This window comes from Trichosurus vulpecula, chromosome 4 (assembly GCF_011100635.1).
Source record: "Trichosurus vulpecula isolate mTriVul1 chromosome 4, mTriVul1.pri, whole genome shotgun sequence".
Lineage (NCBI taxonomy): Eukaryota > Metazoa > Chordata > Mammalia > Diprotodontia > Phalangeridae > Trichosurus > Trichosurus vulpecula.
The window spans coordinates 277,264,160-277,542,011 of NC_050576.1; the positions used below are offsets into that span (position 1 = coordinate 277,264,160).

Sequence of the window (277,852 nt, forward strand, 5' to 3'; positions counted from 1 at the left end):
GCATCACCTAGAAGCCAAATTGGAGAAATGCAAATCAAAGCAACTCTGAGGTCCCACCTCATTAGACTGACAAAGATGAGAAAAGGGGAAAATGACTGGTTGAAGGGGCTGTGGAGGATTAGGGACATTGGTACGCTATTGATGGAGCTAGGTCCAGCCATTCTGGAAAGCAATTTGAAACTATGACCCAAAAGTCACTCAAATGAACATCCCTTTGCACCTAGCCATACCACCTAGTAGACATATACACCAAATAGATCAAAGAAAATGGGAAATGACCCATGTGTACCCCAAAAATTTATAGCAACGATTTGTAGTGGAAAACAACTGGAAACTAAGAGGATGCCCATAATTGGAATAGCTGAATAAATTATGGTATATGAATGTAATAGAACATTATTCTCTTGTAAAAAATGAGGAAAGAAACTTGGAAAAGCTTGTATAAACTGATAACATTGTAAAGAGAAACAGCTTTGAGAGACTTAAGAACTGATCATGACCAACCACAATTTCAGAGGACTCATGATGAAACATGCTGCCTACTTCCTGACAGAGATGATGGATTCACAATGAACAGTAAGACATATATTTTTGGACATGGCCAATATGGGAATCTGTTTTGCTTGACTATGCATATTTGTTACAAGAGGTTCCCCCCCACCCCGCTTTTTTTCCAATGGAGGAAGATAGAAGTGAGAGAAAATAAATAAATGTTAGTTAATTTAAAAAAAAAACTAACTTGAAAAAAGTAATGGTTTACCTGTAATATAATGGCAGTCACAGTAAGCCAGCTACAAAATGGAGGGTATCAAGCTCCAAAGCCAGCCGTATGCTGTACTAGAAAGCAGTGCCTTAACAGGACTCATTCATCTACATTTGTACATGAAGCTGGTAAGTGACAAGTGGGTTGAGTGCCAAGTCCATAGGCATTCATATCAAAACTGAAGGGTGCTGAGCTTACTGCCATGACTACTTATGGGAACAATGCCCTGAGGCACATGATCACAATTAGGGCTGAGAATAGCTGCCCTCAGTCAGAAAAGACAGAAGGAAAAAGCCAAGTAACGTGCTTCTGTTATTAAATCAATAACCAGGAGCTAAAGGAAAAGAGCACAGTAGTCTTGTAGTTTGCCTCGATTTCTGCTAAGGGTTGTGTTGTGTTCTGCTAATAGGCAGAAGTGATCATCTGAAAAAGCTTGATCAATGGACAGTCGAGACACATTTCTTAAGAACCTACTTATATGGCAGGCACTCTACCAGGCAATGGAGGCACAAAGGCAAAAATGAAAAGTTCTTGCCCAAGATACTTAACAGTCTATTGCTGGAAAAGGTGTCTCAGAAGGGGAGCTTAGCAAGGTTATGCCTGCTCATAGCATTGTTTTTTTTTTTCCTTCTATTTGCATAAAGTGAGACTGTACAAAACAAAATCCATGTTTTTAATCTATAGCAGAGGTGCTTTTAACTTCATTTTCATCCACTTTATGGAATTCAGGAACATGAAATTTTGCTTCTTTTCTTAAAAAAAAATCTGCAAAATCGTTCTTCTCCTCTTAATCCTCCCCAAAAGTCAGCCAGAGTTGTCAGAAAGAGGATGACATATGACATCTGCAGTATTGAGATCCTAGAACTTGCCAAACCTGGGTATCTAACAAAGTAGGCAGAAGATGCAACCCTGTTCTTTATCTGTTTGATACAATACCTTTAACTTTGGAAAGTCTCCCCTGTGGCCAGCATCATAACTTTGTTTCTTAAAGAATGAAAATGGGGCTATAAATATATCACACAAATAAGCCCTGGCTCAGGGACTAATGGAAATCAATATGTGGAATCATCCAAATATTTTGGTACTTATAGACAGACACAGCTTAAAGATGATCAGAATTGGGTAGGGTCAATTGGACTAAGTTTTCTGAACAAGGTGACCTTTGTGTGGGGAGAAACAGGATGTAGAGTGACAGCTGGGAGGAAGGGTATTTTGAGAAGGGAAGAATGGACAAGGATCAGAGTCCAGGCCAGTAACAATTCAACAAACATCAATCAAATATTTGCCTTGTGATAAGCCCTGTGAATGGCACTGAGGACAGAGACAAAACCGAAATAATCTCTGCCATCAAGAAGTTTAGATTTTATTTGGAGGTGGATAGATTAGACATACATGGATCCATGTAATGCAGGCTAAGGAGAGATAAGGAGAAAGTAAAAATCCAGACAATGTGCTCTAAGCATATTTGAAGTGGGAGAGATCACTGAGCTGAGAATGAAGGGGCATCAGGAGAAGCAAACCTGAAATCAACATTGAAGGAAGATAAAGATTTTGAAAGATGGTGATGAGGAAGTATATTGGAAACATAAGAGATGGTGTATATGAATGCATGGCCGGAGATGGGTCATCCTGTTCACACAGCAGGTATTAAGCAGATCGGTTTAGCTGGAATACTGTGAAATCAAGCTGGAAAGGTAGCCAAATTACGGAGGGCCAGGCTAAAGTATTTGCGTTTTCTTCTAGAGATAGTAGAGAGACACTGGAAGTTAGGAGGAAACTGTTCTGTGTACGAGGGAGGGCATGGATATTTATATGGCTAGAGATTTTTTCTGTGAAAAGTCACACAAATGAAGAGGGCAAAATGGTGAAACGTCTTGGAGGCTTCTTGAGTGTGATTCCATTTTAGACCAGAAGGAACCACTATAGACGTTTGAGTAGAGGATCAACTTTACAAAAGCCAGTATAAGGAAGAGCATTCTACCAACTCTGTGGAGGATGGATTGGAGAGGGGGGACATTGGACAAAGACAAGCAGGTATGAGGTGACTAGGGTGGCATTTGTAGAAATGGGGAGAGAGGGTCAGATTCAAGAGACATTCAAGAAAATAAAAGACACTATTGGGGTGAGGTGAAGTATTGGACATTTGGGACATGACGTTAAAAAGTAAAAAAACAAACAAACAAAAAAAAAATAACAAAAAAAAAACAAACCAAAAACTGTTCCAAGGTTTTCAACTTGGGGAAAGAACTGGGAGAGTAGTATTTCCGTTGATGCCTATGGGGAAACTCACAAAGTTTATCTACAGCAAGTAATGGTTATATTAACTGACATTTCTATAGTGCTTTAAAGTTTGCAAAAGAAAAAAAAATACTTCACTTTTCAAGATGTCCTTTGTTCTCTAAGAGGACCATGATATCAGGGAGGTGATGCCATGACATGCAAGTGAATTGGATTTAAGTGGAGGAGGACTGTGCAAAGTCACCAGCCTCACTCTCTCCTCCAGAACCATTTGGGTCCAGTGGCAAGATATAGATCAAGACCACTGGAGATGGCCCTGGATGCAGGGAGAGAACTTGGCTTTTCCAAGCTAAGGTCTTTAATAGGTCACAGTTTGAGTGAGTCAACACCCAATCAGTGATTAAGGCTAGGTAAGAGATGAGGCAGGGAAAAGTTTTAGCTAAAGAGGTTCTATAGAAAATCCAAAAGTCCCAATGGTTTCAGTGACAGAATATTTCACAATTAACTGCTACTGTTCCATTGTTGGCTCTCTTAGGCTTCAGTAGAGATTAGTGATATTTACACATGGTCCCCTTCAAACTGTATTGATGTTCTTCCTGCTTAGCAGTAAATATACAAGTTTCTGCATACTGATTATAGCATAACTACCAAGACATTTCTTCCTAAATGCGAAATATGGAGTTCCTAAATATACAGTATGGAAGCCCAGAACCTAGTAAGAAGATTCCGTGTCACCCCCCTCCCTCCCGCCCCGTGGATTACTTTCAATGGTTGCATTGACACCAAAGTGAAAAAGAATTTTAAAATGGAACAAAAGCTAATACAAATAGGTGCCACTATTGTGGTTTTTTCCTTAGCAGAACTGAAAAGATTTGCTAAAAATATTTGCATTTGACTGACTTGTTCTTCTATAAATGAGTTTATAGAAGTATTTAATCAGAGAGCTAAAAAAAAATCCTTTTTGGTGCTTTCCTCCTGTTCGTTATACCTCATAGTAGCTTGTCTGTCTTGTCCAACCACTGTTATTTGTCCCAGACAAAAATTCCTCTGGCCAATCAACTCTTGGGGTAGTTGCTTACCCCACCAGTGATTGTCCTGACTCTTTCATGCAGTGACCAAGTCATTAGACTTTTGCTATGGAAGAGTGAGAACTGGACTGAGAGCTTACTAGACACAGGCTCCTCAAATCATCATTTCAGAGCCTGGAAGTGAGCTTAGAGGCCAGCAATTTCCCATCCCTCCTCCATCCATTTTACGGAAAGGAAAGTGAAGCCCCTTGAGCTTGACTGAACTTGTACAAGTCCATTACTACCATAACAGGACAGCAAGAGTGAGCCCAATGGACCTGTGATGTGCAGTGCTACAGCCCAAGCTGTTGATTTTCTCTTGACATACCAAGTGTACAGAAGGGAAACAAAATGTGACAACACAATAATACACTTGGACACAATTTCATCACGTGGTTACAGTCTAAGAGGCAGGGGTAGGCAAACTACAACGTCATGGCCAAATCCCACATGAGCTAAAGATGGTTTTTAAGTTTTAAAATACACTAAAGTTTTATTTTAAAATGAAAAAAAAAACATTCTTATCTTGCTGAGATACCAAAAAAAAAAAAAAAAGGGTCAAGTCTGCCAACCCCTGGTCTGAATCTAATCATTCATATAGTCAGAGATTTAGAACTTAAGCAATTGGTCAAGCAGGGGACAGAGTTCTGGACCTAGAGCCAGGGAAGTGAGTTAAATCCAGCCTCAGACACTACCTATGTGACCCTGGGCAAGTCTCTTAACCACTGTTTGCCTCCATTTCCTCAACTGTAAATGGAGATGCTAATAGCACCTACCTCACACTTAGCGCTGCGCCTGGCACATAGTAGGCACTATATAAAGGCTTTCCCCTCCTACCCACTCCCTCTCCCCTCCAATTTAGAACTGGATGAGAGCTTAGGGCCAATCTAATCCAGCTCTTTCATTTTAAAGATGAGGAAACTGATAGCCAATGACAGTAAGTGGTTTGTCTAAGGTCACAGGTAGGAAGTGGACAAGCCAGGATTCAAACTCAGGATCCCCTCCAAATCCAGACTTCTTTCCACTGTAGCATGCTGTCTCTCTGCGTACCATATTCAACTCTGATCACCCTAATTCACATTCCTCGTGAACTTGTTTTGTAAAATAAATTGGTGCACTCTGCTTTAAGAAAATCCATTAGACACAAATACGAAATGGCTAGGTTAGCAGGGGGTTGTTCCCGTTAAAAACAGCATCATTTACAGGAGTGAAAATTTGCCACAATGTTCTCTTAAGAGCCAGCCCATTCCTCCCCCCCCCCCCCCCCCCGCCCCCAACCTCTACAAATAACTTGCAGATAACCTCTACAGCATGATTTGCATGTTACTATTCAGGAATACATTACGTAAATAAGCACTGGGTAAATCTTTACCAACAATACAAAGGCCTTTAATTAGGACCTATTGATAATTTTGGCTTCAGGTAAGTCTTAAAGGAGGTACACTGAAAATGCAAGAAAAGTCAGAGGTGGTGAAATCTTTCAAAAATAAGATTTAGCAAGAAAAGTTATGCGATCTAGAATTATTCAGTCTGGCAAACAAAAGATTAATGATAGTGGTCTTCAGATATGAGGACTTACTTGGGCAGTTCTTCTCTGAGAGAAGAAGAGGAAATAACATTAAGATATAATATTTAAAATACAACTTTCTCTTTTTAAAAAAAGATATCATATTTAGGGCTTCATATTCAATATAGAGACAAAATTCCCAACAGTGTGGATTACTAAATATAGGGGTTGGGAGGCTGAATAAGTTTGTGGGATCTTTTCCAGAAGTCTTCAGAAACAAGATAGAGCACGGGTGGGGAACCTGTGGCCTTGAGGCCACATGTGGCCTTCTAGGTCCTTGGGTGCAGCCTTTTGACTGAGTCCAAGTTTTACAGAACAAATCCTTTTATTAATATGCTTAATGTATTATTTTTTTCTACCGGGGGTAGAATCTCATCTGTTGGGGATGGTTGTGTGGTCCTTCTTGAAGACAAAGGGATAGACTAAAGTCTCAGTCTCTTTCAACTGTATCATTTTATTCTATGACTCTTATCAAGCCTTTTCCTTTTCTTTCTCTACTCTCCACACTGTCATCCTTTCTCACTTCCGAAATGCATGCATGTAATTCCTCAACCCCCGATGGTTCCCTCCTAGTGCAGAGGGAGTTGACACAGTTGTCTTGGTGATGGATTTACCTTCCTGAGGACGAGTGATAACTTTTTGGAGCAGGAACACAACAGAGAACCTTCCTAATGCTTTAAAATAGTGTGATTGGCCGTCAGTTGCTCAATAAGCATTTATTAAGTACTACATGCCAGGCACTGTGCTAAGCACCCAGGATGTTCAAAGAAAGCCAAAGCTCCCTGCCTTCAAAAGTTCACATTCTAATGATGTAACTAACTATGTAACATTCAAGACACAGCGAGAGTAGATGGAGGGTGCTCTCAGAGGCAAAGTACTAGGTGCTGGGGGGTCCTGGGAAAGGCTTCTTGCAGAAGGTGGCATTTGAGCTGAGTCTTGAAGAAGGCAGAGAAACTAAGAGGTGAGGGTGAGGGGCCCAGCATTCTAGTTGTGGGGGTAAGCAAAGAGACTGGAGATGGAGTATTGGGTAGCCAGTGTGGCTAAACCCTGGAGTGAATGGAACACAGTAAAGCATTAAAAGATTGGAAAGGTTGGAAGGGGCCTGGTTATGAGGAGCTTTAAATACCAAAAGAAGAGTTTGATCCTGAAGGTGATAGAAAGCTACTGGAGTGACGGGCAGGAGGAAGTAATAGAATGTCATGTGATCAGACCTACACTTTGGAAAAATCATCTTTGCAGTCATTTGTTCAATTGTGTCTGACTTTTGTTGGGGTTTTCTTGGCAAAGATCCTGAAGTGGTTTGCCATTCCCATCTCCAGCTCATTTTACAGTTGAGGAAACAGGCAAACAGAGGTAAGTGATTTGGGTCACAAAGCTAGTAAGTGCCTGAGGCCAGATTAGAACTCAGAAAGAGGAATCTTCCTGACTTTAGGCCAGGTACTCTATCCACTGTGTTCAAATAGAGCTGTCATATTACTAGCTGTGTGACCCTGGGCAAGTCACTTAATCCTGTTTTGCCTCAGCTGCAACTGCCTGTAACTCTAAATCTATGATTCTAAATCATGGTCCTTTCCCCCCTGAACTGACTCACTTAATAGTTAAGTGATTATACCTGTAGCAACTGTGACCAATTCAAGTAAGAGCTTCAGGTGTGATATCCTGGAGTAATTAGAGTCCCAATTTTGTTTTTGTCTCAGCCTCTCTACTCAGCTCTAAAGAACTCCCAGAGAAGTCAGTCTAGAGAAATTAAGTAGGCAGAACACTGGCTTTCAAAAACATTTAATATGCAGTCAAGGGTCAAACCAGCAAGATTCTTTTCTTTCTTGGAGAAAAAAAATACAATTTACATACAGTATATAAACAACCAGATGAACGTCCTCCAAAGAGAGAGGCAAAGCAGATTGACTTGTAAATACCGCCTGTTCTGGTTATATTTACGGAAGCACGCCTGTCATTTTCAAATCAAATTCACCTCCACAGCCCTAAGTAGAGAGCCTCCCAGTTGCTTTGGGGCTCAGCGTGGTGCAGCCTCTTCAGGGCCCACTCAAGGAACCCTTTGAAGGTCACATTCCAGCTGTTTATTCCCTTCCAGGACCCTGTCTTGCTTCAGGACATTGAGTAAAAGTGACAAGAAACGATATGTACCAAAGATTTCAGGAGGTCCCTAGAACCCGGAGGAGATGGATTGGAGGGAGCCCCAGTCGGGGAAGGGAAGAGGAGATAGTGGGAGGAAAATGTATAGGGGCTCCTGTGAAAGGAGACAGATTTGCAAGGAGCTCGTGGTATTCAGGTGCTGCAAAAGGTGTTTAAATTTGAGAAGCCAAGCTCGGCCAAGATGGACAGAAACCCAGTGGGTAAGCCAAATAAGACTCGCCAGTAGGGGGCATGCTGCCATCAGAGAGAAATCGGTAGCATTCCAGAAGAGGCCTTAGACTCTCCCCACCCCCAATCGACAGGGTTTTGTTGTTGTTTTAAAAGAGGTAAAACCACTCCCAGAAGAGATTAGTTGGAGGGCTTAAAAGGCTCTAGCACCCCCACAGCAGATTGGATCAGATGACCTGAGGGGTCCTTTTTAACCCCTTTAGTCTCCAATTCTAGGCAACTGGGAAAACAGATTAACTAATGAAGAGGAGGGAAGGGAACACCATTTATTAAAAGCAATCTTTGGAGCAAGACACTTTTTATAGGGATAACCATGGCTAGCCCCTTGGATTACTAAAAGCCCTAGCCACGTCAAATAAAATATGACCCATTTATTAAGCACAACGTATACAAACAGTTACTTTTAGATTTTTCTGTAACATTGTAACAACTAAAATGAAACATTTAGTGAAAGTGAGAATGTGCGTCACTTTGTGTATATACTTTGCATTCACTTATCTTTGTGTCTTTGTAGGCCCTCAACAGAACAGAAGCTCCCTGCGGGCATGGACTTCTTTTTATTTTTTCTAAATACCCTAACATTTATAGAGCATGTTAAGGTTTGCATAGTATTTGCAAATATTATCTCACATCATTTTTGTCTTTTTTTCTCTTAACCTCTAGCCAAATGTCCTGCATACATTATTTGGTTGAACTGAATTTATTGCCATCTTTTATTAAATATATTTTAGAAAGCTGCAAGTGGGAGAAAAAACATGTTGGTAGCAAAACACATGTTTACTTTCTACTAATTAGCTTTGGGCACTCTCACAAATCTAAATGAATATTACAGAGTGTTATCTTCCACTTTTTTTTTAGCTGGAGAAATTCAGCTGCAGTCAAGTCACAATTAAATGGTAGATCTTAAGATAGAAACACATGGGAATTAGGTCTCTTTTGCTGCCACCAGTTCTATTTCAGCATATGATTGATTATTAAAATAGTCAAGTGGACACTCCCTCCCTTCTAGTTACCATAAATACATAGAAAACAACTCCCAGGGATCTTCCCTACCCCTTCTGTCTTAAGGAATCAGTATATTCCGCACAACCCCAAAGAAGGTCCCCCCCCAAAAAAGGTGATGGCATTCAAATTAGGAAAAGGTGATTGTCAGTTTTCAGATTAATTTAAGTGCTTTATGGTCAATTTAAATAAGGCTGGAACTTAAGCATAGGCTACATCTCTAAGTGTATTTGTTTTAAAGAAAAAAATTTGAAAAATAATAGTATTAAAAGTTTCACTCAGGTTTTTGACAAGCCAGGCTTGGAAATAAAGTCTGCCCTACGCTCAGATCAATAGGGTACCTAAGAACTTGTGCAGCAGGAGGATTGCCTAAATGTTTTTTTTTTAATTTAATATTTTATTTTTCCCAGTTACACATAAAAAACAATTTTAACAGTCTTCTTTTCTTCTAATTTTGAGTTCCAAATTCTCTTCCCCCTTTGACTCCCCTACCCCCCATTGAGAAGTCAATCAATTTGACATAGGTTATACATGTGTAGTCAAGACTGTCTAAAACTTTAACGGGAGAGTGGGGCTAACTTCTAGCAAGAAATGTGTGTATCATGACAGGCTAGGCTGGATGAAAGCCTAGGGGAATAGGGAGGGGTACTATGGCCCCTGCAAAGCAGGCATTTCCTCATTAAAAAAAAAAAAAACACCACACTATATCATATATACAATGCATATTATATGTGAAATGTATATGTATATATGTGATCATAGATCCAGAACTGGAAGAGACCTCAGAGCACACCTAGACCAACTCCTTTATTTTAGAGATGATGAAACAGAGTCTCAGAGGGGTCACACAGGTAGCATTAGAATCAAAGGCAAGATTTAAATCTAGATACTCTGACTCCATAACCAGCATTTCTTCTACTGTAAACCCTGCCCCCCCATCTATACATTCATGCACACTTATTTTTAAGAATTTTTTTTAATTGATCCAATCTCATCTGCTTTTCAAGAGCTAAGGAACTTCTAGCAGGGGAAAAGCATTTTTATTTGTGTGTTTACTTAGTGATTTCCCACCTGCTAATAACACTTTTAAAGTTTATGTGTTGCTTTTCTGTGAAATAGTTTAAAGTCTTTCATGTGATGTCCTGAAAGTAGTCCTGAGATAAGGAGACAAGGTGAAGAAAGAAGCAGGATATTCATCCCAGTCATTTAATAAATGAGTGGCCTCACCAGGACTAGAGGTTCTGTCCAGTGATAGTCAGGCTTCTGCCCCATGCATAGATATATTAAACCTACATTTTGCTCATTGACAGGGAACAACTAGTTAATCACATTCGTCAATCAATTGTAGGATTGTTCTCTGCAATTCTTTGAAAGAAAGAAATAATTCCATGAAAGAAAGAAAGATGGATGTCCAAGCTCTACTTCCAAATGGATTCTTAAGGATTAAAGAAAGTCACAATGTATGGAATCATTAAAAAAAGAAGCCTTCATATACCTGTGCTTTTACTGTCTAGATATGGATCTTGCCAATGACTTCACATCCTACCACAGACAGTTTCTTCAAAGTCAGGTTTAATCAGGGCGATCTTGTCACTAGCTTTGAGAAATGTCATACAAGATGAGTGTAATTTCTTTGGAATGACAACTAATGCCACTTCGTCCACAGACTGCGTTTGGATGGGGCACCACCGTTTCACCCTAGCTGAAGTTCCCATTCTAGTAAGAGAATCCTGGTCAGTCTTTCTGGAAGACAAGAGGACTAAAGGAATATGCTTGAGACTTCCTCCATGCCAGCTTACTTTTCCAGGAGCTAATCAAGGCTTGTGTAATCTTTCCTAACTATATGAGATGGTATATTGTATCACTCTCAGTTATAAGACAATTTACTGAAATATAACAAAGGATTCTAAAAAGCTAAGATTACAGTCTATATAGTCTAGGTTTAACTTTGGAATGAATCTGTAATAGAACTTATGAGCTAGAAATTCTGACTGGATTATTTTTTCTCATGCTGTATCATAATTTACTTTAGCATCCAGAAAAGAAAGGCACATGGCATACAAATATCTATTTTTGCTTTTGTTTTCTTGGGAGTGGGGGACATAGAGGAAAGATGCTGGCAGGCTGGCTCTGGTGGGTGGTTGCGGTGGTGGCAATGATGGTGATGGTGGCAAGGATGGTGACTATAATGGGTCTTCTCCATTGCATGGCCTTTTTAGGACTATGTTGTCTCTGTGGGCTCTCTTTCAAGTATACATTGCTCAAAGTAATCCCAAAAACTGGTGGAGCATTGGCACAAATACGGTAGCACAGATGCCAACTGAAGAATATGTTACAAATTTGTATGGTACTTCAATTTCCAGTCTTCGTCTGGCTTCCTTATTCCTGGTGACCACCTTGAACCAAGAGTAAAGCACTTGGAGTGAAAGATTTTGCATCAATTGACGAACCAAGAAAACCACCACAATTCCAACCATAAACTTGATTAGTCCCAAGCCTAACATTTTGGTTGTGAGCGGTGGGATGCTTTGTATGGCAGACTCTGTGGGCTCAGATACTAATTTGAAAAAAGGACTGACCCAGAATCCAATGGTTCCTCCAGCTCCAGCCGCTAGAATCGTGGTGGTGTCTGCTCGGGTAGGAGTATAGTTATCTGATACTGGGTAGTTGTAACATAAGAAGAAAGGCACCACAAGAATACATATAGGAAAGAGCAGACTGGCAGACTCCAGATGATCGATGAGGTCCCATGCTGGATAAGTGACAGTGAGGAACAATCCACTAATCAGAACGCCACCAATCACATCCTAAAGCAAAGATGAAAATAAAAATGGAAGTGAATTAGCGAGCAACAAACAAAAGCAAAAGTATGATTCTGATGTACATTTTTTCTGGCTCTTTGTTGTCTAATTTAGGGGGAGGACATCTTGATATGTCTAATTCATGCATAAATATAAACCGCATAGAAAAGAATCCACGTGATTTCATCCTCTGCTACAAAACCAAGTCCTGAAGTCATTCCAGGTTGTATAAGTGGTTATACACTGAGTTTTAAAGGCTCAATCCTTCCCTTTTCATGTTTGCTTTGTTAGTAATAAGGTTACACACATCATGATAGGTCTGGACACACACTTGGCAAACATTGGATCTCAAAAACAGGCACTAACCATCTGGTTCCACAAATTACAGAAAAAGTGATTAAGGATCCATTCAGGAAGAGAGAAGAGAGGCCAACTCAGAGGTCCCCAATAATTCGAATATAATGAATGAGATTGTTGTTAGAGCTTTACTTGATCAGTCTCCAAGCCAACTGCCTCTGCTACAACCCTTGTCTCTGTTAGTGACGTATATCATGAGCCTCACTGCCATAGGTTATCATGACTGCAAGGCAATAAAAACTAAGTCCTTATCAGAAAAAGATTATGGGGTCCTGAGTTAGCTGAGTATTAGTGTGACATCCATTACCAAACAAGATTTTTTTTTTGCCTTTACCATATTTTAAATCTCTACCCTTCCCCCAGAACATAGTTACCTGCTATTAATACACCATTTCTTCATACTTTCATTTTGCACTGCCTTAACAAGTCTATTATTTATTCCCTGGCATAATCCTTATAGGTAATAGTTTCCTAACTGGTGATGTGTCTCCATCTCCTCTCTCTTCCTCCCTCTCATTCATTTCTTTCCCTCTCCCTTTCCCTCTCCATGCCCCCCACGCCCTGCCCCTCCCCAGCTTAGCTTCCCTTGTATTATCTACTCTTCACTTTAGAGCAGGGGTTACTAATCACTTTGTGTCATGGCCCCCTTTGGATTATAAAGAAAACTAATTATGCTGAAATAGTTTTCATATTAAAAAAGTCCACAAACTCCAGGTTAAGAACTCTTGATTTAGAGTATCTCTATTCCCTCAAATTCTTCAGTATCTTCATCCATCTTCTGTTCCTTTCTTCCTGACTCAGAGGAAGTGTCTTCTGTTCATCTTCAAAGCTAAATCCTTTACCTGTGGTCTTTTCTCAGTCCCTCATCTCCCATATCTATTCATTGGCCAACTCATCAATTCTGCCTCCATAAAGTCTCTTGCATGTTCCTTTCTTTCTGCTCGTATGGTCCTCATCACTTGTCACCTGGACTGCTGCTAGAGCTTCCTAGTTGGTCTGCCTCCATCCAGCCTTTCCCTTCTCCAACTCATCCTCTTTTTAAATCACAGATCTCACCATAGAACTCCCTGCTAAAAATTCTTCACAGATAATAGGGTTTATGCATTATGCATGCCACATCGAGGAAAATTTAATAGTATTTATTCCTTATGTAAAAAGAGTACAAGCGAGCTTTACAGTGGAGTTTCAAGGGTAAGAATGTGTGTGTGTGTGCGCGTACGTGCGCTTGGATGGATGGATGGATAGGTGGATAGATGGATGGATGAGACAGACAGATATACATAAAATATGATAGGTATATGATAGATATACATATATAAAATATGTATACGCATGCATATATAGTATATACACTAAGACAAAGGAACTGCTGTTCAGTAATGGAACATCTAGGATGTCAGAGTCCTGGGGGACTTGTGTTTGGATGAAGACTGTGTCAGAAGACCCAAACCTGGAAAATGGAGATAAGAGAAGGGGAACTGTATGGGAAAAGGAAAAGGCCAAAAAAAAAAAAGCAGGGCTACCAGAGTCATGGAAGCAAACCAAGGATCGGTTTGGCTGTGTTTGAATAAGGTTGTAAGAAGAGAAATGCATGAAACAATGCTGCCATATTGTCCTACTTACCACAGCCTTCCTCCCTAGAGTTCGCTTCCATATACTCCATATGTATATTGTATAGACTAGTATATAGGCATGTTTTCTCCTCTATTGGAGAGGTGGCTCCTTGAGGGCAGAGACCGTTAATGTATTTCTTTACATCCCTGGCACTTACGATGGTAAGCGTCTGGCAGAGAGTAGGTGCTTAACAAGTTTGTTGATTGATTGTCCTTGAATCCAAGAGTCCTAGTGGAATCCTGATAGACTCAAAGCAAAGCCAAGAGGCTTCTGGTAGCTACGTGGTACAGTGGGTAGAGCTCTAGATCTGGAGTCAAAAATACTTGAGTCTAAATCTGGCCTCAGATACTTACTAGATGTGTGAATCTGGGCAAGTCAGAACCTCTGTCTGCCTCAGATAATAGTACCTACCTTCCAGGGTTGTTGTGAAGATCAAATGAGATAATATTTATAATTTAAAGCACTATATAACTGATAGCTATTATTTTTTCAAATCATATTTCCACATTAGTCATCTTGTGAAGAAGAAACAGAACAAAAGGGAAAGGCCACAAGAAACAAAAAACAAAAAAAAGTGAAAATAGCATGCTTCGATCTGCATTCAGACTCCATCAGTTCTTTCTCTGAATGTGGACAGCATTTTCCATCATTAGTCTTTTGGAATTGTCTTGGGTCATGGTATTGCTTAGAAGAGCTAGGTCAGTTATAGTTGATCATTGCACAATGTGGCTGTTACTGTGTACAATGTTCTTCTGGTTCTGCTCATTTCACTCAGCATCAGTTCATGTAAGTCTTTCCAAGTTTTTCTGAAATCTGCCTGCTCATTATTTCTTATAGCACAATGTAGCTATTATTATTATTATTATTAATCTTCCAACTTGCCGCTAAAAACTTCTGTAGAATTTCATGAGGGAAAGAGCGCTGAAGTGACAGCTCATACAAGTCTTCCCATGTTTCTCTTAATCCATCGTATATACATATATATACACATATATGTATATATACATATATGACTCCTTATACCACAATAATATTTCCTTGTATTCAGAGCTCACAATTTTTTCCTCTCCTAATTTAGATGCTGTTTTAGTGGCAGCTAGGTGGCACAGCAAACAGAGTGCTGGGCCTGGAGTCAGGAAGACCTAAATTTAAATCTAGCTCTAGAAACTTAAGTGTCGGAGTTTGGACAAATTAATTAACCTTTGCCCGAGTTTCCTCATCTGTGAAATGGGAGTAATAGTAGCATTGACCTCCCATGGCTGTTGGGAGTCTCCAGTGATATACTTGTAAAGAGCTTATCAAGTGCCTGACGTGGAGTAGCCCCTTAAATCAATCCTTCCTTCCTTGCTTCTGCCTTTCTCTCCTGCCTTGCTTTCCCCCTTCCCTTCTCTCTCCCTTCCCTCTCAGTCCTTTGCTACAACAAAATGTGTTGCTATAACTAACTCTGTATTCATGAATCCTTTCCTTCAACCCCTGACTTCCTCAGCCATGACCAATGTGTTTATAAAATGTAGGTCTTCGAGGGCAGGGACTGTTTCACTCTTGTCTCTATATCTAGTGCCTAGTCTAGGGTCTGGCACATAGAAGGCACTTAGTAAATGCTTGCTTCCTCGACGGACTATGCACATTTCTTAGAAGAAGGAATTTCTACTTGGAGGGCATGTAGCAGGTCAATGGGTGGTATACCTATGCCCACTAAAAAACACCAATAGAGCATTAAAAAACTGCACAGAAAAAAAACACACCATAAAGTAATGCAGATATAAGGGACATAGGGAAATAAAAGAATTTAGTTAAATTTAACTTAACCTGTTAAATTTAATACATTTCTTTAAAACTAACAATGTAATAGTAGTTTCTTATATAATCACAAAGATTTTACTGATGATTGTTAAATTCACAAAGAAAAAGAAATTTTAAATGATTGTATCCCCCACTTACTATGCTGAGGGGATTAGTGGGGGAATCAGATTCTAATTTCCTCTGAGCCTATAAAGGGCTTCACTCACTGAGTAAGGGGACAGAGAATGAGTCCACAGCTTATCACATTGTTTGCACTGTTTTTTATATTGTAATTAAATGTTTTTGCTATTGGATTTGTTTCTTATACAGAAAAGAATTGTGTAAATAGAAAATATGACATTGGTAGTGAGATGGGCTATGATGATCACAGGTGATAACCTAAATAAGCCTACAGTGAACCTTCATTTTATTGCTTCTATTGAAAAAATGAGGCCATAATAAAGTAATATACATATTTCTATATGTAAGTTAAATAAATTAAACCATAGCCAATAAATAGATATTTAATTCAGGAAATTTCTTAAAACAACATTAAGCACTTTCTCAAAGTGAGACTTTTTGAAAGCCTGAGTTACTTTTTACATAAAACTTTTAAATCATACATTCAAGGACATAGTAAACAATCTTTTTTGAAGCATGTCTGTTGGTTCAATTTTCCAAGAGGAAACTGCTAGAATGTTTCTTTCCATTTCTGAGTTGCCCCCAACATGATTATGATATGAATAATCCTGGAAATGTAGAGAGTAAAGTGAACGGTAATCTGGGTGAGATGCATAAAAGATCATAATTCCAAAGAATGCTAAGTACTGGCTGGGATGATGGAGAACAAATAATCACAGCATAAGTGCGTAGCTATGGTGGATAGAATTCTTGTCTTAACAGTCAAAATAATCTTTTTATATACAAGGAGAGAAAGGGTTTAGCAAACAAACATGAGGAATGTTATTTTATAAAGAAAGAAAGAAAGAATAATGGTGAAAAAGAAGATGGGGAGGAGAAATTAGGGCAGATGCTTCAGCAAGAATGACTGAAGAATAGGGATGCTTCACTCTGTAAACTTATGAAGAATTCTTTACTCATAGTTAGAAATAATGCTGCCTAAAACAAAATTATGATATCTGAAAAAGTTAAAAATGAAAAGAAGTACCTGAGTCTTTCCCATTTTTGAGAAAAACACAAAAAATAGAAATAGGCTATTTGTGACATCAAAACCAAAACCATTTCACCATTTCAACAAACCCCAGGTAATGTTCAAAAAAAATCTGGAATTAAAATCAGTCATCTTTGAATTCATGTTACAATATTAGGTAAAATCACCTTCAAGTTGATACAGCATCATTATGAATGTAGCATTTCCCAAAGTTAAAAAGTGTAAGGAATTAGTGAACTTTTATTCATGTGCTATCTTCAATTAGAAAGTTCTGATTTGAAAGCATAAGCCTTATTCTGTTTCCTTCACAAAGAAGAGAGCAAGGAAGGGGAGTCTACATATTGGGATTATCACATGGATGAAGCAATCCCCATTATGAATTCTGAGTGAAAATTTCAGGATCCCCTAAATGCTTGTCGTAGTTTCATTCAAGATCAGAGCCTATCTTGAAGGAGCCTTGGGAAACTCAAATTCTAGCCATGTTTGCAAGGGTACTTCTTAGTGTGGTAAATTTACATTTTATCCCTAAGCATCTTCAATTGAGTATGTTACTGAGCAGCCCAACATAACACAAGGTTAGCTGGCTAGAAAGGAGAGAAAGAGAAAACCTATTCATTCAATTGTAAGGAAAGAATGCATTCAGATTGTTGAACTATTTATGCAGAAGACACAATGATCCTGGTCTTCCTTGCTTCCAGCCCCCCTGCTGAGAATGTGAACAGTCTTCTCTGCCCTTGGCTGCCTCCACCAGTCAACTGAAATTAGGAACAGAGATAAAACCAAGAGAAGTGTCTTTTATTGGTGGAGTGACTGCCTTTCTCATGCTCATTTGATAATTTTTTTTTTTACTCCTAGATTATGCCCAGAAATAATTTATTAATTATGAATCATTCAGGACTGTATATGTTATTTTTCATATTGGGTTACAATTAGTTTGGTTTTTGTCTATTAAACAGATAAAAGTGAATAAAAGCCAAGTAGGAAAAAAGAAAGCCACATTCATGAGTGAATATAAATAACTTTAGTAAGAAACCTATATTTTGTGTAATTAGCATGCATAGGAGAGAAATTACTTCATAAATTCAAGAAATATTAATATTCTATTGTTGTCCACAAATGGCAAGAGGTCAATTACATAAAAACAGTCATTAAATAAGAAATACATTTGGTCAACTGGTGTCAAGCTTAAGTTTCCTGTTACGACAGAGTCTGTAAAAAACAGAGATTCTTAACCTGAGGTTCATATGTCCTTAAGGGGTCCATGGTTACATTTCAGGAGGTTTGTAAACTTGGGGAAGAAACAAATTACATCTGTTTTCACTAACCTGTAATTGAAATTTAGCATCTCTTCAATTATTTTTGAAGCTGTTTATTTAATTTTAAAAATATTTTAAAATTTTATTGTTAATAATATTTTTTAAAAAATTAAGTCCTAAATTCTCTCCCTCTCACCCCTCCCCCATCTGAGAAGGCATGCAATATATCAATTGTGGATGTGAAATCATGCAAAACATATTTCTATATTAGTCATATTTCACAAAAAAGCAAGAAAGAGTGAGAAAAATTATACTTCAATTTGCACTCAGCGTACATCAATCTCTCTGGAGATGGATAGCATTTTTTTCATCACAAGTCCTTTGGAATTGGTTTGGATCATTGTATTCATCAGAGTAGCCAAGTCTTTCACAATTGATCATCATAACATTGCTGTTATTATGCACAATGATCTCCCGGTTCTTCTTAATTCACTTTGCATCAGTTCATACAGGTCTTGCCATGGTTTTTTTTTTTTCTGAAACCATCCCCTCATTTCCCATAGTACAACAGTACTACATCACAATTATGTGTTACAACTTGTTCAGCCATTCTGTAATGGATGACCATCCCATTGATTTCCAATTCTTTGACACCACAAAAAGAGCTGCTATAGATATTTTTGTACATATGGGTCCTTTTCCTTTGATCTCTTAGGGGGTGCAGACCTAGTTGTGGTATTGCTGGGTCAAAAGGCACACAATTTGATAGTCCTTTGGGCCAGTTCCAAATTATTCTCTCCCCTTTGGACCAATTCACTATTATCCCCAGTGTACCTATTTTCCCTTGTCCCCTCCAGCATTTGTCATTTCTGATAGGTATACAGTGGTACCTTAGAGTTATTTTAATTTGCCTTTCTCTAATCAATAGTGATTTACAGCATTTTTTTCATATGACTATAGATAGTTTTGAGTTCTTCTGAAAACTGCCTGTTTATATCTTTTGACAATTTATCAGTTGGGAAATAGCTCTTGGTTTTATAAATTTAATTCAGTTCTATACTCAGTATTTGAAGTGTTTCTTTCTAACAGTTTGAAGTATTTTCTCTTTGACCTGGAAGCTCTGGAATTTGTTTATAATATTCCTGGGAGTTTTCATTTGGGATCTCTTTCAGGAGGTGATCAACGGATCCTTTCAATTTCTATCTTACCCTCCGGATCTAAGATTTCCAGGCAGTATTCCCTGACAATAACTTGAAATATATATCATGTCTAAGCACTTTGATAATGGTTTTTAGGTAGTCCAATAATTCTTAAATTAACTCTTCTGGATCTATTTTCCAGGTCAGTTGTTTTCCCAGTGAGATACTTCCTATGTTTGTCTATTTTTTTTCATTCCTTTGACTTTGTTTTTTTAAATTTTTTTTGTTTAATCATCTTCTTTTTCCCCAATTACATGTAAAAATAACTTTAGCATTTGTTTTGAAAACATTCCATCAACTCACCAACAGGTTTGATGCCTATTGGTTGCCCTTAACCTGGTTTAGTACATCTGCAAAGATTGCAAATTAGCAAATTAGAAGAGCACAGAATAGTTCACCTGTCAGATCTATGAACAAAGAAAGAATTTATGATCAAACAAGAGAGAGAGAGAGAGAGAGGGAGAGAGAGAGAGAGAGCATTACACGATAGAAAATGGATAATTTCGATTATATTAAATTACAGAGATTTTGCAGAAACAAAACCATTGCAGTCAAAATTAGAAGAAAAGCAGAAAAGGAAAAAAAATACATCAGGTTTCTCTGATAAACGCCTTATTTCTCAACTCCACAGAGAACTGAGTCAAATTTATAAGAACGTGACTCAGTTTCCAATTGATAGTCAAAGGATATGAACAGGCAGTTTTCAGAGGAATAAATCAAAGCTACAGAAATATGAAAAAATGTTCTAAATCACTATTGATTAGACAAATGCAAAATAAAACAGCTCTAAAGTACTACCTCATACCTATCAGTCATATTAGCTAATATGACAGAAAAAGAAAATGACAAATGTTGGAGGGATATGGGAAAACTGGAACACTCATGCACTATTGGTGGAGTTGTGTATTGATTCAACTACTTTGGAGAGCAATTTAGAACTATGCCCCAAAACCTGGAAAGGCTTACATGAACCGAAACAAAGTAAATGAGCAGAACCAGGAGAACATTGTACATAGTAACAGCAATACTGTATGATGATCAATTGTGAATGACTTAGTTATTTTCAGTAATACAAAGATCCAAGACAATTTTGAAGGTCTTATGATGAAAAATGCTATCTACTCCAGAGAAAAATTGATGGAGTCTGAATATAGATGACAGCATACTATTTTTACTTTATTTTTTCATTTTTTTGTCTGTATTTTCTCTCACAACATAACTAACATGGAAATATGTCTTGCATGACTCCACATGTATAGTCTACATCAAATTGCTTGCCTTCTCAATGAGGGGGGAGGGGAGAAAGAGAGAGAAATAATTTGGAACTCAAAATTTGTTGTATTTTGTACCAGAAGACAGAGCTAGTTACAAAAAGTGGGAGTCGTAAATAGGCTAAGTTTCATGTCAATAATTAGCGCCCTCTGATGGTGGGAAGGGTTGCCTCAGTAAACAGCAGCTTCCCCTTCACCTGAGGTCTTTAAGCAGAGCCAGGATGACCAGAATCCATTATTTTGTAGAGACTTTTGTTGAGTTATCTTTTGAACTTGATGGCCTCCTGGGTCCTTTCAAACTCTGTGTTTCTGTGTGTTTTAAATAGAAACTGATTCTTCTAACCAGAGGGGTTTCATTCTGTATTAACCTATGAATACAGCATAAAGTATAAACTACATAAAAGGAATAATCTTGAAGGGATCCCATGTCCTACTTCTCTTTGATAAAAAAGTGGCATTTTAACCTTTCTAAACCTTTTATAAGCTCTAAAATGTGCAAGTTTGCCAAATGGAAAATGGCATGGGACCAAATTAAGTTCTCATAAAACAAGGAAGGGAATAAGAAGAATTTTAGGCATGATTTGGAAGGTAAATACCAAATAACCTCCACTAAAACCCTCTTTTGGTGCCTTATTGTTGTAGCATGCAGAGGACCTGCAGGGCTTCAGGCTCTGATAGATCTTTCTGTAAAGTCTTCAAGGAGGGCCCAACAACATTCTGTCTGTCATCCAAAGACCAGCTTCAAGAGGAGGGGGCCATCACCAGGTTGGCTACAGGATGATACATTATTTTGGCTTTGGTAACTCTCCCAGATTGTCTACCAGGTAGCAGAGTGATCATAGTTATGAGCGATGGAGGCATTCACAGCAACAAAATCACAGATCCTCAAAAAATACATTTGGCTTCACCATATACTCTAAAATATCTGGTGTAAGGAGCAATTTGGGAATGATTAATGGTTGACTCTGCATCACCAGGGCCTAATAAGTCTAGGCAGCAGGTTTTCCCCACCTCTGATTTTCATTATTACTAATACACCACAATTTTATTGAATCAGAATGTTTGACAAGTCAATTGGATTATGACTTTAGATCAAATGAGCTCCTAAACAGGTCACAAACAACGAAATCATAGTGACGCCAGTCTCTTCTATGATCCTTGCCTAAAATCCCCTCTGCCTACTCAAGTTTGAGAAGATCACTTAAATATTTACAGAATGTTTGTGTATTCTTGAAGCAAGCTTTTCTCTCTCCTTGTTATTTGTGGGCTGCTGAGCAGCTGTACCATAGAAAATGGAGTGCTGGTCTTGGAGTCATGAAGACCTGAGTTCAGATCCTGCCTCAGATACTTACTTGGCTGTGTGACCCTGGGCAAGTCATTTAAACTCTGCCTCAGTTTCCTTATCTATAAAATGGGGATAACAGCATCTACCTATAGGTTGTTGTGAGGGCCAAATGACATAATTTATGTAAAGCACTAAGGAAATATTAAACTAGAGGAAAAGCAGTTCAAAAGATATAGTTAATGCCCAAAGGCATTTCCCCCTAGTTGGCTATTTTTAAAGAGCTAAAGACAACCCCTGGGGGCTATCAACCTAAACAGCTGGTAAGCTCTTTACCATTTGGGGAAAGAGGCCAGAAAGCATCTGAAGACCAGAAGATGGTAGCAGAGAAGCAGCAAGAGTATCAAGAGTGGCAGCAGCAGCAGAGATATCCAGTAGAGAGAGCTCAGTGAAGAACCCCAACAGAAAAGTAGCATGAGAAGGAGAACAGAGTAACAGATGACTCCAACACAGTAAAAAAAAAAAAGTGAAAAAAAAGTGGTTTGCCTGATCCCACCATCAGAGAACAGAGTAACAGATGACTCTCAACAGAGTAGAAAAAATAGCTTGCCTGATCCCACCATCAGAGAACATCAGCAGCTCTGAAACATCAGAGGTATGACTTTCCTGGTCTTATGTGCTCTCCAGAAACATGTGTTCTCTATGTGTGTGACCATGAAAGAACACAAGTATGTTACTTCCATATATCATTGACCCTACTGGTAGTGTGGTAACCAGTGAGAGAGCATACCCGAGGTTATTGGTCTGTATTCTTCGACTCATCTTGAGGAATTCACTTAGCAGAAATGCAAAAGAGGCTATCTGGAGCTGGGGCGACAAGTTTCTCTTTGACCCCAACAATGATTCCTGTGGCCAAGCAAATCAACTTTCAACAAAACCACAAAGCCCAGATGGAGCTGGTGACCTCCAGCCTCTCTAGGCCTTTAATCACACCTTTGTTATAGATTCCTACCATCCACAAAAATCCCAAATCTCTATGGATAAGGGAAGAATCTAGAAGCAAAGAAAATATAGAGAGAATTACAAATGTAAAACAGATAATTTTGATTATATAAAATGAAAAAAAAGTTTTTTGCATAAACAAAACCAATGCAACCAAGATTATAAGGAAAGCAAAAAACTGGGAAAAATTTTTGCAACAAGTATCTCGGATAAAGGCCTCATTTCTGAAATATGTAGAGAACTGAGTCAAATTTCTCAAAATACAAATCATTCCCCAATTGATAAATAATCAAAGGATATGAACAGGTGGTTTTCAGATGAAGAAATCAAAGCTATCTATGGTCATATGAAAAACTGCTCTAAATCACTATTGATTAGAAAAAATGCAAATTAAAACAACTCTGAGGTACCACCTCACAACTATCAGAGTGGTTAATAGGACAAAAAAGGAAAATGTTGGATGTTGGACAGGATGTGGAAAAACTGGGACACTAATGCTCTGCTGATGGAGTTGTGAACTGATCCAACCATTCTGGAGACAATATGGAATTGTGCCCAAAGGGTTATAAAACTGTGCATATCCTTTGATTCAGTAATACCACTGCTAGGTCTATATCCCAAAGACATCCAAAAAGAGGGAAAAGAACTAATTTGTATAAAAAATATCTATAGCAGCTCTTTTTGTGGTGGCTAAGAATGGGGAGTCAAAGGGATGCCCATCAACTGAGGAATGGCTAAAGAAGCTGTGGTATATGATCGTAGGAATATTATTATGCCATAAGAAATGACAAGCAGAATGGTTTCAGAAAACCTGGAAAGGCTTACATGAAGAGCATTATGCCTGGAAAGGCATAATGAAGTAAACAGAACCAGGAGAACATTGTACACAGTAACAGCAATATTGTTCAATGAAGAATTGTGAATGACTTAACTATTCTCAGCAATATGATAATCTAAGACAATCCCAAAGGATTGATGATGAAACATACTATCTGCCTCCAGAGAAAACACTGATATTGTTTGATTACAGACTGAAGCATGTTATTTTTCACTTTCTTTCATTTTTTTCTTTTATTTGAGACTTCTTGTACAAAATGTCTAATATAGAAATGTTTTACATAATTTCACATGTATAATCTATATCTGATTGCTTACCATCTCAGAGCCGGGGGAGGAGAGGGAAAGGAGGGATAAAATTTGGAACTCAAAACTTTAAATAAAAATGTTTTTAAAAATAATGAATGTTTATTTTTTTTAAATCATAAGTCTCCACAGACTATAAACTCTAAAGGTCAACTTAATTTAATAAAGAAAGGTGAATGGGCATCTGAGAATCCTTTTCTACATCAGACTCAAAATGGGGGCAGAGTTGGACTGACTGAAAGGTGGTTGCCTAAAACTTAATTTGTAAATCTGCAACTTATTCTCCGAATGACCAAAAATAAGGCTAGGAAGTGAAGAAACTTGGAATGACAAAAGCTAGTAGAGAATGAGTTTGCAGTGTTTGCAGTTATTCCTGAGCATGTTAAACCCTTGAATTTTCCTTTTTTTTCCTTCTTCTTAGAATGATACTTTTAGGAATTTCTGACTGTGAAGTCTCAGGGATCAGCTTTGAAAAAAGTCCAAAGAGCTGGGATATCAATATGTCTTCTTTAATGTCCATCCTGGCCTGGTCCAGTGGATATTTCAGGTAGGTGAAAAAGATAAGAACTGAGTTTGGTGACATGAGGGAAAAGAACTTGGAAGGAAATAGAACTTTTTGTCTGGAGCCTTGTAATTCCTGGCTCTAGTCAGATTTTAACAGAATTGCTTACATTCATTATTCACAAAACTTCCCTCTTTTTCAAAAGATACCAATCATTTTCTATTCCTAGCTGATCCAGAGATGCATCTAGTATCTAGTAAGATAGTAGAAGTGAGGAGACTTCCAAGGTTCCCTTTTCCCATAATGTCATATAGTGGAAAGACAGTTGCTGGGAGTAAGAAGACCAGAGGCTAGACTCAGCTCTGCTATATAGTTTCAAGCAGATCACATGACCTCTTCTGGTCTCAGGTTCCTTCAATAAAATAAGTCAAATGAACATGTTGCATTCTATGACCTTCAAACTCTAGAATTGGGTGATTATAGGCCAGTCTCTTTTGTCTTAGTTTCCTCATCTGCAAGAAAAGAATTCTTTTCCCTCATACTTAGAGGTATTAGTAAGAGTGAATGGTAGATATCAATTGGCTTGGTGAGTTGTGACATATGAATGTAACAGAATGTTACTTTGTTGTAAGATACATGAATATAATGGATACAGAAAAGTACAGGAAGACATGAACTGATGGAAAGTAACAGAATGTTACTGGCTGGAATGTAACAAAATGTTACTGTGTTGTAAGATATATGACTATACAGAACACAGAAAAGTATAGGAAGATATGAACTGATGGAAAGCAAAGTAAGCAGAATCAGGGAAACAACACACATAATGCCTCCAACAATGTAAATGGAAACTATAATGGCCAAACTTTGCTTCAAAGAAGAGATATGAGAAAACATATCTGCAGAGATGATATGAGGGCCTATAGATGTGGAACACTATATAATCTCAGACTACTTTGCTATCTTAGTTAGTTTTGCTGAATTGTCCTATTCTTTTATTCTTTGTTTTGAGGGATGGTGGCTGGCAGAGAATATATAGAGGAGAAAAGGGGAATGCTGGGAAAGATAGGTGATATAAGAACAAAAGATATCAATAAACATTTTTAAAAAGAATGTTGGGGTATTATAAAAATTCTAAGCTTCTTATACAACTGTATACAATAATCTATGTTTTTAGAGATGCTTGTAATTAGGCGGATAAGATGAAAGTTTTGTGATACTCTACAATTCCAGCTCTGGGGGCTGCTATACATTATTTTGCACCCCATGAAATACAGTGGTCTTTAATTGTTTTAATGAGAGTCCATAAACTTTCACTGCAATCCTAGGATGATATTGCTGGTGGACAGTGAGCAACGAGTTGTTTTGACCTGACATTCTGACCTTAGCCTCACTTAGAGGCTAGAATATTAGAATATTTCCCCACAGTTTGTACTTTTGTTTTGTGAAGATCAGCAAATTAATTATTAAGTTAACTATTAAATTAACTATTAAGAAGAATTTATAGGAAAATCAAAACTAAGAGATGAAATCAAATGCAAAATAAAATCTTAAGCCCAATTTTTAAGTATCAACAGGGAAACTGCAAAAAAAAAAATGCTTGTTTTCTGCTCCTATTGAGAGATGAACTCCTTTGAGATTCAATTTTTTCTTTTTTTATCATATACCAAATCAACAAACATTTAACAATATAAAAAGAGAACAAGAAAGATGGTTGTATAAGAAACCACGAACCGCTTTTATGTATGCCTTTAAAATAGCATATGCATACATGTATGTGTGTATGCACACATCCTTTAACATGGCAATAATGAAAATAAAACTGTTCTATTTGTTTGTGTCCCCTTCTGCAATTGTGTACTAAACTGTGATACACAGTGTACAAAAAAATTTCATTCATGGGTTTTTGGGGGGGGTTTGGGGGGCTAGGAGATATCATGGACCCCTTTGGCAGTCTGATATCATGCATCCCTTATCAGAATAATGTTTTTAAAGGCATATAATACATAAGATTACAAAGAGAATGACTCACATTGAAATATAGTTATCAAAATATTTTAAAAAATAAGTTTACAGACCCCAATTTAAGAACCTTTGCTCTAACCCATCATCCCCCTACCTCCACCTCCCAGAATAGAACCCCAAATATGTATAGTCCTGCAAAACAAATCCACATATTAGCCACTTAGTTCATTCTATAGGTCTAATCCATCATCTCTCCCTCAACTCCAACATAAATGTTCTACTTGTTGGTCAAAATATACTTTTATGAATGTAGACCCTGTGTCAGAGCTTTCCCTCTGGTCTCTCTGCTAGAGTGTAAAATTTTTATTGAACCAATTATCCAAAAACCTGGGATGATCTTCCCCACTTGCTAGAATCTAACTGTAATAATAGTTGGGTCAGAGTAATCCAAAGTCTTACAATGTCATACTCCCAAGGGTCACTTACAGTAGATGGGGAACACTATATCTTTGAAGGGGCTCATCAAACATTCCTCATCCCATCTGGCAGTCTGGCAAAGCCGGTGATTACTACTCAGAATAATAATTTTTAAACATTTGAAGAAAATGCTAAATTTCACTTAGAGATTAATGAAAATAAGAGTATAACCCCCCACCCCTGCCCCCATATAAATTCATGCACTCTCTGAAATCTATCCACAGACCCTGTAGAGAGAAGTCCACTGACCCCAGGTTAAGAATCCCTGTCTTAAGTGGTAGTCACCACAGTGGTAGAACACCAAAACAACACTGAGTCTGGAAGGGAATAGAAGGGTTGAATAGGTGTGGGAGGAAACAAAAGTTATCAATCATGATAGGCACATATTCCTAAGAACTCTAGATTTATCAGTGAGAGGTAGAGTACTGGAGGTTAGAGAGCCACCTGCCCCAGGTTCCTGACTTTGTTGACACTACCCAATCAATGTCACTGTTGCGTCTGTATTTGTTGAGGCTATTTTCCAGCAGAATAGAACTATATTAGGTATAGATTCATTGCAAAGCATCCGTGGAAAAATAGGACCATAATTTCCTTTCCATGGATGGCTTCCAAGAATGATCAGGAAAGTCATTAGGAACTATGATTAGGAACAGATTAGGAACATTAGGAACAGCTAAGAAGGTAAATCTACTTTATTTGGGGCAGCTAGGTGGTGCTACAGTACACAGAGTGCTGGGCCTGGAATTAGGAAGACTCATCTTTATGAGTTCAAACGCCACCTCAGATACCTAATAGTTGTGTGACCCTGGGCAAGTCACTTATCCCTGTTTTTCTCAGTTTCCTTATCTGTAAAATGAGCTGGATAAGGAAATGGCAAACCACTCTAGTATCTTTGCCAAGAAAACCCCAAATGGGGTCATGAAGAGTCAGACATGACTGAAAAACTACTGAACAACTACTTTGTTTCCAGGAGTATTTTGAACCTTAAAATTCAGAAATAAGTGATATAGTATAAATGAAAATGAGTATTTATTAGGCTTCTGATATATATGCTGGGCACTGAGCTGGGCAAGGGAGCAAGAAGACAAAAACTAAACTTTACTCACTGCCATCAAGGAGTTTACATTTCATTGGAGGGAAATAATAGGTATGTAAATTTTCATATATATATATATATATATGTATATATAGTATATATAATTTTGGAGAGGGGAAAGAGACTTGCTATTGAGTAGGATCAGAAAGGACCTCATGGAAGAAATTACATGAGCTGAGTCTTGAAAAATTTGAGTTCTAAATTCAACATAATGGCACAGAGAAAACACTTAATAAATGCTTGTTGTCTAACTGACTGTTTTCAAGACATTAATATAGTGTGTGAATAACCTAATGGATCCCATGGGTCCAAGACCCCAGAATTCTTCTTCTTCTAATTAATTCCCTAGACCAAATGTTCTTAACATTTTTGTTGTCATATACCCCTTATAGGGGTCTATTGAAGCCTACAGTCCTCATATCAGAATAAGAGTTTTAAATGAATAATATAAAATACACAGGATTACACAGGAAAACAAATGTTAGTGAAAATAAATATGCTATTTTTTTCTTCCATCCAAGGACATGAATCTCCTGGAATTTATCCATGGGATCCTTCTGTGGATCCCAACTTAAGAATCCCCACCCTAGGCTGTTCTCTTTCCTAAGTCACTTCCTTATACCTAGCCCTCCTCTTCACCAAACCAAAGTTGTTTCTTTACATCCTTTTATAGGCCCCCATGATTCTTGGTTCTTAAGACATTCTTCTATAACCTCTCACTTTACTCCCTCATCAAAAGAAAGAAAAGGTTCATGTCTTACCATCCAACTCTGCCTCCCTCCCTACACCATTGCCACCTAGGTGGAGGTAGGGAAAGCAGAGTACCAGGGAGTTCTCAGATCCTTTTCTCCCAAAAGGAAAATGTAATTACTCCTTACTCCCTAACCACTTCTTATGATAAAAAGCCAGGTTCTCAATTATGTCATTCATATTCACAAAGTATTACAGAACTTCTATGTACTTTGTACTCTGCCTGCTCAAAATGGCTTAAGGATCTTTAATAAGTAAAATGGGTTGTTTATTTCCCATTTTTAGAACAAAGTTGTTTTAATAAAAAGAACTGTGTACAATCTGTGCCTTGCTTCTTCTGGTGATGGCTATTTGGCAGACTAGCGGGGGTGTCATGTAAAACCTGACTCAACAAAATACAAAGAAAAAATGGAAGAAAAAACAGAGGGTTGGAGATGGGAGCAAGGCAAAAGAGACAGGCATTTATCAAGCACCTTCTATGGGCCAAGCATTCCCTGTGCTTAGGGTTTTACAAATACTCATTTGGAGATGACCAAGAAATTATTAGCAATATTTTAAAATCAATATGAAAAAGTAACATTTGTACATTAAAATGCAATTAAGTCTTAAAGGACTTTGAATTAAGATTAATACTATAAATAAAACTTTGATTACAACTATAGAAATATTTTTCTTGATGTTAAAAGTGAGAAAAGAATGGGTGACTTCTTTTTTCATGTTGTTTGATAATTTTAAATACTCTTATTCTATACCTATGGTTTTAAAAAATCATTCATTTGTTAAAAGCCAACTATGAACAGAATATGCACTTGGTGCTAGTGGGAGGAGAATGGATTAGAAAAAGCACAGAAAAAAATAATTCTTAACCTCAACAGTTTTGCAGTCTATAGTGGAAATGAGAGATTCTATCTTTGACTTAATGGACTCAAGATGGAGAATGAAATAGATACTTCTGGACATGGCCAATGTTGGGATTTGTTTTGTTTGACTATTCATGTTTGTTTCAAGGGTTATGTTTTTCTTTTTTTCAATTGGAGACACAGAACGAGGTGGTATAGAAGGAAGGAAGGAAAGAAAGAAGGAAGAAAGGAGAAAAGGAAGGGAAAGAGGGGGAGAGGGAGTGAAGAAAGAAGGAGAGATCAAAGAAGAAAGAGGGAAGGAGAGCACAGAAAAAAGAAAACTAGCAAGAGAAAAAGAGAGAAAGGGAAAGAGAACAGAACAAAGGAAGGGAAGAAGAAAAAATGAGCTGTATTTTAAATGCATAGGATAGAAAAGAAGGTAGGCCAAAAGGAGATACAAAGCCAATTAATTTTATTTTATTTAAAAAGACAAGTAAGCTTTATTTAAGAGACCTGAAATTACATGTACAGTTCTCTTTTCTTTTCTTCTCTCTATATGGAAGTACTCATTTTATTTGGTGTTGGTTAAGTTCAGAATTTTTAAAAATTCATTTTAACTTTATTGAAGTGCCACAGAGTCTGATGTTATGTTTTTGGCTAATTTGTCTGTTAGTTATCCAATAACATCTATTGACCTGGCTACCTACTAGCACCCAGCAGAAAAGGGCATGTCCGTAGGATTTCATTTGCCATAATGGTTGGATTTAAGTTAACACTGATCATTGGGGGAAGTCCTCTGGACTAGTCTTCCATATGCTTCCCATGCTTGGGCTGTGCATAAGCCACTATCATGGTAAGATCAGCCAGTGTGGACTTTGATAGCCGGGAGATTGCTCTACAAGACAAAAGGTCTAAAGAATACACAGTAGGAAGCAGAGACAAGAAAGGTGAGAAGTGGAAGTATAGACAGAAATAGAGAAAGAGAAAGAGAACCTAGGCCCATAGAGTGACATGGCATGTTGTTCCCAACTGCAGTGTGTTGAATCTGGACCATGATGACTCCAGAACAGAGAAGACAGCTTTCTGTTGTCCTCCACTTGACCCAAGGGAATTCTAAAAAAGATTCCAAAAAGTAGAAAGCATTGAATTCTAGGTATCCACCCCTGGGAATAAATTCTGAAGTACCCATTCACTTCTATTATAGTGAAGCATCAAAGCAACTAAAATTATAACTCCAGTCAATCAATCAACCAGTATTTCTTAATATGTGCCAGGTACTGTGCTAGGTGCTGAAAACACAAAGAAGGCAAAAACAAAAACAAAACCTAAATCGACCCCAGAACAAAAGCAAGAAAATCAAAACAGTCCTTGTCCTCAAAGAGCTCACAGTCTCAGGGAAAAGACAATACATGATTATGGATACACAAGGTATATACAGGATAAATTTGGGATAGCCTTAGATGGAAGGCACTGGGAAAGGCTTTTTGCAGAGGATAACCTGGAAGGAAGCCAGGGAAAGCCAGGAGACAGAGACAAGGAGGGAGAACATTCCTCCCTGGGATTGGGGACAGCCAGTGAAAATTCTTGAGTCAGGAGATGAAATGTAACAGGCATGCCAATATCCAAGGGATGCTAGTGTCACTGGAGATTGGGGAGGAAGGAAGGGGCAAGATTATGAAGGTCTTTGAATGCTAAACAAAGGATTTTATATTTGCCCCTGGAGGTGATAGGGAGCCACTGGATATTATTGAATAGGGGGGAAGGGGGGCATGACATCATCAGATCTGTGCTTTAGGAAGCCTCAATCTGACAATTGAGTGGAGGATGGACTGTCGTGTATAGGAGACTGTTTTCCTTTATATGGGAGCAAAGGCTGTTTAGTGCTTGATTCCCTTCCTTCTTATTTGTGCTGTTTCTTGTCTTAAATGCTTTTGCTTTTTGGATTTATGTGTTTCTGGTATGATTGAGGAAAAGAATACGATTAAGAAATTGATGAGTATAAATGACAATAATGAATAATAAATGGTAACCATGAGTTGATTAATGAGTAATTCATTGTTGTTAACTTATTGGTGTATTACATTTTATCATATTTGTTTCCCTTTGTTTTTGTTTATTTACTTATTCATCAGTCATTTATTCATCAAGTATTCCTTCAATACACCCAATAAGCAGACATGCTGAACCAAGGAATAACTAAAAGGGTGGTACTGAAAAAATAGGAAAAGTAAATCATTTAAGGCACACTTGGTCAAAAGTAAAAACCTGCCAGGTGTAGCAAGTTGTTACAATGAACCAACCTTTGAGCTCTCTAATCTCAGGGCTGTGTTGGACACGCCCTGGAAACAGTCCCTAGTTCCTGCTAGAGCTGGAAGAGCATGAGAAACTCCCTATTGGAGGCCAACCTCGGTTGGCTGTTGGCTGTTGCTTAGAAGAATGCCTTGGGAAATACTGAAGGAATCTAAGGCAGTTTTGCATAGGATGGTCAAGAAGGTGATACAGAGTGCTGGCCTGAGTTGAAATCCTGTCTCAGGCACTAGATATGTGACCAATGGCAGGTCAAAACAAATCAACAAGCATTTATTAAGTGACAGGCACTTTGCCATACCTTGAGTGTTTCTGGTCTCCCAGCTATTATCCCGACTCCTACCCTCAACCTTCTTTGTGATCTCTGCTCCTGCATGCTTTGTTTGACTTTGACCTTCTCCTTGATCATAGACCATGGGTCTCTGCCCTAGCCTGATGGCTCAGCTTGATTCTGTGCTTCATTATTGACCTGTAAAGTGGTTTTTCCAAGTCGTGGATGACAGGCAGCCTGCAATCAATCAACTCCACTCATGGCTCAGCCTCATACCATCTCTGCCACCTCTTGTTCTGGACTAGACCCAGGTCTAGGCCTCTTAAAGTAGCTTATAATCCTAGTTTAGCCAGAGAAACATGCTGCTCTTTTCCATCACTTCTCATTTTGTGTTGGGAAAGGATATAACAATTATGGAACCCATCTTTTTTGTTTGTTTGTTTGTTTTGTTTTAGTGACGTGCTCCCTAAGAAATAATCACTGGAATGTGTGGGAAGCAATAATTGTAATCCCAATAACTTAGAAAAAACCAGAAAGAAAAATACATTTCCCCCAGGGTCACAGAAAAATAGTGGATATAATATGATGGTAATTAATGGCAGGAACCATAATTTTAAAAAATCTTGGCAGCCCAAATAAGAGTAGTAGTTCAAAAGTTAAATGGGAATTAAGTATAGAGTAGCATGTACATAGCCCTCTGCTCCTTCTCCTGTCCATTCCCCAACCCTTCAGCTTTTTAGCAGTAACTGGCAACTTAGGCTGAGTAGTTTTAGACATATTTGGGGAAAAATACACTCACATCAAAATGCCATACTCTGAGCTAGAATAGAGTTTTGTGTGATCTATAGGTAGTTGAGTACTTGGAAAACTTTATAGTGTTCTTTGATTCCAACCAAGACAAATACACACACATGCATACATATATATGTATGTATGTATATATATATACACATATATACATATATATGCATTCTGTATACATATACATACCCACATGCACATATGAACATATACGCAAACGCACACATGTAATATACATGTATATTTGTGTGTACACATGTATATACACACATGTGTATTGTACACACTGTAAATGCATGCACCTATATATACATATAACTTACTAGCCAATAATTTAGTACGTTACAGAGAGTAAGGAAGGCATTCAGTAAAATAGGTCTGGGTTTCAGCCAATTCAAGTCAAAAATAAATCTACAATGACTTCCCTGTCACATGTCAATTATTCACTAATAAGATCCCTTTTAGCTTTACCAGATTTTTAGAGTTGGAAGAGATCTCCGAAGCCCTCCTGTTGAACTGATACCTGAAATGAATCCTCCCTATAACATACCTAACAAGTGGGTGCGGCCTCTGTTTGAAGGCCTGCAAAGTGTGGCTGTTGGTTAGATGAATGCCTTGGGAAATACTGAAGGGATCTAAGGCAGTTTTGCATAGGATGGTCAAGGAGGTGATACAGAGTGCTGGACTTGGAATCAGGAAGACCTGAGTTGAAATCCTGTCTCAGGTACTAGATATATGACCAATGACAGGTCAAAACAAGTCAACAAGCAGTTATTAAATGACAGGCACTTTGCCAAATTCTGGGAATACCCAAAAGGCCCCAAAACATTCCTCACTCTCAAGGAACTCCCAGTTTTATGGTGAAGACAACATGCAAGTAACTATATACAAACAAGATATAGTGAGACAGCAAGGTGGCTTGGTAGATAGAGCACCAGCTCTGGAGTCAGTGGGACCTGAGTTCAAATCTGACCTCAGACACTAACTGTGTGACCCTGGGCAAGTCACTTAATCCTAACTGTCTCTCCCCAAAACAAAAAAAACAACAATAACCAAAATATAGGAAGAACAAATTGGAAATAATCTCAGAAGGAAGGCACTAAAATTAAGGAGGACTTAACCTCAACCAGCCTCAGTTTGCTTATCTGTAAAATATAGATAATAAGAGTGCCTACCTGACAAGACTGTTGTGAGGATCAAATAAGATAACATATATCAAGTGCTTTGCAAACCTTTAAGTGTTATATCACAATAGCCAACATTTCTAGAGCTCTTTAAGGTTTGCAAAGTATTTTACATGTTTTTCATTTGACTCTCACAACTACCTTGTGGGGTAGATGATATTATTATCCCTTTTCTTTGCAGATGAAGAAACTGAGACAGACAGAGGTTAAGTGACTTATGCAGAGTCACCCAGATGGGTTTCTGAAGCAGGATTCAAACTCAGGTCTTCCTGACTCCAAGTCCAGCATTCTATGTACTAGACCACCTAGTTCTTTGTAACTGAAGTAACCACAAGGATATTCCTGCTAGCTCTGGCATGTTTTGTGTCTTTTTAAAATTATTTTATTTATTTTACTAAAGAGATTCATTTATTTATTTTTACCATCCATTAAATTTTTTTTGAGTTCCAAATTTTCTCCCTCCCCCTCTTCCCTCTCCCATCCACTGAGAAGGCAAGAAATGTGATACCAATTATACATGGGAAATCATGTAAAATATATTTCCATACTAGCCATGTTGCAAAAAAAGCAAGAAAAAGAAAGTAAAAAAAATGTGCCTTAATCTTCACTCAGAGTTCATCAGTTCTCTCTCTCTCTCAAGGTGGATAGCATTTTTCATCATGAGTCCTTTGAAACTGTCTTGATCATCGTAGCTAAGTATGTCACAGTTGATCACCCTTACAATGTTGCTATTAGTGTGTATAATGTTTTCTTGGTTCTGCTCACCTCGCTTTGCATCAGTTCATATAAGATTTCCCAGTACACCTGTTTTCTAAAGGTTGTTTTAATGTCATGCCCCTAATAACAACAACTTTCATCTCTCCCTATAGGTATGTATAAAGTATGGGCCAGGTGTGCTCAGGGGAACATTCACCATGGACCTTGGGGAAGGGCCAATAGGAATGCTTTCCCATGGTGCCCAAGCAAACCCAGATTCATTTTGGGCATGCCTGTTTCTACTGCAACTGAAGAACGATAAAATTCTTCCTCCCAACAATGCTATATACTACTTAGAATAAGCACCTATTCACAAACAAAGAAGTTGAGGGATATAGCTCAAAAGTCTTGAAGCTGGAGCTTGAAACCAAGCCCTTCTGACTTGACAGTGGGGTGACAGAGTGAACAGATGAGTTCAGTAATGTTCTGATGAGGGACCAGAACCCAGATTATTGTGATGATGAGTGAACTCTATCTCAGTAACACAAAGGAAGGAGAATTGCAAGAGGATTTAAAGATTTGAATCTGGGGCTGTTTAGTAGAATGGAGCCAAAATTACTTCCCTATTACACACTTCTGTCACTGGTACATTGCAAAGGCAGCTAAACTTGGAGTTCAGAAAACCCGAGTTCAATTCCTGCCTCACATACTTAATAGGTGTGTGACCATAGGCAAATCACTTAACCTCTCTGTGCCTTGGTTTCCTCATCTGTAAAATGAGGATGCTATTAAGAGCACCTACCTTATAGAGCTGTTGTGAGGATCAAATGAATTAACATGTTAAAGTGTTTTACCAACCTTAAAGTGCTATATAGATGCTAGCTATTACTATTGTTCTGACTCCAAATCTAGGGTTCTTTCTACTATTATACTCACAAAGAACATACCATTGGGATATGGTGACAGCCTTACATTTGCCTTGTCAGTGTCAGATGTTCTCATATAACCTCCCTTGGGGGAAGGGGAAGGGAGAAGACTCTACCAAATATTATAATTTAGAAAATTAGCACTTTATTATTATGATTATTATTATTATTATTCAGAGCTTGAAGGGACCTCAGAAGCCATCTAATCCAACTCCTTCATTTTACAGATCAGGAAATTGGGAAGTTAATTGCCCACGGTCACACAGGTAGAAACTGGCAGACCATAGATTCAAACCCAGGTCCCAAGACTTCAAGTTCAGTTCTTTTTGGACCATACCACCCAGAGAAATGTAATGAGCTAACATTTGACTCTATCCTGCTAACAAGCCCCAGACTTAATTCTTTCAATGACTGTTCCAATGAATTCTCTTTCCCTTCTGCTTCTCTAAGATATAGTTCACTAATTATCACAATAGTCTGGTCCTTTATCATTGGGTATCAGCTGAACCTAGGCCTGAAGTTGATGGGGACAAGGTTGAAAAATAATGGAGGAAAAGGAGAACCTCATCTTCACTTTGAGAGTGCCTTCTTCTAAGACTTTCTCCAAGACTGCAGTCCCTCAGAATAGGTGTACTAAGGTCAAGGGAGGAGTTCAATATTTCTGCCCTCCAGGAACCATCCCATCATAGAAAATGTCTTGTTGTACATCTATTGAATTGGTTTTTATATGTACTTTCAATTCAGGTCTGTAGCCTTTTATATATACTTTAATGATGAATTTTAACCTGAATTCATAAGATTTAACAAAATAATTTAAACCCAATGATATTCAAAATAGCCTCCCCCAAAATGCAAAAAAAAGGCCAACAAACCCAAGAGAACTCTACTTAATTCCATATTTAAGTCTACAAATACATTTGGGAGCAGCCTCTTTACCCTCCGAAGCAGCAGTGTAGCAAATTGAGAATTTGCTCCCTGCTAATTTCCCCCTGGATTCTACCACTTCCTGTTTAGCTCAAAGTGAGACGGGAAGGAGAGGACTCTGCAGTGTCTAGAATGCTAGGACCTTGTGCTGATCAGGCAACATTCCCATGACTGGAGCTACCCTTACCCCAGAAACAACTCCAGTTGTTTCAACATCCCTTTTTGATTCACTCAAAGTTAAATTCATCAGCCACACAAAGCAAGACCATAAAACCTCTTCCTGGTGTTCTGAATTCGCCAAGATCCTTGACCTGTCTCATCTGAGGCACCCCATGTCACTCAAGTCATTCTTCTGTTTGATGCCTACCACTGCTTGGTTCTTGCTTTAATGGTTTTGGACAGATCCCTTTTCTCCACAGTCCACTGAGTGCTGCAGCTTCTATTGGTTAAGAAGTCTCTTTTCCCATCTCCTCCCACCTTCCCCCCAAACAACAACAACAACCAGCACTATTCAACAATTCAGTTCAACAAATATGAATTAACTACCTCCCATCCACTTTGGGCAGCAACAAAAGGCTAAAGAGAGTTCTCTTCCCCTTTTATGACACCTGATAAAGGTAATTTTCACTTTTCACATAGTTGGGAAGAAAACATTTAGCTAGTGACTGACTTTTTAAAGTAACTTTTTCTTTAATTTTCTTTGTTATTATGAACTTAATAATCATAGAGAAATATAAGCATTTCAATATAAAAAGATTGTATATAAAACTGTGAACCATTAGTGTTTTTTATTGTATTTAAATTTCAAAGAGTATTTGTGTTCCCTACTGAAGTTATTTTTGGTTTTGTTTTTTTCCATGTATTTTTCAGACATGGCCTGCATGTTGATTTGCTTTGCTTGGTTGTACTCATTTGTTATAAGGAGGACTGTGTGTGTGTGTGTGTGTGTGTGTATGTGTGTGTTGTGTGTTGTGAGTTGTGTATGTGTGATGGGGAAGTAATATGGCAGGGAGCAAGTTAATGAGTAGTGAATGATGGAGAGGCCAAAAAAAGAAAAGGAAATTGATAAAATCACTTTTCAAGTACCAATGGAGATGATGGTAATACAATGCCCTGTTAACATTATCTAGAGAATTGGCTACTATGGACATATATGTCCTGCAAAATGACCTAGCCCAGGGCTCATGAGAAGATGAATTAAATTGGAAAAGAATTTTACAAATACAAATAACTGTAATAACAAGGGTAAGTTCATCCTGCTAATTTACTTTTCCAATATTCAGCTCCAGATTTGAGAAGAAATCCTTACCAGTACTGTGTGCATGCCAGTGTAAAGCCGGCTAAGGGATACCATGGTAGAAAATAAGATGGCGAGCATTAGTCCCAATGCAAAGGGGTACTGTGGAAAGAGGGAGAGAAGAAATAAGAGTTTGCATGGCATTTGACACTAACATTTCAACATTAAATACACAAACACAGCCCAGTGAGTTATCCTTCATGGCCCCCCTCTAGCATTATCCACACTAACAATCTTGCCTTACAGACCCAGAGACAAGAACGAGGGAACTGATGAGAATGAAGGGGGAGGGGCGATGTCTAAGTGTGAAGTTATGGCACTGTACTTCCTACAAGAAAGTAAATGGTACAGAGTAGAAAACAGACTCATGTCTGAAGCTGCTAAGGTGAAGTAAATGGAATTTCTATGGCCACTTTTTCTTTGAGCTCATAATCTTCTGGTCTTGGCTCCATGGAAGTTAGGCATGAGGGAGTCAATGATACTGCCACTGAGATGTTCTGAGTAGCAGTTATTTTGGTGATATTTGCTGAGATTTTGGTGGCACCCAGTTGTGATAGGAATGGCAGTGGAATATAGTGATTAGAATGATTGGAGTTGGAGATGGGAAGACTGGGGATTCTGAGTTGGAATAATTGCTAGCTGAGCAAGCTTGGTCAAGACTCAGCCTCCGATTCTTCATCTGTAAAGTGGAGACAATAACAGCACCTACCTCAGAGAATCTAAGGCTGTCATGAAGACCCCAAACCAAAGAATACAAAGTATTTTGCAAACTTTAAAGTATGGTGATGGTGATATCTTGTGGGGTGATGATCCAGCAGGAGTAGGCCTGACTCAGGAAACTACATACACATGTACAACTTGGATAGCTAGAGTCTAGACTCAATTCAATTTCTTTCTTTTTTTTTGGAGTCAGTTGGGGTAAAGTGACTCATCTAGAGTCACACAGCTAGTAAGCATCTGAAGCCAGATTTGAACTTAAATTGTTCTGACTCCAGGGCTGATGTTCTATCCACTGTGCCACCTACCTGTCCCCAGACTCAATTCAGTTTCCACATTAGCTAGCTACTGAGGTCTGGGGCCATGAAAGGAACAAAAGGAGAGACTGATCATTAACTGTACCTAAAAAGATGTCATTCCCGTGCTCAAAGAGCTAATAATTTCCTGGTCTTTATTGTGTTCACTTAGCGATGATAATATTTCAGAGACCTATGTGTCTTCCTAAAATTTAACCTTCATTTGGCTTTGGATGTTTATCCACACAAATGTTAAAATTAGCCAATTAATGCTGACACTGGCTATGTCATCTGCATATATTTAGATCTGTTTATTAGGAGAAAAGCTAGGAGAACTAAATGGCTAATTTTATTTATCATAAAAATATGTGCATATAAGGAAAAAAAAAGAATCAGAATGCCTTTGCTATGTGTGAACTAACAGTGATTAAAAAAAACCCCAAAGGTTAAGTGTAGTCTTTAGTTAGACCCACCCAACCTCTGTGTCTTGAGGACAGTCTCCTTTTTGCTTCTTGAATCTGTAGTGACAAAACCTCATTGTGAGCAGCATTGTGGCTGGTTGGTAGCAGCAGACTGAGGATGCTGGTGCCTCGCCCACAAATGGCTCTCAGCCTCACCTCTCTCTGATAACATTCATATCAGAAGTTAGCGAGCAGCTGCAGACATTGGCACCAACATTTGTATAAGTATATGCTTGGGGTTATTTTGTCTTGTTTTGTAATTTAAAATAAAATGACCCACCACTCTGATTTAAGTAACATGTTAAATTGTTAAACAGCCCTAAAATGTGTTCCCAGATTTGGGGGGATAAAAGGATGGAAATTTTCTCTTACAAGGGGATCTCACTCAGATTTAACCGAGGTCTAAAATTTGCAGAGTAAAAAGTTATCTCTAGACAGTCTACACAGTTTACAGGAATGGTTCTCTAAAAGGGGGGAGGTGATTGTTTTATCTTTATGTCATATAACTGTTAAAGAGTCCCTCCCTCTCCTCCCCAGCCAAAGAAGTGCTGAGAAAAGGTACTTCTTTCCCTTTAATGAGGGTGTGGGGAGTAGTGGGGAGATTATGGGTGTGGAATACTGCATATATAGACTCAGGTGATATATTGGCTTATTTTTCAGAGCTACTTTTCCCCCTTTTCTCTCTTCTTTTTTATTCTTTGTTACAAGGAATAGCTTGTGGGTAAGAAAGGAGAGGGAGGTGTATTTGGAAATGAAGATTATGTAACAATAAAATATATCAATAAAAAGGAATGAAAAAAATCAAAGCAAGGCAATCTTTTAAAGTTGTTAAAGGAGGCCTTAGCATAATTAGCATTCAAGCTATTGCCTAATCATAAAAAATTAACACATTTTCCATCACATTTATTAATCTCTTAGCAAATATGTTGTAAACTTAATCCCATTTAGTTCCTTCCTAAGCAATGCTTTGAAGCCATCAATTAGAATGGACTATCCCTCATCAAGGGCTGCTTACTGCTTCTGGCTAGAGACACATGACCAAATAAATTTGGTGCTTTCAGTTCAATCCTTGGGGACCATTTGTTTAGATTACAAAACTTCCTAACTCTGGTTGTTCTTAAGAAAAGACCAAGAGAACTAGAATTTAAATTGTAAGCCTGGCTATGAGACTGAGAGCAATAATACTTAAAGAAAGTTTTATTAGGTGCCTTAGTGGGTGTTCAATCCCCCCTAGTCACTGTTTCTCAAATCTCAAATTTACTCAAGCTTTTTTAAGGGAAAATTCTGAAATGAAAATCTGTTCTCTTAAAGCGAACATAACAGCACACCTCCCTGCAAACCCCTTCCCAAGAAGGGTCTATCTGTTAGAGAAGAAACAGCTGATGAATGGGGGTAATAGCTCTGTGTTTTTACCCCATTCAGTCAGATGTGTGATTTTGGGCCAGTCCTTCTCTCTATTTCAGTTTCTTCTTCTGTGAATCTTAGTGGGTATATATTCTCTCTCTCTCTCTCTCGCTCTCTCTTTCTCTCTCTCTCGCTCTCTCTTAAATAATTATTTTTAGTTTTTAACATCCCCTTCCATAAGATCTTAAGTTTTGAATTTCCTCCCCCACCCTCTCCTCTACCTTCCCCAACATAGTGTGCAATCTAATATGGGCTCTATATATACATTCATATTAAACATATTTTCATATTAGTTATGATGTAAAGAAGAATTAGAACTAATGGGAGGAACCACAAGAAAAGAAACAAAACAACAGAAGAAGAGGAGAGCAAATAGTGTGCTTCCATCTGCATTCAGAATCCAAAGTTCTTTCTCTGGATGTGGATGGTATTTTCCATCGTCAGACTTTTGGAGTTTGTCTTAGATGCGGGTATTCTCAAAGGTCTCTTTCAGTTCTAAATTGATTCTATGATTCTTGTAATTCTATCCTCAGTACCAGAAGGGCCATCAGTAGGGCTGTTTCCTACCTTGTATCTGTTCATCGTAGAGATGAAGAATGTGAAAGAGATAGCTGTTGCTGCCATGGCGTGAGTAGATGGCATCCCAAATTCATCAGCTAACCTCTTTTCTAGTTTCACGACCGGAGGGGAGGAGGGCCGGGGCCACTTCAGAATATCTTTTGAGACTTGACCTATATACATAATCACCTGCAAAATAAAAGGAATGAGCTAAATTTAAGTTGATGGACATCATAACCTAGACATTCAACCGATGAAACACACTTTAGAGATGCCCAGTGTCCAAGAGTACTGAGTGCTGCCTCTCACTCTGTGTCCATGCTGTTGCCACCCATCTGTAAAGCATGGTAGGCTGTTGGGATATGTTTCAAGAGCACTTGCCTTCTGTAGCCTCAGAACGACCAAGTAGCTTGTAACAAGAAATGATGGTCCAGTATGGTAAAAAAAGCAAAACAGAATAATTCAAATCAGGCAGAATTTCCTATTCCAAAGATGACTAGAGGTTTATGATTCTTGAGAAAGGGCAGTTAAGAAGGGCAGCTAAAGTCCATTTGACTATAATCAATAAGTCTGAAAAAAATTGGTCACATAAGTGTTTTTTACACTTTCAGTTTTATTGATTTGTGTTGTTTTTGCATTATGCAGTCAATCCTCAACTTTTTCAGGGGTAATGCTCCTTTAAAAAAAATGGCACAAAAGCTAAAAAAAAGCCATGAATATACATTGAACCTATGGGAAATAGAGGGTTAGGTTCCCATGACCATCAAAAAATATAATCTTTCACTAGAGATTGCTGAAAATACATACAATTCTTCATGACAAAACATCAATTCTGATAATGACTTCCTAACATAGTAACCATGAAATAACCCTTAAAATGCATTACACAAAATAAAATTGGTAACATGCAAAACATTTTTTCTCATTAGTAATTCTCTAGAATTCTGCAACCTTCTATATTAACATCTCAAAACAAAAACAAAAACATTAATTGCAGACAACACTATGTTGCTGTAAACCTCTCTACCATGACTTCCCTCAGAAAAACAAAGGAGAAGGTGCTGTGACTTTAGCCACTGCTGTCAGAAGAAGGGGAGACTGGCAAGGTCTGGACATCACCTCCAATACTCCAAATGCATGGGAAGGTCTTTACAACAGTAGAGTGAACAAGATCAGTGAAGCACCTAGTAGGATACCAGCCACTCCACAAACCTGCAAGCATTGCCCCTCTCATTTTTTTCTCTACTGCTCATAGTTGCAAATATGCTTGGCTGCCAATGTGAAAATAAAGTTACTAATAAAATCAGGCAAATGCTTGAAGTCATGAAAGGTAAACCACAAATATTGCTCATGCAACATTTCACATCTGAAGCAGGCTACCATCTTTCTTTTTAATTAATAGAAATCTATTTTCTCTTTCTCCTACTCCTACTATATTTTTTAATAACAAAAAAGCAAATGTCTTAAAACAAAAATACATGGCCAAGCAAAGTAAATTCCCTCAAAGACAGATAGGGAAATTTTATATTTTTGTATATAAGCTTAATAAATCATATATAAAATTATGTGTGGATATATACACATGTATATGTATATACACATGTGTGTATATATGTGTAAATATATGGTAAATGTATGGTGTGTATATATACGTATGTGTGTGTCTCTCTGTGTGCGTATATATATGTATATATAAAATTACGCATCCTAAATCTGTTCATTACCTCTCTCTAATGGATAGTATGTTTTAGCATCAGTCCTCTGGAATTATGAATGGTCATACATAAGTCTTGTCTTTAGTGGGAGACAGAACATAAATCAGAGAGAATTTGATTAATCCTTCCTCCCTGCCCCTCCAAATGTGGCCTAGGTTATGAACACAAAGAATTTACTCAATCAGTACTTTCTAGAACAAGCATTTTAAAAACATTTTGTGGCAAGGGCAGAGTCAAAGGACACTGGGAATGAGTCAGGGATGAGTCCTCTGTTTACTTTTTATTTCCTTCTCTTAAATATGTCACTTTTAATCATGAACATTATTAGCTTTCCAAGAACATGTCGACAGATTTTTTGGTTTTGTGTCAGATCATCTTAGGACTTCCTCATTTTTTTAATTTCTCATAATGGCCATCTCAGAATCATTTTGATTAACTAAACATATTCTAGATCTTTCTGGGTTTGGTATTCTCTCTTCATTGATCAATGTAGTTTCCCATGAATGTAGAGCATTATTTGAGTTTACCAAACAGCCTTTGGAATGTTCAGTATATGTTTATTTGTGTGTAATGGAAGTTGCCTGTGGAGCTATAAACCACAGTCTCTCACTGTGCTCAGCTGGCTGTAGCAAAATCTAGCATTCATTCATATTAAAAAAATTTAAAAGGCATAGGCATGGAAGGATCCTTCTCTGATATAATCCAAAGCATATATTTAAAATAAGAGCTAAAAGTTTTATAATGGAGAAATATTCAATGCTTTCCCAGTATAATCAGGGGTAAACCAAGGATACTCTCTTTCCTCACAATTATTTGCCTTAATGCTAGCAATAATGATAAAACAAAAGAACAAAAGCAAAGGCATAAACATTGGCAAAAAAGATAAAAAGATCCCTATTTTCAGATGATATAATTATGTACTTGGACAACCTCATAAAAGTAGCAGAGAAAGTAAGTGAAAAGATAATGGTGTCAGCAAGGATATACAAAATATATATTTTGTATACAAAATCAAATCACAAAGTCAACACATTTCTTGACAATGCTAACAAAAATCAGAAACACATTTTAAAAGAAATTCCATTCAAAATAATAACAAAGAGCACAAAATGTCTGGGATTTAACTAGTCAAGGCAATATGAGATAAATACAACTACAAAACACTTAGCAGAAAAAAAGAGATTTAATTATTAGGGAACTATTTACTGTTTATGACTTGAGCATGCCAATATAACAAAAATGAAATTACTACATAAATTAATTTATAGATTTAATGCTATTCTAAACAGATTACCAAGGAAATACTTTTTAGAAATATACAAAATAATAATATTCATTTAGAAGAAAAAAAATTCTTGAAATCCCAGGGGAATCAGGAACAGTGCAAATGAAAGGGATATAGTGTTATGAGGTTTCAAACTATTTCATTTGTATTTATTTGAGTAGTACAGAATATAGCAGAAAATTAACACCTCCCTTATTATGAACACCATATTTTTCTCAATGAAGCCTAAGATCACATTGGCTTGTCTGTTGGTCAACAAAGCATTTATTAAGCACTTACTATTTTCCAGGCCCTGAGCTAATTATCTCATCAGGGATTAGATGCTATTCTTATAGCAATACTTTACAGTTGATAAACTGAAGCAGACAGAGGTTAAATAAATTTGCCCAGAGTCAAACAATTAGTAAATTTTTGAGGTCAAATTTGAACTCAGGCCTTACTGACTCCAAGCCTAGTGGTCTGTCCACTGTGTCATCTAGCTGGAAATACAAAGAAAGGAAACCTCTCCCCCTTATAACTTGTAATAAGCTGGTAGTCCACTACCTAACTCCTAAATCTTTTTGAAATGAGCACCACCTGCATCTTGTCCTTGTGAAGCCGTTTTTTTTGGAATGAGGGAACTCTTTTGAATTTCTATTTATTTCTATTAAAGATCATCTTTTTAGATTTGACCCAATACTGTAGTCTGCAACATATTTTTGAATCTTGACTTTGTTATCTAATGGGTTAATTATGTCTCCCAGCTGATAAGTATACCAATCATGCCTTCATCTCAGTTATCAAAAAAATGTGAAACACACACACACAGCCAACCATAGATCCCTGGGGTACTCTATGGCTGACCTCTCTACAAGCTGATATCAACTTGTGTCCAATCATTCTAGCAGTTCCACATTTGTTTAATTATATCATCATCTAGTCCACATCTGTCCATTTTGTCTGGGGAACACATGAGAAATTTTGTCAGCTTTGTTGAAATCAAGGTAAACTATAACTGAAGCATTAACCTAATCTTCCAGACTAGTAACCTTATCCAAAAAAAGGGATAGGCTACTTTAACTTCACCTATTCTTGATACAGCTGCATTGGCTCTAAGTGATTCTCTGACGTTGAGAGTTTTCCATCCATCCTAAGCTGACCACCCCTGCCCCAATGCTTGAAGAATTTTGGGCCATGGGATCTCATGCAACTCTGAATGCTCTGAAATCTATGGTGCAGGTCACACTCTACCAGTTTTTCAACACATCATATCTTGGTCTTGGATGACACTAAGTAATCTTAAATGCTCCATCAACAACCCCATCCTCCTTTCCCTTCCAGCTCTGGGGTTTTCTTGACCTCAATTTCTTTCACTCCATTCAAGTCCTACACTGATGACTCTTGTGGAACAGAGATAAAATCAGAAAGCTATACCAGCAAAGTGTCATTACTGGCAGGTCCTAGAAGACCAAGCTAGAAAGGAGCTGAACAAGCATTTAATGGGAGGTTGTACACCTGCCCCCTCAAGATAAGCTAAATCCAGAGAGTCTCATGACCATACTTAACTGCAGGAGTATGGATTTTTCCTCTGCACCAACTCTTGAAAGTCTTGTCCTAGATTATAGAGTTTTGCTCTGCATTGGTGGAGGGAGCACCCCGACAAATGAAATCACAAATTGTGGAAGAATTGATGAAGTATTCATTTGAATAGTTGAATGTTAGTGACCCTTATTATTTGTTTGCTTTTTCACATACTTGTCTGCACTATACTGTAGTACATGTCCCAGTAGAACAGAAGCTATTTGAAGGCAACGGCTGTTTAATTTTGGCTTGTGCCTGGCACGGTGTGTCACACACAGCAGCTACTGGTTGAATTGACTTAAGACTACCCTTTCCAAACCTCTGAATATGTTGACTGTGTTTCCAGGTTCAGATAGTCTCCCTCTGCACCATGCCCTCCCCCATGCCTGTAAAAGTCTCTGATTGGAAAGATCAAGGCTATCACTGTTGGGAATAAATGAACATATTTTCTAAACAAGACAACACTTCTGTCATAGAAAATTTCAGTGGGATCATGTATTGCCAAGACATTTCAAAACATTTTCAATAATCATGGAACAAATTAAGCCCAGGCTGAATGGCCAGTGATTAGGACAGACAAGTCACTTGAGGACTGCTTGGGTCATAAGGTCAAGATCACAAAGGATAACTGCTTCCTTAAGAGCAGGACCTTATGTACCACAGGCAACAATTTGCCTTTCTGTGAATGTTTTCTTATCCCAGGGGGTCCAGCCATACCAAGATAATACATTAAGCACAGCGAATTTGTCTTGAGCTCTCAGTGAACTCAGTTCAAGCAAAGGAACATATATAACGATATAACATGTTTATATATATATATATATATGTGTGTGTGTGTGTGTGTATGTATTTGTATGCACATATATACACATATATGATTTATATATAAAGTGTACATATATAACAATATAACAATAACATACATAAAGTTAGAAATTTAATACTTCAAAACAACAGGCTTTCATGAAAACCTACTGCTATTCTCTGTAAGTGATCGAGTTGAGAAATGCAAACCAAAAACGATTAACAAGAAGCAATGCGGAAGAGAGAACGCCTAATCCAGGTGACTTAATAATAGTAGTTCATATTCCCAGGTCACTTGTAAGTGTACAAGGTAATTTACATACAATTTTTCATTTAATCCTCAAGCAATCCCGTTAGGTAGATGCAGATTATTATCTCCACTTTAGAGATGAGGAAACAGATCCAGGGAGGGCATCTTGCCCAGGTTCCCACAGCTAGTAGGTGTCTGGGATGGGATTTGCACATAGGCCTTCCTGACTCCAAATTAAGCACTCTATCCATGCTGGAAACCAGGCATTTAGTAAATACTTTTTGGTCGACTGAGATACTGATGAATGTGAGGGCCGCTTATATATTTGCTAGTAAAAAAAATGATGTTAGCTAATGTTTGTATAGCACTTTAAGGTCTATCAAGTGCTTTGAGTGCTTATCTCCTTTGATCCTCCCAACATGAGAGGTAGGTACTACAGATGTTAGGATCCCCATTTTACAGATAAGGAAACTGAGGCAGCAACTCTCCTATGGTCACACAGTCAGTAGGTTTCTAGGAGTGGATGTTGGATGCAGATCTTCCTTGTCTGATTCAGGTCTTCTTGATGCCATCAGCACTCTATCAAGGAGGCAAGGAGAGAAGAAGGGGAAGCCTCTGGAACTCCAATCTGAAGGATGATGTTCCAGGTGGGGAAGAGGGAAGACATGGTAGAACAGATAGATGCCTGGGTAAGTCCAAGGTCTCCTGGTGGATGACTGAATATTTGAAAGAAGAAATTGTGCCTCCTTTCAACAAGGTAGAAGAAGGCTTCCCTGGGAACAGGAGGCAGATGAACAGCAGGGTAAACCTAAAATGTTCAAGTTTAAAAATCCAGTTTGTTGTATAAGAAGAAAGCTGTCTGCATGCCTCATTTCTCTTTAGTGCTGTTCTAAAGATTCAGGGGATATTGGAAAAGTACTTTGACAGACTCAGGAGAGAGACACAATAATAAAAATTTAGTGACTATTGATAGGACCTAGTTTGTAGTATTTAAAAGGCTTATCTCAAAATGTACGGACTTTCTCAATTTATTTCCAAACATTTTAGTCTGGAGAAGAATAAAATCTTATCTCCAAATTCACAAGTGTTGAGTCAAGAAAACTCATCTTTCTGAGCTCCCATCTAGCTTCAGACACTTGCTAGCTATGTGACCCTGGGCAAGTCACTTGACCCTGTTTACCTCAGTTTCCTCATCTGTCAAATGAGCTGGAGAAGGAAATGGCAAACCATTCCAGTATCTTTGCCAAGAAATTGGCATGACCCAAATGGGGTCATGAAGAGTCAATAATGACTGAAATGACTAAACAACTACAAACAAGAACAAAATTGTGAGGGAGGTAGCTTACTTCCTGCCTCCCTCCATTCCTTAATCTGTGTAACCATCCTAAGCGTTCTACAAACTCATTCTTCTTCTCCCATGGCTACCTACCTACTAGGGTGGTATGGTCACCAAGGCTAGGAAATGAAAACCTCCTCATTTGCTGGATCAGGAGTCAAAGATCGGGACAGATGGCAACAGCACTAGAGATCACTGCTTTCAAGACTCTCCCAAATCAAAACCACCCTCAGCTTTGCTGCTGTACTTCTGCACCTGCAGAGGGCTGGGGTCAAGGAAGCCCAGAATGTGTATGCCAGAGAGGAAAGAAGGGGAATGGAGACACAGAAACATCTTCTCTGTGAGGTTCTGGTTAGAGAGCTGGAACCAGAGTCAGGAAGACCTGAGTTCCAATCCAGCCTCAGATACTTACTATGTGACCCTGGACAAGTCACTTAACCTCTGGTCTGCCTCAGTTTCTTCATATGCGAAATGGGAACAACAATAGCACTCACCTACCAAGGTTGTTGTGAGAACCAAATGAGATAATATTTATGAAGTATCTCACCCAGTGCCTGGGCACATAGTAGGTCCAATAAATATGTTAACTACTAATATTAGTATTACCCTTCATTCTATCCTTAAGCCATTACTCAAGGGTCTATCTCTGTTACTTCTTTTTTTAAAAAACAAATAAATGGAAAATTTACCCAAGTAAGCCAAAATCTGAGCTCAAAAGAGAATGAGAAGGAGAATAATCCATATCGAGTTTTTCAATTACACAACTGGGTAAGGGAATATATCTCCTGGCAGCATTCGCCTATATCTTTATTTATTTATTCAGTTTCTTTCCTCCTTGGAACGTATTCAATTCTCAGGTGATATATTGTTGGTATCCAAGGAGACTATTTTCACCATGTTCTTAAATCCAGTTAAGTTTGTGAAAGTACGAGGGCAGTGGTATTCAACTCCATTAGAGAAGGGTTGGGCACTAATCAATACATACAGGTCTCTGTCAGCAGCATATTGACTTAGCCGTAAAATGTCACATTATCTGTGTTTTAGTGTATTTCTATTTTTCTTGTTAAATATTACCCAATTCCATTTTAATCTTGCTTGGGCTGCATTCCCCTTAGCCACTAGTTCATATCTGACACTTCTATGTCAGGGGATTACCATGTGCCATTAACCAGTGTGAAAAGCTATTTCATACTCTTACATATTTTCCAAATTAATTAAAATTCAGGATCCTTTGGGGAAGGGGCTGGCAATGATCATCATCATTTATACAGCACTTTAAGGTTTGCAAAGCACCTTATATATGTCATAATAATAAATGTTTGATTTATAAATACTTATGTGTAATATGAATGTTTAATTTGATAAATGTTCATGCTGTCAGGTTAAAAAATTGGTTGAGTGTACATAAGCTCACAAGCCAAAGTGATCTTTTCAAAAGCTGGTCTGACCAAGGCCCTCACAGCTAAATTCATTCTTCAGTTCTTTGGGTCCAATTCTGCCAATTGGACTTTCCCTGGTTAAGAATTAAGGAAGTCTAAAAGACAATCCCTTCAGTGATTTACTTCCTACAATCCCAGCGCTGAAATGGAGAGGCTGCCTTCTATGTGTGAAAACAAACTTGCATATTTTCACAGCTTGGTAATAAAAACCTTTCACTGTATATCCAAATGTGTTAATGTGAGTCAAATGTAATATTAATAAATCCTTGCAGAGTTGCTACATTTGGCAAATCCTCTTTTCCAGACTGGCTTGATGCCAGCACACTATGCTTTTCATTCAATGTCCTAAAATCTCAGAATATCTACCAGGGCTAGAAGAGACCTTTGATATCATCTAGTTCATTTGACACATGAGGAGAACCCTGAAGTCTAGAAAGAGGATGTGACTTATTTAATGCCACAATCAATCAACCATCAAGCATTTATTAAGCACACACTATGTGCCAGGCATGGGGGCAACTAGGTGACACCACAGTGCATGGCCTGGAGTTAGGAAGACTCATCTTTCTGAGTTTCAATCTAGCCTCAGACACTTACTAGCTGTGTGACCCTGGGCAAGTCACTTAACCCTGACTGCCTCAGTTTCCTCATCTGCAAAATGAGCTGGAGAAAGAAATGGAAATCCACTCTAGTGTCTTTGGCGAGAATCAGACACAACCGAAAAAACTGAACAAAATGTACCAGGCACTGTGCAGAGCAGGGACTAAAACCTGGGGGCTGATTTAGTCCTGCATTCTGTTGAGTACCCTGGGCTGGCTCCATCCAAAGGAAAATGAGATATATGCAACAGAAATTTTTCATAAATTTTCTAACATCTTCAGAAAACAACCTCAAGGAATTACTTTAGGCATCAGAAGGAACAGGCATGAAAGATAAGTATTGAATTTTAGTCTTTTTCTTAGTCATAGCATCATAGAGTTTGATGGGATTTTAGAGGTGAGAGAATTCAGGCCCAGACAGGCTAAATTACTCACCCAAGGGCACAAAGATAAGTGGCAGGGTCAGGATTTGAACTCAGAACCTGTAGCTCCAAGTTCATCTCTCTTTTCTGGATGTTCACATGATAAAAAAAAAATGTCCAAAAAATCAAGAAAGGTAACCAAGAACAATAATAGTCCAACGCTGAAAATTGCATGTGAGTTTACGTTCAGTTTTAAACATTTAAGATGAAATGACTAAACCATTCATCGTTGGTTGATAGAAGACCCCAAATATGTAGCTCATATTAGCTAGACTTCCTTTGTCAAAATCCATTCCATTTGGATCGCTTGATTCTGCATGCTGTTCCAAATAATTTACTCACAATTTCACATTCTGCAAGAAGCAACGTACTATATATTGTGAAGAACAATGGAATCACAGTCAGAAGATCGGACTTTGGCTCCCAGGTAGGTTACTTCCTGGAATCTCAAAAAGTGAAAGGATTTCAGAGGCCATCAGGTTCAACGAATACCTGAAAAATAGATTGCCCTTTATGGCATCCCTAACAAGAAGTCATTCAGCCCTTGCTCAAAGAGCCCTTCCTACCTCCAGGGGGCAAACTATTTCAATTTTGGAGAGCTCAAATTGTTAGAAAAAATTTTTTTTTATGTCAATCTGCTTTGTAACTTCCATTCCACTGCTGCTAGTTCTGACCGCTGGGGCCAAGCAGAACAAATGTAATCTTTCTTCCACATTACATCCAATTCAACATTTTATTAAGTGACTACTATGTGCAAGGCACTGAACTTTCAAAGACCAAAAAAAAAAAAAGGCATCTCTACTCTCCAAAGAGCTTACATTCTATGAAGACATAGTGATATGAGAGTCCTTTCAAGTAGGTGAAGATGATTATTCCTTCCCACCCACCCCCACCTCAGTCATCTCTTTTCAAAGCTAAAGAAATTATCCAAGTTAATATTGATAATAGCTAACATTTATATAGCACCTACTATGTGCTAGGCATTGTATTAAGTGCTTTACAATTATTATTATCACATTTGATGCTCACAATAACTCTACTATTATCCCCATTTTACAGATGAGGAAACTGAAACAAACAAATTAAGTAACTTGCCCAAGGTTACACAGCTAGTTAAGCATCTGAGACTGGATTTGAACTCAGGTCTTCCTGACTCCAGACCCAGTTTTCTATCCACTAAGTCACCTGTTATTCAAACCATACTTGAGACCCTTGAGACCCTTTACCACCCCTCTGGTCCAACCTTGCACACTCTCCGGTTCCTCAATGCCTTCCCTAATATGTGGTAACCAGAACTGATTGCAGCACTCCAAATGTGGTCTGAGCAGCTCAAGCTGTGTAGCCTTGGGTAAGTCACCTTCGTCTCTGACCTGTAGTTTCCTTATCTGTAAGATACTGGGTGTTGGACTAGGTAATCTTCAAGGATCCAGGTATCTTTAAGCCACTTTGTAACTCACAAATTCAACTGCTTCAAACATTCCTCTCCAAGCTGGTGATATCATCCCAGCTCTATTTCAATTTTCAAGCATAACTACAAGGAAAATCTGAGAATATGTCCAACAAGAATCTATGCAGGTATCCCAAAAATCTCAGTGTGATTTCAAACTATTAAAGGTTAAAATTACAGTTACGCCTCTTTTGTCTAAAGGCAACATCCTCTATTCAAGCTATTAAAGATGAAAACTGCACTAAGGTTTTTGGGACTCCTTGTATTACCTCTCCAAAGGAAAACAAAGATCTATAAACCTGTGAAGAATGTCAGATCCAGCCCTGGACCTTAGATCTCACCAAGCCAGTTTTCTGGGATATAAGTTTTTTCCTCAAACCTGGTCCAGGGATTTTATTCTCCCAATAGTTTTTGGCTCTTGAGATGCTGAGACTTCTGACTTCCCCAGGCCCTGGAGTTGGCTCCATCTGGGATTGATGACTCATGCCTGTGCCATTAATTTGAGGCTCTGGTTTTCGGTATTTGCTTTCATTTCTATCACATACCCTATTTCTGTGCCCTGAGGTTACAAATGGCCTAACAGGTGTAGATCTGCACCTTCCTTATGAGGAAACTCCCTTTGCCAATGAAGTCATAGGTTTTGTAAACAAAACCAAAAAGTCTCCCTGTACTCCAGAATTCTTATTCTAGCATTCTTAGGATTGCATTTTCTAGGGCTTGTTAACAAAGGGAAACAGAATACAGAAATATCAGAGGAGTACAACTGTGTAAAATAATCAATGTCTGAATAAAATAAATCTCCCTAGTACCTCTATGTTGAAAGCATCTAAGCTTTCTAAACTAATCCTCAACACTAAAGACCTCTAGGCATAGACCTGGGCTCAGATACTCCCCAGTCTGGAAATTCATTAGGCACCTTGCCTCAAACAAGAAACACATCTTCTCTTCAGAACACAGGCAAGCCAATTCTGGAATTTGTCCACCTGGGCTCCTGGGATACAGTTCGCTGATCCATTCTCCTGAACCCATGTTTATTTTCAGTTGTTGCTGCTGCTGCCTGACATTTATATGACGTTTGTGCTATGATCGAAAGGGTGCTAGATATTTTTAAAATTCTGTTTTATTTTATTTTCAGTCCTGAATCCCCCCTCCAAGGAGAAAGGCAGAAAAACAAAACCCATTACAGACATGTATAAGTAAGCAAAACAAATTCTTGTATAGGCCATGTTAAAAAAAAAAGTTCTGGATTTGGAGTCAGAACCTGGGTTCAGATTCTAGCTCTTTCCTTTGCTAACTCAGTGACCTCACTTCTCTTGGCCTCTGTTCTTCATCTGGAAGGTCAGTGGATTGGATTAAATGACTTCTAAGTTCCCTTCCGGTTATAAATCTATTATCCTATGAAGGTTTGCAAAGCAGATTGCATAATCTCATTTGTTGTATGAGATGAGATGGCAGGGCTGTGGTATTCCTCTCTATATTACTATATAGAACTGAGCTAAATAATATCACTCTCCTCCTGCCTTAATCAGAGGAAACTAAAGGAAATATAAGACAAGGACAGTATTTCTATCACCTCATAAAGATCAGAATTCAAGGAGACATACAAGCAGCCCCCCAAAGCTCACAAGAGATAACCCCTTTCTTTATAATCACCCCCCTTATCTTTTACCTTATTGCAATTCTAGTAGCAATACTCTAGTAGGGTGAAACGGGGAAATAGATGTTTTTGTTCAAGTCTAATTCCAAATTCTGCAATTCAATGAGAGAAGATAAAATTCCAGGAAACATGCATAGAATGCTAAGAGGCAGCTGGTTCTCTTATTCCCAGGAAATCTGCTCACATCAACAGTCCCATTTTTAAACATGGCTGATGTTTTATACTGTTCCTCTTAAAGCTCTCAGTTCTGTGTGCAACCTGGTACCTGTTTTCTTGAAACCAAGGGAATATTTGCTTTCCCCCTTCTGGTCACACCCCATACCATTTTATAATCAAGCCTTCTTGGTCTGAAGGCAGCATCTTAGCATTATGGCATCAGTTTTTGAGACAGCAGAAGACTCAAGGTCCTCACCACCACTTAGTTGTTCAACTCAATAAGCACGTATTAAGCTCCTACTATGTGCTAGGCACATAGTTAAGTGCTGGGCATACAAAGAAAGGCAAAAGACAGTCCCTGCTCTTGAGGAGTTCAGCAGTGATTTAAAAACAATCAAGAGGGGAAAAAGTGTTTCAAAAGCAAACTTCTGCTAATGATTTGGTTTAGGAACTACATAATAGGAAAAACAGATCCTATATTATTTTGAGATGGATTTTGACAGTTATCAATTCTGGAAATTAGTCTGAAGATGAAGGCAGCCCTATAATAATAATAGCAGTTACATTTATATAGTGCCTACTAGGGATTGAAAGAGACCCTAGAGGCCACTGAATCCAACCCCTTCATTTTACAGTTGAAGAAACTAAGGCCCAAAGAAGTTCATTGACTTGATCCAGGACACACAGCTAGCATGGGTCTGAAGCAGGGTTTGAACTTGAGTCTTCCTGGTTTTAAGTCACTGTTCTATCTACTATGTCATTTCGCTGAAGAGAATCAGTCCCAGAATATGATTTTTTTCCCTGAAGAATATTCAATAGTCATCCAAACTCTTATAAAAGCTATCTTTCAAGGTGATTTGGCCCCACTATAGAATCACAAACTACTAAGAATGGAAAGAAACCTTAGAAGTCACTTAATACAGTCCCTACCTGAAGCCTGAATCTCTTTCGGCAGCTCCTGTTGTGGTGAAGTCCTTCCTGATTGAGCTGGATTTTCACTACCAACCCAATAACTCTGGCTTGCATTTTAGCTTCTCTGACTCAATCTCTTCCTTTTCATTTGAATTTTCAAATAATCTTATAAAAAGCACTAAATCTGAAGGGTCTGCGTTTAAAGCCCAGCTTGGCTGCTTTCTGGCTGTGAAACTGTGGACAAGTCTCTTAGGTCTAAATCACTAAGCCTCGGGTTCTGTCTAGATAAAATAAGGAACTTGAACTCTGAGGACCCTTCTAACTCTAAATCCTGTGATCTTATATTCTGAAAATAGAGAATTTTACTAAGATCATATTCACGATCTTGTGTTAAGTCCCTGGGATTTACATATGGCTTCTAAAAGCCCAACCCTGTCCAACTGGTGATTTGGAGAAAACCAAAAGTTGGAAGTAAGGCTTCTTCTTAAGGCTACGAATAGGCCACTTACAAATAATTGAATATGGTCTGCAGCTGTAATCCAGCAGGAAGGAGGCAAGCCTTGGTAGATAGAGACCTGAGTAGACCAGGAAAAATCACTTAACCTCTCTCTCTGCCTCACCCTGCCTGCCCGCCCCCCCTCTCCCATTCTCTAAACTATAAATTGCATCACAATTGCCCATCTGCATTAGGAGAGGGAGTTGGAGCTCCCAATATCAATGTAATACTAGGTCTGGAACTTAATACACTCTTGAAAATAGTTTCAAATATTTAAACTGTAGGTAGTAAGTGCGTTTTCTTCCTTTCCATTTTCTAGGAAATGCAGCTAGTTGGTGCAGTGGATGAAGTGCTGGTCCAAGAGTCAGGACTCCAGGGAGTTCAAATCCAGCCTCAGACATCAGCTGTGTCAGCCTAAGCAAGCCCTTGGTTCCTCTGTGCCCCAATTTCCTCATGTGTAAAATGAAGATAACAGAATTTTCCTCCCAGAGTTATTATGAAGACTGAATAAAATAATATATACAGTGCTTTGCGAATCTGAAAGTATGATATAAATTGCTAGCTATTTCTAATTTTTTTGGAGGCAATTGGGGCTAAGTGACTTGTCCAAAGTCACTAGTAAGTATATGAGGCAGCATTTGAACTCAGGTCCTCCTAACTCCAGCGCTCTATCCACTGTGCCACTTAACTTCGCCTAGCTACTGTTATTTTTGAAAATGTGGTAATTCTTCAAACTAAATACTAATAACAGCTAGTTACATTTTTAAAGCTCTTTAAAGTTTACACATATCTTTGCTCAAAATAACCCTGTGAGGCAAATTGTTGAGGTATTATCCCCATTTTGTAGATGAGACGACTGATGCTTCGAGAGGTTAAATCTCATAAGCAGTAGAAGTCTCAGGGCAGGATTTGAACCTAGGTCTCCTGACTCCAGTGCTCATTCTACTGAGCCACACTGCTTTTCACCTACAAAGCCTTAAACTGGAAGCTCACTTCTGCAAGGCATACAACCTCTCAAAATATGCATGCCATTTCTAATATTAACAGCATCTAAAATCTCCAGTTATAGTTTTCCCAGAATTCATGGCTTTCACAACTGCCAGCTAGAGAATCTCAGCCTAGTGCATTAATAATGAGTTCTGGCTGCCTTTATCTAGCTGCCTCACTTATTTAGATACACTTTGTGTTCAGAGTGCCCCCTCAAGCATTAAAAATAAATATTGAGAATAACCATTATATTCACAGTGTATATTATTGAACAGATAGTGTTGCCTTCCCTGGCAGCATTTCAGGATGGCCAGGTTTATACTGGCAAACAAAGCAATTCAGGGACTTGTAAACTTTTTCAACAGCTACATCATCTTTTTCAATGGTTTAATTTTTTTTTATACCAAGCACGTTTTGTAGCACACTTGGGGTCCTTTTACATGAATGTTTTATACATGTTATCCTGCATCAGCCACTGATGTTCCATGAGAAGCCTTAAAAAGTGAAAGAGCTTGTAGGCACAGCATGAGCAGCAGTGGAAATATCTTCTATGGCATCTATCAATTGGAATCCTCTCCTCCGCAATAAAGGCTGATTTCTCCATAAAGATGGAGACTAATATCTTCATTTTCTTTTTTAAATTTTTTAATTTAAATTTTTTATTTTTAGTTTACAACACTCAGTTCTACCAGTTTTTGAGTTCCAAATTTTTCCCCCTCCCTTCCCTCCCCTCTTCCCCGCAAGACAGCATGGAATCCAGATATATGTTCTACATATACCTTCTCATTAAACTGATTTATACAATACTCAAGTTGTAAAGAAGAATTATGACCAATGGAATGAATCATGAGAAAGAAGAAATAAAACCAAAAAAGAAGAGGAAAAAAAAGAGAGAGCAAATGGTTTGCCTCAATCTACATTGAGACTCCATAATTCTTTCTCTGGATGTAGATAGCTCTTTCCATCATGAGTCCTTTGGAGCTGTCTTTGAACCTTGTATTGCTGAGAAGAGCCAAGTCTATCAAAGTTAGTCATCACAGAAGCAATATGTCTGTGGTTGTGTACAATGTTCTCCTGGTTCTGGTCCCCTCACTCAGCATCAGATCATGTAGGTCTTTCCAGGTTATTATGAAGTCCGTATGTTCCCCATTTCTTATAGCACAACAGTATTCCATTACATTCATATACCACAACTTGTTTAGCCATTCCCCAATTGATGGGCATCCCCTTGATTCCAATTCTTTGCTACCACAAAAAGAGCTGCTATAAATATTTTTGTACATACAGGTCCCTTTCCCACTTGTGTGATCTCTTCAGGATATAGCCCTAGAAGTGGTATTGCTGGGTCAAAGGGTATGCACATTTTTATAGCCTTTTGGGCATAGTTCCAAATTGCTCTCCAGAATGGCTGGATCTTGATTTTCAAATAAGATTCTGGAATACAGAAAAAGGCTTAGATCAGAGTTCTTAACCTGTCTTAACCCATAGGAATTTGTGGATAGATTTACTCAGAGGAAAAAAGAAATCACATCTTTATTTAAAGGCAAGTAAAAAAGCATTTATTAAGCACCAACTATGTCTAGGCACTGTGCTAAGCAGTAGGAATACAAAGAAAGGCAAAAAACCATGAGTCCCTGCTATCAAGGAATGCATATATAATTTTTTTCTCTGTAACACTATGTATTTTATCTTATACATTTATTATTCCAAGAAGTGTCTATAGGTTTCACTAAACTGCCAAATGGGTCCAAGACACATAAAAAGCTTAAGAATCTCTGCCTTATAAGATGATCTGGTCCAACCCCTGAATTCTTCACTATATAGAAAATTCAATATTGATTTAATTTTGAATAATGAATATTGAGATCTAAGGAAGTTAAATGAGTAGCCCAAGGACACATAAAGAGTGAGTAGTTAAGCCAAAACTTGAACTCAGGACCTCTGACTCCAAATCCAGAGATCTTTCCAAAGTGCTGATCAACACAAACAAAACCAAACAAATGAAAACCCCCAAACTATTTGGGCTTTTAGAACACGCCCAGAAGCTCTCTAAAATAAAAATTTAGATAGAATAAAGGTTTTAGTTGTGGATGTCATTGTAGCACACTCCCTGGATTCTGTCCAGATACATACTGCAGTAAATCTAGTCTCTGGCAAAAGCTTTCAATCGCAAGATAATCTTAAAAGCAGGCTGGTATAGTGGACTAGGCTTGGAGTCAGGAGGACCTGAACTTGAAATCTGACTGAGCTATGGCACTCTGAGCAAGTCACTTACACTTGTAACTTACACTTGTAGTGTCATGAAGGAAATCAGTTACATATGGGCTTCCTGAAATCAGGCACTATCTGTTGGCCTCAGCTTTCTCATCTAAAAAATGTGCCTTCCTCAAAGGTTTTCTGTAAGCATCAAATGAGATAAATGCTTTGCTCACCTTAAAGCAGCATATAATTGATAGCTATGATTATTACTACTAAAATTTTTCTTTCTTAAATATCTGAAATGTAAAACAAGCCTAAAAGTTTTCTTAGGTTAAAAATTGGGGGTAATAAGAGAAAAAATATGAATCCTGTGGTATTCTTGTGATGAGCAAATCTGCTGGCCTTGCAAAATGCCATAAAAATGTCAATAATAATAATTTGTACTACAAAGAAAAGAAATGAATGGCCTGCATGCTATAGTCTTCTATCTACTTTGTGGCTGTATCTGTTTAGCTTGCATTACAAGTGGTTTGGTAAGGATCATGACTTCCTAGAAAGCCACAAGTCTGGTTTTAGACTTAATATTGCTAACATGGAATGCACTTTTTTTTCAGGCAACTGAAGACTCCTCTTAGACACTGGGTCAGTGTTGGATTTCCAAGAAGTTGGCCTTAAATGAGAGATGGGTTTTGAGATTAGGGAATGACTCAGTGCATTGAATTGTTGGTGTTGATATGTGGGTCTATTGAGGGAGGGTCTTGAATGTCAATTCCATTTTCAAATAGGACTCAGAAAAATGTCAAGGTCTGGCTAATAATATATTTCTACTCAAGCACACAGTGCCATGGGCTAGATGAATGTATGGGGAGTGACTGGATTCAAGTCAGTTGAGCCAAAATGACTGGCTCTCCATTTGACTAATTATGTTTAATTCTCAGAAGGAAAAAAAAAACGATGGAGAACTGAGGTGAAGTTATGGCACCATCATATTTTCCTGCTGGTTCAATCCCAATAGGAGTGAGTAAATTACTAAGAATTATTGTTCTCGTTTGATGGTGCATGCATACTTCTGAAGCTATTCCTAATAATAGAGACTCTCGTAGGCTTCACAGCTCTATGGAGATCATCCCATACAGTGGAAAGACAATGAACTGGGAATTATGGGATTTGAGTTCAAATCCTAGCTCTGACACTTACTACCTAGCTAGGTCATTTACTCCCTCTGGGACTCATTTTCCTTATCTGAAAAAGCAAAGAGTTAGATTGATGACATCTAAGATCTGTGATCCTGTGGTCCAGCACCATCTCACTTTACAAATGAGGAAACTGATACACAGCTAAAAAAATGACCGAACCAGGATTTAGAACCTCTAACTCTAAATCTAGCCCTTCAGTCTGATCTTTTTATTGTTGTTTCAGTCATGTCTGACTCTCTGTGACCTTATTTGGGCTTTTCTTGACAAAGATACTGGAGTGGTTTGCCATTTCCTTCTCCAGCTCATTTCATAGGTGGGGAAACTGAGGCAAAAAGGATTAAGTGATTTGCTCAGGGTCACATAGCTAGTTTGAGGCTAAATTGTGAACTCAGGTCTTTCTGACTCCAGGCCTGGCACTCTATCCACTGCACCACCTAACTGCCCCCTGGTCGATCACTTCTTGTATAAACAACAAAGTTCAAGGGTCCTGGGGCTTTGGGCTTGGCTCCATCAGTAAATACCAGGATGATTCTTTATATGTTGGAGCATTCCATCATCCCATACAGCGTCATCAGTGATGCTAATTGGCTCTCCAGAAGTGTATCATCAGATGATCAGCTCCAAATGCTCAGGTCCAATTGCACAATCTCACTGGCATGGACTGGCCTTCCTGAATATCTTCCACTCACAAAATCGACTGCGCATAAAATGATGACGAGGTGCTCTGGCTTACTGCTCCTTGAGCAAACCCAATTTTCTGTTCAGACAGCTTAAAAGGAAATGGAAGGCGAAGGAAATGTGTAATGACTAAAACTCAATCTGCACACTAATGTAATTAAGGAAGCTGTAATTAAAAAATGTAGGGAAGATTTGTTTAGGACAACAGTGCACCACACCAGCTTTCAAGCAGCCTTGTTTCTCTCTGCTCAGACAGAAATACATATTGAATCAAGCTGGCTTAATAGGTCACTCTATGGGAGGCAGGGTGGCATGGGGGAATGAACGCTATATATAAAAATTAGGTATTATTTCTATCTCTTTATGCAACATTAGCATGCTAACCTAATGCAGCTCAGAATCGTGGAGTAAGGTGTTATTAAAATGGATATCTGGTTCAACCCCTCAGTGAAACATGAATCCCTGTATAAAAGCCCTAAGGGAATCATGTGGCCTTTGATCAAACACCTCCTTAGATACTTATCTGGTTCACAGATTTAAAGTTGGAGACCATGGAGTCCAAGCTCCAGTTTTCAGAGAGGAAAGCTGAGGCAAAGGTTAAATGACTTGCCCAGGGTCACACAGGTAATAAGTATCTGAAGCCAGATTTGAACTCAGGAAAATGAGTCTTCCTGACTCCAGGCCTGGCACTCTATCCACTGTGACATCTAGCTGCCCTGCTGTAGGGAATACAGTCATCAGTAAGACTCTATCCTAATGGAAGGTATAGTCTAATAGGGAAGATATGATCTAGAACTAGACAGATACTCCTGTTTTTGATACTAATTGGCATGTGGCCATGAACAAATCAATTCTCCTCTCTAAACCTCTAGACAAGTCACTTCACCCTGTTTGCCTCAGTTTCCTCATCTATAAAATGAGCTGGAGAGGGAAGTGGCAAACCACTCCAGTATCTTTGCCAAGAGTAGGACACAACTGAAAAAGGACAAAACAGCAACACAAAAAAAAAGTAGTAGTAGTGGTAGTAATAGTAGTGGTGGTAGTAGTAGTGGTAGTGGTAGCAGTAGTAGTGGTAGTGGTAGTAGTAGTAGTTGCTACTAGCTAAGTACCTACTTGGTTAGCTGGATAAAGCATTGATTAAGCACTTAGTATTTGCCAACCACTGGGCTAAGCAGGAGGGATACAAATACAAGGCAGCACAACAGCCCTGCCCTTAAGAAGCTTACTTTCTGACAGAGGGAAGACAAGGCATATAGCAGAGCTGGAAAGTGGGTGGAGCTATGGGAAATATGTTTTGCAAGACTTTGCATGAATTACTACTTAATTAATTAATTAAGCATAGGTGTAAGGGGTATAATATATCCTATTTCTTGCCTTCTCAATAGGTGGTAGAGAGGGTGAAGGGAGGAACATAATTTGGAACTGAAAAAAAATTTTTACAAATTATTTTAAGGGGAGAGGGAGGAGGCCTGTGCAGCATGTTGCAACAGAAAGCACATTGCATTTCAAATGTCACCTTTTCTTCCTATGAGATGTTTGATAAGTCACTTGGGGTTATTTCTTGGGGTCTCAGTTTTTTTATCTGTAAAATGACCAGAGGACTCCTAATGACCTCTCACACTCTAGACCTATGATCCAGTTTAGAAGTATGAAAAAGAATGACAATGAGTATTGAGAGATACTTCTCTTCCTCTCTTTGTCACATGGAATCCAGACCATTAATTTGGTGCAATAATTACTGAGAAGCTACTGGGGAGATCCTCAAATCTTCTATCACAGTTGTACTTTTTTAAAATGCATTTTATTGATGTTTACAACAGTCATTTTTTAACCTTCCCCCATCACTCTTCCAGAATGAACCCTTTCTTTTAATAAGGAAAAACAAGTAAAAGACATCAGATACAGTGACCAAATCTGATGGTGTATATAGCTTTCTGCCCAGGTAGTCCCCCACCTCTTTGCTGTAAAGAGGGAAGTATGATATATTATCTATTCTGTGAGACTACTGGGCACTGTTTTTCCCCTTTTCTCCCCACTTATTTTGAGTTTGACTTCCTTTTCATCTTTTGATTTACATGATTGTAGTCAGCAGCCTCATAATTTTTTTTTAAGCATCTAAATACTGGAGTTGATATGAAAGTTCTCTTTATTGAGGAAGAGACAAGCTGAGTAGTATCTCAGCGCTGGTGGTGAGTAACATAGAAACTAAATCTGCCTGGATTCATACCTGCCCTATACCCTGGGGTCTGGTCCCCCCATCCCACCCTACCCCCTGCCTGTAATAATGGTGATGGCTGGCTACCAAATTGGGGCTCACACATATCCCTAAACAGGCCAAAGGTCAGGATGGAAGGAAGATGCTAGCTATGACCTAGAAATTACTGCTTAATTTTTTAGGCTTTGTGCCATCAAAGGCCTCATTGCCCAATTCAGGAAGGGATGAAAGGGTTTGTTTTTGAATCAATGAAAAAATGAGAAATGACTGTTTGTCACCTGCTTTCATAGGAGTAGTCTAAAGACTACTGAAAACGTGTTGAATTTCTTAGAACAGTAACTCATAAATAATGATGGACAGACACTCTTCATCCCTATCATCTTGAACAATCTTCCTCTTTCCCCTGACCTTCATTTTAGAATTACAGAATGCCTTTCCTCAAGAAGCTTTGAGATGCTGGACTTTTCTCTCTTCCCTTCCCCCTACTTATTTTCCTATTCATCATCTTCTGGGAAAGTCTTGCCTAATTACAAGGCATTTCAAAAGCTGTTTCACCTCCCCTAAAGCTAAATGACACTCTCTCTTCAGGAAAACGGAATGTTCTAGTGGGGAACTAGCAAAAGCCCTAAGGGGATGGGTTTCTTGAAAAAGTGTCTCTCTTTCTCCTTCCTGATTCATTTATTGGGGGCTGCAAAGTAAGGGCATTTGGCTATCACTGTGGAAAAGGGAGGTGGGAGTGGGAGGTGATGGAAAAGGAAAACACAATTGATTTTCTCAGTCGCATTAGTGAGTTATTAACTCTAACCATATTAGAGGGGGACTGTTTATTACACAGAATAGTTAGCGGCTAAACTGGATGGTGACCTTCCCATGACCTTTTGTAACTGGGAAGATTTTAGGGTGGCTGGTCTGAGGCCTTCAGGGAAAATCAAAATATCTATACTATTTGTCTTACTTTGGTTTTCCATCCTATCCTAAAGTTTGTGTCCATGTAATAGGGCAGATACCAAATCAATGCACTCATTTTCCAGAATGGGCCTTAGTTCTACTCTTACGCTAATATCTACTTGTTTAATTTTGCCAATGAGTCAGAATCCTAGCAATGAAAATTTAAGTTTCTTCATATTTCAACCTGTTCTTCATATGCTTCACACTTCCAATGATATTTCATTTTAACATTTCATTCACATTTAGATTCAGAAATAAAGTAATACAATTGGGTTAAGGAATTATAAGAATTTACATATCTATGTAAATCAAGAAAATGTAAATATTTGTAAATTATAAGAATTTGCATGTGTAAATTTACAAATTTCTAAAGTTTCCATAGTAATGTATATATGACAATTGCTAAAAATAAGACTCAAAAGATCTTGGTTTCATCCCACCCTTGCCACTAAGTCTCAGGGTACGATTTTAAGAAATCATTTAAAGAGTTATTGCCCAATTGGTAAATAGTCCAAGGATAAGACTAGGTAATCCTCAAAAGAAGAGATCCAAGCTATCATAGCCATATGGAAAAAATACTCCAAATTACTCCTACTTAGGAAAATGCAAATTTAAGCAACTCTGAAGTTACATCAGAAGAGTAAAGATGACAAAACGGGAAAATGATCAATGTTGGAAGAGTTGTAGGAACATAGGCACACTAGGGCACAGTTAGTGGAGCTGTGAAATAGTTTGGCCATTTTGCAGGGCAATGTGCAATTATGTCCCCAAAGTCACCAAACTGTGCCTACTCTTTGACCTCGCTCTACCACTACTAGGCCTGCATCCCAAAGAGAAGAAAGAAAAACGAAAGGGAAACATGTATTTAAAGAATGTCCACAACAGCTCTTTTCGTAATAGCAAAGAATCGAAAACCGAAGGGGTGCTCATCAATTGGGGAATGGCCGAATTGAGTTGAACCAGGGAAAACAATTTATACAATAACAACACCATAAAGACAAGCAATTTTCAAAGATTTAAGAACTATAATCAATGCAATGACCAACCACAATTCCACTAAGACCAATAATGAAGACCAGTAGTGAAGCATCCTACCCATTTCCTGACAGAAGGGCAATGTATTCAAGATGCAGAATGAGACTTTTTTTTTGGACAAGGACAATGTGGGAATTTGATTTGTATGACTATGAATATTTGTTCCAAGGGTCTTTTTTTTTCTTTTAAACTCTATGGAAGGGTAGATAATGCTTACTAATTTTTAAAAAGGAATTTAACTTTCATTTGTTCTAGTTTCCTCATTTGTAAAATCAGAGATTGGACTAGATATCTAATAAGGTCCTTTCCAAACCTGCCAGATGTGTGTCATGTGCCTATTAATTGCTTTGTAAAACTAGAGATACTAGGTCACAGATCACAAGCCAAATGAAGTCCTTTATTTATAAAATACCTGAGCTCTTTGATGATGATGATGGTGATAATAATAGCTAACAATTATATAGCATATGTTATCTCATGTGATTCTCACAACTCTATGAAGTAGGAGCCATTATTATCCACACATTACAAATGAAAAAACTAAGTCTGACATTGGTTAAGTGGTTTGCCCAGGATCACACAACTCCTAAGTATGTGAACCTGGATTTGAACTCAGGTCTTCCTGATTCCAAGTCCAGGATTCTATCTATGATACCACCTAGCTGCATCCTCAACAATGTAAAGAGGGCACTCCTACCTCAATTAATCATAGAAGACCCAGGCACCTCAATTGAATCAACCAAAAGTAAAAGTCAGTTAGGTATAAATAAGTCCTTAATTTGAAAGGATTATAGGGGCTTTGGGCCATTGGATAATATCACACAGAGAATACTCTGTGTTTGTTCAAGTTATGTCTCTTAGGATACATATAAAAACAGTAAGCTAATTTGGAGGCAGTCAGAAGAATGGGAAAGAACTCTAAATTCTAGAGCTGAGCATTCTAGGCCTCTGAGAAGGAATTACTTTTGGGGAGGAAGAATGTGCCTTCCACTCTTTCTTCCCCTTTCCCAATTGGCAATTTTACCAGAAGGATTGGACTACTTGGCAAACAGAAAGTCTTCTAAGAAAATGGCAGCTGAATATCAAGAGTCAGAATTCACTAGGTTAAGGACTTGTGAATTTCAAAAGTTTGGGAGATATGGAGGTGCCAATATCAATAGTGATGTTCACCAGAGCCGCAGTAGCTAATGGTAGAATTTGCATTGGGAGCTAGGAAACACATATTAAGGATAAACAGATTCATTAGGGAAAGATAGCTTCAGATCTCTATAAAAGCACTGACCTCAGAGTCCACTAGAGAGCCTCACCTAAAGGGAACATCTTGAGGACTGCACTTTAAAGGAGGGCTCCTCTTTAAAAAAGTTGTGTACTGCACAGCAGCTAGGAGTTACTTTTTGCCTCACTATCATTTTTCTCTAAGTCTGAATCCATTCAGGGTCCCAGGGACCATGTGTGTTTAAGGAAAGTGTCTGTCTCCACTTTAGGGGGAGTGTCTCTGTGACAACTGAACTTGCTCTACCTGCTTCAAAAATATCCTTTTCTAAAAGCTAATTAAGTCTGGACAATAATCAATGGGAATCACACCAGTGGGTCTCATGAGTGACAGTATTTGAAACCAAGACACCCTCAGAGTTATCCCTAGAATCATGAGAGAGTAGTAGTAATTGCCCTGTGGGAACCTAACCCACCAATGGGACAGTGAATAAAGGCAGTAACCCAGAAGGGGTGCTGCAAAAAGAAAGGTAAGACACAGGACATAATGTTCTGTCTTACAAGCAAATGCAATAATCTGGTTTCTCTTACTTCAGTAGAGTAAAAGCTCCCCAAGGGAGTCCTTATTATTGAATTCAAATGACATTTCTGAGCCACTGAGCTGGTTCCTGCACTTCTCCTCAGGGTGACAGAAATCACTGAGATAAATGACTATTATATTTATAAAGCCCTTGAACACTTGGCACACCCTCTATGTAGGTCTATGCCTGCAATAGATGAGAGCCTCTAGTAAACCATTTACTAGCTATGGCTGCTACTGATTCTGTTCTTGGTGTTTGAAGAGAAGCCACAACACAATGACTTTAAAACTAGGTTGTTAAAAAACAAACTAAAACCCAAAGGTTCTCTTTTATTCACATGTTGTTAAATGCTGAGAGGGAAAAAGGAAAGGGCTCCATCTCTTTCAGAAGTCTCTTGCAGAAAGCCAGGTTTAAAAAAACATCACACACAAAGCTGCTGGAGACCAGACGGACTCTGATTTTCCCAGAGGCTCCCAAATGCAGAGCCATTTCAAAAAATTCAACATCAATAAAGAAGGAAACATCTACAAGTTAGAAAAAAAATCAGTTTCACTTTTTTCCCCCAATGCAAAGGTATAAATAGCATGTCCTTTTCACTATCTGTTAAGAACTAAAAGAATGAACCAGCATGGGACTTGGAATGAGGTGACCTTAGCACTCTTCCCACTATACCACAGTCAGAGGCTATGAACAGTTTTCAAATGAAGAATGGCATACTATAGATGGCTATTTGAAACCATGCTCCAAAGCACTAAGTGTAAGACAAATGTAAATTAAAATAACTCTGAAGTTTTACCTGAAAATTGGTAAAGATGAAAAAAAAAATCAGTAATTGTCAATACTAGAAGGCTTGGAGAAAGATGCTTATAACAATACATGCTTATAACAATAAAGTCATGTTGGTTCAGAGTATGTCCTTTCCCAAGAAGGAGCCCAAATTCCAAGCTGACCAAGACTAGTCCTGGGAGAGCCTAGACTTCAAACAAGGGGACAGGCTCTTTTTAGCACTCTCTTGTACTTTATATCCGCCAATTCAGAGCCCCAAGGAAAATCCTTTAAACAACATTTATGTTAGGCTCATGTCTAGGTTCAGCTCAGGGAAAACAAAGAGATTAGAGTGTTACTCAAGTATAAAGTAGATCAGGTATAGGACAGCTATTTATTTCCTCCACACCAAAGACATTTCTAAAACATAACAGATATCTAAATAGACAATGGAAAAGATTTTAAAATGACACAATAATTCACAACTCCTATTATATTCTGAGAGTTTAATGCCTAAAACACCAAAACAAGAAACATTCTGTGGGGCCACTGAACAGCCATTTCCTTTTCCCCCTTAGCTCTGCACTTTCTAAGCAACTCCCTCAAGGGACCTTGGACTCTTCTAGGGGTGGTCATCTTCTCTAAGAAGGGTATGGTTTCAGAAAACTCTTCCTGCTTCCAGTCAGCGCTGACTGTGGAATCTTGGAACTTTTGAACTCCAGAAATAACCATTCCTGAAAATTTTACTTCTCATAATCCTCTGCTTTGTCACCTCTGTTCAGGAAAACACATACAAAACAAAAGTGTCACTGAGAGACTTGACATCCCGTCTCAGGATTAGTTAGGTCCCCACCTGTGTTCTCGGTGTCATGAGCACCTGCTATATTTGCCAGGGGAGGAGAGTAAAGGAATCTTTATGGGATGGTCAAGAAAGAGCCTACTCAGCGGGTAGAAAGACAGTAAACACCAGAGATTTGGGTCATCAACTTTAAGGACTACAGCATGAGGTGCAAACCAGACTAATTATTGTATATCTCAGTTTGAATTTATTCCACAAAGGAACTAAACTGTCCCTATTTCTTGATCCAGCAATCTCATAATTGGGCATATATCCCAAGGAAGTCAAAGATGGTAATAAGAATTACTTTGTTACAAAAGATCAAAATATTCTTTTGTGGTAGCAAAGAACTAGAAACAAAGTTTATATCAGTTGAGAAATGGATGAAAAAATTGTAATATATGAATGTAATGGAATATTACTATACAGTAAGAAATGATAGTAATGAAGAATTCAGAGAAAAAGGGAAGATAAGAACTGATACAAAGTGAAATTAGCAGAACCAAGAGAAAAGTATATACAATGGCCACAGGAATATAAACAAGAACACTAAAAGAAGTCACACTCTAATACATGAAGAGACAATAGATAGTGAAACACACTTCCCTCCTTGTGACAGAGAAAAGACTAAGGCAGAATGTTTTATAAATTATCAGATGTATTCACTGTATTGAATATTTTGCTTAAGTTTTTCTTTTTCACAAGGAAGGATTCAATCTGGGAGGATGGGAGAAAAGGGAAGGATTTTTTTTCTCTCAGCACTTAGTGGGATGTGAGGACAAAAGTCATCATCAATATGCTATGTTTTTAAATGAATTGTTACCAAAATTAGCTTACATTTGCTGGTGATCAGGCTACTATTGTCATGTTAAACCACTATCTAGCTATCAAAAGAAATGGGAGTAAGGCAGTAAGGTGGCTCAGTGGATAGTTAAGAAGACCTGAGTTCAAATCCAGCCTCACACACTTACTGCCTATGTGACCCTGGGCAAATCACTTAACCCCTGTTTGCCTCAGTTTCCCCATCTGTAAAATGAGGATGACAGCACCTACCTCCTTGCGTTGTTAGGATCAAATGAGATACAGTGCCTGACACATGGTAACTGCTATTACTGTCATATTACTATAATGTTAGCTATTATTATTTAGATTGAAAGGGGAACTTGGTTTTCTGAAATTCAAATACCCCTCTAAAGCTCACACAGTTTTAATCCTTTCATTATAAAACACATGTTAATGATCTTTACTACAGGCAAATGGAATTAAAGCTTTGTAAACCAACAGAATTGCTCTTAAAAGTATATTTTAGCCTGAGATAACTATTCAGAAGAAAATAGTACTCAAACAGTCCTCACCAATCTGGGTTTATTTGCATGAATCCTGCTCTGAAATAGAAATTTGTATACCCAGTAGTGCTGAGCAAGTGTTTTTGTTTTATGGAAATTGGCCTTCATGGCTGATTTATAACCTCTGGATTGTTTTTATTTAAGTTTTGCAAACCATTAGTCCATGCTGCCAGAAGGGCAAACATCTAGGTTCTTCCTTCACTTTTTAGCCTTACTTATCAACTAACCTTTTTCCTCCCTATCCTATGTGCAGGTCCCTAAAATTTCTCAACTTTTATATTTTATAATGAATCCAAAGTTCCCATTTTCTCCTATGCCTTGATATTCTTTAAGACCCTAAAAAGGGACAACTTTCAATTAGTTTTACTCATATTTCTTTTGTAGCTTTCTGGGCACAGAAGGAAAAATGAAATTCAGCTTACTTCTCCTTGGGACTTGCTAACAGCCAAGCAAAGAGCTGATTCCTTGGTGTTATAGCTTTCTAAAAAACCTTCAGAATTCCCTCCCCTGAAAATCCATTCCCTTGACTCCCCCTCCCCCTAAAATCTGAGGGTCTGTAAAAGCTTTTCAAGTTGAAGGAAACAGGTTTTTTTTTTCTTTTAATTTAAATCCATGTGTATGTCAAAAGAAATTTAATTTTAAAAACAACAAAAACAAAACATATTTTTCTGGTTAAATTGGAACCTAGGCTATGCAAACAATGTTTTTTCCTCCCTCCTTTAAAAAATAAACTATGAAAGACACACTAGTATGCCTCTTGTTTGTTGTTCCTTCAGTTCAGGAGGATGAGATTTGAGCCTTAACCAATTCTTCAAAATTTTAAGTTAAATGATGAATACTGGATTTACGGTATTTGTAAGGACAAACCATGGCTAGGCAATCCCCTTTCAATAGGGTCAGGCTAAGTCTAGCACTGTGTAATCCAGTCCCAGCAATAGGACTTAACCCACTCTCAACATCTTCCTCTGCTCTGGGAGATGTCAATTCGGTTCAATTCCACAATCTTTTATTAAGCATCTACTATATGTGAGGCACTAAGCCAGGTCTTGAGGATCCTGAGAAGACTTGTAAGAACTGTCTCAATTATGTTGGGTCAGTCAGGTCAGAATCTGAAGGGAAATCAGTTGCCAGGAACAAATTCATCATGGAACACAATGACTGAAGAAAATACTATACACTCTCAGGACTATTCCACTAGTGATATTTTCAGATTCATAGAATCAGAGAATCTAAAAGTGTTAAATAAATATGAGATATTAGATGACAAGAACTGGACAGGTAAGGAAAGTTGAATAGCATGGTTAAGCCTTTTTCTTTTTAAGAGGAAAGACTATTCTGATTTAGAGAAATAATTCCAACTAATTGAATATTACTTTTAAGTAACTCCAGCAATTTGGAAGTAAGCTAAGCAATGAATTAATTAGTAAATGAAACTTATTTTAGTAAAATGGATGCTTCTAAAGATTATAAAATAATTCTGTTTAGTAGATTCATGGGATTTTATTTTTTACTTGTTTATTATTTACTTAGCAAGGTTCTCCTGATCATGCAAAGTCAATTTGAAATTAGCAAAGTTTTATTATTTATTAATTAAATATTAATTACTTATTATGTACTGTTTGTGCAGAATTGCTCTAGAGTACATTTTAAAATTGACATTTGGTACAATATAAAGAACATGAAATAAGCAGACAGCCATGTTTTGAAACAAGAGCTTGCCTGATATGATTGTAATGTTTACCACTCATGATACAATGTAAAAAGTGCCAGATCTGGAATCAAAGAACCTGTGTTCAAATCCTAACCCAGACTAACTACATGACCTTTGGCAAGTCATTGCAAATCTTGGGGCCTAAGGTTCATTATCAGTTAAATTGAGGAGGCTGGGTTGAATGATTTCCAAGATCCTTCCAGGTCTAAATCTATAGCCCTGGGACCTCCAATCCAAAGGGTACAGGCTGGACAAAAATATCTTTTCTGTGGTCCCTTCCAATAATAATAATCCTTATCTTATTAACAGGAATGACAAATTGGGCTCACATTTTTTAAGCATTACAAAAATTAGATATGGGAGCGTATTTTGTCTGCTATATGGTAAATGACTACTAGAAAAAAATAAATTTGTTCTGGAGTTACACCACTGCTAATTAAATGGCTCCTTCTGAAAATATTTTGCCTATAACACATGGCAAAGATAAGGATTTGTCTACTAAGTACTTAATAGCTATGTGACTTTAGGCTTTCCCCTCTCTAGGCCTCAGTTTTGGCATCTGTAAAATGAAGGGATTGTTGAATCTTATACCATATTCCAAAATCAGCTTAAAATGGATACCCAACTGAATTAAAAGTCACATCATAAAAAAAATTAGAAGAGAATCAGATCAGGTACATTTAGTAACTATGACTAAAGGGAGACTCTTTAACCAAACAAGGAATAAAGGCTTGCAAAAAAAAAAGAATAAAATAGATAAATTGAATTACTTGAAATTGAAAAGGCTTTCAGTGAATAAAATCAAATGCAAAAGCATAAGAAGGAAAGTAGTTGAGTGGGAATATCTTTGCATCAAATTTCTCTGATAAAAGTCTGGTATTCAAGTCATATATGTAAAGACCAAAAACCATTTCCTGAATGGACAAATGGATTCAAAGAGTTCTCAAAAGAATTGTAAACTGTAAATGTCCATTTGGAAATATACCACAAATTACTAATAAGAGAAATACAAATTTCAAAACAACTCATCTCACACCTAGAAAATTGGCAAAGATGACAAAAAATGGGAAGAGTTGGCAACTGAAGGGCTTGTAAAAAGATAGGTACATATTAATGCACTGTTGGTGAAGCTGTGAACTGGTCTAACTAACCAGTTTGGAAAGCAATTTAGAATTATTCCAAAAAAGTGGCTAAAATGTTCATGCCCGTTGACCCAGACATTCCATTGCTAAGCAAAAACCCTAAGGAATTAAAAAATAAAAAGAAAGGCCCCGTAAACACAAAAATATTTATAATAGCATTTTTTTTTGTCATAGCAAAGAATTGGAAACAAAGTAGAAACTCATCTATTGAGGAATGGCTAAACAAATTGTGATCCACGAATGCAATGGAATACTTCTGTGCTATAAAAAAACAAGGAATATGAAGAATTCAGAGAAGCATGGGAAGATTTATATGAACTGATGCCAAGTGAATTAAACAGAACCAGGAAAAGAACAGAGACACTGACTATACCAATGTAAATGGAAAGAAAAACAACAATATGCTGGAAAATTAGACTAAACTGGGTTGTAAAGAAGAGATGTGAGGAATCACTTCCCTCCCTCCCCCATCCCCCATTGCAGAGGTCAGGGATCATGGATGTGGAAAGCTGCCTATAACTATGGACTTGGTTGGTATGCTAATTAGTTTTGCTGAAGTGTTGTCATCCTATTTTTAAAAATTCTTTGTTATTGAGAATGGCTCTCAGAAAGTGAGTGTGTCAAGGTGAGGGATCATGTGATCATAGATTTAGAGCTGGAGGGTTCCTTAGAGGTCATCAAGTTCATTTTACAGATAAGGAAACTGAAGGCCAGAGAGGTTAAGTGACCTGCCTGCCTAGATTCACATAGTTACTAAGTGCCTGAGGCAGGATTCCAATTCAGGTCCTCTTAACTCCTGGTCTAATACTATCTATCCACTACTCCAATTCTACCTCTTGAGATTTATTGGGAATTGAAGGCAAGATCAAAAGCCACTCTTCTACTTTCATATCAATTGAACAAGCACTGATTAAGCACCTGCTGTGTGCCAACATGGTGGTAGGAGCTGGGGCAAGAAGGAAAACAATCCTTGTCTTCAAGGAACTCATATGGGCAAGTCACTTAATGGTCTCTGTGGCTCAGTTTCCATATCTACATAAAGGGTTTTTACTTACCTTACCTGTGTCACAAGGTTGTTCTGAGGATCAATTGATAAAATGCATATAAAGTCCTTTGCAAGTATAAAACAATTATTTTATATATGTATATATATATATATATGTGTGTGTGTGTGTGTGTGCGTGTGTGTGTGTGTGTACATACACAATTATGTGAGAACTAGCAGATAGAACAGGGGGCCTGAAGCCAGGAAGATGTTGGTTTAGGTAGCCCCTCTGACACATACTGGCTATGTGACCTTGGACGAGTCACTGAACCACTCAGTACTCCAGGTAACTCTCTGAGACTAGAAGCTTCAGGTCAGCCTCCATGGGGAGAAAGTCTTCACACCCAAGAGTTCCCCATACCAATGGAATCACAAGTCTGGTCCCTATTCCTGGGCTGATGTGAGAACTGAGGCTTGGTGTATGTGCTCCAGACAGATCATGGAATTTCCTCTTCCAGAAGGAAGGACGGACACAACAACAACATGGGATTTAAAGCCAGAAGGGACTTCAGAGTCTATCTGGTCCCACCCTTTCATGTCATAGATGAGGAAACTGAAGCCCAGGTTGGAAAATCGGCTTGGTCTCTCCCTCAAATCTAACTCTAAAGGAACTCAGAGAGGAACTTTGATTTCATTTCAACAAATATTAATCATGCAACTGCCTGCAAGACACAGTGATTTTCTTTTGGGAGTCTGGACTATGCGTATCCTCCATTCTAACTTCCCATGAGACAAAAGTCTAAGAGTTCCCTAGTTTTAGGCCTAGACATATAATTGGATGAATGTTCCCTGATTTTTTTGATAAGACATTCAAAAACAGAGTAAAACTGGGGCCAGAATAGAGGACTGACTCCAAATTAATATGACAAAAGAAGTGCTTAATTTTTAGCTTTATTGGCAATGGAAAATAACTCAGTCTAGTTGTTTGGGTATCTTCCCTCCAGGACCTCAGTATTTCTGAATGAAGCAAGCTTAAAAAATATCCTACACCCACGGGAGAAATTAAAGCACAAGGAACCAGGCTGTATAGACTTGTTTCTCCCTGGGTAATTATAGATTATGCCTAATCCAAACGATTGGCAGAAGATGGGATTTACAGGCAAGTACAAGGGGGTACAGGTAAAGGGGGAAAGGGAAGAGTATGTCTGTTTTACAGTCACTAAAAAAGGGAATAACTTTTCTGTTAACCATACTGTAGTAGTAATTCTAATGACCCAAACTCTGGAGAGTATACCCTTTTTAGACAACCAGGCAGTGCAGGGGATAGAGGGTTGGGCCTGGAGTCAGGAAGATTCAGCCTCAGACACTTACAGCTGTGTGACTCTGGACACTTAATTTTTGTTTGTCTCAGTTTGCTCAAATGTAAAATTGGCATGATAACAGCACCTACCTGACAGAGTTTTTGTGAGGATCAAATGAGATAATATTTGAGATCATGAGATAGTAATATGAGATAATAAATATAAATTATTAAAAAGATAATAATAAATAATAGAATAAAGTACCTTGGCACATACTAGGCACTATATGATTATTTATTCTCTTCCCTCCAAATTATAACCCCATTTAAAAATCAAAATAACATTTTTAACAAAACCCTTTTCTCAATGTTAAAAAAAGGTTAACAACCACAAGAAAACAAATCTCACAGAAATCTGCTCTTAATGTTTAACCAGATCCAAATTACAGATTCTACTTGTTTCCAAGGAGAGTGGCCAACGCTTAATTGTATTCTATTCACTTCTAGTTAGTGAGGGCTATAATTTGCCCATTGTTGGATACTTTTTAAGTACTCATTAATCTCCAGCAAGAACTAACTTAACAAGCAGAGAAATCTTTTGAAGTGAAAGGTGCCACTAGCTTAAACAGAAGATTAAGCCACAATCACTCTGAAGGTCATCATTTGGTACTAAGATTGACCCCAGCCTGGTATTTCGTGAAGTATAGAACTTGGGGCAGATAGTCTTCATCTCTTCCCTTAACAAGAGATTACTTTTTCCAGCAGTAGCTCAGTGGAAACTTACCTGGGTATAGTATCAGATTTTTGAATTGGAATGAAATCTAAAGGTCATTTAATCCAATTCCCTCATTTTGAATATGAGGAAACAGACCCACAGAGACTGAATCAGCGAATAAGCAACAGGGCTGATTTGAACTCAAGTCTTTGGACCCCAAATCAAGAATTGTTTCCACTATAACAGGGACTCAATCTGAGATCTGTGAACTTAAAAATATATGTGTATATATATATATATATGCATATATATATACACATATGTATATGTGTGTATATATGTATACACACACACACACACATATATACGTATAAACTGTATTTCAATATAATTGCTTTCCATTACAATCCTATGTATTTTTTGTCCATTTAAAATATTATTATGAGAAAGGATCCATAGATTTTACCAGCCTGCCAAGGGATCTGGGGTACAAAAAAGGGCTAAGAACTTCTGGCAAGTGTATACCATGATTTAAAGAGATGTCTTGCTCAGTCTTTATATCTTATTCCACTAAAATCAACTTCTTAATACTTTAAAAAAAACACAACCCATCCAATTTGTTTAGACTCTGCATCTGTAAGACACTAACTGGGGGAAGGAAGGGAATAAGGATTTATGTGGAGAGCCTACTATGTGCTAGGCACTCTACAAATATTACCTCATTTGATCCTCACAACAACATTATAATGTAGGTGCTGCTATTTATGCCCATTTTATAGTTGAGGAAATGAGTCCAAAAGTGACCAGGGTCACGCAGCTAGCAGGTATCTGAGGCTGGATTTGAACCCTTCCTGACTCTACACTTAGTGCTCCATCAATTGGGCCACCCAGCTGCCTCATTAGAAAGTAGGTTCATCTGTAGTTTAATTTCAAGTGTCTGTCTCAATTCAAGAACCTATAGGTTAGGTTTGCATTGAAGAGTGATAATAGGGCTTATCAGAGGTTTTAATAATATATGTGCAGAGCACTAGGCCTTGGATCAGGAAGACTGGAGTTCAAATCCAGTCATAAACATTTACTAGCTTTGTGACCCTGGAAAGTCACTTAACTTCTGTTTCTTCCTCTGCAAGAATGGGGATAATAATAGTATCTAACTCCCAGGGTTGTTGTGAGTATAAAATGAGATAGTGTTTGGAAAGGTTTTTTTCAAATCTTAGAGAGTTACATAAATGCTACTAGCAGCTAGTATTATTATTACTAATAACACATCTTATGATTACAAATAATCATCATCAAAGATGACTCTCTTCTTGTCTGTTTCCGTTATTACATTATGATTATGAGATTGTATTATGATTATGCATATTGATTATGAGAAAATGGTACCCTGCCTTCATTATAAACAAACAGTATCTATGAGGGTCACAAGAATAAGAGCTGAAAGGACCTTAGAGGGCATCTAGTCCAGGTCCTTCATTTTTACAGGTGAGAAAACAGGTCCATAGAGATTAAGTCATTCCCCCAATGTCAAAACGTGATAAGTAGCAAAACTGACATTTTTCTCTGACTCAAAATCCACACAAAATGGTTTGACTGTAAAACACCAGGTATTGCAAAAATTGAAAGGAAAGCAACCAGTTGATAGGGGGAGGGTTTCTTCTGGAGCTCTCCAGAGAAACAGAGAGGGAAATGAAGCAAGATAAGATGGCTGGGGTCTGGAGGCTGGGGAGAGGAGGATGTTGTCATCTGTATCATATGGATGACATTCTTAATTCATCAAATTGCCAAAGTACTGTGGTCATGGAATTAAATTGTCTGAGTCTTTACATTCTGGAACTCTCTGGACACGTAAGACGAACTAATGATCTCTAACTCCCTTCAGCTTCTCTGCACCTGGATGCTTTACAACACCTTAAAGTCAAGGCCAAAATGGAGCTTTCCTCCAAAATTTGCTTATTCCCACTTCACCTTGGTTATCAATGGTGCTACCATGACTCAGTCTTCTGTGTTTAAAACATCAGTGTTGTCATCAATTATTTCTGTTCCCTCACCTCTCATAACCAGTCATTAAGTCCTATAGATTCCAACTCTATAATACCTCTCTATTATTCATTCTCTTCTGGATTTTCCTACTGCAACTACCACAGAATAGGCATTCATTACTCTCCACTGACGCAACTGCGATTCCCTCTTAACAGGTTTTTCTGCCTCCATTCTCTCCCTTCTCCAATTGATACCACTGCTGAATTGATCTTCCTTTAGAAGAGATGTGGCTATGCTACTTCCTTGATCAAAAACCTTTAGTAACATTCTATTGTCTACCAATTAAAATTTAAACTCTACCTAGCATTAAAATTTAAACTTTACAACCAGGAACCCCTCTACTTACATTTCCCATCTTCACTCATAGTCTATGTTCCAGCCAGAGTGGACTCTCTTCCTCTGCTACCACACTTTGGGCTCTCTTCAGCCCCACCCCACCCCCACCCCCACCATGCCCTCTCTCCACCTATTTCCCTTGCCTAGAATATCCTCTCTTTCCATATTTGCCTGTTGAAATACAATTTATCCTTTAAAGCTAAACTTGAATGGCACTTTCTTCATGAAGTCTGCCTTGATCTCCCACCACTAACCTCAAGTCTAGACTCAAAGCCAGATTTCCTTATTCTCTGCCCAGTGCTTTCTCCTACTGTACATTGCCACAAAATTCTTTCTATTCTAGCTTCTTCTAGGCTGTAAATGTGTATCCTGGTGTAAAAGTTGTGTTTTTTAAAGAGGTGATATTGCCAACAAAACAAGGAGTTGAAAAATAAAGTAACTCCCCTTTTGATGAGAACGTAAAATTTTACCAGTGCCCCAGAGTTGATCATCAACTAGGACACAATTAAGAGGTATATAGCCTATTACTGGCCATAATAGAAACCCAAATTTCTTAATGTGATTGAGTAACAGAGCATAGATTTAGACCTAGAAGGGATAGTATATTCACCTTTCAATTTTACATGGTGTGTCTGCCATCACTTTCTATTGCTGAGGCTTGCAGATTCAACTTTCAGAAGCTTAATCACCATAGACAACTAAACCTGAAATTGGTTACATTGTATCACCAATCTTTGACCATCTGCATGCTTAATTGAGATTTTTAAAATGGATGAACCATTGATTTTGAAGTCTACTCTTTAAAAAAATTTAATAACAAAACTCAAAATAATTCAACATGACTTTAATGAACAGTATACTAAATTATGATACATTAAAACAAAACTTAAACACAAAACAATAATTTGACACCTTTCTTGCTAATCTCTAATTTATTAATCAATAATGATAAATGCAATAAACTCAATCTAAGCCTCTTTTGACCCCCAGCTCAAACTAGAAATCTCCTTTACTTACTCTGTAACTTTATCTTAGAATAAAAACTTCCCAGAATTGGTAGAAAGTCCCTCAATTTCAGGCTAATTTGCTGTCAGAAGACTAAATTTCTTCTCAGTTGACAGATGTATTAAAAGTCCTCTGACTGTTACGGATATTCCTGCTCAGCCAGAGGTTCTTCAGAATTGTTGCTATTTCTTCACACTGTTCCCTCTTGGTTAATATGGGAAAGAACTTGATATTTTATGTTGCTTCTTTTTTTCTGTTAACAATATTTTATTATTTAATATTTTAGTTTTCAACATTGATTTCCACAAGATTTTGAGTTACAAATTTTTTCCCCATTTCTGCCCTCCCCCCCACTCCAAGATGGCATACATTCTGATTGCCCCATTCCCCAGTCAACCCTCCCATCTGTCACCCCACTCCCCTCAACCCATCCCCTTTCCCCTTACTTTCTTGTAGGGCAGAACAGATTTCTATGCCCCATTCCCTATATATCTTATGTCTTAGTTGCAAAACAAACTTCTTTTTTGAGCATTTGCTTTTAAAATTTTGAGTTCCAAATTCTCTCCCCTCTTTCCTTCCCACCCACCCTCCCCAAGAAGGCAAGCAATTCAACATAGGCCACACATATATCATTATGTAAAAGAATTCCACAATACTTCTGTTGTGAAAGACTAACTATATTTCCCTCTGTCCTATCCTGTCCCCCTTTATTCAATTTTCTTCCTTGACCCTGCCCCTTTTCAAAAGGGTTTGGTTTTGATTACTTCCTCCCCCTATCTTCCCTCCCTTTTATCATCCCCCCCTTTTTATCCCCTTCCCCCTACTTTCCTGTGGGGTAAGATACCCAATTGAGTGTACATGTTATTCCCTCCTCAAGTCAAATCCAATGATAGCAAGATTCACTCATTCCCCCTCACCTGCCCTCTCTTCCCTTCCAACAGAACTGCTTTTTCTTGCCACTTTTATGTGAGATAATTTACCCCATTCTATCTCTCCCTTTCTCCCTCTCTCAATATATTCCTCTCTCACCCTTTAATCTTATTTTATTTTTTTTAGATATCATCCCTTCATATTCAACTCACCCTGTGCCCTCTGTGTATGTGTGTATATATATATATGTATATATATATATACACGTGTGTGTGTGTGTGTGTGTGTGTGTGTATTCCCTTCAACTCCCCTAATACTGAGAAAGGTCTCATGAATTATACACATCATCTTTCCATGTAGAAATGTAAACAAAACAGTTCAACTTTAGTAAGTCCCTTGTGATTTCTCTTGTTTACCTTTTCATGCTTCTCTTGATTCTTGTGTTTGGAAGTCAAATTTTCTATTCAGCTCTGGTCTTTTCACTGAGAAAGCTTGAAAGTCCTCTATTTTATTGAAAATCCGTATTTTGCCTTGGAGCATGATACTCAGTTTTGCTGGGTAGGTGATTCTTGGTTTTAATCCTAGCTCCTTTGACCTCCAGAATATCATATTCCAAGTCCTTCGATCCCTTAATGTAGAAGCTGCTAGATCTTGTGTTATCCTGATTGTGCTTCCACAACACTCAAATTGTTTCTTTCTGGCTGTTTGCATTATTTTCTCCTTGACCTGGGAATTCTGGAATTTGGTGACAATATTCCTAGGAGTTTTCTTTTTGGGATCTTTTTCAAGAGGCAATTGGGTAGATTCTTTCAATTTCTATTTTACCCTCTGGTTCTAAAATGTCAGGGGAGTTTTCCTTGATAATTTCTTGAAAGATGATGTCTAGGCTCTTTTTTTGATCATGGCTTTCAGGTAGTCCAGTGATTTTTAAAATATCTCTCCTGGATCTATTCTCCAGGTCAGTGGTTTTTCCAATGAGACATTTCACATTATCTTCCATTTTTTCATTCCTTTGGTTCTGTTTTATAATATCTTGATTTCTCATCAAGTCACTAGCTTCCACTTGTTCCAATCTAATTTTTAAGGTAGTATTTTCTTCAGTGGTCTTTTGGACCTCCTTTTCCATTTGGCTAATTATGCCTTTCAAGGCATTCTTCTCCTCATTAGCTTTCTGGAGCTCTTTTGATATTTGGGTTAGTCTATTTTTTAAGGTGTTTTCTTTAGTATTTTTGGGTCTCCTTTAGCAAGTCATTGATTTGTTTTCCATCATTTTCTTGCATCACTCTCATTTCTCTTCCCAATTTTTCCTCTACTTCTCTTACTTGCTTTTCCAAATCCTTTTTTCGCTCTTCCATGGCCTGATGCCAATTCATATTTTTCTTGGAGGATTTTGATGTAGGCTCTTTATCTTTGTTGGCTTCTTCTGGCTGTTTTGATCTTTGTCACCAAAAAAAAAAGATTCTAGAGTCTGAATCCTTTTTCACTCTCTGGCCATGTTCCCAGCCAACTACTTGACCTTTGAGCTTTTTGTCAGGGTATGACTGCTTGTAGAGTAGACAGTACTTTGTCCCAAGCTTCAGGGGCTGAGCTGCTGTTTTCAGAGCTACTTCTATTCCACTGTCACTGCAAGCTCTGCCACAGCAGTGCTCCTCCCCACCCAAGAACTGCCAACCAGGATTGCGACCCAGATCCAAGCAGGGCAAACCAAGCCCTGCACTCCTGCTTTGGTCTGCCACTTGATTCCTCCCACTGTGTGAGCCAGGGACTCTAGAAGCAGCTGATGCTGGAGCTCTGGAAGCAGCCACAGGAGCTTCCTGCTGCTGCTGCTGCCACTGCCTTGCCACCTCCACCACCCCCAGGGCTGGGGCCGGACCGCTCTCTAACCCCATCTAGCAGTTTTCCCACTAACCTGCTTCGTGGTCTTTGGCGCTTGTGGGTTGAGAAGTCTGGTAACTGCCACAGCTCAATGATTCATGGCCCTAAGGCCTGCTCTGGGCTGACTCCCGGTCTGGTCTGTCCTGGTGCGGCCCAAGGTGGGCTGCGCTCCACTCCCAGCACTGTGCGATAGACCCTTCCCAGTGACCATCCAGGCTGCCTTGGGCTGGTGACCTGCTTCCCTCTGCTATTTTGTGGGTTCTGCAGCTCTAGAATTTGTTCAGAGCCATTTTTTACAGGGATTTAGGGGAGAGCTTAAGCAAGTCCCTGCTTTCCAGCTGCCATCTTGGCTCCACACCTCTCTTATGTTGTTTCTTGCAAGAAATTTTTATCTATGACTACTTTTGTTAGTCATAAGGGAGATCTTAGTTTGGCCTTTTGCAGACTTTTTTATTTTTAAAAATTCTAAACCTACAAACATCAAATAAAATGAGCATTTCCATATACATTGTGGAATAGGAAATGATTGTATATGAATCTACAAATCTCTATTATGTAGCGCTTGCTTTTCCATTTAAATATATAATAAATTCAACATGGAACTTTCAAGATGCAGGGCTTAGGTAGATAGAATTTGTTACCCTTTGCAAGCTTGCAGTCTAGTAAGAAAGCTCAAAAAGTAGGGGGAAATTTAATATATCACTAGGGTTGGGTCAGATCTGTGATTTCATTGGGATAGGGAGCTCCTAATGAGGAAACCCCATCTATGAAACTCAGACCAGCCACCCCTTTGCAAATTATAGAGCTGCCTAGGGGCATTTACAAGTCAAACAACTTGCCCAGGTTCATATGGCTTGTTTATATCAGAGACAGGATTTGAACCTAAGTCTTCATAACTCCAAAGTTGTCCCTCTATCCACACTACACACTGCTCATTCTCTTAACAAACAACAATACATGACAAATGTATTATAGATTTGAATGTGAAAGTGTTGAGTAAGGTATGAGAGGAAAGGCCATTATTGATCATGGAAGCCTTCAAGGCTTTAAATGATGGGTAGTAAAAGAGCCTGTTCTGGTCATAGGGAATCCCATGAATGAAAGCAGGGAGATAATGGAGTAAAAAGAGGGTCCAGGAGGTAGGAATCTAGAATATTTGGAAAGGAAAAATACGAAATAAGTTTGGAAAGTTATCTGGTGGCAGACTATGCAGGGTCCTAAATGTTAAGGTAAAGGATTCTGAGTTTTACTCATGAGGCCCTGGGAAACCACTAAAGATTTTTGAATAGAGTTTAGGAAATATTCTCACTAAATAACAAGTTAGAGGAGAAATGGCATCTCTCGCTTACTAGCTATATAACATCAGGAAAGTCACTTAATCTGTTTGCCTCAGTTGTGAATTGGGGATAATGATAGCATCTGTTTCCCAGGGTTGTTGAGATCAAATAAGATACTATTTGGAAAGCACTTACCACAGTTCCTGGCACATAGTAGACACTATGCAAATGCTAGCTATTTTTATTATTATTGGTGACAAAAAAAGAAAGTTAATTGGTTAGTCCTCTCCTTCAAAGCTAGACCCAAGTTATTCATTCAGCTTATTAAATATCTAACTAATTTTTGGTTAAGAATGTTTTGGTCCAGTAGAAAGGACTTTAGAAAAAGGAGGAACAATAAAATGTAACTGCTCGTCACTTAGTCTCTGTGAAGCCTACCTAGTTCTGCCAGATTTTTTTTTTGAGGTAATCAGGGTTAAGTGACTTACCCAGGGCTACACAGCTACCAAGTGTCTGAAGTCAGATTTGAACTCAGGTCCTCCTGACTCTAGGGTTGGTGCTCTATCCATTGTGCCACCTAGCTGCCCCCTGGCTCTACTAGATCTAAGGAGAAATCATTTACTCCATCAGGAAGGCAACTAACAAGGACACAGGCAGAAAGCCCAAGTACTGTGGAGATTCCATGAGACAACACTAGAGAGGACCCCTGGCTCTCACTTTCTGCTTCTCCTCAAGAGATAACCCAAGAGACCATTTAAAAACCAAATATTTTATAAATTTTAATAATATATAAAATGTTACCATTATTTCTATTAGTAATAATGAAAGCATTTTATAAACTTTACCTTAAACAACAACAAAACTAAATTTATTTTTATAGCTAATGAAACTTTTAAAATATCTTCAATCTATGGCTATCTCATAATGATTTTTTTCATATGCATATTTCTGATTTTTCCTGGATAAATTGTAAGCTTTAGGAAGGCAGGGATTTGGTCTTATGTTTCTTGTATTCCTTGGAATATATAACATAGAATTTTGTAGATATTAAATATCTAGTGAATATTGGTGGTTGATGATGATGATTGAAACCAGAAACTCAAGTCAAATATATTTGGCCTAAGAGATGACTGAGTAACTCAACTTTTGGAAAGATCACCACTATTCAGCTCCTTCCAAAAATTATCTGAGAAACTTCGCCAAGACCATTTTGGGGTTTTACAAACTGCTTTCTAGAATACTGAATCTGATGTGGTGCAGGCATCTCTAGCAGTCTTATTCAGCATGGACATTAAGGTCAGTTGACAAATCTGACATATTCCATTTGGCACTTAGTATAGAGTCAGGAATTAAGTGTTTCCTAGAAGAATTAGTCATTTTAAATTAAGTCTATGTCCTTAATAGGCAGTGGGAAGAGATATATTTGGAGTTGGAAGATCTCATTTCAAATTTGAGTTCTGCCACATATTACTTATGTGACCTTAGGTAACTCACTTGAACTGTCTGGGCCTCGGGACTCTCAATTATGAAAAGAGAGATGATTGTACTATATGACTTCCACAGTCCTTCTAGCTCTAAATCTGTGACCCTGTATGGGATCCTTTTAATTTTTGTCACAATACTTTTCTAATTCAGTCATCCTAGAAAAGAAGCAACAGGTGGCACTTTCTACCAAGTCTGATTGTCTATGGGTGTGGGGGACTGGATAAAAGATCTAATAACTTGCCTTTCCTTCCATCACTTGGCTTTCCTCGAGGCAGTTATGCTCATGAATTGATGGGAGGGGTCACTTTTAGTTCAATGGAGGAGAAATAGCTCCTTAATTAAAAATGGATTCCTTCTTTAGAAAAGGAACAGTACCTCCAATAACCTTCAGAGTTGGTAGATCTTGGAATGTTGATAAGATATTGCTTCCTTCTTAGTAATTTCTTGAGGAAGAGGTGAAAGGGTCAGAAAGGCCCTAGCAAGAAGGAACATGTCCATACACCTAATGATTTTCATAAAATCTCTCTCAGTCTCTAGCAAAAGTTTGTCTTTATTTGTGATGCCAGGAGCTCTATTGGCCAGTACCTCTAAGATCCTGTAGATTCCAGTAGAATAAATGGTAGGATCATAGATTTAGAGATGGAAGGAACCTTAAAAGTCACTGGGTCCAACACCTTCATCTTATAGATGAGGAAAGTGAGGCCTATAAAAGTTAAGTGACTTGCCCTGGGTCATACAGGTAGAAGGATTTGAACTCACATCTTCCTGACTCTAAGGCTAGCACCTTAATTGCTATTCTTTCAATCTGTCACATCAATCATTTATCAGTGTTTTTTTTTAAGTTAAACTAACACACATATGATGGACTGATTTCTGTTTACCTTTAATAAGCTGCAAAATAAAATCCAGTGAGTTTCTGTGGTAGGTTGAGAAAGATTCTGCTTTGTAACCAGAGACAATTAAGGAGACAGGGAAAAGCCAAAGGCTGCTTAGTGCCAACCAGAAGCTCTCCCCCAGAGGCAAACACTGTCAGCATGTAGAACCTTATGCAACCAAGAAGGAACAACTTGGAACCAATAAAAATGAAAGTCTGAAGAAAAACTAGACTGGTGTGTCCCTGTCATTCCAAGGGCAGAGGGTACACATGGTCTTTTGGGGGCAAGTCCCCAATGCAGAACTACGTTTTTTGTGTGGAATCCATATCCTCACCAAGAAACTTTGGGACTACAATTGGTTTTCCCAAATAGGCTACCTTCCCAGGAAGGGAATGCATGGCTAGCCAAGAGAAAAAATCATTTGGCAGTTGTAGTATGGATTGTAAATGATTAAACTGACTTTCTGGTACAAATCAGTCTTATGCGAGGTTGGGCAGCATGAGCCAATTTTTCCAAGGCCTGATTGCCCCTGGATGAGATGAACAATCAAAATTCCAGACCTGCAGAGTTGGGAGGAGAGGACTGGGGGTGATCTCTGGCGTCTCCAGTCAATGTATCTTTTATTACTGCAATTGACTTTTTAAAAATTCCTTAAAAACAAGCTCTTTTTTCCTCTGCCCTTATGGTACAGTTACTGCCTTTTGGTAATGGTGCTTGAAGGGTTATTTTAAACTCTTCTTTCCATGCATCACAGTGTACCTAAATAACTGGATGAATGAATTTATGTGGTATGCCATCCTGATGCAGACCTAATGGGAACAATGGGATGGATGAGCTCTGAGGTTGTTGCCAGCTCTAACAGCCTATGCTTCAGTGAATCTCTCTATATACTTAGCACTCTATTCCCTCTGGCAGAGCATTCGATACTTAATGCATCCATAAGACAAAGCACAGGACAACTCTGTAAATCAAGGGATTTGTCATCATCACTTTGGGTGACATTATTGAGAATGAAACCCTACCACCCAAAGTTTTAGTCTGCTAAAACCTCCTAATGAAGCTTTAACACCATAACATGGAAAATTAATGGAAGTCTTTGGTTGCAAAAAAAGGCTAAATTGGTGCTGAAATTCTCTTATGTACGTTAGGTTGCCATAAGGGTTGTAAAATTCCTTATTTTTAATCATGAATTCAATTTCAAAGAATATTTATATTCAAGATTTACTATCTTCTGGTATCCCACAGGTCCATAGAGGGCTATATTTAAAAAAAATCTTCCATTTATTCAGCAATGTTTAATCCAAAATGCTAGATTTTTATGTACTGTTATTTTTAAAAAGCTAACCCTTTTAGGTAAAGGACCATTGCTAAAAATCAATTAATCATGCACAGAACATAGGTAATTTATTAGTACATTGAAACCTGCCTTTAGCCCATTAGATTCAGCATAAAAGGTTACTAAGAATCTGAAGAAATCAAAACAACACAGGAAAACAAGCTTCCAAGATTCAGTTTCAGAAGCTCATCATTTGGATCTGCAGGCTTTGTATTTGCATTACTAACCTGAGAAACAAAGAAAGACTATCTCCTGGAGAAAAGGAAATGTAGGCCTTTTGCTTCATGATCTAAATCTGGTCATCCTCCAATTTTTATGAAAATCTTCCCTGACTCTAGGAAAAAAAAAACCATACCAACCAAAGCTATTTTAAAGCTAATTCCTCTTGTAGTGCAGACAGTCTGCCAAAATGGAAGTGGAGAGATTAGATAATCTCTCATTTGGACAGTATTTCTTCTTTTCAATCACAGCCCAAAATATATCTGTGTATCCTGGAATTCTATTAGTGGAGGCCATTCACTGGCCTCTTTCCTAAAGTCTGGGACATCTTGAGTATATACTGCCAGTGAAGATTCAAAAGCTTAATACCTGGACACCACATAGAAGAACGAACCAAATTACTGTTTTCCTTCCAACTCATTAACGTAGGCTTAAATATAGGACCAATTAAAATCTCTGAAATGTAATATCTTTGCCCCCCCCTTTTCTGGCAAAAAAGTTAATTTAAATGCACTAATGTGTTTTCAAAACTACTAAATTCAATAGAAAAGCAAAACCTATCTCAAACTAAAAAGAAAATATGCAAAGAATTTCTCTTGATCTAGAAAATTTTTTTTAAAAAAATTCATATTCCTTAGCTATGGATTGGTGACAGACTTAGGGAAAATATCAAAAGACATGAGGTAAGCCCTAGACATAGAAGAACGTGACTTGTTCAATGATTGATAATTCACATGACCCAAAATGGGGCCTTTCCTACTTCCTCAGCATCTAAACCTACCACTCTATCCTCCCATCAAAATCTTAGCCTTCTCTCCCTGCTCTAACATGAAAACACTATCTTTTTGGAACGTGCTGGGAAGAGGGACAGACAGTTCTATCACCACACTAGACAATGACAAAAGCTCCAATGAAGACTTTATTAAAAAAAAAAAAAGTCCCAGCCTTATTGCACTTACTATATGGCCTTGGGGAAGTCACTTGACTTCACTGGGTCTCAGTTTTCCTGCCTTCAAAATGGGGATTCAATAGTACCATTCTTGGCTACATCTCAGTCTAATCTTTTTCTTAATAAGTACTTATTAACTATCCATTAACTATCTATTATTAACTATTAACTATTATTAACTATCCATTATTATGTGCCAGCTATTGTGATTGAGGCTAGGGATGCAAAGACAGAATCAAAACATTTCTCGTTGTCTTGGGGCCAAAATTCCAGTGGGAGAGATCATGCATATGAAAGCAGAACCTTGGTCCTCTGACCCCAAATGCTGCATCCTTCCCACTGTACCACTCTGTGTCTCTGGCTTGACTTTGTGTTGTTGCTGTTATTTTGATGAAGAAAATAGTAATAGAGCCATGAGGCACTTACAATATTCTGGTAGATGCAATTTAATTAAATATATTTTAAAACAAAAGAAATCTCTTCAGTCTTTGCATAGTAGCAGCCATATCAACTTTCATGGCTAGACTGGTAAAATGGTGAACCTCTTCCTTTGTGAAAGGAAATAAGTGTGTGTGTATATGCGTATGTCCAATGGGTGTACATACACATACATGCATGCATGTATGAACACACATGTATATATAATATTATATGCATGTGCATATATGTGTATACCTTCATGTGTATATATACACACATATATACACATATGTACATGCATGTATTTACAAACAAAACATATATGGGGGAGGGGAGAAATTTATTCAAGTCAGATGATTTCTACAGCTACGCTTACTAATTATACAATTCGCTTTTTACCACATGTGGGAAATCCTTGAATTATGAACATCCCTCATAATAATAATAATAACAATATCTCTTCCAAGCCATGCCACAGAACTCAGGCAGAATGTTACAGAGGAAACAGTACTCGTAAAATCAGAAGACTTGGTGGGAATGCCCAGATTTTCCTCGACTTAAGATGCGTGACTTTAAGTAAATCACTACCCACCTCTTGGGCTTCAGTTTCTTCATCTGTAAAATGAAGTGGTCAAACTAAAGACCTCTGAAAGTGTTAGACATTAGCTTTCCAAGCCTAGTATCCCACCAAGGCCCTGCTTAAAACAAGCCAGTCTTAGGAGCAGCTAAGTTCAATATGCAACAAGGATTCAAAACCAATTTGCTAAGGTAGCATGAAAAGAATATGCTTTTGAAAGGATAAAAGTTACTCTCCTCTACCTTCAGTCAGCAGGTCTATTAATCTAAGAGAGCAATTCCCTAGACAGTAAAAGCCCAGCAACCAATCAAGTGACTTGTCTGGGAAGCAGTGAAATTCAGATATGGTCTCAGCCATTCCTTTCACCTCCAGGCTAAGTCTTTTATACTTGGAGCCTCTAACAACACTGTCAAAACAAACAACTCTGAAGGACTTAAGAACTTTGATCAATACAATGACCAACCATAATGCCAGAGCACAGATGACTGCCATCCACCTCCAGACCGAGAGGTGACGGACACAACGTGCAGAATGAGACATATTTTTGGAAATGGCCTATGTGGGAATTTCTTTTATTTTCCTATGTATATGGGTTACAAGGATTTTGTTTTTCTTTTCTTTTTTCCCGTGAGGGGCGAGAGCAATATTGCTAACTAGATTTTTTTTTTTAAAGCTGGGGGTGAGGTAGTGAATGATGATCTAAGCAGTAAGTAGGAAGAGGAAAAGATTTAGGCTTTTATACATTCCAGCTCTCAACTGTTCCAAAAGCCAACCAATGATGGCCAAACTCCAATCACATGCAGTTATTTCATTTGTAAAACAGGGATAATATATTGCTTACACCACTAATCTTCAAAGGATAATATCAAGAAAAAGCTTTACAAATCTTAAAGAACTATATAAATGCAAATAATTAATATATGTCCACGTATAGCTAGATGGTAGCACAGTGGATAAAGCGCTGGACCTGGAGTCAGGAAGACTCATCCTCCTGAGTTCATATCTGGCCTCAGACATTTCCTAGCTGTGTAACCCTGAGCAAGTCACTTAACCTTATTTGCTTCAGTTTCCTCATTTATAAGATAAGCTGGAGAAGGAAATGGCAAACCATTCCAATATCTCTGCAAGAAAATCCTAAATGGTGTCATTATGAGGACATGACTGAAACCATTGAAGAAAACAACAACAAAACCTCTAATAGATTGCCAAGTCTAGTCAGGAAGACCTGAGTTCAAATCCAGTTTCAGACACTTACTAGCTGTGTGACCCTGGGCAAATCGCTTAACCTCTCCTTGTCTCACTTTCCTCAACTGTAAAATAATAGCATCTACCTCCTAGGGTTGTTGAAGACCAAATGAAATAATATTTATAAAGCGCTTAGAACAGTGCCTGTCACATGGTAGGTGCTTAATAGATATTATTGCTAGCTATCATTAGTATTTTTAGTAGCATTATATAAAATTGCATTATCGCTATTATTACTACAAATAGTTGTAGAGATATGAGAGGCAGTATGGTTTCCTAAACAGCACATCAGGAGTTAGACTTAGGCCCTAATTACAAGTGTCCCCAGGGCCCCTTCATGATCCTTTAACTCTTCTCAAAAGACACCAAATCCCAAAATAACCAGAATCTTTTAAAGAAGGCTTAACAGACAACCTGAAGAGTTGTTTCCCTTTCTTAGAAGGATTTAAACAATGAGTTTTGCATATTATGTTATGCCTGGAAGTTAGATTTTCCTTCCAATAAGATAAATCCAACCTAGTTTCTCAGAGACTTGTAACAGTAGCTACCATGCCTTGGGCCATGGTATAGTCAGGTGTCACAAATCAGTAGGAGTTGGGCCTCAAGAGGAATTATGTAGGCTGCTAGAACATGCAATTACTCAAAGAAACAGTGAGTAGTTTGGGGTATCTTTCTGTCCCTCTGGGGTCCTCCCCACTGTACCGTTTGAGCACCCAGTGACAACCTAATGAAGCCAAGGGGGTATGAAGAAGTTAGTAAAAGCAGAGCAAGTAACAACTTGTCGTCTGGTTAGGGCCCCATGCTATTTCACAGGATGTGTTACTTAACACCTAGCAGAGTGGCCAAAGTGAAGCCTATGTACCCTGCCAAACAGGTCTATCTATCTGCACAAATCAGATTCAGCTATTTCCCATGGTTATCAGGTCACCAGGGGAAGTTACCAAAGGCAGCTGATTCCCCCTTCTTTCTTCCCTCATCTCTAATAGTGTGAGAATCACAGATTGCCCTACAGCACATCCAAGCTAGCAGCTACCCACTGCAACAGCGTATTTTAGGAAAGTTATTCCTGTCATTCATTCATCATAGATTCATTCACTCAGTGAATGAATGAATGAATGAATAGGTATTAGGGGTTTACTATAGGCAAAGCACTGTGTATGTAGTACCGGCATACAAATAGAAAAGCAACACAACCCCTTCTCTCCGGGTGCTCATATCTTAATGGGAGGAGACTACTAATAGAGATTTCAACTGAAAATTATTTGGAGAGATCCCAAGGTCTTTAGGGTGCAATGGTATTATAGGCATGACTCTCAAGCCAGCATCCTCTTAGTTCAGGTTAAAAGTTTGGATGAAATGAGGCTCTTGTGAGTCATTGAACAAAGGAGATTTACTTTGCCCTAATGTAGCCAGGGTAGAATGGCATTTGGCTGCTAGTCTCCGTTTAGAAATATGTCTGGTCAGTATGTCAGCAGGGGCCTGACTGAGGCAGAGCTGGTGGTCTGAGCGGCACTGCTACTACTTGCTATCTTTGGTTTAACGTCCTGGACTGTTTCAACTGTATTCTGAGGGGAGGCAGTGGTCAAAGTAGTAGCAATGGCTTGACTTGTCTGGCACATGCCACCTCCTGTCTCTCCCTTGGGGTGCCTTGCTGCTTCAGAATCTGGGAAGCCAGGAAATAGTTTATTCTGGTATGTACAAAGCACTGCAGGGATACAAAGAATAGAACTCAGTTGGTATTCATGGCAGTTCCATTGTTCTGCAGTGCTGATAAAGCCAAGTGGTTCGAATCAATCAGATTTTGGCAAAGACCAACTTCATTCTATAGCCATAGGATATAACCCCCTGATGTGAACCAGCTGACAAACAAGTGTATTGATCAAAATCAATCATTTTTTCGGGGAGGGGGGAACAACAATTCAAATCACAGGTCCTTATAGTAGGTCCAAAAATCTATCATTTTTTCTTCATGGGCTAAAGAACTCTTTCTGCCAAGTGGCCCTCAAAAAACCTCCCTCTTCCCTCCCTTTATGTGTGTATGCATATACATAGTCTCTATATGTACACAGCACATACATACACACATACCTGTGCTGGGCTCTATAGAAGAAATGCAGACGTAGTACTGGCCTTTAGAAAGGCTGACACACTTAAGGCTTCCAGTTTTCCTTCTGTATACCCCAGATGAGGGAAACTATTACTATAGTGACTCAAATTTACCTTCTGCTGATATGTCAGGGTCACCATGATGGACAGAACCTATTGTTTTCCAATAAGCTGGCTATGGTCAGGGGAATATAGAGGCAAGTTCTTAGTATCACCAGGAAATTGTTTGATACATACCACTGCCATTTTAAAAAGCCACAAAAAATTTGAAAGAGGGGAAGGAGAGCAGGAGATACTTGAAGGCAGTTTTATTTTTTCATCTGAAGGCAATGCTTGGAATTTGCCCATATGATTCTCCATTTGCCTCCAAGAAGATGGATAGAAAGCAACGAACTTAAAGGAGAGGCTGCCTGAAACATTTGACTAAAATTGCAACGTATTTGGTGCTATTGTTGAATAGCTGCTGTTTTTGCCCCAGGATTGCCTTCACAATATCTTCATAGGAGGGAGGAAAATGGAAAGGGCCCTTTTAGTTTTACAATTTTATATTTTGGCTTTTGAATCAAAAATATCATAAATAGTGACTATTAGACCTTCACTACCCCCCAACCTGCCAAAAAAGGGGGGGTGGGAAGGATTCTCCTTCATCCGGATAAAAGCCCTCAGCCAATGTAGGGGAGGAAGGGATAAGGGTGAGGGGAGAGAGGACCTCCCATGAAGCTGGTCAAGCCTCTGAAGCAAGGAGCCAGTCCACACCAGCTTTCAGATTAAACCCACAATATATCTCCAAGTTACAAAAGGAACCAGATTACCAAATTGGCACATTCGATGAAATCATTGAGAGCCCTGGGGATCATTTTTCAAAGTCTGAATATCAGTGGAAAAGAAACTTGGACTCCACAGCCCTGTACCCTTCAGGAAAGGAGAGGTCCTCCCAGTTTTAAACAGAAGGTGTGTGTCTTTCTTGGGAGGCATTGCTCCAGCAGGGGTCACTGCTTCACAGTCATATCAAGGCAGCTTAAGCAAGAGTAGTACGAAGTTCAAGTCATATAGATGGAGATATGACCGTCTCAGTTTACCTGTGTTTTCGAGGATCCTTTAATTGCACTTTGAGCAATGAGTAGGACTGCAGAGAGTGGCAAGCTTGAGAGATGGAGAGCTGAAAGAAGGCATAGCATGGTGCAGTGGCAGAAATTAGAGAAGTAATGGTGGTTGAGAGCTGGTACATTTCGCTAGAACCCTAGAATTTTAGCAGTCATCTAGAGGTCATCTAGTCCAGAGATAAGTAGTTTGGGTGATGGTGAGGGAATCACTGCTTCTCCTCTCCCAATGTCCTCCACCCCCTGCAAAGAAGCTAAAGGTATTCGTTCCTTCCCCCCTAGCAAGCATTTATCTCCACCAGCTAAAAAGTATTAAATGAGTATTTATGTATAAATAAAGATGCAATCATAGGGGTTTTAGAAGAGTCTTGAGAAAGGATCATAAATATACTGTTATTTTTGTATATTTACATTTTTTTTAAAAAGTTATAAATAGGAGTAAAGGAGATAGGGAAACTGGACCTATGCTTTTAATGGTATAGACAGCTCCAAAGTGAAGAAACTGTTTCTTTTGTTTCTATGGATCTACACCTTCTCTGCATTGCTGCTGCAATACTCCCAGATTATAATGTAGTCATCATTAACATGACATCACTGGCCTAGATTGTTGGGGTTTTGTTGTTGTTGATGAGTCATTTCAGTCATATCCAACTCTTAATGACAACCTTGGGAGTTTTCTTGGCAAAGATCTTGGAGTGGTTTGCCATTTCCTTTTTCAGTTCATTTTATAGATGATCAAATTGGGGCAAACAAAGGTAAGTGACTTGCCCGAGGTCATGCAAATAGTAAGTATCAGGAGCCAGATTTGAAGATGAGTCTCCCTGACCCCAGGCCTGATATTCTATCCACTGCTCCGCCTAGCTGCCCCAGTACAGTCTTTACTAAGTCAGCTTGGGTGAGTACTGTATAGCACTTGAGAATCAGAAAGGTATATTGGACAGAGAGCTAGTCTCAAGGCTGGGACCTGGGTTCCAGACCATCCTAACACGTATAGTTGTCACCAACTCCCCCACTCTTCATTCCTCTCCAGTCTCCACTCCTGACTCTCAAGACCTTCCCTACCATACTACAACAGCCTTTGCACTCTGGAAGTTCACTCTCTCCCTGTGGCCTCTTCATCCTAGAATTTTATCCCACTGCTAGGGCCCCTTCCTCTCATTGGCTGGTTCCTACCAGAACCACCATTTAAAAAAAAAGTATCTTCATTCTCCTCTGAGTTCTCTGGACTTTCTGTTTTTTCTGCCTTCCCTCCAATTCACTTTCTTTATGCGGTTTTTTTGCCTTATCAGAATATAAGCCCCTTGAGGGCAGAGGTTATCTTTTTGCTTGTACTTATACTGCTTTGCACAGTAATTGGCACATAGCAAGCACTTCATTAATGATTGTGCAATGGACCTGACCCATCTTGTGCTGGGTTCTGCTTGTCGGACATGCGAGAGAATCAGTCTTGTGCTTTTGAGGTTTCCTTCTGTTTACTCCAGATGGAGGGAAGCTCTGCCTCTTGTTGCTTGGGTTTACCTTTGGCTGACTGGTCAGGGTCATCAAGATAAGCAGGACCAGCAGCTTCCCATTGAATTGATTAAAGGTCAGGGGATCAGAGGAAAGTTCATAGTATCCTAAATTTAGAGCTAGAGGGGACTTAGGAAGACTTCGAGTCCAATCCCTTCATTTTACAGATGAAGAAACTAAGTTAAGAGAAGACGAGTGGCTTGTCTAAGGTGCCACAGGCAGTAAAATGGCAGAACCAGGATCTGAAGCCAGGCTCTCTGATGCTAAAACCATATTGTCCACTGTACCAGACTACCTCCCAAATAGAATATAGGCAGGGGTGAATCTACAGATTTACATACTTTACATAAGAAATGTTCCTTAAAATTTGCATGCCCATTGAATTTTGATGAAAGAATTAGGAGAGCTCACTAGTTAAGACAATACTAGAGAGATGTCTTTGGTAAAATGAAGAATAGTCATCATAACTGAACTTGAAAGTTGAGATTTCAGTGTTGTGGGGTCTCTTAATGTGATATATTAGGGGCAGCTGGGTGGTGCAGTGAGTAGAGCACTGGTCCTGGAGTCAGGAGGACCTGAGTTCAAATCCAGCCTCAGACACTGGACACTCTTACTAGCTGTATGACCTTGGGCAGGTCACTTAACCCCAACTGCCCTGCCTTCCCCTCTCCAAAAAAAAGTGATATATTATTTAAAATGAAAGCTTTTTCCATTCTACCTCCATGATAAACTCATAGAATTGTAGGATTTTACAGCCAGAAAGGTACCTTAGAGATCATCCAGTCCAAATGTCTCATTCTGACCAATGAAACAACTGATGTCCCCAAGAAAACACAACTGGTTATTGGCAAAGCCTGAATCTCTTGACTTCCAGCCCAGTGGTCTCAAAATTAAACTTTTCAGCTAATGCCTCATGTCCATGCAAGGGATTTCCATCTTTCCGGTTATCAGCCAAATCTCCTTGATCCTGAAGCTCTTCTCTCTTGGCTCTTCAACTCTTAAAAGTGTTCAGTTTCCCCAGACCCTTCTCTTGTATGGATTAATCATGTATTCAACTCTACACTCATAAAACAGTCAAAGTCTAGGAAAAAACCCACATAACATCAACTTGCATATGTCCCCCAAGCAAAACTGATCTAAAAGGGTCCTTTTTGCACACCCCATATTGTGATTAAACTTTACTCTATCTTCCAATCAGTCTGAAAGCCCCTCTAAGGCTAAGGCAGGAGGAAGGACACACCCCATAGGACATAGCACATGGTAGGCAATTGATATTTGTTGATTGAATTAAAGACACTAACAAGATGAAACTAATTTTAAAAACTAACTGGGGCCAGTGGAGAAAAAACAACTTATCAGTCATTAGTACATACAGATAACAGTCAATTTGTCTTTTCCAGGCACACCTCTATCTTCCCACTATCTTTTTCCGTTCACATATTTAGGAGGCACAAGTTATTTAACAACAACAAAAACTACTGAAACATGTCAAGTTGTATTTTTGATCTCATTTTTCCAGAGAAAATGACAGAACAAAATACCAGTGTCTTAGTGATCTAAGGAACATACAGCCACTGGATGATAACAATAGACTAGAATGATAATACTTACAACCCATATGATTATCAACCTTCTGGACACATGAGGGTCAATATTCCAGTGAGTGAAGGGAAGGAAAGTGATGTAAAAAATTTCTTCACCCAAAGCAGCTGAAAACTTGAATAGATAGTAGTAGAAATAATTCTTCACAATATACTGCTGTATGTACTTCTGGGTATAAGACTGGAAAACAAAATTTGAAAAGGCTTTGTGAGTCCACGGGGGGAAATCATTTCATAACATGCTTTCAATGACATTGTCTAAAGTAAAGAGTCCTGAGTTACCAAGACCCTGTCTTCTCTGAAGATACTAAAGATGCAGTGGTGGAGCTTTGTTATTACACTATCATGATTATTACTCACCACCACCATTATTATTTAATATCTATTAATATCATTTAATATCTATTTAAAATTGACCATTCAGCTACATAGATGATGTCCTCATTTATGGGATTAAATAAATTGATAAAATAAGAAATACCATGATTACATTAAAACTGAAGAGTATTTAAGATACTAGTATCATCTGAGAAAGGAGGAACCATGTAGGGCTCAATGTAAATGTAATAGATTTAAAGTCTCATGTCACGTTGTGTTGTGTTGTAACAGGCTAGGAATCATATTGCATTGTGATACTCGGAAAGTCACATTCTTTCTTGTGTCCATACATTTGACCTCAAAAAGAGACCGGTAAGTCCCTCAGAGTTCTTATAAGAGAGGCTGATTGCAAATGCATATGTGAAGTACTAAAAAGCAACAACACTCACAAAACCACTTTGTTATTTCCCTTATGGTTTCCTTCCTTCTTATCCTAACATGTGATACATAAAATAGTGAAGGGTTTCAGAAGATTAAAAAAAAAACCTGAGCCTATATAAAATGAATGAGAAATACTCCTCAAATATATAAGGAATGAGATAAGAAAGGCAAATGGTTTGGTTACCCTGTTGGATAATAAAACTCCAAAGACAGAGTTTTAATGCTCTCAAAAAACAAGAAACAAAAAAACAGACATTACAAAGGGAAAGAAAATGAAGCCAAAGTTAACACAAGAAGGATGTTGTGGAAGATTAAGTTATATGTCTTTATGTTTTTATGCCCTAATGGCTTTACATAATAGAATTCTTGTTAATATCATTGGCTACATGCTATTTATTCATTTATAGAAATATATGTATATAAATATGTGTGTACATATATGTTTGTGTGTATACACACACACACACACACAGGTATGATAAGATATCCAAAAATGAGAAAAGGAGTAAGAGTACCCATATTTGCAAATGTAAATTTGGAATTATTTACCTTAAATTTTTATTTCCATACCAGGAAAATCATCACTAATCAATGAACCCCGGTATGTATTTATTTATTAAATTCCTTCTATGTGCCAGGAACTATGCTAGGCACCAGAGATACAAAAACCAAACATTTCATGCCCTAAAAGCTTATATTATGAGAATGAAAATAACATGTACAAATATAGTTACAGATAAAATAAATATACGGCTGTGGGGGGGAGTGCTGCCAATAGGAGTAAAGGAAAATGGCATCAAGAAAGTCCTCATGCAGAATATTGCACTTGAGTTAAGCTTTGAAGAATGTTAGGAGATTCTAGGAGGCAGAGGTGAGGCAGCATGGGGACAGGAAATGGAGCATCAGTTGTTGCTCATCCTTCCATCTTAAAGAGGACCAATCATATCCTGAAGGTTATGGAATATAGGAAGTATGAAGGGGAATAACTGAAATAACTGCTAGAAAGATGGATTAAGGTCAAGCTGGGAAAGACTTTCAATACAAAAGGAGGCATTACATATTACCCTAGAAGTAACTGGGAACCACTGGAGTTTATGGGAAGGGAAAGTGACATAGACAGATTTACATTGTAGGAATATTGCTTTGGCAGGTATGTGGAGAATGGACAGGAGAAGAGAGATATTTGGGGCAAAGAGACCACCTAAGAGGCTCTTGCAATAATCTAGGCAAGAGGTGATAAAAACCTGATATAAGGTAGTGACTATATGATTGGAGAAAAGAAGAAGGATGTGAAGAACATCATGGAGGCAGAAATGACAAGATACGGTAGTGGCTTAAATACTCACACTCATTGAGAGGGAAGAGTTGACAATGATGCCCAAGACTGTGAACCTGGATGACTAGAAGGATGGTAGTACCCTCAACAGAATCAGGGAAGTTCAGAAAAAAGCTGGGTTTTGGTGGAAAGATAATCATCTCCATTTTGAAATGTCTATGGGATATCCAGTTTAAGATGCCCAATAGGTAATTGGTTATATGTGATTAGGACTAGAACATATAGATTTGGAATTGTACTCATAGAGATGATAATTAAATCCATGGGAGCTGATGATGTCACCAAATGAGAAAGTGTAAATGGAGAAAAGAAGGGGGCCCAGGACACATCCTTGGGGCATATCTACCATTATTATAAAATGTGCAAATATCTGGGGGCTAAACTGGGTAACTAGGTCCTGGATGACACTAAGCAAGGTGGAATAGAGTTATGTTGTCACCCTAATCTAATCTTTATAGCAGAGTAATAGTATCAGCTTGATAGAGAGGAAGTGGTGCACTATGTACTATTAACCAGATTTCAACAGGGTTTTACAGCTGTCCTGTAAGGCCTGGTTGCCAATATCTGGGAAAATACTCCCTCAATCAGTATTCCCTAACTTAAACTATATTGAGGATCAGTAAAAATTACAAAGATATTTACTGCAACCTACTAAGACTAAACTGGTAGTGAAAACATAGTTTACTTTTATTTTTCTTTGATTTCTTTTGTCACCAAGATAAAATTGTGACTTCCCATTAGAATTATATTTAAAGATACAGAAATGTTATGAAAAAATGTATAATGATAGAAATTGAAAATATTCAGCATAATTATAGTCCTCTTATTTGTTTCCTGTGCTTGATATTAAAAATGTGAATAAAAGATTTAAAAAAGGATCAGATACCTAGCTTTACTTTTAATATCATCAAAAGCATTTCTGCAACTGATAAACATAATAACTCCATTGGCATTTAATTTTGAAAGATTTGTTTATCGTATGATTTGAGTATGGTATATTGTTTGATTCTGAGTGTTCTATCTTTAAATGCTAGGAAACATCCCTGGCTTCATTCTTTGGTTGGACAAGATACTTAAAATTGCAATAACTCACCAAGATCTTGACAAATACTCCACAGCTCTAGGTTTAACAAACCCAATTGTTAAATAAATTGACCTTATGCCTAGGAGCAAAACCAAAAAAAACTCTTCTTATTTTCAGACAAAAATTGGGTTCTGCTTTGTTTTTATTATCTAGTATAGGGAAATTTGAAGTACTTAATTCACACAGACTTTTACTAATTAAATCAAGCAAAGTCAAGTGTTTGCTGATATATGTGGAAGAAAGGACATCAACATCCAATTAAATAAGCTTCATAAAAGAAATTTAACCTATGCAAATCGATTAGCATAACTAAAGAGTCCAAAAGAGCTTAAAAAGCACATTAAGTCTGTAGACACTCCACTGACTCGTGAAAGGGAGAGAGACGGTAGCCAAAGGCAACATTGGTTCAGAACATAAACTCATTTCTAAAATTTAGGGAGAATAGTGGAAGATTTAGAGGCACTATCCCCACCATAAAACAGTGAGAAGCAGTAAAGGGTAAAAACCAGTTTGAAGAACTTTTGGCAAGAGTCCTAAGTAAAATACCCCAGGGGCATTTAGGAAAGAGTCTGGAGGGGCAACAAAGAAAGGAGGGCAAAGCCTGCAAAGATTTTTGTAACAAACCATGTTCCTCATCAGGGGCAATGGAGCCACCACAGTTGGCCTCAAACATCACATCCCCAAATGGGCTCATGGAGGAAAATAGATCTATCTGTGAAGAGAAAAAGGATGGGAAAAGCAGCTGACTGTGTGGCTGAAAGCCACACAAATGTTCAGATATTTATGAGGAGAATGATTCATAGGTGTCTAAAGGAGGAGGAGATAAAAGAGACTTAGAAAAATTTCAGACTTATTCGTACTGAAAAAAAGCAAATGACCTATGGGTCAATTTTCCCACATATATAACATTTTTATGAGAATAACCTTTGAGTTCAACCTAGATGGAACCATCAGTAAGATGCAAGAAGGCTTTTTGCAAGGATATTCTACCATGGACCACAGTCTTACCATCACACAAATTACTGAAAGGTGTAAAGAATATAAGAGTTCACTAAGCTTGTTGACTGACTTTTATTTTCCTTCTAAGCTTTTTGGTGTGGTCAAGCAAATTGCTGCCTAAAGGCTCTTCTCTAACCAGGTATCTTCCATGCATACTTCAAAATTATACAAAATTTCCTAAAAGATATAACATTGGATGACCTCCGATCCTTAATATCAGGCAATGTGTAAAATGGGGAGATGGCTAAAGGTGTTTGTCCTTGTTATGGAGGAGTTCTAACAGAGAACAAGTTGATAAGGGGTTCCTGGTAGATGGTAATATCCTCCAGATGTTTCCATTTGCAGATGACATTTTGCTGGTTGTCTCAAACAATGGAACACTGAAAAGCCTCCTGAAAGAGATCTATAACTACTCAAAATAATTTGACCTATTCATTAATATAGGAAAAACTGAGTGGATGAAGAAGTCCTTTTCTCCAGAGTCTGATATGCAGTTAGATGGATAACCTACAGAGGTCATTCATCAGGAGATAACTTGGAAAGGCACTTTCTAGAGTTCTATGAGTTAGACCCAGATTTAAACAGAAGGAGAACAGGGTGGATTGCCTCTAGAAAGCTGTGAACTTCTTTTAATGACCACAAATGTCTTCCAAAGTGAAAGGTCCAATTTAACATAATCCACTAGTAGTGTTGTATGGTCATAAGTCATCTAAAGAGTTATAGAAGTCTTCAAGGTATTAAAAACAGATTATCACCCAGAGATCCATGAAGAGGCACATGCTAGGGTTGAGCAGGCCATAACTCATTAAAAAGGCATTACAAAAGAAAAACAGAATTAAAGATGACCTCAAATAAATGTATGAAAAAAAATGAGAGACAGAGACCAAACCATGGAGGGACTAGTCACATGGCTAGAGGGAGGAGTAAAGAATGGCTATCCTTGGCTATCGCACTGGTATCTTTTTGATGTCAAGACAAAAAGTGATGCGACCCTTCTCACCCCCTACTCTATCACATTGGGTGAACCCTCATTGGTGAACCTACGGGAAGGCAAGGATGAGGGTTGCCCAAGTTGGGCAGGCACAAATAGGCATCCTGGCAGAGAGATTATGACTACTGATGAGATCACAGATCCATTTGACCAAACCAAAACAATGACTCTTGCATTTTTCCCATCAATTTTGAAGTTTATATTTCATTAGCATACATGTTGATCAAAATTATCTAAATGAATACTTAATTATAAGAATATGAAAATAAAAGATACAATGAGATACCACTAAAAAAATCTACATCCCATCACCTACTGTTACCTGATTAGCAAGAGACATAAGATCAGATAACTCCTGCTTCAGTGCATAATCACTGTCATCTTCAACCCAAGAAGTGGAAAGTGGAGGCCTGTCCAATTAAGCATACTGAACTATGGTATAACTCATTCTATCTTGGTGTCAGGAAGAGGCAAGTTCAAATCCAGCCTCAGACACTAGTTTTGTGACTCTGGTCAAATAACTTAACCCCTGTCTACCTCTCCAGGAATAGTAACAGCACCTGCCTCACAGGGTTGTTGTGAGGATCAAATAAGATAATATTTGAAAAGTATTTTGCAAACCTTAAATACTCGTTATTAAAAACCAGTTTCTAACATTTATAGATTTGAAGAAACAAGGATTTTTGGTAGCAAAACTTTTGCAGACCAGTAAAAATTTGCTATATAAGGACATCTAGTAAACATCTCCCTCAGTTATCTACTCCTTAGTGCCATGGATGGAAAAGATCCAATACCTTCCTCTTCTTCTGCCCCACCCTTCTTTCTTCCCATGACTTTATTTACTAACTGTATAATCTTCAGAGGCTAACTCTTCAATGCTCATAACCTACTCCCTAATGCCTTGTAAAGGGAAGGGGCTACACCAGCCAAAGCCCGATTCCTGCATCCTAGGTATGGGAAGGTTTCAAGTCTCATGTCTATACATTTATGAAACTCTAAAAAAAGACCAGGTACCAAAGAGGTGTCTCTGTGCTCATCTCTCAATGGCTAAGGGTTCAGTTTAGCATTCAATTTCACTTAGAAAGTTAAGCCCAGATAACAGAACAGACGAGAGTATGTGTGTGTGTATGTGTATGTGTGTGTGTGTGCACGTGCACATGTGTATGCACACATACATGTCTATACATGCATGTGCATACGCCTACAAAGCCTTACATATACACACATGCATACACATATGCATACAAACATGTGCGTGTGTATTTTTCGCATTGTTTTTCCAATCAGAACAACTATGGGGGAATTGCTAGTATGTTTCTGTGATTTAGATGTGGGAAAGATACTCTCAGTTTCTGTTATCTTGGATTTCACTTCACTAGTATACTTAATAAGAAACGGTCACTATTAAGTTGGAAAAGATAAAATAAGAAATTAAAGTATATAGATTTACATGTTGGCCAAAATGTCATGGCTATATTTGAAAGAGACAGGATTAGAGATGGTGATTGAAAAGTACAGAATTTTTGTCTCCCTAAAACAGAGAATCCTTAAAATAACTAAAGAATCTTAAAAAAAAGAAAATCTTTAATTGTATTTACGCCCTAAAAGCAAAACGCAAGATTGGATTTGGGGACTGGGAGGAGGGAGAAGATAAATATATATTAAGTAGGCCCAAACTTGAATCAAACAAAATATTTCCTTAGCAGCGCCTTTAGTATCAGGGTTCATAAGCCTTGTCCAACAGTTACTAGGAAAGATGTCTACTGGATTGGCCAATTGCCACTTTTTTAAGCCTACCAAAAAAAAATGCTACTTCCATGTCTTCAATTCTAAGATTCCTTCCAGCTATAGACTTAATTAGCAAAGTTTACCCATTGAGGAAAGCAGCAAGGGTTTGGGGAGAAGAAAAGGCAGATGTGATAATCCTGGGTGCAGGCTAAGAAGGAGGCAGCATGCCCTGGGGATACCCTCTAGAAGGCCCAATCATCTGGGTGACAAACTGCCACTGCCCCTGCTGGGATCTGAGCTAAACAAAGGAGAAAAGGGATAAGGAGGCCAGGATAGTGGGGGAGGGGGGGCAGGGAATGAAAAGCTCCAGGAAAGAGCCTCTCAGTAGCCTCTAAATTCTCCACCCTGGGAAAAGTTCCAACTGCCCCACCCTTGTGTTGGCCCTTGCTTCCAACTCAGATCTAGAGCCACAGCCCTGAGCTAGAGGGAAGCTGTAAGGTGGGAGAGGGCAGTTTATAAGGAGCAGCCACCCACTACAACTAGCTCTGGGCAAAGCTCTTCATCAGATTCTATCTTATTTCAGAGCAATCAGGTTCTAAATGCCATGGATGTTCAGATATCCTCCCAATACCACCTGGACCTTCCCTCTAGTCCAAATTCAGTATTTTGATCTAAACAATAAAAAAACCTTAAGAGGAATATTTCATTTTGACTATTTCCTCTCATCATGTTTACATATATATATGTACATATGAATATATATACATATATGCATATACAAACACACACATGTTATATATGTAATGTGTGTATGTATGTATATATATCTATATCTATATCTATCTATCTATCTATCTATCTATCTATCTATCTATCTATCTATATATATATATATATATGTACTTTAGTCTTACTGAGAGTGCTAGTTCTTTTGTGGCTGAAACAAAAGTTTATATGTCAAGCCAAAAATGAAATTAAAAACAACTCCAAGTGATTTCATATACTTCATGGAGGTGGGTGCTTCCTCCTATAGGTTCAGGCTGCAACCCATTCAAACCTCATCCTGTAGAATTCTTTCCCTCAAATTCTCCATTTAGCATCTTCCTGACTTGCTGGTGGCCTTCCTCTAATGTATTTTTCACATTCCATGCTTACTAGTGGGACACAAAGCTGAATCATCCCTTGTTCTCAATGTAAGACCAGCCTCCTTTTCTGAACACACAGTTTCTGGATGCCACTTCTTACACAAAGAACATTATTGGAAACATGCTGCACTATCCCACCCCTTTCCCCACCAATGGAAAGAAACATCTTGCAACCTCTTGAGCCTTCACATAGCTATTATCCAGACATTTTTTTGTGTCATGGACCCCTTTGGCATTCTGGTGAATCTTTTTCTCAGAATGTTTTAAATGTATAGCATCAAGTCTATAGGATTAAAAGGAAACCAGTTATACTGAAATACAGCAATCAAAAATTAAAAAAAAAAAACCAACTTCAGGAATGTCAGGTTAAGACTCCCAACCAGAAGCAGCATGGTATAATGGATAGAGTACTTAGGCTTGAAGCCAGAAAGACCAAGGTTCAGATTCCACTTCTGGCACTCACTGTGGGTGTCTAAGTGGTATTGTGGAGGGCAGTGCCAGCAAGGCCCTCTACCCACTGGTGCAATCACAAATCAAGTTGTGTGTATTTGGGTAGAAAAGTGGTTCCCAACTGGGGCACATGAACTGCCAGGGGATGCAAGAAGCCTGTCAAGGGATCATGGGAATATTACAAAAGTAGGAGTATTGGTGAAAACAGTTGTGGATTGAATGAGGAACAATTATTTTGACACTAAAAATGTTGCCAGGGACTGAAAAAATACTGCAAACAGTGAAAGGCAGCATGGTGTGGGGGAAAAGAATACTGACCCAGCAGTTCTAGCCCCATCTCTGCTAATAAAGTTCCTTTGGAACAAGCTACTTCACCCCTTCCAGCCTTTAGTTTCCTTATCTATAACATCAGAAGGTTGGCCTCAATGAGTTCAAAGGTCCTTTTTACTTTATGGTTATCGCTTGGCTAATGTACGAGTAGTATTCCCACCTTAAAAATTTGAAAGCATTTGATAAGGGGTCTGACACCATTAGCAGCCAATATCATTATTCTTATTTTTGTAGATTTACAGTAGGAGCAGAAACTGTCAAAGGTCAACTAGGTGATACAACAACGGAATATAAGTTTGGTGAAAACAGTCCTCATCACTTGACATGACCAACATACAGTACATAAAAGTATAAGAATTAAACATAAAAATGCCCTTTTTCTCCACCTCTGAACCGTGAAGACTATTCTATTGTAAATAAACTATGTGAAGCCGGAAGAGATAGGTAATACCCTCAGCAACAGAACTGGGATGCCAAAAAGGTCTCAGTTTAGAATAAGTGGCCAAATACCATAGGATATAATTTAATAAATGATTAATTGATAAAATTAATAATAATAAATATAATATATTGTAATAAAATATAATAAAAATTAATAATAAAAATAAAAACGAATTAATTGAAGTTGTACACTTGGATTCAAGAAATCAATTGCCACAAACAGCGAATGAAGAAGACATGGCCTGTAGTGAGTGCTTAACAAATGCTTGTTGACTAATTGACTGATGTGACTAAACAACAGCTCTTATAAAAATTTTCTAGCAGCTTTGGACTGCAAATTCAATGGGTCAACTGCGACAGAGCATTCAGAAAGCTAATGTGAGCTTCAGTTGCATTAAGAGAAGCTGAAGGTCTGGTCAAGGGAGGTGGTGATAGTCCCGTTATACTCTTCCCTGGACAGGTCACATGTGGAAGAAATATTCTTGTCTAGTTTGGGTTTCTAGACTGGAGAACTTACTGGTGCAGGAAATCCTTTCTATCAATGAAGATCAGCAAGTGTTGGTAATTTCTAGTCTTAGAGTCTTGCAAGTTGAGGTGAATCTTTCCAAGGTTTAAACCCTCTGAGAGAGGTGAAGGGCAAATATATTCCAGGAAGAAAACTTGAACTCAGATCATCCTGATGCTGAGACCCACTCTTGCTCTACTTTGCCATGTTGCCTCTCATGCTGAGGTCTGAAAAGCATTTTACAAACATCTTATCTCTTTTGATCCTCCTAGAAACCCATTGAGGTGGGTGCTATTATTATCATCATTTTAGAGATGAGGAAACTGAAGTTCAACTCAAATCTATATGCATTTACAAAGCACCTACTGTGTGCCAGACAACTGTTTCGGGCACTCAAGATTAAAAAAAAAACTTGTGTTCTGGGGTGCAGAGGTTAGACTTATTTGCCCAGGGTCATACAACTAGTGTCTGAGGTAGCATTTGAACTCGGGCCTTTCTGACTCTAAGTCCAGCATTCTATATACCACACTACAGCACAAAAGCAAATTAATAACACTTTTTTTTTAAATATGAAAAGACCTCCATGCTTTAAAGAGTGCAAAAATGCATGCAGACCACAATAAAGCTAGCTCTGACAAGATATAAATGCTCTAGGCCTTAAAATGGGCATGAATGCCTTTGTTATGGCCAATCCTCAACAAACCATAGTGAGGGTATGACATTAATTAGCAGTTCAAGACTTGAGGGGAGGCATATTAAAATTGTTTTCTGATGGTGCAATAGACACGTCCCTCTCCAAACTCCTATGCCTATCTGCCAGGCTACTTTTAATTACCAGTTGAAAAAAGAATTCAGAGAATAAAGACTTTCCAACCTATGAGGAAAAAGAAATTATGATTACTTAGGAAGTTTAAGAAAGATTGACAGTGTCCCTTGAAGGGGGAAAGAGAAGCCCTGAGAACACGAAAGGGTTTCCTCTTTCATCTGAAAATCCGGATAGAATTACAATTTGGGTGACCTAACTGATGTCTGCACAGTACTTTGGTGATTAAAATTTTAGGATGGCTAGACTGAAGGTCAATAAAACAGAAGGACAGCTCCTTTGAATAATGGAATCTGAAAGGAAACTGCATGCCAATCACTTTCATCTGCTTAGCTAGCATTTGCCCAGATTCTTCATTCAGTGTCCAAACAAGAAGAGGCAGCCTCTAGGGGAATTTAACAGGTCTCTCCTATGTTATTTACTATGAGAAGTTAGTTGTAGTTTTCTTACATTGACAGAATTTCTGTCCTCATCAAAAGACATTAGTTACAATTCCCCTACTCCTCAAGATGCCTGACTTTGGGTCCATCACTTCCCCATCATCAGGACAAATAACTGTTATTATTAATTATGTCATTTGCCTCCTGAATGTTTTGAGATGGTGCTCAGTGGTGGCACCATTGCCAAATCCTAATCTATGACTATGCCCAGCACTCTGGGAAGTTCCAAGGAGAACAGAAGATAGAACAAAGAGAAATGACTCCCACTTTGGGGAATGGGTGGGAGAAGCCATTTGCCCTTCAGGTTCAAGAAACATCTTAAGAACTTAACTATTTTTCAAAACATTTTGGATTCGCTAAAACCAAAAACACATTGAGCCAGACATTCTTCTACTTAACTGTTAAACCCTTGTGTATTCTGGCAGATTTGGGGTGCAGATGTTTCTGATTCATTTATATTAACTTATCAAAATGACATTTTGGAAGAGCCGCATGATGTTCAAGACAAAACCATGTAAGCCTAAGTATTTTAAGCCAGGAAGAGTTTTTCTTTTGTTTGGTTTTTCAACCCTGTTTTGTTTTGTGCCAGCTACACTCGGGAAACTAAGTTCAATTTTGTTCTAAGCGTGGCAGGATGGGCTTGCCAATTCCTCATTTTCTGTAAGAAAATAATATGTACAGCTACGGAAGATGTGGAGTGAAAGTAATTTGTGCAGAGAGAGTTTTCTCTCTCTTGATTATTGTTTTGTTCTAAGATTTAAAAACAAAACTGAAAACACACAAAAGCAAAACTGAGGTCTAAGTAATTTGCCACTGAAATTAGGAAAACATTGCCCAAATGGTTGCCTAACTCCTATCAGCTTCTTGAACCTTTTGCAAAACTTGATAATGTATTTTATTTTGAATTCGTTTGATACAGGTACAGATATCTCTGATTTGAGAATTTTCATTAAAATCAAATTTAGCACTTGAAACGTGTTTGGGAAGGAAAAGATTAAAGGCAGGTCCTTCCCCTCTTTCTAAGTCTTCATTCTAGTCTACCACTTTTCAATAATAATCATAATTATAACAACAATAAGTATTTGTATAACACTTTAAAGTTTTCAAAACCATTTATATTTAAAGCTCACAATAACTCAATAGATGCTATTGTTATCCCCATGTTACAGATCAGGAAACTGAGGCTGAGAGTGATTATATGATTAGCCCAGGGTTACACAGCTAGCAAGTATCTGAGGTAGGATTTGAACTCAGGTCTTCCTGACTCCAGGTTTTCCACTTTATCTATTGGGCCCCCTAGCTCTACTCTTTTCTTTTTCTCAGGGTTGCTGTCACAGTGTGGTGGCACATGTCAGTGAACAGTAAAAATAAGGTGATCAGGGCAGTTTCTGTTTTTTCAGAGTATTTTCTTCTTGTTTATGCTTTAAAAAAAATCAGTGGAGCTTTGGAAGCCTCAGGTTGAAGGCTCTGAAGCCACAGCCTTAAGTTGCATTGTGTTAGAAGAATATATACCCAAGGCCTCCGGCCTTCACCACCACAGACTGATGGGCCAATCCAATTTGCCCATAGTTCCTATTTCATATTTGGAGTAAAAGCATGAAGCCTTGTGAGTTTTCCATGGGCCCTCAATGGGAGTGAATTAAAGTCTTGGAGCTTGACTTTGCCATGTGGGATCAGATGATACACTCATTTAGCAGGAAACCACAAGAACAAAAACAGTTTGATGAAACCCAGAGAATGCAAGCACTTACATGATTTACATGGTGCTATGGCATGAGCAACAAGCCCATCAGAAAAAATAGAGGGGCTAGGAGTTCTGAGGGAGCTACGGGGACAGGACCGCTCAGGTATGACAGATGGCAAGTCACTGTAGTCCTGGGTATTTCAGGGTCTTCGTAAGTAAAATAGAGCTAAATCAAGTCAACAAGCATTCATTAAGCACCAGTCAACAAGCATTTATTAAACACCTACCGTGTGTCAGGCACTGTGCTAAGTGTTGGGGATACAAAGAAAGTTGAAGGACAATCCCTGCTCTTGAAGAACTAAATATCTAGTGTGGGCTAATTGTACATGTACTCAGTGCTTAAAAAAAATGTGTTTGCTGCACTCTAATAGAAAAAGAAGGGAGAAAGGAAGAAAGAAAGAGAAAAAATGGAAAGGAAAGACAGAGGTTTGGAAATTTTCTTAGTAATTTATTTTAAATAGTAGGAGCAGAAAAAGAGTAAAAACCATGTTAGATTACTAGTGCTCCCGATTGTTAACTATGGTCAAAGGTATTCACCATTGCCTTGAGTCCAAATGGACTCTAGATGGTGAGATTCTCCAGTCTCCTGTTTGGTGATAACCACTGTGCCCTCCACTCTGTCCTTTCATTGACTGTCCCCTATGCCTTGCCTTTAATGAATGCTTTCCTTCTTCATCTCTACCTCTTAGCTTCTTCGGCTTCCTTCAAGATTTAGCTCAAACCCCACCTTCTTCAGGAGGCCTTTTCTTCTCCCCCCTTTTTCTCCTCCATAGTAACTTCAGGTGTTAACTTTCAACTATCACATGTATATCTTGATGTCTCCACCTTCAGAATGAATTCCTCCTTGAAAGTAAGGACAATATATTTTTAAAATTTTCTTTTTATCTCCAACATTTAGCACAATGTTTGGTACATAATAGGCATTTAATAAATGCTTGTTGATTAATTGTCTCTAACCTAGAATACTGTAGGGATTCTTCAGTGAGATCAATGCCCACTCAAGAGAGATGAACCTAGCAACCCACCTCGTGAAAACTAAGCAGATGAAGAGTGGATATTGGCCCAGTTGTGACACGCAGTTGGATGGGCTGGCCACTGATTTAATCCATTAGGATATGTGTCTTGGATAGAGATAACATACAATGAACTGGACTGAGAATTTAATAGGAAAAGGTGAGTAGAAAGATAGAATATGAGTCCCTTGAGAGCAGGAGCTATTTTGTTTTCTCTTGTATCTCCAGATCCTAGCACCACTTAATAAAGGCTTGTTGAATGGCTGGATTACATTTGGGAAACTATAGATGTTTCAAGGATCTTAAGGATCCTGACCTCTTCTGTATAGCAATATACAAAACTCTAATGTTTGTCCTGGTGATGCCATATGTCTACAAATCAAGGCACAGCATGATGTCAGAGGAGTCAAAATTGTAGGCGTACCATGGAGAAATGGAAAGAAATGTGATAGATGGAGACAGAGGTAGATTCTCAGAAGTGAAAGGGCCTTAGAGACTCACTGGTCTCACCTTGTGAATGGGAATCCCCTTTTATAATTTCCTTGATAAGTGATCATCCATCTTCTAGTGATGAAGAACTCACTACCTTCCAGAAACAGACCCTAGTAAATTGCGGAGGCAAAACCTGCTGCCACAACATTCACCTAGTTTCTTGCTAACCCAACTACATAGCACTGATGGAGAATTAACTATCGACTCCCACCTGGTTGCCACTGAAGGGAAATTGTGGTCATGTGTGGAAGTCAGATATTTTGGAACCAGGTCAGGCAGCCTGGTCCTCCTCATTTCATGCTCAGTTTAAGGCATGCCTGCCAATAGGTTTTACAAAAGAGAAAACAAGCTGGGAGAGGTTTAGTGAGTTGCCCAGGGCCATTCAACCAGTGTGTCTGAGGTAGAATTCACACTCAGATCTACTTGACTCCAAATCCAACCCTCTAGCCACAGTGCCACTTAGCTATATGAATGTCAGAACATATTGTTTGAAAAGAGTATGGACTGATGTGAATAAGATCCCTTGAAAAGACAAAAGCACGAAAGAAACAAAATATTCATTACCTTTTAAGGCACAATTTCAAAATAGGTGTGCCAACATCATAAAGATGTTTAAGAGCCCCACAAACCTGAATGGACTCGCAGACTCGATGAGGAATGGAAAGAAACCAAATTTAACAATCTGACTAAGGTCATTTAGCCTTCTCAGGAGTAAGAGGAGCAAGAATCAGGAAGAGCCGAGTAGACTCCGGGCCAGTGGGGAAAGGATCCAGAGGCCAGAGAGAAAGAAAATTGTCTGGAGGATTCATATTACCAATTTGAGAATAGCAGATGCTATCTACACATGTAAAACTAATCTGGTTCACCAAGCTGGACTAAAGGAACCAAGTACAAAGGCAAGCTTTCACTGACCTGCAGATTACAATCATTGCTTCAATGTAACCTATCTGTTCTGTTCGAGACAAAATATTAGAAAGTGGCAACATTATTTTTACTGTTCTACCTAAACTGAAAAAAAATACTTAGCATGAAGTGAAAAATTATTGTTAAATACACATAAAATGATGGAGCCTCTCTCAGAAATTCCAAATTGAGATAGGAATTCAGGAACCAGATTTTAAGAGTCCAACAAAAGACTGTACATGTTTGATCTGGGGCCATTTTAAGCAGCATGACTGGGGTGGGGGTGGGGAGCAGGCTATGTAGTTTCTTTTAGTTATAGAGAATCAGACATGATCCTTGGCCCTAAAGACATAATTCTTTTTAACTTTCCTCTTAACATTTCCAAGCAACCAGTGCTTATTTTTGGTCTTACCCTTGCCCCGAAATGTTGTATTTTGTAAGCAAATATCAATTATTCATTCATTATAGGTCATCTTATCTTTTCATCACTTCATATATAATAGATACCAAGGATTCATCTCTGCTGAAAAACACAGCATACAGCAGACAGGTATGAAAGCAACAATTTAGCTTCATATATGAGCTTTCTCATATGCTACTCAGTTTCCTCCAAGTGATACAATAGCAAAGCACCGTGATTACTATTGTAACCCCCTGGAGATGAAAAACAAACAAACTAAGATAAACGCTAATGGTAACTGAGGGGTGGAGAGTGAGGGGAGGAAGGAGATTTTTTTTTAAAGTATTTCTTCTATAAGTTCTTGGATTCCTTAAAATTAACAGTTTGCTGACAGGCCCAGAAGGAATAATTTTGCTATTGTCGTCACACACTACCCACATTTTGGCCAGAAAAACAATGTTGGTTCTGTGCCCTCTTGGGAAATTCTGCTTCACAGTTTGGAATCATTTTCATCCTTCTGGAGCTGTAAGGCTGAGCGATCCAGTATGTAAAATCATTTTTTCTGCCCATGAACAATCAGTTGTCACTCTCATGCCCTGGTTTGTCACAAATACTCATTGTCAGTCACCAGGAGGAGGCCTGTCTTTCCTGCAGCTTCCCTCTTCATCTGGGCTCATCATGGGAACTTTATAACATACCCTACGTGGAGAGGACTATGTTTGAATCCAACAATTTATTTAGCATATGCGCCAGAAATTTTCTCTCTCTCTCTCTCTCTCTCTCTCTGTATGGGGATAAATTCCTAAGGCTCCTAATTTCCACAAAGAACTCTAGAGTTTTCTCAGTAGACTGAGTTAAACTCTTTACTCTCAATATGTTACTATTATTTTTAGCATTCTCAAGAGTTCTAACTCCCAGCAATATGGGATTTATCGGCCCAGACATTTATAATAATCTGTTGTGATCGGTTTCTTCAAGAACCACCTAAATTGAGGCCAAAGCAGAGAATCTCAGAGCCAACAGTGACTTTGGAGATCACCTAGCCTGGGTTTTTTTTTAACCTGAGATCCACAAACCCCTATAGATTTCAGGTGGGTCTGTGAATTTTTTTAAAAAATATTTTGATAATTTTATTTTTTTGCAGGCAATTAGGTGGCACAGTGGATAGAATGCTGGACCTGGAGTCAGGAAGACCTGAGTACAAATTGAGCCTCAGACACTTACTCACTATGTGACCATGGGAGAGTCACTTAAACACTATTTACCTCAGTTTCCACATCCGTAAAATGGGGATAAATAATAGCACTTACCTCCTAGGGTTGTTGTGCTTAGCATAGTGCCTGGCACATAATAAATGCTATAATAAATGTTAGTGATTATTATTAACACATCATTTTTTAAATTCAATTTTATTTTACTTTTAGTTCCAAATTCTCTGCTTTCCCTCTCCTCCACCCATTAAGGAAACAAGAAAAATGAAAACCATTACAAATATATATATATATAGATATGCAAAACAAATTTCTGGCATTAGCTATGTTTGGGGGAAGAGGGAGCACTGTATTTCAATAAAATTGGTCTCTTTTGCAATCCCATGCATTTTATTTTAAACACTTAAAAACATTATTTGGAGAAGAGGTCCGTAGTTTTCACCAGACAGCCAAAGAAATCCATGAAACAAGAAAGGTTAAGGACCCCAAATCTAACCATATCCCTCATTTTTACAGATGAGGAAATGCAGGCCCAGAGACACAATGTGGGAGGGATGGAAAGAGCACTGGATTTGGAGTCAAGAGAGTCCTGGGTTCAAATCCTATCTCTGGCACAGCTCCATGACCATGGGCAAGTTCCTCAATTTCCTCATCTGTAAAATAGAAATAATAATCCCCATAGTATTTACCTCAAGAGTAAGGATTAAATGAGATAAGATAGGTAAAGCTCTTTGCAAAGCTTAGCCTGTTTACAAATCACATCATTATGAATACTGCCAAGGTCACATCCCTGGTAAATGGCAGCACATAAGAGAAACTGTTTGGTTGAAGGCACATCTATGCCAGCTCTCTTTGCTTCAACAGCCCTTGCTTTCTCTGGGGGTTTTAGCTTCTCTGCCAGGGCCACATACTTCTTTAATTTTTGTCTGTAGTCAGGAGTCTCAGGAAGGATTTCCTTTCCCTGTGTTTGAAGGGCCTTTTCATAACCATGTTGCTTCAGACAGCCTCCAAAAAAAAAGGCATTGGGGATTGGCCTGAACTTCCTGCATTTCAGCCAGGATCAGCTTTCTCTGGAGTCCAACCTCCGATGAACAGATATTGAATGGTGGCCAGACAGTCAGCCACGGTAGTGTCTAAAGGAATGGCTCAGCTTTCTTCCAATTCTCATAGGGGCACCAACTATTCCTCTATTTTTAGTCTGCTAGAAAGATAAATGTGAAGATATTGTGAAGGTTCCTGATTTATTTAACAGAGATACTATCAGCAGAATTTGCTACCAAGAGAAAAAGCTGGTAATTTTTAAAAATCATAAACATATTCTGAGGATGAGTAAATCATGTTCAACCTACTGCTATTTTACTGAAATAGCCAAACAAGGATGCATACTTTCCAACTTATTTGATCTCCTTCCTTCCTTTCCCTTCTCTCAACCAAGGAATTAGAAGCGTTTCACATTTTATTTTCCCCTATCATTAATGAAAGGGAATACTCTAAAACAAAGCTTCTTAACTTGGGGTATGTGAATTTGTTTTTTTAAATTATAATTGTAGTTAAATATAATCAGTTTACTTTGTAACTCTGTGCTAAATTTCATTTTGTGCATTTAAAAATGTCTTGAGAGAAGTCCCAGACTACCGGAGTGGATCATGACATAAAAAATTTAAGAACTCCAATCCTAAAATCAAACAAAATAAGGTAGAGAAAAGCTAAGAGACTTGTTGATGTTTATAACTTTTTAAAAAGTTCAATGAAGCTAGACCCCTAGTCCAATATTATTTTCACCAGACCAGGGACTTGGGGGGGAGTCAGGAATGATGATGTCAGATAATCCTGTCATGTCTGTTGCTTACCAGATAACCTGAAGGATTTAGCCCAAAGGTCACAAAGGCTCCCACACCAAAACCATATGGTTTTAGCTCTCTCAGCACATCAAAATGATTTTTGCTTTTTTATTAGATCAGAGAGACGCAAGTGAACAATGTCATGCACGATCAGAGGTTTTCCCTAAATGACAAGCATGGCTTCACCATCAATAGTATCATAGGTTAAGTTATTTATACCTTTTTTTAAAAAAAATGTCATGAAGCAAATAAATTTATCACTGTAGAAGGTACCCCTTTCTCCCGCTTCTTTCAGTCTGTCAGGTCTTTCTTACTGAGAATGGAATGGAATGACCCAATCAGGTCTAATTTGTGCTTCTGTATCACAAGGAGGCTGAATAGACAAGACCTTTGATGAACATCAGCCTTTCTCCCAAATGAATAAATGACAAAGTGAACTGAAAATTATTCTGTGAAGAACTAGGCTGAAGGTAGACCAAGAAAATATTTAGTGAGTCCCTATGAAACTGGAAAGATTTTGAGTACAGACTGGAGATGGACTATGTCTGTCAAAGAACCAGCCTAAGAGATGCTGAGATGCTCATCATCAGAAGAGTATCCTCCAAAGGACATTTTTAAAATTTTGCTACAGGCATCTCTGAAACAGAAAAAACTCCAAATGGCCTCAGTTCCCATGTACACCTTTCACTTCTGCCATGAGGGTGGTGGACCAGGGAAAAAGGTGGCAGAAGGCACTAAGTATCACACAATCTTAGACTGCCTACAGACATTAATTCAACTGTCACTACTCTAAATAAGCGGCACTTTTTGTCCAAAGACCAAAAGTTTGGGATGCTACCAGAAGAACTGAACCACATCTACATTGACTTCTTCACTCTAAATGAAACTAGGAGATAGTTATGAAAATGCAGCTAATGGAAATAATAGCTCATCAAGTCCTCTCAGAGAAGTGAATAAAGGAGCTAGTATGAAACAAGTACAAGTTACCCTTCTATAAGATTCAATGACAGTTCTAACTGTGGCCCAGAATTAAAACAAGGAAGGAGAAAGTTACCCAGTGCAGATAGCTAGGTGGTACAACGGATAGAGCACTGGACCTAGGGTGAGAAAGACCTGAGTTCAAAACTGGCCTCCAGTGCTTTCTGCATGACTCTCAGCAAGTTAACTTCTTTATGTCTCAGTTTTCTCAACTGTAAAATGGAGACAATATTAGCACCCACATCACAGGGTTATTGTGAAGCTCAAATGAGAAAATATATGTAAAGTGCTTAGCACAGTGCCTGGAACATAGAAGGCATTTAATATATGGTGATTTCCTTCCCTCCTTGAGTGCATTTTAATGACTCCAAGCTTCTGTCTGAAACAAAGACTTATCTTGTTATCAACAATATTTTTCAAGTGGAAATATTTGTTTATTAATCAAAGAATACTACAGTCTCTGAAGAATTAAAGTCAGTCCAAAGGCAACAAGAAAGATCATTTTATCGGGCATGGCATCATACTGTCTTATGGTTCTCAAAATGACAATAATCAATCAGCCCTCATAAAAATGACTGCAGTTTATGCACCGTCATCTGTTGCAGAGGACAGAGTAGGGAAATTCTACAAAGAATGACAAGATCCACCAAGCTAAGTTAACATACATCCTTACACTCAGCGACTTCACTAGGAAAGCAGACAAGCAGGGTGGTGGAAAGGAGAGGGAGGGAAAAGGTATCAAAAAAGACATTGGGAAATACAGGTGAGTAAGGATCAAAAAATGAGAAAAGTCTGTGAAAACAAACAGAAGCCTCCCACTTGTGAGGGCATGAATACTGGAGTAAAGAAAGCAGCAACATTACACACAAAGAGAAATCAACTGGATCCGAACAGACAGAAAACAACTGGTTACAGATGTCACAGTCATGAAGTTATATCATTACCTAGTTGGAGCAAAAGTATAAAGTAAATACCAAATTAGAAGAAATGGAAAAATGAAGATGGTGACCCTGTGTAGCATGATAACAGCTCCAAACTGACCTGTTGACTTGGAATAGAGAAGAGTGGACAAGAGTAAACACACTCAGAATTTTCTAGAAAAATGTAACTCATGCAAAGAAGATCCCAGAACAAGAAGGGTGAAATGTAATCAACAGATATGGTCTCCTTACCAAAAAGGGAGATGATAGCCAAAGACAACACCATGCAAGAGAATATGCTTATTTACCAAAGACCACAGAAGAAAATAACCAAAGAATTTGTATAATATCACCTCATAGAAAGCAAAAAGAGAAGAATACAGGGCTGTGGAGGTCTGAGTGTAAGATCAAATCAAATCAGGTCCCCAAGCATCTGTAGGTAAGACTGAGAGGAATACAGAGGTGATCAGAAACAGATCAGCTAGCATTTTTATCATGATTTATTATTGTCAGTAATGGTAATGAGAGCCCTATATTTTACTGCCTCAGGGCTCAAAGTATTATTTGAGGAACCAGCCATAGCAATTAAGAAAATAAAGCTAGGAAAAGTCCCCTCCGCATCCTTTACAACCCATGACACCCAATTCCGTTCTGTTCCTTGAATAAGACACTCCATCTCCATTCTCACAGCACTTCCCTAGTTGTCACCCCTTGCCTGGAATCTTGCTCCTCTTTGTCTTCTCACTCCTGGAGTCTTTCAAGTCTCAGCTAAAATCCTCCCTTCTGCTTGAAGCTTTTCTTGGTTCCCCCTTAACACTACTGTCTTCCATCTGAGATTATCACCAAGTTAATCTATGTAGATCTTGTTTGTACACACACACACACACACACACACACACACACACACACACACATCTATCTATCTATCTTATATATATATATATATCTTGTTTGCATGCTGCTGGGTTGTGAGCTCCTTGATAACAAGAATTATTTTTGCCTTTCTTTCCATCCCCAGCATTTAACCCAATGCCAGGAACACAGTAGGCATTTAAAAAAATGCTTGCTGACTGGCTTACTCAATAGGTTTAAAGGTAGTAAAGGACTAATTTTCATTATTTCCCAAAGTAGAAAGAATACAAAAAGAAAGGAAAGGTCAGAGATGATACTTTAACAAAAAAAAAGTGCCTAAGAAGATTTTTTTGGGGGCAGCTAGGTGACAGAGTGGATAGAGTGCCAGACATGGAGTCAGAAAGACTCATCTTTCTGAGTTCAAATCTGACCTCGACACTTATTAGCTGTATGACCCGAGGCAAGTCCCTGAACCCTGTTTGCCTCGGTTTCCTCATATGTAAAATGAGCTGGAGAAGGAAATGGCAAACCACTCCAGTATCTTTGCTAAGAAAACCCCAAATAGGGTCACAAAGAGTCAGGCACAATTGAAGTGACTGAGCAATAAAACAGCAACAACAAATGTCAGTAAGGGCTGATTCATATGGCTTCTTTCTCATGACTATAAAATCTTTATGAGAATGCTCTATGCGTATCAATCTTTCACAGATGATTTTCTATAGCCAACCACACCTTTATAGTCATACAGTTGGTTGAATAGTACAGAAACTACAATGTCTCTATTTTGTAAAAAATATGTGACTTGATTATAACAAAATGGAGTCTTAAAGGTGCTCCTCGAACAAGGTGTCTTCAGTGTACCTATTAATGTTATATAATATTTGTCATATGTTCTATGAAAAATGTAACTGGGCCCACAATTGAAATGGCAGATGGAAATTGCATGGTGCATTTGACACTGTTTCTCCTTGATATGAAGACCTATTTTTAAATCAACAATACTTATCCAATGATACTATTTGACTATAAATCTAGGAATACTATCAAACCCAAAGAATTTCAGTTGCTAATTATCCAAAGGACTATGGGGAGAAGCAGGGTGAGAAGGACTAGGCCACAGCATGTCACCAATTAAGAACTGGAGTTTTAAAAAAATAGTATAATCCATGGCCCAGAACTGAAGCTCTGTGTCTCCCTGACCCCATCTTAGTTTTAGGAGGCTTCTCACAAAAAGTCTCTTTGACTTGTACCCTGACTGGGGTTTCCTTTCGGAAAATTAGAATTTGGCTCATGTCTTTATCTTCCCAGAGAAGGTGAAAGACTTACTACCACTGCAAGCATTCAGACACAGCGTAAGCTTTACTTCACTTGCCAGAGAACGAACATGTTCCCAAACCCATGAACAGCCAAAATCATTCTCTTTCACTCTCAGTCCCCACCCCCCACCCCTGGTCCCTCTTCCAGAATTCCCCTAAACTTAAAATGCCACCATATTTAAGACATCCCTGAAAGTAGAAAGAATTAAATACTGATGGAGAATCCACCTTCCTCTTTGATAGCTAAACAGACTACACAGTCCATAGTACCTGTCCGATTTATTCCTCCACATTGTACCTCCATCGCCCAAACCCCTCCTCTTGGTCCAGAAGGATCAATACTCCATTAATTCAGCAATTTCCCCATTGCTCCACCACTGCCCATCCTATATTGTCACCTACAGCTCCTGCAAATCTTGGGCTGGCTTAGGGACTACCTTCATTCACTGTCATCTCTGATGCTTCAGTTTTTCCCTCCTCTTCTGTACCAGTGGACGGAGTACTCTTACTGATGAGACCTTGGATCTAGCTGAGTATCCTCTTACATAGAAATTAGTGCTAAGCTTATGATTTCATTCCCATTTTAGCAAAGGCTTTCTTTTGTTAAGTGTCTCAGTGTTTGTACTTTGGAGATATGTTCTTCATAAAGGACTTGCTTTACTTTAGATTAGAAATAAAAAACGTGGCATTCTTTCACTCAATGTTAAGAGGGAAGTTAGTTCTATTGGATCCATGAAGAGCCAAACAACATTACAGTGGGATAGGAAAGTTTGGCTATAAGGCACTAATATCTATCAATGAATGTCCAGGCCTGGCAATTTTGTAAGGGGGCTTATGCCTGAATCACAGAATCAAAGAGCTAGAATGATCTTTCTTCTATTTTGTACTAATTAGGTCCAAACATAAATAGGAATATTTATAATAAGTATATTTTTTTTACCCAGATCAGGTTTTCTCTTAGTTTTGTAAATATCCAGAAGAAATTTCACAACCTCCCTCTGTAATCTAATTACAAAAATTGGTAATTATCATCAGAAAATTGTGTTAGAAAACCCAAATATTCCACAATGTAGTTGCTTATTTTGTCCCCATCGGGGATAGAAAACAGTTGGCTGCCATCTTTACAAAAGAAAATTGCCTTGATGTTGACTGTGTATTACTCACAATACTGTACATTTACAAGACATAGAGAAAAGTACAACAGATTGCAAATAATATCATTTCACAGATCAGCCAAAAAAAAAAAAAGCAACATGTAGAAAACAAGCCTGCAGAAAACTAGGCCAGAGACCAAACTAAGGCAAGTCATCCCCAAGTAAGAGATGAAACTGGGATAACAAGTTTACATGAAATGGAACAGATGTGCCAGCATTTGTATTATGATCTACTTGGAAGCCAGGTGGCATAGATACCAGTACATAGAACACTGGACTTGGATTTGGGAAAACCTGAGTTCAAATCCTGCCTTAAATACTTCCTGATGGTGTACCCTGGGTCAAGTCACTTAACCTCTGTCTGCCTCAGTCTCTTCATCTATAAAAGGGGGATAATAATAGCATCTGATACCCAGCATTGTTGTGAGGATCAAATGACCTAATATTTGTGAATTTTGCCAATCTTAAAGTGATTTATTATTATCTACAATAGCAAAACCATACCCTTTGAACTCGAATGCTTCAGTATCCAAAATAATGTATGAAGAAGTGAAAAGGGCAATAAGAACTAATCATGCCTGCAACTGACCATAAATATTGCCTCATATGGCTTCCTACTTCTGGAATGCTCCCTACTAGTTACTTCCTGTCCCCAATTCAAATCCTAACCTTGAGCACTCAGCACAAGGGTCTCACCTCTCTGCTTAATTCTGTCTTAGAATCAGGCTGCCTATTACAAACCAGGGAATATGACAAGTGTTATCACAAGAAAGACAAAGCTTGGGGCAAGCAAAGGCAAAGTCAAGGGGGTGAGGTTCAAGCTAAGCAGAGCCAAGGTCATGCATGGGCCAGAGGGTTGCCATGTATCATCAGGATCCTTCAGGCACAGGTAATCCTGCATGAGTCATTATGAGGAAAGTTACTCTAATAGATTCTGAAGAATTTATCCTCAAAAGCCTGGGATTACTTAGGTGGTTCCACCCTCTCTCTGGAATACTTGAATTGTGTTACCACTTTTATTTCAGGTTTGGTGTCCACCCCAGTCCCCACCCTTAGCTCCCCAAAAGCTTTCATGATCCACATCAAAGGGCAGAGCTACAGTTCCAGACTGTCTGGGGATTCCATAGAGGTGTCTATGTCCTTAAAATAGTTTATGCTATTGGATTCAGACTGTATCCTGCTCTAAACTAATGCTTTCTTTTCTTTAAAGAAAAAATGTGCTCCATTGATCTACAGATTAAAGCTATCTCAAGAAGATTGGTAGCTGCTTCACCTCTTCTCAACAAGTGGGCTGATGTCTAAGCTAAGGAGCTCTCCAAGCTTTGCTGACTCTTCAGATGCAGTGTTCCTTCAATTATTTTACTTAATCAACCAATAAAACTAGATAATATTTTGGTTTAGGTTTCAAATATATAACTAGTGTCTGAACACAGTTTCTGTTTAACTCTGGATTTGTCTTTGTTTCCAGCACAGTCCTCCTCCAATGTCTTACTGTGGTTTGGAGATAACCTAAGGTTCTTAAAGGTTAGGTGAGCAAAGGAAAATCCCTCTGACCTTGGAAAACATCCAAACCATGGCTTTTGCCAGTCATGTTCTTTGGCAATATTAATGGTGGTGGAGAAGATTGTGAAAACATAACTAAGACTGAAACACGTAGACTGATCACTCATTATCATATGAAAATAGATTGTTCTCATTCTTTGAGAGTACTCATTTGATTATTCAGATTCAAAGCCCAAAGTAGCATAGGATGGCTGAGATTTTGCACCAGGGTTCATCTGTATGTGTGCCAGCCTCCCCTCCCCCACAGCAACTATGCCTCATCTGAAGATCTCATGTCTTCCATCAGCATATATTACCATGAGGCAAAACTGCCTCCCAGGGCATTGCAGCCTTGAGGCTACCCTTCTAGGGTTTACCTTATCCCCATTCAATGCCTGAGAGGTGAGGCCCAAACTCTCTATGGGATAAAAAGTCCCCTCTCTCAATATGTTGTTGTTGTTCAGTCCTGTCCGACTCTTCATGACCCCTTTTGGGGGTTTTCTTGGCAAAGATACTGGAGTGGTTTTGCCATTTCCTTCTCCAGCTCATTTTACAGATGAGGAAACTGAGGCAAATAGGATTAAGTGACTTGCCCAGGGTCACAGAACTAGTTAGTATCTGAGGCCAGATTTGAACTCAAGAAGATGAGTCTTCCTGATTCTAAGCCCAGTACTCTATCTACTGAACCACCTAGCTGCCCCTCTCCCAATATGCCCTCACACATATTTGGACTATCCTTTGTGGCACCACCAAACTATTCCCCAAATAAATGTGGTGTAGGCACAAGAATTCCTAGTTATGTCTTTTTTCAATGTTGGTACAGAGTGCATGCCATAATTTCAAACACAGCTGACAACATTGTTGAAATAAGTACTCTACAGTAATGGTGTCAATCTCAACCAGAAATAGTCCACTAAACCATACATAAGGATCCCTGTTGCTGTATATTGACTTATAAAACCACATATTAAAATTATCTGTGTCCTACTGTATTTTGTTTGTTTTGTTAAATATTTCCCATTTACATTTTAACCTAATTCCCACTACAGGTACTCAGAGTGCTTCCAAGGGCCTGCAGGTTAGGTGTTTGACACCTCTGTCCTACAAGAATACATTGTATTGAGATCTCTTTTGCATCTCTAATACTGTAGATGTTCAGATCTCCATGGGCAGCTAGGTGGCCAGTGGATAGAGCACTAGGCCTGGAGTCAGGAGGACCTGAGTACAAATTTGGCCTCAGATACATGGTCCTAAGCAAGTCACTTAACCCTGTTTGCTTCAGTTTCCTTATTTGCAAAATAAGCTGGAGAAAGACGTGGCAAACTACTCCAATATCTTTTTCAAAAAAAAAAAAACTCCAAATGGGATTATGAAGAGTTCAACATGACTAAACAACAAGAGAAAAGCCCCTCAGAAATGCCATAATAAGAGTTTGCATTTATATACTGCTTTAAGGTTTAGAAAGCACTTTAAATGTGTATAATTATGTGGGTGGTATATAAATACCACCTGCAAAAGAGACTTATTAGGCATGATGTGTTGTAAAAACGGATTTATGGGCAGTATCTTTTAATAGTTATGTAAAACTCCTTCCAAAAGGTAATATTGTGCAATATCAAAGTATTAACCTGAGATTCAAATAGAAAATGGGCACAGGGAAGATTGAAAGGGGCTCTTCTCCGCTAGAGTCCCTGGAAATCTGCTATTAAGCCCTCTCACCAATTTGTGCAGAGGGAGGTGAGCATACAGGGACCTTGTGAAAGACACACCAAAAGGCAAAGGTATTGAATAGAAAGAAGAAAACAGTGTTGCAGCTGAAAGAGTGCCAGAGCCCTAATCTATGTCTGAGACTTTCTACTTGTGCGGCTGTAGGCAAGCTACTGTCTAGCCTCAGTTTCTCCATCTGTAAAATGAAAGGGTGGATTAGATCACCACTAAAGTCCCACTCAGTTCTAAATCCTTGATCTTAAAGTCAAGAAAAGCACATTTTCAGATAGTTTCTTACTGCATGAGATTCATGTTTTCTCAGTCTCTTCAGCGAATTATAGATTTGTTACTGAAAACCAAAATCCTAAAACCAAGAATTTTTCAATAGTCATTGCCATTTTGCCTAAGATTCAGACTGTCAGTTAAGAAACTGGTCACCATCATTTCCTATTTCTTCTCTTCGGTGATTTGTAACCCATAACAATTCACATTTCCATGGTACTTTAAGTATTAAAGAGCTTACTTTACTTTGAAAATCTTACTTGATACTCAGAACAACCTTGGGAGGTAGATACTATATTATCTCCACTTTAAAGATGAAGAAACTGATGTTCACAGAGTTTAAGTGAGTTGTCCAAAGTCAGACAGCTAGTAAGTGTGTAGGGCAGGATTTGAACTCAGGCCTGACCTACTCTAAGTTCAGCACTATCTACTGTGTCACTTAGCTGCCCACAACAATTCTGTGAGAGAGCTAGTACATGTATGATCTCTGCTTTACAGATGATACTGATGTTCAGCAAGATTTAAATGTCTTGCTCATATCACATTGCTAGCTTCTACCTATAGTCTATTTAACCAAAAGAAAAAAAACTGAGAAATGTTCTGATCAATAACTGGGTGCATTTGTCTAAGCCAGGGGAAGCGAACCTTCTTTATGCCTCCCCCCAAAAAAATCACAGGAAGGTTGGTCACCCACAAAACTTTCTATTGCTAGGTCCAGCAAAATACTGTTATTGTGTTTGTCCTTCGTTTTTGAAGAGAACCAACGACCTCATGATGTTGGGGTCAGGGTTTGGCTGTGGTTGATCAGTCCAATATGAGTTCAGAAGGCTCTACCACAGGTCAGGCCATTAGAACATTTGGGATGGAGATGTCTCTGGACTTGTGCAGCTCATGTCTCCTTTGTGCCACTATGATTCTGCTTTGCTCATGGAGCACAGTGCCTTCTTTGGGGTAGTTATGCCATGCTGGGCAGCCCTCTGCCAGCATCTCCCATGTGTCACAGTTGATACTAAAGATCTTTTAAGAGACCCTGAGTGTGTCCTTGTACTGCTTGTTCTGACCACTGTGTGAGCGCTTACCTTGTGCAAGTTCTCTGTAAAATAGTCTCTTAGGTAATGCCAAAGTCTCTTTGGCATTCGGGCTGGGTCCAGCCCATTGGAGTTGTTCCTCTGAAGTTTAAATGCTAGGCAGTTCATCTCAAGAGAAGACTTTAGTATCTGGTGTCTTATCTTGCCAGGTGATCTTCAGAATCCTCCTAATGCAATTCCAGTGAAAGCAATTTAGTTTCCTCGCATGGTGCTAGTAGATTGTCCAGGTTTCATTTCACAGGCATACAACAATGAGGTACGGCTCTGTAGACGTTCAGTTTGGTAAGCAGCCTAATGCCTCTTCTGTCCCACACTTTTCTTCAGAGCCTCTCAAACATTGAGCTAGCTTTGGCAATGCATGCATCAACCTCACCATCTATCTGGACATCTTTGGAAAACATACTGCCAAGTAAGTGAACTTATCCAAATCATTCAAAAGTTCTCCATTTAATATGACCAGTGGCTCCACATATGGGTGGTGCATATGGGTGGCTGATGGAGGACCTCTGTTTTCTTGGTGTTGATTGCCAGGTCAAAATTAGCATAAGGGGCAGAGAAATGATCCATACTTTGTTGCATCTCAGCCTCAGAGGCTTCATTGAGTGCATAAATCATCTGCAAACAAAAAAATCATGTATCACCTTGCCCTCCACTCTAGTCTTGGTCTGTAGCCTTTTCAAGTCAAATGGTTTACCATCAGTTTGGTAACTAACCTTGATGTCATTTTTGTCCTCATTAGAGGCATCTGACAACATTGTAGAAACATCATGCTAAAAAGCATGGAAACAAGCACATGGCCCTGCTTTGCTCCATTGGTGACTGAGAAAGCATGTGAGCATCATCCATTATCCAGAATCCATGCAAGCATGGCATCATGAAAATGGCATACAACACTGATGAATTTCTCCAGGCAACCAGATTTTGCCATGATCTTCCACAAGCCCTCATGACTGACAATATCAAAGGCCAGGTCAGGTCGATGTACATTGTGAACACACCTCTTTTGATCCTGGCATTTCTCCTGGAGCTGTCACACAGCAAAAACCATGTCAGCCATTCCTCAACCCTTTCTGAAGCCACACTGGCTCTCAGGAAGATGACCATCTTCCAAGTCAAGGATCAGTCAAGAATCTTGCCAGCAATGACTATGAGAAAGATCACCTTGTGATTGTCACAGGACAGCCTGTTTCCTTTTCTTTTATAAAGATAGACAATAGAGGTGTCCTTGATCTCCCATGGGATAACTTCTTCTTACCATATAATCCAGAAGACTATATAAAGCAAAATACTACACAGCCTTCCAACTGTCATCTTGACCTCTGGAACAACCTGAGAACAACCAGAGCTTCCCTGAGAGAGTCAGGACCAGGAAATGTTCCAGGGTGTTTGCTGAGAGACTGGTACAAGTTCTACTTCATACCAGCTATATCATGAGATGTTTCAGATATCCTAAGAATAAAATAAATAAGCATGAAGAGGATCTCTGCAATGAAAAAATTACAACATTAATACTGTCTTTATCAACTACTGTAAAACTTTTGAATCAGTTTGAATAAGTCATGAGTTATTGTGTATGGCAAATATATTAAGTAGACCTGAAGAAGATGTCCTTCTTCTCCTTGTGGAGTCCTCATACTAAGCATTTCATGGATAGCCTGGGCTAATTTTCCTTTGAATCCAGTCAGCTCTCTTTTGCCAGAAATCCTGCTCTCTGAAACTACCTCATTCCTTATATGACTGCCTGACTGTGTCTGCCTGAAAGGAGGGTGTATGTCTGCAAAGGTCTGCTTTTTCCTCAACCTCTCATCATCACGTTTGTCCATTAACAGATGCTTTAATGTTTCCTGTATTCTGACCTTGCCTCAAATGTAGCAAGGTCAAAGGTTAGCTGAAGATAAATAAAATATTACAGCTGGGCAGAGATCCAGAATCTCTTTCTGAATATTAAGAATTTTACAAACTGGGAGCTCTGAGCTAATTTGTTTGTACTATTAACTCTCCATATAATATAAATACCATAAAACAGCAGAGGAAGAAACCACATGAGCCTACAGACCACCCTATTACCCCCTTTGCTAAAAAATGCACTGTTATGACAAGGTATGGCTGATCACATAACCAGAGAGAAGGCAAAGCAGGGAGGAGGTGGTAGTAGCTAATGGCCAAAGAAAACAATCACACCCAGAAATGCCCCTCCCTCACACCAGAGGAGATATGCAAGACCTCCTAATAATTCAGCTCTGCCCTATCCAGCTGGGAGGAGGGAGCACAAGAAGTCTAAGACTTGCTAGTCAACTCTACACTCTACAGCAACACCCAAGTGTGTTACAGCAGGACAGCTATCTCGTAACTAGCTGAGTGACAACAAACATAAAGGGTTGATTAGTAAAAGTCTCTAGTTTTGGGTTACATGGGTCTATTCTCAGACAAGTCTGATCCTTTTAATCAATGACTTACTTGAAAGTATAGACAGCCTCTTTATCAAATTTACAGAGGAAACAAAGATGCTATGATAGTTTACATATTGGGTGACAGAATCAGGATTCAAAAATCTCAAAACATTTAGACAATGGATGAAATCTTAAGAGGATGAAATTTAATAGGGCAAAAAAGTAATTGACTTTTATTATGTTTAGAAGGGCAAAATGTTCCAATTAAATTTAACAAAATTAACCTCAACAACTACTAGATCAATAATGACAAGTATAAAGACTTAAGATTTGGGGATAAGAATTAGTTACTTTGTAAAAAAAAAAATTGTTGGAGAAACTGGAAAGCAGCATGGCAGAAACTGGGCAGAGACTAACATCTCACACTATTTACCGAGACAAGTTCAAAATGGATACATGACCTAGCTATAAAGAGAGATATTACAGGAAAATTAAAAGAACATGGAACGTATTACTTTTCAACTACTGGATCAATCAACCAAGTGCCTCCTCTGTGCCAGGCTCTGTGCTAGGTTCAAGGCTACTGAGTCAATCCCTGCCCTCAAGGAGTTTACCTTGCACTGCAATAGAAAAGGCCTGCCCTAGCATCAGTTCATATGAGGACACAGTTGCTTTAGTTAACTACAAGTTCTCTGTGAGCCAACAGTAAGATGGGAATGCCTGAGAAGGAATGCAATCTTTTGCTGCATTAATAGCACTATAGTGTCAAAAACAAATCCCTGAACTCTGAGGGGTAGATGCCATATGCGGTGCTGTGTCCAGTTCTGGGCACCATATTTTAGGAGGAATATTGAGAAACCAGAGCATATCTAGACAGGGTGACTAGGAGGGTGAAGAGTTTGGAGATCATGTTATATAAGGAATAGTTACAAGAAGTAGAGATGTTTGCCCTAAAAACAAAAAGACCTCGGGTAAGAGCTATTTTAATGATCTTAGAAGAGTTCAAGGACTAAGTATTTGAAGCAGCATGGCCCACTGCAAAGAACACTTGATCTAGAAGAAGGGAGCCTAGATTTCAGCTTGGCCACTTAGAATCTATGTGACTTTGGCTCAATTATTTCATCTCTCTGGGCCTCAGTTTCCTCATCTGTAAAATGAGAGAGTTGGATTATATGACTTTTAAGGTCCCCTCCAGCTCTAAATCTATGATACTTTGGACTATGGATTAGATTTACTCTACCTCACCATGAAGGGAAGACTATGGAAGAGAAAATTTTGACACAATATAAGGATGAGCTTTCTAAATGTTAGAGCTATCCAAAACCAAAATGGAATTTCTTATGAATTGATTTCCCCATCAACAGAAATGTTCACATAAAGACTTGATATAAAAGCTTGACCACCTGAACTATCAGAAAAGCTATAGAGGGGATTCCTATAGTCTGGCAGACTACACTAGAAGAACCTTAATGTACCTTATTTTTTTTAAATTAAATTGTATTTTATTTTCAAACAAAGATGCTCCTTTTCTCCCTTCCACCCACTCTCCTCATTGAGAAAGCCTGAAAAGCAAAAACCCCAATTATAAACATGCATAGTCAAAAAAAATTCTCACATTGGCTATATCTTAATTTGCACCCTGACTCCATCACCTTTTTATCAGGAGTTTGGCAGCATGTTTCATCACAAGTTCTCTGAAACTGTGGTTGGTCATTGCGTTGATAAGAATTCCCAAGTCTTTCGAAATTGTTTATCTTTACAATGTTGTTGTTACAGTATAAATTTTTTTTCTGTTTATCTTACTGTGCATCCGTTCATACAATTCTTCCCAGATTTCTCCAAAACCATCCCTTGATCAATTCTTACAGCATAATGGTATTCCATCACATTAACATGCCATGACTTGTTCAGCCACTCCCTAATTGATGAACACCCCTTTGATTTCCAATTCTTTGCCACCACAAAAAAAAGCTGCTATAAATATTTTTTGTGGATGTGTGTCCCTTTCCTCTTTCTTAATCTCAAGTCAGGGGGGGAAAAACTCAAACAACTTTGTAGAAGAATTTCTCCTACAAAAGAAAAAAAACACATAACATTTGAACCTTACAACTGCCCTTTAGTTGAAAGCAATCCTTTCTGAATTGTAAAAAACAATTAAAAAAATGGGAGGAAACTTTCCACCACCCATTAAACACAGGCTATCCCAACCACTAGGCCCTAGGTTAGGTTCTTTATTGCTTTCCTGATCAACCCATACAGTTTTTAGAGCAAGTGGGGTTGGGGCAATGGGAGTAAGAAGAAATGAAGGGAGTTGGTCAGACTGAAATAATACAAACATCCTAACCTTAGCATATCAGAATCGACTCAGTAGGTAATTAGAATGGGAAAGACCATGGAGGACAGCACAACTTCAGCATTTGACAGGAAACCCTAGTAAAGGTGCTAGTAGCACTAGAACTTGGCTGCCTGGATTCTATCATGGGATTTTTTTTCTTCCAACAAAAAGATCACATTGGATACAAGGCAAGAATGCTTATGTTCACAGAATAATTCTCATCAGTTGCACAAATGACTTAATAATTAGTGAATACTGCAACAGAAATGAAAGTGATTTTTTTAAGAGCTAAAAACAGAGAAATGCATTGGCCATTATATCTCAAACTTAATTTCCCAGACAGACAAAATTGCACCATATTTGTCTTTACTACCAATAATAAAGCATGGTAGGTTTACTTTTTTTGATAACTTTATTAAAAATATATACAAATATATAACTTCACAATGTTCAATGTTTTAAAAAAAATCATTGCATAAGAGAAGACATCAATAAGGTGGTGCTTTATGTTAACAAAGAGCTTAGTCATCTATTTGGAAACAGATACGTCACATAGGTCATTAAATAGAGATACCAATTTACTTCCTCAAGCAAAGAATGCATCCTTCTTTTATCTTAATAATGAAACAAATACTTAATGAAATAAATATCCAAGTGAGTAAGTTCTGTATGAATTCATAACCTTCAGCAGCATACCTGTCAATTTAACTGACAACTTGGTATGCAATCATCAACATAAACAGGACAGAAATGTAAATGAAACGATGTACACAGTGAGTGTGTATGTCCCTGCCTGTAGATTCACCAATACTTTTAGTGATAACTAAACTCTCAATGTTCCATCTGAGAGAAAAAAAAAACACAATCATAGGATAATAGATTTAAAGCAGGAAAGAGACCTTAGAGACCATCTAATTCAACTCCTTTGTTTCACTTTTATTTATTTTTTATTCTGAATTTACAAACACCTTCCCCAAAAGAGATCATTTTCATATACAAAGTAGAATAAAAAAAGAGGATTACGCATGAAACCATAAATCTCTATTACATATAGCTTGCTTTAAAAATATATATAGACATATATATGTATACATACACACATAAATATATAATCTGTATATATGTATAATAGATTCAACATATTATTTTCAAAGCTGTCCTGTTTGTGTTTCCTTCTGAACTTCCTTGGTGCTTTTTAGACATGTTTCAATGAATCTCTTATTTCTTTTCTTTTTCTTCATTCTACAAATGTGGAAACTAAGGCATTCAGAGGTTAAGTGATTTATTCAGACTCACCAAACTAGCAGGTCTAGAGGCAGAATTATCTTCTTGTTTGTTCTCTTCCCTCATTGGGACATAAGCTCCTTGGGGACAAGGACTGTATTTGTACATCTAGGACTGTGCACAGTGCTTGTCGCAGAGTAAAAAGCATAATAAAAAATATTTATTTAAAGTCAAGAGGTATTTGTTAGGCATCTAATATGTGCCAGACACAGTTAAGTGATGGAAATAAAAAGATAGGAAAGAAACAGTTCATGATCTCAAGGAGCTGATAGTCTAATGGAAGAGATAACATGCAAACAGCTATATACTAACAAGACATATACAAAACAAATTGAGATTATCTTAGAGTGAAGCATGGGGTGGGGCAGAGGGAGGTGTCAGGAAAGGCAGAAATTTTAGAAAGGCAGAAAGTGAAATTTTAGATGAGACCTGAAGGAAGTAAGGAAGCAGAGATGAGAAGAAGGAATTCCAGGCATGAGGAACAGCAAGGGAAAATGTCCAACTCCAAGTCTGGGCCTTATCCACTGCATCATGCTGCCTTTCCAATCAAAATCCTACTTCAGTTTCCTGAATTCAGATGTGAGAGCTCATACCCATGTTTTCAACTCCACACCCTCCTAGAAATCAGTAATTTCACATGTTTATATCCCACTCCACCAGTGCATACTCAGCCCCTCATCCTATGAGCCTAGACCATGTTTGCATGAGTTACTCATTTGAAAAAAATCAGTTATCTCCTGGGCACACTTCTGATGATAAATCTCTATGGATAATAAACAGGGGCCATTGTCTGGCCCATACCTGGAGCCTTTTGAGCCTGGTAAGACTTGTATAAGATTACGCTCCACCATCAGCTAGGTAGCAAAGTGGATAGAGCACCAGCCTAGAGTCAGGAAGACTCATCTTTCTGAGTTCAAATCCTGCCTCCTGATACTTACTGGATGTGTGACCCTGGGCAAGTCACTTAACCCTGTTTGCCTCAGTTTGCTCATCTATAAAATGAGCTGGAGAAGGAAATGGCAAACCACACAGTCACGAAGAGTTGGACATGACTGAAAATGACTGAACGACTACACTTCACCACCATATCTATTAAGAATCCAGGGATACAACTATGTTGAGAAAAGGGCAAAAGCCTTCTGTGAGGGAGTGACTTCAGCCTCAAAATAAAACAAGATGACAATCCTAGTTCCACTACAGGAGGAAATAAAGAGGCACACAGTCCTTTAGAGGGAGTGAATAAAGAGGAGGAATAAAAATATGCTAGTAACCCTACAGATACTTAGCCAGGTAGCTAGTATGAAAGTTCTTCACCAAGAGTAATTAACATATTGCTCTCAACAGAGTCATATAGAGCCTGGAAAAAATATAAATATTTAATGTTTACAAGTATATTTTCTTACAGTTAAGCAACCTGAGGTGCTTTGTACTTTTCTACTTGATAAGATAAAGCCTAAGTATCTCAACTCAGTAAAATAAAAGAGGTAATATTCCAGAAGCTAATAAAAAATATAACTTTGATAAGCCTCATATAGAATCTTGAAACTTTGAAAAGGAAGGGAAAAATACAATGATGATAAATTGAACATTGATTTTTAATCTTTCTACAGTAGGGATTTTGTGCTATGGATCCATTTGGCAGTCTGGTGAAGCCTATGATTTCCTCAAAATCATGTTTTAAATGCATAATTTATTTATTTACGTGGAATTACAAAGTAAGCCAAATATACTGAAAAATAGTTATCAAAATGTTAAAAATTTCAAATTTAATATTTCCTGAAACTACAACCAGAGCCCCTGAGGTTAGAAAAGTAGAGGATTCTGATATGGACCCTCTGGGGAGGGGCATGTCTTTGTATCCCAAATTAATAATCCCTGATCTAAAATAATGTCTCTTAGGGTTACTTTTCAGAAAGGGAGAAAGAATCATAATGGTTAGATAGTTCATCTTCTCCATTTTGCTTTATATACAGATTAATAAGAAAATACTCTGTTTTCAAAGGTCTCCTTTTTGCATGGTGTGATGGTACAGGCCTGAAATTCCTGCTCCTGGGGAAGGCTAAGGAGGGGGAATCACTCAAGTATTAGACTGCTGATGCATTAAGGCTAAAGGTAATTGGGTGTCCACACCAAGTCCAGCATCAATATATTGAGCACCTGAGGAAAGGGAGGAGAACCAGGCTGCCTTAGGCAGAGGCAAAAGAGCCCAGGTCAGAAATGGAGGAGGTCAAAGCTTCCAGGTTGATAGGTCCTTGGCAACTGTAATTCTAGTCTGGGCAAGATAGGGAGCACCAGTCTCCAAAAGACAGGGGAGAAGGGAAAGGAAAAAAACCCCTCATTTAAAAAAAAAAGATTCCAAATATTCTGAAACATCTCTCATATAATTGTTTTTTTTTCCTTAAGGATTGATAGGAAGATCATAGAATTCTGGAGTTCAAAGGGATCTTCAGGCCTCTTCCAATTCCCTTGTTATTTTACCAATAAGGAAGTTGAAGCACACATACCCTTCCCCCCCAAAAATTGAGTGACTTGCCCGAGGTAACTTAGGTAATAAGCGGCAAAGCTGAGATTCAATTCCAAGTCTTCTGACTCTAAATCCTGTATTCTTTCCAGTTTGCCTTTCATAGGGTTAACCTAAATTCCTTAAGACTCAATTTAAGCTCATTCCTCTAAGTCAGTCCTCAGTGGAGATGAAGAAGCACTGGTAACCAGTGTTGTTTGTCCTTCATTCTTGAAGAGAACCATGTCATCAAGAAAATGATTCCATGACTTGCAAGTGAATTGGATTTAAGTGAGGGAGGGCTGTGCAACATCACCAGCCTCACTTTCTCCTCTGGAGCCGTCTGGGTCCAGTGGCCAGATACAGATCAGGATGACTGGAGATGGCCAGGTAGTAACCAGTGTAAAAACTTTGTACAAGAATTTTTGAGCTCCTTCCATAGGAACAATCCTAGTTCCTCTAACTTTTCATCTTCCCCCCCCCCATTAGTACAATGACCAACTCTTTCTTAACAACAAAATCTTAAGAAAGTTGATGAAGCTCATCTTGCTGACCCAATTACAAGGGTTTCTATACTGACAAATGTAGGTTGGGTAGAGGGTTTTATAACTAGAAATATCCCTCTCAATCATCAACTACCAATGTATATGTTAAGCACATAGCTAAAAGCATTTGAATCACACCTATTATAGATTAGTTGCATTACTCTGGGTAAATTGCTTATCCACCCTGAGCCTCAGTTTTCTCTTCCATGACATGAGAATAGTACCTGTAGTATCTACTTTGAGGCAGCTGGATGGCTCAGTGGACAGAGTGCTGGGCCTGGAGTCCAGAAGACCTGAGTTCAAATCTGGCCTCAGACTCTTACTAGCTGTGTGACCCAGGACAAGTCACTTAACCTCCATTTGCCTTAATCTACCAGAGAAGGAAATGACAAACCATTCCTTGGACAGTATGGTCCACAGGATCTTGAAGAGTTGGACATGATTGAATAACAACAACAGCACCTACTTTACAGGTAGAAAATGAGCATATATGGCACTGGCCCTTTAAAAGCTATGTCAATGTCAGTTAATATAGCTAGGTAATGATTTTTTACCTGAACAAGGGTCAAAGGCAATTACAAAGGAAAAAACAGATAATTCTGATTACATGACACTGAAAAGCTTTTATTGTATAAGCACTCCTTTTTCCCAAAGAAGTAACCACCATAATAGCTCCCTACTGAACCAAATTTAAACTGATCATTTAAAGCTCTCCACCAATAGACTACTGCCTTCATTGACTACCCTAACTTTTCACCACAAGGAGAAATAAGCCAGGACAGTGGAGGAAACTATTAGCTACCCTCTCCACTTCCCACAATATCCACCTAAACTCTGTTTATTGTGTGTATGTCTCTTTCTCTCTCTCCCTTTACCCCCACTTCTTTCTCTTTTCTCCAATTTATTTTTCTTAATTCTTCCAGCTGTTTTCCTTCTGTGCTTTAGACCTGCCAATGGTACTTGCCACTAAAAAGGCATCTGAGTTCTAGAATTCATTCTGGCTTATATTCTTCCTTATTCATTCAGCAAACATTTATTAAGGACTTTATGTACTAGCCAGTAGGGGTAATCCACTAATACCCCCAAAGGACTGGTGATCTCATGTATATGGGCATTCCCTTCAAACATGCCAATCTCAATAGGTGGTCCACCCAGTGTGCTAGAAGGGCTTTCCTTCTGGCATTGTGAAGATACCAACCGACTATGCAGCCTGCTCATCAGACAGCCCTCACATTTGCTACATGATTGATTTGTCTTCTTTCTTGGTCATACATTTTTGGCCACTGATTTTTCAATCATATATGTTAGGAATAATACAAAAAAGGTAAATAAGGTGTGTTCCATGTGACTTTAACAAGTAAACAACACTGAGATTTTCTTATTGTACTTTCTTACCATACTCAGAATTAGATACATCCTGCTCGGCTCCAAAAACAGATAGGTTAAGCAGTGGATAGAGTCAGGAAGACTCCTCTTCCTGAGTTCAAATCCAGTCTCAGATACTTACCAGATGTGTGACTCTGGACAAGTCACTTAACCCTATTTGCCTCAGTTTTCTCATCAGTAAAATGAGCTGGAGAAGGAAATGGCAAACCACTCCAGTATCTCTGCCCAGAAAACCCCAAATGAGAGCACAAAGAGTCAGACGTGACTGGAATCGAAACAACAACTCCGCATCAAAATTATTGTATGTGGCAAAAAAAAACACCTTCCCCAATGGATTCTTCCTTCTCTTTTTCTCCATTCTAGAATGAAGTAGCACATGAAGACAAAGGAGCACTGATGATGAGTATGGGCATCTGCAAATTTATCAGGCTACATGAAATTTTGACAGCTCTGTCAAGCTAATTCAAATCCTCTTTCTTGTTTCTATAGGGCTGAAATTTGGAGGATCTTAGATCATTGTACATATTTGATGAATTGTGCAGGGATCTGGAAACTTCTTTCACCCCACCTAGTATTCTTATCTTCACTATTAGGGCACTTGTCTTCAAATCTCTCAGTTCTCACAGCCCCCACTTCCTCTCTGCCCCATGTGCTTGCCAAAATGGCCTTGCAATCACTTAAACCATTCCACCTCCAAGGTCCTGAACTCCCTTTTCTGACCGACAGCCTTAAACCCTTGCTCATTCTATATTTATTCTTTACTCTCATTGAAGCCCTGCTTCCTTGATTGTTCCAAGTCCTCTGAACCTTCCTCTTACCTCACCTTTATCCCTACTACTTTTGACCCTATGGTAAGCCACTTCAACAATGCCCTCTTCTCCGAACTTGAATCCCCATCCTTGCCTTGCTAAGGCCTAAACTTTACCATTGCCTTCTTCTATCCTATTCCAAAATTGCTGAGTGCCACTGGAAGAAATTCTGCTGACTGGGCTCATTACAAATGTATGTGAATGGGCAGAGTTCTCACTGCTGTGCAACAAGCCTTTAGGTTATCTCACTCTCTTTCACACTCCTCCCAGCGACTGTTCGAAATCTTCCCTGTCCTTTACTCAAGCCCAAATCTACCTTCTCTGTCCTCACTTTCAGAAAATTATTCCCATTTTATTGATTGAGACTATTCAAGTGAAAACATTTGGTATCCCTCCTCTACTCTTGCTTTTCACCCATTCTCCTTTCCTTCAGGATCAGATGATCTTGGCTAAAACTAATGTGTGCACTTTGGGATCTCCTCTCTTCTCTTCTCTTCTCTTCTCTTCTCTTCTCTTCTCTTCTCTTCTCTTCTCTTCTCTTCTCTCCTCTCCTCTTCTCTTCTCTTCTTCTCTTCCCTCCCCTCAGACTTTGTTCTAACAATTCAATCAATTCAGTCTCTTTAATATCTCTCTCTCTCTCTCTTTCTCTCCCCTTTCCCTCCCTCCCTTCCCATCCTACTTCTCCTCCCTCTCTCCAACCCCTTATCCCTTTACCCTTCAAACATGTTGGGATCTCATTTTTAAAAATTCCTTTACCCCTCTCACCCTCTTAATCCAAGGTCCTATCTGTTCCTTTTCAATGTCAAATTGCAGTTCATAGCTTCATTTACTCACTACTCACTCAACCTCTTGAAACCTAGCTTTAGTTTCCTCCACTTTACTGAAATAGCACTCCAGAAGATCACTATTTACCTCTCTATCACCAAATCCAGTGGGTTTTGGTCACCTTCCTTGATCATGCTAGAGATCAAGGCACTGAAGATCACCCATATCCTCCCTCCTTTGTTATCTCATGGTTCTCCCTATATCATCTTTCTAACCAACTGTTCTCTATCTCCTTTACTGGTTTCTCACCCAGCTTCCCTTAGGTATGGTTGTTGGTTTTTTTTTCCCAGTGTTCTGCCCTAAAGCCTTCTTCTCCTCCTGGGTGATCTCATTTACACCTGTAGTTTCTACTATCACCTCTATGCAAATCACTCTCAAGTCTATTTCTCTACTTCTCATCTGTCTCCAGAACTCTACCCTTTCAGTTACTCTCCATCTCCATTCTCAGCCTTCTCTAATTTCTATTCTTCTGTTCCTGTCATGATCTATAAATGGAATGCATTCCTCATGCCCATTCTCTTTCTATGGAAGTCCCTCCCTTCAAGGCCCAACTCAGATCTCATTTCCTTCATGACACATTCTGCTGGACATCCACTTCATGGCTATCTCCCTCTCCTCAATTGGCTCCCAACACTTTTTGATTCTCTCCTTTACACTTCCAGCATTCTTATGTATCATAGTTATTTTTGTATTTGTTCTCTCTCCATCCCAAACAGATGGTAAGTTCCTTGAAAGCAAGGCACATACGCACTATATAGTATGTATACATGTTTGAGATCATAGGGCTTACCACACAGTGCCTTGTAGATCATGAATATCTAAGAAAAGCTGAACTGATACTGAACTCTTAAGTTTTTAAAAAAGTAATTAGCAAAGCTGACAAAATTTCCTGGAATCATCATGTGGCGCTGTCTTTAAAAACAGTGACAACAGCCTGAAAGAGGCCTTAGTCTAGGGATTGCTAGAGTAATCTTTTGTTCTACAGATAAGGAATCTAAGCTGCAAAGACCTGGACAATGTTTCGTAGCTAGTGAGTGGCAGAGTTGAGATTAGAATTCAGATCTCCTTCACTCTCTCTGTCCAATCATCTTCTCCAATCACTCTTCAAGCTGTCCAAAAGCAAAGGGCTTCATCTTGAAGATCAGTAAAGAGACTGCACTGATATCTTAGGAAGGATATTAGCAAGTCCTGAGATTTTTAAGACTGCCCTACTTCTGCTCCCCCAAAATTTAACTTTAGAAGTAGTTAGAAAGATTATCAACAGAAAAGTATTTATTTTTACTTGGAGAGACCACATCTAAAGCAACGATTAATAATGGGGAAACTCACAAATTACAAACTTGATGCTAGTCTAGTGAGTAAGCAAAAGTGATAAAAATGAAAGATAGCAAAGGGGGGGCTGTTGTCCTAGATTGAGCCTCTAGAAGCAAATTGCCGTTCTGATGTAGCCCTTTCTTGGGACAGATTTTCCTCTTGCTCAAAGCAGCACTGTGTGAATAAGAATGCCAACCTTACTAGCCACACTCACTGAGTTCCCTTGGAAGCATCAAATAAGTAGCCAACCCTTATTTTTCCACCTCAGTTAATACTCACAGCTTCCAAAGACTAGCCAGGGTGGGGCCCTGTTCTCTTCTTTTGTTCCAGCTGAAGCCTAAGAGAACTCTATCATTAACTCTGACCAAAGAGAAAAGTGAAGGATGCCTACCTAGCCTGATGGCCCCATCTTGATATAGAGATGACCCTGAATTTTGGAAGGCCAATTAGTGAAGTCTCATCAGTAGAGTCTTGACCACCAAATGTTGGGTGGGGTGGTTTTTTTTTTTTTTGGCAGGGGAGCTGGAATTCTCATGAACCATCTTATGAAACCCTCAATTGTAGTGTGGAAAAGGATAAGAGCTGTCATTTAGGAAAGAATATCCACATGGATGAAATCACAGATCCTGATCTTATTGCAAGCAATATGTTGTAGTATGTTCTATACATATAACTAAGAGTATGTAGCAGGAAATGGGTGGGGGGAGGGAAGGAGCATTTATTAAGTGCCTACTATGTGTCACTACTGTGCTAAGCACTTTAAAAATATTATCACATTTGATCTTTCCAACAACTCTGGGAAGCAGGTGCTATTATTATACCCAATTTACAGTTAAGGAGACTAAGGCAAACAGAGGCTAAATGACTTACTCAGGGTCATACAGTTAGGCAGTGTCTGAGACTGGGTATGAATTCAGGTCCTACTCTAGGCCCAGAACTATCTACTGTGCCATCTAACTACCTTAGAAGAAAGGTTCATTGATTGTTTTCCTAGTTTATGTCTCTTTTGAGAAATAATATGAAAGCAAAGGCTGAAATGAAAATGCTAATCATTAGATTTGTGGAGAGGGATGGTGCAGTAGATAGAGCACTGGGCTTGGAATCAGGAAGACTCTTCTTTCTGAGTTCAAATCTGGCCTCAGACACCTACTAGCTGTGTGACCCTGGGCAAGTCACTTAACCCTGTTTGCCACAGTTTCCTCATCAGTAAAACGAGTTGGAGAAGAAAATGGCAAACCACTCCAGTATCTTTGCCAAGAAACCCCCAAAATGGATTCACATAGAATCAAAGAGGACTGAGTAACAACACAACAACAAAGATTTCATGTAATTCAAATGATAAGGTATTATCATTTCTCACCTTCCTCCTCCACAAAAGAAAATGTAACTTCCCACACAGCAGTAAATACCCTAGTTGATATTATCAATCTTAGGCATGCAAAACTTCTGCTGTCAAATTAAAATGCACTTGTTTGACTTGTGATGCATTTCAAAAGTACTTCTTAAAAATCAATTTCACCTAGAGTTGTCTCCAAACTGAGTAAAGCTTACCTACAATGCTGATTTTCTATTCCAATTATCTTTTCAACAATCTTTTTAATGTCTAGATTTTGCTTGAAACAATTTTCTTCTTACAATATTCTTTAACACCTCTCTCTTTGACTTCATCTTCTTCAAAATCATTTCCATCTAGTAGTTCTTTCCAAACTGAGTAAAGCTTACTACAATGCTGATTTTCTATTCCAATTATCTTTTCACCAATCTTTTTAATGTCCATATTTTGCTTGAAATAATTTTCTTCCTATAATATTCTTTAACACCTCTCTCTGTTTTTTTTACAAACCTCAACATCCTCCCCTCCCCCTTTAAGCTTCCTTCATTGTAATACATAAAACAAGATTTTCTCTTATTGATTTTGTTTTCATTTGTAAATGCTATAACCTGTGGGGCAACTAGGTGGCGAGTGAGTAGAGCACCAGCCCCGGAGTCAAGGAGACCTGAATTCAAATTCGACCTTAGACACTTGACACACTTACTAGCCATGTGACCTTGGGCGAGTCACTTAACCCCAACTGCCCTGCCTTCCCCCCTCCAAAAAAATGCTATAGCCTACACTGAATTTTATGTTCAGTCTATTTTGTAAGTTATAAAAGGAGGTGTAAGAAAATACCTGTGATGGTCAGAAAGGTCACTCAAGATGAAAAGCTTTTTAAGAATTAAGATTACTAACAATTAAAGTTCAATTACTCAAGACAAAGAATGCAGTGTGGCCAGGAATCAAACAGCGTTGTTGTCAATATCTTTGCACCAGATAAGCTTAGGCATAGATACCTCCCAAATAACCCCAGATTTACGAATAGTGGGGACCGTGGAGAGTACTCATCTTCTGGAGAGGTATTTTGCAGAATGTGAGTGGGGAACAAAAGCTAAAGTTGCATTATGAAAGACTGTGCTTGAATAGATCATGGACAATGTCCTTGTAGCCTCTTCAATATTCTCTGACAAGGGTCTTCCTCTAAGTAGCAATGAATGGAGTAAGGGAAAGACAACAGCCCTCTTCATATTCCACTGGGCTTCACAGTTTAAATCACATTATGTTAATATTAGAAGGGAGCTTAAAGCTGTAGTTCAACTTTATTATAATAAAGATGAGGAAAATGAGATCCCAAATTGTTAAATGACTTAAAAATCACACAGCTAGTTAATAGTAGAGCCAGAAATTAAGTAAAACCAACTCCCTCCTGCATGCCTACTGCTATGCTCTTTCCATTATCCATCAATCACCAAATATTTATATTTGTTTTGAGAATAGGTCTCCTCATCTCATTCATGCTGGAAGTTCATGGCCATTCTCATGATTGATCCTCTGGCTGATTGGCATAGAAGCTTTGACCTGCTCTATTTCCAACTTTGGCTAGTCTGTCCCTCCTTAGGCGGCCTGGTGACTCTCCACCCCAAGGGACTCATTATGTTGGAGCCAGTTTGGTTTCATCCCTATTGCAGCTCAGAACTGAACTCAAGTGATCTACCAGTCTCAAACTCTCCCACCACTCTAGTAACAGAGGTTACAGGCCTGTTCTGCCAAGTCCCACCAACAAGTATTTCTTAAGTACCTTTAAACAATTCCTACTTGAAATAAATTACACCATCTGTCTCCCACTTACCTGGGTATAAATTCTACATCTGATGTTAGCTGTGAGACCACAGTGTGGGGAAGAGGAGGAGGGAAAGGCACCTAACTTCTCTAAGTGTCATCTTCTTAATCTATAAAATGAGGATATTCCCATAGTACTTTTCTTACAAGGTTGCTGTCCACCTGAGATAGTGCATGCAGAGTGCTGTATAAACCTTAAACTGTTCTATGAAGATTTGCATAACGGAGTGGAAAGAATCCTAGGTTACAATTCTACCACCCATACTTAAGCCATGGAACTGGGCTTAGTCTCCAAATTTTCATTTCTTCATCTGTAAAATAGGGATAATACTACTCATGATATTTGCCTCACAGGGTTCTTCTCAAAAAGATAACACAGGGTGTCCCATGCTTTAAAACTACCCTAAGACTCTTGGGACACTCTGTATATGTAAAGTAGGTAAAGAAATTCTTCTAGACTTCTAGGTTATTGCTCCATAGGAGAGTGATGCAAAGTATGGATGCACCTAAATATTATATATATATGTATATATGTATGTATGCATATATACACATATATAACGCATTGTTTATATATAGTTTATATGTTATTTGTATATGGTTGTATATATTTTGTGTATTATATATAAATATATAGTGCATTGTTTATATATACAGTTTATATATAGTTTGTGTTTGTATATATTGTTTGTGTACTATATACATAAATATATAATGCATTGTTTATATATATAGTTCATATGTTTGTATATATTGTTTGTATATTATATATTGTTAATATGTGTAGAAATATATAATGCATTGTTTCTTTTCTTTTTGAAGTCAAGTATTAAGAGGAAAAAAGGGTGGAAAAATGCCAAAAACAAAACAAAACCCTGTCCCCATGCTGCTAAATCTCTAAATGTAACAGGGAGAGTAGATGGGGAAGGGTGAGGAAGGTTACAGGAATAGCTCCTAGACAGAAGAGCAAACGGACCACAAGCAAGACTGAAGAATGCTAAAACCCTATACAAGAAGCTAGAATTCTTAATTCATTCCATATATATCAAAACATAAGACTTGTCACCCTTACTGTTCCCTGGTCTCAAAATATATGTTATAAACTCAATCTCTGTTTCTCCCAAAGGTGCACGAAGAGCAAACACAGTTTGCACAAAACAGCAGCTTGTATTGATGTTTATGTTCCAAGTGATCCTCCCCTGGGTAACTGCAGCTATTGCAGGTGCCAAGGTGACACCTTTCTGCTGTGTTGACTTGCTACAACCCAGCCCTGGCAGGACTGTAAATCACATCCAGGCAGACGGGCTCCCACCAGCATCCCTGGCAAGCTGACAGCTAGCTGCAGGATGTCAGTTCTGTAGGGGAGCACTGTAGTTAAGAGTCTGTGTTCCTGGGCATTGCCTGGGCAAAACAGTGTTACCTAACTATGCCCACCAAAGCACTAACGCAGCAAATTGTGTAACACAATACAAGCCCAGCCAGCAAGGAAAGGAACACATTTTCCTTTAAGAGACATCTTTTTTAAAGCTAGCCTCGAGTTGAAAGGACATTGGATTTCAGTCTCTTTTAGACAGCTCAAGTGGTAACCCTAAGGCATTGAAGAGGACAGTTCCTTTCTCTCCTGAAAAGACCTGGGGATGGTCCCCGAAGGTTTTAATTATAAAGGGAGGACAAAATTAACCACTAAAGTTAAATGCTGATGGGGGGGGGGGGGAGGCGTGGCGCGACCCTAGCAGGTGCATCTGTATAACTATCAGAAGAGGGAAGACACCTGCCCAACATCTCACCGGGCCTCAAGTTTATAACCTGTAAAATGAGGGGGGAGGGGTTGAGACAGGAATCTAGTCTAGCAAATCAGCAGCTAATCTCGAAGATTTCTCCCAGCTCTAAATCCCATGATGCTAAGAATGATTTGCTCATAATTTCTTCCCAAGCATGTCAACCAGACTGGTACTAGGATGTAAAGGGCCCGGAATGCTTGTTTTCCTTTAAAAAAAAAATAAACGAACCAAGGTCGCCCTCCCCGGCCCCCAGCAGAGGGTAGCGTGCTATTCGCGCCCCCAGGCCAAGGCTCTGAGTTTGGAGCCTGTGGGTGGCTTTCCCTTTCCGCCCGACCTGTTCAGAGTGATTTCAATCTTCTGCAGTGGCGGAAGGATGGTTGGCTGGTTATCAGGCTCTAGGTGCCTGTCCCTGCAGGGGAGGAAGCCTTGGGACCGGCTGCTTGTCCCTTCCTGGCTACCTGGGCGCCCAGCCTGCCGGCTTGGGGGCACAGTCGGACTGCCCACTGTCTCCAACCCCGGTCCCTCTTGGCGCTCTCTCTGCGCACCTGGACGAGACATTACCTGCGGGAAGGCACCGCTCCGGCCGCCCTTGCCGTTGACCGCCAGAGGATTCCGGGAGGCCGGCTGCGGCGCCCGGTGCCCAGAGCCCTCCGTGGGCTCCTGGGGGGCCTCCGGGGGCGCCGGGTAGAGCCCGCAGCGGCGCTGGAAGCGCGCCACCAATTGGGAATCACTCAGGCTCCGCAGCAGTTCCGCCATGGTCTGCGCAGGGCACCCACGGCGCGGGGAGCTGGAAGGAGAGTGGAGCGGCAAGGGGTGAGGAGGCCCAGCGTGGCGCTGCCCTGCCCTGCCCTGCCTTACCCGACTGGTGCGGTTCGCTCCACACAGGCACCGAGTTACCCCCGCCCGCGGCTGCCTAGCTCTCTTACACCCGCTGGGGGCCGGTCCGCCCCACTAATCGGTGGCCAACAGGTGTGACCGCGCTGGTCCTAGTGCCGGATCTTAGCAGGCACCGAGGCTCTGGGGCCAGGTAGTTCTAGGCCTGGTTCTGCATGCAAGCCACACCCCCGCCTTCGGCCCTGTCCAATAAGGCGCTACAAAATGGTGCTAGACCCGCCAAATGGCTACAGCATCCTGGACTTTGGCTGGTGGACAGGTGTCTAAGCCAGGCCGCTACCCCCACCCGCAGCAGCTCAGAGGAGTTATGGGAAACCTCCGTGGTGAAATTAGTTATGGCCACACATGTAGCTATCCCTTTTGAGCCCTGTAGTGGTGTGATGTCGAAGTAGAGTCCAGGTTCCTTCCAGATCTAAATTCTATGATCCTATCCAAGCACGAGCTTTGGTTTGCCTTCCTCCCTGCTCCCCACCCATTACTTGAAATCTAGACCTTAAGGTTTTCCTGCTCCATCCCAGATTCCTGCATTCCATTCATAGGTGTATAGGATGACTCCCAAGTTCTAAATACAAGAATTATGCAATGCTTTCTGTGCCGGCCTTTCCTGTCCTTGCTTAACAGTTTAGGAGGATCAAAAATCGCCCTAAATCCTTCACCAAAGATTTAGGGGTACCATCGGATGGCATCTGGAACATTTTTTGGTGAAGGGGAAAGGCTGAGTGTAAAGGAATGATGTTGTTTGATTTTGTGCTAGGATATTGAATTCATGCACAGAGGGGAGTGGGGGTTGGTGGTGGTAGGACAGCACAAAGGAAATCGCTTTCTCTTTTTTCCAGAACTGTCCTAAATTGACAGTCGCTGTCCAGAGAGAGGCTGTGTGATCTAAGCCCTTAGTGCCAGAAATCCTTGAGTTCAAGGCTTGCCTCTGACATATGACCAATATGTCAATAAGCATTTATTAAGCATCTACTACGTGCTTTGCTTGTTTCCCTGGGAATATAGCCCCTGATCTCAAGAAGCTCTAGGTCTAATGGGGAGAAAACATGCAAACAGTTACCTACAAACAAGATATATACAAAATAAATGGAAAATAATCAATGCAGACTAGACAATAGCACCAATAGGAATCAGGAAAGGCTTCTAGTCGAAGATGGGATTTTAGCTAGGACCTAAAGGAAGCCAGGGACGCCAGGAGGCAGAGATGGAGTAAGAAAAGGTGGGGAGGGGTGGGAAGGAGAACATTTCCACCTCAACAAAGATCTAATGAAGGGGCTAGGTAGGTAGGAGGAGAATCAGGAGAGAGCAATGTCACAGAAACCTAGAGAGAAGAGGTTATCAAGAAGTGTGTGATAAACAGAGTCCAAGGCTGCAGAGAAATCAAGAAAAATGAGAATTGAAAAAAAAAGGCCATTAAATCTGGAAATTGAGATCATTGGTAATTTTGGAGAAAGTAGTTTCGGCTGAATGATGAGGTCAGAAGCCGAGCTATAGAAAACTCAAAAACTGAGTGAAACAGGGAAAAGGAAACAGCCAGTGAAGATGTCTAGAGTTGAGAGATGGAGTATCTTGTGCAAGGAACAATAAGGAGGCCAGAGTCACTGGATCACAGAGTAAATGGAGGGGAATAAGAGATAAGAAGACTGGAAAGACAGAAAAGAATCATATTGGGAAGGGCTTTTAATGCAAAACAGAGGATTTTATTTTTAACTGTAGACATAATAGGGAGTCATGGAAATTTATTGAATAGAGAGGTGGTCAGATCTGAACTTTAGGAAGATTAATTTGACACCTGGGGATAAACTGGAGTGGGGAGAGACTTGAGGCAGGCAGAGATGTGGCTAAAGTAGAAACAATAGGACTTGGCAATAGATTGGATGTGGGGGTGGTGGTGAGAGAGGTGAGGAGTTGAGGATGATATCTATGTTGTAAGCCTAGGTACGTGACTGAGAGGGTAGTGGCAACCTCTATAGTAAGAGAGAAGTTAGAAAGAAGGGAGGTTTGCAGGAAAAACATAATGGATTTTGTTTTGGACATGTTGAGTTTAAGATGTCTACTGGACATCCAATTCAAGATGTCTGAAAGGTGGCTGGAGGTTAGGAGAAAGTCAGGTCTAGGAAGTAAAATCTAGAATCATTAGCATAGAGATGATAATTGGAACTATGGGAGCTGATGAGATCACCAAGTGATATAGTATAGATGGAAAAGAGAGAAGGGTCTGGGACAGAGCCCTGGGGGACAGTCACCTTTAGCAGGCATGACCTGGACAAAGATCTAGCAAAAGGGTTAGATAGGTAGGAGGAGAATCAGGACAGAGCAGCATCACAGAAACCTAGAGAGAAGAGGTTATCAAGGAGAAGAGGGTGATCAACAGAGTCCAAGGCTGCAGCGAGATCAAGAAAAATGAGAACTGTAAAAAGGCCATTAAATCTGGAAATTAAGAGATCACTGGTAATTGTGGAGAAAACAGTTTTGGCTGAATAATGAAGGTGGGAGCCAGACTATAGGAGCTCAATAATTGAGTGGAGGCAAAAGAAGTATTTATTATTTTTTGGCTTCCTCAAGGAGTTTATTCACAAAAAGGAGGAGAGGGGATGAATGGAGCACATGAAGGCTTTGGCGGGATGAGGAAGACATAAGCATGATTGAAGGCAGTAAAGTAACCAATAGACTCAGAGAGATTGAAGATAAGAGAGAGTTGTGATAATAGAATAGGGCAATATGCTGGAGGAAATGGAATCAAATGGGATCACTTGTACATATCAAGGGATTTGCCTTGGTAAGAAGAGTACCGCTTCATGGAAGACCTGGTCTCAACTGGCCTCAATGTTTTTTCAGTAAAGTATGGGGCAAGATTAGCAGCTTGGTGGGTGGAGAAGGGGAAGCTATGAGGTTTGAGGAGTGATGAAAAAGCTCAAAATTCATTGAGGTGAGCAGGATAATGAGTTAACTAAGGAGGTATAAAAGGACTTGTCTTAACATAGTGAGGGGCCAACTGAAGTTGTGCAATATGAATTTATTTCATGGTTTTATGATTTTCTCCATCTTAATTCAGCAGCATGTTTATAGGAACAAAGGTAGTTGATGGTGGGATTAATCCCAAACTGAGGCTTGGCAGGGCATGATTAAGTCCAGTGGACAACTGTCTTAACATTATAAGTTATAGAAGACTTGGTTGTCAGAGGAGGGGCTTTCCACTTGGAGAATTCCAAACACACTGATGAAATCACAGGTCTAGAAGAATTTCTTTTAGAATATCACATTAAGGACTTGTCATTTTGTGTCATTTCGTAAGGAGTGTCACTTAGGACACTGTTCCAGAGTTTCTGTGGCTGGGAGAAACAACAACGACCACAAACAAACATTCGTCCATCACTTGGTGGCCAGCCTTCTGGCGTGAAGCCTCTCCAGAGTCAACAAGGCTGGGCCTTGGATGACAGCTTGTAACTGAGCAGTACTTGAAGCCTCGCCAATATACCACAATTTAGGTTCTGCTAGTCTTCTTCATGTCAGGATGAGGTATTGAAAACAATGGAAAATGCTTTCAGACCCCAGAGTCACCTTCTCAGACATATCCAACCACGCCATCTTGCACTTGCCTCCATTTAGGTACTCATGTCCAACCTTCCCCTACCTGAAAATAGATTTTGCCTTTGGAGCCTCCCTGGGCTTTGACAGGCCAGTTTTTGCCTCCTCTTGCTCTGTTTTAGACCTCTACCACACTTCCAGGAGATTTTCACCTATGTCACCACCCATAGACCACCCACCCCCACCACCACAATCATAACCACACTTTCCAACTCCCTTCTATGTGTCATCTTCTCTCATTGGAATATAAGCTCCTTGAGGACAAGGACTATCTTGTTTGCTTTTATTTGTATTTCTTTTACTTGTATCAACACTTAATAGAGTGGTAACACATAGTAGGCACTTAACAGGTAAATCATTTATTAAACACTTATCATGTGCCAGGCTAAGGGTTAGGAATAGAAGTAAAAAATAAGTAGTCAATGCTTTATCTATGTATGCAGTCAGAAATTTCAGTGCCTAGAAAAACAAAGTGAGGGAATAATTGTAACATAGGATCAGCCTGTCAACTATGACACTATCTTCACCAGGACATCCAGATTTCCTTTCCCAGGAAGAACTCTGGGTGGAGTAGAGTATTTCAGAAAAGAGTGGGCTTCTGCAAAAGGGGTTTATCTGATGACAAAGCAGCATCCAAGGGAAAATTTTCTAATTGGGTAGAATTGATTAGGCTACACAAAATATTTTAAATGATGAAACAGAATCTTTCACTAGAAAAGTTATTTTCTTGGTTCAGTTTCAGGCAGGTGGCTACAGTCTTTTCTAGCTGTATATCCAAGTTCTGGTGTTGAATTTCACAAGGGATTACGAGATGATGGATACCTGTTCTGACCTTAATTCCAGTGAGGGACTGCTGCTTTAGGTCAGGGCCTCTTGGTTTTCTAAGTCTCCTAAGAACCCTTTTGCCTCAGTGGAACTGTTTACATACATTGGTTTCTTCTCTTTGTGATCCTCCAATGGTATCTTGAGAACATGAGGTGAGATAAACTGAAGTATGTGGGAAATTTGAGATGGCAGCTGTATATAAAATGTTGTTTTATAAATTGTTTTCATAACTTTGGGGGAGAGCACTAAGATCCAATGGGGAGAAATTATAAGAAGGCAGGTTCCAACTTCATAAGGAAGAATTTTTTAACAGTTGGGCCTGTAGCAAAAGAGTAGGCTATACTTTTAGATAGTAAGTGGCCCATCATTGGAAGCATTCAAGCAGAGATTGGATGACCATCTATCAAAGATATTCTTGTGGGGATTTCTGTAATGCACATACAGCTGGACTTGACTGCTTAGTTCCTTTGAACCAAGACTACACTGTAAGTCATGGAGAAGCATAGGGTTGCCAAATAGTCCTTTTAATGTCTAAAAGTGGATAAAGGAGTTTTACTACCCAAAAACTATTTTCATTTCAGATGATAATTTCCCCCGAGGTAGTTCAGACACAAATCATTAGTGGATGAACCAAACCCTGTATCAGTAATCCTCAGCTATTAAAAAGGCCAAGCAGTCAGTTCTCAAAACTGGTTGTCATATGTAGTACCGGTATTAATTATCTTCTGAGAATACCAAAGCATGAATGTGCCAATAAACTCCCTCTTTCCCACTTAAAAAGTTTAAGTCAACAAACCTAGCAAAAGTCTAAGGCCACTAAATCATACTTTCAACTAAGATGCTTCATCTCTTATGAAACCTAGGTCCTTAATCTAATTACTTCATTATTCATTGTGTAACCCTAGGGAAGTACTTGTTCTGTGGCCCATTTTTCCCATGAGGAAAAAGCAATATTTACTTCCTGTGTAATTAGTTGGGTAAGACCTATATATCTCCTAGGGAAGTGATGAATCATGAAAGATGATGATGAGCTGACATTTATAGAACAAAGTTTACAAAATTCTTTCCTCCCAATGGTTTTATGATCGCTGCCACTTAGAGTTGTAAGGTTTGCGCTGAACTCTACAAATATTGTCTCGGTTTAACATCACAACAACCCTGAGAGGTAGGTGTCGTTATTATTCCCCATTTTAAAGATAAGGAAACTAAAAGAGGCTGAGGTTAAATCATTTGCCCAGGGTCATACAGCTAGTTGAGTGTTTGAGACTAGATTTGAACTCAGGTCTCTATCCATTCTGCCCCCTATAAGGTAGGTTTGAGTGACCTGTGAGGTAGGTAATACAAGCACAAGCCTCCCAATTCACAGACAAGGAAATCGAGACTTGTTGAGGTTATGACTTGCCTAGCATCATATGGCTAGTAAGTTTATGAGTCAAGACTTTAACCCAGGTCCTGAATATATTCAAATACAAGTATAAAGAATCTTACCAGTATAATTTAATGATAATCCCTGATAATAAGTACCAACTCTGCATCCTGTCGGTAGGACTAAGATTTACCAGTAAATCACCTTCATGTATGAGTAAGGAAAAGCTACTTCCTCAGGATTTTTTCTCATTTTGGGTGCTAATGGGTATTGCAACTTCTTTTTTTTGGGGGGGGGGCGGCAATCAGGGTTAAGTGATTTGTCCAGGGTCACACAGCTAGTATCTGAGGTCAGATTTGAACTCAGATCCTCCTGACTCCAGACCCCATACTCTATCTACTGTACCGTCTAGCTGCCCCTACATATTACAGCTTGTGAGAAAATATTAGATATTTTCTCAGGTCATGATAAATTATCATTTATGTAGCACTTTAAGGTTTACAAAACTCTTTACATATATTATCTCATTTGACCCTCACAATAACTTATTATCTCCATTTTACAGATGAAGAAACTGACTGAAAGAGGATATGATCTGCCTGGGATCACAAAGCTAGTCAGTTTCTTAGGCAGGATTTGAATTCAGATCTTCCTGACTCTAAGTCCAGCATTCTACCCACTATGCAACTGAATGACCCAAACTGTATCTGTGTCAAAGAATACACACACACACACACACACACACACACACATATATTATTGGGTCATTTTATATACTGACTCCTTATTTTACATTAATAACATCTATATTTTCATTCATTCATGAAAACATATTCAGATTGTATATATGCCTAGGACTGTGGTAGGTGCTTTGATGGATATAATGAAATATAAGGCTTACTCTTTCCCTCAAGGCTCTTACAATCTAGTTAGGCAGGCAAAATATGTGCAAATAAAAGGTTAGAAACAATGTTAGAATTTAATTATAACTCTGAATCACATAATATCAAAGACAAAAAGACTCTCAGAGGCCATCTAGTCTAACTGGTACCTGGACAAGAATCCTTCCACAATACACTCAACAGGTAGAAGTCTAGATTTTTCTTGAAAACCTTCAGTGAAGAGGGAACCTAGTACCTCATTTCATGGTCCCTTTTGTTTTTATTTAGTATTTTTATTTTTCTCCAGTTATATGTAAAAACCATTTTTTATATTTACTATTATATAATATTATATAAAATATTTATATTTTATATTTACAAAGTTTTCAAAACTTTGAGTCCCAGATTCTCTCTCTTCCTCCCTCCCCACCCCATCCCTTCCTGGAGAAAGTAAGCCTTTCAATATAGGTTATACATGGGTAGTCATAGAAAACATTTCCATAATAGTCATGTTGTAAAGGAAAACAGACCAAGGTGGGGGGTGGAGAGAGAATGGGGGGGGTGTGAGGAACCTCAAGGAAAATAAAGTAAAAGTATGTCTGTATCCAGACACTGTCAGTTCTTTCTCTGGCAATTGTTCAGCATAAGTCCTTCAGAGTTGTCTTGGATCATTGTATTGCTGAGAATAGCTAAGTTTGTACATGGTACATTTCACTTTGCATCAGCTCATGTAAGTCTGCCCAGGTTTTTCAGAGAGCATCCTGCTCATCATTTCTTATAGTAAAATAGTATTTCATCATAATCATGTAGCACAATTTGTTCAGCCATTCCCCAATTGATAGACATCCTCCAAATTTTTAATTCTTTGCCCCCAGAAAAGAGCTACTATAAATGTTTTTGTACATACAGGTCCTTTTCCTTTTGTTTTTTATCTTCCCTTTTACTTTTAGATAACTCTACTTGTTACAAATAGCATTAATTAGTCTCTTTGTGGGGCAGCTAGGTGGTGCAGTGAGTAGAACACCGGCCCTGGAGTCAGGAGGACCTGAGTTCAAATCCGGCCTCAGATACTTGACACATGTACTAGCTGTGTGACCTTGGGCAAGTAACTTAACCCCAATTGCCCTGCCAAAAAAAACGATAAAAGAACTTAGTCTCTTTGTACTTTCTACCCAGTGTAGTTCTGATCTCCCTGACCTAGCCAAGTAAGGCTTAAGCCTCTTCCAGGTGAAAACCCTTAAGAGATTTAGAGAGAGCAACCCTATCCCTCCTAAGTCCTTTCTTCTCCAAGCCAAACATTCATGTGATGCTTGTAAGGCACGAATCAGAAGCATTTTGCCATCCTAGTTGCTGATCTCTGGAGGTATCAGAATCTTACTGAAAATGCAGTGCCTAGAACCAAACAAAAAAACTAGAAGAGTGAAGGGACTACAATCCATGCCACATGAAGCCCTATAAAAGGATCTTAGCTCAGAAAAGAGAAGACTTGGTGGGGAGGGAGGGAGGAGAGAAGGAGGGAAATGATAGCTGTGACAGGTGGAAGGAGAATTGGTCACAGAAGGCAGAGCTAGGATCAGTGGGTGATACTGCGAATGGGTAAATTTAGACTTGATGTATAGAATTTCTTTACAGAGCTATCCTAAACTAGAAAGGACTACCCCAGGAGATGATGTGTTCCTTCTTCTTAGGGTTTTTCAAGAGAAGGCTAGATGATCTTTGAGGCTACTGATAAGAAGAAAGTTCCCATATGTACCAAAATATGTATAGCTACACTTGTGTTATAAAAGAATAGGAAACAAAGCTGATGCCCATCTATTGGGAAACTGCTAAACTGTGATGAATGTGATAGGATATAACTGGGCTGTGAGGATTGATTGGTGAATACAAAGAAGTGTAAAGAGATCTACATGAACTGATGCAGAGTGAAATAAGCAAAGTCAAGAAAACAATAAACACAATTTTATAAATGTAAAGAATAACCACAGATACCACACACACACACACACACACACACACACGCAAACCCCAAAAGTGAGTGTTGAAAAATTATAAAGAACAAGTGTGAATCAAAGGAAAAAATATGAGAAGACACTCCCAGCCCATTTGAAGAGGTAGGAGGTTCAAAAATGCTATACATTGCACGTATTTTGAGTCTTTTTCAATGTGTATCTACTGTACTGACTTTTTCCTCTTCTTTTTATTTTGCCTTTAAAAATTCTATTTTTTTAATATGGAATAATTTTTCAGGAAAAGAAGGAGCTGGTGTGCCAGAAGATTGTGTTAATGTAAAAAAAATAAATGAAACCTGATTTTAGAAAAAGGAAAAAAATATTTTGGCTCTATTATTCCAGAGCTATTAAAATGTGAAGCTGTTTATTTAAAGAGTGGTCATTTTCAAATGTATTTTTAAATAGTTACCTCAAAAAGTCTTTGGATAGATTTCATTTTTGCTTTTGTGACTTTTACTTCTCTGAAAATTCTCTTGTATTATAAACCAAGCCTTTGAACATTACTTGTTCTTACTTTCCTAAAAGGGAAAAAAAGTTCTCTCCCTAGTCCTTCTATACAAGGAAAAACTGCACGTTTTAATTTAGCAGAGACATCTTCGAATCAGCTGGCCCCAGGGATGAGGTAGTTCACCAGAAATTCTAAGAATGAGAAACATCTGTGAAGAGGGACTCACCGAAAGCAGCATGCCCTCAGATGGCAGTCTCAACCGATATCCATAAAGACAGCAATGAAAAAGAATAGAAATGTGATAAACTGATACACTTTCAACCTTATCTCATGTACTTAAAGTATCGAGTTTGAGCCCAAACTGGCTGCTTCCAAGTGTTCCATACACTCTCCCACCTTTGTGCCTTTTCTCATTAGCTTAATTGATGCTATTCTAAATGTGAGATCTTTGTCTAGTGCCTAGTTGACACATTACTAGTGGTACTGAACCACATCAATATTGACATTTTTGCTATAAACAAAGGCAGAAGACAAAAGGCATTTGCAGCTAAATGAAAGGATGTCTCATAAGTTCTCTTTGGAGTGTTAATAAAGAAGTTAGGAGAGTTTATTTCATGTACAAGGACAAAAATCATTATTTCATGGAATATTTGGTCATCTTACTTCCAGTGCTTATGATGAGCATAAGCAAAAGGTATAACATCAAGATAATTACAACTTATACAACAATTTCTATTGTAGCACATGGGGAGGTAGGAAAATTCTATAGTACTGTGGGGGGTATATGGCTCCTCCCAGTCCTGTTGATGAAGTCACAGAAGGGGCTGTGGAACAAATAGAAGTATAAATACATTAAAACAGGTCTATGACCTGTTACCCTTTATAAACTATGAAGAGATTTCCCTGATGAAATTGGAAAAGCAGCTGACTGAAAATTGGCCATGCCCCTAATGAGCTTCAAAAAGCTGTCTGCCAGCTCACCAGGCACGGTAGAGATAAGGAGCAGCTTTTTGGAATGTAACCCTTGTACTTCTGCTAGGGTCAAGGGAAGAGATTGTTTTCCCCCTTCTCCTCCAATGAGACATGGCATCTTGCAGTAGAACTATTTCCTGAGTAAATGATAATATATTCAACTCTGGAAACAGAGAAATACAGAGAGTAGGAAACAGGAAGCAGCTTCAAGGAAAAATGACTCCTGGCAGCAGAGAAAGCATCTAACCATGAATGAAAGGGAGAAATAGCCCTGGCATTTGGAAGCTAAGCTAAGGTGAGGAGAAGCCCCAGGGAAGCCAGCTGAGTGAACCAGGCTGTACCCAGGGAAGAATAGTGTGAGAACACCAAGAGAAATACTAGACTTGTGAGATGTCTTGTATGACCCAAATACCTTATTACCAGTAGACAGTAAATTTGTGTCAGCTCTTCACGTGGTTACTGGGTGTAATTGTGAAAGAGTGCACTCCGGGTTTTTTAGGAGGAGGCATGAAGAAGAACATTTTGTAGCTACTTATCTTATGCTATCCTAATAAATACCTTAGTTTTGAGCTAGTTGTTTCTATTGACTAGCAATGGTAGTTGGTAAGATCACTAATAGGGGCTTGTGAACTGTAGTTTTATGTTACAGATTCACAGAATAGCTTTGAACCAAGAAAAATATCAGGCTCCAAAGATAGGCATGAGAGAAGACAAAAAAAAAAAGAAAATTATAGCTCAAGAACCAAAGATGGTGAAGACTTCACAGAAGCTTCATACCTTCTTCAAGAAAGGAGATAGAAGGTTCTGGACATAGGGAGCACTCTTGTAAAAAATGCAGTTGACCATGTATTAGAGATAGTAATCAGACTTGTGATTTCATTGGTATAAAAAACTCACAGAGAACCTTCTCTCAGTGTAGGTTGGCTTCTCTGCAGTGCAGAATCTTAAAGAGTCATGTAAGGGAGCTGAGAAATTAAATGATTTGCCCAGGGTCACGCAGCCCATAGGTAACAGACAGGACCTGAATCCAGATCTACCATACATTTGGATTAGTTAGGCAGGTCCAAGATATTTTAAAATGCAACAAGTTCTCATAAAACATTAAATTCAATTAAAAATACTTTAATAATTAAGCAGTAAAAGCACACAATTCAAGAAGAGAAAGGAAGGAAAACATAGCCCCCTTTCCACAATAACCATATGAGGAAATCCAGGAAGGAAGTGATCTGCAGGTACAATAGTTAGAGCTCAGTAAAGAAACCTCTGGCTGTCTTTCCTCTTTCACGTGCTAAACCCCTTATAATTCAAGGTGCTGTGTAAATTCCAGGATGGGGGTGGGGAGAGAAGTGAAGGAACAGGACTGGCTGCAACAGCTTTGAGATAATGCTCATTCTTAGGTTCTCAAAGGTGAAGAGAGGGAGGGAGAAGGGTCAGCTGCCCTGCACAGTGATGGTCAAGCCCCTTACCACTCCTTGGTGGCAAGAGAACTAAAATTTTCCAAGGCAGCTTCTATCACTCATCTCAAAACAACCCTAAAACTGACGGAAAATATTAACACAAATATGAACAAACATAAAAACATTCTAAAATAATCATTTTAAGACAGTGGGAAGCAATATCAGAGCTAATCATAAAAGTCTTCTGAGATAAAATGATCATGAAGGCCAGGAAAAGCAACAGAAATCGCATGATCTCTGAATGAATGATGATGCATCTGATATTGTCAAAGTTTCTATCACTGGTCTGGACCATCTGATTAAAATAGCTAAAAAGCACAAGAGGGAAAAGGACCCGTATGTACAAAAATATCTATAGCGGCTCTTTTTGTAGTAACAAAGAATTGGAAATCAAGGGGAGGCCCATCAGTTGGGGAGTGGCTGAACAAGTTGGGGTATATGAATGTAATGGAATACTGTTGTGCTATAAGAAATGGGGAAGATATGGACTTCATTACAACCTGGAAAAACCTACACCATATAATGCTGAGTGAGCAGAGCAGAACTAGGAGAACTTTATACACAACCACTGATATATAGATTCTGTGATGACTAACCTTGATAGACTTTGCTCTTCTCAGTAATACAAGGTTCAAAGACAACTCCAAAGGACTCATGATGGAGAGAGCTATCTGCATCCAGAGAAAGAACTATGGAGTCTGAATGCAGATTGAGGCAAACTGTTTGCTCTCCTTTTTTTTCACTTTTGTTTTTGTTATTTTTGGCTTTGTTTCTTCTTTCTCATGATTCATTCCATTCATCATATTTCTTCTTTGCAACTTGATTATTGTTTAATGCGTAGGTTTATGTAGAATCTATATCGGACTACATGCCGTCTTGGGGAGGGGGGAAGGGGAGGGAAGGAAAGAAAATTTGAAACTCAAGAACATGCAAAACTAAGTGTTGTAAACTAAAAATAAAAAATCTAATTTAAAAAAATAGCTAAAAAGTCATAGGTCCCTTGCATATAATCTGTCCCAGGGTCTAAGTTCATACTGGAATTACCACTTACCACCTCATTCACTGTTCCCAGGCCCATCAACAAAAAATTACCCCTTGTGAAGGAATTACCCAGTGAAGGAATAATGCCAATAAAGAATATCCTTCACATTTATTTATAGACTTAAAATCACTACCAAGTTGGCTAAAGTAAATTCCAACTCAACATAATTATAGAAAGATAATTTTACCTCTACCACGTCATTAAAAAGCAATATCCCTACCAATTATTGTTCTCTTTAGTCCCTGCAACCCTTTCCAGGAAGGAGTTGTCCAGATCACTCCAGGAAAAGGAAACTTGACAATTAAGGGGAGCCTGAGCCATTTCCCCACATTTTATGGATCCTTCTGAGGGAGCAAAAACATAAAGACACAAGTGACCTCACATGGAGAATAGAATAAGGAAGGGCTGGAAGAGCATTTAAATGGGACTTAAGTCCACCCTGGTCATGCAAATAGTCCTGAAGTCTGAATCCAAGAAACTTCTGAAGTGAAGAGCCCTTCTTCTATTAGGGATAACAGTAACTTATCAAAGAGAGCCTCTGAGAGAGGAGCCTGAATCCCAACAATCAGGAATATGATGACAAAGTCATTTTGAAAGTCCATTCTGTAATACTAGCTACCTGGGGATGATATAAATAGAAAATCTAAAGAATATGGTAGTGATATGCCTAAACCCAGACCTTCTTTGCGATAAAATGGGTAACCTAGTCAGAAGAAATGGTACAAGGAAGCCCATGGGGAAGAAGGATGTGTCCTGTAAGAGTGTTGATGTGGCTGCTAAGGTAATGGATTTAATTAGCACTATAATCCCATATCCTGAAAGTAGAGAGCCCTTAATTATCCAATTCTGTTTTCTCCAGGTTCCAGACCATCCATGTAAACTCTTAGCCCCAGTCCAAGAGTTAGTTCAATTTTTTCTTCTCCTTCTCTCAATAATCTCTCCCAGACTAGCCATGCAGCTTAAAGACCATTGGGAGAACTTGCCAGGACCTTCATCCCTTTATCCCCAATTACTGTGTCTATTGGAGGCCAGTTGTGTATAACTTTCTCATGATGGGCAATTTAAGTTAACTCTAACTCCACCCCAGAACTATGGTGAGCCAAGATGCCATTACATAGAATTTGAATTAATTTCGCTCCAAGGTGGATTAATATGAAGCTTAGCTGTGAGCCTTTTGGGTAAGGAGACTTTAAGGACCATTGTATGTAGTAAGCAAGAGGCTTCTGAAACTTCAGAGGACCTATGCGTAGGTTGATTTTACCTGCAGTTCAATGATTACATTTTTAGTAAAGTAATTGGCTTGAGAAAAAAAGGCTCCTGGAGGTCCTTTACATGAAATATCAAACTCCTCTTGAAAATAGAATAGAACATGGAGGTTTTGGAAACAATACTCTATAGAAGATCATATCTTTACAATCACACTGAAAGGTTCAGAGATGGAAGAATCTGGGTGTCTTTGTTAGATATTAATTACATGTTTGAAAAGCATTATACAGGAAGTCCCAAAAGTTTTAGTGTGATATAAAGTTATTAGAGTTAAAATCAGCATTTGTGATTTCCTTAGCTTAAAGAGGAAGAAATTCCCACTACTAATACAGATCAGCCCTTTGACCCAGCAAAACCACAACTAGGTCTGTATCTGAAAGAGATCAAAGAGAAAGGAAAAAGATCTATATGTACAAAAATATTTGTAGCAGCTCTTTTAGTGGTGGCAAAAATTGGAACCAAAGTAGATGTGATCATTTGGGAAATTGTTGAACAAATGAAAAGCCCAGTAAGGGGAAGTAAAATTTTGAGCAATTGAAAAACCAGTCTGAAAGAATAGATAGTGAAATATGTCTCTACTGCCCCTACTCTCTACCCCACTTCCTACAGCTTCCTATTTTAACTAGTTATTCTTGCTAATTATCTTCTAAGCCCAATTATTTCTGCACTGTTGGACTGAAGGCTAGCTAAATATTTGGTGCCTTAGTAACCCTGCCTTCCTCTTGGCTTTTCACCAGATTGAATGGAAAAAAAGAAGCAATTCTAGTAATTTAGTAATTCTTAGAAGACCATCTATTGAGATACAAAAACTTTGTAATTTACCTCCGTGGAGAAACAGCTTATTTCAGTGAAAATACTGATCCTAAAAGTATATAAAGTCTGTGCATTTGTTGTCATTTACAATATGCTTTAAGGTTTACAAAGCGCTTTAGCGTATATTATTTTATTTGATCTTCATGACAATCCTGTGAGGTAGGTGCTATTCTCCCCAAAATAGTTCAAAGTTCTAATGTCCTCAATTGGCTTTATGTCTTTTGCAGACAATGCCTTCAGACTGGTCAGTTGCCATTTGTCCTTCCTGAAGATCAAGTTCACTTTATACTTGAAATGTTCAAAAGCAGCATTTTTTTTTCCTTAGAGGCTTCAGGATACAAACCTATTTTTTTTCCTCCAGAACTAATGAAAAACATTTCTCTGTTTGGACATTCTTAGAAATTGTCCAATGAAATCCGTATGAGTATCCCTCCCCATTTTCACCTTCAAGATGAGAAAAGGCGGGAGAAATTTTAGCTCAGACCAATCCAATACAATTCCCCAAAGTATTTATTAAGTACTTACTATGTACATATCTCTCAAGATATGAAGGCCAAAAGAAAGTATTTACAGGATGTATAAAACACCTGCCAAGGAGGGAACAAAAGTAAAAAAAGAAAAAAGATTGAGAGCCAAAATCTGTTCTCTCAAATAACACCCCTTCCCAAACCCTCCCCCCATTTAACTTTCAAGGAAAGTTCCAGTTTGCATACTTTCACAACCATGGATATTAGTTAGATTTCCATTTCAGCCAAGACCTTCTCGGTCTGAACTCATGTGAGTTAAACCAGATGAGACAAAATAGTTCTATCCAAACAGTTTTGATGGATTGTGACCACTTTTACGTGCAAAATTATTGAATTTAGCATGCTTTAACCAAAGGCCTTGGGGAGGGACATCTCTCACGCCAACCTAGTTGAAACTCTTTGAAAAGCTGGTCCTTCATATTATTTTGGATTGTGTTTGGCTTTGAAAAAAATCTCAAAGGAACCTGTATTTAATAAAAGAAAAAAGTCAACAATTTATGTCAACTGCATCAAGATTTCCAGTGGTATTAGGGCAAACCGTATACAGGTGTGCTCTGATTTAAGAAACCTCAATATGCAAATCTAATTTTTAAAAGAAGACCATTGTGAGGCATCTTAGAGACCATCTAACCCATCCCCTGTGTTTTACAGATGAGGAAACTGAGACTCAAAGGGGATGAATATTTCATTATCAACAGATCATTACCTATTAAAAAGATTTTCTGCCGGACTCTTTTCTGTTATTAGATATTATTTAGTCTACAAAAACTCTGTTTATAGACCGCTTTTCAGGAATTTATCAACTGCACAGAGCTAGAATGACCTGTATTTCACAGAGCAAAATTCTCTTCTTCTTCCTTTGGGATGAACTCTAAGATGATTGGAGTGGAGTTATTGTAGCTGAAGCTGTTCCAGTTAAGGAGGAATGCATGTTTTCAAATCCTCCTACCCAAGTATATCCTCCAGAAAGTTGAGAATGAGTCAGGAATGTTTCTGGAAAAAAGTGTATGTAACCAATGCGACCATCTCAAACTTATCAAAATCAAAACCTTGTTTTAAAAGGCTCTTCAGACTGGTCAGGCTTGGTTAGTGGGAGAAGCTGGTTTTTATAGATGCTAAATATAAAAGAGATTGTTGTTAGCAATTATACATGGAGATTAAGATCACAATAAGATTAACTAGGATTTCAGGATATCATACTATTAACTAGGATATCAGGATATAGCTATTTACACCCAAGCCAAAGACTTCCAATAAACAAGATAAATATCTTTATATGTGGAATTGTTTGTAGGCTTTCAAGTATCCAGTTCTGCAGAATCTAAGGAGGCTATGTGTAGTGTGAACAACATTGGATGGAGAATTGGGACAGCTGAGTTCTAGTCTGGAGTCTACTAGTAATTTACCGTGTATCTTTGAGAAAAAACACTTTATCTGGTCATCAGTTTCTGCTTCTGTAAAATGAGGGGATTGGTTCTCAAGATTCCTTCTTTCATCTCTAGGATTCATTGAATCTATGACACCAGTCTGTGACTGGCCTTGAAATAGGAGATTTGAAACCTCTGTGGACACCATTACGATCACCTTAACTTAAACAATTGTTCAAAATGTGCATGCCTGACTGCAAAATCTAATACCTTTATGTATCCATATTTAATATATATCTAGTATCTATTATGCCTCTCCTTTACCATAATGATATAAATAACTTCATTGGCAGCCATCAGTATTAATAAAGAAGAACTATGAAATGAATCCATGTATGCCTTGAGCATAGATCTATCATAGCTGAAAACAAAAGAAGGGCTAATAAATGGAACGAGGAAGTCCAAATGAATTAATTGCGGCTCCTATTCCTATATCTATTTTTTACTCTAACTACATGCTTGAACTAAACTTTGGAGTCATAGGAGCTGGATTTCAATCCTAGCTCAGTCACTTAGATCATAGATGAGATTGGACAAAAAATTTTCCCCTGTTATGTCTTCAGTTTACTCATCTGTAAAATGGAGGAACTGGAATAAATGAACACTAAGGTCCCTTCCAGCACTAAATTTATATTTTCAAAATTATTTATTTATTTTCTAGTTTACAACATTCAGTTCCACAAACTTTTGAGTTTTAAATCTTCTCCCCCTCCTTCCCCTTCCCCTTTCCCCAAGATGGTGTGCAAACAGATATAGGCTCTACATATACATTCACATTAAACATATTTTCACATTAGTCATGTTTCAAAGAAGAATTATAACCAATAGAATGAACCACGAGAAAGAAGAAACAAAATAAAAAAAAGAGAGAGAGAGCAAATAGTATGCTTCAATCTGCATTCAGATTCCGTAATTCTTTCTCTGGATATGGATAGCATTTTCCATCATGAGCCTTTTGGAATCAAACTTTGTATTACTGAGAAGAGCCAAGACGATCAAAGTTAGTCATCGCACAATGTGGCTGTAACTGTGTACAATGTTCTCCTGGCTCTGCTCCCCTCACTCAGCATCAGTTCATCTAAGTCTTTCCAGGTTTTTCTGAAGTCCACTTGCTCATCATTTCTTATGCCATAATACAGGGTGTTCCTAAAGTCTGGACATATAGGCCAAAATGCATATTTTCAAGAAATGAAATGATTGAAATTTTTGACAACATTTTATTTAACTGGAATATTAACAAATAGCATCTTCAACTTCAAATAACATCATATGATTTCATATTCATACTCCAAGAGTGAATGTGCTAAAATTGACAGCAAAGTGGAGTTGAGTTATTTCATCTAGTTCACGTGAATCTTGCAAAGCCCATCAACCTTTGCATCACAAATGATGGAAATCATATTGAAGATGTTATTTGTTAACATTCCAATTAAATAAAATGTTGAAAATTTCAATCATTTCATTTCTTGAAAATATGCATTTTGGCCTATGTGTTCAGACTTTAGGAACATCCTGTAGTAGTCCCATTACATTCATATACCACAGCTTGTTCAGCCATTCCCCAATTAATGGGCATGCCTCCGATTTCCAGTTCTTTGCTACCACAAAAAGAGCTTATATGAATATTTTTGTGCATGTGGATTCTTTTCCCATTTGTATGATCTCTTTGAGACACAGCTCAAATCTATACTTTTATAAGCCTAATCACTGTCCTTGGGGCATGTAGTGTTTGTCAGTGTGTGATTATATATGTCTTTGAATTTTTATTAGTACATTTCAGTGTCATAGCACTATCTTGTGGAAAGAGCACTGTAATAGGTAGGGCACATGTGAGACCTGGGTTTGAATATCACTCTCTAGGTATATGATGAGGATGGCAAGTTATTTAACCTCTGTGAGCCTTGGTTGCCCAGTCTATAAAATGGGTACAATACTGTTTGTAGTACTTGCCTCCCAGGATTGTTGCGAGGATCAAATGAAATAATATATGGAAAGTGCTTTACAAACCCGCGGGCACTATACCCATGTCAGGTAGTATTATTAACACTATAATAATTATCTTCATATCTTATGCTTGTGCAATAACTTCTACCTGTCAGTATTTTCACATTTGGAAATCGCAGATGGGAAGCAATATTAGAGAGATAGCATGGTATGACAATAATAATAATAATAATAATAATAATAATAATAATAATAATAATAATAATAATAATAATGACAGCAGCTAGAATTTATTTAGCCCTTCAAGGATTGCAAAAAGCTTTACAGATATTATCTCCTTTGATCCCCACAATAGCCCTGGCAGTTAGGTGTTTTTATTAAGCCCCATTTTATAGATGAGAAAAAAACAAGACAGGCAGAGGTTGTGACTTACCCAAGGTCACGTAACTAGTAAGTTTCTGAGGCTGGATTTGAATACAGATTTTCCTGACTCCAAGTCCAGTGCTCTACCAGCTGCACCATCTATATTATATCTGCAATCAGGAAGACCTGCATTCAAACCCAGCCTCAGAAACTTACTAGCTGTATGATCTTGGGCAAGGCACTTAACCTTTGTACCTTGGTTTCCTTGTGTGCACAATGACTGGGTTGCACTAACAAATTCTAATTTAAGAGGATTAAGCTCATAAAGCTCAATTCAAGTCCTACTTATTACACAAGAGACCTTTCCTAACTGCCCCAGGGACAAACGACACCTCCCTCCACCCCCCCCCATTCCTTTTTTTCTTTTATCACTATCTACCAGCACAATGCCTGGCACATAGTAACTGCTTAGTAAATGTTTGTTGATTGATTAATTAAAATGATTATCTTTCCAAAGAGAATTAGAAACGAGACCCAATTTATAAGTTTTCTAATAACTCTGCCTTGCTGCTTTTAGTCTCTGCTCAATGCTCAGCCATAACACAGACAACTCAGTTTTCTCCAAGACCCTTGGGGCCTCTCTGGCTTTCCTGTATGCTTTGTCTCAGCCAAAATGAAGGTTAAGTTGTGCCTAAATCACACTTGAATACAGCAAGGCTATTTGGTAACGTTGGTGCGACTGTTTGGTCCATTCAAGTTAGGAAGATTATTAGGTAAAAGGATCACAGGTATATAATGAAAGAAATCTTGCTTGATCATAGACCAAATTGATGTACTGAGGCTAAGGAGGAAATAGTACGGATGGTCTGACTCAATGTCTTTCTGGCTATATAGGAACAGATTTCAGAGACACTTTTGTAGTATGTGTGTATGTGTATGGATGTATGTACACACACATATACATATGTTATTGCTAGCACTCTGTCTTGTCCAAAAAAATACCAATGTATTCTTGACTGAATAAAAGCTAACTACTCATAGGATCTTATCAAACTACAATTGAGTTGTCAGTCATGTTTATTATTTATTGCTAGTAATAATGATAGCTCACATTAAAATGGAATTTGAAGGTTTTATAAAGCATTTTCCTCACAACAAAACTGTGAGGTGGGTGGTATAAATACAACTATCCCAATTTTAGAGAGATGGAAATTGAAGCTCTGAGATGTTAAATGATTTACCTAAGATGACACAATCAGAAGGTTTCTGGGTCAAGATTTGAACCTAGTTTTGTCCCATTTTAAGACCAGTCCTCTATCGACCACAGTTGCTTCTCTAAAATTTATTTATTAGAATCATACATTTAAAGCTGAAAAGGACCTTAGATATCAATTCTAGTGTTTTCATTTTACAGATGAGGAAACTTAAGTCAGAGAGAGTTTAAACTAGTTGGATAGAGTTACAAGGTTAGCAAGTGTCCAAAGTGGGATTTGAACTCAGATCTTCCTCTCTCAAAGCCCAATATACCATCCTGTATAGCACAATGCTTCTCAAATATTGTTACCTACTTGTGATTTCATCTGTGTTAAGGAATTCCTGGTTTGGAAACTCCCCAACAAATGCAGATCAGCCACTCAGCAAACTATTATCATAGAGGGCAAATTGTCCAGGGCAGCTAGATAGTGCAGTGGATAGAATGCTCAGCCTGGAGTCAGGAAGACTTATCTTTGTGAGTTCAAATCCAGCCTCAGACACTTACTAGTTGTGTGATCCTGGGTATGCTGCTTAACCTTGTCTGCCTCAGTTTCCTTATCTATAAAATGAACTGGGGAAGGAAATGGCAAACCACTCCAGTATCTTTGCTAAGAAAACTCCAAGTGGGGTCACAAAAAATTGGACACAACTGAACAACAATAGTAGTAGTAAATTATCCAGGGTCATACAGCTAGTATGAGTCAGAAGTAAAGCTTGAAGTCAGAACTTCCTGGCTCTGAGACCTTTATTTACTTCTCCAATATTATTAATAATAATGCTTGTATACACAGGAAAATCCCTAGCCATAGGTTTGTACAAAGCTAGACAGAATGCTGGAGAGTGCTCTGACCTCCTTTGATCATTTGCCCTAGAACAAGCCAGGTCTTTATTGTTCTGGGAATTTTCTACCTTTTAAAATTTTTTATTTATTTTGTTTGTTTTTTGAATTTTCTACTTTTTAACAGCAAATACCAAATCTGCTTCTTCCTGCTCAAAATTTCAGCCTTGTCCTTGACAGTGAGTTTCTTTCAATCTGATGATGATATCCACAAAATTAACATAGCTAAAACCATTCAGATGAGACTTTAGAACAGCAAACATAGCCCACACCCTCCAGAAACACCAGAGGTCAAAAGCACTCACAGGCGGAAAATCTTCAGAATGAGCTTTTCCACTGCCTGAGGCCCTGTGTGCAATCCTAAAGTGGGTGTCTTTGGCTGCCTCCCACTCCACTCCTGTTATTGCTGATCTGCTGACACCCTGGGGTCTTCTCCTCTATGGTCCCGTTGGGGAACAAAAACCAAATAGGGCATTTGTGCCCCCAGATTGAAGCCCTTGACTCTTATTTTCTTCTGAGCTCTTTCCTAGCAACCTACTCTGCCCCTTTTCTTGATCTGCTTTTATTTCACTCTACCTTCCCACTCCCTGACCTTCTCCTGTCCCTTCTCATCCCCGGGGTAAAATCTGGGAACTAGGCTTGAAAGACGTCCCAAAGTGTCATGACACCTTAATGTAGGGCACGGGAAAACCCTTGACAAATGTTTCCTGGGTACAGGGCCAAGGGTTGCTTTTCTTTCACCATTAACGCTCTGAAACATGCAAAGGTCTTTTTTATCTCCCTCCCTTCCTTCACTTCTCTTTTCCTTGTCTATAAAAACTGGAATTTCTACCAACAAACTGGACCCACACATCTCCAGCAATCACACTTAACACATTCAGCAGAGTAGCACGTGAGTGTTTGTCTTAGGGCTGGACCTAAATGTTAAGTCTAGAAATTCCAGGAACTTCTGGCCATACTTTACTTAAAAGTCATATTCCTTGTCAGATGCAGCTCCTCCCCTAGGCACATCTATTTCATCTAAAAAATTCTTCGACCACCCCCTTTCACTTTTTCTTTTCCAGTCCAGGCTGTTTTGGAGTCTATCTCATTGGAAGAAGGTTGTTGTTGTTGTATGTCCTTTGTGCTTGAAGAGGATCAAAATGACATTTCCATATGGGGGTCAATGTACAGTGTGTCTGGTCGTGGCTGATCAGACCAGTATGAGCTCAGGAGGTGCTACCACAGGTCAGGCACAAATAATCAGTATGACTATTTGGGAGGGAAGGGAGAAGATAATGACACCATGAAAAGAACTCTGGTTCATCCATCATAGGATGTGCATTCAAATCCTGCCTCTGACACCAGCTGTGTGACCTTGTATAACCTACTTAAGCCTGAAGTGAGAAAGCTGAACTAAATGAGAGGTAAGTGGTAGAAGCAGATCTTTCTCATTCCACCTGACTCTAAGTCTTGCACTCTATGTACTATACCATACTATCTCTATAAAATAACAACCATCATAACTAATTAAATATTGGGATTTATTTAAGTAAACTTATCCAAAGTAATAAATATCCCCAAGAGATAAGTGTATCTCCCTAGTAGAGGCACAAAAAGAAATGGGGATATTAGAGACCATTAAAGTTGCATATTTAAGAGACTAAGGTGCTTCCCTTAACATTAATATAATCTTTGAAAGAACTAAAGATCTTTTTTTCCTTAAAAAAGGAATTTACTTCAAATGGCAATACCTTCAGTACCTGTTATATAAACTGGAGATTTTTATCTTAATGATAGTGATTGTACACACATACACACATATGTGTGTAGGTAGATAGGTATATATAATGGTAATTTATATTTGAAGATCTTTCCCAACCATTAATAGGCCCATGTGACCTGCTTATGTCACAGGAATCCTAAGTCACATGTGATGGGAGGAGCTTGCTGAATGAGAGAAATAGGAAAGGGTGGAGCAGGAAATGTTCAGAGTGGTTAGAGCTGAGGGAGAGAGAAGACGTGTGCTAGCTGTGCTGTGAGTGTGTTTGTAGGAAGGCCCCAGCAGAGGGGCAGGAATGGTTTTGAGATGGAGTGGTTCTCTGCTGTGATAACATGTATTAATTTCTTTGCTGCTATGATGGATTGGACTTATTGGTTTGGGGATATGGTTCTCTAGTGTCTGAATAAATGGTTTACTTCTTCTACCTTCTATACGGAGAGTCTCATATTTTGTGATACAGAATTACATAGGCATATTTACAATTACCATCTATATTGTGATTATTGCCTTACTAATACAGTATAGGTATAAGTATATATTTTGTTCATATGACATTTACAATTATAAGATGCTCAGTTCCAAATAATCTGAGGGAACAATTAATAATAGTGTTACACAGTTTTTTTTTTTAACAAACTTGGGACTTTGTCCAGGTAGGGAGCTCCCAGAAAGAAACCTCCCTTTTCCAACACAGACCAGCAACTTTTCAGCAACGTATCGTTTCCTGGAGCACTGTATATGTTAGAGGTGGTTCTGGAACCCCAGCCCTGGCCTTGAGACTGGTCCTCTGTCCAATGTGTCTTTCTGTTTCTTAAATGCTATATAGTACTTGCCAAAATTGACTTAGTGAAGACTACATTGAGTTTTGATTCAAATGACCTAAGCTTGAATTCCAGGCAGTTCTGCTATTAATTATCCCTAAATAGATGTTCCTTGACCTTGTGCAAGTTGCTTTATTTCTCTCTGCCTCAGTTTCTTCCTCTGTAAAATGAAAGAGTTGGACCAAATGACCTATAAGGTTGTTTCCAGCTCTAAATCCTAGCATCCTATATAGGTATAATGTTGTCTAGCAGGTTTGAAGAAAAGTAAGATGCCTAATGTGACTGCAGCTACATGGGACCCTAAAGGTTATCTTGTCTGATCTCTCTCTCCCTTGCCCCATTTTATAAAGAAATTTAGGCCCAGGGAACTTGTGGCTCATGCAAGGTCACAAAGACATTAAGGGGCAGATCTGGGGTTCAAATCTGAGTGTTTTGACCCCTGATCTAACATTCTTTCTACTACATCACACTTCTATAGGAGACCCTGAAAGAAGTCTGCTAAGGTCCTAGGACATTTTAGAACAAGCAGCATATCCTATATACAGTAAGAATATAATAAATGTTGATTGATTTGTAGTGTTCTCTTAGGACCTCCTCTTAGGGAATACTCAGCCAGCATTCTAGTGCCCTGAATATCTAGGTGCTTGCCTAGAGGGCTGACTGAGCATATTCTATGTGGAGGTGACTAAATAGGGTGTTATAAAATGACACCTGTGCTAGGCTACCCTTTTGGGGAGTCTCTTTTCATGTACTGGCATGTGTTTCCTTTACACAGTTTCCAACCAATCATATTCTCACAGATCTTTCTTTGAAAATTTATCAAGCAAAGAATTAATGAAAGAAAATCCATTAGACATACAAAATTAAAATGTGCACTGATCATACTGGGAAAATTTTGGCTCTTGGAAAGTACATGGAAAATTGTTCATTGAAATGAGAATTAGCTCATTCAAGTAGCAATTTGCCATTAGCAACTAGGCTTTAACAATTTCCAAAAGTAAATCTCTCTCTCTCTCTCTCTCTCTCTCTCTCTCTCTCTCTCTCTCTCTCACACACACACACACACACACACACACACACACACACACACCCCATAAGAAGGCAGAGAGGACACATATACGCCCAGAAGGAACATGAATAGAGTTCACTGGAAGAGAAGACAAGCAAGGCTGGGTTATTGGAGACTGAAATGTAAGCTGAGACTTGCATTAAAGTACCTCTGGGAAAATAAGCTAGAGCAGTAAGGATATCTTTTTCAAGGTCATCTTGAACCATTTTTGCTGAGATACATTGGGGCTTCTGTTTAGGCAGAAAAAGCAAGAGACTCTCTCTATCCTCAGAAAGGGGGCTGAGGAAGAGGCCAAGTGATCTCTAAGCTTATGTGCAAGAGAGAAAGAGATAGACACAGAGACTGAACCTGAGATTGACAGAGAGATAGAGACAGAGACAGAAAAATTGACACAGAGACTAAGGGCAGAGAATGAAAAACCTCAAAATAAAAATCATCCTTCTAAAAACAAGGGGAAAAAAGTAAGAAAATATACTAAGTAGCATTTATATAGTACATTAAAGCTTACAAATCATTTTATGTATATTATTTCATTTGATTAATATGACAACCCCGTTTGATAGATTGTACAAATATTATTATTGCTGTCATATGGATGGAGAAATGAGTAGCCTACAGTCCCACAGCTAGGAAGCGTGATAGGTGATGTTTGATCTCAGGTCTTCAAGTCCCAGATTCAGTACTTGCCACTACGTGATACCCACTCTCCTCTTCCAGATGTATATATGTTTGTCAAACTGAGGACGTACAGATATCACTGGCATTCCTTGCTTTCCCATAATAGAGAGACACAGAAGTATTCTTTGTTCTATTATAGGTCTTTTTGCAGTTGGGCCTTGCACACATGTTCGTTCCTTCTCTACATGAACAAGTTAAATAGCTGTCCAAAAGACCATTATGGAGCATTTAGGTATCTTCTTCAGGGGTCACCTAATTTACTTTGGAAGGTTGTAAAGGAAGCTGTAGTGGAAGGAAAAATTTATATGGCCCTTCTACAGATTGTGTTCTACCAAGTTTGGATCTGGGAATTAATGGCTAAACTTTCATAGTCCTCCTCCACCACATCGCCAGCCTTTGCCAAGCTTCTTTTTTTTTTTAATTCTGTCTTAATCTTGTATAAACTGGGATTTGGAATTGTTAATTTCTACAAAATATCTTCATGATATCTGAGGAGTATGACAGTCAGACCTGTGTTCCAGCAGGTGAGGAAAACACTAGGACCTCCTTCTGCTGCTTCAGGGGATCTAATTCAGTAATCAGATTTGCCACTTAGGACAATTATTAGGCATCATCGGGTCTTTCATGAACACTCTAGTGAATAGGCTTCTAACAGACCAGATAGAGTTAAGTCTCACTTTTCAGTCATTTTTTAGTCGTGTCCAACTTTTCATGACCCCATTTGGGATTTTCTTGGTAAAGACACTGGAGTAGTTTGCCATTTTCTTCAACTGACTCCAGGCCCAGCACTCTATCATCTGTACTACCTAGCTGCCTACATACTAACTTAGAAAACCACAAAGTAACATTATCTATGTTGGATTGTATTTTTTTTCATTTTGTTAAATATTATCCAAAACTATTTCAATCTCATTCTGGCAGTCCTCTAGTGTCATGGAACAAGAACTGGACTTCAGGTCACACAAACTTAGTGACCCCTGAGGCATATTAGCTATGTGACTCTGGGCAAATCATTTAAGCTCTACGTGTCCCAGAAAATCAAGAGAACACTTACTTCACCAGAGTTTCAAAAATAATTCAAATTCTCATGTTGGCAATGCCTGTTGGCAATTTAATGGCCTAATCTGAATACAGGCTAATTAGATATTGGAATGTCACTCTGCTCCAGCTTTAGGAGGGAAATGACATCTTATCTTTAAGGTAGATATTTCTGTTTTGTGTTTTTTCCTATTTTGTGTTTAATCTATTCACATTTAAAATTACAGCAGTTAGGCTTATATTTTCCTCCATTTGTTTTTAGTTTTATTTTCAGATTAGGATGTTTTTCCTTCTTCCTCTGTAAACACAATACTTTGTCTCTTTAGTTATTTTAGCTTAATCTACTTTCAGCCAACCCTGGTCCTACTGGTTTTCATCCCATGACCCTAAAGCCTTGCTTTCTTCTTGTCTGTTACCCCTTTCCATAGTTTTAGAGTTTTGCTGGCTTATTAGTTACTTTTTCTTTCTTCCTAGTTATTTAATTCTTCCCTTCTTTTTTTCCTTTCTGTTATGAATTCAAGCAAAATTTCTTTGTTCTCTTTTCCTTCAACTTTTTTTGTTAGTTTTATAAATTTCACTACTTATGCAAAAGATTTTTATGTCCTTTTTTGGTAGGAATGCTTTGAACATTTAAATTTTTATTAAATATCCACCTTTTCCCCATTAATGGTTAGGATGAGGTTTATAGGCTATATGTAGGGTAAAATATTTTGGGTTGAATCTTGAGCTCCTTTGCTCTTCAGAAGACTGTTTTTTTTTAAACCTCCTGTTGTTTATGGTTAGTATAGGATTGTCTTGTGTTATTCAGATTTCCCTTCCTTTATATTTGAAGGTCTTTCTACTTGTCACTTGGATGATTTATCATTGGAATTATTAAGTTTATCTGCTATGTGTCTTGGAGTTTGTAGCCTAGGGTAATTTTTTTTCTGGAGCCAATGTGTAGATTCTTTCAATTGACACTGTTTTCAGTGTTCAAAAGTGCTGGACAGTTTTCTTATATTATTTCTAACATTATGGTGTTAAGGTTTTTTTTTTCTTTTGTCTTGTCATATTCTTCTTGGAAACCTATTTTCCTAAAGTTGTCTCTGGGCATCCTGTCTTTGAGATGAATGTTTTGTTTGTATGGTGATAATGTTTTCTTTTAACATAATTGCTTTTTGCTTCTCTTCTTACAGAAAGTCTTTCACTTCTGTGCATTTGTATTCCCAATAAATGATTCTCTCTTCTGTTTCTTTAGTGAGACTTGCCACCATGGATTCTGGTTTTTCTGTTCTTCCATTCTAATTGCTGTGCAGGCCATAAATTTTGCTTTTACAGTTTTTCATAATTCTTATTTGTCTTTTAAACCATTTAAGAGGCTCCTGCTATTGTGCCATACTGTCTTGGGAATCCACAGTGTTCTCTATATCGTCAGATATTAAATCACTTTCTTTTTCCTTGCTATATATATTCATAGATGCCTAGACTCATTTCATTGTTCTGGAGACCATATTCCCGTCTGTTATTCAGAGTTTCAAAGCATAAAAAAAAATAAACAAGGAAACCACATTCTTCAGAATGAAGTCGCAAACAACAAACCAATATCAATATTAACATTACATATTTTACAATTCGGTATTATGCCCAAAGGACTACAAAACTGTGCATATCATTTGACCCAGCACTACTACTAGATCTATATCCCAAAGAGATAAAAGAAAAGGGAAAAGTAACTATCTGAACAAAAATATTTATTGCAACTCTTTTTGTGGTGGCAAAGAGTTGGAAATTGAGAGGATGTCCATCAATTGGGGAATGGATAAACAAGTTGTGGTATATGATCTTATGGAATATAATTGTTTTATAAGAAATGACAAATGTGATGGTTTCGGAAAAATGTGGGAAGGCTTATATGAACTGATGTGAAGTGAAGTAAGCAGAATCAGAAGAACATTGTATACAGTAACAGCAATACTGTACAATGTTCAACTGTGAAAGACTTGGCTATTCTCTCTGATCAAGACAATGATCCAAGACAATTCCAAAGAACTCATGGGTGAAAAAATGCTATCCACTTCCAGAGAGAGAATTGATGAACTCTTAGTACAGATTGAAACATACTTTTTTTTAAACTTTATGATTCTTACTATTTTTTTATAACATGGCTAATATGGAAATTGTTTTGCATGACTTCACGTGTATAATTGCTATATTGTTTGCCTTCTTCAATGGATGGGGAAGGAGCAGTAGTGAGGAAAAGAATTGGAAATTCACATTAAAAAAAAGAATATTGTAAATAAATAAATAAATAATGACTTAAATGTTATAAATGAATTAAGAATTTAAATTTATAATGGAAAAAATTAACTGAACTACAAGAAAACATAGACATGTATTCCCTGTTGGTTTTTCTGCTTGTGCTCAAGGCCTTTAACTGAGGATTCTTTCTCCTGAGATCTTTGCTAATTTCAGTCTTATTTGCTTATATTTCCTTCTTGCTCACTGCCTGACCTCTCTTTTGATGGTGGTTTCCCTGGGGCCTGGCTGACCTCAAAGCTTTCTCAGCCTCTTCTCACACTAAGCAATTCACATTTTACCAGCCTCAGTCTCTTTCCCAAGTGACTTCTGGGGGAAGAGAACTGGCCCCAGCTTGATGTTGGGCTCTTTATGTCCGGCTTAGTGGAGTGCCCCACAGCCACATACTTGTATTCTGCCCCAGGTTACCCTCTTTTCTTGGTTCTCTGGCTGAGTTCTGTGGAAAGACAGAACTGTCCTTCTGCCCCAGCTGGAGCAAGCTTCTCCCTTGTGGATTTCCAAGGCACTGGGAGGAAGAATAGGGAGGGCTGAGTTCTAAGTCCATATTTCAGCTTGTGTATCTCTGGAAACGGGGTGATGAGTGAGGATTCTAGGTGTTAGATAAGGAATAATACCCTTTTCTGCTGTTCATTGAATTGTTACCTCGTTAAGGTTCTTGGTTACTTAAATCATGGAGAAAGCTGAAATTTTTTTTAATCATAATCATATTTTTTTTAAAATGCAATTTATTTATTTAACATATTTGGTTTTCAGCATTGATTTTCACAACAGTTTGAATTACAAATTTTCTCCCCATTTCTACCCTCCCCCCCCACTCCAAGATGGCTTATATTCTGCTTGCCCTGTTCCCCAGTCAGCCCTCCCCTCTATCACCCCCCTCCCCTCTCATCCCCTTTTCCCTTCCTTTCTTGTAGGGCAAGATAAATTTCTACGCCCCATTGCCTGTGTATCTTATTTTTTAGTTGCATACAAAAACTTTTTTTGTTTTTGAACATCTGATTTTAAAACTTTGAGTTCCAAATTCCCTTCCCTCTTCCCTTCCCACCCACCCTCCCTAAGAAGTTGAGCAATTCAACCTAGGCCACACATGTATTATTATGTATAACCCTTCCACAATACTCATGTTGTGAAAGGCTAACTACATTTTGCTCCTTCCCAACCCATCCCGCTTTATTGAATTTTCTCCCTTGACCCTGTCACCTTTCCAAAGTGTTTGTTTTGATTACCTCCACCCCCATCTGCCCTCCACTCCATCATCCCCCCCGCCTTTTATTTTTTTTTTATCTTCCTCCCTCTTCTTTCCTGTGGGGTAAGATACCCAACTGAGTATGTATGGTATTCCCCCTCAGGCCAAATCTGATGAGAGCAAGGTTCACTCATTCCCCCCTCACCTGCCCTCTCCCCTCCTCCCATAGAACTGCTTCCTCTTGCCACCTTTATGCGAGATAATCCACCCCATTCTATCTCTCCCTATCTCCCTCTCTCAGTATGTTACTCTCTCATCCCTTAATTTCATTTTATTTCTTTTAGCTATCTTCCCTTCATCCTCAACTCACCCTGTGTCTGCTCTCTCTCTTTTACATATATATATATATACACATATATACATAAACACACATATATATACACATACATACACATGCATACATATACACATAGATACATACATACATACACATTCACTTTTATATATATACATAAACATATATATATATACATATACATATACATATATATACATACATGCATATTCACTTCAACTACCCTAATACTGAGGTCTCATGAATCATACTCATCATCTTTCCATGTAGGAATGTAAACAAAACAGTTCAACTTTAGTAAGTCCCTTGCAATTTCCATTTCTTGATTACCTTTTCATGCTTCTCTTGATTCTTGTGTTTGAAAGTCAAATTTTCTATTCAGTTCTGGTCTTTTCACTGAGAAAGCTTGAAAGCCCTCTATTTTATTGAAAATCCATATTTTGCCTTGGAACATGATACTCAGTTTTGCTGGGTAGGTGATACTAGGTTTTAATCCTAGCTCCATTGACCTCCGGAATATCGCATTCCAAGCCCTTCGATCTCTTAATGTAGAAGCTGCCAGATCTTGGGTTATTCTGATTGGGTTTCCACAATACTCAAATTGTTTCTTTCTGGCTGCTTGCAATATTTTCTCCTTGATCTGGGAGCTCTGGAATTTGGCCACAATATTCCTAGGAGATTTCTTTTTGGGATCTATTTGAGGAGGCGATCGATGGATTCTTTCAATTTCTATTTTGCCCTGTGGCTCTAGAATATCAGGGCAGTTCTCCTTGATAATTTCCTGAAAGATGGTATCTAGGCTCTTTTTTTGATCATGGCTTTCAGGTAGTCCAATAATTTTTAAATTATCTCTCCTGGATCTATTTTCCAGGTCAGTGGTTTTTCCAAGGAGATATTTCACATTGTCTTCCATTTTTTCATTCCTCTGGTTCTGTTTTATAATATCCTGATTTCTCATCAAGTCACTAGCTTCCACTTGCTCCAATCTAATTTTTAAAGTAGTATTTTCTTCAGTGGTCTTTTGGACCTCCTTTTCCATTTGGCTAATTCTGCCTTTCAAGGCATTCTTCTCCTCATTGGCTTTTTGGAGCTCTTTTGCCATTTGAGTTAGTCTATTTTTTAAGGTGTTGTTTTCTTCAGTGTATTTTTCAGTATTTTTTTGGGTCTCCTTTAGCAAGTCATTGACTTGTTTTTCATGGTTTTCTCGCATCCTTCTCATTTCTCTTCCCAATTTTTCCTCTACTTCTCTAACTTGCTTTTCCAAATCCTTTTTGAGTTCTTCTATGGCCTGGGGCCAGTTCATGTTTTTCTTGGAGGCTTTGGTTGTAGGCTCTATGACTTTGTTGTCTTCTTTAGGCTGTATGTTTTGGTCTTCTTTGTCAGCAAAGAAAGAATCCAAAGTCTGAGACTGAGTCTGGGCGCGTTTTCGCTGTCTGGCCATATTCCCAACCAACTAACTTGACCCTTGAGTTTTTCAGTGGGGTATGACTGCTTGTAGTCTAATGAGTTCTATGTTCTACGTTTGGGGGGAGGTGCCAGCTCTGTCAGAGCCGCACTCCTCCTTCCCCAAGGACCCCCAGTCCAGACTGGGCTTAGATCTTCAGCAGGCTTTTGCACTCCTGCTCTGATCTGCCACTTAATTCCTCCCACCAGGTGGGCCTGGAGCCGGAAGTAACAACAGCTGTAGTTGCCCCACCTCCGCTGCCCCCGGGGCTGAAAGCCGAACCGTGAACTCCTTCCACTCCCACAGCTTTTCCCACTAACCTTCTCTGCAGTCTTTGGTGTTTGTGGGTCGAGGGGTCTGGTAACTGCCGCAGCTCACATATTCAGGGCGCTAGGGCCCCCTCCACCCGGCTTCTGGTCTGGATCGTCCACGCCGCTCAGGCTGGGCTCTGCTCCACTCCGTTCCCAGCTCCCAGCTCCCAGCTCCGTGTGGAATAGAGCTCACCCAGAGACCATCCGGGCTGTCCTGGGCTGGAGCCCTGCTTCCCTCTGCTGTTCTGTGGGTTCTGCCGTTCTAGAATTGGTTCAGAGCCATTTTTTATAGGTTTTTGGAGGGGCTCGGGTATGGAGCTCACTCTAGTCCGTGCTTACCAGCCGCCATCTTGGCTCCGCCCCCAATCATAATCATATTTTAATATGATTTAATTTAATATTTTAATCGTATTTTGGAGAGGTTTGAGAAGTCATGAGGACTGAAGAAAATGATTAAGTCATCATCTTGTTGGTCACATGATCCAGAAGTCCCACATTAGTTCTTAACTGTCATCAATCATTGCTTAATTCAGGGTTTTCTTGTGAGCCCAGGTCTAGGTAGAACATTTCACTCTTCTTGAATTCTTTGCCTTAGAACTAAAATCTTTCCTTGAAACATGATTCTATTGTTTTAACCTTTTTATCAGGTGTCAGTAGCCCTGGATGAAGCTTTTTAAAAATCCCTCTAGAAAGATACCTAATGACCTATTTACGCAAAAGACAAGCATTTGGGTGGTGAGTTTGGGTGAGTTAATTTTTAGACTATTCCTTTCAGAAGTATTTGACTTTTCCTTAATGATGCCTTTGCTCTCCTAACTTCTTCTTGCTTCATCCATGGACAGAAATTAAAAAAAAAAAAAACAACCACCAGTCACTTCACAGATAGATCATGCCGATTTCACCACACAGTTGGAGATGGGATTGGATGGGGGGCAATCAGAAGGGAATGATTTTACCCTCTTAAAGGAAAGGACTCTCTTCTCCAGCCTTATTCCCTGCCCTTTAAAGAGCTTATGTTGTTCCTATTTTTAAAACAATGGTCTCCTTGGAAACTGTGTTTTAACTCACAGGATTTGTTCTGCTACAGCTAGCCGGATCAACTTAAAAGAAACAAACACGTTGGAACAGAACAAGGTTTTTGGGAACAGAGAGAAAGGGACTTTTGCCACACCCGTGTCTGTTCCTGTTGGGCTCTGTGAAGACAGGGTGGAGGATTCCTGTGTACTGGACCGTGGGCTGCTAGAACTCTCAGAGGTGGGAATTGGACCCTGCATCATCAGGGAAAGATGCCAAGTGGGTTTCAAAACCTGGATAGCAATTCCCCAGGGACATGGAAGGAACAGATTTTGCCCATAAGCCTGCAGGAAGAAGGAAGATTCCCACTCATGAAACCTGCTCCAGCATCCTTGGGGCAAAAATGATGTCTTATCTTCAGGTTTGCCACCCACTCCTGTTTGTTCAGTCATTTTTCAGTTTCATCTGACTCTTTGTGACCCCATTTTTCTGGGCAAAGATACTGGAGTAGTTTTCCATTTCCTTCTCCAGCTTATTTTACAGATGTGGGAACTGAGGCAAACAGGGTTAAGTGGCTTGCCCAGGGTCACACAGCTACTAAGTGTCCAAGGCCAGATTTGAGCTCAGGAAGATGAATCTTCCTGATTCCAGCCCCAGCACTCTATCCGTGGCACCACCTAGCTTCCCATAGCACCTGCTCCACTTTGGGTGTTTGCTTAGTCAAGCTTTTAATTGCACCCTTTGTTTGAATTGCTCCCCGAGTGGGGAAAACCTGTACTTCTTCCTCCATTTTTTTTAATCTCGCCTCTTCCTGTCTCCCCTGTCTTGGGGGAAAAAACCAATAAGAACAAACCAAAAACTTGAGCCTGCTGCCCCTTTAGCTGTCTTCATAATTCTCTTCTTCCTCTCACTGAACAACTTCTCAAACACCCGCTCCTGCTGTTTCATCTTTGTCCATGCCCTGGCCAACCCTCTGCCTTCAGTTTTCCCTCCCCACTCCTTTGTTCTCTTAAAAATCACCAAGAAGCACCTTGTTGCTTGCCTCATTTTCTTGGCTTCTTGACATTGCTATCTGTCTCTTTCTTCTTGAAACTCTTGCATTGAGCTGGTTTTCCTCCTATCTCTATTTGAACTTTATCAACCCATTCAATAGCTGGATATTACACAAGGCTAAATCCTTGAACCTTTGTCCTTTCTCCTTAAGAAAATTCATCCATTTTCCCAAATTCATTTATTACTATTATGCAGATTATCCCCCAACTTGTGTCTCAGTTGGGTCAACCAATGTTTATTAAGGGTCTACTATGTTGTGTTTGTCCTTTGTTTTTGAAAAGGACCATGATGTCAGGGAAATGATGACATGACTTACAGTCTTTGATTTGAGTGAGGGAGGGCTGTGCAAGGTCACCAGCCTCACTTTCTCCTCCAGAGCCATCTGGATCCAGTGACCAGATATTCGTCAGGATGATGGGACATGACCCAGGATACAGTGGGAGACCTGGTCGTTTTAGGTTAAGGCCTTTTCAGGTATTCACTTGGAGTGAGGTAACCATTCACTGAATAGGCCTCCTTCAGAAATGAATCAAGGGATGGCCCCTTTAATTAGAAAAAGAAAGAAAAAAATTAAGCTGGAAGGGGAAGACCCTCGGGTTTGCCTTTCCAAAGAGAAAGTTGTCCCTATCCTCAAGAAGCTTTCATTTAAGGTGGTGGTGGGGGAGGCGGGGAGGTATAACACAAACTCAAGGAAGTATAATTTAATCTAAGGAGTGAAAGGAGCAAAGGAGAGATCTGACAACTCAATGTAAGGATATGTGAAGAGAGAGAAAACACTTTTACCAAGCAATCAAAAGAATTCACCAGTGGGCTGAGCCTTGAAGGAACATAAGGATTCTGAAAGGCAGAAAGGAGATGATCATTTTCCAGGCTACTAAATCCTGTCCAGCTTTGAGGGTCCTTCTAAAGTCACTCAATAAACAAACATTTATTAAGTTCTTACTATATGCCAAGCATCATGCTAAGCACTAAGGATATGAATACAACTCTTACCTCTTCCAGGAAGTCCTATATGATTATTATTGTCTTTACTAAACTTCCTCTCCTCTAAAATCCCAAAGCACCTTCAGTTAGGACCAGACAACTTTGCATTTAATTATAGTTCAGTGGATGCTGTAATGATAGCTCATTAAGTTTCTAGTTAATTAGATATTGTCACATGTTGCTTAATATTGCCATATTTATGGAAGCATAATTCTTCCCTGACATCAGAGAGGCAGGAGACTACAGGAAAGAATATTGTACATACTTCAAGATAAGATAAAAAGTACCAACAAAATAATCTCTAAATTATATTATTTCATTTATGTTATTCTTGCATTCCCAAGTAGCCTTTAAGTCCTTGGATATCAGGGACTTTGTGTCATACTTCTGTGTCACTTCCCCATTTTAGTATCTAGTTCAGAGCTGAGCACATAGTGGGCACTCAAAAAATACTTTTTGGTTGATTTTCTCAACCGAACCATCCTTCGAAAGTATATATGTATATATATATATAATATGTATATATATATAATATGTATATATATATAATATGTATATATATATACACAAATCTCTCTTAAATCCAACAAACATATATTACATGGCTACTATTTTCAAGGCCCTGTATGAGGCATTTTTCAACACCAATATCCTCAGTGTTGCTATAGAGCTATGAATCATGGGAACTCTATGATTTTAGAAGTTAAAATAACATATTGCAAAACATAATCAAAAGAGGTCTGTAATCATTGAAGTGGTCAGACAAATAGGTAGGCAAGTCATTCAGTGAGAATGAGAGATAAAAGATGGACAGCCTAAGTGGTGCATTGGTACCCATGCACCATTTGCCATGTAAAAGGATCAGAGGGTAGCCTCTATTATGTTGGGTAAATCCTGCATTGAGGGTTTAAAGAAAAACATGAACAGGAATCATGAGAAGGCATTGATGCAACTGGCATCAATGGATGGAATGAATCAACTGAGAAGACCAGGAATGCATGATAATGTAATGGGAGATCTCTCTCATTCTGTCTCTGTCTCTGTCTGTCTTTGTCTCTCTGCCTCTGTCTCTCTCTCTCCTATTTTGCAGATTTGATCTCCCTAGTCTCTATATCTGGTTAATGTCACTGAACTCAATAATACTCTAATGGTGGGTCAACCTTACTAGATTAGGCCCCACTGGATATTTCATAGCATAAAAGATTCCAGCAGGGTTATCACGGCTGCCTGCCACTAGAGAGGAATTCTTCAGGGGATTTACTATTTATATCTTCAGGTTCCTGAGGAATCCTTCAGAAGCTAACATTCTTCCTTCCTACCTATCTATCCTTTACTATGTTTTATGATTAAAAGGGAATTCTCATGTCCTAGATTTGACTCCAGGGGAGACTTTAATATATTCTCTTGAGCAATAATGCGATGCTTTAGCCACTTAATAAATCTTTGTTGACTGACTGATCCAAGGGTAAGAATTCTTCTGGGATGGGAGTTAGAAAAAGCACATTCCCTATGGTGCCAGATATTCTCAGGGGAAGACAGCCTTGCTTGCCTAGCCTGGGCCAGTGATGCTGCTTAGCCCTGGGGTAATTAAAAGAGTTCCCTGTTTTGTCACACAGGTACAAGAGACTTTCTCTCTCCACTATTCAGGACAGGTATATCATTCTTAGGTAAGCATTAGCCACTGGTTTGTTTGCTCATTCTTTTTTTTTTAATATTTTATACTTTTTCTCAATTGCATGTAAAAATATTTAACATTCAGTTTTTAAAATTTTGAGTTCAAAATTCTCTCCCTCTCTCCTTCCCCTCCTCCTCCCTGAGACAGTAAGCAATTTGATATAGGTTATACATGTACAATCATGCAAAACATATTTCCATGTCAGTCATGTTGTGAAAGAAAATAAAGATACACACACAAAACCCACCAAGAAAACAAAAGTGAAAAATAGTATGCTTCAATCGAAATTCGGACTCCATCAGTTCTTTCTCTGGAGGTGGATAGCTTGAATCTTTTGGAATTGTCTTGGATCATTATATTGCTGAGAACAGCAAAGTCATTTACAGCTGATCATCTTACGATATTGCTGTTACCGTGTACAATGTTTTCCCGGTTCTGCTCACTTCACTTTAATCAGTTTGTGTAAGTGTTTCCAGTTTTTTTTCTAAAATCATCCTGCTCATTGTTTCTTATAGTATAATAGTATTCCATTACAATCATATATCACAACTTGTTCAACCATTCCTCAACTGATGGACATCCCCTCAATTTCCAATTCTTTGCCATCACAGAAAGAGCTGTTATGAATATTTTTGTATATATAGGCCCTCCCCTCACCTCTTTTTTAATTTCTTTGGGATACAGATCTAATAGTAGTATTGCTGGGTCAAAGGGTATGCACAGTTTTATAGCCCTTTGGGCATAGTTCCAAATTGCTCTCCAGTATGCTTGGATTCCACAAACAACGCATTAGTGTCCCAATTTTCCCACATCCCCTCCAACATTTATCATTTTCCTTTTCTTTCATCTGCCATCTGATAGGTGTGAGGTGATTCTTTAGAGTTGTTTTCATTTGCATTTCTCTAATCAGTATTGATTTAGATGCTCATTCTTCTTTGTAACACAGATGTAACAATTCTAATATTTTAAGATGACCCCAATTTTCTTTGGGCTATTTCTCTTTGGCCATTAAAAAAATAACCTGAATAGTGTGTGATCACTGGGAGAAATCAATACTCCCCTCAACCCTATTAAATTTTCATTCTATTAGGCAAATTGACAACAGTTGCACCCCATTTTCAGTTATGATGATAGGGCTAAAGGCATAGAGAAAAGGAAGGTTTTCAAAGTATTTTTATTCCTTCTAAAACAATCATTTAAAAAATATTCTTTACAAAATGACCTTAAATGCAAATCCTTAAGAGAAAAATTAAATTAAAAAAAAGATTATTCTTTGACAGCTGGATCTTATATCATTTGACTCTGATTTAATTAGGATTTTGGAATCTGAATCCAACCTAGAAGAAAAAAACAGTCAGTGTGGAACAGCCTGAGGCCTTTAATGCAAATGAAGTTTATTTAGATTTCACTTCTGAACACTTTTAGTAATATCTCTATTTTGACTGGTGCTCATAATTTAAGAAATACGTCCACTAGAGCTTTGTACCCCCAAAAAAGTTTTTATTTGTTTTTTTAAATATCCAAGTGAAATGATAGAATTTGAAAAAGAATTAGAAGTAAAAAGTATAATGATCCAACTCTCAGTATTAAAAGTCAAAAAGGAGAGGCCCAGGTTTTCTAGTGCATGAAAACAAGTTAACAGGAGGGAGAATTGTAATGAAAATAAAATCAAGGAAATAAATTTAAATATCTTTTCCAGGAATTGGAAAACAACCTTTCCAAGATATGGAAAGGATTTCTCTATCTAATGGAAAAGCAGTGATCCATAGCATTACCTACTTCGCGAACTTGAGGAAATAGCTCTAATTTATTTTAATGTACCATGTAATCTGGCACATTTCCCATATTGTTCATTGATCTTAACTATACAATTCAAAGAAAAACTTGGACTGATATTAAGAATACATCTGGATACAACCTTTCAGTATTTTCAAGCTCACCTCAGTTGTCTGTTTTTCTTTTTCTTTTTTTTTCTATTGATTCTATAAAATAGAGCCAATGAAAATAAAATCAGAACTAAAAACTAAGGAGGACCCAAGAAACTAGACTAGTTTCATAACATACAAAGACCACTGTCTCCCTCAATTTTGAAGGAAGGCACTCTGATAGTTAAAAGAAAGTTTTGTGATAAGGGGAGAGTCTGGCCCTCTTGGATTGGTGGTGGTGGGGGTGTGGGTTGGAATACTTTTTCTCAATACATGGCTCCCTTTCTAGGCAAACCTCTCTTTTTAAAATTTTCTGACTTGCCTTTTCCATTCATTTTTTTAAAATCCCCACTACTCTTTTCCTACATTTGGTTGCCTTCTTCTCTGTCTGCTGCCCTCTGTTAGCAAATTCCTTAGTATGCATTTCCTTTTTCTGGTGCCAAGAATATAGCCAATATGATTCTATCTTTATCAGAAGGTCATTTTAAATAAAAGAATTCTGGGTTTTGCTTATATATAGTTCTGCCTAGGGATAATCAAAACTGTCAGGATTTACATGACCCTATTGAGTTCCATTCAAGTCCCATGTAAATGTTGAACAAAGGCATTAGATGGGATCGGTGGTCCCATTTCTATTAGAGTTTGTCACCACTGGTGTAGTAGACAGAGATCTGGACTTAGAGTTAAGAAGACCTAAGTTCTGACATTCCCTCAGATTCCTGGCCAAATCATTTAACTTCTCCTGGCTTGTTTCCTCATCTGCAAAATAGAGATAATGATACCACCTCCCTTACAGGGTTGTTTGTAAGGACCAAATGAAATCAAGTAGGGAAAGCACTTTGCAGACTTTCAAGTCCTGTATAAATAATGAGCAACAATGAATCATCTAGGCTATTATTAGCCCTCTCATCCTTGTCACTTTCATCCCCAACTTTAACCATACCATACCTTCATGCTAGTCCTGACTCTGCCAATAACTCACTGTGAACCCTATTCCAGTTGCTTCATTTCTCTGGTCCTCAATTTCCTTATCTGTCAATGAGCAGGGTTAGGACGGATAATCTCTAAGACCCCTTGCAGAGCCAAGAGCAGGGGTAGGGAACCTGCCACCTCCAGACCATGTGGCCAAGAGTGTATGGCTCAAAGTTGAGTAGAATACCTATGAAAGAAGACAAAGTCAGAAATACGATTGTTGAAAGGCCAAAATGGCATCCTCTCTATAGAAAAAAATCTATCAGGAAACATTCATTGAGCACCTATGGTGTTGATAATATGGGAGTACAAAACTGACAGTGATACATAGTGATTCTGGGGTTTGATGTAGGAGGTGACCTTTGAGCTGAACTTTGAAGGAGGTTAGGGATTCTAAGAGATGGAGGTGAAGAGGGAGTGGCTTCCTGGCATGATGGACAGCTTATGCAAAAGCATGGAGATAGGAAATGGTATATGATATGTAAGGAACTACAAGGACAGTTTGGCTGGAGAAATGTAGAATAGGCCTAAAAAGAGTGTTTGGAACCATGTTGTAAAGGCTTTAAATGCCAAATGGAGGAGATTTAATTTGATCCTAGAAGTAAGAGGGAACCCCTGGAGTTTATTGAGCAAGGTGAAACCAGTGCTTTAGGTATATTACTGGCAGCTATGTGTTGGATTGGCAAAGAAAGAGGCTTGAGGCAAGCAGACCAATGAATGATTCAGAGAAACGATTCTTGAAAAGCCAATACGGCAGTCTTCCTACAGAACAAAGATTAGGATTAAAATTAACTGATTGTGGTTATAAGCAAGTCTATATAGCAGTCTTTCTAGCAATCAATAATCAATAAACATATATCTTTAACATGAGTACTCTGTAGTTTATTTAGTCTTTCCAATATCAGGGACTTGTAAAATGCCTTGTCCACATATATTGCAATATTAACTGACAAGTGCTCTCCCTTTATGATAGATTCATAGACTTGGCATTGGATCAACAATCTCAGTGCCAGAAGTTTAATAAGGAATCCTTTCAGTTGAAATGGATTGTAAGAAGTATTTATTATTTTAGAAAACAATGCTTCTTCAAGAGAATATATGACTCGAAAATAGAATTTGGATTTTTTTTTTATGTTTGAGGCATTTGATGTAGCTTTATTTACTATTTCATATAAGACTAGGGTTACCTACTCCAAGTATAGCTTAACTATACAGGTATCCATGAGAATGTCATGTTCCATTATATACCACCCCAAACACATCTTTTCTTTCCTCCACCCTCATCCTCTTCCCTATTCAGAATATCACTGTTTTTCTTCTTCATGTGTGGTAATTAACCATTAGCATATACATCAATGGGACTGGAAATCTCCTTTGCTTGAAGGTCCTAACAGTTCTCCTCTTCACTTGTGCAATGATCTCATCTTTATTCACTATAATCCTCTTTATCCTACTTCATATTCAGTTAAATCCACTTCCTCATTTTGTGACCCTAATATCCAACTTTCTATTTTTGAAAGTGGGATTTCTCCCAATCATTGAGTATTACCTATTTATATGAGACTTAAGATTTGGTAGTTCTTAATCAACCTATATCTTTCATTAAACATATTTCCCATGGAAAATTTCTCTTAGGTGAAGTAAAGAATTCCATTATCACTATTACTCAATATTGTATGGGAAATGCTAGTTATAGCAATAAGACCAAAAAAGGAAAAAAGGAAGAAAGAAGGAAGGAAGGAAGGAAGGAAGGAAAGAAAAAAATCAAAGAATAAGAATAGGCAATGAAGAAATAAAACTATCACTTATTGCAGATGATATGATGGTTGTTGTTGTTTGTCCTTCTTTCTTGAAGAGGACCATGATGATCAGGAAGATGATGCTATGACTTGTAGGTAAATTGGAATTAAATGAGGAAGAGCTGTGCAAGATCACCAGCCTCACTTTCTACTCTGGTGGCAAGACATAGATCAAGATGACTGGAGATAGCCTGGGATGCAGCAGGAGGCCTTGGCCTTTTTAAGCTAAGGTCTTTAACAAATCTCAGTTTGACTGGGGCAGTGCCCATTCAGTGATTAAAGCTAGGTAAGAAATGAGCCAAGGAATGGCCCCTTCTATTTAATAAAAAAAATTGATCTGGGAGGGGAAGACCCTCAGGATTTCTGGCCAAAACAGGAACAATTACTATCTACATTCACTCTGAGCCATTGGGGTCCAAATAATGACCACCAAGTGGTACTTGAGCTGAGACCTATTGTTGGCCAATCAATGAGAGCCAGAGTGAATTGGATTTAAGGCATTGTCTTTAAGAAAGAAATCTAAGATATTTTGCTTGGTTTCAGCCATCAAAATTTACATTCCTTTGGGCAGATCACCCACAGATGAGGGCATGTGTTTCAACAATCTGGCTAGCAGCTGCTGTGGGGGTGTAAAACCAACAACAACCAGCTCACAGAACACTGCAAGCCCAGGCTCAAAAGATCTGCTTTATTAAAGAAAGCAACGTTAAGGTGTTAACAATCTTACTTCAATCCAGTATACAAATATCATTCACTCAGTTCAGGGGGAAAAGCTAGCACCCTGAGCTTCAAAGTAAATATAAACAAATTACAAATATCAACAGATGGACCTTGTCTGATTCGAATCTTAATGCAGAGTTACCAGAATTTAACAAAGTTCCAACATCCAGGTTTACAAGCTGGAGGGCTCTACAGCTACCCAGAGTCTCCACATCAGCATGCCACCAAGAGTGAGAGCCCTAAGCAAATAGCTCTGTCTTCTCTTTTTATGCATTCTTTAGCTGTCATCAAACAGCATCTGAGCCACCAGAACTTAAGCTCTTACTATTGGATCTGGAGTTAGCAGGTCCCCCTAGGACCTTGAGGGCTTCACGCCCACATCGGTTTAGCACCTAATAGCTAGGGGTTTTGGGCCTTCTTGGGGGTGAAGATATAATCAGACCTCCACCTGGAGCCCCACCTTAGTTACCTAATTTAATCAAGGAGATAAAGGCCAAACTCTTCAAGGGCACTTCATTGAGTAAGTGCTAAAAGCCTTCCTTAATTACATATACAGCATGATACTCCAGGTGGATAGAAAGAAGAGGAGAGGCGAGGAAGGAAGGAGCTGAATTGCCCAAGTGGAACTGGCCAGTTGGTTGCCCAGTGGGGCAGCTTGGACTACTCACAGGTTGTTGTTTGTCCTTCACTTTTTAGGAGGACCATAACATCAGGAAGATGATACTGCGACTTGCAAGTGAACTGGATTTAAGTGAGGGAGGGCTGTATGAGGTCACCAGCCTCAATTTCTCCTCTGGAGCCATCTGGTTCCAGTGGTAAGACATAAATCAGGACAACTAGAGATGGCCCCCTGGTTTGATGGTATACTTAGAGAAACCAAGAGAATCAACTAAAAAACTTGTAGAAATGATTAACAATTTTAGCTAAGTTGTAGGATATAAAATAAACCCACATAAATAATTTCCATATATTACCATTTCCATATATTACCAACAAAACTCAGCAGGAAGAAATATAAAGAGAAATTCCACCTAAAATAACTGAAGACCCTATAAAATACTTAGGGATCTACCTTCTAAGATACACATAGGAATGATATAAACACAATTACAGAATACTTTCCATACAAATAGAGACAGATCTAAGCAATTGGAAAAATAGTAATGGCTCATGGGTAAGCCAAGTCAATATAATAGAAATTACAATACTACCTAAATTAATTTACTTGTTCAGTGCCACACCAATCATACTATCAAAGAACTGTTTTCTAAAGCTAGAAAAAAATCATAACAAAATTCAACTGGAGGAACAAAAAAGATCAAGAATATCAAGAGAATAAATGAAAATAAAAGTGAAAGAAGGTAGCTTAGCAGTCGTTCAGTCGTGTCCAACTTCTCATGATCCCATTTGGGGTTTTCTTGGCAAAGGTATTGGAGCAGTTTGTCATTTCCTTCTCCAGCTCATTTTACAGATGAGCAAATGAGGCAAACAGTGACTTGCTCAGGGTCACATAGCTAGTAAACCTCTGAGGCCACATTTGAACTCAGGTCTCCTTGACTCCAAGCCCAGTGCTTTATTCACTGTGCCACTGAGCTGCCCCACTATTGCTTAGTAGGATCAGATCTCAAACTGTACTACAAAGTGGTAATCATCAAAACAATCTGATACCAGGTAAGAAATGGAGTGGTTGATCAATGGAATAGATTAGGTACATAATATATAGAAATGACCATAGTAACTTAGTGTTTGATAAACTCAAATATTCAAGCTAAGGGGGAAAGAACTCACTATTCAACAAAAAATTTCTGGGAAGACTATAAAGCAGTCTGGCAGAAACTAAACATAGACTAACATCTCTCACTGTATAGCAAGATCATGATTTAGACATAAAGGATAATATCATAAGCAAATTAAGGGTGCATGAAAAAATAAATATAAGATGTATGGATAAGGAAAAGTTTAATAATCAGAGAAAAGATAGAGAGGATCTCGGAAAATAAAATGGATAATTTTGATTATTTCAAATTAAAAAGGGTTTGCACAAGCAAAACCAATGCAGGCAAAATTAGAAGAAAAACAGGAAACGGAGGGGAAATTTTTATAACAAGTTTCTCTGATAAAGGTCTCATTTCTCAAATATATTGGGAACTAAGCCAAAATTATAATAATAAGAGCCATTCCCCAATTGATAAATGGTCAAAGAATATGAACAAGCAATATTCAGAAGAAGAAATGAAAGCTATCAATAGTCATAATAACAAATTCTCTAATCAATAATAATAAGAGAAATGAAAATTGAAACAACTCTGAAGTAGCACCTTATACCTATCAGATTGGCTAATATAACAGAAAAGGAAAATGACAAATGCTGGAGGGATGTGAAAAAATAGATACACTAATATCCCACTGATGGAGTTGTGAATTGGTCCAAATATTCTGGAGAACCATTTGGAACTATGCCCAAAAGACTATAAAATTGTGCATACCCTTTACTTAGCAATACCACTAGTAGGTCGATATCCCAAAGAGATCAAAGAAAAGGGAAAAAGACCCAAAGGTACAAAAATATTTATAGCAGCTTTTTTTGTGGTGGCCAAGAATTGGAAATTGAGGGGATGCCCAAGAATTGAGGAATGGCTGAAGAAATTGTAGTATGTGATTATAATGGAATATTGCTGTTCTGTAAGAAATGATGAGTAGAATGATTTCAGAAAAACCTAGGAAGACTTATGTTAGCTGATAAAAAATGAGTGAGCAGAACTAGAACACTATACACAGTAACAGCAGTACTATAATTATAATCATTGTAAAAGACTCAGCTGCTCTGATCAGTACAATGATTGAGACAATTAATTCCAAAGGAGTTGATGAGAAATGGAACTCTGAGTGCAGATTGAAGCATATTTTTTCACTTTCTTAATTTCTCTTGTAACATGGCTAATGTGGAATTATGTTTTGCATGACTTGATATGTATGTGTATCATACTTCTTGACTTCTCCAGGAGGAGGGGGAAGGGTAAGAGGAAGAGAATTTGCAACTGAAAATAATTTTTTTAAAAGAAAAACTCTTATCCCCACCAACTTTAATCTCCTAACCCCCTTCCTGACTCAGAACTTCATCATGCCCCAAAGTGGGGTACCTTCTTCCTCCATCTTTTTAGCTCCCCTTTATTTGTTGTCTTAAACTATTATAATGTATGCCCCTTGAGGACAGAGACTTCCATTTTGCTTGTATTTATGTTCCCAATGCTTAGCATAATATCTGGAACATAGTAAGTGCCTAATAAATGCTTGTTGGCTTGCCTTGGCTTGACTAACTATTGAAACTAAGGATTGTAATCCTATTCCCCCAGTGCCCAAGAAATCTTCTGCTAATCCTAATGTTCTCTGCAGGTCCTCTACTGATACGTCATCATGGTTCTGAGATCATTCTGGGTTCTAATACAGGTACAACCTCTACAAGGTCCTATTAATATGAGAAGCTTCGAGTGCAAGTCTGGTGATGGGTTGCCCATTTCAAGGTTAGCATTTCAAAGTGGTAACCCACCCAAAGAGAGACTTTGTCATGGCCCATAGTCAACTAAATGACTAAGAAGACTCAGGAATAGGTAGTCAACAAGTCAATTCAATAAACATTTATTGCCCTCAAGGAGTTTGCATTCTAATGGTGACTTGATTTGCTATCACTCCCACATGCCAAAGTTCTAGGAAATGGCCACAGCAATCAAGCAATGACTCAATCAACAAGCACTTTAAATCACCTGTTCTGGGCCAAACACTGTCCTTGAGGCTGAGGATATAAACCAGAAATGAAATAGCCCCCACCTTCAAAGACCATGTCCTGCAGACTTTTAACATCTTTTCCAATCTCAATTCCCTAAACTACCAGACTTGAGTTTCCAGGTTTCCCCAAGAAAAGTAGAATCACATGAACCCTCTCATAAGTCCAGGGACAGGATTAATGTGATAAGTATATTCCTAACCACCTTTGTGCCTCCCCTCTAGCCTCACTTCTCCCCTCCCCCAATGTACTTTTCCTCCAGATATGCTCCCCTTTGCTCTTTGGTGGACATTCTGCCCTACGTAATGACTTGAGGACAGACTCACACTTCAATAATTAGTAATTGTGCTCATTGCTCACCTCCCTCCAGTCGATTCCTAATCCACACTTGAAAACTAGGTAATGCAAAAACAGTTTTCTAGTAATGTTCCTTAAGACACTATATCAAATGTTCAAAAAAAGATACTTCATCTGCTTCACTTATTTTTCTCATTAAATAATACTTTAATCAGAAGACAGAATCAAGCTTCCTTTGTTAAATCTATTACAGTTTTGCTGCTCATTGGCCCATTATCTTTAAATAATGTTAAAGATTTTTACTGAAAACTGTTGCTTTTGATGTGTTTCTGATTCTTTGTGACCTCATTTGTAGTTTTCTTGGCAGAGATACTGCAGCAATTTGCTATTTCCATCTCCAGCTCATTTTATGGATGAGGAAACTGAGGTAAACAGGGTTAAGTGACTTGCCCAGGGTCACACCACTAGTAAGTGTCTGAAGTGAGATTTGAACTCAAGAAGATGAGTCTTCCCCACTCCAGGTCTGGCACTCTATCCACTTTGCCACCTAGCCGCCTGATTTCTCCTTTAGTCTTTGTTTTAAAGGATGGCTATTTGAGGGCTGGATCTTTTGAGGGGCATAGGGATGACTTTTTCAAAACAAAAGAACAATTAATTTTTTAAAGAAGAAAAAAAATCTGGTTAGATGCTTCCTCACACTAAGGTATAAGCAACTGATAGCTGCTCAAAATATTAACCCACTGGGGATTGTTTCCATATTTAACAGTATTCAAAACCCTTGAATGAAAATGATGAAGTTGTAATTATGAGGTTTTAGACATGGACATTGGATGAGGCATGAATCTATGAGGCAAAGAGTTCATTTTCTGTAGCTCCTAAAATCTCATCAGATCGGTAGCTGAAATGAACCTTGCTGTCATCTAGGTCAATTGCCTCATCAGATGAGGTATGTAAGGCCCTGGGGGGATTAAATAACTGGCTCAAGGTCACCCAGGTCCTCTGACTTTCAATCCAGCATTCTTTCCTCTGGACCATGCTATCTTTCTTCCTTTTGCCCTCACAGGTAATCATTTTTTCCCCTCCAAAGCTACAACAAAATTGGAACACAGATTTTTAGAGTTTGATAATTTCTATGGCAACAGGCTATAACACTGCAGGCAGAGTTAAAGACTTCACTGAATAATTTAAAAATAGAAAGGCTAAGATGCAGACATTAACAATTAAATATATAAAGCAGGGAGGAAAAAAAACAAAGATGTTGGCCAAAATATTTTATAAGGATTTGATTTCTCAAGTCTCTCCCAAAATAACATTTTAGAAACTTTGCAAAAAACATGTCTTTCTGGATCGATATGTCTACTAAATCTCACAGAAAGTATCAGACAGTAGCCAAGGTGGTGTTTGAAATGGTAATTGTTTTTATTCTTTTCCCCCAAAAGAGCTAAAAGCAGAATTTTTGAAAAAAAAACATGTTTCAACTCAAAAAGATGTCACAATCCATCAAGCGAATTTCATATTTCCTCCACCAGACCTTGAGCTTGGGCTACTTTTTTACTTTTGTGTATTAACCCTAAAGTATTCATTGCATAATAATGGGGAATATTAATACAATTGCTTTAGCAGTCAAAAAGGAGGCGTGGCCCATCACACCATGATATACTGATGCCCAATAGAAAAGGGTGTATTTGATCCTAGAAGAAATAAGGAGCTGCTGCCATCCAGATTCAGCTCATTTTATATTTTGACAGCTCTAATTGTTAGGGCATTTTTCTTTATATGATGCCTCATTTTGCCTCTTGGCAATTTCCACCCGTGGCTCCTGGTTCAGCCCTTTGGAGTCCAGCAGAGCCAGTTTAATTAATCTTCCTTCAAATACTTGGAGATGGCTTTCATGCACCTTCTAAGTCTGTTCTTGCTGTTGAGTCATTTCAGTCACATCTGACTCTTTGTGACCCCATTTGGGGTTTCTTGGCAGAGATACTGAGGTGTGGTTTGCCATTTCCTTCTCCAGCTCATTTCACAGATGAGGAAACTGAAGCAAACATGGTTAAGTGACTTCCCCAAGGTCACACAGTTAGTGAGCTCAGATTTGAACTCAGGAAGAGGAGTCTTCCCGGTTCTAAGTCCAGCACACTGTACCACCTAGCTACCTAGTCTTTTCTTGCTCATACTTAACATCCTGACTTCTCCAAAATGATCTACATAGGGCATGGACTTAAAGCCTTTTAGTGTTTGGTTTGATCTCTTGTAGGTGTTTTGAAGCAGATTATCAATGTTCTTTCTAAAATACTGTGTCCAGATATAGTCTGGACAGTGTACAGCACAATGAGACTGTCACATCCTGAGAGCTATGCGTCTTTCAATGAAACCCAAGATTGCTTTAGTTTTTTTGGCTGCCATTTGCTTATATTAAGCTTGCAGTCCACTAAAACCCTCAGATATTTTTCAGATGATTTGCTGCTCCCTCCCATGAGACAAATCAAGCCTCTCCTGTCTTGTGAAATCAATTTTTGGACCTGTTTACGAAACTTTCTATTTACCCTCTTCACATTTACTTTGTTCTTTCCACCCAATGTTTCTAGCCTGTTGAGATCTTTGGGGATCCCGAGTCTCTCATTCAGTGAGTTAGATATTCCTCTCAGCTTTACATCATTTGCAAATCTAACAAGGATGCCAATTATGCATTCATCTAAGTTGTCTCTAAGAAATATTTCCCAGTCCTAGCAGCCTATACATTTTAGGAATGTAGATTGTTGGCAAACACTTGGGTCAAGGTAAGGCTATTATAAACTAGTTTAAAATCCAGCCCACATTTAATTTGACATGCTACTACCTCATAAAAGTCATGGATGCGTTTCAAATCATTCTTTTTTTTTTTTTTTTGGTCAACTACAACAATCACCACATCCAACAAATATTCTTCACATACCAAGATAGTGCTGCTGATTCTCTCTTGCTAGGGTCTTAAACTTGGACTTATTTTTTTCTGATGTGGTACTAGATTTGCACTGTGTCCCTTGGACTCTTTTAACATGGCATAGTGAATACAAAGCTGGACTTGGACCCAGGAAGACCCAAGCTCAAATCCTGCCTTGGACACATACTAACTGTATGAGGGCAAAGCACCCTTTCTAGGTCTGAGTTTTCAAATGAGGGGTTGGACTCAATGACCTCTTCTTTCCAACTCTAAACCTATGATTCTATGACCATTTGAGAAAAGACTGGCTGAAGCTAAGGGGCTGAACACATCAGCTCATAATATGGTATCATAACTGTTGTAACTATAACTCTGTGTGTGTGTGTGTGTGTGTGTGTGTGTGCGTGTGTGTGTATCCTTAAGATTTCCATAGTACTTCCCTTAAGACAGGGCTGTCCAAAATTCGGCCTGCGGAATGTAGCCTGCAGTACGATTTTATGCTGCTTGCTTGTGGGTTTTAATTTTCGCGAGCTAAAAAATAAAATAATAATTTGCATGGCATGCATATTAGATTTTTTAATTCCATCACTAATAAATAATCTCATTAATGTTAATTTTCTTTGGTGTTTTTAAGCAGTATTATGGACAGAACATACCACATGGAATTTTCAATCTATCTGTGGGATGCGTTCTGTCTGTTCGATGAAGACTAGTCAGTATGCACCTACCTTTATACTGTTGTGTTGTCACTTTGTTATTTTGTATTTACTTTTGCCCTTCATGCCTTGGCCTGTCATATTGATGACATGCATTCCTGCACTTTCTATTAGTGTACTCTATTTTTTATTCTGGGGGCAGCCCTCGAATAATTATTTTATTTTAATGCAGCCCTAAGATAACCTAAGGTTGGACAGCCCTGCCTTGAGACAATTCTCTTAGGTAGGCAGAGAAAATACTATTATTCCCATTTGGTGAAATGGAGGCTTCATAGAGATGAAGTGATTTGCCCAAGGTTACATAGGTAATAAGTGGTAGAATAATAACTTTAAAGCAGACTTGAGTTGAGGTCTTCTAGGGGGTAGCGAGATGATGCAGTGGATAGATCACTGGTCCTGGAGTCAGAAGGACCTGAATTCAAATATGACCTCAGACACTCACTGGGCAAGGCACTTAACTCCAAATGCTGAAAGAGAGAGAGAAAGAGAGAGAGAGAGAGACAGAGAGAGAGAGAGAGAGAGAGAGAGACAGAGAGAGAGAGAGAGAGAGAGAGAGAGAGAGAGAGAAGAAAGTCTTCTGACCCTCAAAATCTGGTAACAACCTTTTTTCCCCCAAGGCTCATCTTTGCTGTTAGAAATAATTGAATATGTCAGTTCACTTTCTGACCATTAACTGCTCCTTTGATTCTATGAGCAATTGAAAGTGATTCTTTTTTCCTTTCAAAATCCTTATCTCTCATCTTGAAGACCAGACAAAAAATGACCTTTGTTCAACTATGTACCATTTTATTAGCCAAATAATTCCACAAAAAGGTCTATCACTTTTCTGCTATTATTTTTTTAGATGGCCAAGAAAGGTCTTGGGACATTTAACTACCAATTATATTATTTGATAAGATTTAGAAAGTAATGAAAACTCCTGGGAACTCACTTTTAATGTTCTTTGAGAAATATTGCCAAAATATTTCCAATAAATGTATGTCATGCCATAATGAACACCCTCTTTTTAAAAAGCCCATTTCAAGCTGCTTCTTGAAATTAAAGTCTTTAACTCTCAAGTGCGGGACATAAAATTAACACAGTATTTTATCAAAATTGGGGCAAAGTCAATGGAATACCCATTAGTCATTTGCTCAAAATCATTACAGAGTTTGGAAATGAAGAGAGGACATTTGTCATCTTTAAAATTGCTGTTAATTACTAAAGATCATTTTAAAAAAACCCTTTAATTGGTCCCTCAGTCTATGTTTAATGAATCCAGGCAAGTCAATCTTAATGGACAGTAGAAGGCAAGGAAAGGAAGGATGGTTCTTGTTGACAACATTGCTATCAACAGAAGAGAAGCCATTAACTTTCCTATTTGCATGCTACATAAGTAACCAAAGAGCATAATATAATTGTTTCTGACTTGCAGTGCTTAAAATAGCATTTCTAATTTGTTATACTAATTGGCATATCATCTAAGTTGTACCAAAAATTGAGTTTTATGAAAAAGAAATGTCTCAGTTTCATATAATTCGAAGCCTTGAGAGTCTCACATATTTTCCTAAAAGGTGGAATTTCCTTTGAATGGGGAACTCTGATTTTCATGTCCTTGAATATTGTACTAGTTAGATATTTATCATGAACAGAGCAGTGTATAACTGAACCATTAAGCAAATATTATCTAATTTTACTGTAAAAATTCAAACCCCATGCCTTATTACTTAAGATCACAGAATTTGTTCCAGAGGATCATCCCTTTGCCTCCATGAAGGACTATACTTTAACCTACCCCAGGATAATTGTCTCCCCAAGTCTTAGAAATCTCCAAAAAGGAGAACAAGTGTTTATCTTCATTACCTAGATAATTACCATTATTCTGTCTCCCTTTGGCTATGGGAACTTGGGCCTCAAGTGTATTTGAATTAATTCAGAATTCCATTTCACATTTTTGGCCAAACTATGAGCTAATTTAAGCACTAAGGCTCTTGCTATTTTTTCCAATAGCTATAAAGTCCCCTTTTTCCTTCTGTTCTTTAAAAATTTTAATTTTAAAGTTCACAAGATCATAGATATACAAGGAAAAGTAATGTTAGGTCATCTAGTCCAACACTTTTATTTTACAGAAAAGGAAACTGAAAGACAGAGAGGTTAAATGAGCTTCACGCTCCTTCCCGCTCCACCCATGCTCAATAAACTTCAGCGCCTCCCTAGCATCAAATATATTTGATCTAGGATCAAATATAAAATTCTCTGTTTGGCATTCAAGGCCCTTTTTCTCCCACCCTCACCTATCCAATCTTCTTTTATCTTAACCCACCCTGCCATTCTCCCCACCCCCAACCTTTCCATCCTGAAATGGTAGGATGTGCAGAACAGCTCATTTTCTCCTCTCTCTATTTTAATTTATGTAATAAAACAAGCATTTCTGTAACATACTATAATACAAAGATGATTATTCATGAAATCGCAAATCTACTCTGCACAACTTGCTATTCCTTTCAAATATACAACAAAACTGTCATGTAAATTTCTTTTTTTCTTCCTTCATCCCCCCTTCCCTGCAGAGTGCTACCATTAAACACAAATATATGTGTATATATACACACATGTACACATATACATACACATACACACATACACATATATGTATATACATATATATGTAAAATTATTCTATAGATACATTTATTTATTGATTCTTTCTCTGGATGCAGATAGTGTCTTCCTTCATATGTCCTTCATAGTTAATTTGGGTATTTATAATAGTTAAAATGACTTAATTTGCTCAATGTCATTTTAAAAACATTATTGTCATTATCGTATACAGTGTTCTCTTGGTTCTTCACATTTCACTCTTCATTTTTCATGCAAGTCTTTCCACGTTCTTCTAAAATCATTGAGATGATCATTTTTTATGGTACAGTAGTATTCCAATCACAATCATATACCACAACTTGTTCAGCCATTCCCCAACTGATGGGCATCTCTGCAATGTCCAGTTCTTTGCCACTACAAAGAGAGCTGCTATAAACATTTCAGAATATAGAGGTTCTTTTTGTTCTCCCCTAATCATCTTTGGAAATAGACCAAGTAGTGATATTGCTGAGTCATAGGTATTGGTAGTTTAATAACTCTTTGGGCATAATTCCAGGTTGCTTTCCAAAATGGTTGGATCATTTTACAATTCCACCAACAATAAATTCTTCTGTCTTACACAGAAATTTGTCATTGGCATTCCCTCCTATAGATGTGTTTGTATGTAACACAGTTCTGGAATTTGCCTTAGTTCTAAAGGTAAAATGAATGATCATGAGAAGATAGTTATTGGATGTTGTATATGACATGTAATAATGCTAGTAGAGTGTACTGAAATGATAGCAGAGCCTACTCCAGAATTTTCTTCCTTTAAAAATTCTAAATAAAATTCTTAGTAACATACTGATGAGGTTTTATTAGAGTCTTTTCCCTCTATTAATACTCTAGCTACACTGAAGTAATAGAAATGTCTTCCTTTTGAAATCTGATCAGTGTGATAATCTTTGAAATGTAAAAATAAAAATAAAGTTTTATTAGAGTTTATGGATTTATTTTAAGTGATCCTTAAAGAAAATAATTATGCATTTCTAGATAATCAAATCTGCCAGGAGCAGTATGGAACAGGTCAGCCTGGGAATACTATGAAGCAGTGCACTTGATGCAGAAGGCTGATCTTCTGAGTTTCCTTTTTCTCTCTGTTTCTTCTTTGTTTTCAATGGTGTGATTCTTGCTTCTAATGCTATGGTATATTAGGAAGGCAGAATTTATGATTTCAAAGAGAATCTCATATGTGCCTGAAAGGTTCGGAACCGCAGGATATAAAGAATTCTCTAGGCAGAAGGCAGGAGAACTAAAGCATGTATTTATACTCCACAGTAACAGGCCCACAAACCAGCATCCCCATTTTGATATTTTGATCAAAAGCTTCCAGGCCAAATAAGTCTGCCTCACAAGAGTAACCAGGAGGCCACAGAGAAGCGAGATGGTATAAGTAAAAATCGTGTACATGCTTCCCCTCTACGGTAAGAAGATTACCCACTGGCCTCCAGTCCTTACTCAGCACTCCTCACTCCACGTGGGTCAGCTCTGCTACTGGCAGCTCAGCTGCGGCTGTAGGCATCTCTGGCTCCAACTGGAAAAGGGAAAAGTGATCTTCAAGCTGTCCTCTCCACTCTTATAGAGTTTTTGACGTCATCAAGCGCCGCCTGAATGACCAGAGCCGATTGGTTCTTGAGCTGGCCCCTCCCCCTAGTGCAGACTAGGTTAACACCCAACAGGGTGTGGCTCTGGAGTTAACACCTCCCCCCAGCCAGCCCCATGACTCATCACACAGGAAGTTCTCTGCTCACAGGCCATGAGTCTCTGGACTTCCTGCCCCGGAAGAGGTCACACAGGAAGTTTTCTGCTCCCAGATATGGCCCAGCGAGACTCAATGAGGTAAGCTGAGTCACTCAAAGAAAACAAAGGCCACTCTGGCTACATATGGTTAATTTGAGATCTCCAGAGATAGGAACTTAACTTATAAAAATGGAGGGAATTATGAATTATGATGTAATTAGGAAGATAAAACTGTGATCTTCTTCCTCTTCTTTCCCTGCTAATTGTGCCAAGGCTCCGAAGATGTATAAACATTTTTGCTCCCCCAATAGGTTAATTATCCTATAATCTAGAAAGCAACCATAAATGTTAAGAAACAATATTATTCTTTATTTTAATTCCTATCTTCCTTCTAGAATATAAGACATCTGTTCTGAGTAACTCCCATCTGGAATACTATACCCCTCATTTCCTGTTTGCATACGTGATATTAGTGTAATTGAAGCTGGTTTTAAAAACAGAAAAAGAAGAAAAATAATACTTGCTTCATTTGGTCTACAGAAAATTACATTCTCCTTTAATTTCCATCCTTGAATGGAGGGAACTATGGTGCCACACACAAGAGAAATGTCATCTTAAAAAACTACATGGCTAATATCATTTAGCAGTGTGATGTTAGTAGAACTTAGACTTGAAATCAACTATTAATATGTTGTCTGTCTCATAACTCATCCCTTTATATAAACAATTACATAATACGTTCTCATGAACAGAATACATGTTCAATAATAAATATTTAAATCAAAGATAAGGTTTTTTGTTTTGTTTTGTTTAGTTTTGTTTTTATTTCAACTTGAAAGAGATTACAACAAACTTCCTGAGTGGAGAGTTCTGCTGATCCAAGACAGGAAGAGCCCTTCAGTATTTGCAGGACTAGAGGGTTAGAGGGAGAGGAACATGATTCCATCAGACAAATATGGATCATTTCAACTCCTTTCTCAAAAGAAAAAAAAGCAACATGAGATTCCTTTCTACTAAAAAAAGTAACCATTTCCTCATCACAGATGCTATAGACTTAGGCTATTAATTGAATTAACTAAATAATTTTCAGATTTATTATTTTATGCCATTTCCACTTAATTCTAGTGCCTTCCCTCTTTTTTTGAGCTCCAATTTATCCCGCACATAGTTTGTTTATACATAATTGTTTGTATGATGTCTTCTCCATTAGACTGTGAGCTCTTTGATAGCAGGAATTGTCTGTTTACACTCTGTCTCCCCAGTACTTAGCACGATGTCTGGCACATAGTAGGAGCTTAATAAATGTTTACTGACTGACTGACTGAGTGCTGAGTAGAGCTATCCACTGTTGGAAAATCAGTTGCAAATGTCTGCTTTTCCATATTCATTTTGGCACTTAGAATTAGCAGCTTGAGCTCTGCCTTTTAAAAGTGTGGAAGTTCACCCCATAAAGTTACATGAGAAAAAACAAGATATGAATAAATACATGATAATTTACTACAAGACATTCAAAGAAACCGTAGGAATGATTTGAAGAAGTCACAGAAATAGAGCTCATGTCCAGAGATGGCTAAAGAGTGTTGAAAAGCTTTCACACCTGAAATGTTGGTGATACAATCTCAGTATAAGGCAGGAAAAAAGGAAGAGGCTCCTACAGAGACTATTATAATTTTAATCTCTGATGATTCCAGGTTTTGAAGGAAATGTGCTAAAAGATGGAAGGAGGGCTATATCACAAATAGAAAAGAATGGCAAAGACAATAAAACAGTATCAGGAAAGGAGTTTGTAAAATTTTAAGGAGGATGATAAGGGCATTTACAATTTAAGCAAAGGATGATATAGGTTTATAGCTTGGAGTAGATAGTATATTCTTAACAAATGGAAAAGAGAGAGTAGATCCATTCAACTCCATTTTTATTTGATCTCTGTAAAGTTTAATCATTCTGAAACTGAAATAATGAAACCAAACAATGTGAAAAAGAAACTGAAGACATAAGGTGATGGGACAAAAAGAGAGCACAAGGCATCCTTGAATGAGGTTAGACTTCCTGACCCAGCTGAGTTATATACTATAGTACAGAAAAGAATGAATATTTTTGCTGAGCCACTGTTGGTGATCTTTGAAGGACTGTGGAAAAGTGGGGAAATATCACTAGAAGGCAGGAGACGGACAATTGTTATCCTAATGTTTAAAAAAATGATAGACTCTAAAAACTACAGATCTATAAGCTTTATGTTAATCCCTGGCAAAGTACAAGTAAAGCAACAGTCATAGTATTGATAGATATTTCCTGTCTGTTCCAGTTAACATGTATGATTCAAGACTCAGACCTTTATTGAGTAAATTAGCTCATGTAAAAAAGGCATGAAAGGAAAAGCTTTTATAGGGGAAGGGAAGATGGGGTAGTGTGCAGGAACACATGGATTTTACTCTTGTGGGAATTGACTCAAAGAGGGAATAACATACAGACTCAGCTGGGTATAGAAATTGATCTTACCCTATAGGAAAGTAGGATGGCAAGAGAAAAAGAAAAGGCAGTGGTGTTGAAAAAAGGGAGGGCAGATTGGGGGAGGTGTTAGTCAGAAGCAAAACACTTTTGAGGATGAACAGGGTTAAAGAGTGTATGTATGTGTGTGAGGGGCAATAGGATAGAGAGAAATACAGTTAGTAATACTAACTGTGAAAAAATTTACAGCAAATTTTTCTGATAGATGCTTCATTTCTCAAATATAGATTGAAATGAGTCAAATTTATAAAAATAAGAGCCATTCCCCAATTGATAAATGATCAAAAGATATAAAGGCAGGTTTCAGACAAAATAATCAAAACTATCTACAGAGTCATATGAAAAAGTGCTCTAAGCCACTATTGTTTAGAGAAATGCAAATTTGAAAAAAACTTTGAGGTGCCACCCAACACCTGTCAAGTTGGTTAATATGACAGAAAAAGAAAATTACAGATGTTGGAGAAGATGTGGGACAACTTAAACACTAATGCACTGTTGGTAGAAATGTGAAATGATTCAACCATTTTGTAGAGCAATTTGGAACTATGACCAAAGGGCTATAAAGCCATGCTTTATACATTGGACTTAGCAATACTACTAGATCTGTATCCCAAAGAGAATAAAAAAAGTAGAAAAGGACCTATGTGTACAAATATTTATAGCAGCTCTTTTAGTGGTGGCAAAGAATCAGACATTGAGGGGTTGTCCATCAATTGGGGAATGGCTGAATAAGTTGTGGTGTATGATTATAATGGAATATTATTGTGCTATAAGAAATGATGAGTAGAATGCTCTTTAAAAAGCCTGGAAAGACAGAAACTGATGCAAAGTGAAGTGAGCAGAACAAGGAGAACATTGCACACAGTAACAGCAATATTGTATGATGATCAGCTGTGAATAACAGCTATTCTCAATTCCAATGATGAAATTCTTCTGATCTTAAGACAGTTCTTATGATAAAAATAACATACATCTCCAGAGAAAGAACTAATGGAGTCTGAATGCAGATCAATGCATACTTTTTAAAATTTTATTTTTCTTGTTTTTTAGTGTTTTCTTTCACAATGGGAGTAATATGGAAATGTATTTTGCATGTCTGCACATGTATAACCTATGTCAAATTTATTGTCTTTTCAATGAGAGGAGAAAGGAGGGAGAGAATTTGGAACTCAAAAATTTTTTAAATGTTGAAAGCTGTTTTTACATGTAATTGGGGGGGAATAAGATATTAATAAATACTGTTTTTAAAAGACATGAACCCTTTGGGAATAATGAACATCTTGGCTACTTCTGGCTATGTAATGGCTCGGTGCCCAAAGGACTTGTTATTTTAGTGACAAAAAATATTGTATGGTGCTTTCATCCTTCCCTTCCCTTTGACAATGAAATGAGAGTAGAGTGCTATATCGCTTCGAAAACTACAGTTACAACCAAAATCCAGAGCTCCTACATCAAGGAAAAAATAGTATAAACGTGCAGAAAGAAGCAGTTCAAGTACCAAGGAATTACAGTCAGGATTCCATTAGACCTGGAAGCTTCTACTATAAGAAGAGATAATGGAATAAAACTTTTCAAAAAGGCAAAAGGGATAGGCTTGTAAACAAGAATCACCCTACAAAGCTGAGCATGATCTTATAAGGAGGAAAAACACTTAATAACATTGATCCCCTTATTATAAAATAGAAGACTTTCAAGCTTTTCTGAAGAATAGAGCAGAGCGACCAGAAACTTTGAAATACAAACACAAGAGTTCAGAGATGCTTAGAAAGGCAATTTATTTGAACAATTGGAAGGTGCTATATGATGATGTAAAGCTAACATTCTAATAGGAGGAGAAAAAAATATCCATTTAGAATTTTAGTATCTTCAAAGGGTATTGTAGGGTCTAAATGAGAAAAACAGAGGTCTCGAGGAGTGAGTTGGTTCTATTGTGAGGGTCTGAAGAAGGAAAAGGAGGGTAAAAGGAGCTTCATTAGTGTAGAAAAAAGAAAACAAGAGGAACTTAGTATTTCTTGTAATTGAAGTGTGTGAGCACAGTACGTAAACACAGAAGGGACTGAGGTACTGTTATCAGATAAGCCTCTTATCTGAAATGGACAAAGGAAGGTTGAACACACAAGAATGCTGTATATATACAGTAAGTAATATACGTATATGTGTATATATACACATGTATGTATGTACATGTGTATATATATTCATGGTTTCATATAGAATCCTCTTTTATTTCCTGCTGAGTATATGTAAATACTCTTATTTAAGTTCATAATAAAAATGTCTTCAAATGATTCAAATTATTAATCATTAGAGAAACTCAAATTCAAATAACCTTTAAGTTCCACCACATCCATTAGACTGGCAAAGATGACAAAGGAGGAAAATAGCAATTGTTGGAATATTTATGAATGAATAAGCACACCAATACAGTGCTGATGGAGTTGAAAATTAGTTCATCCATTCTCGAAAGCAATTTGGAAATATACCAAAAAGTCACTATACTGTACATGCCCTTTTGCCCAGCAATACTATTAGCTGTGTATCCCAAGGAGACCAAGGACAGACGGGAAGGAAGGAAAGCAGGAAGGAAATTAATTTTTTTTATTAAGGAAAGACATAAGCCTACTATGCACCAGGTGCTTTGCTAAGTGCTTTACAAATAATATTTCATTTAATTGTCACAACCCTGCAAGGTAAGGATTATTATTATCCCCATTTTACAGTTAAGAAAACTGAGGCCAAAGACCTTGGCATCTTTGATGTCTAACCAATTCTAAGAACTCCACAGCAACTGCTTCAGCTGCCTTCATGGCTGTTAGAACAAATTGTTTTCATTTGCCTATTCCACTGAGGGAAGTCTTCATATGTTTGATGTAGACACTCCCTTAACATACTGACTCATGCTGCTCATGCTACAGCTTCTTGGAGCCACAGGTGAGAATTTGGTGACAGGTGAACACAAAAGATGAAGAGGCAGCTCTGGAGAAGGCTCTGCAAGCCCTCACACCAGAGGTGCTGGTCCTCCCTGGACACTTCATACATTCTAACGGAAGCCGTACAAACTCCAATAGAAATTAGCCACTAATCCATACATAAGGATCCCTATAGGTCACATTTTGACTTAGTTTTAAAATGTAATGTATCTATATTTTATTGTATTTTTTGTTAAATATTTCCAAGTTATATTTTAATCTGGTTCAGACTGCACTCAGGAGTGTCATTAACAGCATGTTGCCAAAAAGGCCCCATACTTGACCCCTCTGTTTTTGATTCTCAAAGGTCATCCCTTTGGTGAGGAATTCTTTTACATAGAAACCTGTGGTTTGTATGTACTCTTGTTTACTTCCTTCTTTAACTAAATAAATTATATTGAACTTAATTTTGGATGCATCAGGGTCATCATTATGATTAATTTTTGTACTGTAATATAGATGGTTGTAATGTTCATAATTCTCCCGCCAAAGGAACCCTGCATCTGTCTCCTGAACAGTGGGACAAGTTTGGTACCAAAGGAAGAGGCCAAAGAGCTCTAGACTGATTATAGGTATTAGTTTAATCAATTAGGTACTTACTTTGGGGGCCCTGCCCCCATACTTACATATGATGGATCCCTGCCAAGAGTTTGGATACTCAGCAGTCTGGGGCAGTGGCCAGACCAGTGGTGGATCCCTGCAAAAGAACCCCCAGAATCCCCATGGTAATTATAGAAAACAGACAAAGAGAGGAAGAGCTAGAGAATGTATCACTACTGATTAATGAATATTTTTGGTTTTCTGCTTAGTAATGAGCTTGGGCATTAAGCCAATGTTATGCCAAATATAGGTTTGCGTATTGATCATGTACTGGTCACATATGGGTCATGATGTTCTTGTTATAGCTTTCATAGGTCATAGTATCTAAGTTTTGACTCAGTGTCTAAATTATGATTCAGCATCTAAGTTATGATTTTTAACAGATCACCGTGTTGGAGCTTCCACCTTTTACAGAGTTTAAGTTTTTTATGGCTTTTCACTTATTACTGTATTTTGTGACTTTTCCCTAATAGATACCCCACAACGGTCCATGGCTTTAAGCTGAGCAAGTGGTAATCCTGGGAAGTGTTCTGGAACTTTCATTCTTAGATTAATCCTTTATCTAAGCTTGGTAACTTGTCATGGAGCTTTTCCCATTAAAGTGGAACAGAGAAGCTGCATCCTTTGCTCATCTCTTACCCTCCTGTTCAGTGTAACATAGCTGCTCTTTTCCAAGATTTATTATTGTATCTGAGGCTGAAGCAACCATGACCCCTCAGCTCTTTTAATTTCCCTTGGTAAAAGTAATGTCTTCACTGACTTTATTAGTATCTTCGACTTGTTAACAGGACTTAAAACATTCTCTTATTTCAAGATTCCCAGTAAACTTCAGCCCATTCTCTCTCATGTTAACTTACTGCTGAAGATCATTATTTTAAGATTTAATTTTCACAGCTATGATTGAGAGAAAAGTAGTCTGTGCAACTTCTTGCAATAAGATTACCAATGATCTTTTCACTGCTAGACTCTGGCAGTTTTCTCAGACCTGAAACCAGACTGTAGTGTTAAGAAGCAAGTGAGAAGAAAGGAAGGGAGGCATTGATTACAAGTAACCTTCTCAAGGAGTTTAGCCACAAAAGAAAGGATGATGAGATGCTAGTTGGGATGGATGGTCCAGATGAGATGGGAAAGATATGGACATATTTACAGGCAGTAGGGAAACAGCTGTTAGAGGGAGACTGAAGAGAAGTCACAGAGAGGGGATGATAGAGGGGGAATCTGCTTGGGAAGATGGGATAGAATGGGATCATTTGTATATGTAGAAGGGTTAGCCTGGCAAAGAGAAAGGCCACCTCTTCGTGTTGAGGTAAAGGAGGAGATAGGTGTGTGTGTGTGGGGGGGCACATCTGAGTGATTTGAAATGAACAAGCTGTGTTATGTGAGTGTTCTGCAATGTTATTGTGCTGCAATAAATTATGAAAATGAGAAGCTCAGAGAATCATGGGAGCCTTGTGTAAACTGTTACTGACTGAAGCTGATAAGAATCAGGACAGAGAGCTGAGTAAGGATGAGAGATACAGATAACATTGACTCCTTTGACTTTTTAAATTCAGTCCCAATGTTGATGGAAGTATTGTCAACATTCTTATTTAACAGAAACTGAAAAAGGGATGCACAAAGCTGGCCATTATTCTTCCATCCAACATGTGCCTGACTCAGAACTGAGGACTTTTTCTTTTGGATGATAAGGAAATCTTATTGGCTGCTAAGCAGGAAGACCTGATGGGTCTGTGGTTATTTAAAGCGAAGTGACCCTACTATCATGTGTTCTTCCATGCTACAGTGCACATGGCTGATATAGCTTCCTAGGCAAGCTTAGGCCTGCAAGCTTGGGCCACCTCTTTTGTGGTTTTTCTTTCCTGATATTCAGTGAATGAGGATCTATCTGGAGAAGGTGGTGCTTAGGGTAAGAGATATTCTTTTGAGTTCAAGAGGTCCAAATGTCCTAGGCTCTTTGGACAGAGCACAGTGATTAGAGCACTGGGCCTGGAGTCAGGTAGACCTGAGTTTACATCTGACCTCACACACTTATTAGCTGTGTGACCCTGGATGAGTCACTTAACTTTTGTCTGTCTCAGTTTCCTCAACTGTAAAATGGTTTAATAATAGCACCTACCTCCCAGATCAAATAAGATAATAATTATAAAGGGCTTAGCACAGTGCCTGGCACACAGTAGGTGCTTAATAAATACTTCATTCCTTGTTCATTTAAAACTCATTGACTATACACTTGATTTAATTCAATTAACCACTACTATGTACAAGTCATTGTGCTCAAAGACTTCCTGCCCTCAAGATGTTGGTTGATTGATTCAATGGAGATAGTCTCATCTGCTAATAGTGTTGGGCCTAAGTGAGGGCGGGATGATTGATTGGCTCAAGGAACCCTCCTCTTACATTTATATGTGGAAATATTCTTGTTTGTTGATGCTTGCCAAGTTTAGAAAAACAAAAAATTTAATTTTAAAAAAATAACAGGGGCAGCAAGGTGATGCAGTGAGTAGAGCACCAGCCCAGGAGTCAGGAGGACCTGAGTTCAAATTTGGCCTCAGACACTTGACACACTTACTAGCTGTGTGACCTTGGGCAAGTCACTTAACCCCAATTGCCCCTGCAAAAACAAAGGAATAACAAATGGTATTGACAGAGTTATAGCTTTGCCCAATAATATAGACTAACATGTTGATATACTTTGACTCAGAGGAACAACTTCAAAGAGAGAAAGAAAGGTACATATACACCAAAATATTCATGACAGCACTTTTTCTGGTAGCAAAGAAAGCAAAGTAGATTCCCATTGATTTGAGAATGGCTAAACAAATTGTGGTATATGAATATAATTAATGGAATATCACTTCACCATAAGAATATAAAGAACTTAGAGAAATACGGGAAGACGTACGTGGGCTGATGCAGAGTGAAGTTAGCAGAAATAGGATGGTAATGTACAAAATGGCATAACAATGTAGTTGGTTAAAAAAGTGAAACTTGGCGTTGCATAATTTTAATGAGAAATTGGGACCTAGAAAAGAGATAAGAATATCTACTTCCTTCCCTTTTTTGCAGAGATGGTACTATGAGTGTAGAACATTGAATATGTTGTCAGATTCCATTGATGTGGTAGATGTTTTTACTGAACTGCTTTTTTTTTTTTCTTTTTTAAAAAATTCCTTGTAATAAGGGATTACTTGCTGGGGAGGGGAGAGTAATTATTAAAAAAACTAAAAGTAGTATAAAAATACAACAAAAAAAGTTTTTTGAAATAGTGACAAAATGATTTTTTCTTAAGTACAGGTCCGTCCATGTCATCCCTTCTAAAGCAAATCAAATCATAACAAAACCAAACCCTCCAATTGCTCCTTCTTGCTTCTAGGATCAACTACAATCTCCTCTAATTAGCTCTTAAAACCCTTCACAACCTAAGCTCCACTTGCATTTCCATTATTCCCCTTGCCTTACTCTTTGATCCAACCAAACTGGCCTCCTTTCTGCTCCTCCCAAATGACACTCTACCTCCTGTCTCCATGTCTCCATATATTGCACTGGCTAACCCTAAATGCACTTCACCTCACTTCTACCTTTTAAAAATATCTAATTTCCTTCCAAATCTCTGCTCAAACAACACCTTCTATATGAAGCCTTTCCTGATCCCCTAATTTGGTAGTGCCCTGTGGCCCACCCCCTTCCGTCCCTTCCCCACCCCATGCAAAAAAAAAATCTTATCTTATATGTTTCTTGTACTTATTTGTGTATGGAGGTGGGGGGAAGGAGGGGAGGTGTCCCAGTGAGATCAGCAAAAAAACTGAAGGGCAGTAGAAACCAAAAGACAGAGGCACTGACAAGAGAAAACCTTCAAATACAAAACAGACATTCCCCATCTTAGAAAGGGAAGGAGGCTTGAATGCCTTAATTGCATGTGAAGAGGCCAAGAAGACAATAAACATGCTTCTGGGGAACAGAATTCTTTCGCTTGTTGTTTAGTCCTATCTGACTCTTCCTGACCAGACAATCCATGGGGTTTCTTGGCAAAGATACTGGAGTGGTTGGCCATTTCTAAGGCAGAGATTTAACGACATGCTTAGGATCACGCAGCTAGTAAGTCTGAAGTCATATTTGAATTCAGGTCTATCCCTATTCCAGGCCCAGCGCTCTATCCACTGAGCCAACTAGCTGCCTCCTAGCTTCTTTGTTATTGATGAGTCATGTCCAGCTCTTGCTGACCCCACTTAGTGTTTTTTGTTTTGATTCGTTTTGGTTTTTGGTGAAGAAACTGGAGTGGTTTGCCATTTTACAGATGAGGAAATTGAGGCAAACAGGGTTAAGTGACTTGCCTAGGATCACACAGCTAGTAAGTGTGTGAGGACAAATTTGAACTCAGATCTTCCTGACTCCAGGCCCAGCACTCTATCCACTGAATCAGCTAGCTGCCCTAGCTACTTATCCTATTAAAATTCCCAGATGAGTATTGAAAGTGAAAACGCCTAAACTGAAATAAATCACCCTAAGGCATTTTAGAGCTGAGGCTCTGAAGGAATCCAAGAGAAAAAGATTCTACCAATCCTTACCTAACGGTCCTAGGCCTTGCTGAAAGAGCTTTGCATAGCATCCCATCTGAAAAGAGCAAAGCATCCTCCCTCCACCTCCAACCCCTCCCAGCCCAGCCAGTGGTTAAAGGTGGAAAAAAGACTGTGGCTGCCCATCTAAGAATGTGTCCAAGAAGACCAGCTTATCTACTTGCCAAGCAGAGACACCAACCTTGAAAAGAACCCAGTGGCCACACAGTCCTCTTGTCAGTCAGCAAGTAATTTACCCGGCCCAGCTCATTCAACCCAGACACAATATTCTAGAAGAAGCGAGCCTTCCTGAACCGTACAGAGGTAACATTGTGTTCCTTGAAGAGGAACTTTAGGCAGACCTTCTAGAAGAAAGGGACATCAAGGCTCTTTAGTTCTGGAATTGTTTTGGTCATGTGTGTTCCCTCATTGTGTGACTCCATCATTTTAGGTTTGTGCCCACTTTTCCTGCTATTTCTGGACTATGGGTATATTTGTGGGAGAGGTTGTTATTGCTATATCATTTGTTTATAGAACAGAATCTACTGGCTGATGGTTACTTGGAAGCATACCAGTGGAGTCTCATGAGCTAACATTGAGGAGGATAGGTACCCACAGAGTTATACCTAGGACCTGGGAAGTAGTAACAGCCACCCCTGGGGACGCAACTTGCAAGTGGTGATATGAGTTAGGAGAAAAAACTTCAAGTGGGGAGTTACATGTAAGTGCTTATGCGCATATTGTCTCTTCCAGTACAGTGTAAGCTTTGTGGTTTCATTATGGTCTTTGTATATCCGACATCTAACACAGTGCCAGGCATATATTGTGTACTAAATAAAAGCTCGTTGATTAATTGATCAATATTTAGTGATGGAGTCCCATGCTGGGTTTTGATCCATACTTCAATGTATTTAGGATTTTTAAATGTCAGTATCACTTCTATCAACACAAATCACAACCTCCTCACAACATGTGAGTATCACTTCTATTAACACAAATTCAACCTAGTAAAAGTTTGCAAAACATTTTATATACCTGTATTATCTCATTTCACCCTCACAGCAACACCTTGGGGTAAGTACTATATGTATTTTAATTTCCATTTATATAATAGGAAAGGGACTCAGTGAAGTTAAGCAACTTTTCTATAGTCATGAGACACATAGTAAATGTGATACTCCGTATCTTTCAGTCTCCAAGTTCAGTGCTCTAGTAACTAGGTCACTGTCTCCAATACTTTACATGGATCTAGATGGCCTTCAAAAGTTGCTGTGACTGAAAAAATTGTTCTGGTACCCAACCTTTTGGTGATAATAACAATGATTTATATAGATCCATTTGCAGTGTGGTTTATATATGTCACCTCATTTGATCCTCACAACAACCCTGTGAGGTAGGTGCTATTATTATCATAACTGTGTGTTTGTTTGTTTTTTTTTAATAATGAGATAACTGAGGCCCAAAGGTTCAGTGATTTGTCCCAAGGTCACAAAGCTAGTAAGTGTCTGAGGCTGGAAGTCCAAAACTATTCACTATACCACCAACACATTTTATGGCAGTGCATTAAAGAGTTAATACAAACTAAGACATCCTTCTCTCTCCCCTATTTTCCTTTGGTTATATATTTGACATCCTTGTCAAGGGATCTGGAGAAGTAGGAGGAGACAAGATTGAGTATACCTTTCTCTGTTAGACCTGTTATCAACCTTTTGTATCTGCCATGATTCTTTTTCTCCTTTCCATCTGACCATGGTAAATTGAATTATGTAGAATGCTAAAGCTGGCAATGTTCTTTCGTTGGTAGCTATAAATCTTCTCTCTGAAATCCAAATGTAAGGCACAGTATTTAATAAAAGAAAACCAGCTTGATGACATAGACATGCTGTGAATAAAGCTGTAATCTCATTGTATTTCTCAGTACTGCTGAATCACAGTATCCATTCAGAGAGCACTAAATGGTACTGTAGTGACCTGAAAAATTAATATGGCTCTTGGAAAGTCCAACCTAAGAGCAGAAGATGTCTTAGGTTCTGGAGATAAAAGAGGGCAGTGTTTTTGTACCCCAAAACATGGGACTAGAACTGTCTCTAACTAGTTCAATTTATTAGGTCTATACATCAATGACCTATGATTTTCTCTGTGTGGGAACTGGCTCAAACATCAGTGACTTATAGTTTCTTAAAATGAATTGCTTTTTATTCACAAAAATTCACCTTTTCTTGCTTATATAATCAGGCAAAACAAATTCCCACACTGACCATGTCCCCAAAAGTGTGTCTCAATCGGTACTCTGAATCCATCACCTCTCTATCAGGAAGTGAGCAGGATGTTTCATTATGAATCCTCTAGAATTGTGGCTAGTCATCGTATTGATCAGAGTTCCCAAGTAGTTCAAAGTTATTTGTCTTTACAATATTGTTGTTATTGTATAAATTATTCTCCTAGTTTTGCTCACTTCACTCTGCATCATTTCATAGAAGCCTTGCCAAGTTTCTCTGAAATTATTCACTTAGTATTTGATCACATTCATATGCCATAGTTTGATAGCATATTCTTAAAATGTTGTTTGAGGATCTGAGAGATTAATTAACTTACATATGGCTACACAACTAGTAAGTGTCAGAGGCAAAATTTGAACCCATGTTTCCCAAACTCCAAGTCTAGCACTCGGTCCACTAGGCAAAAATTATCTCTAGTGCACAAATAGAATACCATAAGATAAAAATGGTCTAGAGTTCTAGGCCATTTAGGCCTCTTTTGCATTTTGGAAACATGAAATCTCTAAGTAATGAAAGATTCATTGATCAACATTATGGCAAACAAGTAAAATATGAAAGCCATGGTACTAAAAGTTCCTATAATTTCCCATTTCCCACTTGCCATCTTCCTTTACTATATGGCACAAGCCACTAAGACTACCCTTATATGTCTTCTTTTTTTCTCTAGGGTTACTTGTGTAATTGGGAGTGGAGGAAGAGTAAGAAACAGAGAATAAGATGAAAAGATTCAAGAGATGTCTTTCTCACTCATATAATTAAAAATCTTTAGTGAGACCTTCAGAGAGACCATAATATAATAGATATTATTGCAGAGAATATTACCACAAAAAAACTGCAAAAGATAAAAATAGATAATTTTATTGCATGAAACTAGAAAGCTTTTGCAGAAAAAAATCAACCCAGCTAGTATAAAAAAGGAAACATCTGATTAAGAAAAAAAATCTTTTCATGAGATACCTTTGATAAGAGTCTGATTACCAAGGCAGATAAATAGGAAATTAGCAAAAGTTATATGTCCAAGAACCATTTTCCACTGGATAAAAGGTCAAAGGATATGAAGAAAGTTTTCAAAAGTTGTGGAAATTTTGCTCCAAACCAATTAGCAACAACAACAATTCAAAACAACTCTAAGATCTTATCCCACAGCCAGAAAATTAGCAAAGATGACAAGAGATGGAAATAATCAAAAGTGCAGGTTAAACAGGCAGACTAAAAATACAGTGTTGCAGAAGCTGAGAACTGGTCCAACCATTTTGGAAAGCAACTTGAAATTATGCTTTAAAAAGTGATTAAAATATCTATACTCTTTGATCTGAAGATCTATGTGCTAGGATCAAAAGCAGAGAAGATCCTACATATGATGAAAATTCAGTTTCCAAAAACACAGAATGCCCAAAAGAAGCCTTGTTCTGCATAGCATTGAATTTTCATGGTACTGAAACCCAGACAAGATGAGAACACGGAAGTGAATCCAACTCCTTAAAGTCTATTACCATCCAAGCTTGAGGGAAATATTATTGGGGGAAAAAAGCCCACCAAGGAAGCTGAGTTCTGAATCATTATCAAAATAAACCTTGGGGCCAAAAAACAGATAATAAAACATAATTCTTTCCTTTTAGCAGGGTGGCAGGAAATATCAGGGCAGAATGTTATACACATTGTTAGATGAAATTTAAGCTTTCTTCTTCCTACCTTGGAGGCCTTTGGCAGTCTTGAAGTCAATCAACCCCCTTCCCTGAATAATATTTTTAATAGAGTAACACAGGTTTACTATGCTCATTTGCTTCCATATATTGTGTACATAGTCGGTTTCATTGATCAACCTCTGTTTCTTACTCTGTACAATTTATTTAGATAATTGAAGCTTTGTAGTATGGTATGATATCTAGTATTGCTAATACTCTTTCCTTATCATTTTTACCCTATTCATTCCCTTGACATTCTTGACCTTTTGTCTCCAGATGAATTCTACCTCTATAATGTAATTCTTTGGTAATTTAATTAGTATGATGTTGAAAAAGTAAATTAGTTTAGGTGGTATTGTCATTGTCATAACATTAGTTTGGTCTATTCATGCAATTAATATTTCTTCAGTTCTTTACATACGTCTTTATTTGTGTGAAGAATGTTTTGTAATTGTGTTCATATGGTTCCTGTATTTATCTTGGCAGGTAGACTCCCATCTATTTTATATTGTTTGTGGTTATTTTAAATGTCATTGCTTTTTCTATATTTTTCTGCTGTGTTTTCTGGGCAGTATATAGAAAAATAGATAATTTGTGTAGGTTTATTTTATATCCCGCAACTTTGCTGAAGTTGTTAATTGTTTCAGTTAGTTATTTTAGTTGACTTCTAGAGTTCTCAAAGTAAAACATCATATATACAAAGAATGATGGTTTCATTCCCTAATTGTTTATGTTGATTCCTTCAATATCTTTTTTCTTCTCTTCTCGCTATAGCTAACATCTCTAGTACAGCACTGAGTAGTAATGATGATAATGGACATCCCTGTTTTACCCCTGATCTTATTGGAAAGGTTTCTAGCTTAATCCTATTACAGATAATGCTTGCTCTTGGTTTTACATAGACACTACTTCTCATTTTAAGGAAGGTCACTTTTATTCCTGTCCTTTCTAATTTTTTTCAAACAGGTGTGAATGTTGTATTTTGTCAAAAGCTTTTTCTGCATCTATTGAAATAACCATATAATTTTTGTTTTTGTTGTTAACGTGGTTAATTATGCTGATAGTTTTCCTGATATTGAATCAGCCCTGTATTTCTGGCATAAGTCCAGCTTATGGTATATTGCTATAATCTCCTTGCTAGTATTTTATTTATTTTTTGCATTATTATTCATTAGAGAAATTGGTCTGTAGTTTTCCTTTTCTGCTTTGACTTTCCCTGTACCTTGCACACCTATGCATGCTCAAAGGCTACATGACTTCCTGAGCTCCTGGATCTTAAGAATTTTTAAGGTGCTTCTTCTTACTCTATCAGCTGGCTTTCTTGATTAGAAGTTGAGGAAATAGGAGAACATGTGGGATTAAACTTAAAAGCTATAAAATCTTGGCAGCCTAAAATCAGGAGACTTCACAAAGTCCAAAATAATGTGTACTAACTTCTAGGTAGCATACAAAGCTCAATGTCAAATGACCTGTTTTTTAACCCTTGACCGCCAACACTCACCTCAAGCTCTCAAACTTCTCTTCATAGCAACCATTTTGAAAGAGTGGTCCACACTTGCCATACACATTTCCTTGATTCCTCAGTCAATCCGTAACCACTATCTAACCATGCCACTACTCTTTTGAAGTGGTTTTCACCAAGGTCCTTAATGACCTCCTTATGACTAAGTTAATGACCTGGTTTTTGTCCTTATCTTCCTTGACTTCTCTGCAGCTTTGCATGGTGTGGACTACTTCTGTCTCTGTCTGTCACAGTGCGCTGTCATGAACCTTCTTCTGTTTCTTTTGTTTGGAGGCAATCAGGGTTAAGTGACTTGCCCACAGTGACACAGGTAGTGAGTATCTGAGGTCAGATTTGAGCTCAGGCCCTCCTGACTCTAGGGTTGGTGCTCTATCCTCTGTACCACCTAGCTGCCCTATAGTGCTTTGGTACCCACATTTTAACAGTTACCTATTACTTGTGCTTTGGTACTCACATTTAAACAGGACTATGTTGAATTATGTATAAGATTATAATCATTGGAAAATTGAAAGTTAAATTAGAAAACAAATGACTTTAAATATGTTTCTTTAGGCAATACTCACAAAAGGAAAACAGGTCTCAGTTTTTTCAAATGAACAATGCTATCTAAAAGTACTACATCTATATAGAAGGTGCATTGGCAATTTTTCAGAGAAAATTATTTACTTACCGAAAGGAGATAAAAAATATGTGTACCCAATTAAGTGGGTAGATATACATATAGTGAGTAAATATATACTCATACAGTTTATTTGAAAACATTGTTCAAACTTTCCTTTTCCTCTCAAAAGTTATAATACATTTGGCAAGTGACTAACTTCTTGATATACGTTTTTGAGCCTTGACTCTATATAACAACTATATTTTTCTGTTGAGAACAACTCAATTCTATCCTGTTCTATTATATAACAACTATAAATTTCTATTGAGTTATATCTGACAGGTTATCAATACTAAGTAATAATCTAATTTACTTGTGATGGAAAGAGTATGGGACTCAGGATCATGAGCCTGGGGTTCTAGCTCCAAAGCTGGACTGTCACTGTCTAGCTGACTAGCTGTCACTGTCTAGCTCTAGAACCTCAATCAAATCAGTTGATTTCTCTAGACCTCAGTTTCCAAATCTGTAAAATGGAACTACACTAGATGATCCCTCAAATTCTTCCAGAAAGAGTAATCTCTGAGTCTGTGAAGGATTTCTCCAGTGCCTTCCCGACCAAATCCGCACCATATATGGAGCATAGGGTCTTTTTGGTATTAAAGAGATTTGGATTTTCATCATCAGAACCCTGCCAGTAGTTTTTGGCTTTCTCTAAATCCCACCTGGTATGGGCATTTCAGGGCATAACAGGCTAGTTATCTGAACCACCATTCTCTTTGTTTTCCCCTCAGCATAACAATTGTGTTTTAAACAAATTACTTTCAAGAATTAGTAAAGGAAAGATATGGCCATAAATTCAATTATCTGAAAACTTCAAGGACCTGGTAAAAAGGCAAAGCTAGCAGCAGGTACATCTTGTAACTTGAACTGACAGGTTAAGGTTTCTAGCTCCTCCTGTTGGCCATTTGTGATGTGATGACATTTGAACCAACTTAGGTGTTAAAATGAGACATGAAATGTTATATAAAGTATATTCTCCTGAATATAATGGTGCAAGTATGATGTTTTTTGTTTCCTCTATTTTGATTAATATAATATGTGTGTATAAGCTAACCTTTAAAATACAACCGCTGACCATTGATCACTATACTAGTTTTTCCAATAATGTGCTTTGGTACTTACATTTAAACAGAACTATGTTGAATTATATGTGTACATATATATATATACATATATATATATATATATGTAATAGATTTGCATGGAACCACTCATGGAATGGCTTACTTTCTCCCATTGTGGCTAATGACATACATTTTCTAGATGGTTTTCTGTAATCAGGCATGAGACCTATGGGCAAAATGAATTGGACTATGTATAACTGGGGTAGAAGCTATGATATAATTGTTGAATGGGAAGGGATATTCCAAGGCTCCTTGGTTGGAATAGAGCTTACAGTCTTTTTGTCATGAAAGTTTACTCTGTCTTTTCCCCCCACACCCACAGTAGTACTTTGATAGGACTGAGTGTGGGTGGCTGGCAAATGGCCCTGGAAGATGGTATCCAAGGGCAGGCAATGGGAGAGGACCACTGAAGGAGGAATGGGGGTGCCTATAATAATGTTTGTATTGGTACTTCAGGCTCTCCCCTGGGTCTCATTAGAACCACAGTCTGAACAAACACCAGTAATTTAAAAGCTTATGGCTGTCTCAGTAAATTACCAAACAATGATTGGATACTTTTCTAAAGTACTGACTATAGAAGTGATAGAGCTAAGAAAGAGGAAAAATTAAGAATTAGAGATGGAGAGAATATAAGACATAACTTGAGAAGAGATGGATCAGAGATATCTCCAATGTTGTAAACCTGAGAGACTAGGAGACCTGTCATACAGTAACAAGGGAAGTGAAGGATGAGAATGGCATTGAGTATTCCAACTCCACCATTTCAGTCAGTGAATAGAAGGGAATGAGTAAAAGTGCAGCCAGTGTTAGAAATGGTGGCCAGGAATGCTGTGTCATAAGGAGGAAGCCAGGTTGCAGTGAGAAAATGAAGATGAAAGGAGTGGGAAAGGAAAAGAGTTAATATGGAAGCAAGTTTGTTGTCTATGGAGCAGGCATTCCAGAGAGCACATTAAAAGGGGTGGGTAGCCTTAGAATGAGACATGGAAGGGGTACTGGAGACTTGAGGGAAATAGGCATAAGGGATCCGATAGTGGGGAACAGAAAATGGAGTTTGAATGACATCAGGTTCAGAATCACTGAGATGGGCAGGGTATGAGTGGGATCAATTAAGTCATTTCTTAATTGTGTCTGACTCTTTGTGACCCCATTTGGAGTTTTCTTGGCAAAGATATCAGAGTGGTTTGTCATTTCCTTCTCCAGCTCATTTTACAGATGAGAACTGAGGCAAACAGGGTTAAGTGACTTGCCCAGGGTCACATAGTAAGTGTCTGAGGCCAGATTTGAATTCATAAAGATGAGTCTTCCTGACTCCAGGCCTGACGCTCCATCCCCTGCACCACCTAGCTGTGGTAGGAGTTTGTTCATCATTGAGGAATGTGTTCAGGGACCTTTCCTCCTGTCTTCAATGTCATTGGGGGTACATGCCAAACAGTGGAATCTCTGGGTGAATAGATATGAACATTTTAAAAGTATAATTCCAAATTGCCTTCCAGAATGGTTAGACCAATCCATAGGGTATCTTCCCAGTGTCATTGAGTGTCTTTTTTTTTAAATGGTGGATCTTTTTGTCATTGTTTTAATTAAATTATTTCATACAGACAATATTGGGCATTGAAACAACTAATTAAACTTGCTTGGCAACTATATATGGGTAAATTAATTTCAACATATGGTCCTCAGAATTTTTTGATGTGTTATACAATGTTAACTAAATAAAACTGGACCTGGTGTTTGATGACTAAGTGATAGTCATTTTATGGAATGGTCTACACAGATTAGCTTCCGTTAAAAATTTTTCTGACTGCAGCCTATCCTTTCAACTTTTCAAAAAAGAAATTTATGGGTAAGATTCAATTTGGAGACAGATATTTTCTTTTCTATGTCATTTTATTAAAAGGAGTTATTTATAAATGTTACTACTATATGACAACAAGCATACATGTTTGGATCAATACCTGACCAACCCTTTCTGGTTTGCATTTTTTTTCAACACTGGTAGTTATTGAACCAATTAAGCAGGGAAATGAACCCAGAAAACATATCAGACCCCATTTGTGATTTCATTCCAAGGAGGTGCGCAAATAAGCCAGGGTCCTCTCTTTAAGAGAGATTCTTTGTTGTCATTATGAGCTTCCCCACTGATCCCACCACCACCCTTAACATTCAGGTCTCATGAACATTTCTTGGGGTTACCATCCCTAACTCTTCTGTATCCTTCCTTAATATGAACCACCAATTCAGTTCCTTAACATGAATCAGCCAATTATTTCACTGTTCCAAAAATAAATCATAATTAGCAAAGTACATAACAAATTAGTCCCAATATGCTTTACTCACAAATGGTTCTTTAATATCACAAATATATGTTCCCTCCAACATGACAAATCACAACTCATCCTTGCCTGTCCATCCTGTGTGGCTCTTGTCTATTTCCTCTACCACTGGGAGTTCACTCAATATGCTGGAGGCTTTCCTTCCTTGATTTTTCCTGATAGCAAAAGGATACATGGGCTGTTTGTTTGTCACCCCTCACTTTTGCCACATAAACAACATATCTCTTTCAATCTTTTTACATTCCCTAAAGACGTCTTTTATTCCACTTTATGAAATTCTTTATTTGTTATATATTACAATCTACCATGTCTGTATATTTATGAATGTATGTGTGAAGATATGTATATATTGATAGTTAAACTTTAAAGATCATCTCTGCATGTCATAATCTGGATAACTGGTGCTCTTTTAATTAGATGTTCAACTTTTCATTTCCTATTCTAAAATAAAATGAACTCATAAGTTGCAATTCCATTGCATATGAAGTATTTCCCCTCCCTGCCATTAAAACATGTTTAAACTAGACTAAATAATTTAATTATTTAATTAGGTTTTAATGGGGAAGTTGAATAGGGAGTACTTTACATACCACGGAGTTATAAACATATTTTTGTTTTGAAGAATAGGAAATGAAAAATGGAACATACTATTAAACTGGAAAAAAAGTTAGGAAGTCAAAATTTAGTTTTGTAAGATTCTAATTCTCTATTTTCAGGCAAAAGTCCAATGTGGATGTCAAGGGGAAACAGTCAAAATAATCACATTAAGTAGGAAAGGAGGTAACAAAATCCTAGAACAGCCTCAAAACAATCAACTGACTGCTGACTACAATAATAATCTTTAGGTAGCCCTAATCTTTTAAAGTACAAAAGTCATCTGAGAGTTCATCCTCAGGTCCATCTGTACCTTGAAAAGATTTCTGTCTAGAATCAGGAGAATGATTTGTAGAAAACCCAAAATTTTGTAAATGAAAACAACTTGAAGAAACTTAAGATCAATGCAATGACAAGTCATAATTCAAGAAGACTAATGTGGAAGCGTGAGACTGATGAAGCTTTTCCCATCTCTTAGCTGAGAGGTGATTGACTATAGGTATAGAAAGAGACATACATGTTCAGATGAGATGTCTGTTACAATGAAAGACTTTTATTTGTGTGTGAGAGGACAATGATAAGGGGGGGGGAGGGAGGGAGGAATGAAGGAAGGAACAAAGGAGGGAGGGAGGGAAGAGAGTGAGAGAATGGAGGAAAGAAGGGGAGGAACAAAAGAATGGAAAGAAAGAAGGAAAGGAAGAAATGAAGGAAAGAAAGAGAAGAATTGTCAATGAAACATTAAAAACACACAGAAAAGAGCAGAAAGGTCAGAAGAGTACACGGACAAGAAAAGCAAATTTGATACTACCATGTTAAGTTTAATATGTATATACCACTTGTTTCACTAAGCTTTATCATTGTGATTTTATATATATATATATATATATATATATATATATATATATATATATATATGTATATATATATATAGTTACTGTATCTTTAAAAATCAAATAGAATGTTGCAGAAAAGACAATTTGGAGGGAATATTTCAACCCTTTCTATGACATGCTCTCCCTAGGGAGACAAAGTGTGTTGAAACTAATTTTAATCTATGAGGAATCTATAGAGAAGAGAAAGAAAGAAGGGGAGAAGAAACGCCTTTGTTTATGAAACTTTATTGACTGAACTTACAGATACAAAACATTTTTTTTAAATTCTATTAAGGTTTTAGAGGAGCTGGCAGTGCACTCTAGATAGATTGTTTCCTCTGATGGTTGAAGAGAGGATAAAGAAAAAGGACTCATGACTTATTTCCTGAGAGACTGAATTTAACTTCTATCTTAAGAAAAAAATATAAGAAGGATTCTTGAGAGACTTTAAATAGTATCTGGAGTGACCTGTCTGGTAAAACTTTTTACAGAAGTGAAGAAAAATCATTTATGCCCAAGTGAAGGTTTTAGGTGACTATAGTGATATTTCTCATCATCAAAATGTTGTATATAATCATCTTTGTTTTATTATTGATTGTATTTGTCAATGAATTGTAAATTCAGTAAATTCATTGTTCAATTAAACAAAGGAGAATGAGAGCCTTAATATAGAAATATAAGTAATTGCTACTGGAAAAGAACATTCTCAAGTTTTAAATAATATTTTATTAATTTGTATTAATAATATTAAATAATGTTTAGCTGGAGTTCAAACCAATTGATTGATTAAAAAGAGACTGTAGTTTTTATTCATTATAAAGAAAATAATGAAAAACACCCTTAAGTTATCTAGAGTTTGAGGTAATAAATCATATATAGGAAAAAGTTGTAGGGTGACCTACAAGTGTGAGCCAACCCTAGGTTTTTCTTGTTCAGTTGTTTCAGTTGTGTCCAACTCTTTGTGACCCCATTAGGGGTTTTCTCAGCAAAGATACTACATTGGTTTGCCATTTCCTTCTTCAGCTCATTTTACAGATAGGGAAAATAGGGCTAAGTGACTTGAGAGACCAGCATGAATTCAGGAAGATGAGTCCTCCTGATTCTAGGCCCAACATCCTAACCACTGTGTCACTTAACTGCTCTAGGTTTACCCAGATACATACTCTGTTAAAAAAAAAACCACAAAACTAATCCATACAAAAGAGAGATTTACTATTTCATATACAAGTCTCTTTTTCTATTTTTTCTGCAGGGAGATATCTGTTGACATTTGTTCAAGTTAAGATTTATTTTAAATTAAGATTTTAAGAAAGATTCCTGTTCATCCACTTCTTTCCCAGTTATGGACAGATGACAGAAAAATGTTATTTTGGCCACTTCCAAACCTGTGGCCTATTCTCCTTACTCTTTAGAGAAGTGCTCTTGCTGCAGAGACATGAAAAATTTCTGTGTCCCATAAAGCTGGGGTGAACACCATGTGAATATTGTATTCTTTGCTTCAGGTTTGCCGTCCTCTTAATACACTTTATGGGGCTGAAAATGAGCAGTTGGTCTTGTGGAATTTTCATGTGCAAGACACTGTTTCTATGACTATTTATCAAAATATTTTGTTAGAACTGTGACCTTCTCAATGTGGACATTATCTTCCAATGATGTAGATGACAAGCCATCCACACCTTCCTATTCTGTAAGACTCTTTCAATTATATATCATAGGATCATATCTGTAGAACTGGAAGAGAGATTGAAAATAACTGATCTAGTCTAGTGATGCCAAATTCAAATCAAAAAGGGACCATTAAACACTACACAAGCATTCCTGTAGGCCTATACTGACTTAGAAAACCACATATAACATTATCCATGTTTTATTGTATTCTATATATTTTATTAAGTATTTATAAATTTTAATCTACTTTTTAGTTTTGTGGGTCACATGCACTCCCCCACTATGTGTTTGACTGCTCTGGGCTATCCCATCCCCTCATTTCAGAGATAAGGAAACTGAGGCTGCAGGAGGATAAATTACTTATCCAAGACCATCTGGCAATTATCAGAGGCAGGATTCAAAACCAGGTTTGTCAGGCTCCAAGTCCTGGACTCTAGCTGCTGCACCATTGCTGCCTCCTTCTATCCACGTTGTTATTCAGGTGATGCTATAAGGCTGAGAGTCATCAATCATCAAAAAATTAAGTTTGAGTCTCACCCAAAGGGCAGTGGAAAGTCACAGGGTGTGTGTGAACAGGCTGCTATATATTACTAACAAAGAATTAGAAAGTGAAGGATAAATGATGCCATCGAAGATTTGATTCTTGGAAAAGGTTGGCCAGTCATGTATCCAAAGCAAAGAATAGCTGATGTCCTAAGTCTTCTAACCTGTATTTCTGTAATGTCAAGAGACCCCTGGTGCACTGGATAGAATCTCTTCGGAAAAGTTATGGGAACCATCTAAATATAGTAAATTAATTTCAACTTTTTTAAACAAATATGCAAGACATGTTTAAAAAGGTTGCCTTGAATCTTTGAGAGGAGATTGCTCTATGGTATAGATAGCATAAAGGACATGCATGCTAGATAATACTTAAGGATAAAGTGGTGTCTGGTCAAAAGTCCAAGCCTCATGATAGTGTGGAAGTGACCTTGGGTTCTTAAGGGCTCTGCTGATTAAACACAAGTTCTGGAAAGTCAGAAAAAAAAATCAGATGGAAAGGTTTTGTGCACAAATTCATGAAGGAGAAAATATTTCTGAGCGCTAGCCTAGCTAAGTATTTAGGAAGGCTCATCCTCAGAAAGCTGGCCTTACAGTAATGAATTGTTCAAACATACCAACTCACTAAGCGATGGAGCCATCTAGAATGGAAGTTCCAGGAGGGCAGGGACTGTTTCATTTTCGTCTTTGCCTGGAGGCAGCTAGATGGTAAAGATGATTGATTGTTGGGCCCAAAGTCAGGAAGACCTGAGTTTAAATCTGGCCTCAGGCACTTAGCTGTGTAACCTTGGGCAATTTACTTCACCGCTGCCTGGCTATAAAATGGGAATAACATCGCCTACCTCCCAGGATAAGTGCTTAGCACAACAGTGCCTGGTACATTATAGACATTGTGTTGTTCATTCGTTTCAGTCACGTCTGGCTCTTCATGACCCCATTTGAGGTTTTCTTGGCAAAGGTAATGGAGTGGTTTGCCATTTCCTTTTCCAGCTCATTTTACAGATGAGGAAACTGAGGAAAAAGGGCTAAGTGACTTGCCCAGGGTCATATAGCTAGTAGCCGAGGCCAGATTTGAACTGAGGTCTTCCTCATTCCGGGCCCAGTGATTTAATCACTGCACCACTTAGCTGCTTTAGAGATGCTGTATAAATGCTCATTTCCTTCCCTCTCTTCCTGCATAGCGCCAATATGTACCATAATACCTGGCACATAATAAGCACTAAATAAATACTTGCTGATTGTCATTAGCAGGACTAGGAGTGAAAAGACAAACATAACTACAAAGAGATATGGGACTTCATTAAAAAACCTCAATCTCTCTAGACCTAGGGTTTCAATGTGGGAGATGAATGAGTATTATGAGGAGGAAGAAATGTGCTAAATCCCAATAGCTGTTCCTCCTGTGCTTCCCTTTCTCCAAATCAATCCTTTCTTCTTTAGGCTGGTATTACTTCCCCTCCTGCACAAGGGAATGCTAAACCTGAAGTGGTAAAGGAACAAAGTAAAGGCTGCAATTTCTAAGCTCTGCAAAAGTACGTAACTATCTGAGATAGCATAAATGATAGGAATGAGTATTCCTATCATTTAGAACATATGGGAGGGGAGCTACAGGACTAGGCCTTAGGATCATTTTTTTAATGTCCCAAGCTCCCAAGCCCCACCATCTAAAACTACATCATCACTGAGTAGTCCATCTTAAAATATTGGGGCATTAACCCAAAAACTGGAAGAGAGCTTTCTAAATGAAGTTTAATTAAAAGTACCTTTGTTCAAGGCTTTTGGGGTACAGGGAGCAGATTATATTCTATCTAATCTAATAATTTCTGGTCATATAATAAAATAATGTACAAGATTATTAATTAGAAAAAAGAAAATTTTAGAAAAAGAAAAAATTTAGAAATATTAGAAAATGTACAAAAAGTTTTCGATAGCTGTTGGGCCTTTTTCTTTTTTCTTGTGTCCTGTGTATATCCAGTGGTTTCCTGGTTTCTCCTGTTAGCTTCAGCTTGCCCTCAATTTCAGGTCTGCTTGCCTTGCCTTTTCTTGCTCCTGATTGGCTTCCTTTTATTGGCTAAGACCTTCCTCTAGGGTTTTATGCAGGTTATCTAGAAGGATAGCAGAAAGGATTTCCTGGTCAGGAATAAATACAATTACCCACATAGTGCAAAAACTGACTAACTACTGCTATGAAACGTTTCTTCTAAAAACATCCCAAAGCTGAGGCCAGAATCTTAAATTTGGGGGTGAAAGGCAACAGCCAACACCTTAACTTGGTGGTCAAAGGTTACTTCTTTTGCCTCTCACTACCAGTGCAATATGAAAAATATTAAAAGATTTAGTAGAATAATGGCTTCAATCCATACCTCTGGTGTGCTCACTTAAAACCTATAAAACACACATCTTTGTGCTCATGAGTGTCTTCAATCTGAAGAAGCTATTGAAGCCTAAAAATAGACACTGCAGAACACCAACATTTATTTAAAATAAGGTCCAAATATTCTTATTCTGCTCTTAGCCTGTGGGAAAGGACGGAATTGGCAAGCTGGAGGGCTCGGTCTTGGCTCACCTAATTAAAATATAAAGGCTAACTTGCCTTGTGATCACTGGCTTTCGCCCTTGAACACAGAAATGAGATCACAGATTTTCACGAAGTAAAGGAGCGGCGGCTGGGGCTGTTGCTGCCTCTATCTCTCCCTTGCTCCAGCCTGAGTCCTGCATTACATCACTGGCGGCCAGCTCCCGCTGGGGTGGGAAGAGGAAGCGTCAAGGAGCGATTCCTAGACTGATTAGGATAAAGAAGGAAGAAGAAAAAACTGGAGCAGGTTCGCGAAACTGGGGAGGGTGTGCCAGAGCTGAAAATAGGTAGCCCCAGCCCCTGTGCCGCTGGAGCGCTTCCTCCTCCCGCGCTCCCAAGCCCCCCAAACAAAACCCAAACAACCCCTAACAACCCGAGTGAGAGATGCATTAGGAAGGAGGGGTCACGAAAGGAAAGGGGGGACGGCGAAGAGGTAAAGATCTCCTTCCCCCCTCCCCCCCCCCATTCCAGCAGTGCATCCACGGAGAGGCGACAGCAGCCAAAGGGAGAGATTTTTTTTTTATTTTTTCTTTAAGGGGGGAAAGAATCTCTTCTGTACCAGGAGGCGCATCACCCGGGGGTGCTGGAGGAGCCAAGAGAAGGGGGAGGAAGGATCTCTCACCTTCCCCCCAGATGAGAAGATCATGCCATGGCAGAATTGGCGGCGACGGCCAGCAGCAGCAGGGGCGGCAACGGGAGGCACGGGAGCAGCAGCAGCAGCAGCAGTAGTAGCAATAGCAGCAACAACCCTGCAGCAGGGGCGGCGGCGGCGGTAGCAGAGGGAGAAGGAGGAGATGGGGAAGAAGGAGGAGGAAAAAGAGGGGAAGGGGCAGCGGCGGCTGTGAACTCCCAGGATGAGGACTACGAGTGCAAGATCTGCTACAACTATTTCGACCTGGACCGGCGGGCCCCCAAGCTTCTGGAATGCCTGCACACCTTTTGCCAGGAGTGCCTGAGCCAGCTGCAAGTCCGTGGGGCTGCCCAGCAGGAGCGGGAGCTGCGGGAGCAGCAGCAGCAGCAGCGGCCGCCACCGGCCCCTCCGCCCTGGCGCCCGGGACCAGCGGAGGGTGCTGAAGCAGGGGGTGGGCCGGAAAGCCCTGGTCCTAGCTCCTCGGGCCTCGGGGGCATTGCCTGCCCAGTGTGCCGCCATCGCACCGCCCTCCCAGACAGTCGCGTGCACAGCCTGCCCAACAACACCAAGTTCGCCGAGGCCTTTCCGCTGTACCTGCGCGCTGCGCAGGATCCGCTCCCCCAGGACAGCCTCCCACCGCTGCCGCTGCCACTGCCCCAATCCCGGCGCCCCGGGGGCGCCCAACCGCACCACTCCCCGCACGACCACCCTCACAGCCACCACCCCCATCACCACCACGCCCATCCCCACCCGCCCCCACCGCTTCAGCCGCGGGAGGAGCCGGCCGGCGGGGCGGCCGCAGCCCCGGAGTCCGTTCCGGCCCCAGCCCAGGCCCCGGTGCCCCTCGGCCGCGGCGGTCTCAGCTCCTCTGCGGGGCCCGCAGGAGGAGGAGGATACGAGAGCTGCCAGAACTGCAAGCGGGCGGCGCTGACAGCGGGTTGCGTGTGCGTGGTCTTCTCCTTCCTTTCCATGGTGGTGCTGCTCTTCACCGGCCTCATCTTCGTGAACCACTACGGCGGAGGCGGAGGCGGGGGTGGCGTGCCGGGGACAGCCCCTGGCACTACACCGGGCGGCTCGCCGTCGCCGTCGCCCGTGGGGCCCATCTGCCTCTCGGTGGCCAGCATCCTGGCCTTGTTCTCTGTCGTCGTCACTTGGGTCATCTGCTGGCTCAAATACCGGCCCGAAGGGGCGGCCGGGGGCTCGGCTGCAGCCGCCTCGGCTGGAGGCGGGGGCAGCGGCGGAGCTGGAGGAGGAGGAGGAGGTGGAGGAGGAGGAGGCGGTGTCCCCCGGGGCCGGGCTGCGGCCACTGCTGGTAGCCGGAGGAACAACACGTAACTAACCAGCTGCTAGCTTCTTCTACCCCTCTTCACAGTTCTATGGGGGTCTGGAAACCCCTGCCCATCCCTCCCAGCGGTCCCTCAAAGGTTCAGAAGAAAACTGGCTTCCCACTTCCTCTTGTCACTTCTCTCACCTTTCCACTTCCTCTGAAGTAAGTCCGCTGTGAAGGTGGGCGATGCTGGCATGCATACCCCCTCCCCTTCTTTTTACTACCACTCTCCTCCCCTTCTGTTTGCCATCTTTAGCCCAGCTGCTGTTATTTACGTCACTTCTACTCCTGCTGTCCCGCTATCCTACAGTCCTTTTGAATGGGAACTTAATAAAAGAATGAAGAGCAGGATGGCAGGAATCAAGGATGCCTTTGGGAAATTCGCCCCTAGACTGTACAAGGAACCCAGGCATACAAGAGTCCACTGCCTATCCCATACCACAGACACACACGTGCACGCACTAAACCCTTCCTCACTTCCTCTCTAGTATCAGAGGGGTTAGAAAGAGGGAAGGGAAGTGATGCCCTTTGGGGCCATTTTTACAGCTTCTATGGCTATATGTATGTGTGGGTGGGCGGGGGTGGTGGTTCTTCAATCGAAGAGGTGGAGGAAGTGAACGAGGATAAAGTCCAGGAAAAAAACGGTGAGGGTCAGACCTCTCTGCTCCTGGTTCTCCTAGAATGTGAGCATGCCACGCAATGTATGTGATTTATAAGGCACTGGGCTGTGGGAAATGAGATTTTAGCTGGGCCAGGTAATCTCCTCTGTACTTTCTCAGCGGCTTGGACCAGGCATAGTGATAGGGTAGGTGGACAGTGCGCGCGCACACACATAGGATTGTCTAAGAAAGGCAAAGTACGCATCTAGTGGCCATTCATAGTAAGCTAAGAGTTTCCCCATTGGCAACTCAGTCCTTGTGGAAAGCGGGGGGTGGGGGTGGGGGGGGCGTTGAGGTCCACGACGACGCAAGTAGTTAGTTTTGATGTTACTTATGTGGGCACAATTATTTCAGCTGCGGTAAGTGAACTTAAGAAGCCTAAAGTACTCCTTACACTGGAACACAGCAGCTTACTTTTTGCCCCCCACCCGGAAGATAATCAGATATATGAAAGTAGAATATGATCAGTGTTTCATACACAGCCCCACCCACTTTTCCTATTTAAAATTTTAAACAGTCGTTTTAAAGACACTAATATGTAAGTTGCTTTGGGTACTGAGTTTCTCAAAAGCGGGTTGATAAATAATGAGATTCCTTTTCATTTCCCATATTCCTAACGTAACCAAACCAACATTTTGGGGGCAAAAAAAGAAATTTAGTCAAAATGTTATACTTGAAAATGGACTCCCAGATCATAATAATTAATTCAATTACATTATGAAAGTAGAAGCTTGCACATTGCCAGTATTCAAATGGTACTATTTTTCATTACTATGGCAATTTCTCCCCTTAATTATCAAGAGTCTGTATTATAAATTTCTCAGAAAGAACACTAGAGCACTGTTTTGTGTTTGATTGGTTGATACTTTTCTTGTAATTAGTGATGAACTTCATATGTGAAGAAAGAATAAGAAAGCCATAAGGTTTGCACATATTCCTGATTTTATAACAACTTACTAAGATTAATTCCTAGTGTATGGGGGAGGAGGGGCTGAGGTACCTTGAAACTTGGATGTCCTTAAAAAAAAGCAAAAATGAAGGAACAATTAATCATTATAATACATATTATAGGAAAAGATTATTTATTCCATGTTTCAGTATTTTGGAATGAGATGAGTTTTAATGCTTAACAATCAGAAGATACAGATGGTAGTATGTTATTCTTTATGTATTTATGCAAGATGTCTGCATGATATCCTGACCAGTATCCTATTAACATACTTTTGAACATTGACATTTATCATAAGGATGCAATAATATAATGATTATATAGGAGGGGCAGGACAGCAATTGAAGACAGAGTACAAATGTATTTAACCACACAGGATGTGTGCATTGTCCAGATTATCAACACCCTATAAATATATTTATATAAAGATTCATTTTAATGAAACCTATTTGTTGGAAATTTTGCTCAAATCTCTTTGTATGGCACTTATGTACTTTAAAAAGTCCACATCCATTTTCTAGTAGAATAGTTTATATGTTATCAAAAGGAAAACGGTTCACAAATACTATAGCGGGCATTTCGTAGAATTTCCTTCTAACCCTTAGAAAGAAAATTGTAAAACAGTTTGGTTCTATCTAATTCTTAGATTAAATTTCAGCTCACTCATTTGCCATCTTTAAATTCAGTATCTTGAACACAATCATGTGAGGTCTGTTTATCCCTAGGTTCTTTGTTTCTCCTAAATGTTTCCTTGGAAGTCTAAATTTCATAAACTTTTTTTTTTGCATTGTTCATACATAAAATTATGTGACAACACTTCTGTATTTATTTACATTTTGTTCTTTTATTTATTTATACATGTACCACTATTGCTCAGGTCCTGAGTGCATTTATGTCTGTTTATTTATTCACGTTCATCTATACCTGAATTTACTTTTATGTAGCTTTACACATATGTAAGGACATATGTGTATGTAAACACACTGGAAAAGTTTATACTAGTTATCCCACTTCCTTAAATCAACAACCTGGAGGTCTATCAAAGCCTCTTCTGAGACCAACTTCCTGGTTCTTCATTTGTACCTGTTGGATCTCATCAAGCTTGACAGAAGGTAGGCCAATGAAGCTAAAATAGGTTATTTCAAAAAATGTTATACATATATGTTTCAATGAATCTTTAAAATGACTTTACGTGAATTTAGCAATATTTGGCTTCTTTCATGAGTTGACCAGGACTCATACAATTCATGTAATGGGAAATTTTAGTTCAAATCTTTAATAAAGTTAAATGCCCAAACTCAATAGACTAGCATCCCCCACATTTTCAAAGACATTGGATCTAGCTGTCCCTGCTTGATTAATGAGATACTAATTTCCAGTTACCCTTCAGTAGCAGGATGATGTGACGAGGAGCATTCATTTTTATTTCCTGTTGGTTCTATAACACTTGGGGGCCCTTCTGGTCAGAAGAATGTTGTAATATATGCTGATTAATTATAAAGCCCTGTGAGGCCACTATGACTTAGGTTGTCACTGAACTATAACTCACAAGTGACCCAGTGCCTAATACAGTGCCTTGCCTATAGTAGTAACTCAATAAACAGTTATTTAAGGAATGAATGGTGTGGAGGATTCCAAGTGAATGTGAATTGATTTTCTTCCTTCCTTTTGGAGAAAGGATCTACTTGGAAAGGATCTTCAGGAATCCAGGAATTCTGGATCCCTTTGCAGCAACTGAGTCAGCACTTCCAATAAGTCCCTGGAGACAAACTCAGATTCATACCCCCTTGACAGCCCCAAAGTTCCCTTGTGACTTTGGAAATGGCCAGGAATCAGAGGTTTCAAGTTAGTGATAGTATTATGTACTGAATCAGTCTAGACTTTGCCTGAATAAAAGTTACCAGGCTGTATTGAGCACACCACATAGGAAGCTGACATAACATATGGGAAAGAACATTTGCCCAGATGTTAGGTAACTTAGATTTTTGTTCTAATTCTGCCTCTATCTAACCTTGTGACCCTGAGCAAGCAACTTAAACACTCTATGCCTCAATTTCCTCATTTTTTAAATGAAGAAAATAAGTACTAGCTTGTCCCTACCTCAGAAGGATGTTATAGGTTTACATATGAAAATAACCATGGAGAGACCTTTGAGTTTTTTTTAAAAAGAGAAGAACAATAAAAATCAAAGGTATTATTATTGCATCACATAAAAGGACAGGGGCCACTATAAAGAAAAAAAAGGACCTTTCCATTTCTTCATTTCAGACAAAAGAATTTCAAGAAGTTAATAATTTCAGCTCCCTGTTTCTAAGAACTACAGGACTTAAGACACCCAATTTAATATAGTACTTGTCTAGTTGTTACTTTGTTTCATATACAGTATTTCTGGACATACACCAACATTTACTGTTAGAAATTTCATTAGATTTCATCTATCAATCACTAGCATTTCCACTTCATTATCTAATGACGAAGTTGCTTGCATTATGCTGTTAATTCCATGCTATATAGAGGATTGAGGGTTTGGAGGGTACTTTAGAGATCAATTTGCAGGAACAAATGCACTTGGTTCCTACTCATACCTTCCACATCATTTCATTCTCTTAATGTATATTTACATTTTAAATTTTCTATATTATCCAAAGACAGTTCAGTTCATATCATTTGAAATAGCATGTATCCTCTGCTGAATGTGCATTAATGGTTTGTCTTTGAAACCAAGGATTTTGTTTTTGTTTTTAATTTGGATTTTTCTTTTAGGATATGTTTTGTTTCCAAGAGATACATATATCAAAGTAACCTTAAAGTCAATTTTAGATTTCAGCCTAAAATATGTTAGGATAAATACTTGTGCATCTTTCTGATGTTATGTTAATCATTTTCTTCAATCCAAGCAACACATGAATATCTAAAGATCACATTGCTTGACCACAAAGATCTTGAATTATGAAAAATTTCATCCCCATTATTACTAAATGACCCAAAGAGAAACTCATTTATTTCTAAGTTGTCCAACTCTTTGTGACCCCCAAAGACCTCTGTGCTTGGTGTTTTCTTGGCAAAGATACTGGCATGGTTTGCCCTTTTCTTCTCCAGTAGCAAACAGAGGTTAAGTAACTTGCCCAAGATCACACAGCTAGGAAGTTTCTGAGGTTGGATTTGAACTCAGGTCTTCCTGACTCCAAGCCCAGCACTCCATCACCTCAAGCACTACCTCGTTAATAATCATTTCAACCTAGAAAAAATGGTTGTCCAAATTCTAAGAATTTTCCTGAGAACAGAGGGGCTGTGTCCACAAATCTTTTAAAACTTAGTTGTTATTCCAAATAAAGTTTGTTTATCCTTTGTTTTGAAGTACTGGTTGGGATTGGGAGTGGAGAAGGGAAGTACTATGGATTTTGGAAGTGCAGGTTTAAATAAATGATGGAAAGCAAAGGGAGAGGCAGTGGTGAATATGAAAAAGGAGGGCATATAGAAAACATTCTGGCTGCTTGTTTCATCATTTATGCAAATTTCAACTGTCCTATTTAATGAAATTTGCAAACAAGCTGCCAAATACAAAAAAAAAAAACAAAAGAAAACAAACAAACAAAAAAAAACACCAGGCAACATTTTATCCCCCTAGAAAAAGGAGGGGAAAAACTCTTTGGTTTCAACAACTATGACTATAAGAATTTCATTCATCACAGCATGTACTTTCTTAATAAATTTATCTTTTTCCCTTCTGGCCACAATGAATAGCTTCCATTTCATGTGAAGTATAAATAACTGTAGTTTATATTCACAAATATAAGTATATATTTTAAAATAATATTGAGTAAAATTTAAGTAATGGAAAAAATGGAGATGGGATTCATAATATGAGATTCTGGAGTCTCTTTGAGTGGAACCAATCACTAGCACCACCACCACTGCCACAGAGGCCAAGGCAAAGTCTCTACTGAGGAAATGAGGAAATTTCTAGTTTTTATTAAACTCCTACACAGAAGACCACTTTCTCTAAAGTTAGCCTTAAACATTTTCCAGACTGAAGGTTCATTCCTTTTCATTCAGTGGTGACCTCTGGTGTGTCTCCCAATTTTTACAGAACCTAGTTAAATAGAACTTTTCTTAAGACAGTGATTGAGGAATTTCAGTGAGAACTTTGGGTTTGTTTGGTTCGCTTTGCTTTAATTGGCACAGTATGGCTAAATGAAGACCTAATGTATCAATGGTATTAAATATTTGACCAAATATTATAATAAAAAGGCATTGATTTTGTCTCTTAATTAAAATTGTGCACACTATTTATGAGAAATGAGTCTAATGCTGTTTGAGAAATGATTGCTTGAGTATTTCATTCTTAATGCCTTGTCAGATTAACACTGATACCTGTCACTTTGTGGTAGAGTGAAAGGGTTCTGGATTTGGAGTCAGGGGACCTAGATTCAAATCACCCCTTCCAGCTTTATATCTATGATCCTTAAAAAAGTTGATTTACTGCTTACTTAATCCCTGACCAAATAAGTGGTTTCTAGATGCCTTGTTTATCCCTATGACAAGGCACTCAGTGAGGTTACATTTCTCTTTGTCTCTATCTCACAAGTAACTATGTAACATGCATGTGTTTGCATATATACATTTCACAATATGATCAGTTAACGTATTAAAAATATGTGATATCCATGGAAGGTATTAAATTCTTTTTAGAATTTTCCCTCCCCCCTCACAACCCTGCCTTAGTAATTAATTACATGCTATTTGTTCTAGGTATAAATAGATTTACACTCAATGTGTCTGCTGGAAATCCTTGGAGGATTTCATTAGCATGGAAGTGAACTCCCTTGATTGCTTTCTATTTTGATTCCTAAGTCCTTTACTATCTTGTTAATGAACTCAGAAAGAAGTGTGACTTCATATTTTGCAGGCATTGCAAGGTAAACAGGGACAACAGAGTGAAAAGGGGAGAAGAGTAGAAGGGAAACGGAGAGAGAATACTACATACCCCTAAATCGGGAAGGCAATCTATAAAAGCAGCTTTTTCTAAACTAGGGCTCCAGAACTTAGTGGCTTGGAAATCTAAGGGCTTGGGAGAGACCCCAACCCTGTACATCCTCTGTCATGGGTCCAGATCTAATCCTAGATTCTCAGGGATCCTTCACATGAGAAAGGAGCTGGCTTACCAATCGCCCTGAGCCTCTCAGAGTAGATAGAAAAGCATCAAACTAGATTGCAAAATTTTGTTTCCTCGTAGACTTATATATGTTATATTAGGCCCTCAGGGGTGGGGAACCTGTGGCCTTGAGGCCACCTGTGTCCCTCTAGATCCTCAAGTTCAGCCTTTTGACTGAATCCAAACATCACAGAACTGTTCTGGATTCAGTCAAAGGGCTGCACTTGAGGACCTAGAAGGCCATAGGTGGCCTCACGGCTGCAGGTTCTCCACCCTGGTTCTAGCCCTGTCTAGTGAAGCCAATGGTAACCAAAGGTAATAAAAAATGTTTTTTTAAATAATTGAAAGTGATTGTAATTTTAGTTAGAAGTTAGTTCAAATAAAGATGTAAGTTTTTTTCCTCAGCCAAGCTTATGAATACCTGGGAATTTATCCACAAAGCCCTTCAGAGTCTATGAACCCCAGATTCAAACTCCTCGAATTGAACCTTAGAGATTTTTTGGTCCAACCATTTTATCAATCATTCAGTCAATCACTAATTAATTATCAGGTTCCCCTTATGTGCTAAACACTAAGGGCACCTCGGCCTCTGAGGAGCTCACATACTATGCAGAAAACAAGCATGCATGCACACACGCATATGTATATATAGTCATATATACATATATATACACATATATATATATAACATGAGATGTATGGGAATCACTGATATATGGAAAGAATCAGGAAAGGCCTCGTATGGGAGGTGTCACTTGATCTGAGTTTTGGAGGAATCTCAGGATTTTAACATGGGGAGGTAAGGAAACTGATATCCAGAAAAGTGTAATAATTCATGCTAAAGTGGTAGATGGGGCATTTGAATACAATTTATCTGACTTCAGAGTCTCAGCTCTATCCACTATACCAGACTGACTTTCTTTTAAGGTATGGATGTTTGCCTTGCTCTAGAAATAAATTCCTGCTTTTTTCCTCTGAGAAGAAAGCCAAAAGGAAGAAGACAGTGCCAGAAAATCGACTGGCAGAGACTTTGAAAAATTGGATCATAGTGAGGCTAGTGGTCCAGGCTAAAGCTGAAAAAGGAGGATCAATGGGGACAGAAAAGAGGTAGCTGAAACCTCAATGATAATGATGATGATGATGATGATGATGAACTGACATTTACATTTAAAGTTAGCAAATTGCTTTACATAAATTATTTCATTTCAAGTGAAAGGACATTTGTCATACTCCTAAGTTGCTTTTAACCCTATGTCTTATAAATCAGGAAGAGTAAAGTAGAGCATAGAGAGCCATGGTTGGATGTTGTAAACCTGGATCTGCCTGACACATAGTAGCTGTGTGTCCTTGGTCAAGTCATTTGACATCTCAGTGCTCTAGGCAACTAAGACTATAAGTTGAAGACTTATGGTCTTCCCTGGTAAAGGGAATTTTCTCATCCTGGAATTCCTTATACATACCAATGAAATCACAGTTCTGGTTATTATCTCCTCTCTTATAAATCCATGTAATTTTCTCCTTGAATCCTAATCTTTCAAAGCTCAAGTTCTTAAAAGGTGAAGTCTGATAATGCCTCTTGGGAAAACAATGTGTCAGAATGGACCTAATTTCTCCTCATCTGTCATTAGAACCTTCTGTATATTTGCATTTGAAGGTAATTTTTTTTCCACCATAAAGTTTAGTTACCATGAGGATGATCTTTCTTCTAACATGTTATTGGATCTTTAGAGGAGTTTTGGGCTGAAATGTGTTTTGAGTTACTCTCCCATCTTCATGAATGATCTTGGTCAATGCCTTTGTTTTTATTTTCCCTCTATTTTGGCAAAAACACGATACATATATACATTTGTGAGTATAATATACACACATATATGTGTGTGTATATATATATATGTATATATATATATATATGTACATAGGTATATTTGTAAAAAGAGAAAGATAGAGACAGAGATACCAACTGGAAAGACTCCCTTTTCCCCTCTCCTACCAAGAAATACAATCAAATGGGTGACAGAAACTAGTTTATATATTTCAGACACACACAGAGAGACACACACAGAGAGACAGAGACAGAGAGAGAGAGAGAGAGAGAGAGAGAGAGAGAGAGAGAGAGAGAGAGAGAGAGAGAGAGAGAGTTGCATAGAACCAAGAGAGATTGAGGCAATGTTTGAAGAATCAAACACTTTATAATTAACACCATCAGCAAATCTGTCCTTTTCAATTTTAATCCCTGTGAAATCTAGTAGACAGCCCTCTAAACCAAGCACCCACCCACTTTTACACAATTTTAGTCTATTTCTAGTGATTTCCCTTTCAGGCCAAAGGCAGAAGGTGTGTCATCTGACATGTTTTAGTTAGACTTGTGTTTAGCAAGCACTTTAAGGAATTTGCCTCATTGAATTTCAATGTTGCTATTTTTCATGATCAGCAGAGAGGAACAAATGACCCTTGATTTTCCACTTGGAGAGGCGAGGGTACTTTGCTCATCCCTTGTCTACTGCATCATTAATACATTTTCCAGTATCCTATCCACCCTCCTCTCTTTTTAAGACTTAAAACAACCCCAATTCCTTTAAATACTTTGAATATAGCAAAGAGCTTTTGCTTACCAATAGGTGGAAACAGATTGCTACGTGCATAGTGGGACCTCACAAATCTATATTAGTTGACTGATTTAAAGACAACCCTTGCTTAATACAATCAAGATCTGATACTCCCTTAAAAAGACATCCATTCAAGGATATCACAGAGGCATAGAATGGACCTTTAAGAATGGAAAAGACCTTAAAGATTGTCTAGTCCATTTACAGATAAAATAGAAACAATGAATGAGTGTTCAAAGACAAAATCTAACCCACATTTTCTAAAACAAAACAAAACAAAACCAAAAAAACTGATGTTGAGGGGAAGAAATGGCAGTTTGCTAGGGAGAAAGGTGCTTTTGAATTAGATTTCTAAGGCATTACACAGGCCCTAGAGAGCTGGCCTCAGCCCAGAGGTTCTGGATTTAAGTGTTGCCTTTGACACAGACTGGCTGTGTAGAGAAGATGCTGTGGGACCTTGGAGTAGTGGCAAAGGAAGGCAAGGCATCGGAATCTTTACCCTGTCATAGCTTTAATTCAAGCATAGCTAATTAAAAACAAAGGAAACTTGAATGCTAAGATTTTGCTAAGATTTTATCCTCCTGGCCTTTGCTTTTCTGGACATCAAATACCTGTAATAGGAGTACTTCCCTTTGCCTGACACTAGGGATAGCTAGGTAGCACAGTGGATAGAGTATGAGTCTTCCTGAGTTCAAATCCAGCCTCAGACACTTACTAATTGTGTGAACCTGGGCAAGTCACTTAACCCTGTTTGCCTCAGTTTCCTCATCTGTAAAATGATCCGGAGAAGGGAATGGCAAACCACTTCTCTGCCAAGAAAACCCCAAATAGGGTTGCGAAGGGTCAAGTGAGCAAAAAATTATATGACAAAAGATTCAGGTCTGGGGGATGAGGAATTTTAATCTGGATATTTTAAGGATAATTTTCTTTGGCTAAAAACAGTCTATAGTCTGGGTCCATAGTTTCTGTTTTCAAATGGCAGAAATTTATCAATCCAAAAATAGTCTGCCCAGTCAGCCAGACCATACATCACAAAGAAAGAGAGGCACACTTCAGTGACTGAATACCCAAAGGCTGAACAATAGGGAGGGGTATATATACCAACATATAGCTATATGAGAGGAAGGGGCTGTGGCTGCTGCTACACATTCCCTAGTAATTATTTTTCCCCTTTTTAAGTTACTTGTGTAGGGCTAATTTTCATTCAACCTTTTGAGAAGCTGGACCAGAAGACACTTATGGGACCAGGGCAAACTTTGAAAATCATTCCCTCCCTTCCATTGTGTTACTGCCCACCCTCAGATTTGAATTTGACTTCAAAACATAAATGCATATCTATATTCATTTTTCAAATAGACTTAAAAGTCAACATCAATACATATCTATATACCAGGAAGAGGGGAATTTTTCTGGCATAGAAAATATTTGTGTCTAGGGACGCAAAACAAAAAAAGCATTCCGTTTGTCCCTCTCCCTTGCTGTTGTATACCCTACCTACCCCTGGTCCCAACTTGTTTTCTATTCCATTTGTTTTCTCTTTCTTCTACTCATTTACTCTGTCAGATCTGTGTAACCACCACTTGGATAGGTTTCTTACTGATTCTTTTTTTTTTTTAAACCAAATCATCACCCTGTGTTTGCAGACCCTGGGTTTTTTTTTTTTTTTTTTTTTTTGCCTTTCTTTGAATCCTAAGCACTTAAGTCAGTGCCTGGCACAGGGTAAGCACTTAATAAATACTTGTTTGCTGACTGTTGCTACTGCTTTCTTCTGAGTTTGAATTGGCAATATTCTAACTTCTAGTTCATTAAAAAAAATTATGCAAATCATCATTGAAATTCCATTGAATTCTGACCCAGCTTTCCACTCTGATAAAGAGCAGGACTGGATTCTGCGTGCAGCCTCTTGACTACTTCAAGTCCAAGAACAACTTTGAAGACACAGTAAGTAGGATTGCTTCCTGAAGCTCAGGGCTGGATGCCTATCTATAATGTACTTAAATATTTGTTCTTTCAGAGAGTGATTGAATGTAGTTTAACTGATGCAAAAAAGCCTGCTTGCTTACCTATTCTTTAACAAGCCTACCTGTTAATAATGTTGTTTCTCAGCACATTTCCTCCCACTCATCCCACTCATCCCCTTGACCTTACCTTCTCCCCTCTACCCCTTCACCCAGTGAGGTATCTCTCTAGATGGCCTGGGAAAATGAGATTAGTATGTTGAACTCTTCTCCTGAGGAAACCTTGGCTTAAATCAGAAAGGAAGGGGGCCCTAGAAGAAAGAGCCCTGTCTGGGATAAAAGTCCGAAGAGATGGGTTTGGAATCCGAGCTTTGCCAGGCGGGATCACTGAGCAAATTACTTACATTCCTAGAGCTTCAGTTTTATGATCTGCAAAATAAGGGTGACAGTGTTTATGCCACCTAACAAAGTTGTTCAAATTAACATGCAAATCAACATTTAAACATGATCCATTATTACTAATGCTAACAGCTCAGTTAAGTATTTATCTACCTTAATAACTGGGCAATGAAGGTATTGCCTGAGCATTACCCATAGCATCACAGTTAGGGAGAGGTGGTTTCTGGGTTCTGAACTTGTGATTCTATTGGTGTAAAGAAATTCTAATATAGAGACTCCCTTTACCGATGTGGATCTGCAACTGTTCTATAACTTAAATCATTTCCCAAAAGCCATATAGCCAATATATGTGGCCAGTATATCTCAGAGGAAAGACTGGAACCTATCTCTCTCTCTCTCAATCTCTCTATCTCTCTCTGTCTCTGCCTCTCTGTCTCTCTCTGTCTCTCTCCCTCTCTCTCTGTCTCCCTCTCTCCCTCCTTCTATTTCACAAATGCTTTCCACATAATGTTCTCCCTAGTAGACCCTCCTACCCTTACCATTTCCTACCCAGCTTTTTTTCTTTATACCAATTTCATCTACAATTTGTCGAATTGCCCACTCTGTGTACCAACTCCTGCTCTTTGAGCCTAAAGGAAATCTTTTCTTCTCTTCATAAGCATGTTTAAGCTTCACACTCACCCTCCTTGTTGTATAGCCAGGCAACACTAATTGCCCTTTTTAAAGCCTGATCCCTGTGTTTGACCGACACTATTGTTTTTTCTGAGGATTGAAGTATATGCTATGTGAACTATGAGAAGAAATTTTTTCTGAGTAAATACAGATTATTATAATAATCACACAGATTAATCCAGTGCAGGAGTTATTAACCTAAGGTCCATGAGCTTGTTTTAAAATATTTTGATAACTGCATTCCAATATATTTGTAATGGCTTCCTTTGTAACCCTATGTAGTTTATCATATGCGTTTAAAACAGAAGAAGTCCACAGGCTTCACCCAACAATCAAAGGGATCAATGACACCAAAAAGACTAAGAATCTCATGGTAGTGTTGGCACTTTAGAGTAGTAGTGACCCTATTGACCAAATACTTTAAATTAACCTCTTCTTGGACTTCAGAAATTTCCGTGTTATGACAAGCCTAGTCTAATAAATGCTGGTCTGGGAATCAGGGGCCATTATCAACATGTCTCATAATATAATTCACAACAGCCAAGGTGGCATATTATATGATGAATTTATGTATTATTGCTACAATCAGATTTATATCCATTTGTTGATATAAATGCTAATGGACCTAATAATATTCCATGATTGCTTTGTATTAAAACACTTACAAGAGGAGAGGACAATGCTTTTATTAAGACACAAATTTTCAAAAAGCAAGAGATTTTATTCATATATTTAGGATGCTCTTAAAGGAGAAGTGGCGCTGTAGAAATGCAATCTGCAGTGGATGGCCTGTGATGCAAAGAGCAGTTGAAGGACAAACCTCAGTAGACGTTGCTGTAGAACGCTCCCTGCTGGCCAGCAAGTAAAATGGACTTCATTTTCATTCCCTGTTAGCTCTGAAGTTGCTTTCCTGATCTTTCATACTTTTTGTATTAGAGGGTGGAGTGGGGGGAAGGGAAGGGGAGAAAGGAGTTAAGTGGTTGGGCATAGCTTTCTTCCAAAGGTAATAAAGCCAAAAAAGGTAGGGGGAGACCATCCTTGGTGCATAGGATCAGAGTAGGAAAGGACCTTATAGAGGTCAATTGAGTCTTACCAGCTAATTTTTACTGTTGAGGAACCTGAGTTTAAAAGAGATTTAGTGATCCATACTAGGTCATAAAGGTAATACATGGTAGAGTAGTGAACTACACCCAGATCCTCAGACTCCACTATGTTAAATATTTTCTAGGTATACGAGCCTTTTACTTGGGAATCAAGGTGACACCAAGGCTGTAAAACATTCAGGTGCTTATAATGATGCTTGTCTGAACTATGTAAGGGGCATAAGTCAGAAACATAAAAGAGACTGATTCTGGGAAAGACCCTCTAGTTGCTCATATCATAGTTGACAAACGGACAGAATCAGTCTTGCAATCTGAAATATGAAAGGTCAAGTGATATATGAATAAATAAATGGATGAGAATTTATTAAGCACTTACTGTGTGGAAAACACTGGACTGAGGGTGGTGGTGGATACAAATAAAAATAATATGACAGTTCCTGCTCTCAAGGAGTCCACCTTCTAATTTGGAAGACAACATATATAGAAGGTTTCAGTTCTACAAGTCAGATGGAAAAGTCCTGCAGTCCTTAGGGTATAGTGGCAAAGCAGATATTAATGCATTTTCATATTAGTATTTGTTTGACAAATCACTTCCTAAGTTTCAATTTTGTTATCTGTAAAACGAAGAGTTGAACTAGATAATGACCAAGGTCTCTTCTAGGGCTTCTCCTTGAAAATCTGATAAGAAAAGTTATTTCCAAAAGCAAAGAACCAATAAGACAACTCCTTACCTCTCCACAGTGTTCAATAGTCAACATAGGCATTGTATTGGGGGGGGGGGAATTCTCTTATTTAGAGGACTAGTATGTGTAGTAGAACCTAAGACTTAAAACTGTAAATGACCCATAAAGTAATTTTCTCCATCCTCTTTGTTTTATAGATGAGAAAACTGAAGCTCAGAGACATTGTAACTTCCCCAAGGCAAATGGCATAGATCATAGTGTGAAGAAATCTAACTCTTTCTAAAACAGGTTCTTTCTTTCTTCTACCTGGTCAAGTCCAATTTGTCTACTAGAAAAGGAGGAGGTATAAGACCACCATATTTCTATACTGGAACCTTGTTTCAACTAACCTCATCTCTTACCCAGCAATTTATATCCCAGAGGAATCTCTGCAAAACAAAACAGATTAATAAACTGAAGTACCCTTACTGCTCTGTCCTTGAGCCCCCTGGGAAAGCAGCAAGGTGGATCAGGGGACCAGAATCTAGGAGAATTCCTGGTTCTCAACCTTGAGATCCTGAGGGAGGGGTCCTGTGTCACGCCAATCTTTGTATGGTCCTTCACTCATAATAGATGCTTGATAAATGTTTGCTGAACTGAATTGTATTGAACTCATGACACTAGAGATGACTTCGGCTTCAGATTATGTTTTACATACTTCCCTGTGCTTTTTATAGGTTATGTAGCTAACACAATAATGTTTCTTTAAAGGGTAGATCAAACTAGTCACTCTCCCAAGGTCCTTCTGGGGTTCCTCATCTTAGCATAGTTGGGTCCTTTCTACCTGAGTAAGTCTTTGAATATGAGCCTTGCACACAGCGTGTTTGTTGCCCAAGGACCCGCTTGGCTCTATTTGGAGAGGCTTATCACTTTTGTAACTCATGAAGAACTTTTACTCAATGAGTCACAATCTGTGTGGGTGTAAAGAGTACTCAAACGTGAAATCATAAATCTTTCAAAAAAAACTTTAAGTATCAAATAGTTTTGGACCTTCTTCCTTCCCTTCTTCCAGCCCTTCTTTCTTTTCCCCTTATTTCTTGTTTGCTTGCTTTCTACAAAGTTCAGACTGAGAAATCGCCGGGATGTTAATACTTTGAATGTTTCCTGTTATTTCCTCTTACACATCAAGGTTCCGAACAAACCTCCTAATCCCGCTTCCCGCAGGAGGTTGTCTGCTCGCGCCCCTGGCATTTCTGGGCCCTTATTTGTGGGCCTCATAGTCCCTGCAGGGCAGAGTCCCGCCTTTCCTGTAGGGGTGTGTATTGGATTGTCATAACGTTTAGTGAGCAAATCCAGCAGCTCTAATACAGACACCGACCCACGGAAAAGCTGCCTCCCAAGTTTAATTGCCGGATTCGATTTCTTGCGGAATCGCTTTTGATGTCAGGAAAATCTCTTTAGAGGGTATTTGTTGGAGCTTCAACCCCAAAGGCAAAGATGGGGAATGGGGCAAGAAAAGAGAGGTGGGGGCTGGGGTTTGAGAGAAGGGGCTGTGTATGTGGTGAGGAGAACGCCAGGAAGGGAAATAGAGGGATGTAAGTAGAGGCCTGGGGATCAAACTATCTTCTCTTTGGTTTGAGCCGGCCCTTCGGGGATTCATCCCTCCGCTGGACCAAGGCCCCCATCCCAGAAATTCCAGATTGGAATTTCCTTCAGGGGAAAGGCAGTATACGCGCTCCATAACCCTGCACCCAAACTTTCTCCCAACCTGCTCAATAAAATGAAGAACTCCACACCTAACTCCTCACAGGAAACTCCATGCATTTGCGCAAATTATGCGAAGGATCTGGACTTGTGAAGAAGCAACTCCTGACTAAGGATTTGGGAGACGTACGTAGGTATACAGCATCTGGGCTGACCTCGAATTACAGGACAGAGAAAAAAAATGCCAGTTTTCACCTTAGCCGACAGCTATGGTGGAGCAAGAGAATCCCAATCTTTCCCCGTCTAAGTTCCGAGGGGAGCTCAACGCGTTCTAAAACACGCAGGCAAACACACGCACGCACGCACACACACACACACACACACGCTAGATTTTGCTCTTCTTTAGACTCAGGGAAAACATTCATTTCAGTGAGTGTAGTTACACTATCAAAATTTCTACTCAGCTACTCCGAGTATAGTAAAACTACTAACAGTATTAATATATTTCAGAAGTGAGAGCTTTCCTGGGGTCAGCTGTTTTGTCCTCCCGCCATCGATTTCGCCAGTTCGGTTTAGGAAGGAAATGGGGATGAAATCCTTTTCAGGGGAAGAAAGCACACTGGAAGACCTCCAGTTTTGGGCCAGAAAGACTACTTCTCTCTCCCAGCTGTGTCTACTAAGTAGTTCTGCTTCGACCAAATTTGAACTCCTTGGGAACAGAGGGAGGGAGGAGGGGAGAGTAACTGTCTCTCCAGGCAAGTAAATGGAAAAACTAGTGTGTTGGAACAGATAGCTTCAGTGTGTTTGTGAACATAACCCCCTCACAACTCACCCCCATCCTAAGCCCCACAAGCACATTATCGCTTGAGAATTGTTGGAAACTTAGCAAGACCGTTTACGTAACAGAGTAGAATGTAAGTTCTCTGAGGCCAGATATTGTTATGGCTTTTATCTGGGCATTCTCAGAGTCCGCATAACGTAACTCACAGTGGCAATTTAATAAATGCTTGAATGAATGAATACATACATGAATAAATGACGGGAAGAGCCCTAATCCTAGAATTTCGCTTGTTCCACAAGGATAGAATCAAATATAAAGCTCAAAGTGAAAGAGGAAAAAGCTTGCGTTTGACTAAGGATAATAATGTGCCTGGAGAAAAGAGGCTCTGTATCCACATCCTGGTGTTAGCAAGCCGGAGCCCAACGAGGAATCTCAGTGGATGTCCCGTAGAACTTTCGCTTTTAGCATGATTGATGCTATCATCGCCATTAAGGGCTATCATCGTAATTAAGGGCTACATAATTAATAAAGATTACACCCATTATATTTAAACTTCACCCTTAATTAATTTGGCGGGTGGGTGAGGGGATTTACGAGATCTCCGAGACTCATTTGCATTTGGAAAATTCCACCAGCATTGCTGCATTGGTGTCACAGGAGCCATAGCCAGGTGTCAGGACTCCAGATTAATTGGCTTAAATTGAGTCGTGGGCAAGTGTCTTTCCTTGGAGCCTCTGAATCAGTCCCTCTTCCTCAGCTCGCATTCCTTCTTCGGGGAAACTCGGAGAGCGCCTCCCATTGCTTACCTCCATTGGTGTCTTGCATCAAAACAAAAATTTCCCTTGCTAAGTTCTGCCGCTCTTTGATGCCCAGTCAGCTGGTCCTAGGATCTTCCTCTCGGAAGAAAAGTGGGTCTTTTCTCTTGTGCCAGAGGGTTTCAAGCCCTTTTGGGCCTCGGCTAGCGTGAATAGGCAAGCTGGAGTTCCCTGGCATTTGCACACCCGCCCTGGGAAGCAATTAAACCCTAAGGCAGAGCTGCCTAGAGTTAGCATTTGCATGCCCCTTCTTCCACCCTGAGACTACCCCCATTCTCTAGGAAGGCATGAGGCCTGTTTCTAGCCTAATCACACCTGTTTTACTGCTGGCTTGGGTTAAGTTAACAGAAAGGGAAAAATATGGCCCTTAATTTGTTTCTCTAATTGAGATTAACTACAAAAGTGGGGAGAAGACACTACAAGTGTCTTAGCTTTGCTGAGTACGGGACCTGTTTTTGGAGCTCCTTAGTCCAGTAATTTGATGGAAAGGGAGGGTAATTCCAAAGCTAATGGTATATGCCTCCTCCAGTGTTCAAAATTCCATTGGTGATGAGGAGAGGGTATTAGCCCCTGACCTTGCTAGTGTCTACCCAAACTCCTTGTTGTCTTAGCAACAAGAGAGAGGAGAATATGCGAACAGGGAACAAACACTCTAATCTTGCCCCCCTCTAAGGAGGAGCTGCCTCAGTACCCCCAGCTCCCAGGGTGCCGAGAAGATAAGCCCGGAACCTGCTTCTCTCCCTCCCCCTAGTCTTCCCTCCCTCCTTCCCTTCCTCCTCTGTTGAAGAGAGGGCCACTTAAAGCTGCCACCCTACAGGCGACACCAAGTCTTCCCTTGTTTCCCAAAGCCTAGTGAAATTCACTTTTGTCCGGTGTCACACACATGTTCCTTGCTAGCCGAAACAGCAATGAAATCCGATAATGAAATCAGCTCACCGAAGGGATCACAAGTTCAAAATCCCTCACGACTTATTATTCCTTGCTCTTTCAAACACACACACACACACACACACACACACACACACACACACACACACGGGGGGGGGTGAAGGCTGTGTCAAATAAAACCATCCTAACCCAAAATTCTTTGGAAGGGAAAGCAAGCAAAATATGACTGAAATTATTCCTCCTCTGCTTTCCAGAATAGCCGCATTGACGGCCATTTAAATATCAGGCAAATGAGCTAAACGATCCTAGCTAGACTCGAAGTGCTTGCTGTTATAACAGATAATAACAAGAGGGCAAAAATTTGGTTGCACATGTTCTGGACAGCCGCTGCTGCCCCTGCAACTCTTGCTATTTCGTTTGCACTACTGAACGACACCTCCTCCACTCAAGTCCCACATGCAAAGACTACGGCTCAGTCTAGAAAAGTTGAAAAGATTTTATTTTTTCCCTTTTTTAAAAGAAAAAGGAAAAAGAAAAGGGAAGAAGTGAAGGAGGAGAGAAGAAAGGGAGGAAAGGAAGAAGGGAGGGAGGAAAGAAGGATGGAGGAAAGGAAAGGAAGGGGAAAGAAAGGAAGAAAGAGTCAACCCCCAAGAGATGGGGAATAATGGGGAGGGGGTGGTGATAAAAATGTCCTGTCATCGCCTCGCCTTCTCTCTTGCCATCCACCTGCCACGCACATCGCAGGGAAAGGTACTTGCTCTGTTCTCCCCTAAGTGATACGCTGTTTAAATACACAGCTTTACATACCTTTTTTCCTCTTCCTTTTCTAGGTCTGAAGAAGGCAAGTAATTGAAAAACAGCACGAGAGCGAGGAGACGTGTGGACTTGTGGATGGGGCATGAAAGCGATGGGAGAGACTTCAAAGGTTTCAGTAACGACTTTTCAACCTTTATTTATGTGCCTATTAATACAATATCCATCATGTAGATATATATCTTTATCCTTTAAACTGATATGCTGGGAATCAATTAGCTATGCAGATTACATTTCATAAGTTTCCAAATGTTAATCTTCCGGACTCTAGGCTAACTTATATGTATATAATACACACATATATTCTGCACACATATATATCCAAATAGTATTATATTTCATTTGGGAAAAGGAATCTTTTAAAACAATTAATCTCGGGGCTACTTGTCTTAACTGCTTCCTAAGGCTGTGGCCGAGGACTTTTCTGGCGATTGCTCTCTAAATTTTAGGGGTTCAGTTCCACTGCCAACAAGACAAAATAGCAATGACTGTTGGGCAACTGAGGAAACCAATCTTTATAGGACTGGTAATTTGGGAAGTTTGTTTGTGGAGTCTGTAATTGTAAAAAAAAATTCTGAAAGTGACAGCTTCAAGGAATTTTGGTCATTCTTTTGGTCTTAGCCTGAGATGATCAACTTTAAAAAAAAAAAACAAAACTTCTTTCCTTTTTTCACTAAAAGTAGCTTTTCATCATAGCTTCTTGGATGGATTTATTCTTTTTTACTCAATCCCATCCTTTGTCAGGCAAATTCAGATTTTTAAAAGATTCTTCTAGAAAAAAAAGGAAATCTTGTTTTTTAATGTTTGTATATATCGTGTTTTGTTTTTTTTTTTAAAGGAAGTCAGGAGGAGATTAACTGAATTTATTGTATTCACAGAGATTCGAACCTATTCCTGGTTTAGGAGAGTTGGGCGATAGGGTTAGGAGAAAATTTATCTAAAACATTTAATTGGATCTTTCCTTTTGGTCACAGATTTGCCACGGAAATAGCCTGCTGCTGCATGGGGGAGGCTCAAGGGAAGCGCAATTTCAGTACTGCTGTTTCTGCTGGGTAATCATTCCCTCCTGTCCCACGGCAACTAGTTCTCCCTGAAGACTTTTATAGTGTGCGGCACAGGGACTGCCTGACCTTTTTTTTGTCTCTGCTTGTCTTTACCACTTGTTGTTTCCACACACTCCCAGGCGCTGACACACACACACACACAAACACACACACACATATATTTAAAAATTATAATTATGACTTCACAGACACCCTTGGAGGAGAAAATACTCCGAATGGGTGCATTTCCTGAGTATGCAGGAGCCGAGGCTATCTAACCACCACCTTCTACCCTCAATCCAACTTCATATCTCCTTGTCCATCTAGAACTGTCACCCTGACTTTGCGATTGCCACAGAATGGAAAGAATCCGATGGTGAAGACCATGCGGCCAAAGAGCGAAGTTCCACACGCTAAAGACCCTTAACCCCTCAATCCCGACAACCTGAACTGTGAGGTAAATTCAACTTCTGCAAGAATTTCCCTAAATGACAAAGGTGTCAGCCGGAACAATGCGGTGTTTGTTTACCTGAACCTGACTAGTTTTTGTTCTACAACCGCACTCCTAAAGTAGCCACTACCTTTAATTTTAAATGGGTCCATAATTTTGCCAATAAGCATAAACATCCTCCACACTCTCCCCCTCCCCCTCTCCCCCCTTACAGGTTTCCGATCAAGATCTGGCTCCTTGAATTGCCAGATAGGAGTCAGGGAGGTCAAAAAAGGAAGCGATTCTCCCTCTTCTTTCAACAGGTTGTAAATTTCCGAATCAGATTGTGTTTTTAGTTACCTGAAAATACCTATGGATACCAAGTCCCTATTGTCACAGAACACTAAGAAGAACACTAGTTCCTCCCAGAAACCCAACCCTCATTCTCACTCCTGTCATCCCCTCCTGCCTTCAGAGAAAGAAAACACTGTTTCCCAGCTTAGTCCCGTAGAAGCACGCAAGAGCAGGGCACATTGTGTAGACATTCTGTTCTCAGTACAGAGACTCCTTCACCACCACCAATCCACCCCGCCCCCTCTAGTGCCAAAAAGCTTTCTCCTGTTGCTCTCAAACAGCTAAGCAAGAGCACCCCTGCTGTTTCTCACCACCATTCCCGCTGCATCCTCCCAGGACCTTAAGTATCTTAATTTTCGCTTTTAGATTTCAAATCTCTCCGTGGCCCCAAACGGGTGGCCTATTAGATTTAGTTAGAATGTACTTTCAATATTAAATAGAATAGAAGTTTCTGTGATGATCCCTTTTTCCAGGCCTAATTTTCCCCTGAATGAAGTTTTGGGAATGTTCTTTTCCTTGGTTTGGATTAAGAGTATTAAAACACAAGTGCAGCTAATAGCTGCAGTTTGGGGAAATATGGTGAGACTTTGAGGACTCTTGTCTTCTTTCCTCACCTTTTATCTCTCATTTCTCACTCTCCTGTTCTAATCCTTGTCTTTTCCTTCATTCCTGCCTTCCTTTTTTCCTTCCTTCCTTCCTGCCTTCTTTCCTTTCTCCCCTTCTTTTCTTTCTTTCAGAAATTTGTCTTACCTAACAGAGACCTTTTCCACAACTCATCTAGCTGAATCATAAGTTTTACTTTTGGAAACAAACCCAGGATGCAATAGTATCTTTACCCTCCTCAGCGGCTTCCTTTGTTTCCCTATCATTGTCTACATCTTCATCATCATTACCATCCATTCCTTATTTGAGAAACCTGAATACATCATAATTGACTTTCTGATAGAGGGAGGAAGACAAATACCTGTGTCTACAGCTAATAACTATAGATTCACTGCTCCTGTGATTAGTTTTAATATAGTGCATTTACTAATCCAATTAAAAGCACACCTGGCCTGGAAAAGCTTTGTAATTATCAGGGGTGTTTTATCTGCTCCCACTAGAAACCGTGAAATCCCTTCTACAGGACTAAAGGACTCTAATATAGGAGTCTTGGCTTATGTGTTGAATCACTCTTTTGGAATTTTAACAGGTTTTATGTCCTGGGATGGTGTGCAGGTATCCTTTCCATTGGCCTCCCTTCTTGATAAATATCCCTTTAATCTTGGGAAAAGTGGGGAAGTATTTACACAAAGGGTCAAAGACTCGCTCCTTTTTGGGGGCCAATCCTATAACCTAGTTGAAACAAAGAATTAAAGAAGAAAAATGGTTGGAGAAATGAGTATTCTCCTACTAAGTCAACCAGTAAGTAGAATAAAAGCTCCACACTGGAAAGAGGAAATAAGAAGTGTCCTTTGTGCCCTGAGGTGTGTGACTTTACTTCTCTTCCGTGCCAGGAACTAGCAGCAATAGAATCTACCACGGAGGTGAGAGTGAGTCCTGATCATCTTGAGATAAACTTTCCTGTTTTTCATAAGGATAAGAGTTTAAGTTGTTTGGAGGGGTGAAGACTTGTTCAGTGCAATTAACAGAGAAATTCCAGCCTACCACAAGCCAGAGCCAGAACAAAGCGATCTGTATGTATACACATTAAATGAAGTAGGTCATTGAAGCAATTAGCCTCTTAATTCGGGACCAAAACCACTTTCACCTGGAAAAGTACTAGAAGTGTTTATCAGGTGGTAGAAGCCTAGCATAGTGCCTTGTTCCTTGTAGGTATTTAATATATGCTTGATAAGTTTTATGAATATACTTAATTCCCCAGAAGTTTCTTCCAGTTCTTCCAATCACTTTCCTTGTTGAGATTGCCTAGCCGCCAAACGCATTAAAAAAACAAAACCAACAAACAAACAAAAAAAACCACCTTATTTCTTGACTAGAAAAGCTGAAGGTCTAGGAAAGTACCAATGGGATAGTAAAGATACGCGAGCTCGCGGACACCCACCCACACCCACCCACTCACCCACCGAGCACCACCACCACCCCCAAGATCCAAGTCCAAACGCATTTTAAAAGACACAGGCTTCGGGCATTGATGCTTGAGCGAAGTCCCAGTTCTCAATCCAAGAGCCCTCAGGAGGAGCAATCGTTTTCCAATTAGTAACCTGTATTCCAGCCAGATTCTGGTTTTCGTCAGAAAGGAAAATCTTGGGTTGAAACGACAAGCTGAGGAAAGGTGACTGCGGAAAAGGCTACAGGCATAACGTGTCCAGGGGTGGACTTCTGGCTGCTTGGGAGGGCAGAGGAGAGTGGCAGTTTCCGATCTTCCCTCCTTAGAGTAACGCAGAAGAGAAAGTATCGAAGGCCCGAAGTTGGAAGAAGCTATAGGGCATTTAAGGCGTGATATACTGAGGGAAAAAAAATTAAGGTGGCCGGGCAGACTGAGTAAAAATGGGATATAATTTAAGATTTGCCGACTTGTTGATTCTTTCATCAAGGGATAGGAGCATTTGCCCTTAACTTGAAAAGCAGATCGACGAACTTTAGGCGCTTTGGCTACAAAAAGCAAGCTGTCTGTGGTCTCTGCGAGAACCCTGCTAGGTCAGATGACTTCTGGACCAGTAGCGGGATTGCCTGCGCCCGCCCCTAACTTGGGCTCCCTTCCTCCCGAGACCTGGAAGCCTGGGGCTTTGGCATCCCCATGTAGCTTTCGACTCCCTTTAGGATGAGATTGTCCACCCCCTTCAATATGGGCAGAATATTTAGAATACTGAACCTTTGAGCGCTTTTGAAAATACACACACGCACACATACATCACAACACACATGACCGAAGGGTCTCGCGCCCATCAGGGAAAATAAAATTGCCCAGTCCCTGCTCTATCTCTCAACATTTCGTCTCTTCCTTTTGTGCTCTGGGCCAGTCGCGAAAGGAGTGGGAGGAAGGAACTACGTAAGCTAGACGCCCTAGACTTTATTGACCTCCATTTATAATTTAATTTTAGTCTGCAAGAAATGGACTGAGGACTCAGGTCTCCTTCTGGTAAAGGAGTTATAATTTCCGCAGGAATAAAATTCAGAGATCCCTCCTCGAAATCGGAGTGAGAAGAAAGACCTCCTTTGCTGCACCAATCTGCCTCCTCTTGGGACACAGAAAGCCCCACTCTTCCCCCCAATTCTGCAAACCCTTTTTTCCTTGTTGAATATTTGTCTAGAATAAAAAAAGAATCTGTAGAATAACTATAAAGAATGATTCTGTGGTTCCCTTTCTTAGAGTTTGGGAAAAAATTTAAATCTAGATTGTTATGCGTTTTCAAACGTTAGCATATATATAGAAGTATGCAGACACCCCTAAACATAGAATGATTAACTTCAGTAAGCGCTAGCACTTCTCCTTCCTAAACCATAGCAACTGGCTAAAGTCTAATCTTTGCCATTTTGGGTTGATGCTCTACTTTTCTTCTGTTCAGGGCTCGATAAATAAAGTCATGGTATCCACTGTAGCCCTACGAGTCAGAAAAAAGGGGAGGTGGGAGAAGTTTTCCTTGCTTAGAAACTTTTACGTAGTGGTTTTTTTTTTCTTTGAAAATGGTGTCTTCTCTGCGTATGATTGATTTCGGGGGTCCTCAGAGATTCTTCTTTTTCAATATGATGCCAGAATGGAAATAAAGAAAACTTTATCTCTTCCTCCCTCCCTCTCCCCCAGTCTTAGGTTCTTAATGGTGTCGTTAGCTGGGGATAGACCTTTGAACATCTCCAGAGAAAGACCACTCAAAATTATAGCTATGCCTCTTCTGATCCCAGTGTAAGCTGAGTCTTTTTATGATGCTGTCCATTTCTCCCCATTTTTTAAAGGGCCAAATCGCTTCCACTAAGCAGATCCCCAGATCCTTGGTTGATTTTTATCTCGCCTTATGGTTTTGCCTTAATTAGGGGGTGGGGAACTAGAACGAACGTTTAAAAAAACTGTCAAAGGAGGTGGAGGGGGGAGAGAAGGGGTAGGGGAATGGAGCAAAGGAGGTGAAGGGGGGAGAATGGGGGTGGGGGGGATGGAGCAAAGGAAAAAATTCAAAAATCGTAAAAGGAAAGGGAGAAGTTTAAGCCCAGAACTCATTGTTTCCTTTATTTCAAAGGGGAAAACCTGAACGATTCTCATCCTTTTGATTGATTAAGGCCTTGAATAACTTGAGGCTCGGGAGTGACAGTTTCTGAATAGACTTTTGCAAATAAAGCGCACTGTGGAGCGCGGGGTTGGCACTTCAGAGTGTAAAGGAGGCGAGTTTGCTGGCACTTACCGAGTTATAAATAAAAGGACACGCACAATAGTACCTTCTTTAAGGACAGACAGTCTTTACAACACTCCTGGCGTCATATCCTGCTGTGGTCACTTCAGCTCCTAGCCAAGACTTAACTCCTTTTCTTTTTCCCCCGCGGTTTAGTTTGAATACTACAATAAATTCCTGAGAACAAATGCTCGGGAGCAAAACTTTAACATATAAGATGCATCTCTCCAATCTGATTCTATATCTATACGTTTAGATTTAAAGTTTGTCCTTCCCTCAGATTTTAGCTTAAAGAGAGAGAGAAGAGACTGTTTTAACTCCATCTCCTCTTTCTCCCAGCTACCCCCCCACCCCGGTCCTCGGACTTCATCACTGCCTTCGGCCTCCTCCCTCCCACCCCCAGGCGGAGGAAACAAAAGAACTTTATCAGCACACAGACTGAACTTTTCCTTTGGTTTGTCCCATACTCTTTGACCAGGGCATCACACAAACAGCTGCACGTTTACAACCCCAGTCTAAAGAAAAGGTGACTAGAGGGAACTGACTTGAAGAAATTGTGAGGGTCGTGTGATGCCTCCTTATTGTATCGCTCCCCTCAAGTGGCACCGTGCCAAAAGAGGAGAGAGAGACAGAGAGAGGGAGGGAGGAAGGGGGGAGAGAGAGAAAGAGAGAGAGAGAGAGAGAGAGAGAGTAAGACAGAAGAGACAGGAGAGAAGAGAAGAGAGAAAAGAGAAAAAGAAGAGAGAAAGACGACAGGGATGAGAGAGAGAGAGAGAGAGAGAGAGAGAGAGAGAGAGAGAGAGAGAGAGAGAGAGAGACTCTGCCTGAGCAGATAACTTTCCAAGCCATTCTCCTTTTCCCCTTCTTTGCATTTTCTCCTGTCCACTTCTTCCTATGAAAGGACATTTTATCAAGGGAAGAAGCAATGGACTGGGTCACTCTCCTCTACTGAGGCCTCGATTGTAATGATGAGAAGAGAAAGTTGCGGATTTCACCCAATCAGCTCGTGTATCCTCTAGACGGGACAGTCTCCGTGTTGGCCAATCGCAGCTCAGGGCTCCTGATCGAGCTTTGGGTGAAAGAACTAATAAATACTCCAGAGCAGAGTTCCTTTCACTCTGTATCAACAACAGGAAGAAAATCATTCCTGCCACCATCACTTCCCCCTCCCCATACCCCCTCCCCCGTTTCGTATCAAAGTGTGCCAATCCCTACACAGTGGCCAAAGTCGCCTCACACCGGCTTGTGCAACGTCCCCAGACTTGCACAAAACTTCGTTGTCGTGGGTTTGGTTTTTCTTTTGTTCCTTCACCCATCCTTTTCTTTTTTTGCATTTCGATCGGAAAAGATCGCATCTTATTGACAAAACGAGAGGGAGATTTCCCTTCTCCCCTCTTTTATTTTTATTTTTCCGAGGGGGAGGGGCTTGCTTGACTCGGCGGAGTTCTAGATTGCCAGAGCTGCTCCCTACTCTTTTTTTAGCCTTCACCTGGATACAATTTTAAAGTGAAGCTGTCTCCAAAATGACAACTCTGGCTGGAGCTGTCCCCAGAATGATGCGACCAGCTCCCGGACAAAACTACCCTCGCAGCGGATTCCCATTAGAAGGTAAGTTTGGCCCTTTCCTCCTCTGGCCAGACCCTAAGGCTGGACGCCTCCGAGCTTAAGAGGGAGACTTTCCAAAGTTCTCCGAGCTTACGCGTGTTTCCTCCGGCACCTCTTGCTTTCACTTCTGCGTCGTTCTCATTTAACAAACCAAACCCAATTTTGGAACTTACCAGTACTGGAGGGAAGCAAGCTCAGAATTTGTCTTTCGATTTGCAAACGGAGACGGTTGCTCCTAGACTACACACATTTATATTGGTTCAAATGAATTGCCCTCGTTTCCTATCCACTTTTTATTGTTGCTGTCGTTGTTGTTTGGGGAATTCTTTGCTCTAAAACTAAATAAATCCTCTTTGGATTACGAAGGCCAGCAGCACATCTGCAGCTCTGAAGTGAGTAGGAATGGGTTGCCTGGGAATAGTTCAGGGCTGTCTCCTCGTTCCCAGCATCTTGTGTCAAACCAGTAGTCCTAAGGCAATGTTTTTGTTTTCATCATCTCCATCTCAGCTGTAGTTCTGGTCATTTAGAATCAACCCCAAGTCCCAAATATTTTGCATTGATTTAGGAAATCAGATCTGCCTAATATTTCTGGGAAATCCCCACCAGGGATGGACTATAGTAAATATTGAGAGTTAGTTTCCATAAGTCTTGATTTGCAAGACGTGTAGTGTAGTGTAATTTTGAGAGTGGCATTCGCATAATTTACCGACATAATTTAAAAGGAGAGAATATAAGGCAACAATAATATATGATAGGGTATATGATATATAGTCCACTCATCCACACTCATCCTGTAGTCTCATTTGTCCTTTCCAACCCACTTGTAATTCGTTGTGAGTTTCTTCAATTTCAAACTCCCGAGCGAAGAAAAAGAAGTGTAACAGGTGAAAGACTATAAGATGATTTGGTCTTTCACTGGGCTATTTCGAGCCTCTAATGGTCCAGTCACTATCCAGAACCCCTTAGGATTGTCAGTCCAAACCCCTGGTGAACGGAACAGCTGAAACGGAGGGTTTATTTTCTTAGAGAAGAAGTGAGTCGACTTCATTTGTGGGGTGTCTTCTCTATGAAGTGCTGATTTGGGGAAAAAACATCCAGCAGCTCTTTTCCAAAACTCTTTCCCAACTTTTCCAAAGTCACCAATCCCCCAACTCCCCAGTCACTGGAGGAAAAGCAGCTTGGTTTTTTTTTTTTTTTTTTTTTGACAAGCCGTTTACATACCCCCTTTCATGTTAACTTTTCATAAGGCAATTTCGAAGTGTTTTTTTGTTTTTTACTCCTCTTCAGTTTTAATTATCCAGGAGAAAGTCTCGGGTCAAAACAGTCCGGTGTCACGAAGGCAAATATATTGACACTGATATCAGCGTCTAATTGTTGTGAAATGCTGGTCCCATAATGCTGTATGTGTTAGACGTTTTTGCGTCGGAGTCTTTTTTAAAAAACTCATTTTAAGTAACATTTCTACTTTCCCTTCCCTCCCTTCTTTTTCTAAGTGTCCACTCCTTTAGGACAGGGTAGAGTCAACCAGCTCGGTGGCGTTTTTATCAATGGCAGGCCACTACCCAACCACATCCGTCACAAGATAGTGGAGATGGCCCACCATGGCATCCGGCCCTGTGTAATCTCTCGGCAGCTACGGGTGTCCCACGGTTGCGTCTCCAAAATCCTGTGCAGGTATCAGGAGACCGGCTCCATTCGACCGGGGGCCATCGGGGGAAGTAAACCCAAGGTGAGGATTCTAGCACAGCTAAAGTTTGCTGCCTTCTTGGCCTGATTCTCTTTGGTTGGGTGTTGGGTAGGGATTTGGGGGGGGAGGAGGGAGTTTTTCCTCGGTGAGATTTTCAATGCAAATGTTTCTATATCCAGAGAAGTGCTCCTTGAGATGGGGGCTATTTCTCTCCTGTACCTACTGAATTAAATATTGAGAGAACAGCGTTACCCCTATAGACAAGAAATGAGTTTGGACTTTGGCCAAGAACGAAATGTACGAGTTATTTTAATAAACAGATACACCCCTCCTCAAACTGTGCAAACTATGTAGGCCTACCTGTTGAAGGCCTTTCTCTGACTCCTGATCTCACCGCCTCTTCTCCTCTGCCACCCCCTTCTCTCCCCGCCACCCCCCCCCCACTTTCTCCGGCCTGCTTTCACTTTGTGGTGTCTGGCAGTTGGAGTCTATTCTCACAACAAACTCAAACTGTCCAGGGGTGGGGAAGGACAGAAAGTCCAGGTGACTTTGAAACAAACAGATGAAAGCTTGACGAGCAGTTCCCAGCTACAGCTTTCGAACACTTTCCCAGTTTTCCTTTAAGGAATCTACCGCCCTTTCCTTTTCTTCTCACCGAAACTTTTGCACAGTTTTTTGGGTGGGGGGTGATATAGAGTATCTTCATTTGTTATTCCTAAGATAAAGCCAAGGTCCAGGGATATTTAGGTCATTTTAAATATACACAACCGAGAGGAGAAATAAAGCAAATTCAATGGAAAAATAGAGTAACAGATGAACTCTAGGGATATTTGGAAGGAAATGAAGATTCTGCGTACCAACTTCCTCCAATAATCCATGCTTTTTAAAAATCAATTAGTATTTTGAAACATCAGAGAAACAGTTTCTCAACTATGTAGCCACTTTGCTTACTATTCCTCGGTCAGTTAAGGAGGCGGAAGCTTGTAGGAGTAATATTTCCCTAGACTGTCTCTCCAGGGCCCAGTTATTTAGTTTCGGGTTCCCGCAGATTCAGCTGAGATGCCCTCCGCCCTCCCCATATAGTGGCAATAAAGATGGGTCGTGGTCAGTCCCTCAGAGTTATTACTGCTAGTTTACAGCCCGACCCTTCCATTAAGCCTAGTGAACAACGCTCTAAGAGACTGGTTTACCGTTCTTTGCCTCTGTCTCGGTTCCTTTCCTGGGAAAATACACTCAGCGAGTTGGTCGTTTTTGCTGCTAAGAGCAAACTTTGCAAGGGAATTGGGGCAGATAATGGAGACTAGAGTTGGAGGGCCCAATTGTGAAGGCTACAGAAGCAATAGTACTTCCACCCTTTCAGTGGCCAACCGAACCAACTTTATGGCTCGCCTGTTTGCTCTATTAAAGCAGGTGACAACTCCTGACGTTGAGAAGAAAATCGAGGAATACAAAAGAGAGAATCCGGGCATGTTCAGCTGGGAAATTCGAGATAAGCTGCTCAAAGACGCGGTCTGTGACCGAAACACCGTTCCCTCAGGTACTGAGACCCATTCACATGTCCCCCAAAGTCCAGCTTTCAGTCTATGTTCCTCCTAGTACACTGGTTCAAGAAGTAACCGCCTAGTACAGGCTAATTGGGCAAGGCAGTGGGGAGGGGGCATCTAATAAGGAGCCTGCTCCCGGGGCCAGGAAATATTTAGGAAACCTGGATATTAATAACCTTTATCTTGTGAAGCCTAGTTGCTCCTCGAAGCCGCAGGGAAAAGTTTCTAAGCAGTCACGAAATAGACTGCCTGTAGGCTAAGCACAGGAGGAGAGAGACCCGGGAGGCAAAGTGTTTATTAATATTGATGGTCTGTTTTAAAAAGAAACAAATGTTTTCGTAACCCCATCATAAAGGAAATAGGGGACATGCCACCGGAGACTTTTCAATGTCTAGGAAGGAAGATGTAGAGCAACCATCCCATAGCTGAGGCGTCTCCACTGGGGGAGGAGTGAAAGAGGAGCAGAAGGGAGGAGAGGAGAGAGTTTGTTTTTAATTAAATGGAAACTACTTTTCCCCCTTCTCCCTGCGAGAAGAGATATTTCAGAGCATGGGTTTGTTTACCCGACTGGAATCTGGAAAAAATAAATGGAGAATGCATTTTCTTTTGATTTTACAATATCAAACTATTCTGGAGTTGAAATCGAAACCCTTCATGCCCTCAAAAAAAAGGTTTACTTTCTGTGAAGAGAACTTGGTTGTGGTACTCTCTGAAAACGAACACGGTAGTTCAATACTTTCTGCTCCGCAGAGTTCACTGGTTGGAAGGTTGTTCCTTGGCCTGGACGCTTTGACCGTAGTGCTTAGAGCCGAGAGAAATGCTTCCCCCAAGTCAAAGAACGGGATGTAGGTAGTTTGGGGTCCTCAACTTGTCGCTGCACTGTTTCCGTGGGTCACAATAAACTGTATCTAAACCGGTTCTGGGGATGGGGGAGACAGGTGATTGTGTACATTTCGTTGAGAGGTAGGAACGTCCCAAGAGATGAGGTTCGGAGGTTTGGAAGGTTGTTTTCAGATAGCCTGGGGAAGCACTTGGGGGAGATTTCCCTTTAGCAACAACCCCTTCAGGGCTCCAACATTTCCATCTCTCCCTTTGAAGTGAGCTCCATCAGCCGTATCCTGAGGAGTAAGTTTGGAAAAGGAGAGGAGGAAGATGCAGAAATTGAAAGGAAGGAAGTGGAAGAGAATGAAAGAAAGACCAAACACAGCATTGACGGGATCTTGAGCGAAAGAGGTAAATGAACGAGTTTCTTTGCTGTTAAACTCTGGCCGCTCTCGGAGGCTGGGAACCTGGGGATTCATGGTTTTCGGTTTGTTTGCCTGCCCACTTTTTTGCTTCAATTGCTTCTCTGCGTACTTCGGGCGGTTTTCGCTGTAAGGTCAAGGAAACATTGCTTGTCATTATTTGCTACAATACAGGTATTGGCAAATTCAAAATAAAAGAGAAAGGTGTACTGCGACCCCCTATCTTTTCGTCCCTCCCCAGCATCTCCTCTTTCTTTCTGCCTTCTCCACTCTCTTTATGGGATTTCATTGTCCAGAAAATGATCAGGACACTGATGTTGAGAACGTGCTGTTTGATATCTGGAGGATCTATGCCCTTCTTCTTGTCTTGACTTCGGATGTAGAGTGTCTGGAGTTCGCTGTGGTAGATCTTTCTTGAGGTGCTTTAGGGGACCTGGTTGTCCAGTAGTAAAGATTCATATGAATCTAGAGTTGTTGGAATATTTTTTGTATATTGAGGTAAGACCAAAGGGGGCCCATGTCTCAGGTCTTATTTTAGCTTCAAGCTAGGTTTGGTTTGGGGGTGGGGGGGAGAGGAGAGGAGAGGAAAGAGAGAGAGAGAGAGAGAGAGAGAGAGAGAGAGAGAGAGAGAGAGAGAGAGAGAGAGAGAGAGAGAGAGTGAAGGAGTTTTGGAGAGTATTCACTAGCAGGAAGAAAGAAAGGCAAGGGAATGAGGAGAAATCACTTTTTGAAGTGTCTCGAAAGGAGTAAGGAGCAGCATAAACCCAAATGAATTTTAGATACATCCACCCTATAGATTTATTGAGATTTAAATTATCATAATTCATTTGTTCGCTTTTAATTTTGTTACACATAGAGTGTGTTTTGTGTAAGAGTACTAAATGTGGTATATATTTTTCATCTCTTCCACATCCTTTGATTTCTAGTTCCACAGAAGGGTTCACGATGTTGCACATGATACGTAGAAGCAGAAAGCAAATGGAGAAAAAGCCTAATCTTCTTATTCATTGAATTTTTGCAAAAATCAAAGGCGAGGAAGTACCTTTCTAGATGTGCCTAAATTCAGTGATACTTTAACTTTACCTAATAATGACTTTTTGTCTAAAAGACAAACTTTAGATATTTGTCTAAAGTCACTAGTATAATAAGAAAAAGAAAATTAATCACATTAAAATCAAGGGGGGAGGAGAGAGGCTCTTCACAGTGGGTGGAGTGAGGTGAACAAGTAGATTTTTTTACTTTTGGCTTAAGATTTGTCAGAACACTTTCCAATAATGAGCCCATCACCCAAGATATTATTCCCCCCTCCCTTCTTTCTTCTCCACAAGACAGTTTACTTACAAGAGAGTTGAATGGTGGAAAGGAATGTTTGTGTTGCTTGGAGTTCTCATTTGCCTGCCTGTCACTTGATTTTTCCTCAGTCTGCAAGTTAGGCTGGGAGGTATGGGCTGGGGTCTCCTTCATTGATGAAACTTTGGGGGAAGTCCAAGAGACTTATTTTCAATAGTTTGTGTTATGCCTACATTTGATTAGAGTCGCCAAATGTCCAGTTAGTTTTCTGTGACCCTGCTTGAAGGAGCTGGGTTTAAACCTCCCATTCAGATCACTCTTTCAGGGTGATACTTATCATATGGAAGCTTAAAGGATCTCTTTCTGTCTTTTTCTAGTTCCTTGTCAGGCACCATTTCCTTTCACTCCAACCTCCACGTGAACTAATGGAATTTTTATTTTAAAAAGCAACCTAAAGTACATTTAGATTGATTACAAATCAGGGCCAATATCTGGAATAAATGGGGAAGCTAGATGCTCAGAAATCACTATAAAAATAATCAAAGAGTAAATTAAATTAAACCTCAGACTGAGAGAGGAAGATATGTTGTTGCAGTTTGCTTTTTTTTTTCCTTGCTAAGGTAAAATTGATGAGCAGCCTTAAATATGCTTCATTTCCAATTTCTATGTTACCTGTCTTCCAAAGCTTTTACTTCCCACTGAGAAGGGTGGCCAAGTTTTATTGCAACCATTGGGGGGGCGGGAGGGGGGAAGAGGGGAAGCAAAGAAAACAAAACCAAAAGAGCAATTATCTTTAGATTGAAGGGGAGAGTTTTGAAGTTTTTGTACTTCAGTTAACGAGAAGACAGAAGAGGAGAAGAAAGGGGGAGAGAGCAGAGAGAGAGGGAACTGAGAGAAGAGGAGAGGAAAAGTGGAGAGAAGAGAAGCAAAGACAGGAGAGAAAAGGGGAGGGGAGGGAAGAGAGAGGAGAGGAAGAAAAGGGAGGAGAGGAGAGAAGAAGGGAGGGAAAAGGAGAGGGGAGGGGAAGAGAGAGGAGAGGAGGAAAAAGGAAGGGAGAGGTGAAGAGAACAGGGGTATCAGAAAAGAGGGAAAAGAGAGGAAAGGAGGAGAGGATAGGTGGAGGAGAGAAGTGGGAGGGAGGGGAGAGGAAAGGAAGAGAGAAGCTTCTCGGTGTCCAGTGCTTTGGTCCTTCCTTGTTACTGGCAGCCCCTGAGCTCTCTAGAATGCCCTTTTCTGCACATAGTCAGTGGAAGGAGAGGAGACAAAAAGTACCAAATGAGCTGGTCAAACATTTGTACAACTTTTCCAGCTTTTACAAAGAAGGCCTTCTATACACAATCTACACTTGGAGATGAACTTGGAAAACAAAGAGGGTAGAGTCCATTGAAACTCACACTTTAGCTTTGGCCAGACAAAGCTTCAGCTAGCAGCAGCTTGATGTGAACAAAAGAAGGCAACCTTTTTATAATTCAAGGAGAAAAGAAGAGAAAACAGCTCCACAAAAGGCCGAGAATAGACATTATGGGCTTGCAATGAGGGATGAATTATTCAATGAGCCCCAATAGCTGCTGCTCCAAGAAGTTTTATGGACTCTCCACCGTGGAAAAAGTGGCTATTTTCACCTACAAAATGTTTCTAGTCTTTCTACTCGTCTAGCTATGCCGGCTGCCATTCAAGAGAAACTATGGCCATCTTTAAAACCAGAGTAGTCCTCTAGAAGAAGGATAAAAAAGAAAACAAAAACCCACCCCATTGTTACACGCAAACATACACCTCAGACTCCAAAGCCTAATTTAATTTGGGGTTGTCAGGGAAGCTGCATCTTTAGTCAACCCCGCCTTTCCCTTCCCTAGCCCAAGAGGAAATGATTGGAGATGTCTCGACAAAGACTGGAATAGCAACAAAACAGGGTGTAGGTTCAATAAGAACCCAAATACTTTCTCTTCAATATTTGGACACCAAAGTAGAACGAGGGAGTTCAGGGCATTGGGCTTGGTCCAAACGGAAAACAGTAAATGTCTATAAGGTAGCCTGGATGACCTGACAGTCATCCGAGGGAGGTACTTTGCTCAAGGCTACCTTCCTCAATCCAATATCTTCAGGGTTAGTTAGGATTTATTCCTTCTTCCATTCTCTACTACTTTTGAGTCTATTTTCTGCTATTATCTATTTTCTGCTCGTTTTCAAGCCTGGCGCGGGAGCAAGACCAAGGCGAGATCCTGTGTCTTACTTCTGAGACACGATTGGATCTAGAAGTGGGAGGGAGAGACTTTTGGTGAGCTAAAAGGTGTCACAACTTCAGGCATCCACTTCTTTCTGTCCCCATCATTTCTTAAACCTCTCCCTTACTCCAACAGCAGGCGGGCCCCAGCAGGGTGAGCGCTGGTGCTTAGTACCAGCAGGTCGCGCACGCTCGGCTGGAGCAGAGCTGAGCTCACTGGTCCTCAGCGCTTCTCTCGCCTTCTCTTTATTCTGGCTCCCAGCAAGGCTGGGGCAGGGGCAAAGGATGGGGTGGGGAGGGGAAAAGGAGGGGAAGGGGGTAGCAAGATGAACCACGGCTTTTTTTTTCGCCTTCTGGAGCCCAGCTGCCTTAGCTGCCCTGGCTAAAGATGGTAAAGCCAGGGCCCCCCTTTTGCCAACTAGGGCCGAAGCAAGAGGCTTGGCCACTAGGTCCCGCCGATGCAGAGATGAGACGCTGGCTGCCGCCGCCGCAGCGGCTCAGGGTGACATCGACTGCCCTGAGCTCAATGGGCCTCTCTGTTCCCCCGGCGCAGCGGAATTGGCCCTTAGGCGCAGTTACAATGGACCAGTGCCCCCAGTCATGCGCACTGCGTCAAAGGGCCGCTCCGCCTTCAGCCCGGTCTCTTCCCCGGAGCTACTCTCGGCTAACTCTACTGGCCGAATCCGACTCAATTCCCTCCTTTATGTACTTCTCACTTTCATCTAGACGCAACCCTCTCCCCCCCTCTTTTTTTCCTCTTATTCTTGCCCCAGGCTCACATTAGCGAAATTTCTGCGACCTCCCCCTATTTTTTTTTTTTATTTTAAAGAAAGCCTTTAACACAAAAGCCATGACCAGTCAATAGAAACTGCTCATTCTCCTCCTCCTCCTCCTCCTCCTCCTCCTCCTCCTCCCTCCTCCTCCTCCCTCCTCCTCCTCCTCCTCCTCCTCCTCCCTCCTCCTCCTCCTCCTCCTCCTCCTCCTCCTCCTCCTCTTAGGATGACGCTTTTCCTGTTTGTGAGTTTTGGGAAACATTTTTACTTTGTGCTGTAATGGAATTAGAGGACAGATGACGACTGTAAACTGGACACGCGACTAACAAGCCTCTATCTTAAATATTTAGATGCAATGTTACAATTACTGGCTTGTTGCATAGGCTTTGAAGTGGCTGATCCTGGGCTATGGGGGAGCAAGGCTAGATTGCCAAATTGATGTTTTGATTGGGGTTGGAGATACATTTTCAGTGTGTGTGTGTGTGTGTGTGTGTGTGTGTGTGTGTGTGTGTGTACGTGTGTGTACAAGTTAGCAAAGGAAATTGACACAATTCTTTTGCCAGACTTCATGGACCCCAAGCAAACACGAGTTGGGATATTTGCTTTTAAAACTTTCCCTTCAAATCTCACGTCCTGACAGTTAAAAAAAAAGTTTTATTTCTAAATCTGAGCAATAAAGTATCCATTCGCTTCATGTTTCATTTGAGAAATCCGATTGCTTTAAGAATTATTAGAAGGGGGAAAGTAATCAACTAAGTGGTATTTGGCTTGTGGTAGCATTTTTTAGTAGTTTAAAAATACTTGAAAAGCGTTTTAAGTATTTCATTACTAGTGGGATAAAAACCTCTAGCAATTTTATAATTAGCAGGGCACTACTTAAAGGGAAGGCACTATAAGGCCAGCTTTCACGCTGCTGTGGAGGACATTTTGGAAAAGGCTACCCTTCTCACAGATTAAAATCATAGGGGAAATGACTTTATGCTCCTGCCTGTAGGTCTTTTTTTTTTTTCACACTAGAAAACCGATTTCTAGAATCTAGGGTTTGTTTATTCTATTTCGACAGCAGCTTTAGCTTTTAAAAGTATTTTTTCTCTGAAATAATTACAGCACGAAATTCCTAAATTGGTCACATGCTAAATTTCAAAATGGGAATATCAGAGTTGCAAGCGAGTTCGAATACTGGTATGGATTTTGGTAATATTTAGCTGTAGAATTTGGGGGTGGATAGGTGGGAAAGGAATCTATTTTAACTCGAAGAGAAGAAATAGAATCTTAAGATCTTTTGGTTGGCTCATACGCATTATTTCTTTTCCAGGCGTTGAAAACATGCAAATGTTCTCATTAAATGCTTGAAAATTAGATGTTTATTTTTGTATTTGATTTGGCTATTGATAGCACTGAGACAGGACTGGAGTTTGCTAGAGTAGCTGTACTCACGCTGATAGATCATTTAAGAGTCCCTAGGGCGAAGTAATAAAAGTGGGATGAGAAATCAAGTAGAACTAGCAAGTGCTCTTTAGTTAAGGAGAAACTGAATGAAATGCTAAGCAATAAATCTACTGGATACAAATTTTTCCATATAAATGTCATTTCAAATCCACGAACAAATACGTTTTGAGGGGGAAAATACAGCAAGCGTGAAATTAAATTTTAAAGTCTTAAACGTAGGCTCTGACAGGAGAGGTGTTTTTTTTTTTTTTTTTTTTTTTTTTTTTTTTTTTTTTTTTATCTTTTGCTAACGAAAGGAATGTACACTTAAGTGTAAGGCAGAGAAGAATTTTCCCTAATTTGGTCCGAAGTGGGCCCACCCTCTCACTGTTAAGCAAGGCTCCTTAACTCTCCGTGGCTACTGGAAAATAATGAGATTTTAAAGCCCCAAACCAAAACAAAACCCCCAACTCTGACCAGAGTACAGTGAACCTGGGACGTGCAGAGACGCTTGATTTGGGTGATGCCACTGCTAAGACAGGCAATTGCTTTAAGCGGGTAAATAAAGATTCCAGAACCATTAGGCATGTACATATATAACTAAGGAGACGCTACAAGGCAATTAAGCAGTCATTTTAATGTCTTATCTCACTGGTTGCTCCGCAGTTGTTTTACAACCGGGAATTAAAATCTGAAAAGGACGTTTTCAGTGTGCCTGACCAAATATTGATTAAGCAGTTGTTTGTTGATACCATTGTTACAAATTTAAAGGCCAGTAACTCTGCCCCTTGTTCATCTTCCATTGTAACGGATTCTTAACCACCGAGATCAAAGTAGGATCATTTCGATTTATCTGACTTGGAGAAGGTTTCTTCGCCTCAGAAACCTCTTTGGATTAATGGCCAAATGATCTTTAAGAAACGGTAAATGACGCTTCCATTTTGTAGCAGTCATGAAACACGTATTCCCCAAATGCTTTGAATTACATATGGTTATTTCATGTTTAAAACTAAAGCTGGATTGGCACATTTGTTATCAAATATAGTCTGGATTTGGGGCTAGTAAATCATACGTGGGGAAAAAAAAACTAATTCAATTAAGTTTCCTTTAGGTTGTCTTCCTGGTGAGTATGATTTAGAGAGGGTTCCTCTTTTTATACTAAACAATATGGTGCATAGTTAAACTCACAGACAACTGAAAATTGTATTTACTACATTTTCTTGCATGTGTTTCCATTCTTTGTTTATTTATAGATGGTTAGATGACTCTCATTTGTATTTATTACTGCCTGTAATAGAGAATAAGATGTGTGTTTGTATGTATGTAGTTATAGTTCATTATAAGTAAACCATTCCCTAGTTGTACAAGATAAACTTTTAATTGTCCACTGAATTGGACTTGGATTCATGTGGGGTCATCAAGATTTCATGATAGCATTGCATCATATAAGTGGAAATTAACATATTGAATGCCAGGAAAAAGCATTTCCTCCAGATTTTCTGACTTAGTGTTGACTTTTAGATGAAATGTCAAATATTTGAGTCAAAGTACTCAGTACATTTGAATATGTCCTTTTATTCTTAGGATGAAAGTCTTTGAAGGGCATTTTTTTTTCTCTTTAAATTCTCATCTAGTTGTTTAATTCAATTTGAAAATTCAACAGATCACACTGATTTGGGCTGTGAAATTTCTAGCAGATTCTATTTTAGTGTCTTGGAAATCTGGAAGGTTTCTCCCTATCTGCCTCTGCCTATTCATCATCTGTATGTGGGTTTCTGCTGTGCATAGGTTTTGTTTTTGTTTTGTTTAAGAATGTATACTAGTTATTTTCTTCAGTCTGTCTGCTCATTGTAGTGACTAGGTCTCTGCCGGTCATGCTGTGATGTTGACAAACTATAGCTGATCTAGTCAGCTAAAAGAAGAATTCTGGAATTGTCCAATGTCATTGATGTTAAAGGGGATAGGGAAAGTACTTGGACAGTGATTTCACTGGTGAGGAACTTCCACCTACCAAAACAAGTCAGCAACTTCTCATCAATATAGAATCTTAGAGAGTTTTCTGGAGCACTGAGAGTTTAAGTGACTTGCCCAGAGTCACATAGACAACATGAGTCATTCAGGATTTAAACCCAGGTTATCTGGGTCCTTGGCCCAGCTCTCTACGCCCCAGTGCCTCTTTGCTGCATTGTTGTACCTCCACAGTGTTTTGAGATGTAGTAGGGCATCAGTCAATCCATAAACAAGAAACATTTAGTGCTAGGCTGTCTGCTAAGGACTGGGGATGCAAGAAGAAGCAAAAGATGGTCCCTGCTTTCAAGGAGTTCACAATCTAATAGTGGAGACAACAAACAAATATATGCAGACAAGCTATATACAGGATAAATAGGATATAATCAAGAAAGGGAAGGCACTAGAATTAAGAGTGTTTGGGAAAGATGGGATCTTAGTTGAGACTTAAAGGAGGCCAGGGAAGCCAAGAGATGGAAGTGAGAAGGGAAAGCATTTCAGACATGGGGACAGACAGCTAGAGGAGCATGCCCAGAGCTGAGAGATGATGTCTTGTTTGTGGAGCAGTCAGGAGACCAGTGTCACTGGATTGAAGAATACTTGTCAGGGAGTAAGGAATAGGAAGACTGGAAAGGCATGAGGTGGCTAGGTTATGTTGAATGCTAAACAGTGGATTTTGTATTTGGTCCTGGAGGTGATAGGGAGCCACTGGAATTTGGTGAGTAGAGGGGTGGGATGGGATAGGGCAGGGACATGGTAGATAGAACACTGGCCGAGGAACCAGGTAAAAACCTGGGTTCAAATTCTGCCTCTCACTTTTATTCACTGTGGCTTAACCTCTTTGAGAATCTGACAACTCTCTAACACAAAGAGGAAATCCTAAGTGTTGAACGCTATACTTTAATGTTTGTGAAGCATTTTTATTAGTGTTGTCTCATTTGATCCTTACAACAACCTTGTGAAAAAGATGGTACAGGTGTTTTATTTTTATGTCCATTTATCACTGAGTCTCTGAGCTATTAGGTGACTTGCCTGTTGCCACTCAGCCAATGGGATTCAATTTCAGAAAGTCTCTTCCTTTTAAATCCAAGGCCCTTGTCTCCCTCTCCTCTTCCCCACTTATATCACACAACCTTTTTCTCAATAACAGGTATATAAACATTTCATGTATTAATATAGTAAATGGAATCAAACTCAACCAGCTCTCCCTAAATACAAAATGTGTTTAGATAAGGCAGGAGAGTCCAGCTCTAAGATTCATACTGGGGTGGGGTAGGGGAATTCTCTTCCCATTTCTAGGGTGGAATCAAGAAGGGAGAGCTGATGCCTCCCCGACAATACTGTTGGCATAAAATCCCTTCTCTTAAAAAGTGATTAAAAAGGTGAAGTGAGTTGTTGGCTATCTCTCCCAAGAGAGATCCTCTATAGGACTTACAGGGTCATAGATTTTAATTTGGAAGGGACAGAGATCATCTGTTCCAAACTCCTCATTTTTACAGATGCTCAGAGAGAACTGACAAGTTCATATAGATACTAAGTGGCAGAGACAATATTTGAACACAGGTCCTCTGACCTTAAATGTTGTTACCTTCCATTAAACTGCACGGTCTTGTGAGAAAAGAGTGAAATGTAGGAGATAAAATGCATGTTTTAAAAGCATAGGTTTGATTAGGATAGTTTAAACTGATCTCTGGAATATGGGTCTTGAATGTTGCCTCCAGCATTCTCTTGCTGTATCTGGTCGTCTCTTTTCTTACACAGTAATCACCCATTGTTCAAGACGTGCTAGAAGTCAAGACAAAGCAGAGTCCTTATCCCTCTTAGGGAGACAAGATTTTCCCCACTCATGTAAATGTACAGAGGAATTTTAGGATTATAGATTTAATGCTTGAAGGGACCTTAGTGGAGCTGGGAATTGAACTTAGATTCTGTGAATCCAGAGCCAACTTTTTTTTCCCCCACTGCATGGTAAAAAAGCCAGATTTTAACTTATGCTTTTGAGAATTGAGCTGAACATTCAGTACATGCTGTCACCCATCAACTATCATCCACAGGTTGCTTAGTCAGTCAAATCTCAATTCATCACTAGAAGACTGTCACAGGAAGTTCCCATAAAACTATGCATGATGTGATTATGTTGCTTACAGAATAGAATGGATCTAATTACTTCTCATTTTCATATAGTAATCACTACTGGCACAGTGATCAAAATTCAAGTTAGTATTACCCTCAAAAGACCTCTTCAGTGGCAAGCCATAAAAAATAGACTCTTGTCAAAGCTAGATGTGGATGGGATCTTTGGATAAGTAAGTGGAAGGATACGCTTGGCAACTTTGTAATGTTTCCCTTTCTATCCCATAACAGATGATTTCACATCAAAAGTAATTTTTAAAAAATGCTTTTTCTATTAGAGAGCCTTTGTAATGTGTGAGAATTTGAGATGGGTTTCATAGCATGTTTTTCCTAGAAAAGTATTTTCTATTAATTGTCCACATCCTTTCCCTCTGTCAATAACTTCCACTTTATCCTGTCTATAAAGACGTGAGCTCTTGGGAACAGGGGTTGGTTTTTTTTTTTTCATTTCTTTGTATCCCAAATACTTAACCTACTGCCTGGAACAGAGAGTAGATATTTATAGCTACTCTTTAAGGACTCTGAGATCTTAGGCTGACATGTTATAATAATCCCTCAGTAGAATATAAGCTTCTTGGGGTCAGGGGTTGTTTTCTACTTTTCATTCTGTCTCTAAATTCCCAGTGCTTTTTTATAGTGCCCGGTATGTTGTCAGAGCTTAATAAAAGCTTGTTGTATTGGACTGGATTTGGAACAGGTCTAAGTTCAGTGGTGTGAAACAGGAGTTTGCAGCTGACACCATGGCATAGTGAAGAGAGTCCTAGTTTGGGAGTCAGGGATAGAGTTCAAATACTGCCTCTTCCTCTTATTGTGTGTGTTGTCTTTTTAACAAGTCAACTAGCCTCTCTGGGGCTCAATTTCCTCATCTATAAAAAGGAGGCTGCTGGACAATGGTCTCTAAGGTCTCCTTCAAGCTCTAAATCTATGATATTATGACCCTTTTGCAGTAGATTTTTAAGAGAAAACAATCTTAGGGGGTTGCGGTGATTTAGTCAAAGTGTTGTGCATTTACTTGTCTTCATTCTTATGGTAGAAATGCAAAATATCTTATTTTGTCATTATTAGGCGGCCAAACCTCCCTCTTATAAACAAGCTGTTGTTACAACCAGTAGATTACTTTTATCAGGAATGCTGATGCATTTTCCTATAGGTCTGTATTTTTTTAAATGTGACAATTCCATTTTTCTTCTCCATGATTTTAGATAGCGTCTATCTACATCCCATTCATTTCACCCCCTTAGCATATGTGCACCAATCCCTCCCTCAGCTGTATCCCTCACTCAGTAAATATGTGATCATTTTACTAGGCACCTATGGGGATATAAATATTCTCTTCTTATACCTAGTATTTACTTTAAAATATTTTAGACAAGAAACTAGTTTATTCAGATATATCCCAATGATAAAACTATACCATAAACTCTCAGGCTAAGACATGACAATGTCAGAGGAAATATACTCCCTTCTACATATGGGAATATACCCAAACACCATACCTGAACTGCATCTGAACCCTCCCCAAATCAGTAATTCCAATTAATTAGAGGCATATTTCTAAGTCACAAGCAGAGCAAGATCGGTACCTCTGGGCCTTCAGAGGGTTGTAGTGAATGGGAGCAACTTTGTATTTCAGTCAGTTCTGATATGATTATGACCTAAGAGTATACAGTTGAATTTTTCATGATAAGTGTATATTATTATGGCCCATATGCGGAAACCGACTCATCTGCAAATGAAACCAATGATAATTTTAAAAAACCCATAAAAGCCCTAGAAAAAAATGATCATTCGTATTGAATGAAAAAGTGAGTTTGCAACTATATTTTAAAGAATTTACAAATTTAGCAGCTTTGAAAATAATGAAATGAAGAACAGTGATTATAGTCCTGAATGACCTGTTTCTTAACTCAATAAAGTGATGTTTTTCTTAAATTAACTTTATTGTTTTGAAGCACTGAATCAATCTTAGTTCTGGACTTACAATAGGTAGTTGGTAGATGGACTCTCTACAAATAGACTGGTTTCTGATTCTCACATGTATTCTCCATTAAATTTTATTTAGTTACTTTAGTTAGTTCATTGAACAGTTTCCTAAATTTTCTGGCTAGATATTTTATTCAGTTTGCTTTGTAAATGCATTTACTGATGATTCCTCATAAAGTAGCTCCTTTTAAGATATTTTCCCCTCCTTTAGATCTCAAGTCTAGAAATACTAAGTAGTGTTTCAATATATTATTGTTCTAGCCCACTGACCACTTTCATGTGTTCTGTTGCTCTTTTTAGATTCAATCCTTCTATTCATTCAGTCCCTAGCTTGGTTTTGGAATTCTAGGTTCTAGGAATCTCCCTGTATTTAACATGTCCATATGTTGATGTATAGAGAAGTTGGGGTGAAAACAGAAAAAAAACACCACTTGAGAGAATCGATGGGAAGCCCCCTCTCTTCATGTATTTCTAGCTGCTGGAGCAGCTTGGCAATCCTGCCACTGGAGTGAAGGTTGTTTTCTTATCCCCACATGCACTGGTCTGACCTGTCTCTGAGATAGGTCAGGTTGGGGCACAGCCAGTTTATGCAGCTGTTGAGGCTTAGGCATCCCAGCAGGCGGCCAAACTCGAAGGCTGGAAAGTGCTCCTAGTGAACAGATAAAAATGTCCCTGAGAGCCACAGGGTGTTCTGAAGGGGGTAGATTCCCTCTGACACTCCGATATGTTTTAGATGACAAATCCAGGGAAGGAAACTTCTGGATTAACTAGTCCAACCTTCTATCTAATGAAAGAAGGATCCTTTTGATTCTACAATTTTACTAACTGTAACTCTATGATTGTTGAAGTGGGATTCTTTCTTAGGAACAAAAACTGAGTACTCTGAAGAAAATGGTGCTGGAACAATTTTATTTCCTCATTATAAAAAATGTACAATACTTGACTTCTTAAAATAATAATAGATAGCATTTATATAGTGCTTTTTGGTTTGCAGAGCATTTTTATGTGTTAGTTATGGATCTTCATAATGATCCTGGGAGGGAAGGGCTATTATTATCCGCATTTTACAGTTTAGGGAACTGAGGCGCAGAGAAATGAACGATTTGCCTTGAGTCACCCAGGTAGGGAGTGTCTGAGGTAGAAGTTAAACTCAGATCTTCCTGATTCCTGACTCCATTCTACCCATCATACCACCTAAGCCTCCCTTTCCCTTAGAAAACACTGCAAATTCAAGGGAAACTCCCCTTCCTGATTGGCTAGCTTACTTCTCTCTTCCCTCTCATTCTCCTTTACTCATTGATTGTTGTACCACCTAGACTCTGTATGCATCTCAACTTCTGTCATTTTCCTTAATTTGTTATAGACAATGTTGGATATTTAAGAAATGCATGTCAGTGGAAAGTAGTGCTGTGTTTAGAAGGATATAGAGATTATGAATGGTCTCTAGCAACTAAAATATAGAAAGAATGTTTGCCTTTCAAAGTCAGCAATTGTTTTTCAATTTAATATTATAGATTCAGATTAGAAATACTGCAGCATACTTTGTCTCTTTTGATTCTTTAGAAATGGTGGCCTGTGAGTTTGAGGGCTTCTGGAGGTCTATAGCGGCAATGTTAAAAATACCACATAGCATCTTCTTCCCACCAGCACCCATAGAAAATATATTATGCCTTTCACATTGGCTTGCCTCTCTCTAATCCTTTCAGTTTATTTTCCCCTAGACATGATGCTTGTTGATGTTTATGGAATACATACCTGATTTTCATAGACTGAAAATTATAGTCTGAGAAATCAATCAGGCAGGCCTATTTTAGAGGAGTAACTCTTTCGAAAATTGCCTAACATGTCTTAAGTAAATGTCAATAAATTTTGTAAAGTCAATCTTTCAACTCATTCCTCTTTAGTAATGGAATTTTCTTTCCTTTTTCTTTTTTTTAAGCAGGAGACAAGCAGTCTAGAGACCAATGATTTATTTTTGAAAATTAAAATCTTGATCTAGTTAAAAAAAACAGAAATAAAAATGATACTGCATCTTTCTCCTTGAATTGCCCATCTTAACACCAGAATAAGTCAGCAAATATTTCTGCTAATTAGGAGGTAGGGAGGCAGCTTTTAAAAATCCTAAAACTTTTGTTTTAAGCATGAATAAAAGTCAGAGAGAAGACCTGGATTTTCTTTCTCTTCAAGTCCAGAAGGTGACTAGCTCTCCCTTGACTTCCTTATGGAAATGTAAAGGATTCATAGTTAGGTGATATTAACAGACTGGGCATAAGAGCTTCAGCCCTTCTCGAAGGCTGCACCTAATTTATGCTGACTCAGTCCCATAATTTATGGTGGTCAGATTACTACCTGTGCAAACTCTATGGACATGTAACTCATAAAAGATGCCCAGTAAAAATCAAATCCAACAAAAGGAAAAGTATGGTTAGTGAATAAATTTACATTAAGGTTCCTGCCATCTTCTTCTATCTCAGTTTCTAAATAAACTCCTTAGAGAAACACATTTACAATGTGATAATACATTAGGATTGGGGAGCTTTATTGATTACCAACATAGGCAACCTAAAGTAGAGGGCTGAGCAGAATAAATTTTATCACTGAAAAGAGACAATCTAAATAATCAAAGCCAGAAGTTGATTCTTTCACCCAGACTCTTTACTATCAATTTTAACTTTTCCCTTCTTGAATTATAAAAATATAGAGTTTTGGAACTTGGAGATCATTTAGATAGTCACTTCAACCTTACATTTCATTTTTCCAGGAAGATGTAGTCTTACTGTGAGGGATTTTTGGCTTTCATCATCAGTTATATTTTGGGAACACCTTAGGCTTCTGAACTTTGCTCAGTCTATTTCTAACTAAGGAAGGGACAGATGAGTACTACTGGATGGTGTTCTCTTAACACCTCATCTGGTCCAAAGAGAAGCTATATCTATTCAGTAAAGGGAATTTTCCAGAAGATCTGTTGGTAGAATTGTAGATTTAGAGCTGGAAGGCGACCTGTCACCTTGTCTAGCTCTCTCCTTTTATAGATGAGGAAACTGAAACATAGAGAAGTTAGGTGATGGGCTTCACACAAGTAGTACAAGATAGAACCAGGATTGCAATCCAAGTCCATCTGACTCCTGATCTGGTGATTTTTCTATTCTTTTCCAATTTGACAGGTTTTGGTGTAAACCATGAAACTTCAAGAAGGGGTGTGTGTGTGTGTGTGTGTGTGTGTGTGTGTGTGTGTGTGTGTGTGTGTGTGTGTGTCTGCTTGAGCACTTTGGGAGGTGAGTGGGAGGAGAAATGAGTAGAAAATCAGTTTCTGTATTTTATTTGAAGGCAAAATCTGCCAATAATTTCTGGGCACGCCAAGTTTCCGCAACTGGTTTAATTTCTCTCTCTAAGAGGTAAAGGAAAAGGATAGTCATGGAGCTGGTAGTTCAGCATAGCTATTGAACCTGAAAAGGGCCAGAATAGAAAGGAGGGCAAGAAGGAAAACAAGAAACTTTGGGAGACTACCAAAAAGGACCAGACCCATTTGGGTACCCTATCCTTGTGGGATTTAGCATCTATGCTTAAGCAGGTACTCTTCTTTCCTTATTCTTATTTCATTTTAACTTTATTTCCTATGTAGGAAATTTTGTTGTTTTATAATCCAAGATTTTAAAATTGCAGACAAAAGGATAACTCCAGTGAAATTTTTTCTAATAGAGGTTGAGCTGTGTGTCTAATTGGCTGTAACAGTATATCTTTTACTTCATTTTGTTTTGCCAGAGTCTGTTATAGGCTAGCATTACCTACTTGGTGATGGTAGTGGTGGAGGGAAGTAGTCCCAGGGGTAAATAACACCAGTATTTATATCTACACCTACCTCATGTAAGCCTAATCTCAAAATCTCCCATAATCTTCTACAGGCAAACTTATGTTCTGTGATTCTTCCATGACTAGAGTTTCTAAATTAAGACAAAATTTTCCCAGTGTATGAATTAAAGAGCTATATTCAGAGAGGCAATGTATTAAAGTAGATTGATATTAACATTGGAGTCCAGAAGACCAGTGTTCAAATTCTACTTTTGACATTGGACACAGGTATGTCACCTGACTTCTCTGCCCCCCAGTTTCCCCATTTGTAAACTGGAGATCATAATGGTTCCAGTATCTGTCTCACAGGGTTGTTGGGAGGTTCAAATGAAGTAATGTATATAAAGTATATTGTAAGCCTTAAAGCGGGATTTGTCAATGTTTGTGTACAACAGTGAAATACTGTTGTGTGGATAGGAGACATGTTGTTCTTACCCTTGGTCTCCTGGATAGCTTTTGCCATTTTATTCAATTTAACATAAACTATTTCTGCAGTTTTCAACTGAAGATTTTCCCTGAAATGAGGTCTCTCTCTCTCTTTTTTTTGAAACAAAAAATTAAATTGATTAGGAAAAACAATGGCTGTCTTTCACAGTTTAATTTTCAGTGTTGGAAGTTTACTTGGAAAAACTTTAGGAAAAAAATGGTAGTTGTCCCCCAGCCAGCAGTTTACAGGGTATCATTTAACCAGAGAACAAATTTATATTTTTAAAGCACATAATTGAAATTTGTTCCTTCTAAAAATTCTTCGTCCAACTCCATTCCTGGTCATGGCAAAAGGGAAGCAGGCCCGATTTTAGGTGCGAATGAGGAGAGGTATGTTCTTGATGCCTCCCCCTTTCCTTTCTGTGCTCCTTTGCCAGTTCAGTTGGGCTAATTCTCCCTCACCTCCCTAGTACCTAGATTGAGGCCCAAGGTCACAGTGAAAAAGCTGTGTCTCCTAGCTCCCTGTGTCTGTGATCTTTCTGTTATACCTCGTATTTTCCCAGAATTCTGCCTCCAAAGATATATTTATCACCAAGTACAATTGTCCTGCTTCTCTGAGCTCCAACCATGCCTTTTTCTGGAGTTTCAGAAAACTCATGTATAATCAGCTTTTCCAGGTTGTATTGCAGACTGTTGAATATTCCACTGGGAGAGAGCTAATTCTCTGCTACTCCTATGCAAACAAGTAGTCCTTCTATAAGCTTATATAGAAGATGAGTTAAAGGGAGAACAACTTTGCTCATTGTAGATCACAGGTTCTTAACCTGGGGCCTGTGAACTTAAAGAGAAACTGAAAACTATATTTCATTGTAGTTGGTTTCCTTTGTAATACAAAGGATTTTATTTTATGCTTTTGAAAACATTATCCTAAGACATCCGTAGGTTTCACTAGACTCTCAAAGGGATCCATGACACACAAAAAAGATTAAAACCTGCTGTTACAAGTGAGCACTCATCTTCACTATTTTACGTTTAGTATCTCTTGGGTTCTAAATAAATTCATTACAGGAATATATTTGCAATGTGATAAAATATTAGGATGGGAACTATTATTGATTATCCATATATGCAATCTAAAATAAAGGGCTGAACAGAGTAAGTTTGATTAATGTAAAGAGACAATCTGAATAATCAAAACCAACTGAATAATTAGAACCAACTCTTTGGTGCCCCATTACGAAACCTAGGCTATTTAAAGAGTCTGCCATCTTTCCAAGAGGGTTTCTAATTCATCTAGATCCAACTCTTGAACTTTTGTTCAAGAAAATACAGATCGCTTTATGTATGGTAGACTTCAGTGAAGTCAGTGGCTAGTGACTTTGGTGACTCACTCTCTCCAGATTATAAGTATCTTATCAGATTCTGGGATTCCTTGGAAATATCTAGACTTGTTATGACTATAGCTGCCTAGGGTCTAGAGGACTCTCTCTAATCCGGTGTTATTCAATGAGATCTACTTTGAGTCTGGCTAACTCTGGGTTTCCCCAGGTCCCCTGGCAAGTGCATTTTGGGATATTTTTGGTGTTCCAACTTCAAAGTGAAGAGTTCAACTTTATAACAAACAACAAAACACACACTTCTATATCACTTTCCTCACAAGTTTTCCGTGAAATAAGTAATGCAAACATTCCAGAATTCCTGGCCCAGTGAATCAAAAGAAAGCCACAGTCATGGTAGTGGTGGCTGGGGCAGAAGATGAGAGGCAATATCTGTAGCTGGGCCACTTTCTAAGGATAGGCATCAAATCTATGGAGTGAAATGACACTTCTCAAAAGTCTTTCCAAAGGAGAGCAAGCTCTCGGCATAGTGAGGCAGAGCTGTGGCACTCTGGGACATCAGCCTTAGTTGAGGTGGGTCCATGAGTCACATCTGTGATGTAGTAGAAAAAGCTTAGAAAATACATGTGGGAGACCCAGTTGGGTTACTAAATTACCTTTGTAACATGAGTAAATCATTTATTCTCTCTAGACTTCAGTTTCTTTGCCTTTGAAAAGGGGACAATTTAGTTCAATAACTTTTAAGTTTCTTTCCAGTTGTAAAACTCCAAGTTTTTTTTTTCAGTTCTTACAAGTCTCCTTAAAGGTCAGTAGTGTTGAGAGCCTCCCTGCTCTCATCACATGAGGTATTAGATGGCCCTTACCATCACTTCTTGATGAAGAAGCTAGACCTTCATATGTTATAAGAACTATTAAAGTTGATCCATTGCGCTCCTACTACCCCACTCTGCCCTATTTGAGGTAGCTGCTTGTTGTAAAAGTTAACTTAGACATCCTCACATGCATGTGGGCAGGCTTTTCCCTCCTCCTACCCAGTAGGGATATATACAGTCTTGCAATTTTGCCCATGCTACACATCCCTAAAAGGTGTGTGTTTGTGTGTGTGTGTGTGTGTGTGTGTGTGTGTTAGGAAGTCCAAATGATCTTCCTCTTGGCTATTACTTGTGTTGTAAGAAATCCCATCATAGGAGAAGAGTGACCATTATTCTCAGAAGGACCATAAGCATTTCACTACTGCAGTAGGCTGCACTGAGACATTCTCTCCTCTATCCAGAGATCTGGACAGAGGAATTACATCCTCTCTTCACAAACAGGCAGGAACTTCGTTAATGCTTGCCTGGGCATGAAGAGGACAAAGTAGAGCCAGGTAATGATGAATTCATTTCATCCAAATTGGCTGTCTGTCACATTAACTTCCCATTATATTTCCCACTTAATAGTTGTCAGAAATATAAAAATTTTCCATTAAAGCTACACAAAAGACCAGATAGTTATGTCTAGGATTGGAATTACAATAAAGCAGAGTTTTCTAGGGAAAGTACAATGATAAAAGCAGGAATTTAGAAATTTAGAAAGCTTTGAAACTTTGAGACAATTAAGCATGTTAGATACCCAGAGAGAAAGTAATACTTATGGCTAAGATTATGAATTTGAATAAACTATCGTAACCTACTAGAAAGAAATTTCAACTTGTGTTTTAATCTTTACTTAAGAATCCTGTTGAGGCAAAAGTAATTATTTTAAAAATCACTGTTTGTAACCTGTTATGCCTGGCTTTCAAAAGTACAATAGAAAATGACCCTTTCAAAATGACAGAATGGAATATTGAAGGGTCATAAGATTACCATCTTAAGATTATGTATCCAAATTTATGATACAAAGAGTGAAATAATGCAAAAATCCAGTAGGAAAAGCCATACAATCTCACATATGAATAATTCCCTAAAAATGTATGTATGATTTTCCAAATGAATTATTTACATGAACTTTTAGTTTTAAAATTATACTTGCATATATCACAATTTTCACTTTAGAAATTGAAAGTGATTCAATTTTCCATCTTAAGAAAATATATGTGTTAAGCCCATGAAAACGAATGTTGCTGTACTGTTTTCAAAACCATTTAATGACATAAGCGATTTTTTAGTATGAACAAACACATTCCTCAGCACATGTTGAATAAAAAGCATCAACATTTGCTACATGAAATAACTCTTTTCTTTGCCGAAGCTGGTGATAAAAAATATTGTGATCTTTGTTCTTTTGTATTGCAAACTTCAATGTATGATTTTAAAAAAATTCTAGCTTTACCTTATGATTCATAAATAATACAGGATAAATAACTTTTAATCACCTTTAGCTAAAGTCTGGATTTTTATCAAACACTTTCATGATTCAAGTGAATTATTTTCTTTTTCAAAAATACCCTAATTCCAACTTTTTTGTTAGGTGAATTGGGTCCAATAGGTTTGAAGAAATTGAATTTGCCAGCCTTGCTGCACAAATAGGTGTAATATCGTCTGAAAAGCAAACTACAACCTTCAGACTTTGAGCATGGCAATCATA

The 277,852-nt window shown here is 38.9% G+C and overlaps 3 protein-coding genes across 7 annotated transcripts in view; 2 read left to right on the forward strand and 1 right to left on the reverse strand.

Annotated features, from left to right (window-relative positions):
* Positions 1 to 11,119: 11,119 nt before the first annotated feature.
* Positions 11,120 to 143,680, reverse strand: SGPP2 (sphingosine-1-phosphate phosphatase 2). Of its 3 annotated transcripts, none has more exons than XM_036757054.1 (5): positions 143,558 to 143,680; positions 96,138 to 96,281; positions 41,378 to 41,557; positions 37,945 to 38,034; positions 11,120 to 11,826 (listed from the first exon to the last, which is right to left on the reverse strand). In XM_036757054.1, the coding sequence occupies exons 1-5, from the start codon at positions 143,678 to 143,680 to the stop codon at positions 11,281 to 11,283; spliced, it is 1,083 nt and encodes a 360-aa protein (XP_036612949.1). In that variant the 3' UTR covers positions 11,120 to 11,280. The 3 variants fall into 3 exon arrangements, with proteins under 3 accessions (XP_036612949.1, XP_036612948.1, XP_036612947.1); XM_036757053.1 differs by having other exon boundaries at positions 96,138 to 96,296; positions 143,486 to 143,680; XM_036757052.1 differs by having other exon boundaries at positions 96,138 to 96,308; positions 143,486 to 143,680.
* Positions 143,681 to 225,030: 81,350 nt separating this feature from the next.
* LOC118847114 (AT-rich interactive domain-containing protein 1B-like) lies at positions 225,031 to 226,455 on the forward strand. The gene has a single exon (XM_036755712.1). The coding sequence runs from the start codon at positions 225,139 to 225,141 to the stop codon at positions 226,453 to 226,455; it is 1,317 nt and encodes a 438-aa protein (XP_036611607.1). The 5' UTR covers positions 225,031 to 225,138.
* A 26,828-nt stretch (positions 226,456 to 253,283) lies between these two features.
* PAX3 (paired box 3) overlaps positions 253,284 to 277,852 on the forward strand; it is a 104,514-nt gene continuing 79,945 nt past the window's right edge. For 2 of the 3 annotated variants that reach the window (XM_036757121.1, XM_036757123.1), the window contains exons 1-4: positions 253,284 to 253,368; positions 254,859 to 255,094; positions 256,460 to 256,589; positions 257,695 to 257,829. In XM_036757121.1, coding sequence (XP_036613016.1) covers positions 253,284 to 253,368; positions 254,859 to 255,094; positions 256,460 to 256,589; positions 257,695 to 257,829 — 586 coding nt within the window. The remainder of the gene's footprint in view (positions 253,369 to 254,858; positions 255,095 to 256,459; positions 256,590 to 257,694; positions 257,830 to 277,852) is intronic. The other variant, XM_036757122.1, reaches the window with a different exon arrangement.

Coding starts and splice junctions, on each gene's coding strand:
- SGPP2 (XM_036757052.1), bottom strand. CDS start 143,680: ATGGCGGAACTGCTGCGGAGCCTGAGTGATTCCCAATTGGTGGCGCGC. Junction 96,309..143,485: donor GGAGCGGTGCCTTCCCGCAG/GTAATGTCTCGT, acceptor TTTGTTTTCCAG/TCTTATACCCAGAAGTACAT. Junction 38,035..41,377: donor CTACGATGAACAGATACAAG/GTAGGAAACAGC, acceptor CTCTTTCCACAG/TACCCCTTTGCATTGGGACT.
- LOC118847114 (XM_036755712.1), top strand. CDS start 225,139: ATGGCAGAATTGGCGGCGACGGCCAGCAGCAGCAGGGGCGGCAACGGG.